Source organism: Seriola dumerili, unplaced genomic scaffold (genome assembly GCF_002260705.1).
Source record: "Seriola dumerili isolate Sdu_G_001 unplaced genomic scaffold, Sdu_1.0 BDQW01000319.1, whole genome shotgun sequence".
NCBI lineage: Eukaryota > Metazoa > Chordata > Actinopteri > Carangiformes > Carangidae > Seriola > Seriola dumerili.
The window spans coordinates 2,164,896-2,453,253 of NW_019174574.1; the positions used below are offsets into that span (position 1 = coordinate 2,164,896).

The 288,358-nt window shown below is 41.7% G+C and overlaps 12 protein-coding genes and 1 long non-coding RNA gene across 15 annotated transcripts; 5 read left to right on the forward strand and 8 right to left on the reverse strand.

Annotated features, from left to right (window-relative positions):
- Positions 1–323: 323 nt before the first annotated feature.
- rs1 (retinoschisin 1) lies at positions 324–6,824 on the forward strand. Its single transcript, XM_022759043.1, has 6 exons — positions 324–378; positions 826–851; positions 954–1,167; positions 1,924–2,065; positions 2,163–2,358; positions 3,940–6,824. The coding sequence occupies exons 1-6, from the start codon at positions 324–326 to the stop codon at positions 4,090–4,092; spliced, it is 786 nt and encodes a 261-aa protein (XP_022614764.1). The 3' UTR covers positions 4,093–6,824.
- Positions 6,825–7,525: 701 nt separating this feature from the next.
- Positions 7,526–44,934, reverse strand: cdkl5 (cyclin dependent kinase like 5). The gene is made up of 19 exons (XM_022759105.1): positions 44,868–44,934; positions 42,508–42,729; positions 40,513–40,547; positions 24,537–24,582; positions 24,290–24,426; positions 23,828–23,948; positions 23,100–23,159; positions 20,430–20,520; positions 20,110–20,299; positions 18,214–18,294; positions 16,727–16,923; positions 13,116–14,075; positions 12,513–12,612; positions 11,963–12,068; positions 10,504–10,627; positions 10,161–10,266; positions 8,100–8,163; positions 7,984–8,033; positions 7,526–7,885 (listed from the first exon to the last, which is right to left on the reverse strand). The coding sequence occupies exons 2-19, from the start codon at positions 42,569–42,571 to the stop codon at positions 7,526–7,528; spliced, it is 2,892 nt and encodes a 963-aa protein (XP_022614826.1). The 5' UTR covers positions 42,572–42,729; positions 44,868–44,934.
- Positions 44,935–48,110: 3,176 nt separating this feature from the next.
- On the forward strand, positions 48,111–62,040 carry scml2 (Scm polycomb group protein like 2). Of its 3 annotated transcripts, none has more exons than XM_022759080.1 (15): positions 48,111–48,192; positions 50,056–50,168; positions 50,981–51,055; positions 51,501–51,571; positions 52,195–52,429; positions 53,336–53,424; positions 53,513–53,756; positions 57,286–57,551; positions 57,654–57,747; positions 57,853–58,056; positions 58,180–58,341; positions 58,642–58,770; positions 59,852–60,073; positions 60,158–60,321; positions 60,438–62,040. In XM_022759080.1, exons 2-15 carry the CDS (start codon positions 50,147–50,149, stop codon positions 60,561–60,563), a joined length of 2,103 nt encoding a protein of 700 aa, XP_022614801.1. In that variant the 5' UTR covers positions 48,111–48,192; positions 50,056–50,146; the 3' UTR covers positions 60,564–62,040. The 3 variants fall into 3 exon arrangements, with proteins under 3 accessions (XP_022614801.1, XP_022614802.1, XP_022614803.1); XM_022759081.1 differs by having other exon boundaries at positions 60,161–60,321; XM_022759082.1 differs by having other exon boundaries at positions 59,855–60,073.
- A 922-nt stretch (positions 62,041–62,962) lies between these two features.
- Positions 62,963–72,034, reverse strand: rai2 (retinoic acid induced 2). The gene is made up of 2 exons (XM_022759135.1): positions 71,922–72,034; positions 62,963–66,579 (listed from the first exon to the last, which is right to left on the reverse strand). Exon 2 carries the CDS (start codon positions 66,509–66,511, stop codon positions 64,856–64,858), a length of 1,656 nt encoding a protein of 551 aa, XP_022614856.1. The 5' UTR covers positions 66,512–66,579; positions 71,922–72,034; the 3' UTR covers positions 62,963–64,855.
- A 4,210-nt stretch (positions 72,035–76,244) lies between these two features.
- nhs (NHS actin remodeling regulator) lies at positions 76,245–131,862 on the reverse strand. The gene is made up of 9 exons (XM_022759120.1): positions 131,426–131,862; positions 89,018–89,170; positions 88,032–88,165; positions 87,266–87,328; positions 85,260–85,452; positions 83,410–83,541; positions 80,142–82,940; positions 79,338–79,461; positions 76,245–79,259 (listed from the first exon to the last, which is right to left on the reverse strand). The coding sequence occupies exons 1-9, from the start codon at positions 131,703–131,705 to the stop codon at positions 78,623–78,625; spliced, it is 4,515 nt and encodes a 1,504-aa protein (XP_022614841.1). The 5' UTR covers positions 131,706–131,862; the 3' UTR covers positions 76,245–78,622.
- A 3,901-nt stretch (positions 131,863–135,763) lies between these two features.
- On the reverse strand, positions 135,764–158,083 carry reps2 (RALBP1 associated Eps domain containing 2). Its single transcript, XM_022759096.1, has 19 exons — positions 157,318–158,083; positions 151,967–152,090; positions 151,325–151,500; positions 150,249–150,357; positions 149,657–149,763; positions 149,433–149,574; positions 149,277–149,340; positions 147,697–147,865; positions 147,528–147,581; positions 147,188–147,266; positions 146,607–146,681; positions 146,121–146,169; positions 145,892–146,028; positions 145,508–145,569; positions 145,260–145,349; positions 141,944–142,030; positions 141,681–141,814; positions 140,148–140,250; positions 135,764–136,898 (listed from the first exon to the last, which is right to left on the reverse strand). The coding sequence occupies exons 1-19, from the start codon at positions 157,495–157,497 to the stop codon at positions 136,830–136,832; spliced, it is 2,010 nt and encodes a 669-aa protein (XP_022614817.1). The 5' UTR covers positions 157,498–158,083; the 3' UTR covers positions 135,764–136,829.
- Positions 158,084–163,315: 5,232 nt separating this feature from the next.
- tmem27 (transmembrane protein 27) lies at positions 163,316–167,747 on the forward strand. Its single transcript, XM_022759091.1, has 6 exons — positions 163,316–163,524; positions 164,004–164,062; positions 164,459–164,544; positions 164,662–164,778; positions 166,068–166,259; positions 166,345–167,747. The coding sequence occupies exons 1-6, from the start codon at positions 163,458–163,460 to the stop codon at positions 166,475–166,477; spliced, it is 654 nt and encodes a 217-aa protein (XP_022614812.1). The 5' UTR covers positions 163,316–163,457; the 3' UTR covers positions 166,478–167,747.
- Positions 167,748–170,848: 3,101 nt separating this feature from the next.
- On the reverse strand, positions 170,849–185,593 carry LOC111231805 (cadherin-24-like). Its single transcript, XM_022759044.1, is given in 13 exon segments — positions 170,849–171,718; positions 173,219–173,618; positions 173,731–173,920; positions 174,065–174,373; positions 174,475–174,592; positions 175,731–175,877; positions 175,919–176,153; positions 176,317–176,573; positions 177,203–177,384; positions 180,270–180,437; positions 180,793–180,912; positions 181,965–182,259; positions 185,150–185,593. Coding segments are annotated over 13 exon segments (3,735 nt in total).
- A 6,379-nt stretch (positions 185,594–191,972) lies between these two features.
- On the reverse strand, positions 191,973–193,064 carry LOC111231806 (proteasome subunit beta type-11-like). Its single transcript, XM_022759045.1, has one exon. The coding sequence runs from the start codon at positions 193,062–193,064 to the stop codon at positions 191,973–191,975; it is 1,092 nt and encodes a 363-aa protein (XP_022614766.1).
- Positions 193,065–193,867: 803 nt separating this feature from the next.
- On the forward strand, positions 193,868–209,252 carry LOC111231807 (protein sel-1 homolog 3-like). The gene is made up of 22 exons (XM_022759046.1): positions 193,868–193,924; positions 195,108–195,633; positions 195,740–195,866; positions 196,329–196,450; positions 196,626–196,741; positions 197,033–197,082; positions 197,206–197,329; positions 197,429–197,567; positions 197,936–198,141; positions 198,250–198,429; positions 200,748–200,870; positions 201,040–201,180; positions 201,453–201,515; positions 201,595–201,771; positions 201,867–201,994; positions 202,358–202,441; positions 202,552–202,639; positions 202,881–202,956; positions 203,046–203,164; positions 203,349–203,470; positions 204,531–204,645; positions 209,070–209,252. The coding sequence occupies exons 1-22, from the start codon at positions 193,868–193,870 to the stop codon at positions 209,250–209,252; spliced, it is 3,066 nt and encodes a 1,021-aa protein (XP_022614767.1).
- Positions 204,557–205,619, forward strand: LOC111231861. Its single transcript, XR_002665519.1, has 3 exons — positions 204,557–204,645; positions 204,881–204,944; positions 205,142–205,619. It is a non-coding gene; the product is annotated as an uncharacterized LOC111231861 (long non-coding RNA).
- A 6,930-nt stretch (positions 209,253–216,182) lies between the features above and the next one.
- Positions 216,183–221,224, reverse strand: LOC111231833 (sodium-dependent phosphate transport protein 2B-like). Its single transcript, XM_022759086.1, has 12 exons — positions 221,179–221,224; positions 220,965–221,087; positions 220,749–220,877; positions 220,475–220,618; positions 219,693–219,804; positions 219,411–219,606; positions 219,233–219,328; positions 218,882–218,993; positions 218,292–218,459; positions 217,883–217,999; positions 217,663–217,787; positions 216,183–217,112 (listed from the first exon to the last, which is right to left on the reverse strand). Exons 1-12 carry the CDS (start codon positions 221,222–221,224, stop codon positions 216,567–216,569), a joined length of 1,914 nt encoding a protein of 637 aa, XP_022614807.1. The 3' UTR covers positions 216,183–216,566.
- A 7,147-nt stretch (positions 221,225–228,371) lies between these two features.
- Positions 228,372–230,823, reverse strand: LOC111231831 (chymotrypsin-like elastase family member 3B). Its single transcript, XM_022759083.1, has 8 exons — positions 230,737–230,823; positions 230,517–230,605; positions 230,290–230,387; positions 229,950–230,078; positions 229,468–229,604; positions 228,872–229,014; positions 228,608–228,760; positions 228,372–228,522 (listed from the first exon to the last, which is right to left on the reverse strand). The coding sequence occupies exons 1-8, from the start codon at positions 230,777–230,779 to the stop codon at positions 228,505–228,507; spliced, it is 810 nt and encodes a 269-aa protein (XP_022614804.1). The 5' UTR covers positions 230,780–230,823; the 3' UTR covers positions 228,372–228,504.
- Positions 230,824–288,358: the final 57,535 nt, after the last annotated feature.

Here is a 288,358-nt window from a genome sequence, read left to right on the forward strand (position 1 = left end):
ATACACTGACGGAACAGCCATCAGAGGCAATTTGGGGTTCAGAATCTTGCCCAAGGACACTTCAACACTTGGACTGGAGGAGCCGGGGATCAAACCACCAATCTACCTCCAGAGCCACAGTGTGGACGTTGAGTCACTCACTCTTGATGTATGAATTGATGTGTCCACCGCAGGTGCAGTACATTAGAGCGGTGCAGAGGAGGTGTCTGAGGCCAATAAAGAGTATTAGATGAGGCCATCACAGGCCTGTGGATTACAGTAATCCTATCCACTAGCAGTGGTTATCACACACACGCTGCATTCCTGCACAGCTGAAGAGGAAGATGGAGGTCACTGCTCGTGGTGCTGCTGTGCTGCTCCTCCTGCTTATATGTCAGGGTAAGTCACTACTTGCATGAGGGATATTATTAAATCATAATGCACTGAACCTACCTTTAAAAAATCTCCATATACTCACTGTTATACTTTGGTTCTTGTTTTTGTGTAACCATGCTTACTAAAAGTACCAGACAGAAATTTTGCTGCAATTAACTCAGGAGTTTATGTTTTATCATGAGGAGCCTTGTTAATATTTATAGTTTGTAGTTGTGAAAAATGTTAATTTAGGTTTTTCTCTTACTGCTGACTCCTTCACACAAATTTAGCAGAATAATCGCAGATAATTGTCACATTAATTATAAACATCTTCACGCAATTCATACATTAATTTTATTTTGAAGTTGTTTCCTCTTAATTTTTTCTGTTTCTTGTGTAAAGTTTGGCTAGAGTCCTCAGTTAATTTCAATGTCTGCTTCTATGTTTCATGCATCTGTTAATGTGCTGCAGCCCTGATTACCGTCCACTCCCAGGAGGTAAGAGCTTTTTAAAAAAAACACCTGAAATGAGTCTAAAATGTAATATTGAGTGAGTGCGAGAGCAAAGTGTGGATTAACTCCTCCCTGTGTGACCTTCAGGAGGAGGAGGTTGTCCAGGAGGAGGAGCTGCAGGAGGAGGAGCTGCAGGAGGAGGACCAGGAGGTGATCGAGACATGGACGCGGAACATCAAAGCCTGCACCTGTGACTGTGAATCTGCTGATTCACCGACAGGCACCCCTGCTGTCATCCCACCTGTCCCGCCCACCTCGCTGCCCTCGCCGCCTCAGGGTCAACCAATGAACTGCATGCCAGGTGAGGAGTCGGACTCCATCGCTGTGACATGGCCTGGACTTAGTCGTAGTCCCCCTGTTTGTCACGCTCACAAGGATGTTGGATGCCCTTCATTTCCTAAAGTTCTTAAAAAAAGTGCTAAATGGGATTCACGTCATGTGACACAGTGGCAGCAGTATGGTCTGTGGATCTCTCAGGTGTGTGTGGGCACACAGAGAGAGAGCAGACGGTGTGATGGATCACACAGTTGATGGTAGCAGGCTGTGTCCATTCATGCACTCAGCCAAATCTGGGCTCTACCTCTCTGCAGAGATGCACAGTCACCTTCTAATGTGATCGTGACATTTTCCAGCCGAGGAGAGGGCTTGAATATTTTGTTTAGATGAGAACAGTTTTGGTTTAAGAAATGCACAAGTATGAAGAAGAGGAACCTGGAACAGCAAATGGTGTGAGGTAATCTCATTACCTGTGCAGGAATGTGATGAGCAGATTAGAGAGCCCAAAATAGGGCATGCCCTTCACCTAATAGCATGATACTGGGCAAAGCAGCACACATCAGATGATGTCCTGATCATGTTCTTCTGCCTTATCACGCAAACCCTCGGAATTCAAGGTCTCACTGTGAGCTGGGTCAGGACGAGCACGAGGGCTCGAGGGAATATTAGAGAATAAAATCATGAGCTTGAAATGTTACTGGTTGATTAGTAGACTTTGCCATGTATTTATGAAGCTGTATGAACTGAGTTTCATGTGTATTTGCACTTGAAATCTCCACAGAATGCCCCTACCACAGAGCCCTGGGCTTTGAATCTGGATCTTTGACATCAGACCAGATCAGCTGCTCCAATCAGGACCAGTACAGCGGCTGGTACTCCTCGTGGATCCCCAACAAGGCTCGCCTCAACAACCAAGGCTTTGGGTGGGTCCACTCTCTTCTCCGCTTCACACGACACTATGATAAGCAACTCTTACTGTGAATATGATGCGACAAACACAGATGTGTTCATGTTTGTTAGGTGTGCCTGGCTGTCCAAGTTCAACGACCAGTACCAGTGGATCCAGATTGATCTGAAGGAGGTGGGAGTGGTGTCTGGTATCCTCACCCAGGGCCGCTGTGATGCTGATGAATGGATTACTAAATACAGCATCCAGTATCGTACTGTGGAGACTCTGAACTGGATCTACTACAAAGACCAGACAGGAAACAACAGGGTAAACACACAAATACTCATCAGTTAAGATTTAAGTCTCTTTATGCCACAAATGAAAAGCAAACATATTCGTTACTCTTGCAGAATTTATCAATATTAATTGCATCCCCACCTTTGTAAACAGCAGTAAACACAAACACAAACTAGTTTATCATGGGAACCAGTGAGTGAACTGAACCTGTTCAGGATTATTTTCCCTCATGTTCGTCTCTGAATGTGACTCAATGATAAATACCAGCAAATTATTTGAGTCCGTCAGAGAGGATTTTATCCAGGATATTCAGGACGATGTGTGATGTTTGGTCACCACAGAAAACACTCACCACACTATAAGCTAAGACTTGTGCTGCAGGTCAGCAGATCTGTGCATCAGTTAAAAATCATATATTTACATAAAGACTAAAGTGACGGCTTCTACAATAAATAATTTTTATGAATTTGTAATGAACAAACTGTTGGCAACACCTGGCTGTGTTTTCTGTTGTTGTTGTCGACTTGCAATCATAAATAGTGTATCACTCTCTCTCTGTCTGTCTCACCACCTTTGATCCATAATAAAACCTCGGAGAACAATATAAAACAATATAAATCATCAATTTACTTTAAATAACTCCTGTATCCTCAGTTATATTTTCCATGTAAGCACTTATGAATGGACATATTCATTTTCTTTAACTCAAAAAGTATTAATTGTCTTCGATGATATTGTCTATGGAGCCCTAAAGTCTTCACTATTATAGTATAATATTATTATAATATAATAATGTTAATACAATTGAAATTAAAAAATAAAATGAACATATGAACAAAGTCTGTAAGACAGGAAAATTTGCAAATAAATTGTGAAATAATTATTATTATATTTAAAAAAAAAAACTCTTATTAAGAAATGTTAATTAATGTCCTTATCCTTGTTTTCATTTAATCACTGTTTTTAAACCTAATTATAGAATTAATTCAAATTAAATTGGAGAATATGTCACTAGGAAACATAAAACATTTCCTAGGACATTTTGATATATAAAAAGTTTTTAAAACCCCCTAAAATATATATATAATATATAGTAGTATAGTTATATATATATATATTATTGTGTAAGAAATGCTGACAAAATAATACATTGAGTTCTAAAATGTCTTATTTATTACATATTGTCTCATTTATTTATTTAATATTGAACACTTTGGGGCTCCCTAATTCTTATTTAGTCATGCTTAGTCATGTTTTGTTCATGTTTTGACTGAAATGTTCCTGTGTGTGAGAGAATGAAATGAGCTGCTAAAAATGCTAAGCTAAAGGACTGAGGTGTAATTTTTCTTACACTACTTTTAGTTTTACTGTATTTTACTTCTAGTCTAGAAGGGCTTTTTCAGTTCAGTGATTTTTGTTTTCACTTGAGTTTGGCTCTAAAATCGTTCACAGTGATTAGTACAAAGACTGCAGAACATAATGGGAAGAAGAAGAACAATGTGTTTCTGTTTATTCTAATTCAAATATTAAGATTACAATTTATGACCCTAGAGTGAATGTGCACAGACTCTAATAGTGTCTTTGCAATGCTGTTTACTTCCTGCTCTCCAGGTTTTCTATGGGAACTCTGACCGCTCTTCCACGGTGCAGAACCTGCTGCGTCCTCCTATCGTGGCTCGTTACATCCGCCTGCTGCCTCTGGGCTGGCACACCCGCATCGCCATGAGGATGGAGCTTTTGATGTGCATGAACAAGTGCACCTGAAGTGTACTCAGCCTGCTCCTTCCTCACTGTCCATCCTTCCCCTGCCAACCTGCCGCTTGCCAAAAGGGGGACACTGGTCCAGCTTTTTAATATGACCTTCATGTCTATAACATGTCTGTCTTTCTTCGGTGAGGCTCAAAGCAAACTCAGTCTGGGCAGGTGGACATGTTTGGTGTCCTTTGATGCACTATTTTATCTGTCTTAAAGTATCTATAATGTCATTGTTATAATAGATAAACACTAGATTGGACACATTTTCTGTGCACACAGGGGATTCCAGATGAAAAGAGATTTTTTGGATGCCTATGTGCTTCAATAAAACTGCGGCAGTAAAATACAAAGATCTGATCACTTAGTAATAAACAATCGAACACTACTGAAAAAAAGATTTTACAGGTTAAGAGTCAAATCAAATGAGCTTGTTTTATTTGAGATTTACTGTTACATATGTAAACATGAATATTCTAAAATTGTTAAGCATTCATTTGTGGGTTTATGTTCTCATGTAAATGCTCTGTTGGAAAAAAAAGCAGATAAACACTGACTATGCTACTAATTTGTGTCTGTAATAAAAGCACAAACTTAATACTTGATTTCATTTTAACAGTTGATAAACATCTTCTGTTATAAATATTACCAAACAAGTAGTCACACATCAGTATTAATATAATACACGGTGCTCCTTCAGCAAAACAATAATCCATAGAGAGAAATGTGTAGTGTGCACAGTCCTTACAGATGCACAACACACAATACAATACGGTGGTTTGGACTCAGTGTGTTACTGTGTCTCAGTCCTCACACACTGTGCACATGATGAACATGAAGTGAGGAAGAATTTACAGCATCAGAGCAATATATTGCTGAGTCACACAGTCTCTTCAAAGTGCAACAATAAGAAGTTTAAGATTTATTTCTGCCGAGCTACGTTCATGGCACTTTATCTCAGACAGAGAACAAGTTTTACAGCACAGGGCCTCCGTCCTCACTGTGGTTCATTTACATTTAAAAGCTTGTCCCAAGTGTCTCAGTGTGTCGTCAGTTAAAGATACACTAGTACAGTGATTCCAAACCAGGGTGCATGAAGTCCAGGGGTACCTCTGCAGTTACAAGGGGGTACATGGAAAGACTCTATTAAAAAAAACATATGTGCACATAGTCAGCAGCAATACCTGAACAGGAGCTTTGTGTTTCAAGTAAGAGTGTGTGAAAAGTTAGCTAGTGAGAAGAGAAAGAGTTAGCTAACAGTACTGGATAGCCAGCTGAAACAGACTGCTGATGAATAAATGAATGAAAAATGGCTTAAAGAAATGGATAGAAAGTTCAAATATTTAGATAAAACATTGGGGGAATTGTAGAAATATCTAAAATAAACTGAAAATAAAAGATAAATGGATAAAAGGGTTAAGGATGGTTGAAACATCCAGCTTCTGTCAGTCCGTCAGTGGAAACAGTACATATGCAAACACAACATTGACAGTTCACTTGTATGAAGAATTACTGTAAAAATGTCCACTTCTATATAATCAGTAGTGTTAAATAACATCCAGCTGAAATGAACACATGGAGCCACATCAGACAAAAACAGTTGGGAACCACTGCACTAGTACGAATGGCTTTTGTATTCCTCTAACTGCTGTAAAAATGATAATGTAACAGTAATTAGAAAAAAAAAACTTACAAGTAATTTTTCTATAAACCAAAAATGTTCAGCAGTTAAACATTATAGAATATTTTGCATGTTTTTTCACATGTTTTAACTGATTATACAATTGAAAGCACTTGGAAGCAGCTTTTGTGAAATCTTTAGTATCAAACAGACTTCCTTGAATCCTGGAGGTGGGAGACGTTATCAGAGAAAATCACATCTTTCATTACTAACTTCATTAACTTTGTCATTAATTGGATCCTGTAGAACATCAAGGTGTACTGTACTACTGTATGATTCATCCATAAGGTGCTTCATGACACAGACATAAATACAGGTTTCAGTAAATACTTTTAGATTACATTACTACAGAAGGATCTTCGGTGTGGTCTGCATAAGGAACAGTTATGTTTGTTCTGTTTGAAGTGATTGAGGTGTAGCCATAGTTTTAATTTGTATAATATTTGTTTATAATGTACAGCGGGGTCCAAAAGTCTCAGACCACTTTCCCATCCTGGTCTCAGACTGTTGGACTGAAAAGTCAGTGCCTAAATGTTAGTGCAAGGTAACCTCTGTCAAAAACCACTAAATGCAGTGCTTCATTATGTCCTACAGAGGGCGATGTCGGTTATGATTTCTCTCACTTTATGGCACCATATTGTCTAAGATGGCTGCGTTTCAAAAAGACATAAAAACCTAAATATCCTCAAAAAGAACAAATAGATTGAAGCTTTTAAGATTGTCAGTGCCAACTCAGAAAAATTGCACTACGACTTTATTTTTAAGAACAAAAACTGCTTTAACTTGTAGCTGCACATTTGAGCATCTATAACAAGAATGACGGAGCACATCCAAAGGCAAAACAGCTCAGAGGATGAGTTAGATTTCTGGGTGAGATGAACACAAGTTACTGACGTTACTGACCTCTATTGTATGAACTGATAAAACTTCATTTGTTTAGAATGCCTTAAATAGTCTTAAGGAAATACTACGCAGTAAAATGTACTAGATTTCTATATTGAATAGAAACAAAAATACTTACACTTAAAATCTACACTTTATCTATCCATTTATATATACTTAATTTGTAATATATTTACTTTATAATACAAATTATAATCAGAATTACAGAAGTAATAATATAAAGTCTATCAAACATGAAAGCTTTAAAAAAAAATTTAGACATAAAAAGGCTTTTGGCCTGTTTGCAAGCAGTGTTTAAAACTGAAGGTTTGGTTTCTGTGTGTGTGTGTGTGTGTGTGTGTGTGTGCGTGTGTGTGTGTGTGTGTGTGTGCGTGTGTGTGTGTGTGTGTGTGTGCGTGTGTGTGTGTGTGTGTGTGTGCGTGTGTGTGTGTGTGTGTGTGTGCGTGTGTGTGTGTGTGTGTGTGTGCGTGTGTGTGTGTGTGTGTGTGTGTGTGTGCATGTGTGTGTGTGTGTGTGTGTGTGTAAGTGTGCATGTGTGTGTGTGTGTGTATGTGTGCACGTGTGTGTGCGTGTGTGTGTGTGTGTATGTGTGCACGTGTGTGTGCGTGTGTGTGTGTGTAAGTGTGCGTGTGTGTGTGTGTAAGTGTGCGTGTGTGTGTGTGTAAGTGTGCGTGTGTGTGTGTGTAAGTGTGCGTGTGTGTGTGTGTAAGTGTGCGTGTGTGTGTGTGTAAGTGTGCGTGTGTGTGTGTGTGTGTGTGTGTGTGTGTACAGCAGGTGTACTGTTATGTAAGGGAGGTGTAGGAGCAACAGAGGGGAAACAGTGTGGTCTGAAGTGGATGTGAAAGCCGTAGGTGACAGAAATCACAGAGCCGTCTCTTTCAGGTCGTTGAGGTTTGGCATACGAGACCTGGAGGGCCGTCCGAACCCATGCCCATTCTGCCCACCCTTGATGCTCATTTGCTCTGGGTAGGGGTTGCCCTCTGGGCGGCCCAGGGCGGATGTGTGCCAGCTGGACTCCAGTTGTCCAGGCAGCGGGTAGGCTGTCTGTCGGCTCTTCAGCTGGGGCGTGCTGACCCCTGAGTGACCCCGGCTTTCTGTGAAACCACCTTGAGCAGCGGCCGGATTAGGCAGCGGCTGATAGCGCATGTCAGAGGGTGTGGTCTGGTTGGAGGATGAGGATGAGAGGTGCAGGAGCTTGCGCAGTGACTTCAGTGGCTGACTCTGAAATAAACACGACACATCACACGACCATCTTTAAATCAAACCTTTCAAAACAACACGTTTCAGGAAAATACCTTTCTTGTTTCTCTGAGACTCACTGGAGAGTGTGAATCAGACAGTTTCTCAGGCGGCCAGTCCTTGTCTCGGTCTCGGTCTTGGTCCCGGTCTCTGCTCTTGTCCCGGTCTCTGCTCTTGTCCCGGCTTCTGTGGCGGCTGCTCTGGTGACTTGAAGACCTGGAGGACTTTTGGAGAACTGTCTCCACCCCGTCTGTAGGAACCTGTCACACAGTGAACGCATCATTTAACCTGTTTAAATGATAACTTCACACTTGTAACCAGGGGAGGTCCTCACAGTGTAAAGGACAAGAAAAACACAGAATGCGCTAAATCATTTCTTGTTTTATTTTGAAACTATGCTCCCATCCCTTGTGTTCCTTATGGATTAACTTCCTGTCTTTGTTTTTTGCCCACCTGTGTGATTGCTTGCCCCGCCCTAATTAGTTCCACCTATGTCCTATCGTCTCCCCTGCACTGGTGTATTTAAGTCTGAGTGAGTTTGTCTGTTCAGTTCTCCTGTGGTCCCTCGTGCACTTCTTTCTGTTTCCCATTGTTCTTGTGGGTTTACCTTTGTTCTTGCTTCCTGTCTTTTTTTGGATAACCTGTTTTTGGATTCCTGTCGGCCTGAACCATTTAGCTCGCCTGCTCATCACCCATCTGCCTCTAAGCCAGCTTATTCATTTATTAAATACAATACACAGTTTTACACAGAGTCCAATTAAAACCTCAGAATGTGCTTAAGAAAAGATATTTGTGTGTTTGTGTTGTCCTCTACATGTGTTGATTTACCACTGACATAAGTCTGAAGTTATTTCTGATAATAGGCCAAAGCATCATTTGATCTGAAGTGCAGTGAAGCCGTAAAATTAAAAAACAGAACATGCAGCTGGAGCCAGAGACCCGAAGCATTTGCTGATCTGAGGAAGAGAAGAGACGACTCATCTTGTTTATTATTGATAAATGAAGCTTTCCATGAGAATCCATGAGACATCTGTAGCCTCAGTATTTTCAAACTATCTACTCTTCATGCAGTGCACACTATTTCCCAGCAGCTCTGAGTCTGACTGCCTGATTCCTCCTGGCCAGATTGTGTTTATTTGTGCTCTGTCATCAGCAGTAACCCCCTCCCAGCTTTTGAACAAACTGTCACATATAAATAGAAATGTAAGGGGAAGAGAGAGTCTCAAACACCTGTTTCATCATGAACCATTACTGCAACTGCAGCGGCGGCCGGTTTCACATGTCAAAATGCTGTTTCCTTTATATTTAGCATCTCTTTTGGTTCATCCTCAGTCTTAATCTTTGCTCTATAATCAGGTCTTGTGTTTGGATGCACTTTGAGGGGCAGAGACATTGGACCAAATGCTTCTGTGTGATGCTGGTTCATAGTAAAGCTTCATGTGAGTGTAAACAGACACAGACTCCTACAATCTCGTGCTTAAGCAAAGAGAGCGCTCTCGTTTATCCTCAGCTCATAACGAGAGATGCTGTTAGGGCCGTGGCTGAAGTCATTGGTGATTGATCAGAGTCTGGTGGTGAACGCAGTCAGATCCATCAACTTTACTGGACAAAGATTCATGAAGTTTCCTTCATTAAAGTGGAAATTCTAAGAGTAAAAGTCACTTCAACAGTCACGTTATGGCCTCATTTTCATTTTCCTCTGATATTTGACCTGCTGGATGGATCTGGCTGGTTTATGTTAGCAATTCATTGTTACGTGATTCAATCGATGATCACGATGCATCATATTTATAAAATTATCAAATAAAACCACTAAAAACAAGCTTAAATGACACATTAAAACAGTGATGAATGTTAGTAATGCATGCGATGTTAGAGTGACAGTGATGGGATGAGTAGTGTAGTGTAAAACAGCATGTACCATGGGAGAGGACACTACAGGCAGGACTCTCACAGAGGAGCTATGCTTTATGTTATTCTTTGGGCTAAACAGAGGGAAAAGACATTTCTTGATGACAGGCGGTCTTCCATCAGGGACTTCCATCTGTAATATAGAGGAACATGACTGGTGGAAACATGAGCACATCACAACAACAATATCTCTGCAGAGGTGCTAACAAGGCAAAGTATCAAACATTTGAAGAGCATAAGTGGAGAGAGTATGTAGACAGACAGGTGTTGACGTCAAAGGAAAGATGCATGAAGCAGCATCCTGGCACGACTTCCATCCTCAGAGTGACTTTGATGTACAACTCACCATCTGAGATTTTTTCTTTTTCTTCTTTATTGCTCTGAAGAAACCCTGCTTCTCCTTTTCTTTGGACGGCTCAGAGGGGTTCAACACTACAGTATCTGGGCCAGTCCTGAAAGTAAGACAAAGCATACTGAGTACGATGTCCCAGCTAAAAATGTACAACATCTTTCAACTCCTAATAAGACCTGACAATTTCTGTTAAAGCCACCGTGTCATGTGACCAGTGGGGAATTTAATGCACCAATAAACTGCTTCAGAGCAACAAACGATGAACAAATTGGTGTTGTCAAGGTAACCTGAGTTAGAGAAGAACAAAATAAATGCTGCATTTAGAGGAGATAATTACCAGGGATCAAAGGCTGGTTGACGTTTGGAGTGGTTTGACAAACTGCTGCCGTCCCCCGACAGACCCGAGCCCCGGCTCTGACCCCTGCTATCATGAAAGGAGTTGTCTGGCCGGGGGGAGGGGACTGCTCAACAAACACAACACACAAGTTCATTCACCTTTTGATACACACAGGAAAATAAACAAACTCTGTACAGCCCCAATACATTTAGCAAACAATATGTAGCTAGCTTAAACAACATCAAAGTGTGCTGCATAATTATCTACTTCATTTTATACTCCAGGTCAGACAGGACTGTGGAATGTTACCCAAATATTAAAAGGTTCTGGGAGGTAATTCACATATTAACAATAAACGTCATATAACATTTTCCAATTTAACAATAACAAAGAAGAAAAGTTAGCAACGGTGTTTTTTTGGTCATTTGCAGCTAAGAACTAAAAAGGGGAAGATTTATAACATAACTTTTTTTCTCATGTGCCCCCTTGTGGTGAAGCCACAAAATACAGTGACGCACCAATACCCCTACTGACCCTGTTCGTCTGCAGTTGAGGTCTTACGAAAGAAAAAATGTTTTTTTTTTGAGGGATTTTAGAGAGAGTGTCTCCATGGCTTAGTTTAGTTTAGTTTGGCCCCCAGAGAAGACCGACAAGTTTATTAAATGTACAATGTTCAGTTAATACCTTGCTTATAATCGTAAGCCACGTTGACCTACCATCTTGGTTCCCAGAGGATGGATCTTATTGATGTTTCCTCTGACATCACCATGAGGGTGACATTTTTGGTTTTGAGAGACATGTTTCGGTAACTATAGAACAGAGTGCCATTAAATTTGCTTCAGACATTCATGTTCACCAGAGGATGAATTATAATAATGTCTGACTTTTCATTTAGTGCCACTAGGTCAAAATTTTATTTATCCAATACTTTGGTTTTTTTTTTTTTACCAAATACCAAAAAATCTAGTGACACTGAAATTATCCTCAGCTGTACTTATTTTAACATTATGTTAGCGTGCTAACATGCTAAAATAAATGGTAAACAAATCCTGCTAAACGTTAACGTGTCACTGTGAGCATTAGAATTTAATCTGGTTTAATAAACAAAATTAAGAGTTCCTAGTCAATAGTAGTCAATACATTTGATTATCATGTGTTCATGCTAAATAAAAGGTTTTTATTGACAAACAAACTGTCATCAGATTTCTTTAAACTCTTACATATCAATCAGGCTCTGGGTTGGAATCTATAGTATTTTTTAGATTCTGCAGTCACTAAGAATTCTGAACACACTGGCTTTAAGTAATGTCTCACCAATAACCATATAAGATTTGGAAGAAATTATTTTCTCACTAAACTGCAGTCAAGAGCCTGATGCCTGAATCTGAACTGACAACTTGATCTCCACAGAGCAGTGAAAGAAAGAAAGACCCTGGCAGAGATGTGTGACTAAACCAACCTCTGTAGAAGCTGCCCACCCTCCGAGGCATGGATTCACTGTAAATGTTGCGATTCTCTTTGGAAGAGCCCCCATCTTCTGTTTGCTGGTCATGATATAAGCCAACCTGAGTCACAACAGAAGAACTAGTCACATACAAACCTCAGAGATCAGCTGCTTTGCATGCCTCTCTATCTGAGCTGATATTTCTATTTACCTGAAAGAACAGAGGGACAGGGAGGCGTATTGATTTACAGCTGGTCATTATAATAAAACAACATTTGTAGAGGCTATAAATGTATTCCAGAGTCAAACTGAAATGAGCTGTGATGACAAGCTTGACTGTGCTATTAGAAGTAGTCACTTTAGAGGGAAGCAAAGCACATAGAGAAAATGAAGAGGCATCTGATGCAAAGAGACAGAGAGCGAGAGAGAAAGAGAGTGAGAAAGAGAGAGAGAGAGAGAGAGAGAGAGAGAGAGAGCAGTTCATGACAGCGGTATCCACCCACATCCGCACTCTCAGAAGACTGGATGTGGGTGGGAAATGGTGGGTGCAGGCAGAATGTCGGACCTCGCTTTTTTGCCGCTGTGTGTGAAAAGATGCAGTGTTGTCCCTTGTGGAGTCCCTTATTGGGGGTCTGCTGTGGGTGACCTCAGTGGGTGCCTGTTCGCTCTGTTAATGGAGACATGATGAAGCATGAAGTGAGCTCAGCACTGCAATACACACATACAAATACACACACGCACACAGTATATATACTATATGTGTGTATACAGTATATATAAATATACAGGTAACAAGAGTCTCTGTATATCTTAAGAGGAGAGCAACACTCCTAACATTTGCGACATCCATAGATGGAACTGCGATCATGTTAATCCTGCCTTTTCCGATTCTTTACAAACCTGAGAAACTGACTAAAAAGATGTGGCTGAAAAAGCTAAACACAGATCAAGATATTTTCAGACGCCACCAGAATAAATCCTGGCTGCTTTGTTGTACAATGACTGAGGAAGAGTTATCCAACACAACCTGGTGTAGGCATGATATGATTAGATCCTGTAGGCTTAGGCTTTCCTGAAGCATGGAGAGGTTTAAGTGGGCTGATCACTGACCCTGCTCATGTCTTCTTCTCTGGAGGAGCCCCCAGAGTGGCGAGGCAGCGTGCGGTGCTGCAGCTGTGGAGACAGGAGCTGGAGGCTGCTGGCTCTGGTAGGCATGCCCTGCCCCACCAGCAGCCCCTCGTCCGCCCCGTGTGTCCTCTGGTGGTCCCTCCGTACGTACATGGAGTGGCGGTGCGGCCTCTGCTGGGAAGAGAAGGGGCTGGTGTATCCCTGACCATAAGACAAAGGGTCATGTGGAGCAGACAGAGAGTGAGCGTGGCTCCTTTCAATGCCACTGTCCCCAGGGTCCAGGGCGTCTGACGTCTTGGCCTCCTCTGAGGCCTTGTGGCGGGTGGAGGAGCGCCTGTAAGAGGAGTCCAGAGTATTACTTTCTCTGTCTGAACGCATGCTTCCTCGGCCAGCTGTGCTGGGACCCAGTCTGTCGACTCGGCGGGCTGCTGGGCTGCTGGGAGCTGTGAGGTCAAGGCAGCTTGAGGGAAAATAGCGAGATGTGGGCTCATCAGCATAGAGATGCACATCATTTAAGTTCCCTACTGACTTGGCATCACTAAGCGTGCCGTAGCTCTTGGACAAGTTCAGGTAGGCGAACTTGGAGGAGGAGGGCGTGGAGCTGTGAGACTCCATGTAGCTGTGTCGACTGTGTTTCTCCCCTGATTGAAGTGTGTTGGTTTTCCCCTCCACAAAAGAATGGCGGTTCTGCTGTGAGCGAAAGTTGGATTTGAGGTACTTGGCCCCGGGGCCGTCCGACACCTTGGACCCCAGGTTCATCTCGAAGTCGCCCTTGCTCTTGGCCTCGCCCGGGCTGAGCAGGTGAGGCAGGTTGCTGCTGGCCAGGTCCATGCTGCAGGAGGTGGAGTGGTTAAAGATCTGCGGCTGGTAGGTCTTGGGATGAAGGGTGGGGCTGAGGTTGATCGCTGCAGACATGTTGCCATTGAGAAAGCCTTCGTTGCTGGGGTGGAGGTCTTCATGCCGGGGCAGGCTGGAGCACTCTCTGCTGCTGGAGCGGTGGCTTCCTGAGCTCTTTCCCCCGTGGCTCCTGAGAAAGAGAAGAGAGGTCAACATCAACATCCTGTGCATCACACATTCAGCTTCATGCAAGATATTGGAGGCTATTGTTGTTATAATGTAGTGATTAGTTGGTTTAAATCCTAAGTAACTGTATTCAGTGTGTAAATATGGTCATGTGTGTGACGTTCCACAGGGATCAGTAGTAGCTGTACTCTTCCTAATATATGTAAATGATTTTAAATCTGCAGGGGATTGTGGGATTTTTCTGTTTGCTGAAGACTCACTTTTAAATGTCTTTGACATAGAAAACACTCTTAGTCAAGTCATGTTGAAATTAAGTACATGGCTGGTGGATAATAGTCTCACACTCTATCACAGATATACAGTACATGGGTATTTGACAATTATACAATATTGTACAATATTTTTTGTAAAACACAATTTTTGAAGAAAAAATACACATACTGATGCAGCTGTGAAGGTGTCACTAGCTTTGTCCATTCTTTCACCATGTTTTTGAGCGTTTTCACTGAACTGCACTGTAAATGTGTCCTATAAAAAATAGCATGAGAGAGATTTATCTTTATTGTTAGATACTTATATTCATGTGGTGTTTTTCATTTAATATAAAATTAATAATAACACAATTTTTTCCCATGACTTGTTGAACTTATTAGATTTTTTAATAAATGTTATTCTTTCAAACTGTTGACAATTTAAGATGAGTGATGATGACATTTCAGCTAAAGCTCAAGACTCAACTCTGTTTTAAGATATTTAAGATATCTATATAAGATATCTATTTCAGATCAGAAACTAATTGAAAAATTGAAAAAAAATGTTCCATAATTATAGAGTTTAACATACAGTGTTTAATTAAACAATATAATTTAGGGGTTTGTCAAACCAAAGGAAAAAAAACACTTTCAGTGGTTCAGTGGAAGAAAACTTGCCATGTAAACACGTCTTTGGCTGTAGATGAAAAGTGAAAATAATCTCCTCTCTAACCACTTCTCCTCGACCTTGATGGAAAACATCAATAGGACAAGGAAAGATATGAAGGAGAATTCATAAGGACTTAGAAAAAGACACTGCAGTGCAGAGAGAATCCAACTGCACTTTTTTTTGTAAACACACAGACGATAAATCCTCCTTTACTGACCACCAAAACAAAACAAACAGGACTGAAATGTTGAAATAATATAACCTGAAAGAAAAATACAAGTTATGTAGAGTTTTGACATTTTTTATACATTTGTTAAGTAGAGATAATTCATTTTTAGTGCATTACACAATGGGAGGGTTTAGTGAAACGACATTTATGTATAGACTATAGTATCTCACTATGATGATAATATTGTAAACTAAATCTGCTTGTTCTCCATGATGACTCCTGACTAGATTTGAAGAGAATAAATCTATATTTATAGATATGAGCTTCAGTCGATCAGACAAGGATTTCCATCAGTTTTGCATTGTGTCACAAACATAAAACAGCTGCTCTGTAGTTTCTACATTTATTTGAGGTTAAACTATAATGGCGTGTCACTTTAAATGTTGCTGCAGCAAGGAATTGTGGGATGGCATTAGCACCTTTCCTTTCGTAAGGTCCAGTGTTTCCTATGCTAAAGGGGATAGGAAATATAAAGACAGGAAGCACTGAAGCCCCTTTCCTTATCATTTAGAGAACTGGACCAGCTCTGATCATGGCTGCTGCTCAGAGACTTCAGCTCATTTCACTCAGTCAGAAACCTTCCTAAGAAAAAAAGCCAGCAGCCCAGCAACATTTAAAGTGACACACCATTGTCACTTCACCTCAGCAGAGCCAAGTAAATGTAGAAATAACAGAGCAATTGTTTTATGTTTGTGACACTTTCCAGAACTGACTGACAAGGAAAACCCTGCCTGAACGACTGAAGCCCAAATCCATAAATATAGATTTACTCTCTTTAAATCCTGTTGGGAGTTATGAATTTGGACTATGGACCATGGACATTGGACTATCGAACTATCATTGTTTTTTTATTTTTATTATTGAAGTATGAATGAAGTATCTATCTATCTATCTATCTATCTATCTATCTATCTATCTATCTATCTATATATCTGTCTATCTATCTATTGAATTTATAGTTAACAATATCATCATCATAACAAAATACTATATACATAAATGTTGTTTCATTAAACCCCTTAAAATTATGCCTGAGGTATTGATCAACATTTTTATGCTTTACCTTTTATTAATTGAACCATGCTTGAGACAGTCACACCATAGGTCCTTTTTGAGATTTGCTTATTAAATTTACAAAATTTAATAGCAAAGCAGCTTTGATAAGAACAGGTTCATGTCAGGTCAACAATGTGTGTGTGTGTGTGTGTGTGTGTGTGTGTGTACACGTTGGGATCCAAAACTATAGAAATAAGTGAGCAGGGGCACAGCAGTCTTGGTTGTTATTATGGTTTGGGGCAATGCTTCAGTTTTATGAATACCACCATGTTTGTTTTACATGTTTCTAGTTTGTTTTATTTTGTTTCTGCATGTCCGTGTTTCACATTGGATTCCTCTAAGAAAGGCCAACACATTCTGCATAAGAAACAACGCATGAACCGATGTGTGTGAACAACAGGGAGACACTGACAGGCTTAAACTAGCTACACAGTATAGTGCTCAGTGCTGACCTGCTGGGGGTGGTGTTGTCTCCATGGTGAGGTTTCCTCTTGGAGGAGCGTACAGGTGTAGGTGTGGGTGGGCCGGGCCGCTCCACCAGCCGCAGGGTCTGGAAGGTGTGGTGGTTCAGGCTCTGCTCTGTGAGAAAGCGCTCTGTTGGGTTCAGCAGTAGCAGGTTCTAATGCATAAACACACAGAGGGAGACCGTGAGTCCCTGAGACACCTCGAACATCCAGACCTTGCAAACACACTGAAACAGTCATGATATGAGTCACCACCATTATCATAAAAGTCAGGCTGCTGCTACATTTAATTGTGTCTTAAAGGCACCAAACACCAAACTATTATGTTAAATGTGATTTGTGACATTTGCTTTTTTTTCTTACTTGAATAAATGTGTTTAATAACCTGTCTCCATGGATTTTAATGAAAGGTGAATTCTGTGTGAACGCACTCAAAATAAAACCTTTGAACTGAACTGCAGCTACATTTTTACATAACAGTAATTTACAGAGGTAGCAACTTTCTCAGGACAAAAACAGAACTAAAAAGACAGACAGCAGTACGCAGCTTCACATTAGCAATTAGCTGACATATTTTGTTTAGTTAATGTCTACACTCAACCTTAGAAAGCCTGTTTAGTAATGAGATAGATGCCCATCCTTGCTGAAGTCAGTCCTGAGATGACATGTTAGCAGTGAGTCATTATCTGCTGGGAAAAGCACAAGCACACAGCCCACATTCTTGACATGAAGCTCCTGTTTACAGTGCAGACACACCAATAACAGCAGTGCTGGAACCAGGATATGAGCTGAGAGATGCTGAAGCAGTGAAGAGGCATCATGCAGTCACGACGTAAACATGATGATAATGATGCAATTATCAGGTGTCTCGTTTATAAAAATATGAGTTTTCATGGATCCTGTCTGAGCTGGACTAAACTAGACACTGATAAAAGGTCAAAACTAGAATCCTCTCCTCGTGGTTTCTGCCTTCGCCTCTCAGACTAGTTTCAGATTATATCCCTGTTAATCCAGAGTCAAATAAAATATGAACCATTTGTGTGGAATTTTGTCTTAATTGTTTTGTGAGATCACTGTGACCTTTGACCACCAAAGTCTAATCAGTTCATCCTTCAGTCAAAGTGAGCATTTGTACCAAATTTGAAGGGATTCCCCTGAGGAGTTCTGGAGATATTGCGTTCACAAGGCCAAAATCATATTTTGTGAGGTCACTGTGACCTTTGACCTTTAGCCACCAACATCAAATCAGTTCATCTTTCAGTCCAAGTGAACATTTGTGCCAAATTTGAAGAAGTTCAAGGTGTTACTGAGATATCATGTCCATGAGAACGAGACGGACAGTCGGACAACCTGAAAACATAATGCCTCTGTCTCTGGCTGTCGCCAGGGTGGAGGCAGAATAAAAACATCTCCTCAGCAGAGCAGCGTTGCCAGATCCTCCTTACCTTCAGCAGGTCCAGCAGGCCACCACCAATGATTCCCAGGTATCTTCGCTCCAAGGTTTGGGGATGGTTCACAGCAGGGAACTGAAACAAGAGAGAGAGGAAAACAGTACAGTCAGTGAGAAAGTGATAAATAATCAAGTGATTACTACTTCGTCCAAGGACGAGCAACATCAGCCTCCTGTACTGTGTAGAGCAGGAGTATATGTAATCAATTTGTTCTTATTCCAACAGGTTAATTACCTGAACTTAAACATTAGTAAAAGAAGGAAACCTTCAAAACATAAAGAGCGTCACCAGTTCCATCGAAACTCAACAGGTTGAAACTGTTACATGTCTGGAGGTTTATATCAATATGAAGTTAAACTGATCAGAAAAGGTTGATGCTCTGCTTATGAAGTCATCACTTTAACCTAAAGTCCCTTGAGGTCAGTACCAAAACTTTTAAATGTTTTCTATCAGTGTGGCCAATGCCTGGTTTTCTCCTAACATCATTACTGCCAATGATCTGACTGGGATTATAAAGCTGGTTTGGTTTGATTCCTGATTCATTAGAGACAGTTTTGGAGAAAATAACAAAGAAGATGGTTCAGACTTTGGTGTTTTAATGATCTGAGCTGTGTTGTATCTGTGTTGTGTGACTGTCCCACAGCTGGGAACATGTTATACTGGCCAAGATAGATATAAGATTGATTGATATAAATTGTAGTTTTAACACAATTATTTAATGTATTGCTTTAACAATTGTTAAGTTTGAAGGTTTCATTTTATATCTATTGCCTGTTTTATTGGTGATAGTGTGATTGGTCTTTAATTTATCAATTGATTGATTGTTTTAAATACAGTGTTCTTTATTCTAGTGGCTAGGCAGGTTATATATCTGTTAGTTTGCATGTTAGTGTCACTACTGTTTCTGGTATGGTTTTCACATTTTATCTGTAGTGACATGTCTGTCTTGAGTATTTATTTTTCACTGTATGTGGTGTAGTGAAGTAGTTTCCCCTCTGGGAATTAATACATCTAAAGTAATAAATAAATTTAAGTAACTAATGTGTCTGTGTCTGTGTTTTTTAAAAGTCTTGTTTCCTCTGATGTTTCCCTGCAGATGCTATGACTTCTTTTGTGAATTTTGTGAAACATGGTTCGCCGACAGCACTGTTGCATGTGATTTCTTCCACATCCAGATTTCCTATATCAGTCTCTCATTGTGATTTTTGATTTTATTTTTCTACTGACTGTTGTGAATCTGCCGGTTGCCTAAAGAAAACAAAAAAAAAAACTAAACGTCCATAAGCTGTTCTTTTTACAGCACACATTTCCAAGTGTTACAGAAAGCACACCGTAGGTGGCCAGTGTGATAAATCAGCCATGAACTGTGTTGTATGGTCTCTTGCTGTTCTGCGGCATTAATTCAGTATACACATGCAGTTCAGTCAAAAACCACATACTTGTATGTATATTTATGAGGTGGAATTCAGACAAGAATTTAGGGTCCATGCTGCCACCATTGATCAGGGCCCTTATCATTGGGTATTGAGTTTGCAAACTGATAATTATATCCCGAGGCGTGGGCAGGGAGGGGAAGGGAAGGACAACCCAGGTCTATACCACCAGCCTGCCACAGAAGACTTATCACAGCCTTCCCTCACGGAGCGCACAGGATAGATGATACACGATGAGTCATTGTGATCCAATCAGTCACGGCACAGCAAACTCAGCCAGAAGAAAAAAAACAGGCAAAGAGTGCAGGGAGATAGCAGGGAGAGAAAATCAAGAAGAAAACAAGAAGGAAAAGAAAAGAGAGGAGGAAGCAGAAAGAGAGAGCAAAAGAGAGAGAAGATGGGTCAGCAGAGTGACCCAGAGTGAGGGTTGGGGGTGAGGAGTGAGGCCTGACGTTACCCGCAGCCCATGGAAGCGAGGGTTGTTGTAGAAGAGCTTCATCTGCTCTGGTGGCAGGGGTCCCAGCACTTTCTGGATGGTAAAGAGCTGGTCAATCTCACTCTCTCCTGGGAACAGAGGCTGTCCGTCACTCAGCTCTCCCAGGATGCAGCCCACTGACCACATGTCCACTGCCTTCCCGTAAGGAGCCCTAGGAACCAGAGATTTAAACGATTGGTGATGAAGGCCAGACATAAGAACAGCTACTTAAAGGATACGTCAGTGTAGTAATAGGTTCTCTCATTCAATGTGGGTTGCTGGATAAAAACTAGCGGACGTACCCGAGCAGGAGCTCTGGAGAGCGGTACCATCTAGTGGCCACATACTCAGTGTAATTGGCATCGGTCCCCTCTGAGAGATTACGTGCAAAGCCTGGCAAGAGAAGACAGAGGAAGCAATATGGTATGATGAGGAGTCTTTTGATATGCTCTACATCCTGAGACACCTGAAACTGATTTCAGCTGGGTAACCCTCTGGATGCTCATTATCATTCAAAGGTGTAAGTTACAAAGTCGCTGAGTTAGACATAAGCTGTGCAGTAGGAGAGATGATGAGCCCTCTGGGAATATTAAGTCATATTAATCCTGGATATTGTTTAACACAAACCATATTCACTCATAAAATTTTAACTATTAAATTATGGAAAAATCTGAATTCATTTTCAGAATCCTGAAGCTTGACAAAAAATTTACATATAGAAAAAAAGTAATTTTTTCCCAACATTTTGGGAAATATACTTATATTTTTTTGATTGACAAGATAGATAGAAGACCATACTACTCTCATTTTAAAGCTATAATATGTAACTTTTTCACATTAAAATATCAGTTGTGTACCTACATCATCATACATTTTTTAAGGAAATGTCAAAATGAAATCCTTAAATTTAATAATTGTAACGGTCCATTTCATTTGGTCACCTGTCAATGTCATCACGTGTCAGCGTTGTTGTTGTCTGCCAGAAGCCTCAAAATTGATGTTTTGTGCAGTTTTAAGTCATATTTTTGAGATACACTTTTTATATCATGTTTGTTTTTAATTACATGTTTTAATATTTTAGTCATCGGATGTCTTGATTTTAAGTTATGAGAGAAACAAGCCGAGCAAACGTTAGTGGCAGCTCAACTCCCAGCCCCTCCGAGATATCTTGTGTCCACCAAACCATGTCAGCGAAACACTGATTTTTTTATTTGAAACTGCTTTATTCAGTGTTTTTACTGGTTATAATCATCTGGTGTGTTTGTTATGGATAGGAAGACACCTCTGTTGATAATTCAGCTCCAGGTACAACCTTCTAAACAACTGACATTTAAGGAATCCAAACCAGGAGCTGAGTGCAATGGTGGTAAAGACAACAACTCCCATGATCCCACACTATTTCATGATGTCTTTTGTTATTGTTTTGATTGGGGAACCCCAAACAGCAGAAAATTACATATTATGTGTTTGAGTATGAAGCTAGAGCCAGGAGACTGTTGGCTTAGCTAGCACATAGACAGAAAGCAATGGGAAACAGCTATCCAGGCTTTATCAAAAGCTAAAAAGCTACAACAAAATGTCTACCAGCACCTCTAAAACTCACTAATTAGCTGGGCTCCCCTGTTTCCAGTCTTTGTGCAAAGCTAAGCTAACTGTCCAGTGGGTAGAGCTGTATAGTAGTGAAAAAATGACATAAAATGTCAAACTATTCTTTTATTGTGGGATATTAATGTTTGAATTTGATTTTCCCCTAGGGGATAAATAAAGTATCTTTCTATCTATCTACCTACCTATCTATCTATTGTTTAACTATATCCCCTCATATAGATTTTAACTATATGGATAAACATTTTCATTATTTTCATTATCATTATTTCATCAGAAGAATGACTGTGAACTTACAAATACAGAAAATTGTATGATAATCAAATAGTTTTCAAGGAGGAGTTTGAGATTTTGAAAATCAGTTTATTTGCTGAGAGTCAGATAAGAACATCAATACAACTCTTGTGTTTCTACATTAAATATGAAGCCGTTAGCTCAGCTTAGCATAACGCCAGGGGAAAGAGGGAAACAGTTAGCCTGGCTCGGTTTACAGTCCCTTTTATTCAAAATTCTCACATTTATTCGAATGTGGGAAAACGTGAAAGTAATAACCTGTTTGAATACCAAATTTACAAAATTACTGAGCTAGAGGTGCTGGTAGGAGACACAGCTAGGCTTGATGTTTCCCCATTTTCAGTCTTTAGGCTAGGCTAAAGCTTACCAACTCCTGACAGACTCAGACATAAGAGTGTTGTCAATCATCTTATGTAACTCTCAATATGAATGCAAAGAAGTGTACTTCCCAAAATGTCAAACTATTCCTTTAATGATACCAAAAAAATGAAAGAATGGAAAGGGAGTACATTGATGCTAACAGCTGTTAGCATGAACTCTTCATTTCCACTGAGCATTTCTCAACATTGCTTGCACCAACATTAAAAATCAAAACAATACACAATCAAAACAAATGTGCAGTAAGACACAGTCCCAAATGTAAACCTTCACAGCGGAGTCTGTTTGGCCTATGTCTGTTCACTCAATGCCTTTGGCTGACACAGAGCAAACAGCAGGTCTTCAGTCTCTCACTCCAGATTGCCTACACAATATTGGCTATGCCTTGTTTTCCATTTCCCCCTGTTTTGTTGTGGCACTACCAGATTGAATCAAAGCATGATTAGTGCCTTGTTTTCCAACATGTTTCATTGATTGAGATGAGAGAAGAATGCGGAGCAGCAGCCTGAGAGGCAGGAGAGAGGGCTGCACACAGAGCTTTAGATAACCAGGTGAAGTCTGCCTGCTGCACTCCTGAAGCACTGGTTTCAGCCAAATATAGTTTTGGTTGAAAATATTCCTTTTACATCACAGCTTGGAATGTTTGGTCGCCTTTCTTAAAGCTCTAACAGTATGAGTGTTTGGTAGAAGCTCACCGAAGTCACATAACTTGAGGACGTCATCAGAGCTGATGAGAAGGTTTTCTGGCTTTATATCTGAGGAGGAAGAACACAGATGGGACAACACATTAGCTGGTGAGGGGCACCATCATTACATCATTACTACCATATTTCCTTCCACCACATGTTCATCTGTCACATTGAAAAGATTAAATAAGATGAAAGAAAGATATTTCTTCATAAAAAAACAGGAAAGAATCATAAAAATCAATCAGTGAAAATTCACAGATTGTAAAGTCAAACCATAAGTTCTACATCAAATCCCTCGATAACACGGTCATATGTGTGCCTGGGTATACCACAGGCCATTTGGATGGCTGCTCTCTTTTCTGTGACAAAAGCTCACATGGGCCATCTGGTTTCCTGCTCTGCTGCCACTGATTTGCCAAATGCTCACGTCTTTTGAACAATAGAGTGGTCGGTTATATCACATCAGTAAACCTTTACAGCCACTGTTTCAAGAGAGAAAACTCATAAACTCCGACTTTTTTTTGCAAAAAATGCGACAAATGTAGAGAATTGGTTCCCGTTGTTTCTAAAAATATAAGAACAGATGGTGCCCAGTGACGGAGCAGTGTTAAATGCTGCGCTCCGTTGACACTGCATGAGCCTATTCCTGTCTCTTCTCTGTCTCACTGTCTCCCTTGTGCTGTTTTTACCATGTGTCCTAATAACAAATGATTTTACCTCTCAAATGATTTTACCTCTGTGAACAATGTCGTGCTTGTGGCACCAGTGAATGGCTTTGATTAACTGGTAGATGTAGCTGCGTGCTTTGTCAGTCGGCACACCGTTTGGTAACTCCTCAAGCAGCTCAAGCATGTTCTAAACAAGAACAAAACACAACCAAATCAATCTGATCAATCTGACCACCACACAGCGGCAACCACATATACGTACATATATAAAAAGATAGGCAGTAAATGATTGAATCTTAAAATACAAACATATGTTTTTAAGACCAAGATCTCCTAATTAAATATCTATTTGCCTACTAATTAGCATTTCCAGTAATAGTAATAATAATAGCATAATGTGGTGGTCAGGACCCCAACAAGGGTACATGAGATGAGCCTAATACAATGTCATACAATGTGTATATGTGTATATAAATATATAAAAATCATGTAGACCTAATGAAGGAATGGTCTGTAGAGGGAGCTTACCTTCTCCACATACTCAAAGACCAGATAGAGCTTCCCTCTTCTGCGGAAGGCCTCTTTCAACTCAACAATATTCTCCTGCTTGAGGGTGCGGAGCATCTTAAGCTCCCGCAGCGTTGTTTCTTTGACCTCCTCATTTTCTGTACGGAGGTGAGACAGAATGGGAAATCAGGATTACACTGGGCTCACATGTGACAACGAGGGTGTTCTCTGATGATTTTGTCCTAATCAGTGAAGAGAGCCCTCTTACCTTCACTGTCCTTGAATTTCTTAATGGCCACAATTTCATTGGTCTCCTGCAATGAAAACACAGCAGCTCGTGAGAAATCGATCCTACTTTTCACTGCTCCTGTCAATACATTGTGACGGTCGGAAAAAACAGCAGTGCAGATGAATGACAACACATATAATGGTATACTGGCTGCATTAAGTAGACAACACCATTTAGTATTTAAATGTGTGGGCTTTGGCTAAAAAGATAGGCAGTAAATGATTGAATCTTAAAATACAAACATATGTTTTTAAGACCAAGATCTCCTAATTAAATATCTATTTGCCTACTAATTAGCATTTCCAGTAATAGTAATAATAATAGCATAATGTGGTGGTCAGGACCCCAACAAGGGTACATGAGATGAGTCTAATACAATGATTACTTGGCCAGGAGAAGGGAAAATACAAAATTCTGTTTATTTTTCTTTATTTTTTCTTTTAAATTATCAACTAGTTTTATTGTCCAGGCTTTTTTTTCCCCATAAAACAGTCTGATGTATAGCTGTAATAATTTGTTGCTTAATAGAATAGTCAATTGACAGAAAATTAATTAAACAACTATTTTGATAATTGATTAATAACGTAAGTAATTTTTCAAGCTAAAATGCAAAATATTGGAATGTTAAAATATCTTTTCTCACCTATCTCTTATTACACAGATTCACTGATAATGAAAATAAATGTTAGTTGCAGCCCTAATCTGAGAGAAAAAATCCATCACAGACATGCACCCTGTGAGAAGGGCTGCAAGATGACATAATTTCACGTCAAGAGGTCACAAGCATGAAAGTTTGGGTACCACAAATCAATCTGAATGATTCACTGGTGAAATGCAGTGCATACAGGACCAGTGCACCTGGACCAGTGGACGCCTTATGAAAAAAATCCTGCAAAAATAATCTTTGTCATCTGGTTACAGCCATGAATGGCATGAAATAATCAAAAATGTACAGACCAAAGAATGAAACTCAGAACTAATGACCACCGATTCACTGTTTCCCTGAGCCACTTCTCATCATCCGTCCATGAAGTTCTCTGTGAGAGACGCCCCACCACTAGCCCCATTTCTCGACATGTCCTAGTTAGGCCTGGTATTTCTGCCTATGGCTCAGAACTGTGCTCCAGTTTCCCCCTCGTCACAAAGCCCGAGGCAGCATCACACCACTCCAACGTGGATCACAGTGAACAGTGAGCCCTCCTCCCAGAATGGAGAAATATAACATGACTCACAGCAGGGTCAACTCCACAAGCATCATCTTGCTGTGCATATGTATGACAACCTGTTATACGTCTAAATCACTTGTTCACTAACAGAGGAAATAAAACCAGACAAGTAGTTACAGTGAAATTTAACTAAACAGGACCAGAAGACTTGAAAATGGCAGATATTGGTGATTGATACTGAAACCTTCAGAAAAGTATCTACATCAGTGGTTCCCAACGTGTGGGCGGGGCTGAAAAGGTATTGCAAGTGGGCCGACAAATCATTTGCAAAACAGTACAATTTTGGTTGAAAGATGTAAATGTTAATATAAATAATGTTCTTAAATGTTTTAAAATGAAAGGATTTTTAAAAACTTTAAATACGTCTTTCATTGTTTTTATTTTTTCTAAGCTAATGTTAGAAACTTTTATGTTGCCGCTGGACCACATCCTACACTTATTAGCTATCTCAGTCTGATTGTGCGCTAAAAGACTACGTCCATGGCAATAACTAGAGAATCAAAATGCTGGTCAGCAACAGGAATAGTTAAAAGGAAAGACAGTCAAGAGACAGATGAATGTACAAATGATCTCTCCTCTGTCAAACAAAAAAAAAAAAGGAGTTTCCCCTGATTTCAGTTGAATCCTGAATGTTTGATTGTTATCATTAAAATATAAAGTGCTGAGGCATTATTGTTATAATGGTGATTTTCACTTCAAAGCAGCATACAAGCAACGCCTGAACAGTTCGCTTTCTACTGTTTAAGTCTGCATCCTAAATATGTAGCTTGTATAAGCGGGTATGTTTTTCCTTCAGGAAGTTACAGGACAGTGGAACTCCAAGAAGTCACTGCACCTGACCAAGAAATATTTCCACCATGTAACGTCCTATAAAACCACAATTAATCATCTCTCTTAATAATACATCTGTAGTCTATCAGTTGTGTTAATTAGTGAGCTTTAAACATTCCAACCTAGCTTTTTACACCTGTTTCCATTCTTTACGCTAAACTAAAATAATCTAAGATAAGCTAAACTAAGCTAAGCTAAGGTAAAATAAACTAAGCTAAGCTAACCACCTGCTAGCTGTAGGTGCATACTTAATGTACAAACATGAGAGTGGTGTTTTCCTTCTCATCTAACTCTCAGCAAGAAAACAAATTCATTTATTTCCCAAAATGTTGAACTATTTCTTTAAAATGCAGCTCCTCTACTGGCCATTAAATGTTGGTTTTACCATTACAAATATCTGAGCAAGAAACACGTGTTCATTCAGAAGCGTCATTAAGAAGTGTCCTGATGGTGAATGAAAAAGCAGATTTACTGAAAGCTTTAAATGATATTTGGAGGCTATTTTGACTTTGTTGTTGCTGCTTGTTTGTATCACCTTAGTTCCACCAGGATTCATGACCCTAAATCCAGGCTTCAAAACATCCCTCCTGAAACCACCTGTTGATATCACAGACACTAGAAAATGTTTTTCTGCAGTCAGTGAACTGGACACAGCGGCCTGCTGGTAAACACACACTTGGGGAAGGTGAAGAAGGTGGAGAAAATGAACAAGGTTCACTTCACTGCTTCCAACAGCATCAATTTGCTCTTAAGATTTGTGGAGGGCTCAAAAGTAAGAGCACTCCCGTCACCACCTCCTCCACAGAAAACCACCAAAACTACCCAACCAGAGACTTTAAAACTTCAGCGACCCAAAGAAACTTGTTTCTGTGCTCCAATTCACAGCACATTACATCAGTCATTAAAGTCAGTTCAAGTTATTTCTGCCTCAAGTACAAAAAGTAGAAAACAATGCAGTCAGGATGATAACAGAGTCTCAACACATACTGTTTAAAACCAATAATACAGCACTTGTGTTCACATTGATCTCATTTGTTCACAGCCACAGTCAAATAAGTTTGCAGATTGAGTGTCTATGTTTATGTTGGAGGGATCAGTGCAGTAGAGCAGCTCCTCTTAACCTTTTTGTGTAACATTTTATTTTAAGCTCTTTGGAATTCCCATGTGGCGATGGCTCATTTATGTAGGAGAGAAACCAAGCTGGGTAAATCATTTACTATGAACATGCTGTCCCTTCTCCCACGACCTAAATAATAAAGATTAGGCACAAACATGACCACCTACTCAACACCTCTACAGTCCGGCACTTTAAGGTACAGAGACTATATCTAAAACAGATTCAAGTTTAATCTTCATCAGACTAAAGAAGGCCTGAGTGAAAGTTATACAAAATGAATGATGCACAACATACAGTCTAAAAATCCAATTTGTATTTTTTGTGACGTTACATGTAAACTGTCATTATGCTTCACACTATATCAGCTCATTTTAACAATTATTTAGCACTGCTCTTTCTCTGTTCAAACTTTAATTTACATTGCATTTCTGTCCACAAACAGTCAGTAATGCCACTGCAGGTGTTTTGCCTTTGAAAACCCCTGGAGAACATCTGCTTAAATCTTATACATTAGGATTATTGTCCAGTTTTTCTTGATTCAAAGTGGAGACACTGATAGATTAGTTGAATTACTTAAATATCACCCATGAACAGGTTATTCATGGTTCATGTTCTTGGTTAAACCAGTCAAGTCCTCTCCTGTGTCTTCCGAGGCGCAGTGAGTCTTATAACTGTGCTGTATAACGTTCTTCCTGCATCATGCTGTCATATTCATTTTATGAAGTGTGTGCTGCCAAACTTGTAGCAGGCTACAGCACTGAACCCAGCATTAAGGAGGTTGATTTAGTGTCAGATCGTCTGCACAGAACATGACATTATCAGATTAATATTATGTTATGTCTCTATTTACACTGTCCAAACAAGGAGATTAAGCATGAACTACTTGGCTGTGAAATTTGTTAATAACAGCTTGGTGGATTTAGAGTGCAAAGCCAACAAAATGTTCACTTGGTAGCGGGAAGGTTACCTCCAACAAAGCACAGAAAGAAACTGAAAATGTGTTTCTGCTGCACTTCAGACTTTTTCATGGTAGATTTCTTACATATACAGTGTAAGAATGTTTTTGACGATGATGTTTTCATTTATCCTTTTATATTGTGCTGATGTTACAAAGTAATTTTTGCTTAGGTCAATGCTGAGCCACATATAAGGGACAAAGGGAATAGTAATGACTCTGACTTGCTGCAGCACATCATCTACTGCCTACAAATCCTCCATCCGTTCATGTTAGCTTTTACACAGCATAATCCCAGTTGGCTACATCAGTCCTATATGGGTGTTTACAGTAACATGGAACTTCTTCAGCTCTTGGTATATGTCCTGACAAGAGACACAAATCTGCCATAAACAAACAGGACTGTATAACTGCTGGGGTGAAAGCAAAAGCCTCATTGCCACACACTTCCTGGCTCCAGGTGCAGTTTTTTGTACAAGGGGGTGAGAAATTAGTGTGATTATGCAGAACAGATTTGAGAAGCTCTGAAAATGAATGAATATCTGGGCCAAACTGCACAGTAGACAAGTCAGTTGAAAGATGCAGCATTATAATGTAGTGCTTTACATCCATTGTTAGTAAGTAGAAAGAACTTGGGGGGAAAGACCACATCCAGGACGTGAGACTCCAGTCACAGGGGGTACATCAACAGGTGGGCTGGGCCTGACAGTCAGTCTGCCTCTGACAATGCTTCAGAGTTAGTCTTGAAATAGCCTCCATGTATCAGGGGACAATGACGACTTTAACATTCAGACAGGAAACGTGTGTCCGCTCTTACATCTCTCTGTCTAACGCTCTCTGGCTCCTGATAGGACCACATAGACAAGTGCGCCACTGAAGGTGACCCATTTAATGCTAGATGTGAAAGTCCTTTTTTCCTCTCATGTCCCAGTTTCTGTTCACTGCCTGCAAAAATAACTGTTCCCTTCAAAGGGGGCGGATAGACCTTTTTTTTCTCCACTAAATAAATCTAAATGTTACTGACAGCCACTCAGTTTATTTAGGAGGAAAAAAATTTAAGCCGGCCACATCAATTCTATTATCTGAGGAAAAAGTGCCATCAGTTATGCAACTGAAGAAAATGAAGCTGAAGCAATGCTAAAATAAAAGATAATCCAAAAAAAGGAACATTTATGATCAAGATAGGACAAACAACAGATGACTGTAGAGCAACGGTGACTCACTTTATGCTGCATGGCAGCTCCTAAGACAGTGCTGGGCTTAATAGACATAGTCAATACACTAATTACTCATTTTTGGATCATTGTGTGGTTTCCTCATTTAACAACTCAAAGTCACAGGCAAACGCAGAGCATACATAAAGGAATCATTCCCAGCACAGATTTCTTCAAAGTGACACAGCAGTACAGGGTAAAACATACACAAAGAAGTGTTAAATTACTGATTACTGATTGTTGATGCTGTTATTTTGTCTTTTAACTTCCTGTCTACAAGGAAATGGGAATATGTAACGTTGTGTAAGTGTCATCTGCTGCTCATGATCATCTTGTGCCTGCATTTTAGCAAATATGTGACTAGTTTTACAATATACAGAGTAGATGAGCGACTTTCCTCCATGGCAGTCTTACTAATGACCCCAGTTGATTCAGTTCTTCCACACAGCACTGTGATCAGCTAGTCGTGTTATTATAGTTAAAGTGAGACAGTAACTTTTGAATAAAAATTAAAAATGAAATGTTAACTTAACAACACTAAGTACACTAAAGCCCTTTTCAACTGGTCAAACCCACTAACACCCGCTAACATTGGGCTTTTGGAAACGGGAACAATCTTCATTCACACTCAGGTCAAATGACTATATATAGGCTCCAGCTCGCATCAGCGTTGATGTAAACCCAACACTCAGGTGAACCCACTAATTTTCATACCTTTTCCTGCTGAGCACACAGACACTAGACACACCTGTCACCTGTCCAGCACGTTGCTGTTAAACCAGAAACACAGACGCTACACTGCACTCTGGGATGAAAGAGTGAGTCCAGTCCTGAAATAAGTTTTAAAAACAATCACTGATTCAAGCGTCTCCCAGAGGTTCCAACACTTTTACAGGAGCAACAACCTGAGGACATGACAGATCTGTTTTACCAGTTCACATGATGGCTAGCAGCTCTCTCTCCACTGCTACTCTGTGTACTCTGTGCTCCTTGCAGTTGTGTGTGTCCTCAGTCTGAACAGAAAGGTAAACTCATCTGGCAGTGGAAAAAGGGTCAATTGACTTTTATTATTAGGTTCACACCTTGTTAAAAAAAAAAAAACACTTAAACCTGCTAATTTTGGTCTGAGCTGGTATGACCATATATGGACATAGCCTCTGTGACGTCACACACAGGTTTCTAAAAGGCGGTTTTGAAGCTCAGAGTGAGGTGCTCCACCATCGTCATCTTGGCAGTGCCTGACTCCGCCCCTAACTCCCAGCTAATCCAAAAATGGGCAGAGAGGAAGGGCGTGTGTGGAGCTGAGACTTTGGTGCATACACTCACCCAATCATATGCTCACCCGCCTGTCACTCAAAGCGAAACTCCCAACTCCATAACTTTAGTCCTTAATAGAATGTAAACAGGTGAGTGATATAAACAGTTGTCATGAAGGAGGAAATTACTTATGAGACCAAAACTGTTTTTGTACCAGGCATTAACATGTTTAGTTCTGCTTTTAACATGGGAGTTCATGGGGATTGACTCACTTTTAGATCCAAACTCTTGTGGCCATTCGTTTTGTGGCCATTACTACGTTTTAATGCTCTGGGGGTTGCCAGTCAGGTATGAGCACTAGCATGTGGCTAATATTACCAAACTTCAGATAGAGTAGATATTGCAGTGTAACTGACATTACTCAGTCGATTTGTATCTTTTCTACTTGTGTCCCTGTTACACTGTAGGTTAAAGGAATAGTTTAACATTTTGAGAAATATGCTTATTTGCTGTCTTACTCAGAGTTAGATGAGAAGAGTGATACCACTTTCATATCTGTAAGCTGAATAAGTGACTGTCAGACAGTTATCTTAGCACAGACACTGAAAATAGGGGAAACAGTTAGCCTTGCTCTGCAGGGACCAGTTGCTGCTAGTCAAACAGCGGAGACTCCAGGAGGTTACATTTTGCTCATTTGGACAAGGCCAGGCCTGCTGTTTTTCCCCGCCTCCAGCCTTTGTGCTGCTTGAACTACTTTTTTAAGCATCAGTGCCTTTGAAACATCTAGCTACTGCTACAACATAAAGTGAGCTAGTTGGGCTAGTTGTATGCCAGATAGTTAATACTGTAGGTAACCAAAAACGTTTAAAAAACTTTTAAACTCAGTATCTGGTGGTGCTAGTATGTACCTCTTTAAAAATGTGATCATGAGATTTAGGAGAGATTTATAGTAGGAAATGGAACTGATCTGGATCAAGACTTTTGACTTGTGTGTTTTAGTTTGGAAACTTCCTGATTGGGTCTTATATGTATCCTTCCTTGATATGTCACACTCATATCATGTGACCCTTTTCAGGACAAAAACAAACAACGTCTGTCTCAACTGCCAATGGTGAATGCAACATGGATAATGAATTGTGTTGCTTCTGCATTTTATGAAGCTAAGCAATCTCTGGTCTTACTTTTCACCATCACTGTTCCTTGTTCCTTGTATTTTCTGTAACTAAGCAACCAACTGCACAGTAGACAATCTGCTTCTTGCGCATGCCCAGTGTACGTAAATGGTCATGTGATATGCGTTTTCAGGTATGTTAGTATTGACTGACATTATTTCTGATACAGAGCTATAATGCTTGTCTGGATGGAGATTGCTTTCCTTAAAATGAAACCATATTATTGTGGATGATGTGTTTACTGTAGCCGGCCATAGCGAGCGGTAGGTAGGAAACAAAAGCAGAATGGAACAAACAAAGAATGGGAGGGACACATAAGTTCAAGAAAAAGTTTTCTGTTGCTTCCTCTCATTAAATGTGGATTAACTATTAAAACATTATTTCCAGGTACATTTTATTGGAAAGTTCAGAGAGAGGGAGATATTTTAGTGACTAATTTACCCTTTAATACATAACATAAAAGAGCAGACAGATATAGATATAATCCCGCTGTTGTAAAATTTGATTAAAATTTTATGTGTGCACTATTCATCTACTGGAGCAGAGGCACCCACAGTTCCATGCTAGCTGTCAGATGAGTCATGTGCTTAAGAGAGCAATACACCATGAGAGAAAGGTGTATTTGATCTTAATGAGAAAATACTTTAAAACACCAATAAGATGGTGTTTGCTGTGTTAACAGGTCATGCTATATAGCTTTATATTAGCTGTATTCTTCTAAAAAATGCCCATGGTTGAATTGTTGCATTCTACTTCTCCATTGGATGAACATGTTCACTAAGAATGGCTTTCATTTTGGCATCTGTCTCTGGCCCTCAGGGGTTCTGTGAACCTGAACCATGCCAGGAAAATACAACCCCACACCATACTGGAGCTGCCAGGAGCTTTCACCATAAGAAGCAAGCATTGTCCCTGTGGACTCGTCTTGGCACGTGCCACATATGTTGTTGCTCACTTGCTAATAATAGGATGGCTCGTGATCATGTGATACTTTTCATTCCTCAGTATAGCACTTGCTGTCTTCTTTGCTCACAAGTCTAAAAATTGCTTGTTTATGTTTAATAATGGGACTGATGCAATGTAACCAGTGCACAGTGTGTGTTTTTTCTACAGACTGTCTGTAATCAAAGTACTTACATATGGTATCAGGGAAACTGCTCAACTTGTTTACTTAGCTGTCTGTTTCTTCTTGCATGTCAAGTAATGCATGGACATCCCTGTCAGGAGGGATATCTATCTACAATCAACTCAGGCTCATGTCTTTCACTTAGATTTTCATGCCAACATCACATTAGTGTCAGGTTCTCAGGGAACTTTAGGTTCAGCAGCGTTCTTGTTCCTGCTCCAATCAGCTTAACTTGTATCTAATATTACAGCGAATGTATGGCTGCACTGCTTCCGTTTCATCAAAATCATCAAAATACAGAATACACTCACCTCAACTTAGTTGTCATAGTTAGTGTAAAAACACAAATTCATAATGATAATTGTGCTTTGTACAGCTAGGGGAATCCTAACTCTACATCATTTTAAACACTTGTGTGTAGGTAGCAAGCCTTTCTCTTGTTGTCATATAAATGAAATGTAAGAAAATGTGACATGATCATAATACATGATGCATTACTTCATGTGATCTCCACAGTGTTTTGCCGATTCAAATTCTGGTCTGAATATTAATGAAAAGCGACTGTAAACTGTTATAAAATGCTGAATGAATGTGGGTATGTTATTTGGATACTAAACATGCTCACGGTATTTCCACCTGCTGTGTCTATGCTATCTCATCTGCACTCTGTCAACACTGTAATGGGATCTTATTTTTATATGTGCAGTATGCCGAGCGGCCAATTAAGGAGGTAACAAGAACATAGACTGAGAACAAAAACAAACATGGCAGGTATGCATTTGCCAAAAGCCATGTTAGTGTACGGGCTGCACTTAATTTTTCCTTTGATATGGAAAGAGCCGTCTTTTCTCTTTTTTATTTATATAGAAGATGATTCCTCAGACACCTGCTTTGCAATCTACGAAAATCTTGTGTAGCAGTCATCACACGCCACTATGAAACATGGATGTTATTGGTGATGTGATACGACAGTCTGCAGTGATGACTTCTTCTCTGTGTGCAGATACTTCCTCACTGATGCAAACATACTTTAAAGACTGAACTCTGACTCTGGCTAAGGTCCAATCATAATGTAGCAGGAACACCTCCGCAGAGAGGGCCAGGACTTTTCATAAAGAATGTGTGAATCTTCGATTAATGAAAACATACAACAGTTACTTCAATGCTTGAAATCTTCCAAACTGAATCATGAATATTAACATGTTCATTTGAGGAGACAGTGCTGTCAATGTTTTACCTCTCTGTAGACAGAGTGGCAGGGGAAACCAGCTCATGGGATGATAAGCACATTCAGGGTGCCGTTTTGTGTAGTGTGCATTCCTCAGAGGTGCTCCATGCTTGAATAAATACTCACGAGAGCTATGTTTACCCTCTCCCCTCTACATTTCACATACTGCTGCATGATTAACCTCCACCGATGGCCATACACAAGCCTTATCCAGGATTTAGATTAGCTGCTAGTGAGAGGCCTTTGTGTTTAAGGTGAAACTCACTGGGGCAAGTCAAATATAAAGTGATTCATTTGTAAATCAACAGGTTCCAGAGTTGGGTGGGAGATCCCACAACAGCAGTCTTCCAGTGAAACTAGTGATAAACAGAAAGTGTGTCACATGCTCAAGGACACTGAAAAGGAAAAGGAATTTTGCTTTACAACTTCAGGAGTTTAAAAGCTTATTTTCAATAAATTCTACAGTAAAGTTTCAAGGCAATAAAGCAAATAATCAAATATGCATATGACAGGTTTCATGGCATCAAGGTTGTTGGTTAAATAGAATTAAACTTTTCTTCTGCTCAGCCCGTGAAGCACAACAGAACATAAGCTCTAAAAAAGTCTTACATACAGTGCTAAGTTATGTGATAAAAATACATTTCCTTTAACTCTGGTGTGTCAGAACAACACATGAACATGTTCAAACATCTACTTTGAATGTAAAAGAGTTCTTTGCTGGGTCAACTGAGGACCACATGCAAAGGAGTCTGATCTGTAATCTACACTGAGCAAACATGACTTATAATGTGTCAATGAACTCAGGGTCAAACTGGAGCAAGTAAAAGGGTGGTTTCCACTCTCAGGACTGATAATCCCCAGTTTCCCCAGTTTCGTCAACACTGTGAATTAACAAATAAAAAAAGAAGGACAAGAAGGGAAAGCAACCAAAGACAAAGGTTTCAGTATGATTTCATTATGGCCATTTAAATAACGATCTGTCTTAAATTACTAAACGAAGAAGCAAGACTATAGAGCGTAATACTTGAAATTGCCATTTTGAGCTACAGGTCAAGGTTCTATCCAAAAGGAAAATATTAGAAGACAGGTGCATTGAGATAGACTTTTGTTTGTGGTGTTAATTCTCCATTCTCTTCATAGAACTTCCTGTCATGATTTATTCACAATTCTGTTTCCATTGTACTTAAATGTAAAAACTTTCTTGTGATATTTTGACTTTTTTTTTTTTTTTTTTTAGAATTTCTCCAGTTGCAATCAACGCTTTCCGAAAGTGAGAGTCTGCCATTCACAGCCACTTCATGCAGTGATCGGCCGGGTGTGTGGGGGTGAGAGAGGAGTCAGGGCTTAATTTCTCTCTCTACCTCTCTCTTATTATTCATTACACAACTATGTTTCTTGTGATGTCATTTATTATGTTTACAACTGAGTGCAACTATGAAGGTCATACAGGAGAGACTTAGCGTCCCCGCCCTCTCTATGGCGGCCAGTTTTCCACCAAGCCTTTGGCTGTACCTTCCATATACGTTGTACGAATGACTTTGTTCTTCAGCATCCCTCAACCTTTACAAATGTGCAGATATTCACAAATTCTACATCATACTGTGTAAAACTGATGTATTTTTATGTAAGAGATCTGTTTTAGCTTGGTCTTGTTATTTTAAAAACAGCTTCACAGTGACCTTACTGCGCCTCCACAAGTATGATTAAGCCTCTTAATTAGCTTACAATAAATTTGCATAATTCATCGGTTTTTATCAAGCATCAACAGACAAGGCAAAAGACCTGGAGCATCCTTTTGGCTCACTTGGTAAAACGTGGATATGTGGATGCAGCCTCCTTGAATATTGCTTGAATCTGGTGTTCCCCTCATTTCCTGTCAACACACTACAATATAACACTGTATTCCCATTACAGAGTGGTCCAAAAAAGAATTAGTGAACCCAAACATGTTCTGTTGGTGATTCATTTACATGGACAAGAAATTAATAAAGGATGAGCCAGAACTACAAGACAAAAGCTTCTCTGTGTCCCAGTGTGCTCAACCCTTTTGACATAACAGCATGTTGCAGTTTCAGTCTGGGTTTCCTCTTTATCAAAACGCTGTGGCAAAATATGGCAAGAAAGCACAAGACTGAGGCATGAGCATCGAAAAACAGTAAGATACCAAAACACACAAGCTGTCATCCTACAAGGTACCAGGTCATAATGTGGGTCCGCTACATCAAGACTAATACTTTATACCAAACCGATGTTTACATTCAGTCTGTATTAATTCAGTGCTTATGATTGAACAATTGAATTCATTAGATATTTGAACCAGAGAATGTAGACTTTCTATCACATTTACTAAACTCTACCTTTTAAATGTTTAAGTTTTAATTTTAAATTTAAATGGCTTTTAAATGTAAATCACAATCACAACCAACAATCTTCTGCAGATATACTGTATATCAACAATATGTATCCTTTGAACATATATTCTTCATAAATGCCTGTAATTCTCATGACCAAGAAGCATAGCCTCATTCTCATTCAAGTCTTGTGCTAACAGTCCTCTAACAATCCCACAATGGTCAACATGCAGTCATTACACACAGTGATCTATACACCCTAGTGTCAGCAATAATAGGTCTAATCCATTTTCCCTTTTGTATGGTGTAACTTGGGTATCGATAAATAAAGAGAGTAATTCTTGTTGGAATAATAATTTACTGGACTTGTAAAAAAAATGATCCACAAACATGTCGAATAAGCTACCAGACTAAGACTAAAACCTCCAAATAGTGTCACAAAAAAATCCTGTACTTGACATTCTTCTTCTCTGTGCCACCTCTCTATGCCACAATCAGCCCAGCTGACTGTTAAGTCTTCGTTTGGACATTGTAAATGTAAAAGATGGGGGTACACACTGATGCAGCAGCCTCTTTCCAATAGATTCAGATTATTGCGTGGAAATTGGTGAATATATACTTGTCTGCTCTTTCCATATCTGACCAGAGAGCTTTCCTGGAGCTAATTATTCCTGTTAAATACATGTATTGTATAAACCAAATTCAAGGGGTGAATGTCTCTGGTGAATGTATATTCTCGAGCAGCTGTGACTCAGCAGCTGTTGTTACATACAAACACAGACATTTTCTCTGGCCAGCACCCTCCCCTGCCCATGGTCACAGCACCATCAAACCTTTGGTGAGCTTCTGTGTAATTCTGCTTTGGAAGTGTCAGCGCATGTGTGTGTATATGTGCGGGGATATGTGCATAAAGTGTGTTCCTCTGTGTGCCTCTGTTGTTGTGTATGCACACATAATTATGCAGCATAGATCTGCGAGTTAGCCCTTGAAAAAAACATGTTGGTTCGTTCACAATAACAATACAATATTTTTCACATGGCACTGGTCCCTATTATTCAGCAGGACTCATCTTCCTGTTCTTTCACACGTCAAGCAACAAGGTTACCAACTGATATTCTGTCAAATTCAGATCACTGAATTACCAACACGCACAAGCCCAGAGATTGTGTCTGATGTCAGAATTTATTATATGCCGGGGAAATAATAAAAATACTGATCTAATTAAAAAGACATTCCAAATTAGCTTCATCATACCCAGAGAATGATCTCTTCAATTATTTGTTTTTCAACTACAGCACTGTTACCACCTTGCAGACAGTGAACCACTGTATAACACTGTTGCTGGCACACATGCCTGTTACTCAATTCCAGATCTTTGAGGATCAAGAAAATACACTGCTCACTTGGTTGAAGATTTGGCTGATGGGATTTCTCCTTTAGGTCAATCATTTCTACAAACCACGTCTGTTCTTAAGAATCAGCATCTAAATATAAGATGACAGTAAAACTTAACTAGCCTTTCCACACCTGGAGAAATTTAATCTTTAACTGATTTGTTGGCATGGACTGCACTGCAGTTATTTTAAAGCTGCATCAAATGATTTTTTGGGGGGTAGGGGACCACAATAACACTTTCCTTTTAGCTTTAGTTCATCTCCAGCATCTCCTGTGGGATGTAATTGGCCATACAACTACCACATGCTCCACTATGCCAATACAGACATATCTGTGATAAAATAATATTGGCCAATAATATCGCTCCAGCTGATGTATCAGGCGGCCTTTGATCTAAATTCTTCTTATAAAGGTTTCAGGCAGAAAATAAATGTCAGTGAAAAATATCATAAAATTTCCTCAAGGACTTTGAACACTGCAATTATGGTGATGGTTTTTGTAGGAATTTCGCACAAATAAACAGTAAAGAGAGTGTTACAGGCAAAGCGCCAGCCTCCATCTGTTGTGTGGACCTGACTGAGGTCTATTGATGTGAGTTCTATTGTGTAAAACGTAGACATTGGCATTTGCAGCTGCGTAGGAACAGGATCAATCAGTCTGAATAATAAAGCCCAGTAATTATAGGCTGTGATTCCGGCTTACAGCCGGGCTTTACTCGTTTTCCTCACTTTAGAGTGTTGCCTCGACATCAAGTCTTGATGCTGTTGTCTTTTACAAATCTCACACTTAAACTAACTCTCCGGCATTAGAAACCTGGCTAATGGATACACTAAGGTATTTGCTGTTACAAACACTGTAATGAAGGCAGATGCATGGAAATTGCACAAGACAAAAAATATCAAGGATTTCGATGAGGAAGGCTCAGAAAGTGTTTTGTCTGTTTCCTGCAGATCCCTGTAAGTACAGTAGGAACTATAGGCTCTCTTATTCATGCTGGATTGCTGTCAGTTCCTGGCACGGCCTCCTCCTTAAATGGACTGAGATGACAAAGCTATTACTTCAGTGTGGGTTGTCTGCTTTTCATAGTCCTGCTGCTTTTTTGTTTTGGTTTGGTTTCCTTATTCTTATGCTAAAAAAGTAAGTAAGTAAAGCTTCAAGACAACTTAATAAACCAACTTTTACATGAATGAAAACAAATGGAGTGGTGAAAGCAAATCTTTCTCACTGATGAACCCAAGTAGAGGCCAAAGGACCATAGCCAATTACCCAGTATTCCAGAGGGGCCACTTAAGGCATCACATTAATTCTAAGGCACAGGACCACTGCATGTTCTCCAGGGTTCTGCAGATCTTTCTTAAACTTCAATAAGCATAAATCTAATGTTTAATGTGAATCTCCATCCTCACAGGATAAGGCTGGCTACAGTCTATATATCTGTTACTGTTAGCAAATCCCAAAAAGGCTGAAATCAACAATGTGTTTGTCTGACTCTGACATCCCCAGCTTGTCTGAGATTTTCAGCCCCAAGCCCATTGGTTCTTACTGAACAGTGAATCTTTAAAAACAGATCCCAAATACGTATATTCACTTTTAAAACAAGGTTAAATCATTTTGAAAACAAATGAGACTAGTTTTTTGCAAATGTTACTCAATCAGGAGAAAAAGTGCATTTACCAGTTGGGGATTATTTTCTGGCATGGAATAATACACATTTGGTGCTCTAGTATGTATTTACTGCAGCAGAGCAGAGTATATGAGATTTACTCAAAATAAACTACAGTGCTGGGGTTTTTTGTAATGACACAAGTGCAACAGTGTGGCTCATTTATGTGTCCTTGGACAATGGAGGAACAAGCTATATCAGAATTATACAGACACACTTGTTAATGAGACTAATTCACTGTTAGTTTTGGTCTTTTCATGGGATTTGTTGACAATAAGAAAACTAAAGATTATACTGAACTTGTCCTTTATAACATAATGTTTACATGAGGAAAACTAGGACTCATGATCGGAATGGTTTGACAGGACCAATCAATAACAAGAGGCTGAGGTGATTATATTCAAATTTGTAAGATCTTACCTTGTGTCTGCACTTTAAAACAACACCATAGGCACCTAAAAAAGAAGCAAACCACATGATTAACTGAGATTTAAAACAGCTTATCTTCTCATGAATATTCAGAGCATTCATGTATTACGGGCACTACTTTTGCCTTCAACTGGAGCTGCTACACTTAAAAGCAGATCCTCATGAAATAATAAAAGAATGACAGCTCAAATTCTGTTTAAAAATGTCAATTTGTGAATAACATACCAGCATGGTCTGTTATCATAAATAAACAAGGTGTGGTTCAATATAGGGACATTTCTCAGTCTCATATGAAGTGAGCTGCCAATCATGCTAACAACTGCTAATAAGTCCAGAACCTACTTGGGCCATTTTATTTTTACAAAATAAAAAGGGTTTCAAATCCTCTTTATAATGCTTCTCGTATGTTAGCATGAATTAAGACAAAAAACATCCTTCTCTAAAAGGACAGGTGGCTCAGAAAGTAGGACACAAGTGTTGGCAGGCTACTGTAGTTCTGATGTTATTGACCCTGGCAGTCATACACACATCCCCTGAGGGTTCAAGAGGAATTCTTGAAGTGAGCCGACATATGACGAAGTGCTCCACACTGCTTCACATGAACATCAGGGTTCTATTATGCCATACTTTTTATACATTCCAGGTAGACATTGATTTTCATTCATTCTAAAAAGATATGAAAATCCACTTGAAGACACCTAAAAACACCATTTCTTGCACAGTTATGACTGTTTTGAAAATGCTCCATTGTTCGGGGAATCTAGAGACTCATTGAATTCATGAGCTAACATCATAAGCTAACAGGAAATGAACAATAACAAAACATGGATGTCATGAATACAATAGTGTGAATTTAATGTAACTTTTTGCACTAAAAATATTTGCTGTTTGCCTGTTCACTCTCAAATCTTAGAGGTTTCCCACAAGCACTTAAAGGCACCAAAATTTTTTCCCACAGACAAATCCATTAGCACAAAGTGACAAGATTACAGAAGATCAAAAATAACATCATCTGTAGATCATGTGCCAAAAGATGCAAAATCACCACAATTAGTCCTCCCATGTTATTTTCCTCTCTGGATAAGGAAGTGGAGATAATTGCATAAGATTCAGTGTATTTTTAATTGCTGGGTGAGCCTACATGCAGCACACAGTCCTGAATCGTTAACAAAATTGACTGACCTCAAGATCACTGAGGAAAAATCTATGATGCTGGATCAAGTGGAGCGCACTGTGCCATGGGTGCAAAGGCAGAGCTGGACTGCTCCATTTCCACAACTTCCACAACTTCACAGTTTAATGTGGCACTAAAAGTGCTGACTTTCTTCCAGACAGACTCATTGTTGTACAGGCTTTAAAAAATTCAGCTCAAAGTTTCCCTGTGTCTTCTAGCGACACATTATATACACATTATAACATTTCTAGGATGTGGGAGTAGGGGTGTGAAAACTGGGACAAGTGAGTGGCCTCACCTCAGGGCCTCTGCCACTTCATATTAACCAAGTGGCTCAAGGAAAAAAGAAAAGCCATGAGAAACATTTTGGCCGAATTTAACTATGAAATCACTCTGTCCCATTGACATTTGCAACAATAAAACTGAATCACAAAAACCACCTCTTCATTTCTACTATAATGGCACAAGAGTATGAATCCAGGTCACAGCATCTACTGTCAGTTTTTCACATTAAAATTCTTCCTAATGAATAAATGTTAAAAAAAACTCCTTGACCTTATTGGGTTTGCTCAGTCATGAGCAACAACCCAGGCTTTTAACAGCTTTTTTCTACAGGCAAATTAGATAAAAACAATCAAATGATGCTCACTGAAAAGCCCCATAACTAATTTATGAGTGTACTACTTCACATGAACAGCTGGGGCTGAAGACTAGACTGGACTAGCAGTAAGTGATGTACTCACAAAATACAAATTAACTAAATATGCAATTACATTTCACATTGTTACATTTAAATAAATGATCAATCTCACCTTCACCCACAATCCCAAGGACTTCAAATTTATTCATTACATCACAGATGTCAAGGATCTTCATGAAGTCAAAAGGTGTATTGTGTGAGGTGCATGGAGCTCAGGATGAGGGGGCCCGGCTACAGGATGGCATGAGCCGGCCAGCTGTTGGCTCCCGAGAGGTGCCTGCCGGCTATGAGCCATAATATCCGCCACATGCCTCCAACAGTGGCTCACTTTTACCTGCATGAAAAACATTGCACCAAATTAAAATATATACAGTGTGATCTTCACTTACCTTTAGCCAGGGGTGAAATTCCTTTTATACCTTTAACCACTCTGTTGTTAAATGGATTTACATGTCAACTCAATTGTTTTGCCTTCTTCAAAAGGTTTCCTCAAGAAAGAGTTGGTCAGTAGTACTTCAATGGCAGAGAAGTGGTATTCAGAAGCTCTAGCTCTTTGTGTTAACTCCAGCAATTTAGTATTGCACAAAGATTAAAGGTGGTGAAAAGCAGCAGCAGAGGTCAAGATATCCTGACTGTTAGTTCCCATAATGAGCTAAGCTTCAAAAACACTTCATCCTACATTTCCCAGAATTCAATTTAATAGCATCTACATTAGACTACACAAGACTTAATCTTTCAAACCCAATGCCTTCAGTTTATAATACAGGTAAAATATTTGAAGCATTATGATGGCATCATCAGGGGTTATTTTTTCAGACTTTATCAAGTCCCTCCAGAGTCACAGATGACATTATACAACTGTTTTCACAGGTTGAGCAGTGATCTACCTATTCAGTAAACTGTGTGTAAAATCAGTGAAGTGCCCCTTTAACATGAATTAGATAAACATTTATACATAGTTTACTCTACCATATGAAAATAATTTCACCCTCCTTTTCGAAACAGTATCGCACAAGCTCTAATGTGATCACAGCATCTCCTCTGGTATCCACACACTCTTTGCTCTTATTGAATCAGATAAGACTCCAGATACCATTTTCTCCATTTCATCTTCTCCTTGCTGAAAAGCTCAAGGACTTGCGTAGCCTACTCACACTTCCAGTCTCCTACAGTGCTGTCAGCACAGGAGCTGCTCATTAGTATGAAAACCTCAGCACCAAAATAAACTCTCTCCCAGAACACTTAACAACACTGTGTGGTCTATTACTCCCTTATCTTACTCAGCTGCACACCATCAGCACAGGTACACTGAGAGGTATACTGTGGGCAAACTTGAGGAGGATGATCCCAGACTAAACTCAAACACTGATGGCTTCAAAGAAAATGTTTTCTCTTTTTAAGCCTGAGCGTGTTAACATGCTTCCCCCTCCTCATCTTTTCACAACCTACATGCAGCCCATTGTTTCCTACAGCAGATTTTAGCCAGCTACTCTCCGAGCCTGGAGCTAAAAGGCTAATATGATCTGGAATGCACTGAGCATTGCTGTGGATCATAGATTTTTTTCTCTATCAACTGAATGACTCATGCGTGGTAATGGACCTGGTGTGTGGAATTCAAAATACAGAACCTTTAAACCTCCAATATGATCAATGCACTATTATCTATGCCTGAATTGGGTTTAGAATTATCTGACATGATGGAAACAATTTTCCAAAAACAGGGGATGCAGCTGACAACGTCACTGACATTTGAGGTAGACTGACTACACATTTTTAGGAACACAAAATAAGAACAACACTAACAACCACCAAATATGTACATTTATGGTAAAATATTACATAAAAATAATAATAATAATAATAATAATAAGTCAAAATAATTACCGTATGTGTTAATATCTGTTATACACTTGTCTTGTTGCTTCTTGATATGCTCCCTCACATCATAAACAGCACAACACACACATACCACGGTGAAATGTGGCTCTGAAATCACTGTTTTAACAGGGACTGTGGCTTGCCTGTATAGTACGTAAGTCTCTCTCTCTCTCCCTCTCTCTCTCTCTCCCTCTCTGTCTCTCTCTCTCTCTCTGTGTGTGTGTGTGTGTGTGTGTGTGTGTGTGTGTGTGTGTCAGCTCCGACTGCCCACAGAATGAATGTAGCTCCCACATTTTCAATGCAGAGCAGCAATAAATCCAACAAGTCAAACATATGGCAACACTCAACCAAGTTAGTACAAATTTACCAGCTTCCTAGCCTGGACTCTGGTTAGTTGCTTGTCTAAATAAGCTAGGTTAGCTGTGTTGTCGTAGTGCTCTGCCTAATTCACCAGACACACAAAATCGCAAATTAGCCAAAAACAACCGTTAAGCTTGTGAACGTTGCCTTTCTCATGAGCTTGTGCTGAAGATAGTCACATTATACCTTGAGTTTACAATTCTAATCTATAACGAGATTAAATAAACTACTCACTCAGTCAGTGGTTGGTGAAAAATGATGGAAATGAGCCCATATATCCACCCACCAACGGAGATATTTTCATTGCAGCAGGCAGCTACAGTAACTGGATCGTGCGGTTGACAAGCTGCGAGAACATCACCAAGCAACAGTTTGAGTGGCGAGACGGCGACCAATGAGAGCGGTTGGAACACTTGTTTATTCCAACGCCCTCTCGTTTTCGACCAATCAGAGAGCATAACGGCTACGAGGGGGAGAAAACTGTGTTGCGGTCTGAGGGTGTTTCGTATGAGGTAGGATATTATTGTTCTAATTTCTCAATTACATAATTCACAAGATCACACCCTGCTTTCATTATGATAACATAATGTATCTAGAGGCTACATCAAAGCAAATGTAGCAGTAGAAGCCTTGCGTCTTAAGGATATTATAAGGCAACAATATTAATAAACAGTGAGCAGATAACCGAAATAGGGTGACGAATAAATGCCTTGCTCACAGTTCACCAGTGTCTTTAGGTTGCTGTATAAAGACATTATGATATTATGACATTTTCATACTCTTCTTTAGCGGAAATGTGTTGTAATTTGCACTGTCTCTGAGGAAATTAACAGCTTTAAGTGCCCCCTGACAACAATAAAGTTCACCCAATGAACAGATCATTTCATACATGATAAACCTACAGGCAGTCATGTACAAATTCGCTTTGTTCAGTTAATGAATCTGAATTTAGAAAAAACTATGATGACTTATTATGAAACTTTTTCTTTATTCATCAAATAACTTCTGAACTAAATGTATACATTGTATGATACAAATCACAACTTTGTCCACATTATTATGGATAGACAATGAAAATGCACCTGCCTCTTGGTTAAATTGTCAGGAGCACAAAGCCAAAAGAAAACTGCTGATAGGATCCTGTGTGTCTGGATCCATGACCCTTTACTCCATTTAGACCAAATCTGAGCTATTGACGTTCTAAACAATGTGAGGGATCTATATAACTTTTTCCAAGTGTGCGCGCCCATATAAAATGATGCTGCCACCCACAGGATGAACTTAAAACTGAAACAAACAGCTATCTTCATCCATTACAGATATTATAAGGGCTCAATAAAAGTGGGTTTGTTTCAGATATGGTGGCTTGGAGTAAGATTTCTTTGGATATCTATGATAAATAAAGAGATGAACTAGAGTAGTTGTTGCAGCCCTTTTGTCCATTAGTCTGTCAGCCTGGGGTGGAGTAAAGTAAATACCCCCTGAGGAAATGTCATAATGTAGATTTTGGGAACATGTCATAACTCCTCTGCCAGGTTAGTAATCATTATAAACAATCATATTGTAAAAGTGATATCAAAATAGCTACTTTTTCATTGTTTTCTGTTTTATTTTGAGAGTGAATGTGTGAACTACACATATACGATATATATATACATATATATACAGTACATATGCTGTATATATGGTTATGATGCAGCTCTTTAAATATGATTTGGTGTAACTGCTGTAAGAGAAGTTAAATGCCCTCTGTATGTCTGCATGAAACTTCAGCTTCACCACTGAGTAAAAAACCCTGTAACTGACTGTATAGTGAATGACCTACTTTTTCCTACTAGTATCTGGATTATAATAGATCATATTAACACAAAGGCTAAATGTTACTGATGACACTTCTTCTTTTTGTCAAACAATTCTTGACTAACTGAACCAACTCAGCTACCATGCTGACCCATTTGTTATTGAATGACAATACATATTTGCTATGTTTGGTGTAATAGAGATCTGCATTTTTCACCATTTTTATACTGTATATCCAAAACACAGCTTAAAGCCTGCTTGGGTGCTCAACTAAAAAATGTGTTTCAGTCTTTTTCATATTATGAATTTCTTCTTGACCAAACCTATATTTTGAAATATGAATTTGAAATACACATATAACATTGCGTGACTTCAGCTGCTGACTGCAGATTTCCTGTAACCTACTGGAGAGGGAACAAAGGTAAGTAGTAGTAACACTGCTACAATTTAAAAATACCCTATTACAAGTGAAAGTACTTACAAGTAAAAAATACTATGTAACTTAAAGTATCCAAAGGAAAATAACTAAATGCAGAAAAAATACATATGTATCTTTACCCAGTTACTTATTATTACAGATTATTATTACAGACGCATTTATGTGTAAGTGGTTTACTGTTGGAGTTGGTCCAGATTGTTTTTTGTCATCAGGCTCAAGCCTTTATTGAATATATATTTTATTGCTTTAGGCGACTTTGGGTGTCCTCATGTATGCTGAAACCTGTTTGAGTACTGGAAGTGACTTATGCTTGAGATGGTGAGAATAATCTAGACTTCTTAGGAAAATTGTGGGTGGGGGAAAACACAAGAGTTTGAAACTAACATGGGACAATGATTCTGAGTCATGTTTTGCTGTTTGGCAAATGTGATGACGCACTACTCCCTATTGTAGCTGAGAACGGGCTGTAACACTTTTACACCTAGTTTATTGTAATTTCATTCACCTTAAATTGACTGTTTTTATTTACACTGTGTGTTTTGTTGTTGTTGTTGTTATTATTATATATTCTAATTTGCCTACATTTTTTGTTTATTATTATTACTCTGAATTCTTAAAATATTTGAATACGTTTTGGGATTTAATTTTATATTTCATCTGTATTGTTCTATTTTAAATTATATTATGTGGTGGTAATTATACTATCTGGTCTTGTCTATTAGTTAAAACAATTTTCTGTTTAAAACGTATTTACTTTGATTTAAAAAAAAATTAATACTCTGTCATTGTACACTGATATATTGGGTTATATAATTAAGTGGTGTGGTTTTCTCCCTCACATTACTTCTTAAAATATCAGCCTTAGTCTTAAATTATTTGTTCAAGATGATGTCAGTGGTCATAGTTTCAGTGTCAGTGGCTCAGTTCAGTTTTCATGTTTTTCTCACATTTACTGACACTTTTCAATCAGTTTTGAACCACAGCATGAGAAAGACCTTGTAAAGAAGAGCGAAAGTGAAGATGGGCAACTACTGTTACTTTCTGGAATCCCATATTACTGCACAAGTCTTTCAGACGCTGATTGGATGAAATAAGTAAACCTATGCTTGATTGGCTATAAGTGTGAGCAACGCAAGCGTTCATTGGCCTACTGAACTACACCTACTGACTCAAGCCCGAAGCACTGCTTCGTCTTTGCTGTCCGTACAATACTATCTTTGGCATAAATTACATGCGTGTAAGCATACACTACATTCGTGAAAAAATGGCAGCTGACGAATAGAGAAAAGTGGATCTTCACTCGAAAAACAGACGGCACTTGTAAGTTTGTTCCTTAGAATAAATGATATAGAGATTTGGAAGAATGTCGGTTGAAGTTACACGACCCGGGTTATGTGTAATTATCCTTGATAATATGGAAGAAACTGCTCTCACAGGGTTAACGTTAACGCTAAGGTTAGCCAACCTAGTTATTAGCCAGCAGCGGTAGCTAGCAAATCAAGCATTCCCAGTTGTCAACATTGGGCCCCGGCTATTACCTGGAACAGTATTATGTTAATTAAACGCATCAGATCCGAGAGCAAACAGGCAATATTTGAAATAGAAATAATAGCTACTTTAGTATACCGTTATATATAAAGTAAATTATCCCTAACGTTACCTCGATATTCAGCTAGCTAGGTGTAACTAGCCAAGTTAACATTAAAATGCTGATGTTAGGTGACATAACCAACCTGCTAACAGTTAACGCTGATAGGTAACGTTTTAGTTGGCTAGAAAAACATTGGTAAGTGTCCACATATTTATTTGTATGAGGCAACTATTTCATCAAGTTATAACGTTAGCTATTGTAGGTAATAAACAAGTACCTCAGTGTAACGTGAACGTTAATTTGGCTCATAAAACGGCAGAGTTAGCCTCATTATAATAACGTTAGTCATCCAACATGGCCAATTTTATCGTCAACGATAAGGAGTTAGCCTGTGTTTTTACTTTAAAAGGTGATTTGAGATGACACCGCGTTGTCCTGTTTTCTTCGTGTTACACGCCAAGAGATGTAGGACAGCTGTTTTGTTTTCTTGTGATCCAGCTCACTACTTCGTAAGTGTATCGGTGATGAAGTCCGTAGTAATCCATTAGCATTTCACTGAAATCTGGAAATGCGGAGGGACTGTACGCTGAGTTCAGTACAGTGTCATATGGGCTGTCCCAGTAGACCACAGGCCTGTTGTAACAGTGTTGAGTCCCACGAAAAAACAGACCCTGTTACAGCCGTCCTGTCTCCGTGGGAGTGTCCATTACAGGAATACCAAACTACTGCACATGAAAGAGACTCTGATGTGTTTTACTTGTCAGAAGAAGTCTATTCTCCCTCTGCTAACAACAACACCATTTAACTTACCTTCAGATTTCAAGTGGCTCCCTGCTGCAGGTTATTTCAGTCTTTGCTTCCTAAGAAAACCAAGTTATATATTGATTTATCACTGATACTCCTGACAGTTAAACTTGAACTTCCATTTTACAAAGTACACTGAGATATAACATAGCATAGCATCAGTAGCTAAAAGAAGTTTCACAAGTAATAACAAGTAACAACTATATTATTTTAAAACATTTATAGTCATTTTTTGTTGTCTGCAACCGTAGCTCTATGTATTAGTGCTAAAATGCCTAGTAAATGATCAGATCAGATGCTTTTCTGTGTTTTACATCATTGTAAATGTAAACTCGTTGGGTTTGCGGACTGACAAGAAAGTTGAAGGTGGCATCTTTAACTCTGGAAAATGGTGATGAGCATTTCTGCTGTTATTTGATATTTAATTTACTAAGTGGTAATTGAGGGAAAAATTGACAGTAGAAATAATCATAAGTTGCAGCCCTAGTATGTGATGTAAGTGCTTTGAATGTACATTTGCATGTTGGTTCCCAGCATGAGGTTTGGAATGATACACTGAATATTTAAGAAAACAATCAGCATGATTGCCGGACGCTACACCACAAGCAGCTTTATTCAACTACAGACACTGCTGATTTCTTAATTCCCAAAATGCCATGTGCATTCATCATCATAGCCCTTGTATTTTATATTGTTCTATTTAACAAATGAATCTTTAGAACTGTTTTGTTGTGTTTTTGTGTTTGCAGGATTCCACATTAAATAAATTTTACTTTTGATATTCTTAGGACAGAACTACACAGACAAACAAGCACACTGGGTTGACTTCCTGCACCTTGATTGTCATCATAAGAGTGTCACCATTGGTTGTCAGTCACCATGGGAAAAACTCAGCTAAAAGGCAAGTAGTCCTCATTTGACTGTGCTTGATAAAGATGGTTGTTCATGACTTTAGAGCTTTTACAGGCAAAATAGTTGAAAATAGAAAAAGTAAATTTATGTATAAAATCAGTGGTTTCACCTGAATTTTTATAAATTTGTTTTTGAAGACATTTGGACCCTTTTAGCCATTCAATTTCAACATGCATTTGTCCCAATTTATTCTTTATTAAAGACCCAGCACACCCTCACAGGTGTTTTCACAGACCTCTGATCAGGTAAATTTTGACAGAGTTACACAGGAAAGTTTGTGATTTCATCAAAATAAATTGAAATAATGAAGGCATGTACATTCTGACACTGCCTTAAGGAAAACTGATCAAGCACAATAAGAGAAAATACCTGTGTGACAATACAGTGGGTGTGTATGGGCTTGATTTAGCACAACATACAGCTTCATTTGTCACGTTGTTGCATTCAAACGGTTAGTGAAGGCATTTTGTCATTCAAATATTGTTTGTGTCACCAGCTCTGATGGCAGTCTCCAGGTTTCACTGTAGTATTTCACAAATTGCCTGACGTTAACTTCCTCAGAAATCCATATTTATTACTAGCATTCAGACTCTTATTTATAGTGTGTCAGCATATTTAAATTTGTTATTACACTGTAATTGCAATGTTTCACATGTGAAAACTGTTGCACACAGGGTCTTTCCCTTGTCTAAAGTGACAAGACTTAATTTGGGAAGTGGGAATTGTACAGATACTTTAATTATACTACTTTTTTTTTTCATTCATTTATGAAAGAGTTTTTATCATTTGCATCATTTTTAGATCAGAAAGATGGCAAGAAAGAGAAACCAGGAAGAACAGTTCCACCAACAGGTACAACCCCTGCAACAAGTAAAGGTGAACTTTTTATTTGGTATTTTGTGATGGTGTTTCCCTTTGTTTGTTAGAGTGTTTGTAAGTATTTGTGAGACTTATTCCTTTAGATTACTTTAGTTAAACACAAGAATAGCTGTTTTAGTTTAGATTATCAAGAGAGAGAGTACTTTTACATTTACTTTCACATGGTATTTGTTCTAGAGAGCCTCTTTTCCAAGGTTTGCAATACGTAATACTAGCAATTGCCTTTCCAAAAAAGCCAAAACTCACACTCAAAAAAAACATGATACTGATGTAATAAAAATCTAAAATGTGGCTGATACCAGTGGACCGGAGAGAGACTTGGAAAGTGACCAGAGGTTATTACACTTAATAACCTCCCAATTCATTGACAGGTAGCAGGTGATATTGTGGCATCTTGCTCAAATGTATTTTATAGCCTAAACATTTAACCTTTTCTCCTCAGATGCTTTCAGCTGGGAAGAATATCTCAAAGAAACATCATCTATACCAGCTCCACCGAGCTGTTTTCGTCAGGTATGTCCTCAGTTCATTTAATATTTGACAGAACCCATTTGCATGGATATCAGCCCAGTCTCACTCCTCAGTGTAAATCTAAGTAAAGTCATTGGGTGAGAATTTGGAGGATTTTAGGCTAAAAATATTAATGGTACATAAAATAGTTGCCATGTATTTATCTTATTCCTTGCTCTCCTTTTGGAAGTCTGCTTCACACTACCACAGTCAAAACTGAATCAGGATGCTTCGTCATTGTTGACAGTCATTAGCAAATCAAAGAGGCTTTTTGTTGGCAGTGCAGTTAAAGGTTTAAGTGTTTTTAAGTCTGTTGTTTAAGTACTGTTGTCACTGAGGTAACTGGTTCCATGAGTTTCTGCTGGTGGTGGTTTACCAACTGGATTTCCCTCATCACTCAATTTATGACTTTATATCACCCTCCCGAAAGTTTACAACCATGCAGATGCATTTGTTCTGTGTAGCTAGCAGTAAATGTTCTATCAAATGCTATAACACAGATTTTCCAGTTGGTTGACACAATTTAGACCTGACTGGAGCTACAGGCTGATTGAATAATGATTTTCCTGCAGTGTATTTGGGAAGTTCTAACAATGGCATGTATGATATCGTCCTGTTGTCTGCAGGCTAGAGTCCCGCCCTCTAATGACTTCAAAGTGGGAATGAAGCTTGAAGCCCACGATCCACGCAACTCCACTTCAGTTTGTATCGCCACAGTGATGGGTTTAACTGGGGTTCGTCTGCGTCTCCGTCTGGATGGAAGTGACAACAGTAACGACTTCTGGAGGCTGGTAGACTCCTCCGACATCCAGCCGATTGGCACCTGTGAGAAGAATGGAGACATGCTGCAGCCGCCACTGGGTGAGAACGTCAGGGGAGGTGGGATGGAAGCACATTGTTGGTGTCACTTTTAATAAAGGAAAAACATCAGTTGTTAGTCTCAGCAATACAGAACAAATGATCTACCACACTAGAGTATTTATTAAAAGGAAAAGGACTTGCTCCATTACTGTGCACATAACTGCAGAACCACTGTGGTTAGGGTTATAAAATTCCACCAACAAAACTAAATAACGGATGGCAGACTGATAAAATTTGCCCCTACAGGCATCGAAATCCATTATTATCATCATTAAGTGTGTGTAAATGTACACTGATTAAAATGATGTGACAGTTCATTTTTGCAACCTCACAAAACAAATAACAGCGATGCTTAATAAATATCCCACATCTGAAATTAATTCTCTTAGACTTTTTATGCCTCTGCGCCGGTGACAGCCATGGCTGGAGGCTTTATGTTTTCAAGTTGTCTGTTCTTCCGTCCGTCTCATTCTTGTGAACACGATATCTCAGATACGCCTTTAGGGAATTTCTTCAAATTTGGCACAAACATTCACTTGGACTTAAGGATGAACTGATTAGATTTTAGTGGGCAACGGTCAAAGGTCAAGGTCACAGTGACTTAACAAAACACAATTTTGGGCTTGTGAATGCAGTATCTCAGGAACTCCTCAGAGGGTATCCTTTCAAATTTGGCACAGATATATAATAATATTTCATATGGTCTGGACCTGAAACTAGTCTGTGTGGTAGAGGCATACAACTGCCAGGTGGTAGTTCTAGTTTTAGAGTTAATAGCAATCCAAAATCTCACAAAAGTGACACTAAACCCATTCAGAATACAAGCAATGCAGGAAATTATCCAACAGATCACATGGTGTGTTAATAACAGTAAATTTTGCTTGTTTGTTTTATTCTCTCCCCCAGGATTTCGGATGAATGCGTCCTCTTGGCCCATGTTTCTGTTGAGAACCTTAAATGGAGCAGAGATGGCACCAGCAACAGCCTTTAAAAAGGTACAAGCTTTGTTGTACAAGCAGAATCAATCTTAGTAGTGTGTGCATTTAAAAGTTGTTGCACTGAGGATATTTCACTCATTTTCAGGAGCCTCCAAGGCCTCAGCAGAACAGCTTTAAGCCAGGCATGAAGCTGGAGGCTGTGGACAAGAAGAACCCATACCTCATCTGCCCCGCCACCATCGGGGAAGTGAAGGGCGATGAGGTCTTTATCATGTTCGATGGGTGGCGGGGTGCCTTTGATTACTGGTGCAAGTGTGAGTCCCGGGACATCTTCCCCGTGGGCTGGTGCTCCCTCACTAAGCACAGCCTCCAGCCACCAGGCAACAGTGGTGAGTTTCAGCCTGTAGGTGGCAGCACAAGTCTGCACATACAGCGAAGTCTGAGACAGATGCTGCTGTTTGTAATACATGCTTCTTCCACAATCATTTAGTTGTGGTTGCCCCCCACAACCAGGAAATTGCATCCACAGCTAGATAAATATAAATACAATTAGCATTAATCATCTGGTCTCATTGCTCTATCAGAGATAGTCAAATATACACAGGCTCTAAAAGAAAGCATGAATTCAGCTTCCTGATCTTCATGTAATCTAACACATAACTTCACATTTCTGAATGGAAATGTTTCTGTGTTTGAAGGGAACACAGATTTACAGTTCATCTGAATGAATGGTGTGGTGGTTTATGGTTTCAGAGTTTGTGTTGGAGTTCATGATGACTGCAGCTGAGTTGGTGTTGGTGGTTTTGGCACAGGAGTTGCAAGTAGCAGGTATTGGACAAATCTTTAGTTTAAACTAAAAACTAAACTTTATAAGTTATGCTACATGGAAATTGTTTTCCTGTTTATAAACCGTGCTCATGGATTTGTTATCCGTGCCCACGGACTTGTAATCTGTGCCCTTGGCTTTTTGTAAATCTGTGGGCATGGATTTGTAAACTGACAGGACAGGTTCACATGGCTCTGGATAGATATGGATGTATTTCTACAGCCCTCACAGTGGCTGCACTGCTAAAGAAAGTTAGGTTGCTTAGTAACAAGTGTAACATGGTGTTTTCAAAATGGTCGTCTTGATAAACTGCAGCGACATTCAGCAACAAAGAGAGTCGTGAGCAGTCAGCCAACACGTGTAGGAGACATACTGTGCATTGTGTGTGAAACTGCAGATCCTGTCAATGTGTGTTTAGGTGGGTGGGATGGAACAGACAGAATTACAAGAAGGAAGGGAGGGAAGAAGGAAAGAGGATTTATGTTCCTCATATCACACCTGTTTACATGGAGAAGACATGTTTACATAAAAGCTGCTCAGCCCAGGCCCTGACATTTGCTCAACCACATTTGTGTAAAAGACTCTGGATGGAGAGGATAAGATTATCAACCACAAAACACATGACACATAGCTGCTGCTACAGCCCTGCTTTAGTCTTCTTTTAAATGTACTTTTACCTGCTCATGGGATATGAAAACCACACACTTACCCTCTCCCCTGGCACCCTTTCCTCTCCACTCCTCCCCCATCTAATGCTGATTGGTCTGCATGCTCCAGCTCCTCTTTCAGTGTGGGCTTTGTTTTAAGCTTGAGCTGCGTTTTGGGGGACGATTTATTTGGCTCTCTGCTGTATGTGTGGGGGCTGTTAGGGAATCCTGAGTAGATACAGAAACAGAAAATATTTACTAGCTGAGTAAATTGGCTGTTACATTGTGTGGGTATGAGTTTTTTTTTTTCTTTCAGCATGGTGAGTTCCACTTTTACTTGTTTACATTTGTGTTTTTGGCAAGGCCTTGTGCTCATTTGTTGAGAAAACCAGTGTTCACAAACACAACATATACATTAGTAATAAAAAGGCTGAAGAGGTAATTTCTCTGTTTGAAGATAAGAGAGGGGTTGATGGTTCTAATTTAGCATAGTGTTTTGTTCGAGCCCAGTCCTGGCACACACTCACTCAGCACACAGACACACAAAGAGGACTGACAGTGACTGACAGGGCCAGTAAAAACCTTATTGATTTTTTAATGGTCCATCAGCAGGATTTCTTCCAGTGCACCCAATGGCCAGTCCGACCACAACAGACGGGTTCATTGTCAGTATGTATGTGAGTGTGTGTGAGTAAGAGAGGGAGTGAGAGAGAGCGGGGCAAGGACAGGCAGCTCTATAGTGAAGCAACAGTGCGAAATACTGCTTTACAGATCTTTTATGTTATGAGATGTGTGAAAATATTTCTAAACTCAGATTAGATTGTAGCGAGCGATCAAACAGGCACAAGGAACAGCTTGTTTATTAGTTATGTGATCATAGATAGTGTCATTCTCTGGGGGGTGTCATTGGCGATAAACTGCCAAAGAAACCACAGAAATAATCCACTGTGACAGTCCTACATGTTGAACAGGCTTTGTGCTGAGAGTCTGAGCATTCAAGAGTGAGGTGTTCTTGCTGTTATGATTAATGTAGTTTCAGTATTTATTAGAGGTGTAACAGTACACAAAACTCACATTTTGGTACATTCCTCGGTTTTGAATTCACTGTCCAGTATGTTTTCGGTACAAATTGGATGACAATTAACATTGATGAAATTCACTTAAAGGCACATTTCTTAAAAAAATCATACCTAAGTCATCTAGGTATTAATGATATTGCTACAATATTATTGATATTGCTACTAACAATATGTTAGTACATTGCTTCAGAAGGTTATCAAATAATTAAGAAATAAAAAATATAATAATGAAATAAAGATATATTCTCATGTTCCATGTTTCAAAGATTAATGTATCCACATTTTTTTTATTTTTTTACTCTTGACAGTCACAGTGAGAGAGAGACAGCAAAGTCAGGGAGGGAGAGAGAGAGAGAGGGAATGACATGCAGCAAAGCACCATGGGTCAGATTTGAACCCGGTTTGCTGCAGTTAAGACTATACCATAAAAGATCTTTATGGTACACGTTCTACTAGATGAGCAACTGGATGTCCTCAGAAAGGGCAGATCTACTGACACTGACAATGTCTCCTGCTGCTGAAAAATTGTTAAAGGTGGATTAGATTCATTTGGATCACAATGCAAACTGAACCAGACATCCTGTACTGAACAGCACGGCACAAATACTTTGCTAATTGTTTTTTCATTAGCCCATCTGTGAGCTTCTGCTCTGTCCAGGACCTCTTGATTAGCCAGCAGAAAAATGCAGCGTAATTCTTTAAAAGTGATGTTGTTGTAATTCTGTACATTAAAACATCTCTGGTATGTATTAAGTTGTTATTAGAAAGCTTGGCAACTAGTCTGTAGTACAGCTTGTACAATAAACCTCACTGCTGAGTAATTACTGTTGTAATACAGCTGTAGTACTACTGTTGTTTTCTCAACAGTCAGTGAAAGGCATCGTCAGGCAGAATGAAATAAAATAAAAGATCAAGTAATTGGAAGTGTATGACACAAACTGGAGCACTTCCCCTGACATTTGCTGTAATGAGATGCTGCTGTTGAAACCCAGACTGGCACAGCGCCATCTCTTCGCTCTGACTTTCATCTCGCCCACCAACATCAGCACAGCACACTGTGCTGGTCACTGGGTCCAGAGATAATGACACACAGTTTGTCTCCCTAATTAGCCAGGAGAGACTCGGTGATGGGAAACCAAACCATTCTTCATTTTTATTACCTCTCCTTGGACAGATAAGACTACATGTCTGAATTGTATTGTTGATCCAAACATAGTTAAATCCCTGCTCCATGTTTTTCCTGGTTTTCATTTCCATGACTGTGTTTTTACTGTTATTAAAACTAAAATGTCACATTATATATGATGTCATCATGATGTTGTATAAGTACACATTTTCATTTACTTCATTGATGCTGTTATTACAGTTAACCTCCCAAAGAACCTGCAGACTCTCCCAGCATCACCCTCCAAGCCCAGCAGGCGGTCCATGCAGTCCCCCTACAGACTCCCCAACCCTCTGCCCCCTTTGCCTGTCAGGAAAGGGGTCCGGGGCCGTCGACCCAAGAGCGAGACCATTGCTCTACTCAAAGCTGTGGCAGAAGCAGCAGCTGCCCAAAATGGAAGTGTACCTGAAACCACACAGCTTGTACCCCGGCCCCACAAGAAGAGAGGACCCAAACCTGGAAGCAAGGTGAGACCCTGCTGAACAAACCCCAACTCTGAGATTTTTAAACATCGCATGAATTCTTTGTACTTAGTAAAGTAAATCTACAAATGAACGTTTGTCTTTCAGAGAAAGTCCAAGATTCTCCAGGCTCCAATGCAGCTGCCCAGCATCCAGGTTCCACAAGAGAGCCCTCCCAGTCTCAGCTCTGTGGTTTCAACAGGTAGGGATTAATGGTCATTAACTATCACATGCTGTGCTCTGAATCAAAGATATCATCTTAGTATCTAATGTGTTCAATGTGTACTTTGTTTGTGTGTTGTTTCAGTGTGTGTGTATGTGAATAAGCATGGAAACTGTGGTCCCCACCTGGACAGGAAGCAGATGCAGCGTCTGCCAGACCACTTTGGCCCGGGGCCAGTGAATGCAGTGCTCCAGCAGGTGGTCCAGTCGTGTATAGACTGTGCATACCAACCTAAAGTCCTGCTCGTTGCTCTGCAGACTCATTCAGGAGGAGGAGAGGTTGTTAGAGGTAGACACACACATACACACACCACCAGCTGTTAGAAGTGGTTAGATGAAAAATCGTCTGATCAGATGGCTGTACATGTAGCCAAGCCGTTTTGTGACAGATGAGTGTTGTCCCCCTCCCCAGTGAGGACAGATGGTGGAGTTCGTGTGGTCAAACTACCTTCAGCCTCCAGTGCTTCCTTTGTGCTACGGTTCCTGGAGACGATGTGTCGTCACCTGCAATGTGACAACCTGTTCAGCAGCCAGCCGTTCAGCCACTATGCTGATTATGACAGGAACAAGTCAGGTGATGACTGTGCACTCAATTGGAAGTGATTTCATATTCTTTAAATAATTAAAACTGAGACAAAAAGTAAGAACTGCATCAGTCCTATTAAAATATTCCAGTTGAAAAAAATAAACTATTTTCAGGACTTTGTTTTGTATCATGTGGAATTTCTGTAGAACAATAATAGTAAAAGAACTTATCTTCCTCTGCTGGTTACTTTGACTTTGTAATGTATTGTGTCTGTTCATCCTGTGTGTAGCACTCAGTAGTTATATACTCTGCGCTGAAAATGATTCCTTCCTTGTTTATGTGTTGCAGTGAAAGAGGAGGCGTTGGACGCTCCCTCTCTGGCTCGGGGGAGTAAACGGAGTCTCTCTGGGGTCTCTCCGCCGTATGCAGCTCCTCTGTCTCCGAAACATTTACGTACTGAGGCTCACCCTTCAGAAGGTACAGCTCAGTCACTGTAATGCTTTTTATACTGGAACACAATGTCTTCAGTTGTGTGCTTTGACAAGAATAAATCTACAAAAAAAAGACATTCACTTTCAGCACTTATGTCTCAGTGCATTTAACCTTTATACTGCCTCCAATTCTAAATCAAACATTTAAATACCCCAAATAAAAACAAAATTTACCAAGCAGCCTGTGTTTATATCTACCCAACCATGGTGAGCCTCAGGGCTGAGTCCTCAGTACATTCTAAAAAAGATTCCTCCTCACAACACAAAAGCTCTGTCTGATATGAAAAGCAGAATCCAGAGATCTTGCCAAAATGTGGGCAGTTGGTATCTCAACCAGATAAACAACAACCAAAGCATAATAATGTATAATATATAACACTGACACAATGTTGCAGAAAGATATTTTTGAAGTTGCATTTATTTATGAAAAGATTTTAAAAAAGCAGCCTATTTTGATGAGAGATTACATGGCTTTGTGTTGCCTTAGTTACTGTGATGTCTGCAGCTCAGTCAAACTATAGTAGCAATAATGTAAAGCCTGGAAGACACACTCAGGAGTCCTTTAACTCTCAGTGCTCATTGGCTGCAGCCTTTGTGTTCATATCCAGAGACTGTCTTGGTAGTCAGAACATGTTCCCACACACACACATACACACATGCACGCACGCACGCACGCACGCACGCACGCACGCACGCACGCACACACACACACACACACACACACACACACTCCCTACTTTAAAATTTTATTTACCTTTAAGAGCTTTGGCTGAGCAGCAGGTGTGTTGTGTAATATACCAATATACCAGATTGTATTTTCCTAGTACACTACAGTGTGTATAAACAATTAGCCTAGCTACTTGCTCAGTGCTGTTGTCAGTATTGGCACTAAAATGAGTGGTGAGACTATAATCAGTTGTGTGTGCTGCTGGGTTAATCTCCTTTACTGCTGCGTCAGTAAAAAGCAGGAGTGTTAGGATGTTCAGATTCTGTTTATTTGTTTTGTGTAAAAGTTATGACTCACTGAAAATGATATTTGAATGTCACTTGTGTTTCCCTCTCTCCAGCAGAGACTCTGCCACATGAGGAGAACGGCCTAATAAAGGAGCAGCGCTACATGGACTCAGCCTCCAACTCCATGACCCCTCGTCCTCAAACAGTGCGGAGTTCCTCAGAGTACCACTCTCAAGCCAGCAGCCTCTACCATCCTGGCAACAGCACGCCCATGCGCCGCCTCTCCTCCAACCCCGCAGAGCTCGCCTCCACACAGCCTCTCCGACGAGTTGAAGGTACAGTACTGATCTGTGGAAGCACATGGATATAAATACTCACTTCTGGCTCTCATGCGTCATGTGTCTGCTCTTCTCTGGCAGCAGCCAGCTCCACCACAGGTCCTGAGGCTCTGGTGTATGAACGGGAGGGTCAGCAGCTGCCCAGTAAAAACCCTTCCTCCTGGTCCATTGAAGAGGTGATGCAGTTTGTAAGAGATGCTGACCCCACAGCGTTGGCTCCACATGCTGAACTATTCAGAAAACACGTGAGTCAACTCAAAACCACCACAAGTTGTTTAGTTGTATGTTATTATTGGCTACTATAGATCATTTGCTTCTCTGCATGTTTTCTGAATACAAGTCTTACTCCATGTTTCCACAGGAGATTGATGGAAAAGCCCTGATGTTGCTACGGAGCGACATGATCATGAAATACATGGGTCTGAAGCTGGGACCTGCACTGAAATTATGCCACCACATAGAGCGACTGAAACAAGGCAAAGTGTAACAGGTGCCAGGGCAGCATTCTCCCTGCCAGACGCAGGGCCTAGAAGCCCTGAAGGAGCCAGCAAGTTGGACACTGACTCATGGGGCACGCAGGGACAACATGTAACTCCAGACTCCGCCTCCAGAGACTGAAAACATGTTGCAACTTCATCCAGACTTCCAGAGCGGAGAAAGTGTGCCGTGTAGTGCTGACACATTACCTCACCCCCTCATCAGTGAAGAAAAAGCTGTTCAAGTCTAACAGACACCACTGACTTAATGAAATCCCAAAGGAAAATAATCCCTGTAGTGTTTACATTGCATAGCACATGTGCACACGTGGACACGTTTTTTTATGGAGATGAAATCTTTTGATCCTGGTTTTGGATCCCCAAAGATGGAGAATGTTTCTTCTTATATAATGTTTTTATTATTGTTGAATTTCCAGTTAATAAGGAAGGGTTGGTCCATCAGACGTTCTTCCCCATGCTCTTCTGAGAGAATTTGGATGCTCTCTCATCTGTGCTGTTGTATAGCCGTCTTCACTCTTCACGTATATGCCTAAAGTGTGGGCGTATCTACCTGCCCGAAGGATGCTAACGCCAGTGCATTCCACTTCTTTCACACAGTGCTAGACTGACGTTCTCATCTGCTTGAACCATGTTGTCAGTATCATGGCAGGAATCATATTTTTTAATTGATCCTCACTTTTTCCTCGAGTGTCCTGCAGGATCGTCACCTGCTGGTGCCGCATGATGTATTATTGTGTCTTAGCAGGCCCGCCGTCGCCCCCCACCACTCTCCATGCAGTTCTTACAAATGTCAAACCGTTTGTATCCTGAGCTCTGAGAAGTTAAGAGTGTCTCAATTTCAATGGACAGTTTGTTAAGGAAGTGCAAGAATGATTTTTCTAAGGGCTTTGTATGTTAAGTTTTGATGTAACGTTTTAATCAGTCATAAACATTTTAAGTTCACAGGTCCGCCTGCGACCTCAGCGTTGTCACTTTTGACCGTTACAATCACTGTTAGCAATGAAAACAGATGTGTACAGTTTTATGGGTTTAACCATGAATATCAGCGACAGAATGTACATTTTGTAGAAACTTAATATTTTAAGGAAATCATATACATAAGTTAGAAATGTGAAGATAAAGGGGATGGGGGGAATGTTTCAGTCGATTCCATTCTGCTTTTTAAAACTTAACGCAGCGCTTTTAGTTCAGATACTCCCAGTTCTAGACTGCCTTGCTTTACCTATGACATTTCTCAGGTTTATGTGGTCTTTGTTAGTACAAGCTTTTGTAGCACACTGTTTATAATATACTTAACAGAATTTTCCTGTTATTCCCTTCCTCCATTTAAAAAGACTTGTGCCATATGATATTCACACACAGGATCGAAGTGCTGTTGATTTCCTTCTCTTGCATCTTCTTTAAAGTACTTGAAAAATATGTGTTGCAAAAAGTCACTTGTCCATAAACAATATGTGTTTATAATGTTGTGTATTTTCTTTTTTTTTTTTTTTTTTTTTAATAAACCTACCAAAACAAACGGATGTGCACATCTTCTTACTGAATACAACAGCTGACTTATGTTCATGATGCTTTTTAAAAAGAGGGGAACAAAGTTGCTGAATTCTTTTATTTTAAACCAGTGTTACCTACAAAACTTTATTCAGGAAATCACAGAAAGCAGGAGCTCTGAACAATGAGATCTACGATGTATCAGGACAACCTGAAAGCTGAAAGTCCAGCATTTCTATCATTGAAATCCTTTCATCAGTCTTTGTGACGTTTGTTTGGAAACAATACGTCTCCAGCGTGAGAAACAAGCCGGGCCTGCTTGTGTTTACAACATGAAAAATAAGAGTAACTGTCAAAACAGTTTGAAAACACTTGAGGCATTATGAAAAATGATTTTGATTGATCACATATGTTGTATAAGGAAGGGCCTGTGTTCTCAGTTACACTGTATTCTGGATGCAGTCTGACTGAACAACACATTGAGGACGATCTGATTATTACATGCAACATGAACTAAAAATGCTTTAGGTTTAATTATCCACCATCAATTCACTGACAAACAACCAAAGGCTTTATGCTGCTTGTTTGACATATATATATAAAAATAAAAGTCACAAATATCGAAGCACTGTTGAATGAGAAATCATTGAGTTTCTCATCCATACAAATCAATGAGATGCCAGATGAGTCTGATGAGTCAGTGCACTTAAAGCTGAAAACTCTCATGTACCACAGTTACATCACTAACACTTCATATAGTGTGTGTGTGCTTCATTTACTGTGAACACAGCATCCAGTCATTTTAGCGCCTCAGCTCCAGACTTCACACTCAGCAGCCTGTGGAGGGTTTCATTCAGTTTAGAAACTGTAAGAAGCCTCTTCCGTTGGGCTATTTGATAGGAATACAAACCTCTCTGTCACAAAGAGTTGGTTTTGCTGGATGAAACATTTTGTCTTAATAGAGCTGATTCTTACCAGAAGGCTTCCTCCAGCCCGCTTTCAGTGAACTCTGACATAAGAAGACTTCTCTCTGATATCAAACCAGGTAGAAAAACCAGATAGAAAACGTCATCAAAAAAAAGACAAGACTAGGAAATTTAGAGCTTGGGACATTTTAGTTCACTTCCATATAAAAAAGCACACGTACTGTACAGTAAGCAAACATTTAACTGCCAGCATTTCAACTGTTTCTTCACCAACATCTCAATTCAAACAAAAGTTTTCATAAGCAAAAGGTGCTTCAGGAGACTGACAGGTACAAAGGAAGCTGTTTTTTTAAATCCAGTCACACTCTGTCTCCTCACTGACCGTCCAGTATATACACAGACTGTATAAATAAAAGTTACAGAGAATAAATTAGGGTGAAATCCTCTACAACATTTCAAACTACTTCACGGTGGGAAAAAGAGCTTTCTGTTGAATGGACTGCAGACATTAGTTAAAGATGTACTAAAGCACATCACTATAAATAAAGACTTGGTAAAAAAGTGGAGCTTTATGTATTTTCCATCCCTCCTCTGTTCATCCAGACAGTCTGCATATGGCTGTTATTAGTTCTTGGCCTGTAATTCACAGATTTTCACTGTAATCACAAAGGGGCAACAGTCTTAGTAGAATAGGTAGGACACCATGTAACGTTTAAACTAAACTATGACAAAGTGCACTCAGTAAAAATGAACTGACACACGACAAACACTCTGCACATTCACATCTGATCAGAATCATGGGACAGAGAGAAAACACCATGCTCCACCAAACACTGAAGATGACACCAAACTACTTGGAACAAATGTCTTACACTGAAATATTTGATGGGGGGGGGGGGTTCTGGTTCTAATAACAGACTAACACGCACTTTAACAAATATATGAGCAGTATTTTCTCTCACTGAAGCCAAGGAAACGCTCATCATTTCTTCAGTGTGGCTGTTCCCTTCTACTTCATCTTAACCTTCACATTTTAAGTTGATGTATACCGTTTCCACCTAGATTCAGTTCATAAGTCTGTTAGTGGAAACAGCCAGGGGGGCATAGTGTTGTATACACAGACAAAAATAGTTCTTTCCAGAAATGTCTTAATATATTTGGCCAGGCCTGTAGTGTTGTTTCAATATGAAAACAATTAAGACATCCCTTTTTTCCTGCTGTTTAACAAAGTAAGAATGTACATTGTTGCCAACGTTGATTTTGCCAACTCCTTATTAGCCCATCATGCTAAACCCCTGCCAATCAGAAAAGAGCATGTCGCTCCAGTGAGCTACTGATGACTACGGACGTTTGTGATGATGATGATGATGATGATGATGGGACATGGTTTAACAGTCTCAGTCACGTCCTGCCGGTGAACACTGCTCTGCTCCAAACAGCAAGAACCTCGACTATTGGCTTTTTGGGGTCTTCAGTGCACTTACAGAAAAATGACACATGGAAACAAACCATGACCCAAAAGGAAAAATGGAACCCATGTGTCTCTGCTGTAATTATAAAGAGAAACTCCAAAGCCACATGGAGAGCCCATTAAGCTGCCATACACAAAACAACATTTATGGTTTAGTATAACACTCCAGAGTAGTGCATTACATAACAACACAGCCGTTCAGCTTTCTGGAACCTCAGTGTCACATTCATGAGCCTCAGTTTCAGCAACATTTGGAGCCAAACTCTGAGCTTTGATTGGACATGTAAGTGTATGAGTTTGATTACAGAATGTCCCCACATGTGTTTTACGTTACACGCTCTGGAGGGATTACCAGAGAGCGGTCCAACAATTAATCCCCCTCCGCCAAGCGCCCTCACTTCCTGGGGAGCAGCGCTGCCAGTCTCTGCTTCTTAATGGGAAGGAAGTGGATCTCCTGTGAGCTGACCTTCTTCAGTTTGATGGCTCTGTTTTTAGGGACCTTTTTAAGCGGGTCATTGGGGTCATGCTGCTCGCCCTGGGATGCTGTCGGCACTCTGTAGAGCTGCTGCAGAGACGCCCCCTGGCTGCCGTCCCGTTTGATGGAGAAGTTCTTGGTGGAGACCCCCGAGAGACCTTTTATCTTCCCGCACAGGATGGCAGGGATTGCGTCCTTCACAGAGACGATGACCTTGGCCGTTTGTGAGGTACTGACTATTTCAAGGTTTCCAGGCCCGCTGAGAGACGCATCCTGACCTACAGAGCTAGACCCACCCGCATTACTGTCAACCACCCACTTGTGCTGCCGGCTGAACTCCAGGGAAGCCAGACTTCCCAGGAGTTTGGAATCTAAACTCTGAGAGCATTCGACCCCCAGAGACAACGAAGTACCACTCGTATCCTGACTGGACTGGAAGGCTGAATCTCTGTCTCGTCCTGGTGAGCTGCTGGAGCTACACGACTGAACACACTTCTTCCTCACACCAGGCACTGACAGGTCGAGCACACTGTCCTGCTGTAGGCTGGGGTATTCCTGTTTTGGTTCTACTGGACATGCCCTGACAGACAGATCTAATGCCTGTCCTTCATCTGGAGGAAGTGAGGACGGGGACACATTTTGTGGCTGGAACAGTGGCAGGCATTTGCTTGAAGACAGTGAAGGAGAGGTAGTATCTTTTGGAGAAGTCTGAGTGCTTTTACTCACTGTGCAAACTGTGTTTGGCATGCTCCCCTTTGAGTCCTCAGTCTGAGGGACAGGAATGAGGATGGGGAGAGGGACGGGCAGAGGCACTGGCAGCGGGATGATGACGGGGTAGGGGACTAGAAGTGTGGCAGGAGGGACTAATGGGGCCAGAGGGGAGGTGTAGGGAGGTGTGAGGGGAGGAAGGGGGAAGAAGTTGGAGCCTGGTGACTGACAGGTTGATGAACCAGCCTGGGAGGGAAAGAGGTCCTGCAAGATGGCCGCAAAAGCTGGATTCTGGAGGAGAGAGAGCAGGTTAGCCTCCTGCGTTTGTCCCACTGACTTCTGGTCGACAGGTGGAGGTAAACCAAACGTCAAGGGGTTCTGACACAGGACGTTGTTCTGGAGCGGCAGCTGAGGACAGTTAGTGGTCTGAGGAATCACAGAAGGACTCATGTGCTGGATGACCTGCTGATCCAAGACCAGGGGGAGTGAAACGGGGCTTTGGCTCGTTATCAAGTACGGTGCTGCCCCCATTTGGCCGAGCTGAGGGCCAGCGGCTCCAGCCATCTGGAGGTGAATGGGCAGCATCAGTGGGCTCTCTCCCAGACACACTGGGTGCAGCACAGTTGTGGCGACTTTGAGCGACACCCCTCCTGGAGACTCTGCAGTGGGAGTCACCACTGACGGAGCAGGCGGCTCCACCAGGTTAGAGAGGCCTCCTTTGCTCAGTCCTGTGGTGCTGCTGTCACAGGAGTCAGCAGGGATCACTGGAGTGGCTCCATCCTCCACTTTACTGGTGATTTCACTTCCTCTCACCTCAGCGCTGCACACGTCAGTCTGCGGCTGAGTCACATCATCACTACCCTCCATTATTCCGCTTGAAGAGTCAATCAAAAACTGCTAGTGATGGGTCTCATCCATTCTTCTTCCAGGCAGCCCTGAAACACAGGAAACACAATGTTTGCTGCTGTGCTGTAGTTTCAACAATTACACATACACAAAAACTGTACACAGCACTGAGAACATCACTGGAATTTGTCCTGCGAATGCCATGTGAAGGACACCTGCTCCATGTTGTGTCTAGTACAGCTCAGGAAGAAATACTGTTGATTAAAATATAAAACACACTGCAAACAAAGCATGTTGAGATTGAGGTATGTCTAGTTCTTTGACGGTACGCTGTAAAAACAGAAAGAATCGTTGAGTTTTCAATTTTCCAAGGGTACATGAACTAACCATGTCTGACAAACACTTGCCAAAAATAAAGTTTGCTGGAAACAAATCATTGTGTAAAAAGTGTGTTTTGTTTTTACCAGCAGCTGAATCCAAAACTACAAAATATACTTTTGCCGATATCCTATTTTACTAAATTAAAAAAAAAAAATGTTTGAATTTTATTTGATCAATAGATGACACAGGTTATGTTTGACATTATTATACTTGCCATATGACAGAGGGGGACTCAAACTTCCTATGGTATTACTGGGCCATGCACTATGTTTCATTATATCTCCTCAGAGCACTGGTACACATTGAATCACTTTCACTCACAGCTAAACTAACACTTAACACATACATGTATTTATATTGAATATGAGAGGCCGAGTAGAGGCCATATTTGTTTATGTTTATGTTGTGTTGGTTTTCTAACTGATCTGAATCTTCTAGTGACCAACTAAAAGCCTGGAAGCCTGTGTTGATGCACATAAACAAACACTTACTACAATACAATTGACTGGTGCACACCTACATATCACTAGATAGACTGCATCGGTTTAATAACAAAAGCCCAGATATCTGCATTAAATGTGTAACAGTCTGAAGAGACAATTTTTCACTGTATGTGGGACTGTAAAGAGACAAAGAGACATGCAATACTTTTGTCTAGTTGTAAGCCACATACACTTTTTCCACCTTGGTGGTTTTCAGCTCTATATTTGAAGCAGATGAAGGATTTTAGTCGTCGGACGTCTGGATCTGAAGTTATCAGAGAAACAAGCTGAGGAAATGTTAGACAGCTCAGCTCCCAGCTGCTGGAGACGTCCTGTCCTGTGTCACTGAAGAGAGGAGGACACCTCTGTGGATCATTCAGCTGCTGGTAAAAACCTGCTGAACGTCTGCTTCATAAGTTATCAGAGAAACAATCAGAACAAAGGTTAGCATCGATCTCAGCTCCAGCTCTTCCCTGAGTCTCTGTCCTCCGTACAGCGTCGCTCAAACACTGACTTTAAATGTCAAACTGCTTCATTCAGTGTTTTTATCCAAACCGGGAGGAGCTTATGGTAATGGTGGTGAAGACAACAACTCCCATGATATCCTACGCTATTTAAATGACATCACCCTACGCCGCCTTTTGTCATTGTTTTGATTGAGACCCCTAGAGGAAGAAGTTACATACATGCTTTAAAGTACCTTTAACCTATTTATTTATTTATTTTCTTTAGTTTTGTGTATTATACACAAAATACATTATAAACAAAATTTTCTGCAACAGCTGAGAAGTAAAGTGTAAAATTGGTGGAGTGTCCCTTTAAACAAAGTGCATCTATTTATCCATCTATCTATCTGTCTGTCTGTCTGTCTATCCATCCATCCATCCATCCATCCATCCATCCATCTATCTATCTATCCATCCATCCATCCATCCATCCATCTATCTTCTTAGGACAGCTTCCCTGTCGTAACTGTGCTTTTACAAACCCACTGTGTGTTTCCTTTCCTCATCACTACATGACACCTCCACACACCTCATCCATCTATTGTGATACAAATGTCCCTTGGGTGCCAACAGATACAATGCATCCAATGTCAGGAGGTCAATTATTCATACTGTTGGGAGCACCAATAATAATATTCAGGTCTTGGGAAGGGGTCAACTTTAAATAACCCGAAACATAAAAGTACCTTTTACCTTTTAAGTGAAAAACTCAATTAAATGCACACATGCAGTTCCAATTTACTAGCAAAAGCGTGACACTTTTTTTTCCTCCCAGCAGCCTTCATGTGGTGTTGGGTTGCCTCAGTGAGCAGCGAGGAGGAGTACTCTATCCCCCCAGGCTGGTTTTATATTGTTCTGTAGCATAGATGAGAGATTGTAATAGGGCTCTGATGGATTACACGGAGGATTCTGCAGCCAGACAGGCGACCGATAACCCTGTCGCCGTTTGACCCATGGGAAAGGTCTGGGAAGTGTGTGTGCATGAAGTGAATACAAAAACAAGAACACAATCAAAGATGTGTATTTATAGCTTGATTCTCCATGTGTTTTCCTGACACAGCAGAGAGTTGACTGGATTTTAAAGGTTCAAAGAGGAAGGTGTCAGCTCTCTGAATGATGGGCAGTAATGGTAGTTTATGCATATGCCCCACACCCTCCTTTGTCCTCATGAGGAAGACTGCATCTGCAAGCCAGACAAAGAGGACTTGGAGAAATTGTTAATAAAAGAATAAAAGCAAAGACATGAGCACACATCAGTGTCACACACATGCATGAGCAAAAGATTGTTTTCTCATAAGCAACAGTAAACCTCACTTTTCTTTTCATTCCTGCTCTAGAAAATGTAACTAATGTCTTACAATTAAGACTGAATGGGAAATTCTGATCTGTTCTATTTGTCTGTGATTTTGATGCTACGGTCTCACTTGCATTCCAGGAAGTTTGAGGCAAGACATTTCCTGCTTGATAACATGGTCATGAGGTCTGTGACACGATAAAGCCTCACTGACCAATATGAATGAAGTCTTTCTTGGTTAAGACTCTGGCACAGAGAGAGGAAAATAACCCAGATAATGCATCTATTTAATCATTCCTCTCAGGGTGAGACGATGTTTTATGAAAGGAAATAAAAATAATGTTAGAGGGTGTGAACTCTGAGCCATCAGAGTCTTCTGGTGACCTGATGCTGAACAGTAATCACCACCAGGGTGACATGTTGTTGCTGTAGTCTCCTTCTAGCAAACACAGCAGATCACAGCACCCTACTCCACCTCCTCTGCTCTTGAATCATGTGAGTACAATGTCAACTCCACAGACAAAGGAGGAAGTTTAACCAGCAAAATGAAGACTGGGCCAAAGTACATAGAGACCATGTTCATCTTTTTTCCTGTTACATTATTTGACACTGTGGCTTTGCTTCGTCTGTGTTATCACAGAGAGGGAAGGTCAAAGACAGATGTCACAGAAGCGTCACTAAATATCTGATTCCTGCTGATGTGCCACAAATCATCAACACAAAGCTTTTGGTTGTTCCTTTTTACCCTTTTTCGTTTTTAGTTAAAATCAACTTAAATAACCCATGTAAATGTGCTGTTACACCTATTAAACAGCCTGAACACACCTCTGTAAAACTGTACTCAGACACAAATTCACAGTATAGGGTCAGTGAAGAATAAATACAACCTTATTTCCATAAATATCTTTAGGTTAAACGTATTAATCTTCCTGGTTTGATTCCGCCACTTCCACATGATGATAGTGTTTGTAGAGGGGGTTGATAAAAATAGCAGCTGTGTGATGCAGTTTTCATTATATATGAGCTAATGTAAGAAACATGCAACACAAACAATCCTCTCATAGAATGACCGCACAGTATTTCTCTAACACAGCGACACATCTAAAGCCGTTCCTCACTCTCACACATCATCTGTTAGAGGTTTGTGTTCACTAACCAGTAACTGCTAATTTAGTAAATGGGCAAGAAGAGACCCAACAGAGAGCCAAATAAAATCCCTCCCCTGTCCCCGATACTGTAATGATTTCCACATTTCCTTTTTTTCATCTCCTTGCCTCACTGATGGAATGTACTCCATGCTAAGTCAATAGCAGGGAGAAAACAACAACGCCTTAACTTAAATTGCATTAAACTGCAGTGCAGTCCAAATACATTACAGGGACAAGTCTCTTTCTTTGTTCCTTCCTTCTTATGGGTTCACTTTAGAGTTAAAACCAGGAGGAACAAAGCACCAGGGGATGGATGGGGTATGGCTGATGATCTAAAGGTCATCACTCTCAACACCCCTCTGCTCCAATAGCCAATTACATCTCATTAGAGAGACACACAGAGCCTCATCATGAGCGTCACATCCTTGGACTTACACATGCTGCTCTCACCATCAGTGCAGATTATCTTTTATTCATCCCTCCAGCTGATCTCCTACATGCCACAGTAATAATCAAATCTGATGAATAATTTAACAGTTCTAATTCATACAATTGTAATAATCATCATTGTGATCACTGTGTGACAACCACACTGTTAAATCCCACTGAGAAACTCATTTTTATCATCTCACAATCTTTAACCGAACCAAAATACATTTACACTGCCCGGCCAAGTGTTTTTTATGTGTATTAACTACACTGAAGTCATTAGCAAATAAGTGGTTGCACGGAATACAAATGTTAGGAAGTAACAGTAAGAAATCCACATTCCCCTCAATACAAAGAGAAGATTCAAATGAGGAATTAAACTGGAACCGTTTTAAATGAGAAAGCATACAATGTTTTCTGGCTATGTGAATAACCCATTCAGATAGATCTGTGGGTGTGTCTTTATACCACTGCTAAAAGAAATTTCTATTTTCCTTTTATTCCAGTTCTGTCACTGCACATGTGACAGGACACCAAGAGGAGCACATTCCCTGGTTATTAACGGCAGGCTGTAACACCAGGCCCTGACACAGACACGGTCCAGTTCATCTGAGGATATGTTCTCTATGTCTTCTCTGGTGACATGTTTATTCTCCTGCAGACACCGTCACACTGCTCCCAGACAAATATGTGTCTGGTCCTTGAGCAAGCCGACGGTTCGCCATGAAAAGCAGGGGGTGGGAGGGGGGTCTGTGCGCTGTCTACGCGCTGGTCTCCACACATCACACGGTAATAACACGCAGGGCTGAGGGCGCGTGCGGCTCGGTGCCATTAAAACAGTTAATAAATAGCAGAGAGGGGTCCTCGCGCTAAATCACATCCCGTTATTTCCAAACTTCCCGGTCCTTCGAAGAATATTTAAAAAACGTTGACAGACCGTCCGCGTTATTCACGGTACAAGCTAGCTGCGCACATCGTCTCTGACACGAAAAAAAGCTTGAATACGTTATAAAAACTGAGGCCGTTCAACTAGATAAATAATTGTCCGTAAATCCACGACGTTTCCACTTACGTTTCAGCGACGTAAAAATGAGAAAACCAAGGCTCACCCTGTTTCATATCCTTCCCTTTAATTCTTCTTCTTCTTCCATAAAAATTCCAGCTTTGCAACAAAAACCAACATCTACTCACCTCTGAAGCGGCCGAGCGCGTCAGCGACTTTCCCCGCCGGCCACCGTCTCTCCGTTATGAATGAATGAGACCCGTAGTACTTATAAAATAAATAGATAAGGCTGCTATTTATCTCTTCATTGCGGTCCCGTCGTAGCGACTCCAGGCTGAAGCTGCGCACGCAGCATCGTCAGCGGGCCGCCCCCCCCCCCACCCCCCGTTAGGGACAGATGAAAAAAACATAAATAAATAAAGAAGACAATTGTTCAGTAAACAATTTGAATAGATAATGATACAGACTACCTCTAGACATGAAATATGTATAATATATATACACATACATTAAAAAAACAACAATATAGTATAGTATAGTATAGTATAGTATAGTATAGTATAGTATAGTATAGTATAGTATAGTATAGTATATAGTATATATAATTGATGTAATTTCATGCCGTGTTCTGCCTGCCTTTTGTTTGTAATTTTCAAAATATATAATCTGGTACTTATTACAGGAAAATGAATGTATAAATTGATACACTTCCCATTTATTAACTATGCTGTGCAGGTAGTGGTCCGGACTCTCACAAGGGGTCACAAGTTAAGGTCTGTGAGAATATTACAGGGATAGGAAAGCATTTCTTTTAGACAGAATTCTGTTAATTTCTTCATTTTATCTTGTAGAGAAGAGTTACTAATTATAATTGATAATTCATTAATATTTATTTGGGTTTAAATTGAGATTTTCAAGGCCATCCTTTTTTTTATTCCAAAATTACTCCCAAATTACAAACCTATAATAAAAGAGGTGTAGTTTGATATTAAAAACCATTAACTCTAACCAACTAAAACCATCCTGACTATATTCACCAAAAATGTCCAAAGTTTGAACAAGATGAAGAGATATCCAGTATGTGATGACCCCAAAGACAAACTGAACCCCAGTATTACTGTCATTCTTTTATTTAAACACTACTCTAGATAGTCTTATCCTGGTGACGGCTGATGACAGACGCAGAGAAAATGGAGTTTGGCAGCTGGGGGTGAGAGTCTGGTAGTGACAGGCCTGGGTGAGCAGGATCCCCTGGGTCTCTATATCAGTCCCAACCAGCCTCAGGCTCTGCCTCAGGGGCCCCTGGGCCTCTCATTGTTCCACAGGGAGGCTGTTTAATGCACTATAATGAGCCTCACAATATGCCCTGGTGGCATGGTGGTGACTTTGGTGTGGTTACGTCTTCGGTGTCCCTTCCCCCACCCTGTCCGCAGTCAGTATTACTCATATGTTGAAATACAGCTCAGATCAAGACTAAATGTGCTGCTCTCATGCTGCACCACTCCAATCAATACTCATTTACCAAAGATAGACCAATGATAAATATCAATATTACTGTCATCACAATTGTCAATAGCATTTCATTCTGTATGGATCAGATGCAGTCGTGTGGTTTATTTTGTGTATCCAGGAAAAATGTGTCACTAAACATTAGAAAATCCAAACATGAAGGCTGAATTTTACCCGCTAGTCCCTTTATGTGGATTGGACACAAATACCCCCAATTATAATCACTACTTACATATAAATGAGTCTTCCACAGATCCTTCTACTGCATTTAGGGACTGTACAAAAATTACTGAGGTTTGGAATGGGGCTGAATCTCCTATTCCATTTTATAAAAAAGCAAGAACCTACCCTCCAGGGTTATAGATATTTTATCTGGACCGTCCCTTTAACTTAATAAGAATAAAGCCCTGTTACCGTGTTCAGACAAAATGGCAGCACTACTGCATACAAAGTCAATAAAAAGACTCGATATAATGGGAATTTACATTTAGTCACGCGTCTTGAGCTGATGCTGACACATTTGCATGAGGTGAAAAAACTTGAGCGAAAATTTTTTACGAATCCCAGGTCTTTATGAGTGTGTTTCATAAAGGTGCAGAGAGGAGAAGTAAAAGAAAAGACTGGCAGGAAATAACAAAGAAATGAAGTTTCTGAGTTTAGTTATAGCGGCTGAGCTGAACACAGACACAGTTGTTTCGTCCGTTGTCAGCTAGGTTACAGCTAACGTCTGTACAGTTGGTTTATTGGCTGTTTGGTGCAAAGAAATACATGAACGTGAACATAGCTGAACACAGTTGTACAGTGATGGAACTATTTGGTCTCTTTTTATTATTATTTATTTATTTTTTCTAACAAATCACAATCAATTACTAATTAATTCATACCATACCATCGCTGTGTATAAAAGGTTGCATGAGACTAATAGTCAAGTAACCTGTTCTAATAAATGTTAAAAAAAACAAAAATCTGAAAAAATGAGGATAAAAAATAATAGGAAAAAAAAATCAAAGATACCTCACAAAAAAGTTGGACCACCCTTCCCCCACCTGCCTGATAATATTTGTACAATCCCTTACAGCTGCAGCCAATGAATGCTGAGAAGCTGCATGTTTTCTTTTGAGAGTTTTTACTTGCCTTTGCATGTTCTTCATAATCAGTCAATGATAAAAGTCATGTTGTGCTGAAATTTGCTTTAAAGGCCTATACAATATCCACTGTACTGTCTCAGAGCCACAGGGCAAACAGAGACACAAAGCCTGCTGTACAACACAAAGACAAACACTGAGACTGACATGTCTGTAGTCAACCACCATCAAAGCTTGTAAGACAACTCCTCATAGAGTGGAACCAAAATCATTGTATGTCCATTTTATTCTCCATCTCAGCACATTACATACACACTGAACGCACTGAAGAACAAAAACACTTGATTTCGACACCATTCATGCCATTCCAAGCCATTCCGTCTCCAATGTAAATGGAGGTCAGGGGTCACGGTCAGTGTGCCCTTTGATAGGTACCCACTTGGGATGCCAAACAGTCCAGGGCTTTGTTTACCTCTTTTCCCCTTCACATACAATCTGAGCTCAGCTGACATGTACGGACTGAGAACAAGACGTTTTTGTCCGTCACAGGCTCTTTGACATTAACCAGAGCAACAAAGGGAATTCACACAGACTGTGGAGCTGGACCACGAAACTGACATAACACATGTAGAAATGACATGTATATAACTACAGCTAAGAGCTCAGTCTGTTATGTTGAGAGGAACATGTCCAGATGTTTGAAAAAAAAAATTCACAGCTGTATTATTTCACTGGCCTGGACACAAAGAGGCCTAATTTAAATTTACACTCAATTTGCATTAAATTACCCAGTGGATATTCTCCTGTGTGTTCAGCTGAAGAACACCCTCTAGTGTTAGCTCTGAATCAGAGGCACCATGGCACTGACTGTGGTGAGACCTGCACAACACCACAGGACTCTGTGCAGCCTGACTCAGTACAATGTAGTAGCTGTGTAACATGAGACAGCAAAGATAGAAGTATGGAGATGTTTCAGAACACCGCTCAGAACAATTATGGTGTTTTACTGCCAATATACAGTCTGTTAGAAACAGCAGCACAACACATCTGATTGTGCTACAATGCACAAGAAAATAGGGATTTCAATGTGGATCTGTCATTTAGTGTTGTTTACCAGTTGTCATTTACAAGTTCTCCAATTATTCATGAGCAAGATTTTCAATACACTTGACTCATCTGGTCTTTTTTCTAATTCTACCCTCCTGAGCCAAAATCTCTTACAGTCTTGTTTTGTTGTATGAAATGGCGCCATCCACAGGTTTGGAGACCAAGCTGACACTGCAGTCCAGTACAGAACATCAGCTCTGTAAAAAGTGTTTGTGTGACTGAATAATAAATGAATCTGATTACAATTTGTACTGTAACAAGATGAAAAGCCACATTTTTCACCTGCAGTGAAGATTCCAGTTGTGGAAGTATTCAAATATAAAATCATACATAAATCATACTTTAGTTGGAGTACGCAAATATTATAAGTAAAATGCACTGAGTAGTGTTTTGTTGTTGTTGTTGCTTTCTTGTTTTTAAACTTATTTTCATTATTTGTTTATTTCATTCATTTTATCCATTCAATTTGTTACTAATTAATTATTATTCCATCTCATTTTACATTACTTTTATTTACACTAATTTATATAATGTTGGGTTGTTTAGTTTATAACAATGAATTATTTTTTATAAGGCCATCATACATGTTGTATGAAAAATCTTAATCTGTGAAGCAACTACTAATTACAGCTGTCAAATAAATGCAGGGAAGAAAAAAATATTTCCTTCTGAAATGTAAATTATAAAGTGAAATGAAATCAAGTTAAGTCCCTGCAATTTGTACTCAAGTACAAAAAATAAAAGTAAAACTGATTGATAACACCTTTAAAATGAGAACAACATCCCCATTTTCAAAGCAGTCACATTTATTTGTCTTTTTATACACATTTGCTAAGCAGCCTGTTGTGCTAGCAGTTGGCTTTGATAGGATTTACTATGGGATTTCCACAATGCTTACTAAAAAATAAATACAAGACAAAGTGTTCCACAGCTCAAAAATATACAAAGGTTTGAAATTAATGTAAACTTTCAAAACATTTTTTTACATAAGAAACAATTCAACAACCTTTGAGACAATTCCAAAAGTTATTGTATTTACAAGTTTGTACAAAAAAATACAAAGCTGATACCTACAGTATACAGAGGCTGATCTGAAATGAAATGTATCTAGTACCATAAGTTATAATAAGCCGTATTTCTTTTTCTTTTAGTATTGGTTTGAGTCAAGTAAACGAGAAGAGAAAAACAGTTCAATGCCACTAACATGTACACGTTCTAGCCTTTGGCAGAAGCATCTACTCCACTCCTAAAGTGTGAATATTACTCAAAGGAAAGTCAAACAGCTCCATGTAAAGGTTGGTGAATATCTCCAGGTACAGCAAGAGACTACTGAAACTTCACAAACATCACTTTATCAGTGCAAAAATAAATGCTGGAATGAAGGTTCACACACACACACACCCCACTGTGTACCCTGTTCTATGTAGTTGCATCAGTGTGGAGTATCATTATTAAGGCCAAAATGAAGTTGATATCTACAGTGTACCAATAGTGGAGAACAGTCTTCAATATGGCTACATCGACTCAGTCAACATTGCATAATGGTTGAATACCACCGCTGCAATAAACACAATTTACTTGTAAATTATTGTGAATGTGCAGGATAGTAAACCAGCTTCAGAGCGCCTGGGTTACATCTGTAACCTCTCCTCTAGCTTATGACTGTTTATGTCATTGTTTAATGACATTTAACGAGTTGCTTGCCTATTTGTCTCTGCAGCCAGTGTCTCAAATAAGATTTATAATCTGTCTCTTATAAACAAAATAAGCATTTGAATAAAATATACTTTCATTTAAAGATTTCAGTTTCAGGTTTTAAACCAAATCAAGGAGCGTGTGGAGATTTTCTGTGTCAGTTATAAAAAATAAATATATTTAGATTGTTCAGACACATAGAATGTGACAGTTAGATCTTTGATGGGGAATAAAACAGACCGTCGTCCGTCGTCATCATCAAATCCAGAACCTCCTCTCTTCACCACAGACCTGGTTTCAAATTTAACCCTTCATCCTCCATCACAACTGAAAATCTCACAGAAACACTCGAACCTGCTGCGGCCCGAAGCTGCTCTGTCACTTCTTGTCTCTTGCTGAGTAAAATAAAATATTTGTATTTGATCCTCCTGAACACTTTCCACTTGCCTCTTTCAACGATTCGTAAACACACCAAGTCAGCAAACCAGAAATGACCATTGTTACGTTTTTTTCTTCTTAAACATATGACCTCCTCATTCGCTCACAGCTCCTGTTTCACCACCTCCAACTTTTTGATCACTTTTTCACCTCCCACGTTAACACCTGCCTCCTTCTTGTTTCCAGAGATTGTCGAGTTAGTGCTTGGCTCTGACGTTTCCTGTCTCACCTCTTTCACTCATGTTATTGCATGAGAATTTTAAAAAGTTGTAATAATACATCATCTTTGATATAATTTACTATATGCTTTTAAAAAGGACTGAGGGAAATACACAGACATCACATCAGATTTGAGCAGATGCACTGAGGCGTCACATTGTTTTCTTCTGCTGTTTCTCACACACTTTTAGTCCTGATGCTCAGGTCGTGGTATGAAAATCATTTTGGTGTAACTGGCTGGAGGAAATGTACAAATTGTCTAATTGCATAGGTATTCATAGAATACAAACAGCTAATACAAAATATTTGTCTGTTTTCAAGATAAAAAATGTCAATTTCAGGGATTAAAGATTAAAATACTCTTAGGGCTGAAGGAGTGGAGTCAGCTGGGTGTCTGACTGTTGATAATATGTTTAAGCCTGTATTTGCTGTGAACTCAACTGGAATAAAGTTTTGCCTTTAATTTCTATTCATAAATCATATTTTATTTTCACTGAAAGCAGATGCTAAATAACCTGGTTCCCTGATTCTTACTCTAACTATTCATTTCATGAAGTGATTTTTTTAGAAATACTTTATGTATAAAATATTTTTGAACTTGTTTAAAATATCCACAGAAAAAAAACAACAACTAGGAAACAGCTATAAAACACCATTAGTTCATTTATATTTTTTTTTAACAGTGTGGTTTTTCCCTCGTGTTCTGTGAACCACATGAACCTCATCAATGCTCCTGCTCTTTCTACATCTCATATATATTATAACTCACTCTGGTCCGTTTGTTTTATCTGTAAACTAACAAAATCATTTCACACCTTCTGACACTTCTCTGTTTTCTACGTGGAGCCCTGTGAAGAGCGGTCGTCATGGGGACTTCCGTCTGAGTTCTCGGTCTCGCCCTCAGAAATCGCCTGCATGGGCGCTGAGTACAGTCTGCTGCGCATGCTGTAGCGGCTGCTGTTGGCGGGTGGGGGGATTCTGGAGCGGCCCTGCCTGGACGCAGCAGACGTGAGGAAGGATTTCGGGGAGAAACCCTCAGCGTTGGCTTTGGGGCTGGAGAGCTGATCTGGTCCTGAACTATGCTGCAGCTGTTGCAGGGGGGAGGAGAGCTCCTCAGGCTGTCTGGGCGACTCCGTCAGAGACTCTCCAGGAGACTTAGGAGCGATGGGGCTCTTGAGGATCTCTGTAGCTGACATGCGGTAACTGGAGTCCGAGCGGCTGCCCTTTTTGAGCAGCAGCAGTTTGAACTCCTCGTTGGAGGTGCTGGACTTCTTTGCGTTCCTGTAGATGGGCCCGGGGACTCTCTGTACGCCTGGTGGGGTCACAGGGGAGGAGGGTGACACCAGGGAGACTGGGGAGTTCATCGGGCTGCTGGTGGTGCTGCTGGGTGGTGTGCTCCCTGATGCAGCAATGACGCGGCTCCTCACACCCAGCTCAGTGGAGTCCTTCCTGCCCAACACTTTCCTTTTGGACCTGAGGAAGAAGAGATGACTTCAGGATCTCTGTGAACCTACACAACACACACAAAGAGACAAGTTCCAACACACTCACCTGTGAATCATCGCAAACAGATCCTCTGTGGTGCGAGTCTTGGTGGGTGACAGAAACACACTTTCGTCCTCCGGCCTGGACTCATCCCTCAGCGGGGACCCTGTGCTGTCACTGGGTGTAGAGTCTGTTAATGCAAATCAGTCGACATCTGAATAAACTGCATACAAACACAACTTTTTCAGCATGTCAACCCTTATAACAAGGAAACCTGTATGAGTGTATACATTTCTGATTGTTTAGTCGATAAAATCTGTCCAACTGACAGTAAATAACACTTAAATATTTCATTTAAATAATATACAAGGGAAAAACAGAGAAGTTGAAATCATATACTTCACATTTCAACTGAATAAATTACTTTAACAAGTGGCTTAATCTCAACGTTTTCTACCTTCAAATTTCTATAACTGATCAAACAAATTTATTGTTTTCAAAATTAAAATTGTTACAACCCTTCATATCATCCTGTCATATATCCATGAGTGATCATTTTAGAGGCCTAAAGATGAACAACAATCCAGGAAATGAAAAATCAATGAAAAATCAAATGAAAGATCAGAGCAACAGCTGTTTGAAAAATATACATTTTGTGTTTCAGAAATATAGATTTGTTCTTTTTCCCTCTCCTGTCAATCATGTTGCCTCTCAGATTCATCTCACCACCCCTGAGGGGGAAGTCAAGTTTCCTAAACCTGCCCTCCAGCTGTCTCCAGACTGCTGTGTTGTGGTCAAGTTGTAAATCAGCCTCCACTGAAGATAAATTACACGTCATAAAACATTTAACCTGCATCAGAGTAAAAATACCTTTGGTGAAGTCGCCCTCGGCCTCTGCTGTGGACTCGTCCTTCCCGTCCTGAGAGGCACTGTCGGCTGAAACACCTGACGACTCATGTTCCTCCTCTTTGCAGCCTTCATTACTGAGCGGACTCTCTTGCAGCACCTCTGGTTGGGCGTCAGTAGCAGGCACTTTATCAAGACTGTGGGATCTCTGTGGTGAACTGTGCAGAACAGAGGGAGCGGACCAGGTCTGCTCCTCACAGGGCTCAGGTCTTTGCTGCTGTAGAGGCTCAGACTGCCAGCAGACAGGTGTTTGTATCGTCCCTCCTTCCTGGGCAGTGGTGGTCTCCGAGGCGTCCTCTGATGTCTCTGACTGCAGTCTGTGAGCTGTCTCACTCTCTCTGTGCTGCTCGTCCCTCATCTCACTCTGACAAGCTGCTTCTCCATGAAGAAGATCTTCTTCATTTGAGGTAAACACTGACTCACACATCTGCTTCGACGATGTGTGATGATGATGATGATGATGATGATGATGATGTGAGTTGTGTAAAAGTGGACTCTTAAACTCTAATGATTTACTACTTTTCAGTTTGGCAGCTGCTTTGTCCACATGACCTCCTTCAGTGTCTTTGCTGACGGGTCGGAGCTGTACTGAGTGCAGCACTGTGGGTGTGATGGACAGGGTGTGGACATGAAACACCTCTGAGTTAGTGGGTGCTGCAGCTTTGGGTGTCACTACAGCTTTCTGTTTGTTTTGGTGAAGTGTCTGAATCTGGGTCCTGAAACCTGCTGCCTTGTTGATGCTATGAAGGGCACTTAAGTCGAGGTGGGAGGGGGGGATTACCGGCAGCTCCAGGTCTCTCTTCGAGGAAGCTCCATCCTTGCAGGACAGCGACTGCAGAGACAGTGATGACAGAGACGACTTTCTCTCTGGGACTTTGGGCTTCCTCTTGCCACTGGAGGGTGACAGCGGCCCGGGAAAGAAGGCGGAGGGGAAAGAGGAGGTGGGGGTTTCTGACTGACTGGAGTAGCCGCTGGATGGGCTGGCCAGGCCTGCCAGCTTCTCTGGTGAGGTTAGTTTAAACTCACCCTCCACTGATGGAAGTGAGGGCGTGGTGGCTCTGGAGCCGGACTGGGACGTCTGGGACTCTGAGCTTTCCTGTGACTTGATGCATTCGATGACAGTTGTACCTGTGGCCGTGCTGGAGTTTGACAAAGATCGGTACGGATCGCTGGATTTTAAATCGTTCAGCAGCCACAGATCTGCATAGTCTGACTGTACAACCCCCTCGTCCTTAAACGAATGAGCATCTGTGGAGCTAAAAACACCTAAGTCAGGTAGATCGGCCGAGCCCTCCACCCCCCACACCACCAGAGGCTCTCTGCCGAGTGAAGAGTTTTCTATATGACCTGGAGAGCCAGACAAAACCAGCTGCAGCCTCCTCTGATTGGAGGACAGCGGAAGCTGCTGGCCACATGTAATCTTTGGTTCTTTCCTGTCAGGGATGTTCCCGTCACTGCATATTTTCCTTAAGGAGGAGCTCCTCTTAGGCGGAGACGGCTTCACCTTTGGTTTCCTTAAAGAGAGGCAGCGTCTCCCCAGAGTCATGTGACCACTGAGGTCAGACAGGCCACAGTCGGAGCCAGAGGCTGCATAGTTATACGTGAAGCTTTTGCTGCCTTTCAGACCGCAGTCAAAGTGCATGGAGGTGTAGTAGCCTTCAGTGTCTACAGAGTAGTGTGAGACGGTGTCCGCCTTCTCCGACAGCGGCTTGTCAGAGTAGCTGCTCTCACAGGTGGCCATGCTGGTGAAGCTCGGGCAGCCCAGGCTGCTCTCCGCCTCTCTGCTCGGCTCGGGGCTGAAGTCCTGTGAGTGTGGAGGCTCGGGGTGGGGGTAACTCCACTCCTGCTCGATGGGAGTGCTGCCCCCCGCTTCCTCTAATATGTCCATAGCTGTGGAGGAGAAGGAGCCCGCCCGCTGGGGCCTGAGGCCCTGGTAGTGGTCCAGCATGAAGCTGGTCTGGTCATCGTTGTTGTGAGTGGTGGCGTTCAGGGAGAGCTCAGAATCACAGTGGGAGGAGCCGGTCAGCGGCGGAGAGGCTGCGGGGGGGATGGTCTCTGAGGTCTGTGAGGGGCAGGTGGAGCTGCTCCCGCTCCAGTTACCACTAGAAGACTGGTGGTCGTCCTTGTGGTCCATCTGGCCTCCGAGCACCCCCGCAGCTGAGACGGAGTGGACCGGGCTACTGAAGGTGTCTGAGCTGGATGAGATCTCACAGCTGCCCAGGTCGGCCTTCCTGGGCAACTGGGATCTGGTCCTCTCCATCCAGCTGCGCTCTGGACTCTCCGAGAGCTGCTTATACTTAAGGCCCAGCTGGTGCTCAGACATGGCCTGGTCATCTGTGCTCTCCTCTTCGTCCTTCAGAATCAGCTCCCCGGGTCCAGGCAGGAAATCCTCAGTGTCGAACGGGGAAAGCTCCTCCTCATCATCGCTGTCATTGTGCCCGTTGTCCATCATCCGGCTCCCGTCCCGGGGCAGGCTCCTGGAGCGCAGGCGTGCACCCACAGAGGCAGTGAACATGGTGTCAGCGCTGTCCGGCAGGGAGGAGATGTTGCCTGCAGAGTGAGAAAGGGAGACAGAGACTCCCTGGACTCTCTGGGCCCTGATCCTCCTCCGAGATGGAGCTCCTGAGATCAGAAAGTCCTCTGTCTGGCAGCCTGAGTCTCTGGTGCTGAGATGGCTGGCCAGCTCCTCATTGGAGGGTGTGATGTCTGGACTGGCATGAATGATCACTGTCCGCTCTCTGGAGCCTGGAGAGTCATCAGAGTCTGGGAGAGGACAGGAAAAAAGGATGAAATGAAACTCTAGATACAACTATAGATTAAAACTGATGAGCACACTATTGATTTTTATACATGAAAATCCTTATTCTGAAAAGGTTTAAGGGATTGATCATCACACTGATCATGTTGCATGACATCTCCTCTGTCTCTCTCCTTTCATCTCTCTGATGTCAACTGTCTAATAAAACCCCCCAAAACACCTTAAAAAGCAAAACTGAAAATAATCACTAGTTGATGTCTGTCATGTTTATGTTGATATATAGTTTTTCTTCTACAATATACTGATATGCGATAGATTTTTTTTTTATGTTTTCAGCTATTTCTAGTTGCACCATTTGTCTTTACAATGAAAGAAAGCCATAACATGTGATTTAGACCGTTTAACCTTTTTGTTAAAGTGAATCCATGTGAATAACATGAACATAAACAGTAATGTACAGATTCAGTAACATACCTAGATCTTGCTGCACCTGTCTGGGAACACCGGCGACCGTCCTCCGTCTCCTCAGCTTCCTCCTCCTCTGAAGCACCGACTGCGAGTGGACGAGCGAGCAGCGCACACTGGCATCTCTGTCAAAGCCAACCCCTGCAATGGAGACAGGACATCTGAGGAATCTTTGTTTAGTGGCAACTGCAGCGATTCCTTCTTTAACTCTCACGCTGTCTTGCACAAGAAAAAAAAAATCTGTTACACTCGTTCTACAGGAATAGCAGCAAGGAGTGGAGGAGGACAGCTACCTGATGGAGCTGAAAGCCACAGTAAGTCAAACTGACTGGAGTCATACTGTGGAGTTATTTACCTCTAAGATATCAGGATGTATAAAGAAATAAAACATGTATTTGATCCTCACCCAAAACAAGAAAAAGAATAAAGTCAAAATGTTCCTGGGTTTACTAACCAAAGGACAGATCCTGCTGTGAAGGTCTCTGCGTCTGTTTTTGTGTTTCCTTGTTTTCCTGCCTCTCCTTCACCGTACATTATCACTATCATGTGACTCCAGGTCAGGCTTTTCAGCACCATAGCAATTGCTGGACTTTGCTTACAATGTGCATTTTTTATCCTCAACTGTCTGTGACTCAGCCAGTGCTGGCGTATATAACTGTCCCTTTGAGTCAATGGGAGCACGAGTAAATAACATGGGGCAGGCCTTTTCAACAGTTTGGACACAACTAATTGGCATTCAGGTCACAGCAGCTCGCCACTTTACAATCACAGGCACTAAGCATCAAAGCATGAGAAAGAAAGTTAATGGACCCAAAGCATGACTTACACATTGAAATTGAGTCTCTGTAGTAAAAGTATAATTAACTAATCAATTTCAAAATTTCTTGAAAATATTTTATTTCTTTTTAATGCAGGGAAAATAAACACTACATAACATTTGTTAATGCTAATGAGGCATGCTAACATGGTGTTAACAGTGGATGACTGTGTGCAGGAGTCTGTTAACTTCTGTTAGCTTCCCCCACAACACTGACATATACTGTGTATGAAACAACAGTAAATATTAAAGAAATACCACACAGGCTTTGTTAAATATGACCAGCCAGGAGACGGTTAGCTCATCTTAGCGTAAAGACTGCAAATGGGGGAAATAGTTAGCCTAGCTCTGTCAAATGTTCAAAAATACACCTACAAGCACCTCTAACACTCACTAATAAACATGTTACAACTTCTTTGGTTAGAGTTGGTGGTTGGCACAGGGTTGTGCGATATGACTCAAATCAGTATGACAATTTTAAAGGAATAGTTCGACACGTTGGGAAATGTGCTCATTTGAATTTTTGCCAATAGTTAAACAGGAAGGCTGACACCTCACTCACGTGTGTTTGTCTAACTGTTTTATTAGCGCCAGGAGATGATTGGCTTACCTCAGCTTAGCATTAAGACTGGAAGCAGGTGAAAGCAGCTAGCATGGCTCTGTCTAAGGTAAGAACATCCAACTCCAAAGCTCACTAATTAAAACGTTACATCTAATTTGTTTACACAAACACAGTTAGTGCTGTAACTACATGTATTTATTATCTTGAATCTTCATTTCACTAAGTTTAAAAATGTGGTAGTAGCAGTACTTTGGACAAAACACAAGGCTAGCGGTTTCCAATCCTTATGCTAAGCTAACTATTTTCTAGCTGTGGATTTGTATTTAACAGACATGGGAGTGGTATGAACTCTAAGCAAGGAACCAAAAATTTTAAATTATTCCTTTAAAAGAAGCTAAAACTAAAAGTTTGCACTGCTGAGGGAGCATGAACACCGCAGCAACACATTCAGACATAAAGAATTAAGTGCTTTAAATTTACCAGTCACATTAATGGGGATGACACATGAGGTGATGACTTGGGAATTGGTTTTCATTCTTTCCTCTGGGGTGGGCAGCGGCAGGGCTTTAGACCAGTTAGTCTGCTTGTCCAGGGTGGAGGGGATGTTAGGGATGGGACACTTAGACCGGTGACCTAGAGCCACCCCGTCAGTGTCGGGGTCAGAGGGCGCAGCCTGCAACAGATGGATATTTGCATGGTTAGGGTGTTACGGTGAGGTGGCATTACATGAGAAACAGTACAGCAGAGTTAAAAAAAAAAAACAAACTGATAAAACTCAGCCTCAGAGAGGGAAATGTGCAGAGAGCAGTGATTAAAGTCTGGTGCACTGGTGCTGCCAATGAGTGTTTATCTGGGAAAGAGCTGAGGGCTAGATGTAGAGATTAGTTTCTTATTAATCTGCAGCAAAGACTGAGGTAAATCAATAAGCATGCCCTTCCAGCAGCTGAGTTTCATGTTGGAGTGCAGAGAAAACATGAAGTAATGGAAATAAAAACCATGCTTCGGAGCAAGAGAGAGAGAGAGAGAGAGAGAGAGGGGAAAGCACAAGAATCATTCAAAGAATCTGCTCAGTAGCTTCATGCAAAATTGTACAAAGGAGAAATATGGAATTGAAAACATGTTCAAATCAGAGACTGTCGTTATACATGGAAAACCAATCTAACAGCACTGACAACCTGAATGTGTCAAAGACCAGTAACATGTTAAATACAAATTCAGCTCCTTCACTCAACAACTAATGTGCAGGACAGAAATGTGAAAAACTGTAAACATTTGTTTCCAGTCACAACGTGCTACTTTGGAAACTCTTAGCTCATGCTCCGACGATCTGTGGCACCTATGTGAGACTCCTGCATAATAACAAGTCTCCGGAAACATTTGAGAGGAAATACTTCACAGCAGCATTCCTCCGAGCTTCAGTATCAATCACTGCACAGTCCTCCCCTCAGACCGCTCCACAGCTCCACATCCTTTTTCCATGGGCCTCCTCAGACTCTCAAACTTAAACACAGCAGATCCCCTCTAACTTAAACCTCCATGCTAAATGAATTAAGTCCATTAAATTCTTACCTTGAGATTCCTACAGAGATCCACATGTGAAACTGGGAATGATTCTCAGGCTCAACTGGTTTCCACCTCCACAACCCGACAACCTCCCACCCCCATTTAAAGCCAGCTCTCCAGCCTTTGTGCTCTCTGTTCCCAGCAGACCAATGAGACCCTGACAAAACCCCGGCCACAAAAGAAACCCGTTTCCTTGGAAACTTCTCCCAACTAGTAGAAAAAAAGGGAATCAAAGGGAGACCATTTATAGCTGATTTGTTTTCAGAACAGAAAGGCGTTTTTAGAAAGAAAGAGACAGATAAGAAGAGTGGACACATACGGGATGAGAGGGGAATAAAGAAGTGGCAGTGTTTGGTGTTTGCCCCTGTCCATGGGCTCATATCTCTCTCACAGCGGGCATCAAACGCCATATATTTGGTGATCAGAGACAGAGAAAACATGAGGCTGTTAGCCCTTTAGGCGATGGGTGCACCGGGGAAACCGCAGCACAGAGGAATCATGGGTAATCACAGGCGCAAGCTTGGAGAAGTCGACCCTATCATTAGAGAAACCCAGGCTGCTGGGAGGCTGAGACTGTGGCCCTCACACACACATTCCTCACATACTGCAGGCTTAAAGTCCGGCCCCTCACATGAACCCCAACAGCAACTGTCTGAGGACGTGAGTGTGTGACGCGAGTGTGTGACGCGTTGCCACAGATCGAACTTTTTAAAGTGGTTTCATGACAAACTATTACCACATTTTACCAACAGGGTGGAGCAGGACGCTTCCACTGCCAGGGGAGAGCTGCATTCAGTGTGCATGCATTTGTTATGTAAATTAGAAGGAGTCAAACAAACAAGAACAGGTGAGGAGTTGTGAAACACAGTGTTAGAAGGAGCACAGGAGCCGGAAGGATGGAGGGAGGAAGGGAGGACCAGTACCTTTCTGCTCCAGGGGGAGAAGCGGCAACATTCGGTGGGGGAGGAGGAGCGGGTGGATTCAAACTGAATTACAGGACAAAAACAACAAAAAAAAAAAACAGGAAAACAAAAACACATGACAGAGATGAACATGGAGGTATTCCACATGAACAAATACAGACACAGTGACAAAACAGACAACCACACACAGGTGAACTCAGTGAGGAGGAGCGTGTGGACCGTGACATTATTTTGAGGCAGAGCAGGTTGGGAAAAAATAAACTTCCTTAGCGACTGATGCTACATTTAAATACAAACTCAGGACTGTCATGTGACACTGAAACATCCATGCTCTGCTCAGACAACATGAAACACACAAACACAGTCCACTCTCCTCTTTACCTGTGTTTGTGCCAACTGTGTTGTTGCAGCTCTAAAATCTCTCTCTGGCTGCTTGTGAGGAAGAAATGAATTTACCTTCAAAAGTACATCAAACATCTGTGCATGATAAAGTATCTCATTCATCAAATGAAATAAAATCAAGTTAAAAAGCAGGAAATGACCACTTGAAAAACAGAAATGCACTCATAGCATTTAAAAATATATTTTTCACATGTGAGTTCCCAGTTACATGCTTGATAAGCAAAGTAAAAACAGAGTCAAAGGAGAAACTGTGTAAAATGTCATTTGTAATTTATTTGAATACTTTCATTTATTTTGACCGTTGATGTTCTGCTTTATCAACTCGTACGAGATCAAGTGTAGGATCCGGTGTTCGTCATCTCACCGTTGTCAGATTGGTGCCGCTGTTTCCTTGATCCTGTATGATGTGAGGGGAGGGGTATATGGGAATGGGGGGCACGGCTGAGATCGAGATGGTTACCCTCCGCTCCCGGCTGCCTGACTGTCTCCTCTGGCGATCTGCAACAAGGAACAAAAGACAGGCTGAGTGTGACCTCCTCATACATTCACAGACGGACATAAAAACTGTTTGGAAGAGAGGAAGATGAAACGGTCCCAGGTTTATCTTCAAACAAGGTCCCAGAACAATTATAGTGACCAATAACTTTAACTGTAGCTTTCAGACAGACTTGAAGAAATACGACTCTGTCCTTTAACCTCAGATCAGACAAATAAAGAGAGTTGGGGCAGAAACAAAGGGGTTGGACCCAATACAACACAAAGCCATCAGTGTAATAGGTCTATGATGAATACTGTATTTATTAAGCTTTTAATGTCCAGTCATTAAGTCAGAGAGACAGTCAATTAAGTTGATTGTGTGGGGAGTTAATTGATTGAGTGTTTGTGTTCTGCCTGAGGGAGTTGACTGAATGATGATGAACATTTTCATACAACACAATCAACAACAACCACACAAACTGTTACCTGAGTCATTACCGGGTATGACTGCAGTGATATCAGCCGGCATAGCTGTTTATATAACTGTTTCCACCCCCACTAAAGCACATATGCCATCTAATACCTCCTGCCACCCTCCTCAACCTCCTACAACCAGGATGCAGTTGTAAACTCTGTCCATTAGAGGGCAGAGTGACACCAGACTGACAGTGTCTACAACAAGAGGGAGGCAGGAATCCCAGGAGTGACTTCTTAAATGATGGAGGACACAACGTCAAAAGAGAAATGTTTTCAAATTATTCAAATAATTATTCAAATAAAATATAAAGTAAAATAAGAAATTAAAAGTGGAGAGTTGTATTCATTTGAAATGACAGAGAGCGAAACGCTGCTGTGTTTCTTTGAGGGCCTCACCTTGGTGCAGGGCCCACAGGCTGAGGTTGGCTTGCCTGTGGAGCTCTTCTACACATGCTGGCCGCGTGGAGGGGTGGAAGATGTTCCTCTGCTGGTGCCAGGGGGCCTGGTAATGTGTCGTCAGCTTACTCTCCACATCCAGGTTGGACACCGCTGCCAGAGAAAGACGAGGCAGGTCAGACAACAAGTACAGTATAGTGACGTACGACAGAACAGCAGTGACAACAGTGTAACGGCTCAATGCTGGGTGCAAGCATACTGCAGTTACCCAGTTTCTGTTGTGAGGAAACAGTGACAGACTCAGCTCACATCAACACTTCAAGAGCCATGTCTTAGAAAGCAGAGATCTGAACTGGTGAGGTTGTGATTGAGGAAAGACTGACCAAAAAGATCTTTAACTGGGACCGTGTTATCCTTGGATGCAAGGGGTCGCTGATCTGAATATCATTTTTAGGAATAACTTACAGTGTAACATAAATACAGTTAGACAAAAGTTATTAAAGGTTTATAAAGAAGAATAGAAACGAGAAGTTTGTAATAAAGCCAAAGCTTAGAAATTACATCCAAATGAAAGATAACAACTCAGAACACAGAACACAGAACCATATATAAAATTACATTTGCAGAGAATGCAAAGGTCTGGTACTTTATCACTGGCAGGTATACAGCTATTCCTGAGGAGCCATGTTTATGTTTTATGTGAAGTTGTTGAGGACGAACATTTTGTATTCCATTGCCCTCTGTATACTGATTTAAAGAAATATTTATTTGACAAGATTCAATTGAAGAATCCTGATCTGTTCTGGTTGTCTGAAGCTGATATGTTGAGTTGGCCTTTTAATGTGGAGACTTTTATTTTGGTGAGATTTAAAGGAGACAGAGGACACTACAATAAAACTGAATGATTTGATTTGTACTTTGTATTAATTTGTGGAAGTGTATATGATGATTTGTTATGTGGTCTTCAAGGTTATGGCTTAGCGTCCTGTAAGACCATATAGGCTGGGCACCAGAAACCAATCAATCAATCAATCAATCAAATATCAAGAGCTCTTCAATATTTGTCTTGATAACTGAGGTCACTGGTTCTACTGTAAATACTATGTAAGATTTGTAATGGGAAAGTGACTAGCTGTCGTCACATGGTGCAGCCTGCAGAGCTCCACTGGTGCTGGTAAGACAATCTCTAAATTTCCACTCTGGCATTTCTGTGGTATTACACCAGTTAACATCATTAAGGTGAATGGAAAGGCCCTGTTTCCACTGAGGCGACAGCACGGAGCCATGAGAGCAGGAGGATATAAAACACTGTTAGAGTTGAACCCTGAGAGAGAAAAGCAGTGTTATCAGATCCAGCGTTAGCAGGACAATAGCCCGTTTGCTAATGCAACGCTATTACCTGCAGCTAAACAATAGGTATTAATGCAACCTGATACTGTGACTTTCATCCTCTAAACAGTGACCAGAACCTGGACTCATGTCACCGCTCCCCCTCACAGACGCTCACACTCAGGTTACAGAGAGGGGGACGCTCAGCTCTCACATTTCACCTAACACACACACAGGCGGGAAAAGTTTGAGTTTAGAGGGAGCTGTTCAGTGTTTGTGCTGCTGCTTGTGACGGCTTGAAATGACAGTATATCTCTCTAACAGTGTAACGTAAAGTCAGATGATACACTGCATAAAAAAAGATTCAGTGTATCGTCGTTATTATCGTTAACGACAACTAATGAAATAACCAAAACTACGAAAAAACACTTTTCTGTTAACTGATATAAAAATAAAAACTTTATAAAAAAAAGGATAACTAACTGAAACTGTGTTGTGTGATTACAAAACTAACTAAAATAAAGTTAAGTTATAAAAAAATGTCTTGTTGATGAGTTAATTTGGAGTTGATTCATCTAAATTAAATGGTTTGATGTTTTGTTGAGTTTTTATTACACAATACTTTTTCTGACCTTTTTAAATCTTGCTCCAACAAATCCCCCATATTACAAAACAAAACTAAAACTAACACTGAAACTAATAAAAACTAAACTAGTGCTTAGAATTTTCAAAAGAATAAAAGCTTACAGAGCAAACCTGCTTTAAAAACAAATTAAAATTAAACTGAAATTGAAAGCAGAAAGTCAAAATGAAATAAAAATAAAAACTAATGAAAAATCCCAAACTATTATAATATATAACCTCTCGTCGTACACATCTGCAGGAGAATCTGAGGACTGTCCTGATTATTAACACTACTGAGCCTTTGCTTTAGCAGATAAACCCGTCTGTCAGCCTTCCTCTACCTGGCGGACATTTCTGGGCTTGTCCTTGACCCGGCAGCTTGACTGAACTACGTTCTGTCTGACCCCTGGTGTCTGCTCAGAGGCAGCTCTGGCTGAGCACGCTCCAAGTTTACTCTGCAGTCCAACCAGGAGCTAATTTTAGTCTCTTTCGCTCAGAACAGACACAGTTCAGCTCCTGATCACAGCTGCTAAAGGTCAGGATGACTGAGTGCAGCATCACACTGAAGCTGCTGCTGAGGATTTTCTAGCAGCTCTACGTCTCTTTGACAGGTCTTCAAGAAACGTGTTGCCATGCATGCAGATCCCAGGAGAGGCAGTAAGATTATCTGTTACTCAGAGTCAACTTGACGTTTTCCATAAAACACCACAGAGTGATCTACGGGCTGGGACCTCGGTGACCTGAAAACAAGCTCTGTGCAGCGTCTGCTCCTCAGCTGTAGAGGCTGAAGGAGTAGATGAACATTTCTAGTTAGTGAGTTTCAGAGGAGCTGGTACATGCACTTTGAGCTTCACACAGTTTAATCCAGCTACATGATCAGCACACATGAGAGTGGGATCAATCCTATTATCTATCAGCAAGCTAATTTAAAGAACTTTGGAAAAATAAATAATAAAAATAAATAAATAAACGTTTAATAATCTCATTTTGATTTAAAGCTCCATATTTTACTCTTCACTCTTCTCTTCTCTCTGGCGCTCTACTAACAACAGGTCAGTGAGCCAATCAGAAGAGAGGAGGCTCTGAGCCTCTCTTCTGATTGGCTGACTGTTTTCTGAGTGATCCAATAAAGATATAGCAGATTTCAGGTAAAAACTCAGAGAAACCAAATCCTGCAAAGTTGGATGGTGGGTCCAGGTGGGCGAGGCTTTGGGTGTGGCTAAGAGCAGTGACTGCTTTTTGTTGTGACATCACAAAGTTCCAGAAGTCCTGACGGCTGGTTTTAAGGCTCAGTTTCTGAATACAGGCTGTGTGCATTTCTCTGTGGACTGAGGCTTTGATACTTTCACAGTATTAATATAGAACCTAGACCTGATCTATAATCAACTACACAAGGACATTTACCTTTAGACTACATGGAACTTCAAACTTTTCTAATGCTCCCATAGGAGTTCAGCAGTGTTGAGACTCACATCAGTGAGCTCTCATGTCTTGTATGGAACAATCTACATCTGGTCATTTCATTTACTGGGGTGCTTCCTTTGATTTGTCATCCATCTGTGTGTGTGTGTGTGTGTGTGTGTGTGTGAGTACAGAATATATGTGTGTGTGGTAATACACAACTCCACACGAACTCATATTTCAAAACTGAAACAGCTTGACTAATAATGATGCATTTCTGCTGTGTGAAATCTAAGAGAGTAAGTGGTGATGTGTTGAGAGATGTGACCCTCTGACACTGTTGGTCAGCCACTCCCCTCTCTGACTCCCTGCTGAGATGTGAACTGTTGGCCCTGCTGTGACACTCACCATCTCCAACACACCAAAAACCATCTGACAACAACAACAACAACAACAACAACAGCAGGGACACAGACTGTGCTCTCTATCCCTGCCTGTTTTTTCCCTGGGCTAAAAAACACATCAGTACTGACATCTTTTAGTGAAGTAAGTCTGTGCTTGTCCAACAAAGCATTAGTGCATGAGGGGCCTTTAAAGATGTCTTCATGGAGACATATGGGGGAGGCCTTTAATGGGAGAGCAGCGGTCAGCTGTTTCCCCAGATGAGGCCAAAGAAAACATATCAGCCCTCAGTCATCTCATTGACCTCTCAGCAGCTTTCTCTTTCTGTCACTGAGTGATCTTCAACATGGCCACACTGAGCCAAATGAGTCAAATGAGTCAAATGAGCCACACGGCCCCGGGTGAGAGGAGAAACAAGACTTTGTGCAAAACCTACAAGGGCGACTGACTTTTTCTTTAGTTTTAACATTAAAGTCTCTTTTCTCCTTCTTCCTTTCTTATTGTTACTATGAGTCATCCTGTGAACTTCCCTGTTGAGGTGTAATCACGCGCTCTACTATCTGCGCCCTGACACAGCCTATCAATCTCTCCTCCTCTTCATCTGCAGGATCATCCCCCAATAACCTCACCACTATCAGCCCTGCCAGCAGCCCTGCAGGCCTGGAGAAGGGGGGGGGGGGATGAAAGCTTCCATCCTCAGACTGCCTCTGCCTTGTAATTTACTCGGTGTTGGCCCAGACAGGAGCCAAGTCAAACCCCCTTACCCCTCATACCCACACTCTCACACACCTACAATTTGCCAGCAGCCTGGGAAAACACAGCCACAGATGTCAGTCATTAGGTCACACTCAGATAAGAAAAACTCCCTCTGGATTTAATGCAACAGGCAGACAGGTGAGCTTATGTCGTGCAGAGTCAGCTATGTGTAGTTCATGTGTGTAAAGTGGAAACTTTTGCACAAAAAAAATCATTCTTTTCAGGTAGAGACAAATATCTGGAGCTTTGGCTCTCAAAAGGTTTCCTACTGAACGCCAGAGCATGCAGGGCTTCTCCACAGTCGGGTTTTGTTCAGGGTAAACTAACCAAGCAAAACATTCAGGCCAGAGCCTCCAACATCAGCTGACGAGAAGCGCTTTCATCTCTGCATCTCTTACATCTTGTGACAACAGTCAAACAAAGTGCAGGCGTGTTCGTCAAACCACTGAAGAAGAAAGTTGTGCATGCAGAGCAGAAAGAAACGCAGCTCAATTAAAGCTCTGGTAAATTATACAGTACCTTGGGATGTGAACGTGAGACAGCATCCAAGAGCCATGACAGAGCCGTGTGGTTTTAACTCAGTGAGACGTTAAATCAGTCCCTGTCACCTCAACTGCCTCCATGTCTTTACAGCAACGTCCCTCAGCTCCACTCTGACCTACAGCTCCACTGCAACATCTGCTCATACCCCCGCCCCCCGGGTCCCCCTCCCCACTCAGCACTGGGTACAGATGGTCCAGCCAGGCCCTGACTTGGGCTAAACTAATCTGTTTATGGTCTGCTACAGGAGAGTCTGAGTGTTAATCCAAACCGCTGAAACAACACTGACCGCTTAACCCACAATGGAGGATCATGGAGGGTGTAGAGGAATGCTAAAGGATGCGCAGGACAGATGATATCTGTTTCCTTTAGTCATATATTACTCCAATCAAGTGTCAATGTGTCATTGGGATCCAGTCTTTGGATCAAACGTTCAAATACTCCGAACAAAACAAATCCAGGATTGTGCTACATGAAATAAAACGAGGTAGCAAACAAAATAGTCCACGTCAGTACAAATCATTCAGAGTTAAGACTGAAGACAAACATCTACAGCTTGATTTTCACATGAAGAGCTGAATGCATTTCAGTATACACACTGCAGTGCAGCAATAAACAACACAATGAATGCTACTCACCTGACTCAAGCAAGGAACAACATGAAAACAGATGCTGAGCAACTTTCTGAGAGAGCTATCCTCCTCTGTCCTGGTGTCAGCAGTCGAACACTGAGAACTGAAATCTGCTCACTGGCCCTGAAACAATGATGCTGCTCCACTCAGTGTGGGCTGCTGGAGAAAGTCCCTCTGAGGTCTGATTAGTAAAACACAAAGAGTAGAGTCCCAGTGCCAGTAGGCACGTAATAATAATACCCGTCTCCCCGCTAATCCGCTCTGAGCCCTCGTCCTTCAGCTGATCACTGCTGCTGCTGCTGCTGCTGCTGCTGCTGCTGCGCTGCTGCAGCAGGTGGAGCACAAGACTGTTTATATTCAGAGAGGAGACAAAGCTGAGGCCTGAAGTCCTGCTGAGATGTTCTACTGACGGAGAGAAAACTGAGGACAGTCTGTGTGACAGTGTTGAAATGATAATGACGGCATTGATGAGCTGATACCAGAGACGCTGTTTCATTTGTTTTGCACAGAACAAACCATCAACACTTCTGTATTTCCAGCAGATGAGATTACACACAGGTTTAGACCCTGTAGTCTGTTTAAATGACCAGTGAGAACAAAAAAAAGTTCCTAAAGGTTCTGGAGCATTGACTTGGAAGCTGAGCTGCAGCTAACCATTATTTTCATTATATCTTAAAGGAGATTTGACACATAATGCTTAGTTTATCCGACACGAGGAGTCCTACCCTTCTGTGAAAACGGTTGTACAGTTTCTCCTGAGGCTCTGAAGGGAACTTTGTAAAGTCTGGAAAATGCTATCAAGATGCATTATGGGAAGCAAACAATCCAGGGTTTGTGGGGTGTGACCAATACTTGGGGCGAAAGTCAGGACATCTTGACCTCTGCAGCTTTTTACTGTGTTTTTTAAAGTTTTTCTTAAGTTCCCCAGCTTTATGGAAATACAAAACTAAACTGTTGCCCTTTAATATATTGATTTTTTTTTTATCCACATTGATCAGTTTGTAAAACATCAGAAAAGAAATAACTTATATTCAACTTCCAAAAATATGAAAGATTCCACAAATTAGAAAAACATTTTACAAGCGAGAGCCAACAAATATTTGGCATTTTTGCTCAATGAAAGACTCAACGATTAATCAGTTATAAAAATTGTTGCTTAATTATTATCTGTCAAACAAAACAATCAAGACTGCCTGATCATTTCATAATCTTCTCTAAACCACAAGAGATCTAGTAGATTTCTCAGATTTTGATGAACGGAGGATCAAACATTACTTTCCTAAGGACTTCACTTTCCAAATCTAAATGTGCCGATTGTGTTCACTCTGTCAGTATGAGTGTATCACAATATGGCATAACGCACAAATGTACTTTTACCATGCAAAGGCCAATCACACCTGACACTAATTTGAATGCAATGAACCAGGACTCGTCTTCTCTCCTCTCTACTTCCGATGAACATGTTAAGGCCACCACACCTATAGCAAATGGGCTCTGCCTCACCTCACCTGGGGCTTTGTTGTGGGACAGCAGGTGGGCCCTGTGACCTCTGCTTGGAATGTGATGCTGGGAACCAGGAGGCCCGTGGGGGGCTAAAGCAACCATTGTTGCAGCCTGATGCTGCGCTCACCTTGCCTGCAGGTACCATGGCTAAACTGTAATCAAAGCCCTGGTTCACTTCCTGAAGTGCTTTACTGCCTCTCAACAGCAGACAGGTAATCACCTGAGGATGAGGAACAGGCTGCTCCTATTTATAGGACTATACAGTAAACTGTCACATTTTCATTTGGCTTAATTCTTTAGTTCAACACAGTGAAACTTTTACATGAGAGCATGACATCAGCACTGGAGGAAAAGTCACGCATGTGTGTGAGGTTGTTTAATTGCAGCGAACTAAAGCCTGCTTGTGTTTCCTAACTTGAGGTCAGGACGTCAGCACGCACTGGCAGTGCCACAAGCCCACACATGAAAAGCTCTTCTGGTGGTGAAATTAAATCATAGCTGTGCTTCAGGAGACGCTGCTCTACGCTCCGACTTTGGATCAGTGCCTGGACGGCCACACTGTCTGTCTGCCTGTGAGCCAGGAGGTGCAGTGAGGGTGGGAGTGAAGATGGAGCGGGGAAATCCCATCAGATATCACAGAGTTTCCATTGTAAAAGATGCTTTAGCTCACAACGAACACTGAGGCAGAGGGGCTTCGTGTTACCCTACAGACAGACAGTGTATCCAAACCTCAACACGGTAACGTACAACACTCTGGACTCCAGACTAATATATAGACAAAAATATATTTCAACAACAGGAAAAACACATCACTGAAAACTTGAACCACAAAGATTTCCTTGTGACACACTCCCCAACAGAGCTATAATATTTCTAATGTTTATTCATTTCCTAAACACAGACACACGCACACACACACGCATACACACACACACACACACACACACACACACACACGCCCGATACTATCTGAAGGCTGCTGCTGACATTTCCTGACACTGAAATCCTCCCGTAGATCAGTGTGTGTTTGACTGAGGCCTGTTTTCTCAGCTGCTTCATATTACCACTACAAAGTCCAATGACGAGCTGCGGTAACTTTGAAATACTTTCCATTTTAAAACCTCCAGAGTGGTACATATTGCAGGACGGGCACGGTGCCAGCGAGAAGATCTCTCATTTTTCTGGACGTGTTACGATGTCTGACGTCCTCAGAAACATTTCCTTTGTAAAGATTTTACAGGAGGGTGAACGTTCATGAGAGTATGTGGTGTGTTTTATAGCACAGTAATGAGCACAATTTCTGTCACATTCACATTAAATTTGTTTCTGAGCAAAGGACCAGAGTTTGTGTATGTAATAAAAGGGGCTGGACAGTAATGTCTTTAATGTTTTTAACAAGCAAGAAAGAAAAATCTACTGACACCTGAGAGGCTCATATATTTAAAGCTAAACTATCAATATTTTTATATGAGCAATAAATCAACTGTGAGCAATGTGAAAGGAGTTTCTCTTAGTGATGAGCCCACAAATAATTATCGCTGTCTCTACAGTTCCCTTCAGCTACAGAGCATTTCAGGGTAACTTTGTGACATCACAACAAAGCAGTCACTCTCAGCCACGCCCCAAGCCCAACCCTGCAGGATTTGGTTTCTCTGAGTGTTTTACTTGAAGTCTGAAAGTCTGAAAGTCTGAAATCAGACTCAGAGCCTCCTCTCTTCTGATTGGCTCACCGACCTGTTGTTACTAGAGCTCCAGAGAGAAGCCTGAGAGAGGAGATGTAAAACTACACTGAGATGGTTTTTGGTTCTTAAAACCACAAATATATCTTCTTATGGATCAACACTTCAAATAAAACACAGGAGAAGAAGAAAATATGGAGCTTTAATACTAATGTTGTCTACTGGATGTGTGAATTAAATGATTACATGAAAATGTTTGCAAGTTCATGTTTATGCACTTATTTTCACAGCTAGCCAATAGAAAAGTACAAAGGAATAACTGTAACTATAGTTCTGAACTGTGATGATGCATCTACTCCCAGAGCTGGTCGAGGTGACACGTCATTAAAAACCGATTAAATAAATAAAACTGTTGCTAAAGAATCACAGCAGTCAGTATCAGCCTCCACACATGCAGGGGGAACTGAGTTCCTACAATTATGCAACACATTTAATGAGAGGTGAACAGCTCCAACAGGAAAAGTGGGAGTGGGGCTGGTCGGGTTTTCACAGTGTGCTGAGATGATCATTGATCTTGATCATTTATTACCAGAGAGAAAACGATGAAATCATCTGTAATTTACTGTTCACAGATCTGACCTGATCAAAACCTCAAACCTCTGTTCTGTAAACACTGTGTTACTCTGTACGACGCTCAAAACCGACTCTTCTTCACCAGCTCTGTGCCTCACACCTGCTGAGCAACGAAAAGCAAAAGCTGTGACTGAGAGTCACTCCCAGTGAACAATGGCCATGTTTCATTTTTCTGTGTTTTAGGAGCACACTCAGCGGGGTCAGCAGGGGTCACAGCCCGCATCCAGCAACCTTTGACCTCTTGACCTCTAAACATGGCTGCACTGCATCTCTTATGTCTGCACACATCAGTAAACACTCAAGTAAATCAACAGCTCATTGGCCTCTCTTTCACTCCACTTGGCCTTTCCATTCACACTGCAAATCAAATAATCCAGTGTTGGAAAAAGCAAGTGTGGTGTTGTCATAACACACACACACACACACACACACACACACACAGGTGTACGTCTCTATAACTGTTTATTGTTTTTGTTGTCATTTACATGTTTGTGCATTTTATGTACCCTTCATGTCACACTTGTTTTTGTTCTGCAAAGTCACAGATAAAGAAACAAAATCATAAAAACAAGTCCTGACAATAAAAACTTTCTGTGGATTTACAGCTGAGAAAACTGCCTCTTCTTCTAAACACCTTAAAACCCAGAGTTCATTTTACTGCTCTGTCCCCTGATTTGCCACAGAGGCCTCTGGGAGGCTGCAGCACACCCTCTCATATCACATCATTTAACGGTCTTTGAGGTCACAGCTGACTCCTATTGGGCTGTAATGGCTCTCCCGCTGAGCTTGGCCCAGGTCCCTGCTTTCGCTAGACCTTTGAAGTGCTCACACACACTCACGCCCAGACTCTGCAGAGGAAGGGGTGTGTCTGGCCTGGTTCCTTCTGAAAAAAAAAGCTCTCTGGGCTTTCCGTGCCCTGCAGGTACACCTGGCCTATTAGTCTCACAAATGAAAATGCGCGTCCTTTGACCTCCTGCTTTTGTTCGTGAAGGCACCTCAGGAAAGGCGGGAACTCTTGGTAGGAGCGTAAAAAGGAGAATGAGTTCCTGGCTTTACTGGAAGTAAGGGTGGTGTTAACCGCGATGTGGAGGATAATGACAAACCTTGAAGGAAGAAGGAGGGAAAAGTAATGTGAGTGGCCTCTGCACGGTCAGCTCTGTCAACACGAGCCTGAGTGCTTACGGGAATATGAAGGTGAAACAAAAGTGTTTTCTCTGTGGCGAGACAGGACGAGCGGTGCAGGACTGAATTTACCTTTCCACCAGCACAAAGCCAAGAGCAACAAGAGAAGAATAACAATGGAGATGAATCTTTCATCAGGCTGTGTCTCTGCCAAACCAACACACTGCACTGAGCTTTTTGTTCCTGCATGTCACTCATGTAATAAAGTCTGCATGATGCTGCATCTGTGCTGTAGACGTTATGTAATATCAAAACAACACCATGTGCAGTTCACTGCCACATGAGGCAGATGGAGATGTTTTTCATCAGATATATAAATCTAATCACATTGAAAGGCACTTGGTGTAAATGTCTGTGGTTAAAAACAATAGAGAAGAAACAAATACTCATCAATAATCTGCTGAGTCGTGATCAGAAACTAGGTTAAAGCAGCATGTTGTCAAATTAACATGATTAACATGATGCTAAACAAACAGCAGCTGAACCTGAACAGTGAATATTACTAATCAAGACAAGACGCTGCGATGTGCTGCTCTGATTAATTACTGCAAATTAGAGCTGCACGATATGCAGAAGAATCATCCTGCGATTATTTTGGCAGATATTGTATTAGTATTGTATAATCCTGTGATTTGGATATTGCACTGCCATATTGCGGTTTTGATTAATTATGCAGCCCTACTTCAAATATATGATGCAATCAATCAATCAATCAATCAATCAATCAATCAATCAATCAATCAATCAATCAATCAATCAATGAGTCTACTGAACCAGACACACCCTGATGCTTCTCATTAATGAATGACGGTTTAAACACAGTCTCTGCTGTGTGATGCAGCACTACGGCTCAGTCTGAAGCTTGTCTCTATGATAAATATCAGCCCATAAAAGCTATAAAAATAATATATACTGTACTTTTTACTTGTAGTATACACAGTATATGTAAATAACTAGAAGCAGACAGACATCAATAAAAGAGCTGTCTGTGATTTAAAGCAGGGCTGATGTACTGACCTGATGTGTAAGTCAGAGTCTTGGGATCACAACAACAGAGTCCTGGGGTCTCACACTTTGACCAGGGGCCAACACACTCAGCGCACGTTGTTTGTCATCATCCATCTTTTACTCAACAACCAGCTCGCAACAACAGAGGCACGTCCAGTGTTTTGTGCAGCTGCTCATTCATTAGCTTGTTATTCAGCGTGTGACAGACTGAGGGGTCGGAGGGTACAAGTCTGCACGGCGCTCCGGTCTCGGGTCACAGACAGAGCTGCAGAGGTTATGGAAACAGTGAAGCCATTGATGTACTAGTCAACATACATACATGTGTGTATATGAGAGAGCAGGTGAATGTGAATAATAGCACAATATCACCATCAGGAGAAACTTAACCTGGCTCTAGGTGCACCAGAATATGCAGACTGTTATATAAGTGTCTGAGCAGCTTAATCACAGAAGGTTTTCTCCACAGTTTCCTGTGTAAACACTGGGCTGTGTGAGCCTCCGACTCTGGTTTCACCAGTTTACTGGCATCAGTCAGCGCTCACATGGAGCACAATAAGCAGAACAGACAGACTGTGAAGGGAGGGAAATGCAGCGAGGGGAAAAAGGAAACCCAGAACACAGACACGGAGGAAGGTGTGGTTTGGAAAGAGACAACGAGGGCAGGATTTGCGCCCGGCGACTGCAATGGAAACCTCTCTTTAACTGACACATATGGTCAGACTGAGGTCAGTTTCGTAGGCCAGTGACCTGTGTGTGTCTGTGGGAAAGTCATTAGGAGGGAGCGGCAGCGGGCTGAGCTGGCAGGAATGAGCTGAGCTGAGCCGTCCCTCAAACATCCCTGCCTGATGGGATTCAGCTAGGACAGAGAATAAACTGGAGGCCTGGCTGCTTCAACACAAACCAGCTGCTGGCAGGAAGGACGGACATGCAGGGAGCGAACCCAGCAGCCCTTTGACGGGAAACAATGGAGAGGATCAGGCCATACCAGTTCCTGGTGGCTTCCAACACCACGCCCAGATAGACCCCAAACACACAGGCTGTCCATGAGGTGCTTGGTTTGGCATCGTTTGCTCTCATTTATGAGTCAAGTCCAATAATAGTAAAAGAAGATGACGTTTAATTAGTGTCAGGTTTAACATAGACGTGCATGAGCAACATTTAAGTTGCCGTGAGGACATGAACACAACAGCTTCTTAAACTCAGAGTGATCTTGCCTCCTCTCTCCCAGGATGCACTGGGAGTGGACCACCTGTACCTTTTCTATTGTATCTATTGTTAGCCTCTCTGCGTCAGTGTGTGTGTATGAGCCTATAACAGAGAGGGGTGTGTTTACTCCTCAGCACAGCAGCGTAAAAAGCATCAATAAGCTGGAGCGTATAAGCTGTTAGCGCCGTGCTGACTGCTCATATCGACTCACGCCAGCAAGCGACAAAAAGGACGCTGTTGTCTGTATTATTTTAAAATGTGTGTCTCCATGGAAATGGGCACATATGCACGGAGACATGTGCTCAGTGAGGGTGTGCTCTTTCACAGCTAATCGTACCTCAGCTGTGGGAAGAAAACTCAAGTCTGCAGTGAACCGTGAGTCCTGTGCAGATGTGCGTCTGAGCGGCAGTGGGAAAACAATAAGAACCAAATGTACAAAAATAAAAAGTTTAAACAAAACAGTTGTTTGTTTAAATTCACATATTGGTTCCAGATGTACTGCATATATCTATTTAATTGACACTTACCTATTGATCATCAGCAGTAACCAACAGGAGGTCAGGAGGTCAGGTCATGCAAAAGAAAGAAAGAAAACACAACATTAGTTGGTTACAGGAAAACATCATGTTATAATTTAATACTGAGCTTTTTTCAGCTCTGATGAGTCTCTAGAGAGAACTGGAGCTGGAAAGTAGCAGAGTTGTTTTTCACTACATTAGAAACAATTTCACTTTCCTGCCCCTCGGAGAAAATCTTATCATGCAGCGTTTGTTGTGACACCGTCCCGAACAGGAAGCAAACATCTTCACCTCGCTCTAATCTCTACATGCGTTCTCTCGGGAGTGTTTCTCTCTGACACCACTTTACAGACGCCAGACTCGGGCCTCTGATGGGCCACGACTCACGTGCCGACAGCCTGGCTCTGAATGCGGCTCTATCTCAGGGGGGGATCGCTGAGAAAAATAGTGACACTGTCCAGGGTAAAGGCTGGGGAAAGAAAGTAGGCCTGACTCGTGAATAGCCTGCTGCCCCTGGAGGGCTCTCTCATGTAAGTGCTTCATGAATGGCAGGCCTGAGGATGGGACGCCAATAAGCATTGAAATCGTGGCGGACGCTGGTTATTATGCGATGGGAGACATCAAGCTGAAAGAGCAAATTTTTTTTGTGGCTATGAAGCAGTAGCTAAAGAGCAGCTATGCCCTCTAGGTTTGGTATTTTTCTTTATTTATCTATTCATGTTTTGTCTTGAATTAACCAGCTGTCATTCACTTACACTTGTTTTTGTGTTTTTTCTGAGGAGCTGCGTCTCTTTTCCCTCCCATGTCCTGACGCTACAATCCTGCACCCACCACTAAATTGCAGTAGCAGCATTTTGGTAATGATGGGTCCTGTTGTTATGTCATGATGTAAAATTAGTGGGCACAGCCAAAGACATGGCATCCATGACACACTCTGTTGGGTATGTGGTGGCAGTTTTACGCAAGTCAGAGCCCACGAGAATGTAGGTCACTCTTCTCTTACTTTCCTGTGATACATAAGGACGGACCGGAGCGTGCAGCATATAAAGTATTACATCTGTTTAAGGAGTGAACAGAAGGGCCAACACGTGTGCTGTTAATAAATCCCAATGTGCACCAACAAAACCAAAAGGTATCGTATACATACAAACTGTTCGGCTGACTAACATGACGGTGTAAACTCAACCCTAGTCCTCAGTCAGCTGCTGATGGGTTGTATTCACTGGAAACCAGCGGGGCCAGTTACCCCTGGAAAACCATGGATGTGATCTCTAGCATATAGCTCTACCTACTTTCACTGCCACTGCACTAGATCAGGTTGCAATAATCTCACTGTTACACTGCACCAAGCCTAATGGGAGAAAACTGCAGTAACCAAACAGACACGTGAAACCAAAATGCAGAGTGGAGTAACACCATATTTCAACCAAAACAGAGACAAAAAAGACGAAAGAATATTCTGCAAGAGTCTGCAAATTTTGAAGACATATCAAAGCACCAAATGCCTACATACTACCTGACATACCCCCGTTGCCACAGGAGGTAGCACAACACAAACCAAAACAGATCACATTACCAACATTACCGCAAAGACTGAGCTTCATCTTACCAAACTACTTTATCCAGGACAAGCCCCCAATTCGTCACAACCTGGCTCAAGTTTGGACAAAGGAGGTAAAACCACAAATAGAGTGGAGGAAATCAGTTAGTCATGGACTGGTGAACTGGGATTACTCATTAACACAGCTTGGAACCCCACAAACTAATGTAACCTGGTTAGTTAATGATGTGGCCCTGGTTTTGGATGTAATACTTGGTTACTAATATATGTTGTAAGCTAGCACATGCTAATGATTACAGCTTACATCAGAGCAGTAATGACTCTTGCTCTTGTGTTATTGGTTTTGAAAAAGCTCAAAAAAAAAAGAAAAGAAAAACACTTAATTCAACATGTGGACAAATCCTGATCCTGACAGACCTACTGAGTCTACAGCTGCTAAACCATGACTGGAGAACTGCTGTTCAGGTACTTCTGGCCATAAGCATGTTCCTCTTCAGCCCTCAGGCCTAAATACAGATGCCCGAGACTTTAACAAAAATGAGTTAGCAGAGGACAAATGGAAATATATTGCCGTGTTTCAACTCAGTCCGTCTTATTAGACCATGAAAAATAAACACAAAAGACTGATGGGAATGAAAATAACTACAGATCGCTGTAAAAGTCAAGTTGAGTGACATAAGAAAACAGAGCGCTTACCAAAGCAAACACTGAGAAACAGGCAAACATTATTTAAAAGCGCTTTATAAAACTTACAAGTAGCTCACCTGACAACATCACAGAGGAAATTAAACACGCTGCACATGCAGGCACACATCAATCACCCGGCCCTGAGGCTCTGAAGCTGTAACTTACCACACTGTTAACCGCTTTACACAGAATTGTTGCTTTGAGTATAACCACGGTTGTTTTAACCATTCTTTAAAAAGCTGATATAACCATAAATTCATCTGAGTAAATGGTCGATGGTGTTTTACTTTCCTGCAAATAGTTTAGGGTGTGTGCTCTCCACAGTTTGGGTGGTTATATACATGAGACCACCGGCAGAGGTGGTGCAGAGAAAAGTTATCTTCATCCAGTCAAGCTGTTTCTAATGGTGTCCAAATTCCACCAGATGGCTTCTCTCAACAGACTGCAGTCAGACGCAGACCACAGGACAAGTCAGACTGAGACTAAACCCGCCTTTACAAATCCCAGGATCAAACTCAGAGCAAATTTCAGCTTCGCTTTCAAGAGAGCTCGTACCCGCTACAGACCCACTCACAGCTCTGCAGCGTCAGCATGAATACTGAGCTATACAATTACAGCAACCACACAGAAACTCAAACGAAAATCAAGCAGTGAAGCAGAGCGTGTGTGAGGAAAAGATAATAAATGATCCTGAGCTGTTATCTCTGATTCTGCTCTCTCTCACTGTGGAAACACTTCAGTATATTTCCTGTAATTTTACGCAGAGTCTCAGCTTCACCAAAAACACAACCAAAACAACAACAACAACAAAAAAAAGAAAAGAAAAACAGGCAAATTTTCAGGAAGAGTAGGGACATAATCATAACAAGCAAGTTGGGCTCTTTCCTCTAAAGCACCTGTGGGAGCTGCAGCCAAGTAATAAAAACACACAAGCCCTTAAATCTGCTCTGCATCGCTCCCCAAGTCCCAACGCAGAGCAGCAGATCAGGGCTGAAAAATACAACATCTGTTTGCTGTATGCTGTTGCCATCAGTGCCCCGGACCCCAGAGAGGGTTTTTTTTTTTTTGTGAAACTATGGAATTTAACTTTTCTACTCCTCCACTGAAAGAAGAGGCGGATCCTAAGTCCAGCTGAACAAACAGTTCCTGCAGCATGTAGTGCTTTAGGAGGGTGTGTCCGTCAAAGAGACAGGAGTGTGTGTGTGTGTGTGTGTGTGTGTGTGTACATGTGCGTGTGTGTGTGTGTGCATATGTGTGTGTGTGTGTGTGAGGTGAGCCTCAACCTGACCTTCTGCAGTTCAGTATATCAACACTGCTGATAACACACAATATGGCACAGACAGACAGACGCATCCTTTCAGATTGTTTTCAGTTTTCTATTTCTCAATGAGAATATTAAATACGTTCAGGACTACAGCTACCATTTGGACACTGAGATGATCTGCTCAGTATTATGGGTGATGCAGGGGTCTGCCCTGCGTCATAATGATCAATGATCAACTTAGAATTGGAAATTTCAGCCAAGTATTTTAGAGACTGTTCTCTACATGGCTCAATATAGACATATAAACATTATTAGGTGTAGTTTACAGAAAACTATAAAATTAGTTTTTGGTAATTAATAGAGTGTACATAACATGTTTTATTAAAATCTTTTTAGGTGGTTTAAAGGGCCTCCTTTCTTTGATTCTATGAAAGCACTAATTTGTCTGAAAATGATCAGGTGATTTAGCACAGATGCTCTTCTACTTTCTTAAGAAGTCATACAGTAAAGACTCAAGCAGTAAATGATAAGGTTGATCAAAATACATATTCATGTACGATATTCATTTTGTCAAATCCAATGAAAGGACTTAAACCAACATTGCACTTGTCTGTTTTGGTTCTTACTGAAGACAGAAATCTTCACAGAAATCACCACAGTGTACTTTCTTTTTTTTTTGGTAAACGTTGAATAATAGCCCTAATCACCTGGGTAGTTTTCACCAAACATTATTTAAACAGGAGAAAATCACCTACTGCATTTGTTGTTGTTTGGGACTATTTTAAGCAGTGGATCAATACATGTTTGGTGCCCTAATCCTGTGGTAAATACTTCTCACATGTATCAAAGGAGGGTGTGGAGCCACAAATCCTACCCAGCTGATCGCCGACAAATCTACAAATCATAACAGGGAGGAGATGATGTTACTGAGCGTCTAACACTCGACTACAATTACATGTTTCAACCGTTGGCATTTTCACGAAGCTGCTGAGGCAGCGGCCTCAGTTCCATTAATGCCTCCAGTGTCTGAGAGTGACGCTGTCAGTTTGAGCTGTCATAGAGAGACAAACAACTGGGTATCCTTGTAACATGGCTCCTGGCATCCCGGCCGCCCTGCCTGCCTAAATATCAGAAGTCACCCGGAAGCCTGAGACTCAAGTCCTCCTGAAGCAGTGAACCCAATCTGAGCAGCTGCATTGTACTTCACAGAGAGAGCATATAGAGTTTCCTCAAGTGAATATTCCCATAGGGGTAGAGTTTCATTTGCAGTTTGACATTCCTGTGCTTGTTTGGGACGAGCTGAACTGTGCTCCATCTAATTAAATGCATGTGTAATAATAAATGCATGTCTGCCTCCCTCATTGAGAAGCATGTGCTGATAACACTGCTGGAAATATACACTCAGCGACAGGCAGCATCCATTTCTAAATCCCTCAGCTGCAGTGGAAAGCTCTTTCTGATTCTCTGTACATGCACTGTCCATCCTCTTCATGCTCCACTACCCTCAAATAAACACCGCTGAAGTTTAAGCAAAGCCATTAGCTGATTTAAAGAAGAACTGACTGAAGGAGGACCATTCATTTGAGGTAGTATTTTTGGTGCAACCACTAATCTAAGTCCAATACTGACTCTTCATTAGCTCTATTTTGGTTTCCACCAACTCCTGAAGGAAATATCTTGTTCTTTAACTGCTGAATGCTCAACTTTGTTCACTGATTTTGTTTGTACTCTGAGTTTATCAAGGTTTTCTTGCTCAGCTAGCTGCTGTGTCTAGAAGTCACACTGATGATAACTGAAGTTGCAGCTGTACAACTAAATCAAGGAGCTGAAAGTTACAAAAACGCTCTGGCGCAGAGAAAAGGAGTGTTTTGTGTGTGTAGATATATGAGTGCTCAGGTGTCTGTGGCCTCTTTGAGTGAGCCAGGGTTTTACAGTGATTTCTCTCCGTAGGTCGACCCTGCACAGAGAAGGCAGCTGGCAGCAGAGGATCTGTGGGTGTGCACATCAAAGGTGGGCCTCAGTCCCTCATGTTTATGTTTCATTTTTCTTTTATCTGCCGATCAGTTTCTCTCCCTCTCTCTGATCTGAGGCTTTTTTTTTTTTTACCTTATATAGACGACTCTGTGGACCGCTCAGAGCACGCCTTCACATGAGCTGGGTTTGGAGGACGCTCCCAGAAATACTGCCTGTCCCTTCCCATAACACAGGCATTAGGGGAAACTAGGCACAGGGGGCCAGTAAGAGGGGAAGGGGGCATCTACAAAAGGCAGAGGAGTGGAGGGATCAGCAGGGAGAGAGGAATTTCTTCATTACTTTCACCAACTTCTTAAGCTCTGCAGCGTTTTATCTTTGTGCTCACACTTGCCTGACCTCTCTGACCGCTCGAGGCTGAATGTGTGGTGGGATTGTGTACCATTCACACATTAACCTAAATGTGTAAACCACAGCTTAGGCCACTGTAAATTTACATCTCTCAACCACACAGCATCCTGTTGACAAACAGCTGAATTCTCGTAAAACACACTCGGCTATAATGAATTCCTTGGCTCTGGATTTTGCGCCGACTGGGCAGAGCCCGCACCACTCAGCTGCTGTTTGACCGCAGGTTCCTGCAACACGAGCCCAGCCAAAGGGCAAAGCCTGACTGAAGGGAGGCCACAGGGCCGCTAGAAGACATGTCACTATATCGAGCTGCTCTCACTGTCGACATCACGACGTTCAGCTCTGAACAGCTTCAGAGACGGGCAGTCCCCCCCCCCCCCCCCCCCCCTCTGAGGCAGGGGTGAGAAACGGCCGCTGTGGTTCCGGTTAAAGCGTGTTGATGTGAGCCGTTTCCCAGATGGTCTCTGTTCTATCTGTGCTGGTCCACGTCCTGCCAGGGAAACAAAGATCTGACCTCTCCCTACTGAGCTCTTTGATCGCAGACTATTTCAGTTGTTACTGGAACAGAAAAAATGGCGCGACAGTGTTGCAGCCAGGAACCAACACAGAGTGTCCTCTTGTGTCATGTCCCTTTCAAACAGATCCACATGTCAACATAACAAATCATTTCACAGCGGCTGCTCTCCACTGATTGATGGGTAACACTGTATCTGTAGAGGCTCATCTTTCATAAACCTCTTAAGACAATGCTATTATAAAATCCACAGAATAGCTACATTCAAAAGTTCTTAAAGTGACTTTCCACTAATCTGAGCTAGAACCATTACATATAACATGTTTCCATATCCAACACTGAAGAATAACAGACAGTAACTGTTTAAGGGCTGGTGACAACCACAGAGGAAAATGGTGGTTTAAGGCCTGGAAACATCCAGAGTGTTTGCTTCCTCTAATATTCCCCCTCTCTGAAGTGCGAGCTGCTTCACGCTCTGCTCCTCCTTCGTATGTCAGGCAGAGGATGAGGGCTGGTGTTGGGGTGAAAAGAGCCTCAGGAAGCAGTGAAGAGGATCTATGAAGTGGGGGTCCTTATGGATTGACTCCATAATGGGAGGGAGGGAAACTTAATATGTCAGCCTGTGGAGTATATATGGTATGTGCTGTAGTGCTGAATGCTGGGAACTGAGATCCCAGTATTTCCTGAAGTCTGCTTCAGGATTTTTTTACCATGTATGTGTTTATGTACCTGTGTGTTCACACACTGAAGAAGAACCTTATTATTACTGTCAGACTTGCTGAGGTGATCCTGATGTTATGGATCAGCTTTTCACCTGCAGGTGTGTTCTAATGACTTCTCATGCTCAGGTAGCAGCTTACAGTCTGTATGGTGAGATATTGTTTGGCTATTTGCTTCTGAAGTGTAAATGTAGAAGAGTGCAAAATATGTAAACAAACACTATGCAGGTAGTTCAACAAGTGGCTTTATCAAATGTGCAGGATGTTGGTGAATCAGAATACAGAGCGGCATTCAACAAGCTGACATTGAGAGCAGATGACTGCTCGATACAGTATAATGGAAAAGGTCCCACACAACTACATGACAACAAACACCGCGATGGAAAAACACACCTCTCCGCAATCTGGTGGAGAGGTGTGGCTGGTGAAGCAGATTATCCACTGATCTCAGTTGATGTAGCATATTCACCTGATAACATCATGTTTGGCTTCCTCAGAGGAGAGCAGGGAACACAACCTTGACCAGTATGTGATCACTTCAATGTGAACTTCTGAACTTCACGCTAGTCATTGCAAATCTGAAATACCCTCAGGCTAAAGTTAAACTCTGCTCTGTCTTAAAGCACCTCGCTCTGTGTCCATGTCGTAAAGGATTACGTTGAATTCTTCAGCGCTATGAGGTTACTAAAGAAAGAAAGCGGATTATGGTTTTGCTCATCAATTAGGGGATATTTTCTTAAGCAGCTCTCATGTTTCAAAAACATGTCGAACTTCCCCAGAAAATAACACAGAAGTGGACTCACTCTGCTGAGAGGCTGTGAAGTCATCGCAGGCCCAGCCCTGCCCGACACGCTCACATTATGTAACCAAAAGCCTGAGTAAAACTCACATGACATCAGCCCGGATGTGTAGCAGAGTTCAAACATCTTAACAGCACTCTGCTCTTCTTCTGATCTCAGTGTAAGGTTATCAATAACAAGCTGACAGGTCATTATCAGCTGATTGAAACGGTTTAACACTGGGTTTCCCTGCACTCAAAAGCCCATTTTACTGAGAGGGAGGTTTGATTGGTTATTTTAACAAAACCACATTGATTATATTTGAAACCAGCCAAACCAAGATAAGATTACAGCTCCACACATGCTCCTTTTTCAGTTGTGGCCACATGACTCCACACACGTTCAAATAAAACACACTCTGAATCCGTAATCACACTCTCTGGGGTACAAATACAGTATCATCTCAGCGCACTGCTATTGGCCAGAAGTGCGTGGTCTGTCAGCCAATGGCGTTGCTCTGCATTGTTACTCTGTGTGTGTTCAGTCCTTTTTGGGGTGTGTGGGGGAGCGGGATGTGTGTGTGTGTGTATGTGTGAGGGGGGGTTCGCTAAAAACAGGGCCGACCTCAATACTGAAGCCAACCAAGCAAGATGATTCCATTGTCTTCTCCTTTCACTGCCCCTCCCCTTTCAGGAACATAATTTGTTAAGCAAACAGCCGCACATCACACGAGCACTTTCACCACTACACTGACTCTGCTCATGAAGAGGGACACACACAGACACACACACACACACACACACACACACACACACACGTACTCACAGTGAGCTCCATCAACAGATCAGTTACAACTTTTTCTCTCTGTTAAATCACATACGTCTGCACAGTCTAGTATTAGTATCCACATTTCAACTACAAACTCATTATGTGCCTCCCTCAGCACAAACACTGTGCCAGTATAAATACAAGCAGGCAGCTTTAGCTCAACTTGCCTGGCAACACAGCTCTGAGGATTTGCCCCCCCCTCCCCCTCCGGTCCAGATATCACATGACTCCTGACCAGAGTTTCCTTCCCTCCGCTGCCTCATGAAATCTCCTGCAACTTGTCTGACAGAGAGCAACCTTACAAACTCAAATTAAAGCAGGTTCTGTAAAGTAGCAGCTGAGGCAATCTGGGTACAATTACACCCACCTTCATTTCAAACTTGGTGTTTTGTAAGGGACAGCTGTAATTTTGACTGACCTTCCAGCTCCATGTGATTGCTCACGTTTGCTTACATTCTATTTAGTGTTTATCCTCTGTAAAATCTGAGGTTTAAACTCACCTACATGTATCACGTTACAGTTCTGTCCTAGTTTCTCTGCAGCGTGCTCCACACCCTTCAATCCAGATCCCACTCTCTGAAGCTTATATTCTTCTATATATCAGTTATATTGATGTAGCTGCATGAGAAACATAGAAATTCATCCACTAACTACTGTAAAACTGTGATCGTGGATGACTGGCATCGATGCAAACTCTGACTGTGGAAGATATTCACAGCGTAGAAACACATCTACTGTGGACTGATGGCTTTAAAATGCACAACAGTGAGAAGAGACCTGAAATGATTAGTCGACGACCTGATGGACAGAAAAATAACTGGCCAATATTTTGATAAGCTGCTGATCAGAAAGTAATTTAAGGAGCAAAAATGCCAAAGTTTCCCTGGTTCCATCTTTTCCATTGTGAAGATTTGCTGCTTTTCTCTGGTTTATATGATTATAAACTGAACATCTTTAGGTTTTGAACTGTTGCTCGAACAAAACAAGAAATTTGAATAAGTGACATTAAGCTTTTGGAAACTGTGATGGACATTTTCTGTCATTTTCTAGTCCAAACAATTGTTGATTAATCCAGGAAATCATCGTTAATCACAGCCTGATTGCGAGAACTTCTCTGTTTATTCTGCAGAGGTGTAATAATACTGTTTCTTTTGAGAAAATCTCAAGGTATGGTAAAATCTAAACCACTTTTGTCTCTGCCACAACATGGTTTTGTGAGAGGGAGAACTGGGCCAAGTGACTTAAAACTTTCCATTCAATGTGTAACTGTGGTCTCGGTTTAAAGAAGTGGCAGCGACAGTGTGTGAAGACTCTGAGGCAAGAAAGGATCGACCCAACTCAAGGATTAGGCTTCTTTCAGAAGTAGTAGAGGGAGAAATGTGTATAAGAGTGTGGTGTGATTGAGAGTGTGTGTGGGGGTGGGGATGAGGGGGGGGGGTAAAAAGATGTGCTTTCTCCACATGTGAAAGACCCCAGACTCAGCAGCCGCCACTCAGTTATGCGTGACCACCAGCCCCTCCCATTAAACGAGCTTTTATCTGGTGAGAGGACTCAGTGGTTTGTGTGTGCTCAGTATCTCCTCGCTTCACTGATCACTAACTGTAAATGAAACTCTTAATTCCTTGGCTTCCGAGAGCAATTTTTTTCCTCAGACGTTCATTAATCTGCTTCCTGATGCCTCGGATCTTCACACTGTGCCAACACTCAAATACGAGAAAAACTGTGCAAACAGTAAATATTTGATAACTGGCAAACTCCTCCGCCTCGGCTCGGCTTCTAGACTCTTCTGCGTTCGCCTTCTTGTGTGGTCAAGAGAGCTGCAGGAATGCGCGCGGAGAGGAAAGCCAACAATGCTTTTAAAGCCACCAAAACCTTGTACACAAGCCACTTGTGTAGTTCCTGTGGTTCTGTGTGTGCGGAACAAGCTCCCTTTGAAGAAGAGCCACAATAAGATAAAGGATTTTAATTGGTGGAGTCACTTCACGAGGCTGGACCACGCCTCTGTGAGGGGAAACATAGAAGAAGAAAAGGTAGACCGCAAAGAGGAGAAACAACACTCTAACCAACTTTGACATTCCGTAAGAAGAACAATATCTTTTTTCACTTTTTCTGACTAAGCAGCAGAGACAGTCCCATGTCTAGAGAATGAATGGCTCACACTGTGTGGGAATGATCCTGGGAAGTGACTGTGATTAGTCTGGCTCCACTGGGCATGATATCACAGCAGGATAACCTGGCTCAACAGGAACACTCGCAGAGAGACGAGGAGGGCGCAGAGAGAGAGAGAGAGAGAGAGAGACAGAAAGACAGAGAGAGAGAGACAGAGCTGTGGAGTGACGGGCTGCTCATGATAGAGAGAGGGAGAAGCCGAGGGAACAAGCATGGTAATTTGGTCTCCACAGCCTGACAGTGATTTCTAAGATGGTAATCACATCAACTTTGTAGCTGAGGCAGAGTGACATCACAGCGAGCGGCGGGCTGATCCCGCCCTGGCAGGCTACAGTGGAAATCCAACAGCAGCGAATGAGTCTGCGGGTCCAGAGCTCCACTGCTGCTACAGACCCTCTCTGATCATGAACAAGAGGATTGTGGGATATCAAGTAAAACGCTGAAGATCACTGCTGACGCCATCCAGGTTATTAAGAATTAAAGTTACTCCTACAGTAAGTCGGGTTAGCAGTCATATGATTCTACACTGGAGGTATAAGCTCCTTAAATATTAAAGGAATAGTACAACATTTGGGGAAATGTGCTTCTTCTCTTTAGGGGTTGATGAGAAGAATGACATTGCTCTTGTGTTAGCTTAGCTTAGCATAAGGACTGGAAACAAAGGGAAACAGCTAGAATGACTCTGTCCCAAGACCACCAACAACTTTAATCAATTACTGCAACATATTGCGTTAATAAATTAGCTTTATTTTTTTACCTAGCCAGATGAGCTGTTTCCCTCTGTTTCCATCTTTTATAATAAGCTAAGCTAACAAGCTGCTGGATGTAGCCTTACATGAACTGTACAGAAACAAAACTGAACTACACATCAAACTCAGTCTTAGACCAAACTTATTTGGAAGGTTGCTAAAAGCTACTGAAATGAGAAAGAACCACTGCTGTCTGAGAGATGATTTAAGATTATCTCACTTTAACTGTACTAGAATCTAAAATAAATAAATGAACACGTGTAATGAATCAGGGTATGAGACTGAAACAGGCCTGAGTCTGAGTCGGCACATATTTGAATGAAAACACATGTGATTAAAAGGCAGCTTGGGTCAGCGACATCGGCCCACAACACACCAGATGTCACCAGCGCCTGTGTGGGTGGAGCTTCAGAGTGAATACTAATGAGAAGAAAGATGGCTGCTCCACATGCTTTGTCTCGCCCCAGTGAGGGTCACCAGCAGTGACAGCAAACTTGACAGGGACAGAAGTGTGTCACCTCACACAGGATCCCTCTTTAACCAGCAGATTAGGGGCAACAGATTAAAAAGATCCGTCTGAGGTCAGGTACATAAACCATGTGTGTGTGTATGTGTGTTTCTTTGTCATTTATAGGCAGCATATTGCATGTCAGCACGCTGCTGCAGAACTGTGATGTTACACAACTGTTAGACACAGTGTCTCACTCTAAACATGACGACACAAGTTAGCAGAGAGTTCAGGTCCTTGGTGTTCTTCATGTGCATCTAAATCACATCTACACTTCTGCATCAGTGTTAAAAGAAGAAATCTGATCTACAGATCCTTGAGTGAAACACTGCTGAGGACACACCGAAGTCCACACCCCCTGCAAGTGCCAGAGCCTCTGGCCCTCAGCTTAACATCCTGATGAGCAACAGGATGGATGGAAGTGATGGACAGAGCGCCAGGCGTCAGAGCTGCAGATGTTGCCTCAAGCCAATACACCGTATGCTGCTGCTCTCGTCTGCTTCACCAGTGGTCACAGTTAATGCTTGGAGCCAAATGTACTTGAATTCAGCCTTGCTTCTGCACAAATGTCACTCATTGTCATTCCAAATATAGCTTCATTTAAAATAAAGGAAAAACACCCTCTCCTGTATAAAATCTGAAGCCTTTACTTTTGGCCGTTTGGTGACACATTAAGTTGCATGTCAGGAAACATGCTCCACCACCTCTTTCCTCTCGTCTTACCTAGGATAACTCCTGACATGAGGCCGTTCACTAACCCTGATCTGACGTGTGTGTGTGCGTGTGTGTGTGTGCGTGTGTGCGCACTCTGAACTTCAAGTGCATTTAGGAACAATGAGTAATCGTGGTCTAGACAGGTCCCTCTGAGGCTCTCTGCAGCTTGTTTATGCAGGGAAATGAGGTCTCAGTGGATTGTGGTCCTGGCTTGCCGCTCTCTTCGGTGTGAAAACAGTTTATTTGTGGTGTGATATCTGACAAGAAACATGGCAGAATCACACCTCCACTTCCCCCTGGTGCACTGTCAGCTCTGTGACCTCGCAGAGAGTGAGAGTCCAGATGGACAGGTCACATCTGTGCTCAGAGGAATGTGTCCTCCTTCACCCCTGTTTTCCTCCACCCTGAGGGCGTTGGGAAAGGGCCGTTCTCTCTTTTACTTCTCATCTCCATTCTGCTTTCTAGACTCGCCCTGATGACCGTGACCAACACGAGCCATGTGCCACGACAATGTAGGCCTGCGAGCGACAACAAAAACAGGCAGAGATTAGAAGAAAAAAGAATGAAGAGGGTGACACAAACCCAAAAAATAAACAGGTCTCAAGCTACTTATTTGGATGAACCCCACAGCCTCATAAAAAACAGATTAAATTAAACATCATAATCCAGGGGATCAGGGGAATATGCAAATTCACTGCAGTGACTCATTTGTTCTCCACCAGCTCTACAACCTAAAATAATCAGATTTTTAAAGGAGGATTCACACCATGCACACACTGCAGCATTCTAACATTTTAACAGCTTATATGTTAAATTCCTCAGACTAAAGTCCGACCTCCAGTCTGACATCTTATCATAAACTTTCTGCCTCTGATGAAAAGGTCCTTTGTGTCAGTGATCAGTGCCCCGCCCACAGACATCCCTCCCTGTCAACATAAGCAACACGATTACAACGCCAACCATCCACACTGTCACCACGTGCAAATTAAATCCACTCAAACACCACAGCTAGTGCAACATTAATGAGTGTAAGTCATGTTCAGTTCGGACGTCAACAGTCATCAGCAAATGGAAAAACTTTTGACTGGATGAATGACGCTGCAGCTGCTACACAGAGCAGAGCGGAGGCTGAACTTCTCCAGATTGTGATGAAGCAAATGAGGCTGTAAAACCTGCTGTAAACCCATTACCATCACACATGCAGCCAAAACGCTACTCATCTTCAACGCCTCCTTAAATATGGACTGGGGTGACTGTGTGTGACCTAGGCTTTAATCAATGGATCCGAGCATTCAAGCCGGACACCTCAGCACAGACTGACCTGAGCTTTCAAACATGTGATCTACTGTCGTCCTGTAGCCACAACATTAGCTAAATACTGTGTTCATAAATCATTAATGAGTCATGGTGGGTTTTTTCAAGGACTTCAGAACCAGTTACAAACAAATTACTTAATAAATTATATCTGTTTTCATTGCGCAGTCGTTAGTCGTGACCTCAGTGTTGTTTCAACTGTAAACTAGAGATCAAATGTCTTTTAAACACGCTCAACCGGCTTTGTTTTGCCCAGACTAAAAGTTTCTGCAGGAGCCAAAGGTAACTGTTATAAAGCAAATAAACATAATCTGCTTTACAGGCTGCACCAACCACTGAGAGGCTGATGTGAACGAGCCGTCACTCCATTACTGACAATACTCACTTTTTCCCTTCGGGGGAAAAATCAGCACCGACGCTTGTAAAAGAGAATGAGAATATAAAAACACAGATTACGTGCCTAACACTCCCTCTGCCCACGCTCACAATATACTGCCGGCTTTGTTGATGCCACTTTTTATCCTTTTGCACATTTTCACTTGCAATCTCAATTTCCCCTGAAATCACATCTGACATCTCAGCTTCTGTCATGCAGCCTTCAGGATGACACCTGGTCCAAGTTAAACTGCATTAAAATACCACAAATGTGAATATTTTCACAATGGGTAGCCACAGTGGGATTCAAACCCCTGACCCCGGGTCAGTGCCATCGCCACTGAGCAACAAAGGGCCTGTTTTGAACATATACATCTCACAGATGGAGAACGAGGAAGCAGCTGCCCAGAGCCTTTCAAAGACGAAGCCCGGCATAGTTCTTACTTATGGCATGACTGGCTGCACATGACATCATCAGAAAGGCATGTATCCCAGTGTATTCCTATTAGAAATGCATTGTTGTCTGCTGAGGACTGTGGAGCCTTAAGTCTATAACATAATAGAGGCACTGAGTTGGGCTGAGTGAAGATGAATGACGGACTGAACCCTGAATCAACTCTGAAATGTTAATGGCTCAATCGGCTCTGAATCATATCAGAGGGGACTTTCATTGTTACAACTGCTCTGCATGAAATCTGATTTGGCTTTGCATGTGGTGCAATATGATATGATCAGGAGGCATTAAAAGCTTCAGTCAAGCATTGAGGCTACCTCGCCACATCTTGAAAAAATCATATCTGACCGTATTTTACAGATAAACCTGATGTGCTGTTCTCATGAAGACAAACACATAGACCAGGAGTTTGATACAATATTACAGTAAAATCTTATAATAATAACTTGTATGGAGCTCACACTGAAGCTTTTTTTAATCGTGCAGTAACCTCTTTCATTTCTTAAGACTCTTTCCCTCCCTCACATGAAGTCATAAATTGCAAGGTGTTTCACGGATGAGCAGGGAGAGATAAATCACTCCTGGAGACCTCAGCCCTGGATTATTCCCAACTTCTCCGATTTCTCGAGTATTCTCGTGGCAGAGGTCATCAAAACATACACTGTGGGAAGAGGAACTAGTCAAGAAGTGGTTGCTCAACAACTCAGGACTCACGGAAATGACAAAACACACACTCCACGGTCATATGAAGGGACTGACTCAACTCACTGACTTATAATGTCTTGTGCCCTCCCTGATGTCGCCCCACAGATCAGCTGTGCTCACTATAAAAAGCAGACAACTGATCCTGACTCAGCCTCTTACTTTAAACTCTCACTAACCACATGTCCTTAATAAGATCTGGATCAGTGCTGCTCTAACTTGTAGACCCCCTGCAGAGAGGTGAAACTGCAACATAAGCCTGTATGTACATGTGCACATATGTCACAGGCTTGAATTGGCCACAACTGGTAACAAAGAAAAGAAAAAAAAGACAAAATCTACTGTGATGATGCGCATGTGTTTTTAAAGCCTGCAGAGCACGACTGAGGTTGTGTGAACGTAACAGTGAGTTACTTCATTCACATAAATAAAGGTCATTGTTCCGTTCATTGCTAATGCAGCATGCATCTTCCGCCGACTCTCCCGTCTGTACTACGTTTCACTCTGGCAGCCGAGCAGGTTGAGCACACAGATCATTCTTTGGCGGAGCACCAACATCAACAACAATCAAGAAACAAGGAACACCAAATAGGGTGTGGGAATGTGCGCTGAATACAGTACAGACCAGAGCAATCGCAAAAAATAAAGACGTAAAAGACTTCAGCTTCCCACAGTTAGCCTCTGTGAATGATTCCTGTTTTCCTGAATGCAACCTTCTTTACACCCAGCTCCCAACAAAAAGACACCATAAAAAGACACAACACACACACACAACAAAAGGCAGCACGAGTGTCATTGAAGGACAACTGGCCTGAAAGCAAGAAAAGCCTCCAGAAGCACAGATAACCTTTGTTCTGTAAATACATATCTACCACTCTCAGTGACTTTGCCCAGCCCTGACAAAGCTTTCATGTGGATGAAATAACAGCGGTGCAATTCAAAGATTGGGGCAGTGTGCCCCTCCCCGTGTCCTGCAGTCCTCAGACTGTGTTTAAACCAAGAGATCAGACACCCGTAATCTCCATTGTCCCATCCTGGGTAGACGACAGGGTCCTACCATGGCCCACTTTAACACGCAGGGCCATCTGCAGAGTCACAGATGGCTCTGGCAGAGTCTCACAGGTTCCCACATTCACACAGAGGGTTAACCTGATATGAGCTGCTTTTCTAAAATGAAACATCCATGCAACCCCACACACGCACGCACACACACATGCATGCACACACACACATACACACACACACACACACGCCCGCACACACACACACACACACACACACACAGAGCGAGAGCAAAGAAAAACTTTGGAATTGTTGCTGCTTTTGTTAAGTCATCATAATCTGCCTTGGTATGGAGGTGGCTATTTATTATGTTTTTAAGCCTAGAATAACACCGCAGCTATTTTTCACACAATATCTGCTCCTTCATCACAGCTCCTCCATCCACAACCTGCCTCTGCTCCAACAGGCAGCATGTGCTTCTGATTACAAGGTGTTATTCTCATCTGTCAGAATGACGTTGTCTTTGATCCACCTCTATACACTCCCTTTAACGCTGCACCTCTGAAAACACAACTAAAACACAGCTTAGTACAGCCCCCCCCCCCCCCCCACCACCCCAGAGTCCACCCTGGTCAAACTAACGAGAAAGTTCATTGTCTACACCAAAGAAAAAAAACACTGTGTCTTTATGGCAGGGATGAATAGACATCATCAAGGTGATAAATGAGGCGTTTCTGTCATAAGCTGGTGCCACTGTGGCATTCAGTTTGAGAGTGAACAAACAGTTGGGCAGTAAAACAGAGACGCACTTCTGGGACACATGTAGTGAAAGAATTCAAATCAACAGCCGCCCATGTGTCCTGCCAAATGAGTTCAACTGCGACATTTCTTCCTTTAGACAAAGTGCTGCCAAGGTAACTGTCCACACACTGAGTGAATAGAGAGACTTCCTACCGACAGCCTCATTCAAACTCATTCAAACACGTTCCGTGACCGAGAGCTCTGCTTCTGATTGGCCGCTGAAGCTGCCCGAGCGTCATACCAGCACGGGGGCTGTGACCTTGGCCTCACGTTAAGGTGAAGACGGGAGGCTGGGAGACTCTGATGGGCTGAGCGCCCCCCAGCTTTGTGTCCCTCAATGGAGAGGTAATGAGTCACACAACACTTCCCAGCGGCCAGCCAGCTGGCACGCAGCTCGCCTGCACAAAGAGACGGGAGGGCAGGCCTTCGCCCCGACGCCGCTCTGTTTCAGCGTGGCAGACGTTCAAACTCTGCTTTCCATTTCATTCGCACAAGTGATTTTAAGTCTGAATCTCAGTCAGACATGTTTCTCTTGTGTGTGTGTTTCTAGTGGGATCGTCTGACACACCTCCACTCCGCTGTCCTTCACTGGCTGGTGGGGGCTCTGGGGAGCGAGGCCCTGTGAATGCTTTTCAAATCAGAAGTAGATATGTCTCCACACACAGGTACGACTGTACTGAGGATGCTCCAGGACGAGTCACAGATACATCTGACCACATATGTAGCATAGTCTGAATGTAAATGCATCCCCGGCTGCTTTGAAAGACCACTTAGTCAAATTTGTAGTGTGGGAGTAGCAGGACATTTGGGTCATTTGCCTATTTCAACACCAAGGTACCAAACAGCCACAACTCTCTGACCATGTTGCATCCGTCTCCTGGTCTGAGCTCTATACAACACCAGAAAAACCAGGCCTTACCTCACTCAGTATGCCACTCAGCTAAATGTAAATGTAACTATCCACCTCTCTAGTCATATATCACTCTGCAGCAGTTTCCCACAGGTAGACAGATAATAATCATGACCATGATGTCTAATTTGTCCGTTTCACTCAAATTCTCTGTGAAACAGCAACGCAGGCACCACTGACAGCCACAGTCCTGGAGATCAAACTTCACTGAGTTCCTCTGCATCACGCTGGGTGTAACATGCAGGTTCCACTCACAAGTTTTATTATGAGATAAACTGCTCTTGTAAAAAACAAGCCTCACACTGTATTGAATTATTTGCGTGTTTCATGCCAAGCAGTAATGTTAGCGAGTTGGAAAGAGAATGTATTTTACTAAATATTTCAGTTTCCCACACAGGAAGGAGAAAGGAAAAAGTTACGCACACACACTGACACACACAAACAAACACTGATGTCTGGTTACAGTTTAGCAGGATTCCAGCAGGAGGAGAGAGTCAAAATGAAAGTCTCTGCTTTTAATGAAACACACCCTCAACAGCACTATGGACTCCGAGCTGACAGCCAACAGCAGCACCTTCAGGTACTTTCCTCAGTGCACCACGTACAGCTACCGCTTCAGATAAACTGATGTGAACAGGCTGCCGGCAGGCCGACCCTCCGTTAGACCTCTGTTGCAACAGTGGTCAGCAGCCCTCGCATTTCCCATAAGTGACTCGTCATTAAAAGCTATTTCCAGGAACTATTCCTCCAGGGAGTGACAGTGAAAACAAGTCAAAACCACAACTGTAGAAACTGAAAATATTAATCTTGTTCAAACCAAATCCCTATCAAATCCTATCTGATACTCCTGGATATAGAAAAACTACACTGCTAAAGTCATGTCGTGTTAATGACTTATGGCATCATTATTAAACACTTGACCTGGTGGCATCAAAGAATTATTCAAATACTGACTCCTGTCTGAAGCCACCTCTGCCCTTTTTGGCTGTGTTTAGACTTCGGTAGTCTCTGGTAGTTTGGTTTTTACTGTTGCTTACAATGTTCACAACTTCACTACAAGACTTGTGGAGAAAAAGTAGAGCTGCACAATTAATGGAGATATAAACCAAATTGCAATATGGCCAAGTGCAATATCCAGATCGCAGGAGCTGCATTTTTTTTAATAAAATAAAGATAAAATGTGGCACAACATCATCAACAACAAAAATCACATCATCATTTTAAAATGTTTGTCTGTGAAAAAGAAATGAATCTGTAAAAATAATCGCAGTATGATTTTTTGCATATCGGTCAGCCCTAAGAAAAAGTTTTCAAAGCAGTTCTTGCCGACCCGTACTGTAGATTCCATTCATCACTTTGCTCTGCAGTGCAGTCCCTTCAGTATCATCAGTTTGTCCTCCAGAGCATACAAAGCATTTTTAAAAGTCATTTTCTTGATGTGATTATTTACATGTTAGGAAGAGTGGAAAACCAGAAGAAAAATCCAGTTTGATTTATCCAACACTGTATGAGTGAAAATGAGGTTTAAACTCAGTTTGCAGTAAGTTGCTCTGCAGTGGCTTTCTGCCTGATGGAGAGCGGCTGCCAAGGCAGGCTGGGCAAATCATCACAAGAGCCCTACAGCAGCCATGATGGAGGATAGAAAACTGGGTTTGTCCCAAATATCATTCCACTTTTTTTTTCTTTCAGTCTCTCCCTCCCAACAATTCAGTGCTGTGGGAACACGGACATACTGATCACACACTGAAGCTGTAGACTGTGTATGAACTTCACTGTTTCTTGGCTTCTCAACATGGCTGTCATTTGTTAAGGTAGAATTACACCGATGTCTAACGGTGAGACAGCTCCAGACAGATTCGGAGAGACATGATGACACAATATGTTATAAACTAGACAGGTGTATTTGGAGGATTCAACTATTTCTACACATTCATTGTGGAAAAGCAACAATAAAGCGTCTCATTCAGTACGTGTTTCAGATGTCAGTGGAAGTTCCCTTCAAGTCTGAACTCCCCAGTGAGCAGTCAGAGAGCAACCTTTGCACTGGTAACTGGATCCTTCTCCAGGGTGAGAATCCATTTCTTGGAAACGTGGGATGCTTTGATGGTACGAGAGAATCTGCTGTTTCCTCATGATTAAACATCGGACACTGATGTGTCATGAGATCAGTAACAACACTCACAATAAAACTGAAAGGATTTACTGGGAAATAAAATGAGCTCTGAGTCATTCAGGAACATTCAGTTACTCATTTGACTGCGGTGAAGTTCAGTGAGCTCTGAGGCTGTTCCACAAATTAAACACTCTCATTTGTGATTCATACATAACAACTCATAAACTACATCAAATATTAACCCACAGTACAAAGCACCCGCTCTGGGTCGATCAGTGGTCAGTAATTGTTTAATTCAGAGAGTTGCTAACTGAAAAGCAGAGCATAATGGAGAGCAGGTCATCCATTTTTATAGGAAAGCAGTTTTTTTTTGCTGCTATAGCAGGATGGTCTCTCCCCACTGGGGCTGCTGGGAGCGGGACTGGCTGCATCCCAAAATAAGAAACTGGGATATAGAGATGAGACCCAGAAGCCCAGAGAAAGCTTGCAGTCAGAGGAGAGGAACAAAGTATACCAAATGCCTGAGGGAGCGGGCAGGCACAGAAATTACTGGCAAGAATAAAAGATGAATCCGGATGGCGAGGAAATATCCCAGAGGAGGAGGGTATAAAGGAGGGAGGAACAAAAGCCAGAACAGGAGGGTGAACTCGCATTTGCACAGTGAGCCGGGTGGAGGAGAGTCGTTCTTTCACGCTGACCTGTCCAGCAAAGCCTGTGTGGAGGCCTCGGGTCATTTTCAGCGCCACAGCTAGTGTTATCTGGAGCATTAAAATGATGCACATCTGCCATGAAAACTTCACTATGAAAAAAAAGGCAGACTGGACTGGACTTTCCCCCATCTGCTCACAAACTCTTAATTCACAAGGCCAGATTTAGATTACATTTTCCTTAATGTACTAGTCTTAAGAAGATAAAAGTGAGAGAAAGAAATCCTGCTTCAAAGGTGATGCATTTGTGGCAAGGTGTTGAACTTTGACAAGAAGCAGAGCAGCGAAAGCCTCTGTATCCAGGTCAGTGACGCTCGTTCACAAACACTCAAACACCAGCCTGTTACAGGCCGCCTCGACCACATGCACTTAAAGTGTAAATAAGTGTGACAAGTGAGGGTCCACAGGACGGTACACACACAGCAGGAAGCAGATAAGACCATGAGGAGTCTGAAACAGACAGAAACTATGAAGAAGATAGAAACTATAAAATATAAAAATTCTATCTGTATGAGGCTTCATCCACAGTGACATCTGTTCTGTCTGTGGAGGTGTCTGATTTGTGTTTAATGTAATTATCACATAAGGCAAAAAGAGAGATCAAAATCAATCAGAGCTTTACATAACTAGCTGCAGCTAGCTAGCTTATTAAGCTAACATAGTTCCATTACTTGGTTGCTATTGTTGTCTCCCGCTGATATTTAAAGCTCCATATTTTCCTCTTTTCCTGTGTTTTATTTGAAGTGTTGATCCTTAAGAAGATATATTTATTTGTGGTTTTAAGAACCAAAAACCATCTCAGTGTAGTTTTACATCTCCTCTCTCAGGCTTCTCTCTGGAGCTCTTGTAACAACAGGTCACTGAGCCAATCAGAAGAGAGGAGGCTCTGAGCCTCTCTGCTGACTGTTTTCTGAGTGATCCAATAAAAATATAGCAGATTTCAGGTAAACACTCAGAGAAACCAAATCCTGCAAGGTTGGATGGTGGGTGCAGGTGGGTGGGGCTTGGGGCATGGCTGAGAGTGGTGACTGCTTTGTTGTGACATCACAAAGTTCCAGAAGTCCTGACGGCTGGTTTTAAGGCTCAGTTTCTGAATACAGGCTGTGTGCATTTCTCTGTGGACTGAGGCTTTGATACTTTCACAGTATTAATATAGAAGCTAGACCTGATCTATAATCACACAGCACATGGGCATCTGTCTGTATACTATATGGATCTTTAAATGTGTCTTGCAGCTAAGTTAGGGCAGATAAAGACACTTTTTCTTTGCACATTTGCTTAATTGTGCTTTTGGTTTTGGAAAGTCTACAAAAAAGGCACCACCCCGCAACCTTTTTAAATGAAGAGTTTCACACTTCGCCCCAGGCTGAGGGCTTTAGTGAATGGTCAGCCTCAGCCCATAGAAAAAGGAAAACTCAACACCAGTGTGAAGAGAAATCAAAGCAGATCATATTGTCTTATCCTAAACCGATGAGCACACCATTGATCCACACCCTCATATCCAGCAGGTGCTTTCTTTGCTTTATTCATGTGATGGCAGGATGATTGTTGAAAAGCCTCTTTCAACTTCAGAGACTCGACCTGGCAGATCCACTATACGGAGGAGAGGTGAGGGGAGTTCACATTCCACTCAAATCCCAGTCTAAACACCTGCATGGCAGAGCAACAAATGCACGTTTCCTTCCTCTTAAAATACCGAATCAGTTTAACTCACATTTTCCCCATTATCCTGTCCTTTCAACTTTAGGTTTGTCTTGACTTCTCCTGAGAGCTTCTTTTTAAAACACTTAAATTTGCGTAGATCACTTCAACACCGGAATTCACAGCAATATATATCTACCAAAGAAAAAATCTTTTCAAATAGCACAGGAGGATTTACTAAATATAAGGCTCTCTTTCTACAGCCGCCATTTCAGATCCTTTATCTCTCATTTCCCTCTAATCTCACCCTGTAGACAGCGAGCCAACTATTCATGAGGAGTAAGAAAGGAGAGTTCATGAGAATTTGACTTGACATTTTTTTTTTATCTTCTCTTCCTGCAAAGATCCAGAGATTTCTGTAAGAATAGTTCACTTGCGTAATATTTAAGTCTGTCTCTGAGATGCTGGTGGCCTGGGAGGAGGGGACTGTGGAGATCATATCATTTAAACAGCATGAGTGACGAGAGGAAACCCACGCAGGTGGCCTGAAACACTTCTGGCTAGTGGCGGCAAGACAAAGGCTAGCTGATAATCAGTTTTAAAGCCGTCAATGTGAGCTGTCAATATTTCTCCAGGTTGCCATGGAGAAGAATGTGGTGAGGTGTTGTAAAGTGCACGCCACAGTAAAGTTAGTTTAACGTGAAGTCAGGCAGACGTGTGTTTATTTTATCTTTGGAGGAAATCTCGTAGTTTGAGCCATGGTACTGACAATAACAGCTACATGTGTGTTCAGGCAGAAGGCTGAGCAGATGTTAGAGCCGAGTACAGAGAATATCTTTGTTGAGATGAGATCATCTCTGGTCTTTATTCTGTGCACGAAATTACAGCCAGAACTCACATTGTTTTTGGTACAAGAGAAGAACGTACCAGGTACCACAGTGTATGAAAACTACAAAACGCAACAGGCACTGGGGCATCATGTGTGACTCACTGCTGTTTCTGTGCACTTGAAGTGTTCAGGCCTTGAAAAATAAATATATATTTTACTGCAACTCCCAGAAGCTGCAGGAAGTAAAGGACAAAAACATCTTCATGGCTCACTTCGTCTCCAGCCATGAGTGACAACCTGGACGGAAGAGTTCATTTAAGTTATTGAGTTGACTCTGACAGGTTAATCACGCCTGGGTCTTGTCGGTCTGCTGACCTGTGGCTATTCAGTATCATGTCAAACGTTAAATCCACTCTAATTGGCCGGTCAAGTCTTTAGAAGCTGGGTGATAAGCAAGATGGAGGTGGCTGTTTGTTCTTTTGTGTTTTGTAGGGAGTGTGTGGAGGGGGTTGGGAGGTCAGCAAGCTTTTAAGGTCAGGGGGTAGATGACTTTGCCCCCCCACCTCTTCAGGACAGGCTTGAATTGTGCTCCTGGTGCCTCGGCCCCACACTCAGGACTCCATAAAGAGTAATGACTGCTGGGGAATGTTATTAAATGAGTGAGTGTTTGTGTATGAGGGGCACATACACTCCTCAGGGCGAGGAGATAGCTTATCATGGCCCCCCGATTTCTGCAGGAGAGAACACAATCACCCCTCACCAACAACAAACCAGAGCTTAACTTCCTCCGGAGGCACCTGACGTTACAAAAACACACACCAACATTCACACACTCAACACAAATGTTGCTCTATAGACCTGAAAATATACAGACGGCCAGCAGAGGGATTTTAGGTGAGTGTGCGGCCCCCCACACTCAGAAGCACTTGCTCTCATGGAGGGTCCCACCGCAGGAATGTAAATTGTAATCACTCACACATTTCCCTCAAGCGTGGCAATGAAAAACCTTAACCTTAATTTTAACAAAACGTCTCCTTTGATAAACAAACACTGCCTCCAGCTTCTCCCCTAATCACACCAGCCATCCAGGCATATCTGAGGAGCATGTGTGGGGTGCTAGGTCCCAGAAGTGCAAGCGAGCACTGTGGTTTCCTGGTCACCGGCTGCTTGGAATGCTTGACTTGACAGAACGGTTCAGCAGAAACCACTTAAATCGCAGCCCAGGCAGTCCACCGGGGGCCGAGGTGCTGAGACGCACACATGGTTAATGGAGGAAACCTTCAGTTCAACTTGGTGCAAAGACCACACTTCTCATTTCAGTGTCAAATCACTCTGATGAATCACTCTGACAATAATGTGTTTATAGCATGTTATCAAGTTACAATGTAGAAAAGTGAACAAAGACGCCGGTTTGTTCACAGTGTCATATTCTGGACCCAAGAATGCAAAGTCAGAGCTGAATATGAGCTCAGAGACAGAACAGACGGCAAGAGCTATAAGACAGTTGAATGAAAAACAACAAGCCGCAGCATCAAGGCTGTCTAGGCCTTCTCAGTGCCTGTCGGGGGAGCGGTGGGAGTGGGGTGGAGGGGGGGGGGGGGTGGCATCGGTGCAGGAATGAATGAGCAAGTCTTTGAAATCTGCTCTGTAATTAGAAGGGTACTATATCAACGGCAGGTTGTCTGGACCTGCCAGAATATGCTCATGATCCTGTTGTAAAATGTGATTCAAGATGCACTGATGGGTTTCTTTTCTTTGTGTGAATGACTTAAGATCTGTGTTCACAGAGTTATCCACATCTGATCCCAGCACATACGTTTAAATGAATATGGGATCACTGCTGATAAAATAATATTTCACTCGCTGACAAAATATTCCTGCAGCATCTCTCATGAATTCCAACATTGACAGATATTGACCTCGGGTGTGCTGTGCATTGACTCGTTGATGCAGCCTCACTTAGTAAAGTCCCAGTAATGGTCAGACCGGGTCAGTTAAATGCTGGGAGGATGGACTGTGAATGGGCTAATGTGGTTTCCTGGCCTGAGCTGCTCTAGTGGAGTTTATAGTAGCAGAGATGATGTGCTGTGTCTACTGTCCACAGAAACTTTCATTCCAGGTCACAGAGCTGCACGAACGTGAGCTGCACGTCCTGTGCTGAAGAGGAAGACTGAAATCAGGAGACAGAGTGGGAATACATGGCACTCAACATTACCACAAGTGTTGTTTGAGCAGAGAAGAAAGCCTGAAGCACCTTAAAACACAGTAGGAACTGCACAGGCTCCTGTCTTTCCTTTAATATTACATAACATTACATTTCGAGCATGTTATCATGTGAACACATTTCATTTAAACTGACTGTGCATGTACAATTTCTGTGAATGTGAATAAGTAAGCTGGTTAATTAAAATCAATGTATGAGGGAAATGTGAGTTCTACACAAACATAAGTTATTTCCTGTAGCAGCAACATGAATGCACTTTGCTTATCTCAAAGATAAGATATTGATCCTGTGTTCTTCTGTGTGGTGCCATTTGCAAACAGTTTCCTTGATGCACATTACTTTGAATAATCACCCTGATTATGTTTAGGTGTGCAATAAAAACTTTTCTTTCACTTTTGTTGTTCAGAGCATTTCATTAATGAGTTACAGCTGTGCTGAAGGTATATGATGTAATACTACAACAGATAAGACTGTGCACACAGCTTGCACAACTAATGCACTTATGGATCTAGCGAGATCCTGGTCTCGTATCCTCGATGAGCAGAAAGACTGTGAGACTGCAGCTCTGCTCTGTTTGGTGTTGTGAGGCAGTCACTGGTGCGGTCTGTACGAGGAATGTGGTAAACTTGCCAGCCATGTGCTCTTGGACCAGAAACGCCAGAGGGCCACTTGCCGCCACAAGTATTACGGCTCCCCCTCAGCACTGAGCCGGTGAAACCTGAAACCCAGCTGAGTGCGCTAACATGGGACTGCACCACAGAGCCCAGTCTGGCTGAACAGCTCTGATGGTTGTCCAACGCAGACATTGATGGGGTGTCACAGGAGAGCTGTCCAAACACAGGGCTGAGGGATGCATGCCAGGCGCCTGCTTGTGTTCATATGTGTGTGTGTGTGTGTGTGTGTGTGTGTGGCTGAGGATAAGAGAGAGAGAGAGAGAGAGAGAGAGAGAGAGAGAGAGAGAGTGTGTGTGTTTTAGTCTTCATCACTCCTGAGACATTTTTAGGTGGGTATTGTTTGTTTAAAAGAAACTCTTCTATTGTGTATTTGGATTCCACTGTATAAATAGTCACGTCAATCAATCTCCAACAATAGGAGCATCACCTCAGTGTCTATATATAGACGTGCTCGAACACTAAGTGCAGCTCTTGTATAGCTGGTGTTGTGAATAGAGAATACAAGGCTGGATATGAGATGGACCAAACACGCGAGAGAGACTCTGCACTTTCAGCAAAACATGTCATTTGACCTAAATGTGTCAGTGTTTAAAAACATGCCTGCATACAAATATCACCACAGAGGGAGCTGGAAAACAGGGTTATGTTGGTTGATTGATGCACCAACAGATCAACTCTGCCTGAACAAACAGGTGGCTGTGTTGGGTCAGGGCTTGTAATGCCCTCACCAATGGGTCAGTATCGGATTCTGCATAATCCAATATGGTGAAAGGACCTGCAGCTGTGTCCTCCAGCAGTCGTCCCGTGGACAAGTCGCAGCCACATCATAAAAGCCCACCCCCGCCGACTAACTCTCCATGCCCTGAGCTGCTCCATTTACACTAATTGTCATTCAGATGAGGGAGGGTTGTGTTGTTTAAGGCTGCCCCTGACACCATTAACATGAAAGGCACAATTAAGAGTAATTAGGCTTTTCCAGGCAAAAGGGGTTATCTGCTAACCTGGCACGCAACATCCCCTGTATCCCAACATGTAGCTTGAAAACAGTATTTTCAGCATTTAAAATTCACACAGCAAGCTCATTGATGGACCATCTGTAAGACCCAACATCAAATCCAGTTGCCCCTGACAATCAATTTCAAGATAACTCATGATCAGGATGAGTGAGAACAGACATGTTTAAAATGTGCAACAAGCTGCTCCACAGGCCAGCCGCTGAAAAAGAATCTCTGCTGACATGTCAAGGTTTAAATCAGGTTTAAGAGGGGTCAGGTCTGTGTCTTGGGTTGTGTCAGGCAGCAGATAAACACCTTCAGGCAAAGTAACCCATTCACAGACCACAGGAAGCAGCAGGGTCTGGAGAACATGCAAGGACTTGCTCAACCTAACAGGGTAAATCCATCGGGGTATGTCCAAGCTGGAGGAACTGTTCCGGGGAGGACATTTTTTTGAGGGGGTAGTGAGGGGTGCACAGGTTTCCTAAGTGCTTCCTGAAGAGTGGGTTTATACATAAACACACACAGACACACACACACACACACACAGACACACACACACACACACCAATATCACATCATCCTCCAGTCACCCACAGGGGGGTGGGGTGGGGTGGGGGGATGCACACAGAGATTAAAGAGCTGTGGCCACATGCTGTGTTATCAGGGTAATGAATTCTTACTGGTGACCAAGCAAAGTTCACCACATGCAGCAGCAGGAGACAACTGTGAGGAGCAGAGCATCATGTAACCCAACACCTACAACTGAACTCATGTATCTCTGTCTCTGTTACACGGTGAGGTCTGTCACTTTGGACCGGAAGCATATAGACTATCTTTTATAAATAAAAATACACACTGGTGTTTTTAAATGTAAATAAATAGAAAGTTTGACTATAGTAAATGGAGAAACACTCATTTTGGTCAACTGGTTCATGTCATTTCATTAAAAAGCCATTACATTGATCTGTGATAGGGAGTATGTTTATAAGGAGTAATAGCAGTGTAATAACTATGTGGCTTCTTGCATCACACGCCCCTCAGCGTAGGGAGAGATGACAACAGCAGCGTGTTTCCAGTATGTCACCGTGTGTCTACAAACTGCGAGAGAAGTCTTACAACTAAAACAAATGAAGAATAAATAAAAGGTGTCTGGATTAATGAACCGTTTACCGCTCAACAACGACTTTATCCGACTTTTAGGTGGTTTTGTAGTAACTTTATTTTTTATCTGCGTCATTGAAGAAATTATGACTTTCTACGAGTTAGTGGTAGAAAGTGAAGAGGATGCCTCCTCGTGCCGTTTTCTTTCAGACCCGCGCGCAGCTCGAGTGCCTGCAGCGCCCACATGAACCGGATCACACTGAGTCAGGTACTTACGCACTGCCTCCTGTTTGGGGTCCAGCTCGGAGCAGGTCTGCTGAAGTAGGCTGATCTTGCTCTGCAGCCCCCTGACCCGCAGGTTGGTGGAGGTGAGGTCGTTCTCCAGCTCCTGGAATATGGAGCAGGCATGTTTAGCCAGGTCCGACAGCTGCCGCAAGGTCCGAGATAGAGCCACATTACTGATGGAGACCAGGTCCTCGAAAAGCAGACCCTCCTCGTTTGGGATTTGATACCTGCACAGTAACTGAGGTTCCACGACTCGTTTGGCAAATGGCATGTTGGTGTGGACCGGGGATTAAATCCAACAAAAGTCACCCGAGGGTGAGCAGAAAGCAGTTCTTTCCCCTCGACCCCTGATCCAGTTTCTCGGAGTTCAGCTGCTGCTGATGCCCCCCATCCTTTCATTTGTTAGAGAAGACTGTTGTGCTCCTCGCGCTGCGCCGGGTCATCTGCTGCCCCGACGCTACTCTGTTTTTCACTGCTCCCAAGTAGAGGTGGTTTTTAAAAAAAGGCGGGGGCAAGACCTGGAGTGGAGTCCCAGGCTTTTCTGGATCCGGACTGTCCTGGTTCTTGGCTTCACTCGCACCAGGAAAAATGAATACAACGGTCCTGCGGGCGACTATGCGGCACTGAACACATATCACAGCAATAACTACTGTGTGTGTTATATTGAACACTGAACACTACTGTGTATGTTCAGATCTCTTTTGTTTCAAGGGAGAAACTGACAGAAGGAAAGGGTAAAACCTCATAAATGTTTTAAATTATCCTCATGACTTTGCGCTTTTTGTCCTGTGCACTACAAACATAAAACACTGTGTGAGGTATTATTATTATCAACACTTGGACATGTCAGTGAAGGGAGATCCGGTGCATTTTCATAAATTCCTCACTTGTTTTTAAATAGAACTGAAGAGATTAGGTCAGTGGTTCTCAAAGTGAAGGGTTCTTGAGAGGGTTCCCGGGGGTCCCCAACAAGAAGGGGAATCATTTTTTCTCATTATATTTCCATCCATTTTTAACACAATGACAGAACATATGAATATTACGGGGATTCAAACACTGTAATTCAATGGTTTCAAACACTCAAGTTAAGCAGAAAGCAGTTCTTTCCCCTCCCAGCGCCCCCCCCCATCCTTTCATTTGTTAATGAAATAATAATAATCTTTTCAGATGGCGTCCTTGGTCTAATTTGTGTCAATTTAGGTCCTTCACGGGAAGAGGCTTGAGTACCACTGACTTAGTTGATTTAAAGACAGTAAGTAAATAATATTGATAACTAATTTTCAAGAAAAATACCAAAAACTCACTGGTTTCAGCTTCTATTCTGGTTCCAGATCCAGTTCCAATTTTATTAATTTTCTTATCAAAAGGTTTTAACTTTTGAATGGCTTGTCAGACAAATCAGGACATTTCAATATGTCACTTAGACTCTGAGTAACTTTCTGTGATTGATATTTATCACTCATTTCGGACAATGGTTAAGCTATTGAGGACATGATTATCAGATCAATCACGATGAAAACAAAGATTAGTTGCAGCCTTACTTTTAACTCTCAGCCTTATGTTCAGAACTGACAACAAAGGAAATGTTTGTAATGTCACAAAGCTAATGTAATGTATCCTGCACAAGCATCACACTGCTTCTGTTATTCACACTGAGGTTTGACTGTATTATCAATGCATTGTAGGTGGAGAAGGGTGGGAACTTGTAGAGCTTATAAAGAGTATGAATCTGTTTATTTTTTGCTGGGAAATCAACAAATAAATACAATATTTGCTTTATTCATTTATGATGTGTGATGAAACTTTAAGTATTACTGTTTGAAGGTATCATAGTCTCGGTCTAGATTCATTTTTGCGTTCACCTCTGCATGCAGACCTAACAGCCTGGGCCGAGTTTCATTCACATTTGCTGAATGAGTATTTAGTTAAATCCCAGCAGCTGACGGGGCCAGAATCAGCAGAGGTGACGGCCTAAATGCCCTTCCTGTGGCCTAACTAATGTCCACACCAGAAGTGCAACCTTTGCAAAGCCCAGCGTGGGACAAAGGAGAGACGAGAGAAATGGCGTATGTCGTCATCTTTGAGTAATGGTCCTGCCACAAAAGGCCTAACTTGAACGTACAAAAGCTGGTAATCTTTGTTGTGAGAAGAGACAGCTTTATGTTTTAGCCTCTGGGGAGATATGGGTACAGTTTATTTACACTGAACACTGAAAAAGTGCTCTTCATGTCTTTGTCAGCCAACAGTTTGTTTCATTTGATTAACTTTGACTTTCTGCTGTATTCCACTCATTTGGTCTTGACAATGCAGTCTCTGTGACACAAATTAATATGGATGTCTATGGTCGCCCAATTCTGTGTGAGGCACTGAATATCACTGTCTCACGCTAGATGACTCATTAATAGTAATAACCATGTAGGTAATAATAACCCAGCATGAGATGGCGAGATGGCAATTAAATCAAACAGGCATATACTTAGAGACGACACATGGCGGACACATATAGTTTCGTCATCACGTGCAGCTGTCATCTTGAAATGCGAACCAAACACTTTTAAGTGGTATTTATAGTTCAGGGAGAATGGCTCCCTGTTAAGCTGCCGGGTTTAATCTACAACACCCTCCTCTCCTGATGTATACGATGAAATACAATCTGCAGTGTTGGAGGAGATACTGTAAGTTGAAGCAGCAGGTACTAACACGCAGGGCTGTGCCAACTATTGGTTATGGCACTGAGGAGTTACGAGCGCCTTGTTGTCGTCTGGCATCCTGTGTCTGTCTCCCAGACTGAGCTGGTTCACTTTAACTCATTCATTTTCTCAGACATGTGGGAGCAACATATTATCCAACAGTACCTTCACAGAGGCTGGAACATCATTCTGTTTTCCTTGGATTAAATAATCTGGTTCATTTAGCTCTTTCTTAAAAAATGTCCTGCAATTTCAGTCACTCAGTAAGACCCGGTCAGCCATTCAGCTCTCTGCTAGGCTCAATTTAATCCTGCAGAATATTTCACATCCGGAATATATGTTATATATCTCCAGGAAAAATGAGACGCAAAATACATCAACTATTCAAACTGTCTGTAGCCATGCTAGTTGCTCTGTGAGGCTGCACTTAGGCACAGCTAAATGCTACCAGTTGAATGTTAACACATCTCTGTGACAATGCTAACATGCTGATGTTAAAAGAGCTATTTGTAAGTTTTGCTATTGCTACATAGCCAGTTTTAGCATTAACAGCTGTTTACTTACAGACTACAGTCTAGAGGAAACGTTGTGAGTTCAGCATCAAACTTCATTCGTTTACTCACCAACAGCTGTCTCCAGAGGTGGACACGGAGTCACTAGCATCCAGTCTGCCCTTTAGAAGTAGCTGCTCAGAGGACCTTTTAAATACCTTAATGACTAATGTTCTCAGTAAGCCTGATGAGTAAATAGCCATTAATGCTAATGTTAGCTATGTAGCAATAGTAAAACTTACAAATAGCTCCTTTAAGCAGGAGTAATGTTTATTAACTAGCAACTAGTGTAGTAGCATTGCAACGTTTGCTAATTAGCAGTAAACTCTAAACACAGCTAACGTTGATGGGAATATAATTAGTTTTGCAAGTTTTTCATTCATCCAGTAGTTGTCTAGTAATCTCACTCAAAACCACATATGCCACATATGCTAAAATCCAGCTTGCATGGCTAACAACATGTTGGAAAATTGTCCAGATAGATCAAAGTCATTGATCAACATCAGAGTAGCTTGTTACCTCGGAGTTGAGTAGTGAGCTTGAATGAAACATAACTGAAAGAGAAATAGGCCTATGAGTGTGAGGTGTCTAAACAGGAGCCAAGTGTGTCAGTGGATATTTTTGGACGGCAGCAGCGGAGGCACTGGGAATACAGCCATCAGTGGTGACCTGCTTGACCCTCGCTTGTTGTGTCTGTGCAGAAGAAAGCACAGCTGCTCTGCGAGGGCCAGAGGGTTGAGACTGCAGCCTGTTTGATCTCTTCATCTCTCATATGAGGTGATAATGACGTCTGCTGCATCTGTTTATGTATTGGAACATCAATGTCACAGTCGTTTGAGCGCTAAAAGTGAGACGAAGTTTGTACATTTTTCCGAAATTTAGTAGGAAGTTTTTCAGGTTTCCACATCCATGGTGTTCAGTGCGACCCCAAGTTATATCTTTACACACCAGTAAAAGGTTAACTGTTTCTTTCAGTAATTGACAACAAGGTGATAGTTAAAATAAATAAAATAAAAAATAAAAAAATAAAATAATAACAAGAGTTAAAAATAGACAACTTTATTGATTCATTTGATTATTGTCTTCGGCCCAGAGCTCAGTTGTGCATGGTTTCAGGCTAATTGACAGTCCAGTGCTCACATCATTTTAAAACATGCAGTATCAAGCATGCCATCATGTAATTCAACCACTTCATTTACCATCATTAACAATCTAGATTTGTGGGGAAAAATTATCTTAAGCAAGCTTCAGTAGCACCACATCTTTGCATAGATCAAATTAAAACCACATCTGCTCATACGGACAGATTGAAATTTATCTTGCAAAACATAACAGGAATTGTGCTCGTTTCTTTTCTTTTGGTTTTTGGAGATCATTTTTTTTTAAAACTTGAGCAATACAGTATGGATGCAACCTGGAAATAACTTCATATGATAATAAACATAAGGGAATTTAAAAGTTTAGACAGAGCTCAAATTAAATATGGAGCCCAATTTCAAGTAAAATGTACATATTTCATACAAATCCAGTGTCAGAAGTGTTAACATTCCTCTGTGTCCTCATGGTCACACAGGACAGTGCTACAGTCTGACAACAGACAATCAAAACGTGTGAAGACTGAAAACGTGCAGCTAAATCAAACTCAACTATGTAAATGTGCATTTTGGAAACTTCAAGTGCAAAAAGTAACCGGATTCATAAACTAATCTGTAGCACCATCACTCGCTTTAGACCATGTGGATACTCATGAAATGCACTGTTTATAAAAAAAAAAAAAGACAGTTCCCATTATTAACACAGAACATAACCAGAGTCGTTGGCAATATGTGCACAAAATTGTTACATGTATTGTAAGCAAAGTAAGTTTAATGGGAGAAACTAAGAGTAACTCAAAAGAGAAAAATAAGTTAGAATGTCACAATGAACAACAGGATTTTTTACATGTGCACATCATACAGTGATTAAAAATGCATGGTTCAATCCAACAGCATTAAAAGTAATACAAAGTAACACTTGGACATCCCACTATGTCAACAATGCAACTTTGTTTCCATCCTCAGCCCTTTTACATTTCCTCTGTATTCATCACAAAAAACAACAACTTTAAGTATGTCAAATACTGATGACATGATTCTGACCAGACCTGAGGCTCCGTCATGTCGAGGCCAGAGGACGCAGCAGCTCCAGCTGGGACTCCAGGGTGACTCTCTCCTGGTGAACCACCTGCAGACCGACCAAAAGAAAACATGACCTTTGACCACTGTGCTGTCATCTGAAGATCCAGCTCAGGCAGTAAATTATATTATTTGCTTTGTTTGCCGTGGTAACAATGGTCTAGAAGAAGAAGAAGAAGAAGAAGAAGAAGAAATCCCTGCTAGCTAATTGTTATAATGTTCATTTCATCCCAAAATATGAAAGCATACAAAGACAAAACGAACTCCCACCGAGGGAAACATAAGAGGAGGGTATGCCATATGAGTTTCGCCGAAGAACCAAGTTGACTATTAATGTTCATTACAATATGAATGAGAACAAGTTACAAATGAAACAAACAAAAATGTGAAGTTGTTCTGAAGTCAATAGAGCTTACAAGGTGAGTTCAGTTGGCCAACTCAGATGGGATGGATTATCATGTGCATGTAGAACATATAGAGGCGCTGACCCCCTACAAGAAAGATCAGCACAGCAGGGAGTGGGCAGTGAGGATACGAACTTCATCCCTTGGGAAATGTGGACTCCAAATGAGTTTTCCAAATGAGCGTAGTGGCCAACACAAGTTTGTTTGTCCTGGTCACAGAGCTATTTACCTAGATTAATGGGTACCACTTTACAATAAGACTACCCTTGTAAAAGATATATAAATGGTTTGTAATGAGGTTAGTAAGTTGGTTGTTAACAATAAACTAGTTAAGTTATAAGTTATAACACAATTTACAATTTTCATGCAGACTCACTATTTGCCAAGATCATGTTAATGTTTACCAATTACAAATAATAGAATCTTATTAATAAATGCTGATGTGTTTTACACTTTACAATAAAGCTAAAGATGAAGAAACATGAAGATGATGGAGGGAGAATCACAGAGATGTGAAGAGTGGGACAAAGAATTGATGAGCAGTTCACCAGGTAAAGGAGGGTTACCACCTGTGTTCTAGCTGGATGTTAAAGTCCTAAAGAAGAGAGCAACCAGCAAAAAGCATCTCCATGTTAATCTGCACTGAGCAGAACAATGTGATCAACAGCTGTGATTAGAATGAGGACGGCTGCTGATACATGTCAAGGTAAACAACACAGCCACGGCCTTAGACCATGAATCTGCTCATTTGATATGATCATGTGATCTGCTATAATTTGATCTGTCAGATGAAACTGTTTGACCATTAAGATGCTGATGCTGGTTCATTGATAGTGACTGAACAAACATGATGAAGCAGCAGCTACAAATGCTGATGATGGAGAAAACAAAGAAAGCTCAGTAACTAATGAGAGAAGAGGCTGAACAGTACAGATACATGTTGATGTGATGGCTCACTATTTGGCAAGCAACAGGTTACTCTTTTTAATTTAATGTGTTATAACAGCTTATAAATTATTTATAAATTGTTAACTAAAAAGCTAATTAATAAACTAGTTATAAACCATTCATAAATCCTTTATAAAGGGTTGTCTTAATGTGGTATCGATTAACGTCTCCATATGTTCATCGCACCCTAAAAATCAAAGTGTTTGGCAGAATGAATGGTATGGTTCAGCCAGCCAACTGACAGGAAAATAAATATTATTGAATGAACAATACAGTGTTGATATCTGGGTGGAGGTGGGGTTCATAAAATGCTATATGAGCAGCAGCGGCAGCAAAACAGAGCAAGGCAATGATCACACCACCATAATCACAATGGTGCACTGGATATATATTGTAGTGACAGGAGTCGTGTGTGTGAGTGTAGCAACACACTCAAGTTGACTGCTTATCTGGTTTGTTTGTTTTGGTCGCAGTGGTCAATAACGAGATTCATATTACATATTTAACATATTAAAGTGTTGGACAGAATGAGCATCATACAAAGATTCCTCAGTGGTTCCCAACCCTCTTGGCTTGTGACCACTTAAGTGTGTATTGAGAGGTCCATCCCCAGCCTGTTTTGTCTTGTAGTTTTTCTTGTTTCATTTGATGAAGTCTTAGGGCCTGAAAGGGTGAAGGTATCTTATTTCTTTATTCATCTTGTGACTCCTCCAAATTTTTCTGGGGAGCCCTGGGCAGGTATCTTGTATGAAAAAATGACATTTTGGCATGAGTGCAATATCCAAAAGGCAAAGTGTTCAGTTCAGGAGAATCAGTTCAGCTGGAGTCAGTATATGTTCTCTGACCATAGTATGGGACACATTAATAAACTTCCATCCTAATGCAAAGTAACATAAATGTGCTGGTCTCTAATTGGTCTTTCTTTGGCTCCTCTATGTTCAGAAGAATATTGATGAATACTTTTTTCTTGGAATAACTCATAACTGTTCATAACTTCACATAACATCTGTCAAGTTTTCGATTTTCTTGTTACTTCACAAACTATGTCTTTATTTTAAATTTGACTCCCTCCTCTGAGGAAAAGTCAGGGTGGTGTCATCCCTTTCCATCCAGCCTCCTTTCTTTTTCTCACACACCCTGCTGTAGCTGGATGCCTGGGCTCTATTTTGAAGAGGACAGTTGTGAATGCCAGTGGCTGTTTGGTATTTCAACAGGGCTCGAGTCTATATAAAGACACATATGCCTTTCTCTGCTGAATTCCACAGATGCTTTGAGGAGCAAGCTGAATTAGAGTGAATAAAGATAAGTCTAGATTACTCACTGCTAATGGAAGACAACACCAGAATAAAAGCTGAAAGCTTAGAAATCCTTCTTCCTGTCTGTTTGTGTGATATTTAAGAAACTGGTTGTGTGTTGCTGGATTTCTTCTCTTTTTACTCTTCAGTAGCTCTTTAGTTACTCTTACTCTTTACAGCTATGAAAGTGCTGCATGTGAGCGTGCAGGTTTCGCTACTGGATCATTTACGAGGAGAATGACAGGCATGCTGCATGTGTTCCAACTGTGAGAGCGTGTGCCACGGGCAGATCCCCAATGCAAACATCTAGGTCTGTGCCATTAGTTCAGCCATGAGTGATGAGCAGGGGAGCAGACAGATGAGCTCAGGGCTCTTCACCAGCATTTCCCCTCAGCTCAAAGGAGTAGAATTCAACTTGTGACAATCGAGCAACAACTTTTGAATCAGCATTAACATGAACACTACCAAGCTCTCGTGGCTGAGGCTAAATGTTGTGTATGAAATCCCTATCCTTTGCAGGGCTGGTTTTCCCCATTTCACAGTGTCCCGGAGGAGCCGGAGGTCAGGGAATGTCACAAAGTTCACATGGATCGACACGCATTCCTTCAAAAACACTGTGTACATAGAAACAGAAACAGAAGATGGGCTGACCTTGAGTTGTTGTTGGAGCTCGCTGTTGAGGCGTGTCAGCACTGCATTGGTTTCTTTGTTCTTACGGATCGCCATCTGGATCTCCCTCTTCTGTCTGGACAGTCTGAGAGAGCATTCATCCACTTTATCATGTTTTTCATTCATTTTGTATCCAGATAAAACAATGTAACATAACTGACTCTGAATAAAATATCTCGTCTTTAAGCTGTTCACTGATGGAAGAAAATATCTGGAGTTAAAATGAACAAACGCTGAAACAGAGCCGCTGCTGTCAGAGACAGAGGAGACCACAAGGATCAGACCAGAACACTGAGCTTTACATCAACCAGCCACTGCTAACAGTCACCACTGTGATTGATGGTCACCTTCTACTGCACAGACTGACAGTTTCAGTGAGCTGTCTGCTCAATAAGGAGACAGCAGCACATATGCTACAGTCATTATGGTGGTTAGCGTGTGCCTTAATGTCTTCTGAATTCCCCTTTCCTGATGAGTTTTAAGGATTTACAATCCCCATCCCCACACAGACTTTTACAGCACAGCTACTAAATCTACGGTGGGGTCCAAAGTCTGAAAAAACATTAACAATTAACAATTCAAGAAAAGTGAATACAAAAATTACAAAACATTTGGACAGTATTTAGATGCCTTCAATTTTGCCAATTTTTTTTTAACATTTTCTCATGTTGCAGCTTTATTCTGAAATCAAACTATAATGGGAAATATGGTATTTTCTATCTATTATAACCCTGAATGACAGAGCTATAATTTCATTTATTGCAGTTACCTTAGTTAAACTTTTTACCATGTGATTTTGAACTGCTTTTATTACTTTTGAGGACATACATTCTGTCCATATTGCCCTACAATAAGACTGAGAGCAACTAAAACACATCTTTCTGTACCTTCTGACTTAATGGCTTAAACCTAAACCTAAAAGAAAAAAAAAAAGCCAGATCATATTTATAACCAGCTTCAACAGCGTGGCTCAGGTTGTTTTCACCTTGTGAGTCTGTGTGTGTGTGTCATCATGGCAAAGTGTCCTACAGACACTTCCTGTACCAGAACTACCAGAGGCTGTTCTGAGGACTTTGACGAGTGTCTGTCTGTGGACAGTTTGTCAACGTGGCAGCATCACCACCTGCATGAACTTTCACAAAACTTTACAGGTGTGTAGCTGAGATCAAAATGAATGCAGACTATGAAAATAGATGTGGTCGAAGCAAGGGCACTGAAAATGGAGAGGTAGAAAGTAGGGAGGGGGCCATTGCCCCCCTCCACTTTATACCCCTGGGGTAATTCATGGATCAATGTAAAACCAGTTCCAATCATTCCTGTCCGCTCTGAGACATTACGTAAAACTGTGATGAGATCACATCAGCCACCACTACACTATTACTATGTTATTATTACATTATTACAACATTATTATATTATAACTACATTATTACAATCAATCAATCAATCAACCAATGTAGCTAATCAAGAAAACTCAGATTCAATGAGATGTAAAGAGTCAAATGTTTGACTGACTTCTGAGCAGGCTTGGCAGGGGGAGGATACGACATGACAGGTGGAGGTGCGGTCTCCTGGTTCTGGGTCTCTGTGTGGTATTTCCTGCGAACTGGTTTCTGTGGAGCCTGACTGTGACAAACACCAGCCACGTCCTGGAGGAAAGGTAACAGAAATAAAAAGGTAAAGGTAACAGAAATGAACCTCCACACTGCAACAGAGACACAGACTCTTAGAAAATAAAAGGAGCAGGACCCTCACATATCTGGGTGAGGTGCTCAGACCTGTTTTGAAGCATTTGTCAAGTCTTCTGTGCTTGGACCAAATTTAGATTGTAGACCCTGTTCCTCAGGTTTTACACTGCTCTCCTCCTGCAACACAGACAAAACCAAACACATGACACATACATGTATGCTATACAAAAAAAAAAAAAAAAAGTCTTGACCAACATACATCATTATAAGGCGAGATGATATGAGGAATGCTATAGAGGTAGGTTGAAATGTGTCCGCCTGACCGTAGATAAATCAACAGCTTCCCTACAGGGACCACGATGTAGTGCTCTCTAGCCACGGCTGCTCAGGGGCAGCCATGATGGATTCACTTGCATTTATTGCATCTCCTATCTTCCACATTATTCTCTTCTAGACATAATATATAACACATCATCACCTGCTTTCATTCAGAGAGGTTAACAGTGCAAGAGTGAGATGTTTATTTCTTCATTTTTAGCTCATAGCAAGACTGAAAGATCAGTTGTTTAGAGAGTCGAAGGCATTTCTTACCAGGAAGCACCTTTGGTACGTTTCTGCTCCACAACATTTCCCATCTGTTAATGTTGGATTTAGTGAATTTGATCCACTAATTTTTATATGGGCCACTGTCTCCATTGCGGTGGCAGTTGAAATTCCTGGGTTTTCCTGATGGTTTCAACAGGCTAATGCTGCTGCTGTAAATTGTGCCCCAAGAAACCTAAAAGTGCATTTCACTGAGCAATGCGACTGACTCGCATGGAGACACAAATAAATGGCCCAAGGATTCACTGCACCATTGAACGTGAAACACAACCACAGCATGGAAACATTTAAAAGTTACTGTAGTAGCTGCTACAGCAGCAGTAAACCACAGGAGCTCCATTAGCATTACATGTGGTCACAGTAGCTGTAGGTCATGGCTGTTTTACTCCAGCAATGTAAGGACTGAAGAGGTACCGTCATTGACACACAGACCTTTTGAGGTCATTTTAATGATCTAAATAAGAAGAAATGATCAGCAAAAACACATCAAAACCAGGAGGAATGAAGTTAAGGACACTAAACCTGCACGTGGTAATGGATCGCTGATAAGTCTCTCCAGTCTTTGGAGGAGACAGTGGAGAGTGTAGATGTTAGTTGGACTGACAGACAATCAGATATTCAGCTCCACTGTGCTTTAGAAGAAATACAAAGATGTGACACTGCAGGAGCATCAGTCCTGGCTGCTTGCCAATGAAGTCAAGTGAAGTGATGTGAAATAAAGAAAAGTGATGTGAAGGAAAGTGAAATCAAGTGAAATGAAATCAAGAAAAGTGAAATCAAGAAAAGTGAAGTGAAGTGAAATGAAATAAAGAAAAGTGAAGTGAAGGTAAATGAAAAGTGAGGTAAAGAAAAGTGATGTGAAGGCAAGCAAGGTAATGTAAATGAAATCAAGTGAAATTAAGTGAAATAAAGTAAAGTGAAGGTAAGTGAAGTAAAGTGAGGTGAAGTGAAATAAAGTAAAGTGAAGGTAAGTGAAGTAAAGTGAGGTGAAGTGAGGTGAAGTTAAGATAAATGAAGGTAAGTGAAGTGTGGACAGGTGAAGTTGAAGTAATGAGGTAAAGTGAAGCAAAGTGAAGTGAAGCCGAGTGAAGTTAAATGCCTGCAGATGTGTAGCTGTTTCTCCATTTACTATAACTGCACACTGAACTGCTCCTAATGGCTTCCTGCAACAGCCGCTATCAAATGTTCACCCTTAACATTGAGATATTTTATGTTAAGGAAGCTACTTTAAATTATGCCTATAGTTCACTCATCTGTGAAATCTCCCTCTCAGGGGTTTGGGCTGGTGTGAGTTTCAGTTTGTCTTACTATGTGAAACATATGAACACAGGGTACAGCCACCTTTGGGGGCGTCCAGTCTGCTTGGTTTTAATTAAGACTTAAGAAATAAGAGTAAAACATCCCGTGGGAAGGCAGAGAAATGGTGATAGTACTAAAACAACCGTGGTACAACAGAGTTAAAGATATAAGAGCAGACATAGTATTGAGAGGGCACATTAATCATTATACTGTATGATACTACACTAAAAAGACAGTACGGGAGTAACTCAGAGGAGGTGGGTAGGATTATATCATGAGGATTGAATAGCTTCTGTGCCCTTTGAGCTTAAAACTACATCTGATTTGTCAAGTTAAAGTCAGAGGGGTGGACTCCACTATGGACAGAAACCCTTCACCCTTCACTTTGTCTCCCAGGAGGATGAACAAATAAATACAAAACTGTGTAAATACGAAGCATTTCCAGAAAAATGAAACCCAATTAATACAATATTTTGGCATCTACACAATTAATTTATTATGCCTGTTGGGTATACAATTTCAGAAGCTGGGAGAAACACTGAGTTTAAAAAAAGAGCATTTTAAAGTGCATTTTATATTATTCCATACATCAACAGACTCACCAACACAATGCGCTAATGAGTGTTTTTTAAGTTTAGTCTGATTACTATCTTAATTAGATATGGATTATTAGTAAAGAGGAACTATACATTTGTATAATGTAAAGCTAACCTAAGACATGAATGGACACCTGATATGAAATATAATATAGTAATGGATTCGTAAGCAGCCAGAAAATAGGTTGAGGCTATGATGTAAGTTGTGAAGAGCATTAACTAAGTGAGGATACTTCCTAATGTGGTGGTTGCCCATGCTTCCTAAATTAGACCCAGGGCCCACAGGGAGAAGAGGAAATGTTAAAGGTCTATGTCTGCAGTGGTGTAGATGTTACAGTTAGAGAATAAGGACGTCCTCTCTCTGAATGTATGTAGGTGCATGAAATTTTCATTTAAGCTTTCTATTCCCGTCCTCACAACTCATCAATATTAAACATGCACTGGATTTGTTATGTAGTGTAACAGGATACAAGTGCATACCCACATATATAAATAATAAGACGTGTAAGGAATGACAAACGAAGGACAAAGAGAATGAGGTTGAGACAGGATCAGACTAAATGCACGACCTGCCACTGCTGGCATGAATAAATCTCTGATGTGTCCGCCTGCTTGCAGCCCACAGCAGAGCAGACTTTGATGAACACCGCTGTCACAACCTTTGAGTTCATTTGAGTCTTGTTAAATAGAGGCTTGTATTTTTGACAAACATGGTGACACATTTATAGTCCTACATCTGACGTGGAAGGTGGAAAATCCGGGAGTGGAAAACGCTGACGACCTGTGATGGAATTTTGAGTTTGCCTGCTGATTTTTTTCCCCCCTTTCACAAAGACAATTTTGCTGCTTGCGGCATTTGAAAAAAACACCAAGGGATATCAAAGTAAGAAATTAGATTTTATGCTCACCTCTTCTCTAAAGTGACTGAAGTCAGCAAAGTTTGGCTGCTGCACTTTATTCGGGGGAGTTTTCTCTGAGGTGGTGATAAAATGAGGAACCTGAGAGAGATGATAGGTACTGATTAACCAAAGCTTTCTTTTATCATTAATTTATGGGACATGTGCACAGTTAGAGCTCAGAGGAACAACAAAGGCTCCCTTCACTGGAAATAAGAACACATTAGCTTGGAGTGCTTCCATAATCAAACAGGGCTTACCTGTGAGGTTATCGGTCTTGGAGGGAGGGCGGGAGGAGGTGGTAACCATCCACTTTTTACTCCTGAAATCCAGAAAAAGTTTCACTAAGCTATAAATTACTGTGGTTATAATTCTTTGCTTCCAGGAGACACATTTCACAAATATACCATTCCTATTTTCATAATCAGAAACTGACTTTCTCTATTGTGAGCCTCTCCCCTTTCAGACTCAACAATAAAAAACCAACAAATCTCCATTTCCCCCTTTAGTCCTCTCATGGAAGGAGAACTGTCACAAACAAAACACAATGACTCGGTTGCACCGTAGCTGCAGGCAGTTCATGCTCTCAGCATCTGGGTTACAAAGCTAATATTGTGAGAGGAGCTGAGTTGAGTGAGTCATACCGGGAGCGCCCTGCTGGAAGAGTTTGTTGAGGTCCAGTGAGGAGGCTCTGGAGTGGGTTTTCTGGGGCCGAGGCGGTGGAGTCGGAGGCTCCTCTGCCTTCTTCATTGCATCATCAACAGAGGTGCTGGAGTAGGACCTGCCCATGAGGTAACAGAAATACCAAGAGATTAATGAGCAGTTCAGGATGTTATTGAACTGATTTCTCTGGTGTCACAGGGGGATTTTCACCTCGGCCTGGTTTTTGTCCTCATCTGTGGGTCCAGGTCCTGAGGCGGTTCTGTGAGGAAGGATGCGTTAAAGGCAGGTCGGATTTTTTTGGTCTTGTGTGAGTTGTTGTAAATGAGAAGCAGTTACTTCCCTTTGGAACCTACACATATTTATCATATCATTTATGTCATGTGGTATTTCTGCAGTTACTTTCATAACCAAAATATATTGCATCACTCTGAAATGCCTGAATCTTACCATGTGCCTACAGAATACTGTATATATGTTTGCAAAGCTGCACTCTCAACTACATCACAGACAGTGTACCAGACATTTCCAACGTACAGGACCAAAGAGGAAGGACTAGCAACACAGTGAACACACTTAGGGTGGTGGTGTATTTGTGGTACAAGGCCACATCTCAAAACTGGGGCCCATGATGTTTTTATGTGCAGGAACAAGGCGTTCAGTGTTATATTCCCACATCAAAAGGAGTTGTAGTTTCACCTGGCCGCTCAGGAAAAGCACAGAGTTGCAGAGTCCGTTTCTCTTGAGATGTTGTCGCCCTCTTCAAACTTGCATCTGTAGACACAGTAATAAATACATCAGCAGCAGAATGAAGTGATGAGTCTTTTTTTTAGAAATTGTACCAACCACGTAATATTTTTGTAGAGACTAAATTGGGATAGTGGCATTTCATTTTATTCTAAGGCTTAAAAATATAAATGTACAGTATCTTAGCATTTCTCCCCCTTGTTAGCTTTCTTGAAATGGTCTGGTAGAATGTGTTTGTGCCTGTTCTGTAAGTTCAGTGTGTGAGTATACTGGGGTAGCAGTATATAAAGAAGTTATACACTTAATTTGATTGTATTTTTATGTTGTTTTCCTGACATGTTCTGTTTTGTTGTTTCAAAATAAAAAAGAAAGTGGAAAATACTGTGTCACTGTCCCAGTTAATGTTGTAGTGACTTTAACAAAGCAGCCAATTGACTCAGAGGAAGTGAATGTGCCTTGCATCTGACTTTTGAAAATAATTTTTCAGTATTTAATGACTCAAATAAATCTGGAGAAAAATGATCTTATTTCACCTTGTTTACAAGATTCCTCTTTCAAATCCTGTTTTGTTGTTGCCAGACTTGGCTGGATTCTCTCTATGATGCTTCGATCCTAAAAAAAAAAGAAGAAGAAGAAGAAGAAGAAGAAACTAATCATTTTCAGACATACAACATCACTGCCTGTGAAATAACATAAAGTGTATAGTACATTACAGGAAGTACAAGTTTATGCTCAACATGTTAAGGTGACTGCACTTGGGGCAGCCTCATGTTCAGCTTGTTAGTGCCCCCTACAGGCACCAAAGAGGGACTCCATATTTTAAAAATATTTTATTCATCAGTAATAATCAGAGTATCTGAGGGTTCGGTTTACCATCTGACTGGGCCTTGGTTCAGCATCCTCAAAGACAATTAGAGGCTCTGCACTCTGCAACAGTATAGTTTGAGTTTTTACATAAAAAAGTAAAAACACCACAGCAAAGAAAAGACATGACAAACAGTATGCATGTTTCAGAAAACAGATCCATGCACACGTCCCTTACCTCAGGAGTGTCCGGTATGTCCTCTTCCTGCTGCATGAACCCTGGCCGCAGGGTTGGAGGGAGGCTCTCTGGGAGAGGGTAACCATTTTTGCGTGCCACAATCAAGTGAAAGGCTGTGCAGAACTCAAAGAAAGTGAGAGCTCCATCTCTATCCACATCACTCAACTCCCTTAAAAAATTAGTTGAAAAGATGAAGAATATCTGGAAAACCTGAGAGTGGAGCTGTAGATTTATGTTTCAACAACAATCCTGATCATTAAATTAAATTAAATTACATCAGAAAGTATTGGTAATACTTTATTTTTGAGGGGTCTGTAATTCCATATAGTTTCATAATAATTTTTCTAAAAAGGTTTCCAAAAAAAAAAAAAAACTGTGGTATTTGGTACAAATTTATAGGAAACATAGGAATTTGCTTGAAAGATGTTTCAGGTGACCTGCTGTGCACTGATCAAAAGACTCTCCCTCCATCAATTTATTATGTAAATTAACTGGATTTTACCAGTTGAACACAGTTTCTTTTCTATTCCTAATTTAGGCCAAAATACATGGTTCTTTCTGGAAAACTTCATAGGAAATTAAGAGGAAATTATTAGGAAATTACGGACTCTTAAAATGTTACAACAATTGAAATTGAAACATCTTGACTTAAGGTTTTAACTACAGCAGGCATTCTGATGTATATATGGTGATCAATATTTATCAATAATGAAAGCTAAATCTTGACATACAATTACATATAAGAGAAGTTTGACATATGTACTAAACTAAGCCGGTTAGTTTAGCTTTTTACCTCAGGACAGAGCCAGGCTAGCTGTTTTCTCTTGTTCCCAGTCTTTATGCTAAGCTAAACTAAGCTAACAAGCTTTTGGCTGTAGCTACATTTCTAGCCTGCAGACATGAGAGTTGTATCTTGTCATCTGACTCTCAGTAAGAAAGCAAAGTGTATTTCACAAAATGTCAATTTTTAACTTTAAGATTGTGCTTCAACAGCCTATCAACTAATCAATATTTCTAAATAAAAGAGCACAATGTTATATTTTACAATCAAATAACAATTTCTTTTATTCAGACACCTCCTCTATGGTAAAATATACTGTATATGATGTTGTCAGAGACGTAGTTTGTCATTTGTGTTTAGCTAAGCTAACACCAAGCAGCCAGTTAGCTTTATACAAAGCCTAGAAACAAAGGGAAACAGTCTGGCTCTGACAAAATCCACCAACCAGCACCTCTAAAGCTCAGTAACCAACACGTCATATCTCTGCTGTTTACTTTGTACAAACATTAGAGTGGTCAAGTGACACACTGTGGTGGTGGTAGGTGCATGTTGTAATATTTGGACTGGGTCAGACTGTTTCCTCCTGGTAACACTATGCATTTAAGATTTTCAACAAAATGTATTTTATACAGTCAACTCCTGCGTTGCAATAAATGAAAAACATTGTTTCAAATGCCCTTTTGAAATCTGCATTTTTGTGTGACTCAGTGGGCCTGCTGAGGCTCTTGGCTGATATACACCCAACTGACCCCAGAACAGAACAGAACAAGGACAGACAACACAGTGAGTCAGCACTTACCAAATGTGGGAGAGCTCTGGTATTGGGAGCTTGGATTTTGTGAAGAAGTTTTTCGCAACAGCTCCTAAAAAAAGTAAAGAGTGACAAAGAGGTAACATAGTTTGAAAGCTTAGTTTTTCTGTGAAATAGGTGCAGCAGGTGGGGAGGGGTCCATACCCAGGATGAGAGCCCCCAGGTCAGGCTGCAGGGTCTTGAACTGATTTGTATAATACTCCAGCTGTTCCTCTGTGATCCTCCAGGGGTCATCGTCAGAATAGTCCACTACACCCTGCTGGGCCAGCCGCTCTGCTGAAGACGCCTGGGAAGGACATACAAAGTATCATAACATAGACTTGAATGTAGAATGTACATGATTATAAGCTGTAAAAATCTGGCCGTACCCGAGCCATAGCAGGGTGCTCCACAGTGGGTTTAGTCCCGTAGTTACTGGACGAGGAGTGCTGCTCCAGCTGAGCAGTCGGCCGTGAGGATTGTTTGCTGTCATAGGCTGAAGGACAGGAGAGAAAAACACAGCTTTGGTGGAGGAGAAACCTGAGACTGCCGTGCAATGATTTCCTACCGATTACACCCCTGAAAAATGTGATCTGACAGAATGAGAGAATCACAGATCAAAGGAGCCGCAGAGAGCAAAGTGAGAGGAATCAGAGCTGCTCCATTTGGAGGAATGAACAGGTGTCACAGACGCAGTAAAACCTCAGCTTTTTCCTTTCAATTCATCTCTGATTTATAATTCATGACTACTGTAAGACATCTACTTCTGACAGTTTCAGTCAACTAAGTTGTTTCTACTCAGAAACTGAAGAAAACTGAGAAATGTAAATGAATAAATAAAAAGGTCATGGAGCCTGTAATGCTGATGCTGATGGTTCTTACTTGAGGCAAACTTTTCTGCCCTGTACAGTAAAACTTCAGAATAAAGACGTGACTTAAAGTATGATTAGTGCTCAGTGCTGCGATAAAACTGGAACTTACTCATCTGTGAGTCTGCTCCATTTCTCTGCGTGGTGTACGAGTAGCTGCGGTAGGTAAGTGGAGAGCAGGGGGGTGAACTGCACGGTGAGCGCGGTGGAGACCAAGACTCCTTTAAAAACAGGGACAGAATATTTATTACTTCACATATACACATATACATACACAGTACATATACATAATCAGTACATACACACATATATACATCATATATATATCTATATGTTGTATGTTTTGGCCTATGTTACATTTTAATGTTATGATCAGTCTGTTTCATCTCATGCCAAAATGGGCCCTGAAGATTGAGGCATAGTCCGGTATCTGTAACAATCCTTAGACCAATGATTCCTAAATGTTACAGTGCATTCATAAGAAAGGATTACTACAGTATATTAAACAAACTGAATCCTGGAACAGTTTGTGTTTACTCCAAAGAGTGTAAATGCAGACAGTAAATGTGGGGAAAAAGGTAAGTCTCTGATGTGCTACATTTACACCAGGGAGCTTTGTGGTTATATGGTTTCCTTCATATTTCAGTTATACTTGGTAAACAATGACAAAGATGTGTTTTTTCTTTTGTGGTGTATTTTATACATTTTAGAGGACAGGAAACAAAGGGGAAAGAGATGGGGAAGCACAAAGTACTGGTTATATTCAGTGCATTAACCCCTGAGCTACCACGATGCCACATTGACTACACAGTAAAGTAGATGGGCATTAATAAGCCAAATTTTGACCTCGCTGCAATTGGAAAGTTGTGATCAGAGAAGTCTTCAATCATCTTATTTTAGTGATCATGTTCCTGCTCCAGCTTCTTGTTCTCAACTTTACATGACACCCACATCACATTTCCATCAGGTTTGTGTTCTGGGAATCACTTCTTTGTCATCCTTCTCTAATCTCTCACCGACAAGACATTTGAACTCTGATGATTATAGCTGACTGGAATATCTCTGCTCAGTGCACCGAACATTTCCTCAGCAGGGGACATACTGAGTGGATCATAACAGTGATTTAACTGTTCGTTCTGATAAACTGTTAACTGCCTTGCATCATTAGAGGTTTCATCCCATGCTTACCTTCTTCTCTACACCTGCCTCCAGGTGTCTGAAGGTGCTCCTGTCAGCTGGAGACCATGAGACAGAACCAGGAGCAGTCCCAGACTGAGCCCCCTGACCTTCTGTGCTGGGAGGGGCGGTCGGGTATCGCATGTCTGGTTCATTCTTCAGCCCAACAAATCTGGGCAGAGGTAGATCTAGAGCCAGAACATTAGAATACTTTATCACATTTTTATCTTCTTTACTATGAGTTTTTCTTTTTTCTCTTCTTTGGAAATCATTTTGAAAAAGTACTGAAAGTATATAAAGAACTTTTTTCTTTAGTTTTGTCTCATCAGCAGTATGATGAAATGTGTGATGATCTTTGAGTACCTCTACATCTTACCCTGCTGAGGTGAGCTACCACTACACACCATGGTGAATTTGAAAATCTCATACTCTTCCTATTAATCCATCAAACTATCATTTGCTATGTAGAAAACAGATTTCCTCTTTGGCCCGGGTGTGACTGATTTTGTGCTCCTGTAATGAGGACAAACCCACTTAGCCCTTTCCACGCGACTCCCCTTTCATCCAGATTAGACCAAATCCTGCCATGTTAAGATAATCTCCTGATCCCCTTTTGCTCTCATAAGACGCCTCCACTCTGAGCGGCAGACTTACTGGCCGTTACACTCTCCAGGCGAACGGGCAGACCAGACTGGGCGGCCGCGAGCAGCTTCAGGGCCACATAGAACTGAGGTGTACCAAAGTAACCCAGACGCTTTGCTCCACACACCTCGGTCACCTGGAAACACAGAAAGTTCAGATTTTAACAACGTATAACCCTCATACATCTCATCTTTATGTTGCTGCAGTGCTGTGACCTCCTCTTTTCAGAAACATAATCTGGAACAGAGTAATCTTAAACATGTGATTATTTTACACCCTGATCAAGATAACGTGTCGTACAAAACTACAGGCTCTACTAACAGAATAAAGATAGAAGAAACAGTATGTGAGGGATAAGCAGCACAGTGGGATCTGTTCATCCAGTACTCTTTTGATTAGAGGAACAATGACTGCTTTGGGGGAGCAAAGAAGATTAGCTTTATGTGGGTCAGTTGGGAGAGAAAATTCCACAAAACATAACTGAAATTCAGTTAGAGGTTCTTGAAAAGTAAAACTGTTCGTTTATGACTGAGTTTAGAGCTGCGCTGATGTCTAAAAGTGCACGTGGCTCTTAAATACACTGCTGAAAAAGGGACGCTGAGTAACAGTCATGAAAGTATTAATGGTTTCTGGTACACCACACACAAACACATACTCCCCTCAATCTATTTTGACCAGAGTCCCAGTATTTATACGCTGGAAAACTAAGCTGTCGCCAATTTTCATGTTAGCATGATATCAAATGAACTGTGAGAGGCATTATTAAAACTGGACTTCTACGTGTTGCCCCTCTATAAGACAAGGCCTGATTATTGGGTGAAAATGCAAAGAGAAATGGGTTCAACATATTGGAAAATATGCACATTTGCAGACTGTTAGCTTAGCTTCACATAAACACTGGAATAGAGGGAAACAGATAGCCTGGCTCTGACCAAAGGTAACAAAAATTTACCTAGCAGCTCCTCCAGCCTTCATAGCTTCCATGTAAAACAACAGTGAGCTGATTTTACACCTTAGCTTTTAAACAAACTAGGTCTAACATGTTAATTAACTAACTAACATTACAGGAACAGTGTGATATCCATGCTAGCTAAGCTAGCCACCAGCAGCCAGTTAGCTTATCCTAGCAAAAGACTAATTAACACTTCCCCCTTATATCATATGTGTTTAATTCCAACAAAAGTCTGAAATCTTCTCACCTGACTGTTGGTAAAAAAGTTAATTGAAGGGAAGGAATTTCTTCATCCTGCACATTGTAACTTTTTGATTCTAGCATCTCAGTAAAAGCGAAACTGTCACCATTACAAAAAAGTCCTGACACACCTGGAGAACAACGCTGAACTTTATCAAGCCACTTCAATAACATAAGGTCATCTGGGTTGTTTTGGTTTCACCATGACTGACAGACACCAGACCATCCATCTTCTTGTGGCAACAACGGATTAACACTGGTTATCTAACACTAACAATTACGTTTTTTCATAAACACGTGAGCCAGGATTCAAGTTTTAAGTGAATCAGACGGTTTTTCTGTTACTGAGGGGAACAAGAACATTTTCTGTTATGTGTTGATGAAATATGAATGTCAGGGGTGCTGTTAATACCCATTGTCTAATGAGGCTGTGTGGAGTGCATGTGGCTCATATCGCCTTATGACACATTATTTCTGCTTGACCTGCACTGTTAACAGCTTTCAAAGAGACATGAAATCCAAAACAAGCATGATCCAGAAAGAGGCTGAACAGACAGAGCAGGTCAGGTCTGCAGTGTTGGAGATGGTGCCTGAGGTCAGCCGAGAGAGATTGATGATGAGATTATTTCAGGAGCACCAGTAAAGGCCTTGAGGAACCAGACAGGCCGGTCAGATCTCTGGCCTGAGGGGGAGAGTCATTACAGGGAGCTGGAGAAACGCCAAAAACGTTTCAGCGCACATAATGTTATCACTGGTGTCACTTTTTGGACATTGATTAATCATATGCCTTGTTGACAATGTGAATATGAAAATCACGGAAACTATTCTGTTATTTAGGAATGAAAATAACAACATATAACTTGAATTACACCACAGAACATATGTAACGACACAGCACATATTCAGTATGATTGCTGAAATACCAAAATAAATAAAAGAATGTGTCTGTTGTGACTTTGAGTAACTGCTGTCAGAAAGAAAGAAAGTCTGTACTCAACTGCTGTAATTAAATCCTGTTAACTTACTTGTACTTTACTTGAGTACAGGGCTGAAACAGGAAGTTGATCAATTGTTGTCATCTTTGTCATGTATGAGAGTAAATTAAATACTGAATCTTATGCTTTTAGACTGTCAGTCACAGAGAACGACCTACATTAATTAAAGACGTCATGAGGCCTGTGGAAAATTGTGAATGTCACGTTTTCAGTATCTTGTTATTATGTCATAGACTAAATGATTAATTGAGACATAATTACTAGAATAATCAATAATGAAAATATTCGTTAGTTGCCACAACATTTCTGAGGGAAATATTGAACTTTTTACTGAGCTACATTCATCTGAAGATATAGTTTCTAGTTACTAGACACCTCTCAGATTAAGATTTCACATTAGAAAACAATCAGTAAGAAAGCTCATTAAAATCAAACCAGTGGTTCCAACGTTTTTGGTTTACCGTTTAGATGTCTGCGAGGTGTTGGCAGTTCACCAAAAAACTTCTCAGATGGTTTCATTTAAATAATTATTTGAGGTGCAGAAAAGTCAATCAGTCACAGAGTACCTTTACTTTTGTAATGGAGTGCTTTTACAATTACTTCTATCTAAGAAAAGGACGTGAGTATTCCTTCCACCATTGTGAGCAGCACCAGCATTATCAGCCTGGAGTGCCACCAGAGCTCAGGCCACACCTTATTCAAACAGACAGGTTCTGCAGCCACATCTGTTGACACATTACAGTACACCTGAGCACAACACTGTGCACGAACACATACCACATACTTCAACTACAACCTGACAACAAACTGCAGCACACACATTTATGGGTAATTCTGTGTGTTACTGCATCACGAGGAAATCATCCAACAACACACCTTCCACTGAGCTGTCAGGGTGTCTGCCGTGCTTGTTTATTGTGGTCATGTGATAAAACGTTATGGGAAACATTTACTTGTCAGTGGAAATAATCTCAGTCAATAACAGGATGATCCAAAATCTGTACCTTGAGTCCATGTAATGAGTGTAACAATTGATTTCACTGCAGAGTGATGTCTGGGAAGGAGAGCCTTACTCTGAGTGACTGCTGGCTTCACAGACAGCAGTGACAGCTCAGCAGGAAGACATGTCAGGCTTTCACTGTTTATCTGCTGTAAACACAGGTCACACATTCAGATGCAAATCTGGTCAGTGTGGGTATCGGATGAATCAGCAAACACACCTCTACATACGCTCTGTGACGGAAAATTCCCTTTGTTTTGACAAATAGCAGAGAGTGGAGTTACAGTAAAATCACAATCACAATGCAACTCCTATGTCATCATATATCCTGGAGGAAATGCACCATTTCTGATTCCCTGATACTGTGTGACATAATGACCCAGAAGTCAGGACCAAGTCCAAGAGTGATCCTGCAGGCATCCTGCAGCAGGGCCAAACACAGCTCAGAAGGCTGTGTGTCAATCAACCCTGTGTGGTGGCTGCGGTCCAGGCCAGACAGGAAGGAAGCTCACTGCCAAACTTCCTGACACCCACACAGACACACAATAGGCTGCAATTGCCGGGAGCCGACCCCTCTGGACAGAGAGTGGCGTGAACGGAGGCAGTGACCTGCTGTGCTCATCTGAGCTGGAAAAATATGTTTATATTCCTGTGATGGGTCAGCAAAATGTAGTAGCTCTATGTTGCAGGCAATGAAAAACAGTCTAGAATTACTGATATGGTCTCTGTTGTGTATGAAAAGAGATAGAAGTATATAAATTCATGTGACAGTACAGAAAATGTGACACTTTTTAGTTTGCATGCTGGTTCTGACAGGTTTGAATGAGACTTGCTATGATGCGCATCAGTGAGTAAAATAGTGTGTACAGCCTTCAAGGACCATGCCAGTACTTTTGCAAGTTTTAACTCCAACTACAGATTATCTGTACTTTCATTTTAAAGCATTTTGTTCAGATTTAGATTTTTTAACTACTTTATGCAGCCATTGGTTTCCATTCATCTCTGCACCATATAAAAAAGATAGCCTGTATGCAGACTTAAAGTGACTCTGTGACTATGTTGAACAGTAGCGATGATAAATGTTCAAATGTTGTGTAAAAGTGGAGAGCCAAAAAAAGGACTTAGTAATGTCCTTCAAAAAGCAATATCTTGCTAAATGTTTGCTAACATTAGCCATTAGCTATGGAGCAGTAGGACAAGTGCAGAGAAGAGATCCGTTGCTTTTCTCTGTTTTCAGATCATTGCACATTCAGATTATTTGGGGTTTGGACTGTGGGTCAGACAAAACTAAGTATCATATAACATAACAGCTTGGGTTTTGGAAAAATGTGATGGACCTTTAGACTGTTTTTCAGATTTATAGACTAAACAATAAATTGATCAAATGAATGAATGGAAATGAAGGAAATCCTTAGCTGTGATGTAAAGTAGCCTACATGTTTTGTGCTGTAGTAAATGGGCTCAAAATACAAGGTCACTGACAAGGCCCCTGAAAGAGAGAAGATTTTACAAACCTAATTTACTGACAACTGAGTATTACTCCAAGAGAGAGTTGATTTCAAAGTTTAAAGCATGAGAAATACTTCAGCCACAGAAGTAAACAAGATCACTGCTGACAAAATATTCTTCCCAGGAAAGACTAATCTTCTACACTAGTTTGGACACTGAAATGACTCCTCATGTCAACTGAAACTCATTAATCACTCACAAGAGATATCAGCAATCCAAAAAAAATGTACGTAGCATAGGCCACATAACAATGGTGAGACACGCAGACACATGCACAACCAATGCAGCAGGCTATGTGAAGTGACTGCCTTCCTGTGTGACAGAGCGGTAACAGAAAGGAGGTGTGTGAAACCTCTCTCTCTAACACACGCACACGCGCACAACACACACACACACACACACACACACACACACACACACACACACACACACACACACACCATCATCAACATCATCATCATCAGAGAATCAGAGAGACGGTACACAAAGAAAATATCACGCCTCATTATCATATGTTTGAGACCAGAGCCGGATCATGTAGACCCGGCTCAGTGTCTCCTGCAGATCCCTGTGATTCGGGGAGCAGCAGCCGCAGCTCTCAGCCCTTCACACTTGATAACATGTGATGACCAAGCAGGCGCAGTTGTGCGATACGGGCAACACTCACTTTATGCAGGGATTCAGGAGGTAGCTGAGACGCCTTGAACAGCTCTGCCACTTTGCTGGACGACAGTTTTCCTGAAGTGTCAGCCTGACACAGGCTGTGGAGACCTGAGTAATACCTCTGCTCATGTTCATTCAGGGAGATGAAACTCCCTGCAGACGCCACACCGGATTCCTGATCCATTCCCAGGACTGACGCATGGAGGATCCGCTGGAAGCACTACAACCAAACAGATCGATACATCCTGCTCCGCACAGCGGCTCCTGTTTCAGGTCGGAAGTGGAGGATTGGCAGGCGGAGGACGGAGGACCGTATCACCTCCAACGAGAGTGTTCCCTGTGATTACAGACTGCCTGCTCGGCTCAGGCTCATCCACTCCTACTGCCTATTATGTCTGGTTGTAGCAGTACCGGCCTGCGCCTTCTGGGGGCGGCAGAGCACAGGAAGAAGCGGCCATTGTCTGCTTCATTTCTCACACACCATAATGAAATGATAACTTTCATCTTGATTTTTCTCTCTCCACCAGGGGACCACTCTCTGACTGTTCATTGTGCAGTTTATGCTTCATCATACTACAACTGTGCACTAAAATACATTCATTCATTCAAATCGGTGAATGAACACATGGACACACTCTGGAAGTCACTGTTTTTCTCACAAGGTTAGCCATATAAAGTACAGTGAATGTTTATTCACCATAACATCTTCTTTAAAGGTGTAATGTGTAAGATCATGCCACTTGATCCACTTTCATAGGGGCAGCATACCACCTCTTCACCCTCATCCAGTTAAATATATTGTTGTTTTCCCCATGTCCCTTATAATTTTGAATACTTGTAATACAAACAGTATGTTCTTATTTACCTATAGAAATATGAAGGCAAGAGGATACTGCATGACACATGGGTGTCAGGCTACAGCAGCATGAGGAAGGGATGATGACATCATCACAACGGCAGAATCAGAAAATAAGAAAATACAGAAAATAAGAATCTTACACATTGCACCTTTAATGCAGCAATGCAGCAGGGCACTTTAACCCAACATGCAACCCTGAAACCAGTCACTTATCTGGGCTCTGGGATACAGATCAGACAGAAGTTCATTGTACTTTTTACTTCACAGACAGGACGGTGCTAAAATAAAAGAATCTCACTATATTACTCCTTAAAGAATAAATTTAACTCATTTGCAAATGTATTATATGTACATATATTGAATTTCCATATATGACATATATATGCACATATAAAATAAAAGCACATATGTAAAAAATATATATGAAACCTATTAGAAATTGGAATAATTTCATATGTTGACATATGTATCTAGCCCATACAAATATGTATGTTTATGTAGCCTATATATTGTAGACATATGGTACATAAATATATATCTATCCCAAAGCCTTTCAGTATATGTTAACATTATATACAGTGGGTTCCAAACATCTGAGATCACTTTCATAGAATGGGAAGAGACATGTTTAAAATTAATGAGAAATGAATAAGAAAAACAGCACGTAGAATTTACATAGGCTATGTATGTTGTTTTAATAAACTTGCATAAATTGAAAATATATACATATATTATATATGTATATATTATTATATTGTTAACATATATGGGTGGAACATGATATACCATATAAAAATTAACCATATGGATATTTTTGATATATGTACATATACAAATTTTATCATGAGTATTTCATATATGTTATAAACTTGAATCTTCAGATGCAGATGATGTATATATGTGATTATAATATAGGTGACATATATGTCATATAATGCATTTATGTACAGAAACAATTAACACATTGTTCATCAATAAATGAAAGGTTAAATTCATAAGCACTGTTACTTTATTCAGCAGATTAAGAACTCAAATTAAGAAAGTTTACGTTATGACTCTTCTCTACTTGTGTTGCTGTTACAGTAGATTCTGCATTCAGCATTATCCCATAACTGTCAACTTCTTTTAAATTATTATGACTTACAATTTAGAGTTTTATTGTACAACTTTTGAAATGTTTGGCAAAGAATATAGGCCTATTGACAGATGTAGAGACATCTATCCTACACCACTGTTATTTAATTATATTTATTGGTACTAAAGTGATTTGCTATTGAACTTCCATAAAGGTGACAACCTTATGAGAAACACATAAAATGGTAAAATTGAAGCAGTAGCGACAGAAATATCCATTTTTATGGCTTGAGCTCCAAAAACACTGGATCCTGCGTTTCCCATAATGCATCTCAATAGGTTCTTCATTAGACTTCACATGCCAGGTAAAGGCACATATCTTTCAAACGCTATGGCTTTAGTTTGTAATCCAGGCTTGTTCTTAAAAATGTTTAATCTCCAAGCCCAGTTAACCCTGATGACATCATCAGAGTGATGATGTCATCAGGGTTATTTTCTCAGATAGCTCTTTCTAAATGAGTGAATTGCATGATATCTAAAGAACTTAACTTTATCTCTTTTGCTTTTGGAAACATGTCTTGCTATGTTGCTACATTTTGTCGCTATGTTTGTATTGATCATTTACATTTATTAATTTACATGAATCATCTGGCAGATGCTTTTATCCAGAGCAGCTTACAGTGAGGGACATCCCTAAAGCTTCAGAGCAGTAGAGACCTTGGTGTAAGTACTAAGCACTCAGGTAAAGAAGTGCAGGTGAAGGTGATAGTAAGAGCTTGTTAGACATGTTAGGGTGTTAAAGGTGTTAGGAGAGGAGGTGATCTCTGCAGAGATGGAGACAGAGACAGAGGACAGAGAGGGATGCTCCTGCTCTGACTTTGATAGCTTGTTCCACCATCAGGGAACCACAGACCAGAACAGTCTGGACTGAGACTGTCTTGTGTGCAGGGATGGTGATGACAGATGTCATTCTATGGAGGAACACAATGTCTGAGAAGGAGCACGATTGAGTTCAAGTAGATTCTGCAGATCCACTCTGAAGGCAGCACTAGTGACTTGAATTTGATTTAGGCCTTTTGAGCTGATTGAAGACCTGCATTTTGGACCATCTCTAAGTGTATATAGATACATAGATAGATAGATAGATAGATAGATAGATAGATAGATACTTTATTTATGCCCTAGGGGAAATTCATGCATCCATTAGCTCATTGTTGATTTTAATAATAAAATAACAATAATAATTAAATGAGTCCACTTCCTTTGGTTGAGGTGTTGTATAGCTAGTGTATAGTGTATAGCTGATGGCAGTGGGAACAAAGGATCTCCTGAACCCCTCTGTTCTGCAGCGCAGTGAGATGAGATGTTTGCTGCAGCTGTAGCTGCTTCTCTGTCCCGCCAGAACGTTGTGGAGAGGATGGTTGGTATTGTCTAAGATGGCCTCCACCTTACATTGCATGCGTCTCTCCACAACAGTCCTGAGTGAGTCCAGACTCCTACCAAGCACAGACCCAGTCTTTTTGACCAGCTTGTCAAAGGGCTTCACTAAGTATGAAAGTTTCACTGTGTCTGCCAGAAGAACATTGCAGTAATTGAAGTGATAGAAAACCATGGCCTGGACCAAGAGATGGGTGGCGTACTGTGTCAGGTAAGGCCTGATTTTTCTGATGTTGTATACAGCAAAGTGGTATGACCGGTAGATGATCAGATGCAATGTGGTCAGAGAAGGAGAGCTGGTCATCAAACATGACACCCAGATTTCTCATGACCTTGACTGGGGTGAGAGATGAGATCTGTGCAGAGACAGTGGGGTCGTCTGGTGGGAACAACAGGCATATTTGAGTGTTGTCTACGTAGCAGTGATATGACAAGCCAGAGAGCCAGATAATTGGACTGAAGGAGATGGTGTATTTTGCAAAGACAAGGGGTCCCATTACTGATCCTTGGGGATGGGATGAGGACACACTGAAGGAGCGCCAGTGAGATTGGATTTGAACCAAGAGAGCACTTTGAGAGGATGGACAGCAGGATGTTGTGGTTCACCTTGTCAAAGACTGCTGATTGGTTCAGCAAAATAAGATGTGAGGATGAGATGCAGCTCTAGCTGCCCTCAGGGCTTCTGTCACAGACAATAGAGATATTTCAGTGCAGTGGTCACTCTTAAAGGAGGGTTCAAGGAGGTTATTTCATGATAGGAATTCTGAGACAGCTTAAAACTGCAGTTTCTATACACTTACATAAGAATGGGCAGGGTCAAGCCATTATCACATGTGTGACTGCTGGTACAATGGTGGAAGATATGGCTTGGAGGTGGTTTGTGGAAATGGGATCCAACACACCAGACGACTACCACTCAGAAGTTTTGACACATTGTTCACAGTGAAATGTGTCCTTGGCCTGAAGAGACTGAGATGGACATGTTACAGTTTGTTACACTTTTCTGATCAGTTTCATGTTGCAGTTATTTTTTTTCTTTTTTTTGGGGGGGGCATTTATTGGGCATTTGCCTTTATAGTGATACAGACAGCAAGAGAAAGACAAGGATGTTGGGGGAAGGGAGAGAGGGGAGGACATGCAGCAAAGGGCTGCAAGTCAGATTTGAACCCAGGTTAGGACTAAGCCTATGTGGTACGTACTTTACCAGGTGAGCCACATAGCCGGGTGCGGGGTGTCCATGTTGCAGTTTTCTATGTTGTGCCAGGATGAATGGTTGTATTGTACTGCCATAAACGGCTGTACAATAAAAGGGAAAAAAACCAAGTCATGTCCAAGTCCTTTGTGCACTTATAGGAGCTCTACTGCCATCATGTGTTCAGTTAAGAGATCTGCAGTCAGTGGTATTCCACCAAAAGCAATTTATGTAAATTGGTGTTTGGCAGAGACTGAGCCAGAGACAAAGCTACAGGGGAAGGAAATTACTGGAACAAATTTTGAGAATCCTGCCAAAATTACGAAAATAAAAAGACACCTAAAGTTATTGTGTTTTATCTCTGTTGATCTCTTCCTCACATTATGAACGGCTCCATAATTCTTGGAGATTGTCAGATTTCCTTGTAATCTGGATGGAAGAGAACTGTTACTGTTTTGTTACTGGAACTGATCATATAAAGATTGATGAAGTAAGACTTAAAAGGAGGATGGGTTCATACTGTATTGTAAATCTCAGGGACATGTTTTAATATAGTTTTATCATGGGTGTTGTCTGTTTTATGGAAAAACACTTATGACATTTTATGAGAGCAAAAGATCGTTTATTGTGGGCCAAGTGCACAGAGCTGGTGTTTGGGGTTGAAATGGTAGATACAGTCTGCTATCAGGAGAGACAGACTCAAAAAACCTTGGTAAACAGACTCTGCTGAGTTTCCGTGTCAACTTAGCTTTCTCATTAATGCCTGGTCAGACCCCCTCACTGTGTATGGTTGAACCAAACTAAAACTAGCATCTTAAGGGCAGATTAACTTTAGATTTGTCTCACCCCTGGCTAAAAAAACAATGCTACTGGGGATTTTCTGTTTTAAATGTTTAATCACCCTGTGCCAGGTAAGTGTCTCTGGTTCAAATTGTTCAGACAGCAAGTGAACATGATGACTGTACCAGAAAGGTCAAATCAGGCTTCTGGCCTTCAAGGAATGCAATTCTTCTACTGTGCAGATCTTAACCAGTGAGGCAGATGTGGTCATATCTGCATATCTTTTCCAGACAGTTTCATCTTGATACCATCCGTGTGTTTCTGTTTTCATCCACAAAAAAAGCGAGAACCATGGCTAATGAATGTGAAGGTGCCTGGCACAGTCGCTCGGTCACACACCGTACTGTGCTGAGTAAACATACTGAGCCGTTGTGTTTCTGTCTGCCTCCCTCACATTAGCAAACGTAATCGGCTCCTTGGAGGCTTGAACAAACAGTGGCACTTTCACCGCAGCAGCAACCCACTTTACAGTCTCCATTATGAAGGTGTGGTGTGTGTGTGTGTGTTGGGGGTGAGCGCTGTGCGGTTGTCGTGGCATTGTGGGTGTGGGGGGGGGGGGGGGGTTGGCTGCCCCTCTGACAGCCATTTTCTAAAGCAGACGGGTCAGTTCAGGTGTGTCCTGGCTTAACCATTAAACACAGACCTTATCCAGGGAAGTTCCTCTGCTGACCTCCTCAAATCACTCCACACTGGGAGTTTCACTGGCAGCATTTGATCATCTCGCCTCTTGTTTTCTGGAGAAATGTTGGAAAAGATCATTTTCCTACTTTGTTTGTTGCCTGCGTTGGCAGAACAGCTCTGTGCTCCAGGTAAGTGATCACAGATGGAAACTTTCTCATAGTTAAACTTAAACTTAACTTAAACTGTAAGTTAAACTAAAACTTAAACTAAACTTGGTAAGATCTTGTGTCTTTACATTTTATAGACTATCAGCAAATACAGACACTATGAAACTATTATCTAGTCTAGTTGTATTTCCTTGTTTACCTCTTCAGTCAGTGTGGAATGCAGCTTCTAAAACAAAGATGGATTAGACACATAACTCAGATGTTTACCCGACAATGGCTTTCATTAGACATTACTATAAACACTATACACCATAACGAAGTTACTAGTGAAGCTTAAATGAAGTGATTCCAACGGTGTTTGTGATTTAAGTCACCACAAACCGAACTGATAGTGTACACACAGGCTTTATCACACAGACACATTGGAGCGTTACTATCTTAAACCTAGGACATAACTTCAGAAGATGTAGAGGACATTTAAATATGTTTTATCTTTATAGATGCTTCAGATGGATACAAAGTTCGACTCAGCATCAGGACTGCTCTGGGAGATCAAGCTGTACGTATTTGAAGGTTTACTAGATTAGTAAACTAGATTAATGTTTTTAATGTTTTTCATTTTAGATCACTGCTTTTAACAGTGTTTCATGTTCATTTTATGTCTTTTCTTTTCATGTGAAGCACTTGGTGCAGGTCATTTCTTTGTGCTACATTTTTTGTATGAAAGGTGCGATACAAATAAAGCTTATTATTATTATTATTATTATTGTTATTATTATCATATAGTTATGAAATGCTACGTCAACATGTTTCCTGTGTAAAATGTGATAATGTGCTAAACATTGTCCAGAATTCACTTGAAGTGTGTATGAATTTTTTACTATGAGGACAAGGTCCACCTGCTGATCAATGAACCTAAAGGTGTTTCCTGAAAACAGTGCATCTGTTGTTTCAGTACGTCTGGAATGAAAATGAAATGTTCCTTTTCCGAGCGACTCTGGCTTTTGCCATGAGGAATCACATCAGCGGGGAGGAGTTTGGGTGAGAAAACTTGCATGAAACTATAATGTAATCTCTTTTTACTGTAATGAAGTCAGTGAGTCATGATTTATGAACATGTCAGGACACTGACGTGGTCTTCATTATCTTGTTCACCAGAGTGTCAAACATCATTGTGTGCGATGAGACTCCCAGAGTGTCCTTCTGGTTTGTGGTGACGTTGCCTCTGAACTCTTCACGCCTTGTTGATAAAGAAGTTGTGGAGGAGGCCATCAGGTAATCACATGACACCGTCATACTGTTGTTCTTTTTGAAGTCATTCAGTTTTTTCTTAGCCCCTCTCCAGAGAGGTCAAAGGTCATAGTCAGCTCTGACCTTAGAGTCAATGTTCCATGTAATGATTTGTTTATCGAATGTTTAGTTTCTATGTTATATTTTTCTCTTCGGTGTAACAGTGATATTGTCTTAATAGGTGAGGATTTTAGCTGTAAATGTTTTACTATATGTGCTGTGAGTGTAACCATTTATTGATTACATAGTTTACACAGAAATAGCAGACAGATTATGACTTTTGGTTTTCTAAATAAGCAGTAAACAAAAATGTGATTCCTTCAGCTGTCAGTGATTCACTTCAGCTGAGCTATGAAGTGACTTGTGGAATAATATTAAATATGACAACACAGAGTAATATTTAAAGAGGCTCAACGCAGCTCAGTCGGTTACACAGTAATATCCACCTGAAGCAACATTAGCAAACCATAAACCACCACAAACTACAGCTCATGCAGACCAAGGACGTAGCAGCGAAACTAAAGGCTGCTGGATGAGGATTCAATGAATAATATCTTACTTTACCATCATTAGTTAAAATTAGCCATAAGCTCATACCAGGCAAAATTAGACTGAAGCAGCAAAACTACACTGAACTAGGCAAGGGTGCATTGTTTTTTGAATTTCGCATTTCATTTTTATGACAAATATTGTGCTATTTTGCTGATGTTTGAATGTGAACGTGTGAGTATGTATTATTTGGCTAACATTTTAATTTATTTGGATATTGACTAAAGGCTGTTGTAGTGGACAAAATAAAACCAAAAATACTAACATGAAAGGAAACCCCTTAAAGCTCCATATAGTATAAATGTAGATTACCATGTGTAGTTTGATTATAGATCAGGTCTAGGTTCTATATTAATACTGTGAAAGTATCAAAGCCTCAGTCCACAGAGAAATGCACACAGCCTGTATTCAGAAACTGAGCCTTAAAACCAGCCGTCAGGACCTCTGTCACCTTGTGATGTCACAACAAAACAGTCACTGCTCTCAGAGGCTCAGAGCCTCCTCTCTTCTGATTGGCTCAGTGACCTGTTCTTACTAGAGCTCAAGAGAGAAGCCTGAGAGAGGAGATGTAAAACTACACTGAGATGGTTTTTTTTCTTAAAACCACAAATGTATCAAGTGTAAAATTTACATCTTTTAATAAAACTTCCTGAACGTCAATCAGTTTGGTTTCTTACTGAATGTATTTGTCCATTTTAAATCTAAACTTTTCATATGCTCATTAGAAAGTCCCGCGGTCGGATCAACAGTGCCTTCCTGCTGACTGATAAAACCCTGGAGTTTATCGGCATCCCTCCCACCCTGGCAGCACCAGTCAACCCTGACACCCCTCCATGGCTCATTGTGTTTGGGGTGGTCATGGGTCTTGTGGGTGCTGGCATCATTATTCTACTTGTGTCCTCTCTGGTCAAGAAACGGTAGGCCGGTGACTTCAGATCCATTATTGTGATCATCTTTTAAATGTGACTATTGATGTGTGGTGTTTCTGGCTTCATATTCCAGCAAACAGGAGAGGAAAACCGGCGACGATGACATCGAAGAAGAAACACGGGTGAAACCGGTGGAAAATGGCGGCACAAATGAGGGTGTTTACAACATGTCATTCTCAGATGATGAGCGATTAACGCAGATGTAAAACAAAAAATCTTCCATGTAAACAATAAGATGGGGAAAAAGTTATTGATGCTGCTGTTGTTGCACTGTAAAATCTGATCTTTTTGAAGATTATAGATTTATAGTTTTGTGATTATAGATGTTTCTCATTTAAATGATTCAAATTTTTAAAAAATCTATATATTTGTACTCTGTCATAGAAAGAAACAAGCACGTGCACAGTGTTTTCATTTTCCACATTAATGTAAACTTTTTGTGTCGATGGATCAAACATCTGTTTGTGAATATTTTGCAGTAGTCTATCTGTGTGATCTGCTCTTTGAAAAGAAACTAACTCTTCTATACTGATCATATATCACCATGTACCATATACTTATTTTTTTGGCAAACAGAATGAGATGGAAACAAGAAATGAAACTGGTCCCATTTAAGATTTTAAGACAGATGCTAATCATGTGTGTGTAATGCTGGAATTTATGAAAAAAAATGAAATCTTGATATTTGTAAGACATTATACGATACACAGTATATATGTATATCTAGATGTATATCTATATTTTTCTAATTGAATAATTGAATAGTTGCTTATTATATTTAACCACATTTTTTGCTAAATGTACTTGATCCTTTTGCTTTATATTTTTTTGTCATCATCTGTCTTTTAGCAGACTAGAGTGACAGTGAACCCCCCCTGAACTTAGTGATGGGTTTAGCTGCAGTATTTCAAGCAGTGCTCATTATCACCATGGTTGGCAAAAATGTTACTAGACACAATTTACATATTGTCATGACAGTCAGAGCAGAGCAGCATCCTTTGTACTTCGTGTCCTCAGTGTGTTGGTTAAAATCGAGTCCCTGACATGTGCTGTGGTTTGAAAGTGAAAGGCCTCTGTACTACGCTGCAGTAAAACAAACAACTTCACTTCTCACTTCTAGGCCACTGAACACGCTCAGAAACACGATGTCTTTCATTGTTCCAGATGAAAGCCTGATTTAGTGGTAACCTGTGGAAGACTTTCATAGTGTGTCGACATGCTCACATGATCTGTGTTCAGCAACTAAAAGTTTGTCAGTTTCAAACTTGACTTTACTGCCTCCAGCTGGACACTTTGGGTAAAGGAATAGGTTCATTATCTTTTTCTTTTTTTCTGCATTGAACTGTAATTTTTTTTCCCCCAGATACTAAAATGATTCACTTGCATATGTTCACACATGGAAAAACTCACATCTTGTGAATCATTATCTATGGATACTGGATGTTTCAGTAAAAACAAACTGCCTGTGTCTGTGTATGCATTAGTCCAGTGGTACAATCATTTTGGTTTGTGATCCCAGAGAACATCATCATTGACCATGTCTCCTGGTCGTGTCCAACTCTAAACAAAGCTCAGGCTTTTAGAGAGCTGAACAGGTATTACCCAGAAACTCATAAGAAAAAAGGGCATGTTTTTTTCCCGCTCTCTGATCTTGTGATATCTGAGATATATTTTGCAACTCCTCTGATTTGAACCACTAATGCAGCAAGAAACTAGTTGCGACAGGAATGTCTATTTAGGGACCGTACAAACATTTTTGTGAAAGGAGGGAGATTTTTTTTAAAAATCTAACCAAGGATGAGGAAAAGTTAACTGAAACTCTTCCAACAAAGTACCTTTAGCAAGTACAAACAAGACTCTGGACCATGTGTGGTCAATATGCAAAGGATTGTATTGAAAACTGCTGTGGAACCTGTAAACAAATACTTTCAATGGAAAGTAGCTAAAGCTGCCTGAAAAGTCTATAAATGAGGCTATACACTAATTAGCATATTCATGATGTCATCGATTCAAATTGTCATCCAGCTTAGTGTCAGCTGGTTTCTGTTCTTTATGATGACAATGAAACAAGGTTTGAAACAGTGACTGAAAATGGCTCATTAAGACTACATGTTAACCAGAAGTCACTTCAAGCTGCTGCTAAAATCCTGATTTTATAACCATGACATCACCATCACCAAACACATCAGTTAAAGACTCTATTCGCTCGACATGCAAAATAAGGTAGAAGTTTGTCTGGAAAGTAGGTTTTCTGAAAAAAAAGAAAAAGAAAAAAAATGTAGCAAAAGACATCTGAGAAGTCTTTGTAAAAATGTAAATCTTGTGACAAATCCACAAAGTTGGCAGCACTGCCTGTGAACAGCCCTGGTGACATGATAGAAATAGTTTGCACCAATTCATGTTGGATGAGCAGTGGCCAATGGGGAAACTTCAACACTCATCTGACTGACAAATGGTGTAACTTCATCACTCACTCACTCAGTCAGTCAGTGACATTGGCCCTGCTGTACTGATCCAGCCAAAAATACACAACCCTTTCCCGACTTCCAATCCTCCTCTCATAATGTTCATAATGTCCCTTCATGTCTCCTCTGAAGCTCCATACAAAGAGGTTTACATGGATATGAGCCATAAACTGTGACAGTCTCCTGAGGCCAGCATCTTCACAAATGATGGTTCTTGAAAATCAAAATGAGTCAGATTTGTTTTATGAATTTATAGCAGCCACAGTCTTTTGTTTTGACTAAACCACTCTTCATTGTTTCTTTAAATATATTCCTCTCCAGCTGTTGTGATCACACAATAAATACACGGCTGAAGCTGCGGCACAGATGCAATCCACATATTTACCTTTAGATGGCACCATTACACTGCCAGTTGCCGTGGTTACAAACTGGCCTGGACAGACACTGTTGTCCCCTATCTCTCAGTCCTCTTCTTGGCACTCTTTAAAAAGAGTGTGTGAACATTTGAATTTCAAACATATTTTAATTTACTGTTATTTTATTTTGGTCTGACTATTTTTGAAGTGATAACAGAGAGTCCTTCACATTCCACAGTCTATATTTAGTTCATTGTTAAATTAAATCTGCTCCTGATCTCTTGGTGAGGATATGTCTTCTGTAACATTTGCACAATATTTCAGCAGCAGTTAGCATTATGCTGGAGATTATTCACCGTGTGGTGATGACTAGTTATCATTTGGCTCTTCGTCTAATATCCCACTCCTCTTCCTCTGCATTGCATTATCTTGCCTGAGGAGTCCAGTCTTTTTTACACCTCATTTTTCTTGTTGTTGAATCAAAGATTTGCTGTCACATCAGTTTGTGACATCACAATCTTATAATAACGTCTGTCGATTAAGACCTAACACTCCCATTACAGAGGAAGAAAGAAAGTGGGAATAACTGCAGAAAGTCAAATACATTTGATCATATAATTGAAAAATAATGTCATTATTTTAATAACTTAGCCTGATACCTTCTGAAAAATAAATGAGTTTTGAAATAGCTATAGAAATGAGTCACTGTTAAATGGCAGATTGCTTAAATAACATTACACAATCTTAAAGTAAATGACTGTTTTTCTGTTGCCTCTGTGTTCTGGGCTCATCACAGGAACAATGCCTGTGTGTACCGCGCTGCATAATGGCTTCTGCCTAATTTTGTCTCTTCAAAAGGTGAGAGATAAATAAGCCTTTGGAAATAACTGATGAGCAAACACAATGGTGAATTATAAATAATCTTGGATCTGTGGATGAAATTACGGGGAACATAAGCTTACATTGTATGTTGTAAGATTATGTCTGCAACAGTTTAATGACTACAGATTTGACGCTCAATTTCCAGCAAATACCCCCATCCCAAAAACATTTCCACTCTTGAGCAAAAACCACTGAAGTCAAGGTTGATAAGTATCTACATATGGACATTATTCACTGTACTTTCACCACAGGACACAAGTCTTTAACAGTGACAATCTAATCATTTCAAACTGTGTGCAAATTGCATAGTGAGCAGATACTGCTACTGTAATGGTGACTACTTCCTGGAGCTGTACAGAGCAACACAATATAAATGTGTACAGTTAGACTGATTGGAGAGGCTCTGTGGACACGTGTCAGTGTAGTTAAAACTCTCCAAATCAGATGTAAATGTTGCATTCAAATTCCAAGGATTCCTAGTGAGTGTGCCCCTATTAAACTATCAATATTAAATATCACAATTCCAGTCAATATTTCATGAGGCCTATTTTCTAACAATGCAGCTTTCAGGGCTCGGAATCAATATTTAAAAAAAAAAGGTAAATTTTTCATAACTTTAGCTTTGAAAGCCCGAGTGCATTATTAATATCACTTACAAGAGTGTGAAAAGGGACAGATTCCATATGCATTTTCTAAACATAGTGGATGTGAAAACTATACGCTGTGCACTGATTCCAACACAAATCTTCACTATACCGCCAGCCTCGTGGCAGAGGGGGTGGGACGAGAAGATTCCTGACAGCGGCCGTGTATTTGCCCCCCCCTGCTGTGTTTAAAATCCATCACTGTCAAGAGAGTCCCCCTCTATATCAAACTAGAAATCCCATCTCTTCTGTTCTTTGTCTTTGTCCTCTGTTTGTTTATGAGTCTCAGAGAGAGCAGCCTCTGCTGTCTCACCTGCCTCAGCTGCTTGTGTCTCCCCTCCCTCTCCTCCCTTCTCCTTCTCCCTCTCTTGAATGATCTCCACCAGCCTCTGAAATTTCTGGTTTAACTCCTCCATCCCTCCCACCACTCTGGCACTGTCCTTCTCTCCATCGCTCTCCAGTGAGCTCAGTGACTCAGCCCTTGAATCACGGCCCTCAAACTCATAAGTCTGCAGTGAGTCATAGGGCGGCTGCGACAGGTCAAAGGTGACCTGATCCAGACGGAAATTCAGGAGGTCCTCCATCCGGAGGGGCTGCGTTTTGGCCGCTTCTGTTCTTGCGGGCTCCGCCCCCAATGGCCAGCCTCTATTGCTGCCAAACATCCCCCCCGGTAAGGGCAAAGGCTGTGGGGTCAAATCCTTTTTCTGGAGTCTGCAAATGTTCAGTAGCTGCACCCCCGCTGGGTACAACCCGCTGCTACTAGTCCCGTTCATACACGTCCCTCTGCTGTTTGGGTTCAGCGAGCCCACGATGCTGTACGTGTCTCCCTTCAGGTAAACAGGAGGGTTTACAGAACTGGTCTGACTACCATTTGAATAATTTCTCTCTGAAACGGAGGGAATGGAGGAATCAGTATCAATGTCATCTACTGTGCAGCTGGTGGCTCCCGTGCTGATCTGAGTCTGCGATGACCCCGGTTGCCCCTCTTGCTGGTTTGATGAGGAGCTGGTGTGACTTTGGCATGAAGACTCATTTGGGTCACAGAAGGTCAGACTCTCAGTGTTGCTGGCTGGTGCTGGCTCTGCTTCTGTTGGGTTTGTCTGTGAAAGGAGAAGAGAGAGAGAGTTCACAAAGACGTGCAGGGATAAAGGTATGGAAGAAAAAAAATGCCAAAATTATTTAAATGTTTTTAGCAACTGAAAAAATTGCTAATCACTACTGAATACTGAATTTGAACACCTCTGAATTAACTGCATTGGAATTTTTTTCTGAATTCACATAGTTTTGCCTTAGAGCTTTATTTTTTGGAGGAGATGACAAATTCAGATACATAATTCAAATGCTTTTCCAGTCGCTCATCTAATCTGATTGGAAGGAGTTCTGATTGTGACTCAACTTCATGTCCTTGGTAGAATATAGGATAATAGGATATTTAAGATTTCAAAAATGCTTTTGTTTTATTTTGAACTTTTAGAAAAATATATAGACAAATACACTATCCATACATGGTCAGATATGCTGAATCTTTGATGTCCACAGCTGCCTGATGGAAAGGATTTGAGGTCTGCTCGTACTGAACATTTATTTTTATGCTGATGTCTCAGCCATTTTAGCTTCATGCAAGAATGAGTCCTTCAGATTCTGTGACTGGAACAGTGATGTTTTGATTTGGAGTGATTTTTACAAAGTTATTATTTTTATTATTGTATTATATTTATATAGAATATTTTTTCACATTTTTATCATAAATATTTTATTGTTGAATTTTTCTTTTTATATTGAAGCTATCTAACCTGCAGTACTTAACTCGCTTTGCTTTATTTTTCTTTATATTTTTTCTTCTTCTATGTTTACTGTTATGAAGCAAATTCCTCATATGTGAAAACCTACTTAGCAATAAATGGTTCTGACTCTGATCCCGATCCATACCGTATTTACTGTATAGATTTGAGGGTTGTATGTTGTTGCCTAGATACCTGAACTCCATCAATGTGGCATCACTGCTGTCTTTACATCAATGACCGCAGTGGAAATAAGTCTCGGATATTATTTGTAGATCTGTAGTCTGTACGCAATGAGGATACTAAAGGAGGATGATTTAAAAGGTAGTTCAGATAAATTGTAAGTACAGCTGCAGCTGCATTAATCAACACACAGGGCTTAGTTGCATCCCAGCTGCTTCCTGACGTACTGAATAAAAGGAGCCAAATTTTTCACAAATTTAGATTTTGACCAAATTTTAAGCAGACGACTTTTTAGATCTGGACTGAATAATTACATCTGGACTTGAACATAGCTTTTTGATAATTGGGACACTCGAGCTTTCTATCTAACTTTGTGAAATCGTAAAAATACAATAATATTTGAAATCAAGTTTTTGACATAAAAAACTGAAAAAATTCAAGCCACTTAAATTAACACAGAGAGAAAGAGAGAAAGTAAAATCTTTCAACATGAAGTGTTTGGTTGTGATTCAGTTTCACAGTTAGGGATCTACTTGCTTGTAAGATTGTTTATACAGTAAGATCCTCACAGCCTTTCTTTGCCTCCATAAAATTGCTACATGTCTTTATTTGTTGGCATCACCACTGGTTTCTGACCTTGGCCTGATCCTGATTCTCTTTGGTGTCCGCTGGGTTTACATCGCTGCCTTCATTTCTGTTGGTAGTTTCACTCTTCGCCAGCATGGGCTCAGCTTCGTAACTATAAGGGCTCATCTCAGGAGAGTGCAGCAGAGGCTCAAAGGTGCTCTGGTTCTGGATGACGAGGGAGCTGCCAATATGACCTCCAGTGAGTCCATGGGTCAGCTGCGTGAGCTGCAGACCCGCCTCCAGTGGCCCAGCTGGATAATCTCTAAGAACAGGCAGTGTGTGGATGCCGTAGCAGAGGCGTCCGTAGAGCGGAGCGGAGCCTGGCCGCTGCTGAGGGTCGAGGCCGGGGCGCGGGTTACGGCTCCAGCTGTACGTCCTGGCCCTTGGCGGATTCTGCTGGGTGTACCATCTGTGCCAAGAGATAAATGTCAGAAAAGCACACAGTCACACACAAACACGCACAAGCTCCCATAAGCCACCATGGCCAGGAACTTCTCTTTTAATTTCTGGGCACAGCTCACATGTTCCTGTTGTGCATGTGCTGTATTCTGTGCATGCTCTGCAGCGCTGTAATGTCAAAAGCGGCGGTGTCTGCTTCCCCTCCCCCCTCATCATCATAGGATATGATGTTTTCCCTGACATCATCCTCCTCGAAGGGTGAGTGGGAGTCTCGCTTCTGATGGCGCAATGACAGCGAGAGTGCACACACCACTAAAGGGCAAAAAAGAGACACATGACCACATACTCTTTAGACATTACAGAAGCAACCTGACACAACCGTTCAGCGTCTCTCAAAAAGCCACAAACAACATATTTTTAGTCTTTCAGAGGCTTCGGAGAACCGGCCAAACCTACCCAGCAGCGTGGTGACACACGCCAGCATGGCCAGTAAGGTGACCAAACTGAATATGAGAGACGGAGAGGTGGACGGCATGGGCAGACAAACCATGTGTCTTTCCCACCTCCTGTCCCTCTGCTTCCCTCTATCCTCCGTCTGCATGCCTCCTCGCAGACAGGGACAAATGGTCACGGTGACCGTGCCAGTGTTGGTCAGACCCGAGGCCCCGTCACGTAGCACAACTGGCACGTAGAGGGTGAGTAAGGATGAGGAGAAGCCAGGGAGGGGCTCCAAGGCAGACTGGAGCACCAGGCTGGCTGTCACACCTAACACCGTGGCAAGAAACACACATCAGACACGGTCACGCCACAACAAACATGCACCAGTTTTGCTTGGTGTCATGTATTAAATGTCAAAGCGCTGCTACCTCCGGTTTCCCTGATAGTGAGGTTGAGTGCAGAGCTGGACTCCGGAGGGATGCTGAAGTGGACCGGGGTGTCCTGCCCTCCCTGGTCCCGGTCAATGGCTCGCAGAACCTGAACTACCTGCAGAACACAGAACAGGAAGTTGTTTTAATGGTCCTCAAGATACATCTCAGGGTTTGTGATGAATTACAGATATTTTTTAACTTGTCTCTCTATTTGACTTTTTTGGAGCATATAAAAATGAAAGGTAGAACTGGTAGAACTGCAACATGTGACGAGACAAAGTTGGCATAAACGCATCTACTTGAACCTTATAACCCTTCAGATTTGGATGAAATCAAACGCTGTTGTGGTATTTTTTCTGTGACAATGATTCAAAGCATTGTCATGTAATGATTACCTCTGTATAGCAGCTGTCACTGTCAGGGATGGAGACCACTTCAGTGGATTTACAGGGAACAATAAATGGTTTAAACCAGCGTTAGTTTTTAATTTCACTGTTTATGGTTCACTCTCCTAATACTGGATCACAGCTGTATTTAATTGCTGCTAATGCAAACCCAACATTTCCTAGTGCTGCTGCTGCTTCACAATAAAAGCATTCAGCCTGGTAAAACACAGCGTGGCGTTCACTGTGAGGGGGTCACAGGAAACGCCATGTATTTGTCACTGAAGTTGGCACTGACTGTTTGTTTATCAGAAGAGCAAACGGTCATTTTTGCCTTCGGATTAGTCTTTAGTTTTGCAGAGAGTAAAAGAAGCAGTACAATTAGAACATGGTTGTAATTATTTCTTTCTGACTTCTTTGTTAAGACAATGTGAGTTTGTTTGGCTGCACTGTCGCAGCTTATGACTGTTTAAAGTGATGTTAAATCGCACTTGCTGTTACCGAGGTGACCAAATCAGCCAGGACTGAAGTCTTAAGGATAAGTGTAACATGAATAGTAGTGACTAGTTTATTTCAGTTCAGTTATTTTGAAGACTCCTAACAGTATGTTATTAATATCCACCATGACTGATTATATTAGCTTTCTATTCTATAGCTGAGTAAATAAACAGGAGGTAACTTTGCCTCCACTTCACCTGTTTATTGCAACTGTTTTAACGAAGGAGGGAAAAAAAATTGAGTAAAAAATGAGAAAAAAACAGCCACACATGCTTTAATAGAGTCACAAGAAGCTGAGACAGAGTGGATAAAAACAAGAACACAGTCTGTAGTTTAATTCAATATCAGGCAAAAACAAAAACAAGAACGGACCTGACCGGGGGCACTGGAGTCACATACAGACGTTGTGTACTGCCTGTCCAACTCCGGTGCATTGTCATTCTGGTCTAGTGTCTCTATGGCAACCACAACCCTTGACACAAGATTGGGATTGTCTGAAAGAAAAAAAGGGAACCAACACTAATGTTGAAATTATCACTGAATGTCTATCATTTATGCACCACACTTGTATTCCCAACTCCAGGCGGTGCTTTTGGTGAAATATGACTCTAGTAAGCTCTGCTGCTAATGGTGCCCGAGGGCAGAGGGGCTGACATACCCCTCTGTGTGGCGATGACAGTAATATTATGCCACTGCTCCTGCTCTCGGTCCAACTCCATCACTGTGCTGATAAAGCCTGTGTCAGAGGCGATGCGGAACAGAGCCTCGGGGTCTGACTGGGGATCGACGGAGTACCTGGGATACAGAAATAGGGCACGGGCAAATAATAGGAAAGGAAAAGATAGTGAGCCCTGAGTGAGTGAGTGAGTGAGTGAGTGAGTGAGGGAGTGAGTGAGTGAGTCAGTGAGTGAGTGAGTCAGTGAGTGAGCGATTAAATGTGCAATGGTGTGATAACCACCTGATGTTGGTGCTCTGTCCTGTGTCTGGGTCCACGGCGTATACCCGGCCGACAGAGCAGACAGGGGGGCAGTTCTCAGACACATCCAGATGGTACCGAGCTTGGGAGAATCGTGGCGGCTCATCAGCATTGAGGACCATGATCCGGACTGTTGCCTGGTCCTTAAAGGGACCTTTCCTTAGGTAGCGGGCGTCCACTATAGGGTTCGCAACCTCCACGGTGAAAGTGTATGAATTGCGGGTCTCATAATCCAGCAGCTGTTGGGTGAAGAAAAAGGCAGCCTCAGTCTGTGGGCTATACTTTATTGAAGGCCTTTCATTTATGATTTATAAATATATTTGTTGTATATTCTCATATACCAGTCTGCTTCATAATTAATATACAGTAAGATACTTTTCTCTTTTTTCCTCATCTCGCTTCCATTTGAATTACTCTAATCATTTTTTGGGTAATTACTCAACAGGCTCTCTCCTCTCCTAAGATTTCACTGCACGATAATTAGCCTTGAATGCCCAACGCTGTTAAAACCTGCAAAAGTAAAAAGACAAAGCCTGCCTTGAACATGGTCTACTCACTTGAATTGAGCTACAGTTTTTTAACCAGCTGCTTATTGGTTCATTGTTACTCATTAATTGCCCACTGTAGAGCCTTGGGAATCTGAACCTGTCAGCAGCAGAGGGTGTTTCAGTGGAATACTGAATGTTTAATTGACTAAATAAAATTAATTTGCAATACCAGACCAGAGTAAATTCTCCTGGAATCTTGCATATTATTGTTCTCATTATGAGGCCATTTAAGCTGCATGTAGTTTCAATCCTCTGCAATTATGAAAACTTTTGTTGAACTAAAGTTGCTTTACAAACAGTCACTGTGTGTGTGCACCCACCTTGTTCAGCACAATGACAGCCTCTTGGTCTCTTCCAGTTATATTGAATATTTCAGCCTCGTCTGCGTCCAGAATGGTAAACTCCAGCTGTGCATTTTCTCCCAGATCAGGATCAGTGGCAGTGAGACGGCCCACCTCCACACCTGGTGCTGCCAGCTCAGACACAGAAAATGACCACGCACCTGCAGAGAGGAAAACAATGAATATAATGGTTTGGAGGACTGGCACCGAATGATGATTCATCTCCATGTTAGGAAGTAAAGTAAGTACACAAGTTACAGCAGGACATTTTGAGTCAAAAGACAGTGGTTATTCACATAATCCCTGTCAGTGTTTTGGCTTTTATTATAGGAAAGTTTCATGACCAGGTTTAAAGAATATCTCATGCAGTACTCACATACCCATATGTGCCTTGTAAGTAATAATTTCTCCTGTTCATATAATCTAAATGATGTGCATCATAATCCACAGTCCTTGGTTTTTGCAGTGACGTTAAAGCTGATGTGAGGCTTCAGGTGTCTGAATTAGTCCAAACAAGAAGGTATCATCCAAAGTCATTTTACAATGAAATCCTCTCCTTCTGTTTCCATGCAGTTTTTCTCTACAGAGTTGCAGCAACACAAAAAGAGTGAAGCCTCATATTAGCTTTGAAATTCTGAATGTGTTTTTGTTCAGACTGGACTGTATGTTTGTCTCCCATCTCTAACATCTGAATTGTGTTAGGAAAGGATCTCTTTAGGGCGAGTTTGGAGAGGAAGAACATTTGCAGAAACCAGCGCTCTTTTCAATGTACACACTGTAGGCATGGGCATGTTTTAACTCAGAAATATGAAACCATCTTTTAAGACTTTTCCTTAGTGCCTCACTCTATGACTAAATTGTATGGTACTAACCCAGCAGAGTGTAGTTGTCAGCTTTCACCTCTATGTAAACTGAAAATCCATGGCTTTTGTTGTAACTGTTTGTCAGACAAACCAAGATATTAGAATCTGACACTTTATGTTCATTCACTATTCACTTTGCTACAACTGAAAATTAAACTGATAATGAAAACAGATGTTGGTTGCAGTACTGTTTTTTAGCCATGCTAACATCATAGCTCTCAGCTAGCATCTGGCAATGTTTGCCTGCTGGCCCACCACACCAAACATCTCAAAATATTAGATAAATATTAATAAAGTTTTGTACATTTTGTACACGTTTCCCTCAGGATAAATAATACTTCGATGATCCCATGACTTCTTAATCTAGCTGTTTATCTCAGCTGTACTTTTTGTTTGATGCTAATTACCAAATGTCTGCATGCTAACCTAAGATGGTGGACATGGTTAACAATATATCTGCTAAGTATCGTCATGTTAACATTGTCAATGTGGGTATATGTTGCCATTCTGGTTTTAGCATGTTAGCATTTAGCTCAAAGTACCACTGTGTGTAAATACTGTCTCCCACAGCTGCTAGCATGGCTTTACACTCTTCATTAGCATGGATAAACAAGGCTTAACACTGTAGACAATTTCAATATTTTGTGCTTAAACAACATCAAATGTTTTCTAGCTCATACAGCTCACAACGTGAAGATTTATTAATTCAGTCTGTTTTACATCATCATAAATGGAATATCTTGGGTTTCCGAACAAATAAAGCAATTGGAAATTGGAAATTATTTTGAGTTCTGGGAACTTGTGATGCTCATTTAAAAAAACAAAAAAACAAAACTGGACAAGTAATGAAAGCAATCGTTAGTTGTGGCCGTAGTGTCGTCTAATAATCCATTCACTAATGTTAGAAACATACACTAAATAAACCTTTGTAAAACTTCAAATTAATTGATAGGTATTTGTCCCATTGCGTTATTTATGAATCAACAGTCGCCTTCACTGAACGGAGAATATGAGCTGCTACTGTTACAGTCTGTCCACAAAGCAAGCATGAAAATGAAGCCAGTGGTGTGTGGAAGGTCATTCATTCATTGGAGAAACAAAATGACCTCTACTGTGATGCTGCAGAGCAACAAGCAGGAAATTCAGAGAAACGCCTTCAAATCAGAGCGCCTCTACCTTGCTGATTGTTAATTATTCAAATCCTTAAAGCATTTGAAAATCACACCCCTCGCACTCAAAGAGCATGGTAAATGAGCTGTTTGCTTAAATTGTGGCATTATTGCCAAATGGAAAATAATGACTCAGGGTGAGGTGGTGAGGGAGGGAAGATATAGTCAGATATCAGTAAATAAATAACACACTGCTGGTATTTGAAATATTAAATTGCTTCTATAAAGCGCTGTGTTGCGGAACAATATATCAACATGAGAAAAGGGGGCTTTAAACATTAAGATGAGCGGCAGTAAGCAGAGACTTTCAGGAAGAAGAAGTAGGGGAGAGGGGGAAAAGCGAGCAGAGGAGGGGTAGTATATAGAGAAATGCAGTATATGTCTCAAAGTGTTAGACACAGTCTGCAGTGATTTTACTGTCTATTGAAGCAGAAAGCACTGAACTTTAAGATGAAATATTAATAGCATGGAACAGGGAAAAGCTGGGATAAGAAAAAGTGGACATGATCTTTCACTCTTCATCGTTAAGCCACAGTCCATTTGAACCTCAGTGACCACGCCGGAGTGTTTATATGAATGTTAATGCCAGTCATCATGGCAAAGGTTGTGTTATTGAAACTGATGTTAAAAACAATGATTAGGAAGAGTGGATGAAATAAAAGAGGCAGACGCTGGACTGACAGGCTGTCTAGTTACTACAAGAGCTTATATATCATCCTGCACCTGTCAGGGCGACCAGGACACGAAGGAGGCAAAAAATACCAGACTGCTGTCACAAATGCCATTACAACATGTTTCATCATTTTAATCTTTACTCACACACACGCACACGCACACACATACATCCACATCCACACAAACACACACACACACACACACACACACACACACACACACACACACACACACACACACACACACACACACACACACACACAAGAACACACACAAATGCTCTATAGAGATTGAAAGCGACCAACAGTTAAGTGGTGATCTGATAACAGCAGTGCTTACTCCGTCTGAAGTGAGGAGGGTTGTCGTTGACATCGCTCAGCTTCACAGTGACGGTTGTGGTCCCTGATAATCCGCCCAGATGCCCCCCCATGTCTTTGGCCTGGAGGACGACCAGATATTCATCCTGAGTCTCTCTGTCCATATCAGGTACAGCTGTCCGCAGGACGCCTGGTAGAGCGGGGAGCGGGAGGCAGGACATGGAAGCAAAAATCACAACAGCAACAGATTTCACAGTGACACAGCGTCTCCAGAAATCAGCATCAAAGCGAGTCAGATGAATATATTTTAGAATCAGGACATTGGAAAACATGTGACTCTCTGCCGCTTCTGTTTCTGAACGATCATACGAAACGTTACTTCAAATGTTCTTATCCACACGGGACGGGACGTATGGTACAAAAGACATGTGACATCTAACAGCGCTGCTGGGATTTATGTGTAAAGTGTAATCATGAGCTGCAGAGGCATGTAGTAGTAAACAGCTTTAAGGGGATGAGTGGTACATGTGAGGCTGTGACCAGACCTGTCTGAGGATCCACAGAGAAATAGTCCTGACCGTGAGTGATGGCATACACCAGCCGGGCACTGTTTCCATATGTGGGATCGTCGGCATCTCTGGCCGTGACTTGGATTATGGAGGTGCCTGTGAAAGACAGGAGACAGCACATGTAGATAGATAGATAGATAGATAGATAGATAGATAGATAGANGAGAAATAGTCCTGACCGTGAGTGATGGCATACACCAGCCGGGCACTGTTTCCATATGTGGGATCGTCGGCATCTCTGGCCGTGACTTGGATTATGGAGGTGCCTGTGAAAGACAGGAGACAGCACATGTAGATAGATAGATAGATAGATAGATAGATAGATAGATAGAAGATAGATAGATAGATAGATAGATAGATACTTTGAATGAATGTAGGTGACAGGTTAAAGCATAAAGCTGGTGGATGGTTCATAAACCATTTTAAAGTGATAGTCCACTGAAAATCTATCTTCTGAATATCAAATACTTACATCTGTGGGATTATAGGGATTATCCAGTTCTCTGCTGTCTATCCGCGTGTTCAAAACATTATCTTAAAAACAAATATGTTACCCTGCTTGAAGCTCTGCTGCTGTGATAGAGTGATTTAAGCCACATTCTGACAACAATATGATTGTGTAAAATATACTAGATCTTTCTGGACAATGCGGAAGTGTATATGATGAAGTAGCAGCTTTGGAAGTACACTGATTGGCAGATTAATTGATTGAAAGAAGATTCATCTGAAAATATTTTAATAATTGATTAATTGTGTAAAGCAAAGATGTGATGCGTTGCTGTATCGTACGCAACAGCCTTTGGGATTTGTAAACTGAATACACGTCTCTGGGCTTTGGGGAGATGTGACTGACATGTTACAGACATAAGTCAGACATACGGATATTAGTTGTTTGGGTTGGTTTAGATGTTTCTTTGTCATATTATTCTTTATTTAGAGATGACTAAAATACCTCAACTATCAGATGGATTGCCACTCCAATTTCAAGTGCAGTGAATCGGTGGTGAATGAGTGAACAACAAAGAGATTTCAGACGCAGTTTTGCAGCGGGAACCTGAGCACTGAGGCTGCTCTCCATGCAGGACATCCCTTTTAACATTTTTAGATTTTGGTTGAAGTATCCCATTATTGTTGTTTTTGCGCCGTACCGATGTTGGCCATCTCTGGCACCATGGCGACGTAGGCTTCGTTGGGGAAGACGGGCGGGTTGTCATTGATGTCCTGCACCCTGATGATGAACTCGGACGACGGCTCCAGGGCTCGGCCAGTCTGACGGTCTGTGGCTGTTGCGATGAGGCGGTACTGGTCCTTCTCCTCGCGGTCCAGAGACTTGGTGACATGTATGTTTCCTGTGTTGCTATCGATAACAAACACAGAGCCCACCCCCTCTCCCTCCAACATGTACTTGGTGCGGCCGTCTCCTTTGTCCATGTCTGTGTGCAGCTGGAAAACAAAAGCACACAGAGTCAGTTACTGTGACACCTCCAGGCCTCACCCTCATCACAGACTGCTGATGCAGGTATAACTCATTAACACGACTGCAAGTGCTGCAAACATGACTGTGTAAAATGGGTGATTTGTGTGCAGACAGGATGTGCTCAGTGAATCTGAAATGAACGGCACCAGGTGTGGAAGATACATATGGGACCAGGATGAGTACTGATGCATACAGCTAATCAGCTCATTGGACCAAACATGCCACTGGGGGCTTCTGTGGGGCAAAATCACATCAGTGTGGACGGAGGCCGTGTAAATGTCCCACATGTATGTTCACAGATGCATCCTGCTAACACAGGCAGTATCCATCTGTAAATCTCTCTGTCTCCTCTATCCATCTGTCCCTTTCTTCCCCTCCTTGTAAATCCATCTGCCTCACTTCCCTGCACCTATTAAACCACCTCTTTTTCCAGTTCTTGCGTCTCTCTCTTTTCATCAAGTTACCTCAGTTACACAGGACGCCCATCTGCTCACATTTCTCATTTCAATCTCTCTCTCTCTCTCTCTCGCTCTCCCTTGGACGCTCTGTTTTACTCTCTGGTGCAGAATGCTGGTTGGGAATTTAATAGCAGAGAGGATATTAGTGTGAGCTTCATAGGTAAAAGTCCAAACACACAGAAATAGAAAGCTAAAGAGATTATTCAGCCCTCATGACACTGAGCTTTCTGACCAGGAGCCTTCACATCCCTCCACCCTTAAGGCGCATCTGCACATGTTCATAATCCACAAGGCTTTCCCATAACCTCTGCTGTGGACTGTAGATACTCATGAGAACTAAAGCCTTGGATTTAAAAATTCAGCTACAACAATGACTGTTTGCAAAATTTGCAGAGCGATTTCAAATGATCTTTTGCGAGACATTTTCATCCTGTGACGTGAAAGATGTTTGTGCAATGGAGAAACTGAGGAATTTAATTGCCTACACAATGACACGTGCTGAATTAGTGCATTTATGTGCTTCAGAGAGCTGCACCCTTGAGAGTGTCTTTATATTCCAACATAATGTATGTTACCAACATATGTTCCTGCTAGTGCAATTCTCACACACTGCACAGTATGCAGGCAGTCCAGGAGAATATATAAGATTAGTGTACATCCTGTATATGTGTGTGTGTGTGTGTGTGTGTGTGTGTGTGTGTGTGTGTGTGTGTGTGCTGAGGGGATAAAGTTAGGGATTATAGAAACTCATGATAGCATACCCTACAAATTGCTAGATAAGGGACTCAGGGTTTTTTATTCATCCCTACACACCCACATCCCACTCACTCTTTCTTCCTTAAAGCTAGCTTTGATTTTGATCCCACACTTCACCGCCAGAGACATCTTTGTCAGAGTCTGTGCCTATCTCGCTCCCCTGCTCTTTGCCTCACCCCCCTACTCCATCCTCTCCTCACTGTCTAATTGCTGGCTCAGTCCCGCTGTGCTTCAGTCAGCGTGGAAAAACACTCTCGCTGAGGGGAGGAAATGTATCCGCCCCGAAACAAACAAAGCCGGAAAAAGAGGAAATTCTCTTTTCCAATTCCTTTGTCGCTCTCTGTCCCACACAGTAATCTGAATTTTCCCCTCCTCTCACTCATGCGCTACATTCACCCACGGCTTTGTATCTGCTTCACGCTGCTTTTTCTGGCAGCCAAACTCTCCCTCTTTTTGCACGAGTTGAGTCACCTGCGATTTGAACTGTTGATAGCTCGCCTCAAACCTCGCGCCATTAGCGGGTTTGAGGCAATCATCCCTCTATTTTTGTCTGAGAGAAAACACTGCGCCTATGATCCCCTTGTAGTGCAGGGGCGCTTTATTACATGAATATCAACATAAAGACTGTGCCTGCAGAGGAATGAGTGGCTTCGTGGGTCTACTGATTGCTTTAACACCCCTCCCTGACTGTATCAATAACAACCAGAGAGGGAGATTAAACATTTATGAGGTGTATACTGCACTGGTAAGAATCCAATCTAGACTGTCACTATAAAGTATACTGCTGGCTGCAAAGTGGCTGGCAACATTCCCTGTTAGTGTTACAGCTGATATAATCCCACTCTGAGTATACTGTGGCTGCCAGCAGCTGCATTAGTGAGGAGCACCTGACTGTGAAATGCTACAAGTGAACCCCTGGGATCTGAATGGTTCAGGTGTGCTGCCGTGGATTAAATCATCTCAGACACTTTCTCATGTTGCGACACCGACAGCGGTCGGGGGGGGTGCTGGTGTGGCGACGAAAGGCTCAAGGATGTGACACGACAAGTGGCGCACAAACATTGCAATTATACCCTGGTGTGTTTGTGCCTAATGCCTGAGCGCATGACGGAGCATTTAAAGCACAGAAAAAAAAGACTAATTACAATTTGTAGACACGTTATTACATACACGGAAATATTTAATTTGAGAAAATAACAATCTGTTCTTGTCCTAATTGAATCTATTTGTGTTTGCTAATATTCAAATGAATGTTTGCTCATTTGGCCTCTCCCGGTTTCTCTGACCCATGGACGCTCACCCACAGCGTCGCTCTTGCTCTTTACATATCTGCTGTGCACACTCTCAGGGTTGTTTACTGGCTCACTCAACCTGACACACTGTGACACTGAGCCAAATTGGAGTAGGTCATTTTTAAATGGCTGGTTTGTCTCCAATTGGATTCGCAGTGTTACTGGTTACTATGGAAAGAGGGAACTGGAAGAGGAAAGCAGACACACACACAGCCACACATAATTGTGCTGTTTTGGCAAACATGGTGATGGCGAACAGGTAAATACATGTATTGAGGACAGAATATAAAATATAATTAATGTTCTTGCAAAACATCTGAAATGAAGCACAGATACGACTTCCTGCTTACCCGTCCAATGAGCACCGGCTCGGGCCCTCGATACTCCTCGATCACAAAGAACTGGTTCCAGAGCCAGCTCCTCCGGCGGCGAGAGCGAGGCCCCGACCCACCGTCCTCAGACTCTCTGACCCAGTTAGAGCGGCCCCGCGTCCTCTCAGGCGGAACGTCACCGACACCTGTCTCCAAATGGCGCTCGGGCTGGAGAGAGTCCTTCTCCTCTGAACTCGGCACTAGACTCTGATCATTAATTACACCTTCAAACTCTCCATTAGTCAAATTGCTCCTTTTCTTGTGGTTCACAGTGAGTTCAGGGCTATGTTTAGGTATGAGGGATGTGGCAGCAGATTCGGGATGTGTAAGTGTGACTGTTTTCCTCGCTGCGTTGTTCTTAAAGTCAAAATCTTCAGGTTCTCTGTCATTCAGCTGAAAATCCACATTTAGCAGCAGTCTCATATCATCCTTTTTACTCTGACGCTGGTTTTCCTCGTCTCTGATTCTCATAAAAAACTTCCCCGTGGACTCTGGTTGTGCTGAAACTTGTTGTCTTTTGCTTAATGTCACTTTCAAATCCTGCTCTTTCTCTGAAAGACCGACGGCCACTGAGATGCAGTTTCTTTCCCCTTTACAGAATAAAAGCAGAAGAAGCACAATGTGTGCTGCCATAGCTGAGCTTCACTGATCAGTCTGTTTCAGAGAGGAACTGACGAATGGCTGACCAGAGGCAGGTTGTCATGATGATGTCTTCCTTTCACCCTCTTCTGTCACGTTCTCCCACGATGCGCACATGCCGCACAGGTTCACCTGAGAGAACACATAATTAGTGTGATCGTCACTGTTTTAATTAAAAAGGGAAACAAGTCCCTCAAGTGAAAAGACAAAGAGATGTGACATCTTAATCATTATCTCATAAAGAAGAGGAGATATTGAGACAAGTGTGTGGTAAAACGTTTTGCTGCTGCTTGTTGAGCAGCTCTGTTTGCTAATCTGAGCGCTCTCTGCCAGCTGCTGTAAAAATAGCAGTGAGATTCACACAGACACTGAGCGTTACGGTCTGATAAGAAATTATTTAAAATGGAGAATTCACTTCGGACTAGATGCTGGTGGTCGCATTATTCTGCTGTTGTGTTTGAATCCTGTTATTGATCACTCAGGCCTTCCCAGAGTGTTAAGTGTGGTCTTAAAAAATTTCAATTAATTTGCAGCCTGAGGTTCTGGAGATGAGGTGGAGCTCAGGTACTTTACTGTTCCCTGTCACACACAACTGCCTGGACATGGGGTGATTTATGTCATCCCTAAAGACGGTCACCCCATGCCTCAGTGCCCGCTAGAGAAAGAAGCTCCCCTCAAGAGATTAATTAGACTCATAAATAATTTAATCAATGACTCGTCCTCATTTTCCAAAAGTTTAATGATGTGAGTTTCGTTAGTATTTGAGTCAGATCGCGGCCATTGATCTTTGAAACTTGATGTACTGAGAAGTGTCGGCGGCTTAACTACTCAAAGTGTGTAATTGCAGTTTTTCCATCCGTGGTCCACCTGCAACCATCACTCTGCTTCACTATTTCCTCAAATGAATGTAAATTTTCTGATGTCTGTTTTCACTTTTATACACGCATGGAGGCGTGCAATATCACAAACACATGAATACACACACACAAACACACACACACACTGTGAGTCATGGGTGTGCGTGGTTGTGTGGTTTTCATGAATGCACTTGTCTTAAACAGATTTACAGTGAAAGAGTTCCGTGTTAAAAAGCTAAGGAGATCTCTGCGCGACCTGCTACGCTCTGCAGATGCTCAATACCGTGAACATAAATGACATTGTGCACACTGATAAACCTAAATCCTCCGGCCTCATTGGACTAAATAAATGTACAGTCAAACACAGGCTTTGATTCATTTAGATGCAAATAAGCACAGAGAGGGCCTATAGTAATGCACAAGCCTTTGATGGCCGTGTATAATATGAACCATAACATTTTCTGATATGCTACATATGAAAGGACGGACACATGAAAATGAAACCAACTTTCTTCTTCACTCCAGATAATGACCTAGTTTCTAAAAAGCAGGATGGAGAACAGAATCAATTTGAGAATTTGATCATAGAAAACATTAAGTCATTTCTCCTCCTTTACATCTTTTTTTTTCCTTCTAAAAATTCCCCCTTGATTTTTTTTTTCTCATTTTGCACACCAATTATATCAAGTCATCCATGTGTAATACTCCATGTTCAGCATCTGCATCTGTTTACCATCATCTTAAATCTAGCAAAATACAAGAGGTTCCTCCAGAACACTTTTGTCTTCCTCAGCTATTGTGTATTAGCATAGACTGAGCTCACGGCTTACATTCCCTCTGCCAGCTTTGCTCCAAAAACACGTTGCCAGCAGTACATGCCATTCACTGTTGTTTGAAGTCTTTAGAGTGTAAGTGCGTATGAGATATGTGTGAAATGTAAGGCAGGGATAGAGGATGAAAGCGTGAGGACGATTTGCTGTTGCTGGCTCAGAATGGAATGATGAGTGGTGACATAGCTCTAAATTGCAAATCGCTGTTTCAGTCTCACTTCACTCTGCATCGAGTCGCTTCACTGCAACAAGGCTATTTCATTTTTATTAAAAATAGCCTGTGCATGTCAGGCCTTTTACATAGGGAGAAATGGGAGAAGGAGGTGGGGGTGGTGGGTGGCGGAAGTACACTAGGAGCAGAGGAAAGGAGGGGGTGGGGGGGGGGCTGCCCAGGCTTAAACGACCAGGACGTGGACAGATTCTGTTCCATTTGAACATCCCTGGCTTCCTCTGCTGCTGCCATTCGTCTTAATGCTCACACACAGACCTCTCATCCTGCCTCGCTGCCTCTCTCCTGCTCAGTGCACACACACACACGCACACACACACACACACATCTCTTAAGTCTTTCCAAATCACACTGGTGAGGAGAGGAGAGGCCCACTGTACTCAGCACATCAGTCAACTCATTATTGTCAAGCTTTGACACTCAGACAGCTTAACCTTAAGTGATGGCCCACCACTGCAAAAGCAGTGTGCCGCTGAGCAAGTGTTCAGCCTTGCAGTCATGTGTCATGACAAAAAGCCTCTGTGGTTGAACGGTTCTGTCAGTGTGTGAGAGTTGTACATGATCATTTCATTGACATTACATTGTAAACACAAAAGGACAATATAACATTTCTCCATTGCAATGAAAGCTCGTTGCTTCCTCTCTTTCTCTGACACGCACGCGCGCGCACACACACATCTGGCCCGCTTATTAGCATATCTAGTAGAGATACTCTAAACAGCCCGGAGCGTGACCTTGTCTTGTTAGAGGCAGCCAGGAAAATGACCTAGTTGATGCATGTTAATGTGATTTACACACTTGGCCTAACTATTATAATGAACGCAGCGTCCCAAAATACTGCTGTGGGCTTGTAACCGAGGTCCAGCGACCCCCTCATTTTAGCATGCGAGAACACCCCCCCCCCCCCCCCCCCCCCCCCGCCGTTGAAAGTTGCACGCGGCAGGTAAGCATAACACACACACGCACACACACACACACACACGACACACAAAACAAAAACAAACGCTACCTCTCCGGAAAATGAGCAAGGAAGCTCAGCGTTATCCGCGCCATCTGTCAGAGCTCGGCTCCCGGTTCACTCACCTACAGCACAGTGAGAGGCTCTCTGCTCAGCCGCCGCTCTGACACATCAACAGCTCGCACATGGTCACAGCAGCGACCAGGCGAGACGTTTGTTTCTGCTGCTAACCGCTTCAACCTGACAGTGACACAGTTGGGTAAAAAAGCTGAGCGCTAAAGTGGAAGGAGGACTAGGAACTTGTCGCGTCTGTGTGTGTGTGTGTGTGTGTGTGTGTGTGTGTGTGTGTGTGTGTGTGTGTGTGTGTGTGTGTGTGTGTGTGTGTGTAAGCGTAAAGAGGCTTGACTTCAATAAACGGGTGAATCGTGCAGATGAGAGGAAAGTGGCGGAGGATGGGTCTTACCGTGTGTCCTCGCGGCTCCGCTCCGGACGCTCTGTGGTTTAACGGAGCTGAAATGATCCAACATTGGGAAAGGATGGAGGTTCATCTGAGCTCAACGTGAGGTCTGTCCACTTAGCCCAGTCTTTCTCTCTCTCTCTCTCTCTCCCTCTCTCTCTACATCTCTCTCGCTCTCTCTACATCTCTCTCTCTCTCGCTCTCTCTCTACATCTCTCTCTCTCGCTCTCTCTCCCCCCCTCCCCATCTCCGTTTACCTCCCTGTCTCCTTTAGTTTACTCACCCTAAAAGCCTATTATTGTGAACCAGTATGTGTGGTGCTCACCCATTTTAACAAATGAGATCTATCATATTTATTATCATAGTTCCCTCAATGACATTTAAACCGTGTAAGTCCCTTCTCTATTTTCTGGTTAGGTTTTTTCATCGTTTCCTTGAAGTCACGCAGTGTTTTGTAATCTGCTTAAATGAAGCCAGGCTGCACAACCATCTTCAACTTTGCATTCTTCCACCCAGAAGCTCGACCAGAAAATTCCCACTCAGTGCTGCGTTAAAAGATGAAATTTCATGTCTAAGAATGACTGTGATTTGTTGGCACAGTGAGTTGAAAAGATTGTTCATCACGTGTTTTCTTTGAAAAATAAATTACATAAATGCCATAATTCAATGCTGTAATTCAGTCTCCCATTAAGTCTTCAGATTTGTGAATAGTGTCAGTTTTTTGCATTTGTCTCCACATTTCAAGGATTTCAGAACAAACTGACTTCATCTATTTGCAAAATCTTTTAGATGTGTGAGGTGTAAATGTAAAATCCCTCCATTTCTTCCCTCAATATTGGAGTATATTTACACTTTGACATATTTTATCCCATATTTCCTGGGGGTGTAATATGTTTGTTTCTCACCTGTATGTGTTGAATATTGAATGTGTTGACAGACAGTGATGGCAGGTAGTAGTACTCTAAACACAGGAGCTGTGAGTCTCTCAGTCCTGTCAGAAGTGATCATTCATATGGAGTGCATCCTGGCTGTTGCACATTGGTGTCTCTGGATTTTTCTTGAGTTCTATTTCTGACCAAGAAACAAGTAAAAGTGTTAGTCCTATGATTTGAAAGCAAACTCGCAACCCTAATGTCACAGCTCAGATCCTCGTACCCAGCTTGGTATGGAGGTTTATTAATGCAAAAACCACTGCGCAAGCACAGCACAAAGCCAAGCAGTGATCAGTCTGTGAGTCAGGACTTGAGAGCACACAGGGGCAGATTTTTGAGTGCAAAACTTGTTCTGAGCTCAGACTGTGTCAGAGAGATGTCAAAGAATTTTGGGAAAAAATTTCTGGCTGCTACGGTCAGATGTTCTCTAAGCTGTTTGAGATGAATGTGAAAGAAAAAGAAAAACAGATGTACTGATGCAACTTTGAAGCCAGGGTGTATGACGTTTCACTTCTTGGTCAAACCCAGTGGAGTCCTCTCTGTTCTCAGCTGCAGTTTGCATGTGAGGAGTGGAAACAGCCAAAACTGAACGAGAAGCTTTGAAAAGGGCAACGAAGCCCCACTGCTTGCTCAAGTCTTGAGTCACAGTTTGTCTTGCAGGCTCAAAACTTTGATTACGATTCTGTCCTTGTTTCTCTCAGAACTCTGGCCCTGCTAGCTTTAAAATCTGGACCACTAAATTGGTTTCCACTTTTTGTTTTTTCGCTCGCTCAGTAATTCTGTCATTAATGAACTTCCGACGATGGGAATTATGGATGAGGTCGGGGAGCGAGGGAGGCTTTCCCCTCTTCCTCTCCCGGCTGCAGACACTCATACAGTAGCTACTAGTTTAGGTTTGAGAAGACACTCTGATGTTCCACTGGAGACGTGCTGAGCATCGTCGTGCAACCCTGCCTGTAATTTATTTCTTGCAGTTATTAACACATAGACAAGCTCACTACACACACCCACACATTAGCCATTACAAACTCAGTCACATAGAGTATACTGCAAAAATAAGCTCATTATATCAGCATGTAAAAACACAACATTAAGCACTGCTCCAACATTTTGACATGTAGCGTAATCCATATGCTATTTAACTGCTCCCATATGATGGACTGCATTGAGTGTGAAACCTTTAACCAACAACTGTGTCCCCCTTCACTCAGATGTGAGAAGTCAGGGCTGAGCGGTGCGGAGCTGGATGAGGGTGAGCGGCTCCGGACCTTTCGCCCTAATATCCTTTGCAGAGTCATTGTCACTTGAATAATTACTCGTATGCTTAATTTACGACCTCACCGCTCAAACAGAATGAACAAGCAAGTTCAGCAAAAATTTCATGTGTTCATTAATTTACTGACGTGTCCGAGAAACTTCAGAGGTGTCCTGACAGCAGACACAAATCAGTTTGCCACGGCTAAATGTGTTCACTTATATACAGCAATACATTATGACCTTGAGCCTCAAGACAGTTAGATTTTCTGGACTACTCACTGTGGTCCTTTTTAACTGCTCCCTTCTGTTTGTGTGGTTCAAACACAAGCAGGACCAGCTAGACACTGTCTATTATACTAGAAATGATTCATAAGGTTTTTGACGTCTAAATCAAAATGCCAGCCAGAAGCGCGCTGTTAGAATACATTTTATCATCAGCACAAACAAAACATCAGCTGTTTATTAGAGGGAACGAGATGCATGCCCAAATCATTTGAGAAATAGCCTGGAGGATGCAACTGCCTGTCCTGTTCATTAATTTAGTATCTGCTGCAAAGATGCCATCACATCTCTTCAAAATACTCCCTGATGTTTGCCTTTCTTTTCTCATGCCATTTCTGTTTGTTTCATGTCTTTACTCAGTCTAAGTCACGTCCTGTCTCATCCTCCTCTCTTGTCTTTCCTTCTCTCTGTAATATTCCTCCTTCAGATCCTCTCTGTTCCTGCGAGTCCATCCCTTTGAGGAGACGTGATAGACGTCCACATGGTTTCCTGAGTATGCGTCCCTGCGTGTGGCTCTGTACACTGCCTCTCTGGCTATTGATGTGGCCTCATCCACTGTCAGTTCCCATTTAACTCCTTGGTCCAAAATTGAATAAGCATAAGGGGATCCCGAGCCCACGGAGAAGAGCGTTCCCTGCAGGCGGGTGCCGTCACTGCACACATAAAACAGGCTGGGTCCACGCGGACTGATTCTCTTCCTGCTGGATCGCTGTTGACCAAGAGTTGAGGCAGAGCTCTGAGTCTTTGGCTTTGTCAGAGGAACCTTTTCAACACTAGTGGATTTCTCCAGTTTCTTTGTTGTTTCTGTGCAATCACCAGGATCAGACTTTGTTCCTCCATCGTCACGGCCTCCATCTGCCTCTCCTCCATCCCACCCACACAAGGTGGCAGCCACACACAGCTCAGTGCCCTTAAACGGGTGAAGCATGTGTGAAAGCAGTTTGGCGGCTCCACTTGTGGACAACCTTCGGCCGTGGCGGAGCTGGTAAAGCCGCAGTTCTCGAGACAGAATCCGCTTCCAGAGGGCGCAGTCGGCTGAGGTACCCGAGGTGGTGCCCACCAAGTGACTGTGAATGGGCAGGATCTTCTGGGAGGCTGGGCATGCCACAAGTCCGGAGCAACTGGAGCGCGTGTCCGCTGCAGCCAACACGCCGCCCTGAAACATGAAAGCCAGGGTGGTGGTTCCATGAGAAAGGGGGAAAGGTAGAGGGACAGGCTGGGAGGAAGCGTGAGGAGGGCTTATGGGTAAAGAGAGGCATGGCAGGAAGGAGTCCTGAGATGAGAGAGCGCTGGAGCTCTGGATGGTGCTGATTTGTCCAAACTGTATCGGACTTTCATCAAGGTACTCTGCTACAGGTACATAAAAATTAAACAGACTTGTGCTATTTCTAAAGGGCAAAGCTCTCAAAAAGTTACATCCTGTTTTTTTAAAAGGCGCTGAAGAACATTCCATGGTTACATCATCCAGACAGATGTCCTGGAAATTGCAGAGGTCTTGTAAAGCCATTGAAATTATTATTATTATTTTTTTCCAAAGAAAATCTCTTGAATCAAGTTCAAGTTCAAAAATATTCTTCTTAATTATCTTCCAAAGCTCAGTATCTCATCTGGAGTTGTAGTTCATGTGTATTTAAGCAGCAGTCACCCTTTATATAGACGAGACCACGTTCATCTACATGTGGTCATCTAAAACAGCCCATCAGCATCACTTACTGATGCCTCACTCCCATGACTTTGAAGCATAAACTTTCAGCAGCGCATGGGTAATTAATTTTGGCTGCGCTATCAGGTTGTTTTTCAGATCAGATTTCTTCAAAGTCTTGTGTGGGCATAGGCCAAAGAGGACGCAGGGTAACAGCAAAGCCTTGGGTAGAGCACATCAAATGAAGTTAGACTCTGAGCTTTGATGCATCACTCCCATGGAAAGTTCCCCAACAGAATCAGACATACAAATGATTCAAACAACATTTTGGTCAAACAGCAGAGAACATATAACCGAGCCGTTCAGGTACTGTGCCGTAGGTGGCCCTTTAATGGCAATAAAGAGTTTAACCTGCAGCACCGGAATATCAGGTAATCCTGCGTCTCACAGGGTGTATGCTCACACAGCTGCCACCTGTTTTGACACGGTGCTACGAGGAGTCCAACACTGAGAGAGCCAATACTGTTTCACACATAACTTTATTTATTCATCTGCTGGATTAGAGGTAAACTTGGGGATTACGCATTTGTTTTTATGTTTCAATTCATCTCAGAATGACTGTGTCCCACGCCATCATTTTTGGATATGTCCTCACTGCTGCTGTTATAATGGTAAGAGAACTCTATTACACTTACTATTACACCTGCGATATCACTTATCTGCTGCTATTTTTTGTTATATTTAAATATCTAATTGTACATGTTATATTATTGTATTGTTTATCTTTTTGAAGTACTTGATACTGTCATTTTGCAGTTTTTCTTTCTTTGTACTGTCATTTTGCTGCTGTGACATTGCAAATTTCCCCACTGTGGGACTAATAAAGGAAAAACTTAACTTACTGTGTCCATTGTTGAATGTGTAACTAGCCCATTCATTTATATTATTTTTTTTTTTATTGTTTAAAGCAGCTATAATCAATATTTTTATAACAATGTGAAAGGGGGCTCACATGCCCCTCTCAGAGAATTATCACTGGGATCTACAGCTTCCAGCTTTATGGCGCTGTATAGTGGGTTTCAGCTCATAAAGCTGCTCGCGCAGCAACTTTATTGTAAAGAAAGCTTTATAAACCGATTGCACACTGCCTGCACAGCACCAACCAGCACACACACAGAGTTAGCAGTTAGCTGGTGAACACAGAGTTAAGAGTTTCGAATTTAGCTGCTAAAGAGACAGATACTGGAAACCAACGAGAGCGTAGGGGAGAGTAATGTATGAGGTGGCTAATGTTGCTAACATTGTTCCGGATTTGCAACAAAGTGGCAACCGTTGCTAACACGTTCACAATTTCAATTAAAAAAGGTGATGAAATGTCAATGTTGTGTGCACAAGACAACAAAAGAAGAAAGGTGGGGGAGGGCAGGTGTGTAGTGGGGAGAGGATACTGATGATTACATAGAATACAGCATAGAATGAATAACTTCACTGCATTAAAAGTGAATTACAGGACTCCATCCTTTGATACATTTTATTCAGCCTTAATGCATATGTTATATCCTCCATCTTGTACAGTTAGATACTTTTTGGATCCAAATGTTGTATGTTGGAGGGTCAGGTTTCAACCACCTACTTGTAATTAATTTGATGGCAGCAGCTAATAGGATTTGTAACAAACACACATCAGTCCTCCAGCAGGCCCATGCAGGTTTAAGCAAGTGAACCTCAGATTAAAAATCTGTTCTCTGTCAAACATCTTCATGTTTCCTCTCTCATTAGTTTCAATGTAAAAACTGCTGCCTGTTTATTTATATATGCACTTCATTTTATTCACATATCTTTTACTCCACCCAGGGAGAGTGTGTGTTACAAGCCAGTTCCTCCCAGAGTGCTGAGAGCCTGCATGACAATTTCATAGGGTTTGACTCAGCCCCTGACAAAGTGGTAGATGGCTCAGCGGTCCGTGTGCGGTATCAGTGCTCCCGGCCATGTCAGCTCGCAGTCGAAGTGGTGGCATCCACATTAAGGAAGACAGATTTATTGGTCTTCAGGAGGAAATGGATCAGCAGCACACCCCGAGTCCTCAGGATCCACCAGGTGCTGCTCAGATTGCCTCCGTCCATTTTATATCAACACGACTTTTTTAACAGGAATGATTTGGAGGCTGAAAATGTGACAGTTCGTGCTTGGCTGCACCATCTTAAAGACATCCGCCAACCCGGGACATACCATGGCTCCATGTTGAAGATTTATAAAGTGCTGCAGGTAACACCACCCTCACAGCGTCCAACTAAGCCTCACACTGAGTGCCCTTCATGGTCTGCCTACCTGGTGTGGCAGGTATCCAGAGACAGACTCAGTCAGTGTCCGCATGAGTCAGGTCAGACCTTTAATCACATCTTTTCTTATTTGGTCCATTTTTATCACCAAAACTTTTGAAGGAAACATGGAAATGTTTGTGTGTGTAATGTTTTGCTTGTTCACAGATGTAATAGATGTACTGAAGTTCCCTTTGGCAAGTACTGGTGAGCACTTTGGTGTTGTGCGCAGGTTCCAGCCTTTCATGGACGGAGGCCTGGAGAGAGTCCGTCTTCATGCTGTGACACAGCCCAGGTTGGACTTCACACTTCACACACTGACTTCTCATTTAGTTTCAACCACACAGCATGCAAAAATCTCCGGCAGGGTTTTCCAAATGTGTCAAATAGTTCTGAAAGGCAGGATTTTTAGATGTTACATGTGATTATACTGCCTGAAATGTACAGTATATAATGTCAGTGCTTAGTGTTGGTATCAGCAGATTGAAAGGCCACAGGTCAGCGATTGTTTCCTTTCCAGCACTGGCAGCTGTCACATCACACTCCACTTTTAGTTTAACTTTCACTGTCAATTTAAATGGCTTGACAAGCATCATGAAGCCTCTTCACTAGAGCATATAAGCTTTTTATTTACGGTCAATGAAAAACAGTGAGGTCAGTCATTTTTAGCAGACCGCGCAGCGTTTTAAACTCAACCCTACGCTTCGGTGACCAAGGAAATGATTTGTCAAATCGTGTTTGGTTGCTGTGTTTTCAGCGTCGCCTTATCTGTGTGGATCTACCTACTGGAACGCTGTCACAGGAAGCTCTGTGGGATCATCCATCACCTCGATAGGAAAAATGCATTCGGCTCTGTTCTGATGCAGCTCACAGACACAGGTGGGTCACAGCAGCACACCTGATACCGGTTCAGGGGATTGGATTGAGGTATCACAGGGTGATTGTAAGTGATGATGTGTGTTTTGTGAGACGGTGGAACAGACTTTGTTATGTATTAATAAAGAGCTTTGGATCTCCTGTGGTGAAATATATGACTGTCATATCTCCTGTGTAGGGGACGTCATAATTCAGGCACGTGTGACAACAGGAGAAGATGAAGCTTTCCAAACCAGCATAGCGTTGCCTCTGTGGAAATGGATTAGATTAGACTGCTACATACGAGACTCAAAGGTATGGAACCTCAGTGTGCACCTCTGTGTGGGGGGATAAGGAGCAGAAATTAAAATGTGGCTCGGGGCAACGTCTTATAGTCATCCTCTCTCTTCTGAGTTTCATTTGGTGCTGTGGCTTTGCAGTGTTTGATTTCCTTTTTGAACAGCTGTAAGATCCTGAACTGTGGTGCCTCTCCAGCTGGGAAACTCCAGGCGATTTCGGCGTGTACCGCAATTTGGAGTGGTTCACAGCTGAGCAGGTTTTTTTCTGAGCGTGGAGAGCTCATGCATTATTATGTCTGACTTTCAGGTGCTGTTGTATACAACGTGGGATGATGAAACCCGCAGATATGAATACGAGTAAGACATGTCATGGATTCTGTTTTAAGATCCACGCCATTTATCTGTGAAATAAGCAAAACAAAGTGCAAATAGAACAGGGATGACTGATACGTGCACGGAGTCATGATGAATATCTCACAGATTTCAGGACAGCATCTATTATGATGACACTGATGGATACTTTGTGATTGGAGGAAGCAAATACATGCCAGGGATCCACGGGTATTATGGGCCTATCAAATACCATCGTTTAGGAACTGAAGAGGTGAAGTTCCTGCTCTCTAACAAGACACAAGTCAGACACCGTTGTTTGGATTTATTGCTGTCAACCTCAGTGTGAAATGAAATGTTATTCATATTACAGATAAAAACTCACCTCAACCCCGAGGCAACATTACAGGAGCTGGATAAGACTCATCGCGAGTGTCAGGAAATAAAAAGGTTTACAAAAGCTTTTCTGAGAGAAGTAACTGAGCGTCACCTCTCGTCAACAATCAGCAAAGGTGAAATATTATTCTGACAAGTCCCTTAAAGCCTGCTCTACAGACAGCAACCTCATATAGATCTAATATATGGGGTGTCAATAAAATGACTGCACACCTATTCAGTATGGAAGATCAATGTTGACAGACTGCCTTTTGTGATATATTCCAGATGTCTGTACGCCTCACTTCATTAGACTGTGGGGTCAGTTTGGTGAAAAAATCTGCACACAAACATGGAGCTGGGAGACACCACTTAAACACAGCTCGCTCTTCCATCTCCTGCAAACAAAAGAAGAGGAAGGAGGCAGGTGTTTTAAATAGTTTGCCGTGTTTATCATCTCTTTCTGTACGTACAAGGGATGATTGATACATCTCCTTCTCTGTAGGATCTTTGGGCATGAAGCAGCTCAGGACTGCTTTGTTTAAGGAGGCAGTTGCTACAATGTTCCCTGTGGATCAGGAGCAAATTAAAATCACATCCCAATCAATGTCCCTGCTACAAGTGTCCTCCTGCTTTGGAAATCACAAAGCGTCTCTGTTGCTGGCCTCTGTCCTCCTCTCTGGCCTGGGACACACAGTCGATCAGCAGCAGGTAGTCAACACTTTCCTCTTAACGTAACTGCTGCTTTATCTCTACAGTCTCTATATGAATGTTGTTTCTGTAACCACGGCTGATGATACTGACTCCTGTGTGCTTCAGGCCCATGTCTATAGTTTGATTGGTGCATCAGGCGATGACCGTTTTGCCCTGATGCATGCAGGGTACAAACACACACAAGGAATTGATGGCTTCCCTAAAGACCTGGACATGGCTTACAGCTACTATTCTAATGCTGGGGCCCAGAGCAGCACTGACAGTTCCAACATACATGACACTGAGGTATGTTTAAATGACTGAACTCACTGAAAAATGTATTATGATTTTTAGCCATGCTAGCAGTATGGTCAGTCCACCACTGTGGTCCAAGTGTCTGTACAGAAAACAAAATTCTGTTTGTCTCTATACTGTAGTTTATAACCAGATACCTGCGAGACTAATGACATCATCATCATCAGCCTTAGCTGTACTTTGTGTTTTGTGCTAATTAGCAAAATACCATGCTAACACACTAAACTAAGATTAACATTAGCATGTTAGCTTTGTCAGTGTGGGTACATTAGCATGCCAACAGTAGCACTTAGCTCTACTGCTGTGTAAAAGTGCAGCCTCACAGAGCTGCTAGCATGGTTAGACTGACGATGTGTTCATGCAGCATTGGAATAATCGGGAAAACTAGCTTGAAAATTTTGGTACATGACTTGCAGCGTTGTTGACGTCATATACGCAGAAACATGGCAGATGAAAGTAAATGTTTGGTTGATGATGACAATCTTTAGATTAATGGTGCAAATTCATGTATTGCATATCAAGTTTTGCTAGCATTTCATTTGTGAAGAAATGAATAAAATGGTAAGTGGACTGCACTTATAAAGCGCTTTTCTAGCCTTGTTGAGCACTCAAAGTGCTTTACAGTGAAAGCCACATTCACACAGCACACTTTCTTCATTCCTATCACACACACTCACACACTAACAATATGTCAGGGCCAATTTGGGGTTGAGTATCTTGCCCAAGCACACTCCAACATGCGGACTGGAGGAGCTATAGGAATCAAATCACTGACCTTCTGATTAGCTCTGGGAGCTCTATCTCCATGTTGTACCTGTTAGTTGATGTCCACATAGAGTGAGCTACATCAGTTAGAATTATTAGCAGCAACACAAATACTGGAAACAACTGTCAACATGTTGATTTAATGCTCTGAGCAATAAAATAGAGCACACCTTCTTAGCGTCCATGTTGCTTCCATATTCTGACTTAAAAGCACATGAACACACCAGAGATGGGAAATGGGACCATCCGAGGAGCATGTGAATGCAGCGTTAATCGTGTTCAGTAAAAGCAAACAGGATGCAGTATGTTAATTATTGAGTTTTCAAGGTGCTGGTAGTTGAATTAAACATTCTCTCTTTTAATTCTAGAAGGTGAGTTTCCTGTTTATCAGATGGTCAAAATATATACACTAGTGTAGAGCACAAACAGCATAAACAGACATAAGGGTAACACATAGACTTCAAGATGCACATAGGCACACATACAAACACACACTGTACACACGGGACAACAGTGATACAAAGGTGGCCGTCTCCAAAATGTGATGAATAGTGTTTGTTAGCCAGTTGGATCAGAGTCGTACAGGGAGAATAATTGGGTCTTACATCTCAATTTAGAAATGTGAATGAGGAAGCTGCCCTGATGTATAGAGGGAGAGCACTCTAAAGATAAAAAGCCCGCTATAGAAATTCTAATTCATATTTATTCTTAGAATATTCAAATAAGCTGCACCTAATGAATAGCCGGTCATGAGGACAACAGACAGACCTCTTTGTTCCAGCTTCAATAGGCAGCCAATGCACTGAGAAAACAGTTGTGGTCAAGTTTATTCCTGGAAATTCTCACTGTGGCATTTTGACCAACTTGGAAACTTTCTGACGGCCAGAGAAGATGACAGCAGAACGATCCATCTGGAGCCAATCTGAAGTCAAGGCCCTGAAAAGCCATTTTATCAGCTTCTTTCTATAAGCACCAGAGTCCTTCAAGACCACGGAATGTTCTGCCAAAGTGAGAACGGTTTTGGTTGTTTCACATGAGAGATTTCTGCCTCTGTTGAGTATCTGAGCTGGTCTGATCTGGGCTGGACTCAGTTGAAATAACAGGATTTAGTTAAATTGAATCACAGTCTGATGACAATCATGGTGTTGTTCGTTTATGTTGCCAGCATTGTCAATCAAATGTTAACATACCACACCCACACAGTCCTGATGAAGCAGGGTTAGTTGAGATTTTGAGTTTTAAAGTTTAAATAGATAAAACCTAACTCTCTAAAGCCATGAATATTTATTGAGAAACTCTGTATACCAAGTTTTCAGGGGTTTAAAGAAAACAACGTTTCTGCATCAGTGACAGATGGAAAGGGTCAAGCGAGTTTTTGTAAAGTTTTTAGTCTGAGACTCTGGAGAGAGAGGCTGGAGATGGAACAGTTGCTTGGTTGTAATAGCACTAGTGATACCAGCAGCAGTTGTATTAGTGGAGCAGTAGAAGGAGCAGTGTTACATATAGTTTAACAGCAGCGGTGCTTCTGTTTGTCTTTTCTACAGCAATACACACCTGAACACATCTATCTAAGCAACCAGAAGGATTTAAACAGCCTGACACATGAGAGCAGTGACGTCTTTCAGTATCTGAAACTCCAAGCAGAGAGGGGAGACGCAGAATCTCAGGTATGTGTGGTATATTTTCACTTTTTGTAAAGATGAAACACACAAATAAAGAGTGTATGAATATGTTTGTATAAAAACCAAGGAAAGAATTAAATACAACTGTTATTTCTCCTTTGTGGTCTATAGACAGTGTCTGTTTTAAAATGAACAAAAACTCTATTATCTTTAGAGACGCCTGGGATTAATGCTTTACTGGGGACAAAATGGAGTCTCAAAAGACATAGAGAGTGCACTGAAGTGGTTTGAGAGAAGTGCTATGCAAATGAAGGATCCCTCAGCGATGTACGACTACTCCATCCTACTGATGAAGGTGCTATAACATTATAAAATTTTATTCTATGATTGAATTGAAGGCTGTGTGTGTGTGTGTGTGTGTGTGTGTGTGTGAGTGTGTGTGGGTGTGTGTGTGTGTGAGTGTGTGTGGGTGTGTGTGTGTGTGAGTGTGTGTGGGTGTGTGTGTGTGTGAGTGTGTGTGGGTGTGTGTGTGTGTGAGTGTGTGTGGGTGTGTGTGTGTGTGTGTGTGTGTGTCTGTGTCTGTGTTATGACAGTTATTGATTCACTGACTGATGTTGATTCCTTCAGGGTGAGGGAGTGAAAAGAAACTTCACCCGAGGTTTTCAGCTGCTGAAGAAAGCTGCAGCGATGGTACGTGTGTAGTAATCAATCTATGTGTTTACAGGACGAGCCTTCACTATGAATACCAGTGTCTCTTTCCCCGCTTTAGGGCTCAATTAATGCCTTGAATGGTTTGGGCTGGTACCATGGGATTGTACTGAACGACCACAGAAATGCAGTGAAATACTTTGAGCAAGCTGCGCTAAATGGGAGCGATGATGGCATGTTTAATCTGGGAGTTTATCATCTCAGTGGGAAAAACCCACACAACCCACAGAGGAACGAGGTCTGAGTCTGACACCTTGTCATAATCTAGTTTCATGACTGATATGTTGTGATTGATTGATCTATGAGCTGATATATTTTTTATATGACCCACAGATGGCTGCATTCCAGCAGTTTCTTAACGCATCTCGCTTCGGTCATGTGGCTGCATCAGTGGAGGCAGCCTGGTACCTTTCGACAGGAAGCCTGAAAGGGGTGTCTCAGGATGTGGAGAGGGCTGTGATGTAAGAGGCTTTCATTAGCTTGGTGAAGAAAGCTTTGTTATGGGCTGTTGCACTGTAGCCTGCAGCTCAGTGGCAACTAATTTCAATGACAGTGGCTAATTCAAGGTCAGCACCTAGTATTTGCATATCTAAAAATAAGAGCAACTGTCACCACGTTATTGTCTGGCATGGAATGATTCTGCTTACCAGTGCTCCCCTGGTATCTTATGAATTTAAAGAAGCTCCTGCTGCAGCTGTGGAGGCTTTTTTTAGAATGACCTCAACAAATCAGAAACTATTTTTAGATCATATTGAAATATTTTCTGTTTATGTTGTGTAAATTATATTCCATAATTCATCACCCATCCTTTACCCTCTGTGCAGAATGCTAAAAAAGGTCTGTGAACAGAACGGACACCTTGGATTTATGATCAGAGAGGCTCTCCAGGCCTACCTCCAGGGTTCTTGGTAGGGACATTATTTTCAATTACTTTTCAATTGTCCTCATTTAATCATTTTCACTGCTCTTTACTATTTGTCCCGGGTTCCTCACATGTGTTTTATTGTGTTGCCAACAGGCAGGAAGCGTTTGTGAAGTACGTTTTGGCAGCTGAAACCGGTCTGGGTTTGGCCCAGAGCAATGCTGCGCACCTGTGTGAAGTACATGTATGTTGTTTTTCTGGTCTTAACTCTTGGTGTGTGCCCTTAAGCAAAAAATGCTGCCTGTTCTTTCAACTGGGAATTTAAGCACAACTCTGAAATCAATGTCATATAATTGAAGGTCTGAAGAGCATTATTCCAGTCACACACTAAAAGAAGAAAACGAAGCCGCAGGGAAATTATTAGCAGCAGATAACATAACATTGCTGCGCTCTCTCTCACACACTGCAATCATTTTCCAATGCAGGAGCTGAATCTCAGTTATGATTGTCAGTGGAGATATCATAACTACTCTATATTAAACTATGATCCCCATCAGTCCGGTGAGTTCCCTTCATTTCATTTCACTTTAACCTCTTCCTCCCCCTGTCACTCTGATCAATAAACAGAAAGTATTTATCTTCTTTTATAGCTCTGCTGAAAATGGGAGACTACTACTACTATTCCTCCAGCACGCAAGAAGACTCATTATCCTTGGTTGGTCAGGCCGTATCGATGTATAGCAGAGCAGCTCTAGCGGGCAGTCCTCAGGTGACAGATTTACTTGGGCTGTAATCTCATCACCCAATGATAAACTTAATTAAACTTCCACAGGCTCAGGCCCACCGCAATAAAAACAACAAACAGAATAATACAGTGTTATTATTTCTAAGTCTTTCTCGGTGAATAACCCATCAGCCTCCTGTTATTATTTTATTTTCACACCGATCCACAGGGAATGTACAACCTGGTCGTTTTGGTTCAACAGGGGCACGTTCTTCCACTGAGTGTCCGTGGACTGTTTAATGTGTCACATCATGATAAGAAGGACGCTGTGGTGGAGAAGATGCTAAAAAGGTGCTTCTTTAAGTTCATAAACTGCCACAATATTACTTGTGATAAATGTTGGAACATATGCAGCAATCCAAAGCTGTTTCATATGATATCATATGATGTGCTTCTTTTATTTTAACAATGTGATGGTTTGATATTTGATACAATGTAGATGCTTTAGGAAGCTTTGTTTTCAAGGAATAGTTTGACATTTTGGGAAATACTAGCAGGTGGAAAAAGCTAGCCTGGCATAATGGGGAAAAAAGGCAAAATGTGTTATTTGAAAGATTTACAAATGCTGGTAGCTGGACTTTGTTGCATTCTGGGCAGAGCCAGGCTACCTGTTTGCCCCTGTTTCCAGTTTTTGTGCTAATCTAAGCTAACTGGCTGCTGGCTCTAGCTTCATATTTACAGTACACTACAAAGTAAGTCTTCTCTTCTAACTGCTGGCAAGAAAGCAAATCATATCATAGTCCTTCAAGTGACAGTCAGTTCTAGCTAATGTTATTGCTAAATACATCAAGGCCCAAGTCTGCTCATTGAAATCATCCTTTCACTTATTTGCTTTCTGTCTGAGAGTTAGATGAGAAGATTGATACCAATCTCATGGTTATCCATTAAGGCACAACCAGCAGCTGGTTAGCTTAGCTTTGTACAAAGACTAGAAAGGTGGAAAATGCTAGCCTGCTGTTTTGGCCTTTGTATAGAATAAACCAAGTAACCAATACATAATGTGTTATTTGTGAGATTTAGAGATACTGATAGCAGTACTTTGTTACCTTTTGGAGAGAGCCAGCTACCTGTTCTTTGCTAAGCTAAGCTAGCCAGCTGCTAGCTGTAGCTTCTTATTTACTGTAGGTACAGACATGATGTAAGCCTTGTCTTCAACTCAAAATGTCACAGTCCTTCAAGGAAACGTCAGTTCTAGCTAACGTTAGCTGTTTTTATTGCTAAATACATGTATTCTGGACCCTGAAGTCTGCTCTTGCGCTTTCTCATTAACCTCTCAGTAAAGTGCTTCCACTGTTATTTCAGCATCATATGCAACACACTTTTCATTTTTTCCATTATTTCTTCTCCTCAGATGTGTGGAGACTGACTCTGAAGACGCAGTAACACCCTGTTCTTTAGCTCTGCTCGGAGTCCAGATGGGAAAAGCCTTGAGGAGGATGACTCAGAACGGTGCACAGCTCCTCTTGGTAAGCACAAGACAATCAGCTCCTACTGTATAAGAGAAAAATTCAATACACTGCAAGCTGTCCTCCTACAATATATTATCCTCCTTTGATAATTTGATCTTCCTTTAATTATTGAAATATCTGAAAATGCAAATCGGACTTTCATCATGAATAAGACATTAAAGCCACTATAGGCTGCTATTTTGAGAAGGAAAATGCACAAATTATTTAAATCATTCTTCTTATTTCTCTATAGGTATATGCATCTCTTCTTTCTGTCTGTGTCCTTACTGTCATTGTGCCATTTCAGAGCTGTCTTGGTAAGTAATGAGTGGTTTTCAAAACTGCACCCACATACATGTACTTGCCACAAGATGGTACAATTTCCCCACATATTGGTTTCCTACCTCTTGCACTGACTTATGCATCAAAAGGAAATATATAATGTAATTGTGTTTGTTTACCATGAAAAGTGTCCTTACCTATTTCCATCCTTCTTATCTGCAAATGAACACAGAACAAAGGGCTCCCAGACGCCGTGTGGTTGAAGTGAGGGCAAGGACGTCATTTGTCAGCCAAGATGGTGTCAACTTGAATAGACAGCAAGATGGCATCATGGGAGGAACCTACAGAGTGGCAGGGAATCTATGGCTTACTATACTGAATGGCGAGCGGTGGTTCAGGCAGACCAGCGATTTGGCTGTGACACTGTCAGGTGTGTGCCTGTGTGCTTTCTGGACCACATTCCTCTATCATCTCCTATGACATACAATACCATCAGAGTGATCCAATAGCCACAGTAAAAGCCCCAGACAGTACATACTGTAAAAGCATACATTTAGCAGATGAGTTAAAGCAGTACTCATGTGACATATTTGTGTGTTGGAGGCATGTGACTCATTTTAAGACAGGAAGGAGAGCAGTGCTCATCAGGACAAGAGTGTGCTGCTTTATTAGAGTTTTGACAATGTTTCCTTAGTAACCATTTTCAATTGTTTTGTTTGTGGAAAATAAAATGATTATCATGCAGTTCATTTAATTAGTGTTGAATCCAAACAGCAGCTTCCATTGTCTTGGGGATGAGGTGCCAAGAAAGAAGAGTTAAGTGTCTGTTATGCAGAAGAGTGAAGTGTCTGTTATGCAAATGTGTAAGTCCAATAAAAATATTACTAAGCTGAATATATCAGTCATTAGTCATTTTAGTTTATTCATAGTCATATCAGTCATTTTCAATCATGTAGGGCTGTTATAACTGACGGAGAAAAACTCTGAAGGCTGTGCATTTAAAAGCAGGGAGATTCAACCTTAGTTATGGATGTGTGGTAGATCTTATGCCGGAAGCTGTGATCTAATAGGTCAGCTATTAAAGCTTGTTCCCAGCCCTATCAGTGATGTGTTGATGATAACTGCCTCACCGGAGACTGGACATGCAACGACAGCGTGCCGGGCACTTGGACATTTTGTCCAAGGCCAGAGCAATGGAATTTAAGAAGTTATTGATTTAGTCTCTGGCTGTGCAGGTGCTGCTGGTCAATACATCAGATAAGACATTATCAGTTTTAGCCATCGTTGTGGGAGACAGGAAGAGGTTTGGCTTTAAGGGATAAGTTACTAGAGCAATGGAAGACACCTCAAACACACCTTTAGAGTCTTTGTTGGGGCATGCCTCTGTGTGGTGCTGTTGGTACTGTGTTCATAAAGATAACATAATGGGCAATATCCTTTGAGGGATTTTGTTTCTATGGCTGCCAGCAAATATGAGAAATAGGCAATGTTACTCAGCTCTTAACAGTTATTTACAGCGCTGGGTGACTGTTGTGATGATGTGCAGTTTATAGCAGTGAGTGTTGTTGCCTGGAATTCATGGAGCTGTCATTAGTTAAATAAGGAGTTTCACAGTGTAAACAACACCATGTGGAGCTCCTTCAGTTTAAAGTGAAGACTATGTATAATTTGGGGATGGACTAATGATCTCCCTCTTCCTTCTTCTATCTCTGTCCCTTATGTCGTCTGTCTCTGTCTCTACCTGTCTCTTTCTTTAAAGAGGCAGGCCGCCAAAACAAAAACATTGCATACTGTTAGACATGCACTGCAGTAATCTGTTTTCTGCAGTTTATGTGCTAGGGTTTTTTTTGTTTACCATGACCATCATGAGTGATACTCTAAAGAAAAACAGCCTATATATCAGCTTAAGATGACTTCACACTGATTTTCAACTTTGAAAAGGAAATATACATTTTAGATACTATAATCTGCGTCAAAAGTTTGTCAGTGAAATTGTACAATAACGCTGATGCTCCTTCTCTTTGAGAAGTACCCCAAAATAAAATAAAAGGAATTTCCAGCACCAAAACTTTTCAGTTCACAGCAAAATGCTAGCAGTTCTGTCAGGCACTGGTGTTTTGAGCTAAATGCTAATCTCAGTATGCTAACATACTCAGAGTGATGTTGCTTGCCAAAAAGTGAGCCCACAATTATCTGATATCTCATTAGTTACTTATCTTTCTTTGGTAGCCTTTCCCTTACTTGGTGAACTGCTCACCCATTCTTTGTCCCACTGTTCACATCTCTGTGGCCTGTTGTTCACTCACTTGATTCTCCATCTTCATGTTCCTCATTTTTACAACCACTTATTTATCAGTTACTAACATTTATAACTGGCAAAAGGGAGACTTATTGTAAAGTGTATAACACATCATCATTTATTAATGAGTTTCAATAAGGCTCCTTTTACCAGTTATAAATGGTAGTAACTCATTAATAAGATTAATGAGTAGTAAGCATTAACTTGATCTTGCCAAATAGTGAGTCTGCATCAATGTATGAAAATTGTGTTATAACTTGTTTATAATTGTTTATTTATGATTTATAAAGTGTTAAAAACAAATTAATAACCTAATTATAAACCATTTATGAATCTTTTATAAGGGCAGTCTTATTGTAAAGTGGTACCGAAAAATCTAACTGCATCTTAATTCTGTCACGTGTTAAAAAATCTTGAGATTCTATTGATAAAGCTTTTTTTCCCCATTGATTCAACTTATAGAGTGAAGTTTGAAACATTCATTCAAGTGATTTTAAATTATGTGGTGGACAGTCGTCATTTCCATTTGATTGTCTAATGGGTTGGTAACTCGCTGATTGATGTGACCTTGAATTGTCGCACTGTACTGTAGCACATTAGTGGACCCTTGATTAGTATTACAATGCAGACAAAATAGCTCAATTGATTTTGTTCATTAAACTCTCCCTGAACCCTCTGGAATATTTGATTACCATATGTGGATAAAAAAAAAAAAGAAAAAGAAAACTGTAGATATTCTTGTTAGGAAAAAAAGCCTAATATTTGATTTGTACATGTTTCAAAGTCCTGTGGTTTCAAACAAACTGGGACCACGTGTTCATGGCATGTGCACACATACACTATTAATCTTCCACAACTTTAGGGAGCAATTTTAGGCACTGTAATTGTTAGTCAAACAGTTTCATGATGATATCTGTAACTATATAATTTCTTCACTTCTTTTCAAAAGGCTGCTGTAATGTGCAATCCATTAAAGCATCCCATTGACATTCCCCTGAGTTTCTAACACCATTAACAAAAAGGCACTGAAACCAACCACTGAGTGCCTTTCCATGTGATACAAGCATGTGCGTGGTGAAACAAGCACACTTGGTAGACCGTGGTTTTGTACCTCAGTTACACCTCGGTGAGGCTTTTGAGGTCCTGCAGTGACTTCTATGAAAGCCGTTTTAAAGGGAGCAATGCACTGGCTTGAGGAACCATGATGGGTGAGTGTGTTTTTTGTGATTCGGTTTCTATATGAGGATACACCCCCCCCAACTGCTTGCCTCATTTTAGTTCTGAATAACTAGAGGCAAGGGCGCTGCATACCGCCCATCTCAGTTGATACATGAATAGAAAGGATGCCCATGAAACCTTGGCTGGATTTTAGAAACCCAGGGAACAACAACCTCTGCTAATGTGATGAAAAGAAATTAAAAATTAAATCATAAATTTAATGAGCAGCTACTGATGTAATACCTGTATAACACAAGTTCATCCCACATGATGAGGCCCGTCTGCTTTGATCATTATATAATGTTAACACTACATCCTCCTGCGGGCATTTGACCATAGAATAATGCCAGTGTTAACCTAACTTCATGTATCCTTCACGACTTGACTCTTACCACATACTAATACACATTTTTTGCAGATCCACTGGATCTAAAGGTAGAGTAAGTTCTGTTGTTCCTACACAGCCAGGCTGGCTCTGTAAATATGATATAAACAAAGTGGCTCAGACCAAGTAACACAACACTATTCCAGCCAATCAGTGACTGTGGAAAAGGGAAAAGAAGAAGAGAGGAGAGGAGATGGGGTAAAGGGGGCAATGGGAGTGAGATGGTAAATCTGGCACATGCAATATATGGATTTGCAGGGGAAGGAGAAGGAGCAGTCTACCCCTGTATCACCATCAAACGGTGTGGAGTTTCGAATGGTGAACAGTGGCGACATTAAGGTGAGTGCACGCAGGAACGTCTACTGGTGGCGCCATGATGACAGCGTGATGACCGGTATACTAATCTCTAAGGAAAGATGCCTGAGGAACAGCAAAAACTGAAAAGGAAGTGCTATGATCGGAGAAGGGCGAGGAGCAATCAGTGAGGCTTTCCAACGATGGAGACTGCCTGTGGATTTATTTGGTTGGATGCATAATTCAAAATGCTTTGCCAGGTAACGTTACCGTCTCTGTTAGCGTAGCTACAAACCTACAGTCCTCTCTTCTGGAACACAAGTTTAGTAAAAACAATCTAAACAGCTAACTCTCTAGTTTTTACTCCGTTGTGTTTGCTGTGTGTGTGCGTGTTGTTTGTTTGATTGTGTTTTATATTGTAAGGTTTGTTTCACATCTACTTCCATGATGTATGAGACGCTCAAGATTCGCTGCTTTGGCAATGCACGTCCGTGAATTTGTGGGGTGGAGCTTCTGAAGGAGCACTTTAGGGAGCGGCGTATTTGTTTTACTGTTGAGTTCAAATGTCAGTAGTCTTTCTGCAACATTGTGTAGTCCACCTTTAACTTACATTCATCTTATGGAGACCCTAACCCTTCCCCTTCCCAACCTTAAATCTACTTCCTGGGGACGCATTGTTGAGTCCGTACAATGTGACTGTGTAAACTGATTCATGTCCCCACAACATGAGTAATACATGCCCACACACAAACACACTTTATTGATTACAGACATTACTGGCCGCAGGCAGCCCTGGGGGCATGCAGCCTGCAAGTCTATCCAATGGCCCCTAGCCTTGGCTGACCAGAGGGTGAGGCCCACGGTGGTCAGGGATGAATCTCATAAAATATGTGTGTGAATGTAATACTTGAATGTGTGTGAATGAATGATAATACAAGGTGAAATAAGACAGGAATGTTATCAGGATTTCTGGTGCCCTGCAGAACAAGTTCTTTTTACACAGTATCAGCAGTTTCAAATGATACAGGCCCAGGGCCCTGATTCAAAGTCTGAGTACCACTTAGTCTAGAAATGTCATCGGCTAATTAAAAGTACTGAATGTTCTCGGCTCACATTCCTGATGCACCGTGCACAGACTGAGTTCATCTGAGCGCACATGAGCATCCCAGTTCTTACGGGAAGCCTTGAGGGGGAAAAATGTGTCACCGCCCACTTTGAAAAAAGTTATGTCAGAGTAACTCATGAGTGATTTTGTCTACACTGACTAAAAGTTGTGATACTTTTATTGCAAAAAACTGGCTGTGTGTACGGTGGTTAGCTGATAGTAATAAAAAGCCATGAGTGTGTGGGGGAAGGCAACTCACCAGGAGTGAGTTGTTTTTGGACTTAGTGGGAGGCTGTTTACTGGAACCAGTTCAGCAGAGCTGCTCAGGTGTTGTTGTTGTTGTTAAAACTTTTTTTTTTTTTTTAATGATTCAGTATTCCTGTTATTTAAATTTCTATTGAATTTAAATGACATAAATGGCATCGCCACTGTGAAACGGTGTGTAAAGAAGAGGTGCACTGAGCAATCAAAAGAAAAATAAATAAATAAATGAAAATCTAACTCACATGTATGAAAGTGAGAAATTCAGCTCACAATAGGGGGGGTGGGGGGGTGGGGGGGGGTGTCCGTGCTCAGTCACTGGTGCTCTGAGCCAAGTTTTCATCAGTCCTTGTAAAGGTCCAAAAAAGCTCCCGAAGGGACCTTCCCATCTTCCATGTTCCCCTTCAGTCTATCAAGCATAGAATCATAAGATGCCGTCTCCACCATGGCATTCATCCAGTCCTTCAGGTCCAGTGATACAGCAACTTTCCAACGTGTTAAGATAATTCTGGAGGCTGTAACCAATCCTACCATAATAACTTCCCTCTTGCTTCCTTTACAAATTTTCCACAGTCTGCCAAGAAACCCAACCATTTCTCCTGTGTGAAATTTGTTTCCAGATCTCTTTGATATAGCAGTTTCACATTGGAGGATTCACCACCTATAAATGAAATTTATGATTTATGAAATTGTGAAGCAGTACAATGTTCCTGCAGCATATTCAGATAGTCCAGGATGTGATTCTCTGTACTGTTACTGAACCCAGATTTTATACAGTTGCTCATTTGTAAATATTTCCAAAACTTTTGTTTACGGTCAAGATTAAATAAAATCATTAAAAATGTACATTGTATTCTATTATTGCATTACTAATTATATTACTATTTTATGTATAATATACGTATATTCCAAATGTTTTTGGCAAATATGAGTGCTTGGGATCTTTTATGTCTATTTAATGCTAAAAATAAATTTTTCCTCAGTGTTATTATTTAGCATTGCTGGTTAATTGGTATTTTTTCACAGATGATATTTTCACACTTCGTGGCAGGAAAAAAGGCTACAGATGTAATTAACATCAGTGATTTTATTATATTTCCCAGGAAGTCATGCCAGTAACCCAGCATACACAACACCAGTACAATGGAACTTGCAGATCTGAATGGAGTGCAGTGATTAATATTGTTATGCTTTGCCTGCTGTGACATTGAAAAGGCCTAAGAACACCACACACACTGCATTCAGAGCTGCTGATGAAGTTTACATATATTTATATTGCAGCTGAAAGAACCTGGCAAATGAAGATCTGACTGTGTCCAACCACAGTCTCTCTGTGTGTCCTCGCTTGTCATTTGGCTGCTGTGGACCTTCACCTGTCAGCAGCCAGTAATTACATACCAGCCTTCCTGCTGCTGTAAAACTATCTGTACTACCGTTAATAATCAGATTAACTTGGCCTAGCAGCAGACTGGTGGCAATGTGCCTTTTAATGTCACCACCACTCTGTTCTTACCTGTGCATTCACATGAAACCATAGCAGAAATGTAACAAGTCCATTTATCTTTAGACGTGTCTGCTGAGCTTCACTATGACCAGCCTGACTTGATAGCACTGCTCTACTGCAGTACTCTGACAGTCCAAGCAGAGGAGTCAAATTCAAAGAGTGCTGTATATCAGATCACTATTTAGTGGACCTTTTGTATTTATACTTTTTGTATGGATCCCTACAAATCCATCTACCCACACAACCATTTTCTCTAATTAGACCCAGAACTGTGTGCATGCTGTATGTGTGTGCTTGATTGACATCACTCTGAGTGCCTTATTTGGTTTGTTGCACCTGTGTGAAGTGAAAGGTACACCTTTGTAATCCCAGCATAGCTCCACCCAGCTATAACCTGAGCAGAGGTCAATCAGTGGAAACACCTGCATGGGCTTAAAGGACCTTTAATAATGCTGTCGTATATTTAGATAGAGAAGATGATGAGAAGATAGAGAGATGTGCAGAACGACACAGAGCTTTGAAAGATTTAGTTACATGTGTAGTGATCTAACATGTTAAAGCTGCTCTAATCAATATTTTAGATTAAATGTTCCATATTTTCTTCTTCTCCTGTGTTTTATTTGAAGTGTTGATCCATAAGAAGATATATTTGTGGTTTTAAGAACCAAAAACCATCTCAGTGTAGTTTTACATCTCCTCTCTCAGGCTTCTCTCTGGAGCTCTAGTAACAACAGGTTGGTGAGCCAATCAGAAGAGAGGAGGCTCTGCACCTCTCTTCTGATTCGCTGACTGTTTTCTTAGTGATCCAATAAAAATATAGCAAATTTCAGGTAAACACTCAGAACACAAAGTTGGATGGTGGCTCCAGGTGGGTGGGGCTTGCTTTGTTGTGACATCACAAAGTTCCAGAAGTCCTGACGGCTGGTTTTAAGGCTCAGTTTCTGAATACAGGCTGTGTGCATTTCTCTGTGGACTGAGGCTTTGATACTTTCACAGTATTAATATAGAACCTAGACCTGATCTATAATCAAACTACACATGACCATCTACCTTTAGACTATATGGAGCTTTAATAATGGCTCAGATAACTATGTGTAATCTGAAGATGGACACTTGTAAAGGCAAACTCACACATAATTATCACCTTACAAAGCTCTATGAAATTCTACGAGGGTAAACAGTATGTTTTAGAGTCATTGTTCATCAGCTGCATTTCCAAAAACAGAGCTAAAAGGAGAATGTATGGTGGATTTACATTATTCAGTTGGACAGAAACACAACATAGAAATGCTGCTGGATGTGTGAATGTGTGCTTAAAAGTTCACCCTAACTTAAATGGTGACAATATGTCAGTGATTTTTTTACAACTTGTTTCCTAACTAAAGTGGCCAAAAAAAATTAAAATAAAAATATCAGATAAAGCTCGTTTGAAAGTCACATACTACATTTTTTGACTTAAATGCATTTTAAGGTAATGAAATGAAATCTGTTCAGCGCACAGTCCTTCAATCTCAGATCTAATCAATCACTAATCAGTTGCTTCTTGGAAAACGTATGGAACAGCATTAGCTGACAGTAACTCCTAGAAATGTGATTGAGTTCTGCCATATCATGTGGGTCGAAACATTAGCTAACCTGCAAAAAGTTCACCACTTGAAGTTGAGCTGTTCTTATGCTTTTGCTGTAAAATGACTGTACTCTGAAACAGTCCATTTACAGCCAGAAAAGTTTTATTGTCCTTGGTTGATAGCGTAGCGATCGATGTGACCTTGAATGCTGGTATTACAGTTTATTGCATGGTGAGTGTAGGATGGTTGCTCGCATGCCCTGAATAATGAATATTTTTTCCAGATCATAATTGTGTCTATATTTTGAGCATTAGAGGTTGTTTTTTAGGTGTTTTTTTTTTTTTTACTATGGGTGAAGTGTGTGTCCAGTTTATGTTGAGGCCAGATAATGGACTTTGCTTTGAAGTAAAATAATCTCCACATACAGTACAGTCATTCTGTCCAGTAATGTGGCAATAAAATCAAATCCAAAAGGAGTTTAAATCGAAAAAACAACTGGACTTGATTATTTGTCTGGGAAGACGTTTCACCTCTCATCCAAGAGGCTTCATCAGTTCATGTACGCATCTGACCAGGCTGGGACTGGTCCAACTTAAAATCGAACCTTAAAAATAAACTTTAGCGAAACAGCTGAAATCTACCCCTGATTCAGATTCTTTCATGTGCACCAGTTTCCACTGCATTCCCAGCCTGTGTGCAGAAAAGGCTGCTCAGATTGTGTATCAGGAAAAACTGTTTGGAGTTTCACCAGAGCAGTTTCTCTGTGGTGGGCCAGTGGTAGGCAAAGCCCAGTCAGCTGTGCTTACACCACTGATGCTGAGTGAACTGTCTTGAACCATTTTGTTGCAAAATGCTGTGTTGTGATAACTGCCACACACCGAGATTATTGACGGCTTTTGTGATGGATGGTGAAACTGTTGTACAACATGGTTCAATATTTATATTCACTCTCTTTATTGTATTTTATCATCTTATTTAAATCTGTGTTTCCGGCACTCTGCTGTTCTCCATCTCTGCCTTCTGAATCGTTGTTTCCTACATGAAGATAAAGCTGGTTACACTTTATGTGAACTCCGCAATCACACACTATGCTGACGGACAAAATATTTTTCCTACCAGCCACAGCGCATGGCCCATGGTACATAACTGTGCAGTGTAGCACCTTGCTGATGACTTTACAACTCAACGATACGTTTTATGCTAACAATGAACTCACACAGTTTATCTGCTATGTGAGAAAACATTGTCCTGAAATCGATTATAAAACTGTATTACTATTGTCTGCTACACTGATAAATGACACCTTGTGACTGTTAGTAATAATCAATTCATAAATAAAACCATAAAAGATGTAGTTAAAGTCTCCCTTTGATCTGAGAGTCCTGTACATGAAGTCTACCAGAGCTCCTTGACCTCATAAATGCAGAAAGGGCAGTGTCCAGGTACGGCAGTGTTGGTGGTGGTGGTGGGAGGAGCAGATAGTTTGGTTAGACTCCTGAGGTCAGAGAACTATATGTGGCGTCATTTCTTACTGTTGTAAGACCCTATATGATCATTTTTACCTGAGCCCTACACAAAACTCTATTTCAAAATCTATGAATTAGTCCTGGTTTTTCATTCAAACGTTCAGCAGGTTTTTACCAGCAGCTGAATTATCCACAGAGGTGTCCTCCTCTCTTCAGTGACACAGGACAGGACGTCTCCAGCAGCTGGGAGCTGAGCTGTCTAACATTTCCTCAGCTTGTTTCTCTGATAACTTCAGATCCAGACGTCCGACGACTAAAATCCTTCATCTGGTTCAAATATAGAGCTGAAAACCACCAAGGTGGAAAAGGTGTATGTGGCTTAAAACTAGATAAAAGTCAATGTTGAGCTTCTGTCAGACAAACACACTGACACATGATCATAGAGGAGATGATGTCAACGGTTTGGGAATTGATGGAAACATTTGTGATAATGTAAGAACACAATTCAAAAACACATAGAACATAGGTCGAGTTGTTTGTAGACCTTTTAATGTGGAAAAGTTACAGATTATAACTTTAAGGATTATAATAAAATATAAATGATTATTTATACCTGACCCCTACACCAGAGTCCATTTCAAAATCTATGAATGAGTTGTTCTTTTCCATTCAAAAACAACTTAGAAAAAAACATATTATATAAACCTTTTTTTCACACAAATTTAAAAAAGCTTTAAAATGTCTTAACAAAATTGAACCAAGAGCTACCAGGATTATGTTGTGCTAGTTATTTAGTTGTAGTGTGACGTCATAAACTTCCTGTTCTAAAGGACATCAGATGTGAAAGCAAGAATCTGTTTGCTACAGGAAGCCATTTTCTTTTAGCACATTTACGGGAAATGAGTGAATCTTCTCATCTATCATGCAGGACACATGCACAAGCAGCAATATCTGAGCTGGATATCAGATGTACTGACGAGAATGACATATCAGTCACTATGAATAACATTGAATTCAGGCTCTTTATATGAATCCTGTGCAATCTACAAGTAAATGATGAAACTGGAGGTCAAAAAATGACAAAACTGCACTTTAAAAATAACAATTTTTTATTTACAAATATTATATTAAAGTCTTAAATACTGAAGGATAACAAATATTTGAAATGCTACATTAAACATTTGAAGTTTAAATGTTCAAATTTTACAATAAATCCAAAAGCCTCTCATGTATATCATAAAAAATATAAAAATAACATTCAGAACCACCCAGAGTTAAGTCAGAGCAGACAGTGGCAGGTGGTGAGTCTGAACAATAAATTGAAAACATCATAAAATAAACATCACATGCCCAGAAACAGCAGGTTCATAATAATATGTGCAAGACTTCTCTTCATATTCTCCAGCGTGAAAGTCATTGACAACGTTAACTATAGTGCTCAATATATTATCCAGTACAAGTGAATCATCAACATACCACAACCTGAGAAGTGATGAACAATTACAAGTGTATTACAGATACATTATTGCATAAAGATACAAATTAAACTTGATGATATTAAAGATGCGTTGCTTTAACAGCCTCCTTTGTGTCCTCGTCTCTCGACATGGCTGGGTTATCGTACATCTCCAGACTCTTCACGCTGTTCTTTCTGATCTTTTCATCCTCATCCTTTTTGCAGCACTTGCAGCACCTGCAGCAGCAGCAGCAGTGTTTGCCACAGAAGCCCAAAGTCGAAGACACCACAGCGTCCCACGGCGCCAGGGAGCGCAGGGGCCTGGGCAAAAAGTCCCAGTTGCGCAGGACACTGGGCAGGCGGCGGGGGCATCGAGACTGCATCACATTGACGATGACCACAAAGATGACCAACGCAATGATGGGCACGCCGACGCCAACCAGGACTTGCCAACCAGCCAGCGACAGGCCGAACACAGACAGGGGGAAAACCAAGAAGCACAGGAAGAGGTAGAGGGCGGCAAACCAACGGTATTTTGCAGTATGGTTCCCCAGCCCCCTGGCCAGCCTGATGGGCACTCGCATGAAGGGGATTGGATACCACAGTAAAATACCCATGATGTTAAAGAAGAAATGGCAAAGGGCAATCTAGAAGAAAAAACAAAGAAATGACATTCATACAAGGTTATCTCTGTCAGATCCCAAAGAAAACTAAAAGCTAAATGCTAATGTCAGCATGCTAACATGCTCTCAATGCTAGCATGTTGACGTTTGGCAGGTATGTTGTTTACTATGTTCTCCATTGCAGTTTAGTGAACTAGAATCCGGTCAAAGTTAAAATTTTAATGGTTTATACAGGTTTATGATTATGATTATTCTCTCATCTGCCACACAACTGAATAGCAGTTATTACAGTTCATCCTCTTAGGACCATGGACCATCTGTACCTAGTTCAATGGCAGTCCATTAAATAGGAGTTGTGATATTTCACTAAAAAACAAAAATGTGAACTTCACAGTTGAGCTAAAAGAACAGTGAGGGGATCACAAAAGTCAGCCTCTGCGGAACATGAATGTCTGAGCCAAATTTCATTGCTGTCATTTCAGTACTTTTTGAGATATTAGAGTCTGGATCAACAGTCACGCTGCTAGCCTGGGTAAAGACAAGCACACAAGAAAATAATTTCACTGTGTCTCACCTGCAGGGAGTTTGCCAGGGTTTCTCCAGGGCTAGCCATAGCAGCAAGTATAGCTGTGGTTGTTGTACCAATATTTGAGCCCAGGGTCAGAGGATAGGCTCTCTCGAGGCTAATGACACCAATACCTGTTGATAGAGGATTGACAAGGTACAAATCCTGGAATCATTCAAAAATAATTGAAGAAATATAGATAAATCATTATAAATAAATGACAACTTACCAACAAGAGGAGTTATAGCCGAGGTGAAAACAGAACTGCTCTGAACAATGAAGGTCATCCCTGCTCCCACCATAATTGCAATATAGCCAGTAACCCAAGTGAAGGGGAAGGGGAAATCTGCAGTCAAACAGAAACACAGGAGGTGAGCAATAAACCTGATGAAGTGAGCACAGTGTGACTGCACACATTACGACCACATGACCAGAGCAAACGAGGACTTTTCATCAAAACAGTGTTTGTGCCTGAGCTTTCTCCGTCACACAGCAGGACCTGCACCTGGAGGTGAGCCAGAAGCACCAGGGAGGCTCTGCCTGTGCTGCTCATCGAGCATCACCATCGAAGCAGATGTGCCGACTATCAAACAGGCTGAAATGGTGCGTGCTGAGGAGAGTCTCTTTTCTTTCTGTACCTGTGTTGAGCACCTTCTTGATGACCACGGCCACCTGTCCCTGCAGCATGGAGTTGAGCAGCTTGACGATGAGGATGAGGCAGGTGCAGAGGACGAGCAAAGACAGAGCCAGGAGAATGAGGCCCACTGCCAGGTCCGGCAAATTAGCATTGGCGAAGACATGTTTGCCTGCAACAGACGGTCAAAGAGATGATTGGCATTTCAGTGTCAACTTTTAATGCATGCATTATGTGAGAGCTAGAAATAGCATCGTGTGCATGACTTTAACTAAAGCATTTACTTTATTGGGGGCAGGATACTTTGAAGAGCATGTTATGGTCAGCATGAATTCAGCGTGAAGACAGCATGAATAGACCTGTTGAGCAGGTGGACAGGTCGGGCGGGTGGGGGCTGGGGGTTATTAGCTGAGTCACTATAACGTCTCAAAGGTAGTCATTGTCGGGACATCAGAGGGTCTGCATGAAGGACGCTGTTGTGGTGGAGCGGCTCTCTCATGTTTCACTGAGCTTCAGTAGCTCAGGTAATCCTAATTGCTTTGTAAATGCTCTTTTTTTCCTCCAACCTGTACTCACTGATGGAGGCACACTTACATTTCTCTTGGTAATCAGTCCATGTCGTGTTCATCTCGGTCCAGGTCAGGTTTCCTTCTTCCCAGCAGACAGCGCCGGCAGTGCAGTTCTCCACTGTCACATTCCAGAAAGTCTGAGAGAAACGACACAAAAACAGGGGCAGAAGTCAATAATCAAGAAGTGATTTCACCTTCAGAGTATGAGCCAACAGAATCACTGTGGTCACAATACAAGAAGGAAAATATCAGTCAGTAACACAAAAAGCAGAGGTAACCATAGCTTTATCATGTGGTTTTGCTGTTATTGTGTTGTGTTCACTGTGGCAAACTAATAATTTAATGCATGTGATGCAGCTTGTTGTTGATTTCTCACCGTGTTGGTCTCTGTTTTGCACCACACTTTGATCAGACTCTTGTTTCTGGCTGCTGGGTCACCGGTGGCGATGCCGGTGATCACAGATTTGTCCAGCTAACAGAAGACACGTGTGTTTAAAAAAAAAAGACATTTCTTTCTCAATGTTAATGTTGCCTCCGAATGTCACCGTCTCTACCTGGACGATGGAGTTTGTGAGAGGGTCTGTGATGACGTTGAGCAGGTCAGGGGCGTCCTCGCCGCTCTCGATGTTGAAGGATTCGATGATGAGGAGGGTGAGTTTGTACAGGACGCCTGTGGCCACTTCCAGGGGCAGGAGAACCAGCACAGAGAGCCAGTTGAAGAAGTCGTGGACCGTCGCACCAGCAAACGCCCTGGAAGTGAAGGAACACACTCCTGAGCATGCACCGCACACTATACATGTGTCACAGGACGTAAATGATTACACACTCTGATTTACCTGCGGAACTCATTTCGATCTCCTGCCTGCATCATGGCCACGATAGTGTTGGTGACCGATGTTCCAATGTTGGCTCCCATGATGATCGGCACCGCAGACTGGACCTCCAGCACTGAAAACAATAAGTAGCATCATACTGTATCAATGTGTCACACGCTGTAGCAGTGACTCCCAACCAGGACTAATTCTACAGCTGTCAGCAGGAACGCGGAAAAACTGTGAGTGAACTCTGATTTGGAAAAAAAATAAAATTACAATTCAACAATAAATAAATAAATAAAGATTCTCAGACAGCTACAACAACTGAACACACGCTGCAATTAATAACAGGTAATAAACTATAAGCAAGACATTAGACTCATCTAAAAGCAAGTAATGGATAACTGGTTAAAACAAGGCTAAAAGTCAAGGATACATTGTTCAACACGCAGAGTCTCTGCCTCTGATAGAAGAATGCAACATTAACCAAACTGTTCTAAACACTGACTATTGTAAAAAAAAATGTTTTCAACAATATCCAATATAAATATGAATAATATCCTGTATATTATTTACAAAGGAACATCTGGATGATGACAGGTTGGTGCAATGAATACTTGAGTTCATCTGGTCTGTGGGGAAACGTCTGTGAGAAGAGGTTGGGAACCACTGCACTACAGAGTGCACAGGTGGATCATTTGTGTGTATTTAAGCATGAGTGTATGCATGCATCTTCCATTTAATGGTATGTGTGTGTGTGTGTGTGTGTGTGTGTGTGTGTGTGTGTGTGTGTGTCTACTTACATCCAGAGGACACCATGCTGACCACAATAGAGGAGGAGGTGCTGGAGCTCTGCACCAGCACTGTGACTAACACCCCGATCACCAGCCCGGCCACAGGGTTGGACAACACAACATTGTCCTGGAAGATGTCACCAGCAGCTTTGCCTGCACACACAGACAAACAAGCCTCAGGTTGAAAACACTGCATACACATTACATAAGCAGCACTTTGTTGGACCCAGCATTGCAAAGTAAATACACTACATGTGCAGCGAGTTCTGTGAACTGATTTTACCTCCGACCAGCTGGAACGCAGAGCTGAGGACGTCCAGAGAGCAGATAAACAGGTAGAGGAGTCCAAGCAGCATAACCAGCTTCACTATAGCTGTCACCACCCTCATGATCTTCCCTTTTGTATCCAGCTCTGTAAGAACAAACACAAAGTACTGAATCAGAGTCCGACTGTGTAGAGGCCTCCACACTGTGCTGTAAGAATGACAAGCTGCCTCACCTGACCACTTGACCCCAGTGTCTTTGAGCTCGGGGAGATCCCAGGGATTCTCCTCTGGATCCTCATTCACCAGGTCCACGGTGGAGTAAGATGGCAGGATGTCCCTAGCTGGAGCTTTGTCATCTAATGGAGGGCAGTGAGGAGGGAGTGTTAGGAAAAGGTGGCAAAAACACAGTCTGAAGAGATTCACAGTATCCAAGGGAACAGGACATACTGAGAGCAGGGGAGGAGTCAGTCCCCACTTCTGGTCTTGGAGCCATGGCTGCATGGACAACAGAAAAAAAAGTTTCAATTAAAACAAGATATAATTAATATTAATTAGCCTACATACAGTTAATGTTTTTAAAAGTTTGAATAATGGAGCAAAGCTGAAGTGTCACCTGTGCAAAACCTTAAAAAATAAACTGATTCTTTCACAATAGCCAATACTATGATATGCTATAATGCATTATATTATGGTATGTAATATCTGTTTAATATCTGTATAACCGTCAGGATAACACTGTAAAATTCAATACTGACAATAGCCTCAACTTTACCATGTTTAGACTTGCATTGAAAAAAGAGAAGTACAACCAGACCGCTTCAAGATCATCTGAACATTAATACATCCAGATAGAAATACTAAACACAGCTGCATCTCACACACAGTCCTCCGGGATCTGTAAGTAACTGAACTCTTTACCTCGACTATAACAGTCAGGGTGCAGTCCGTGACCGTGTTCTACCTGAGAGCAGCCGTGATGGTGGTAAACGCACCTGCTTGTCCGGAGCTCTGAGCGGTGAGTGTGAGTGGGAGGCTTCACCTGGGTTACCTGTTGCTCTCTCCGAGGCTGAGCGCAGCTTTTATAGCGCCGCGCCGCTCAGCGCCGCGCACACACACTCAGCGCTCAGTTCAAGGGTCGCGCACACATGTGCAGAGTACAAGTGGCGGGAGGGTGCATCTGTATGTGGGCCACGCTGCTCGACACAACCCAACATCTGCGGTCAGATGATTATCCAAAGTTATGAGAGGAGGCTGCACAGAGCTGACACTGACACTGACACTGACCCTGACACTTAACTTCTCTCTTTCTTTTCTAATACATTTTTATATACTATATTACTATATATTTTATATATTATGTCAAATTATATATCATATAATTATATCATATTATAATATATATTATACTATATTTTATACTACTGGCATATTTGTGCAATCTGGACACTGAGCCAGCATCTGTCCGCAGGCTTTAGTCTGAGCCGCGGGTGGAGCCCGAGGTACAGGTAATAGACAACTCCATCAAACATCAGTGAAAGCCAACAAACCGCCCCCTGGTGGCTGTGCGTGAAACACAAAGCTGCATTTCTTCTGAACTCTACCCAGTGGTAATACAGAAGTCCGATACTCTGTGGCACAAAGTAACACAGGTGTACTGCTGTTGTCATGTTTCTGTATTTTTAATGTGTCTTTTCTGAAACACTGGATAGTTTGATCTGTTCAGGACTCTAGAAACACTTCAAACTGAACAACATAAGAAGGAAACCAACACTGATAACATGACAAAGACTATAATCTGTAATGAAGGGTCACAAATAGACTTTACTTCATTGTTTTTATTCTTATTATCCTTATTAGAAGTTGGGTCCCACATGTCCACATCATATTAGTCTTCTGTTGCTCTTTGCAAGTTGTTGCACTGTGCTGTTAAATGTTACATTAAAATATACTATATAATTTGATTTGATGTATTTATTTTTATTATGTAACATTTGTGGACTCTGGTTATGTGTCAGACGGGTGCAGTTGCTGCTTCATGCAGTTCAATTCTTCCAGGTTCGGCCAACAGTGAGAGATCACAACTGTTCCTGAGGTATAAACACAGCTTGAAGCAGGAGGTGTAATGTATACCTCAAGTTGTATACGTAATCTGTATCCACTATCTTTGCACATGCTCCACCATGCATGTGTATACACATACTGTCATTGTCTCTCTCTCTCTCTCTGTCTCTCACACACACACACACAGGTTTATAGCTCCTTAGATAACACATGCACTCACACACGCGTGTCCATGCACACATTTATTGCTTATTAGTCCAGGTTTATAGCGAGAGATATGGCTGAGATATGACTGTAACAACTGTGCATATTACATCTAAAATCAATGGTGTGAATATGAGTGAATGATTAAGCCAGAATCATGTTGCAGTTACTCCCAAACTGCAGTAAAACAATCACAACAGATTTAATGCTGCACTTAAAAAAAAGGGTTCACTGGGTTGATGGCAAAGGATCAACTCTGAAGTCTTACAGCAGATCCTAGCTTGGTGAAATGTTTGAAATCTATGACGATAGATGATGATTATTATTACGGTACATATCTGTATGGACTACATGCTTCATTTGGCTGTTTAGCTGCTGGAGCTGTGGCTGACTTGTTGGTAAATGTCGGACTCACATGAGGGTTTCAGAAAGATGCACTTTGCTGATTTTGTTTTGCTCTGAAATTGAACTCTAATGACTTCAGCCTCTGACAACTCAAGAGTCCCCCAGTGATTCATGATTCATTCTGCTTTGGTCACCAGAGTTAGTTCTATGTGTTCCTCGCTCCCCAGAGTTCGATCCCTCGAGACGTTCTAAAAAGATTTTTTTAGGCCCATAACTGCACATGTCTAAAAGGCCTGTCATCCTCCTCTTCTACAACTTTTATCACTTTACGACCAAAGCGCACAAGTAAAAAAACATACCACTACATTCCTTAGTAACAGCTACCATAAATAAAATCAGTGAAAAAGTAATAGAACTTCTTTTTCCCTCTAGGACTTGTAACCTGGTATTCTAAAGTGATCCTGTATATTGACTGGCCTCATAACCAGCGATCATTGCACTGTAACACTCAACTGCTACACAACCAATAATGATTGCAGCTGCAGGTATATCAGGTACAGAGTGCTCAGCAAAACACCCCTACATAAGACATTAAAATACACACTATAACAAAATAAAACAGAAACAAAACAAACAGAAAACTTTACATTTGTTGGCTGGAACACAAACTGCTGAAACATTCTGCTCCCAATACACACGCAGTAAATCTTACCTATCAACACACCTTAAATCAATTACAATAATTCACTGCATTATCATAGAGTGTGTGAACCTTCACAAGAAAGAAACCCCAAGGTAAACATCTACAAAATAGCTCACATTTACTGAACACATACATTTACTGAACATACACATAAATATAGACATTTACTTAACCATAGACATTAACTTCATTAATTACAACTGAACCAACAGAAAACTGCTAATAGGACAACTTTCTACATTTGAAAATGAATTAACTCAAAGTCAACTTCTTTTCTTTTTTTGCACATTCTACATACATTTGTTTCCATCAAAAGGCAATATCACAACACAGAAAATATTGGTCATTTATATTAATTTTACAAAGACACTGAAGCTGTTGATGTGGTAAAATTCACAGCAAGAAAACTTGATGTAATTAATACTTTAATGAAATAATAATTTACATACGGTACCAGTTTTTTGCACATTCTGAGAACTAAAAGTAAAAACATTTAAGATTTTCAAAACAATTTTACTTATATATATATATATATATATATATATATAATTGTAATAGATATATAACAATTTTACATATATATATAATATATGATATTATATAAGTTAAAATGTTTTGAAAAATCTAAATGTTTATATATATATATATATATATATATATATAATAATATATGTATATATATATATATATATATATATACACACACACCCACATATACATAAAATAAATAAATAATAAATGAACTGGTACTGTATGTAAATTAATTTTATCAAGTTTTTCTGCTGTGAATTTCACCACGTCAACAGCTTAAAAGTCTTTTAAAAATGAACATAAATGACAAATATTTTCTGTGATGTGATGTTGCCTTTTGATGGAAACGAATCACTATAAAATTTTAATTATTTCTTCAAATATTGTTTGATTGCATTTCATCAGGAGTAATTATTAGCTGCAAATTGTTTTGCAGATAACAGACATAAAAGTCAGCTGCAGCACATAAAGGAGTATTGATAAAATTTCTATTTATCTACTTAGTTACTGATAATTGGCTGTTAGCGCCGGCGCCCACAGGCTTAGCTCCTGTGCAGTTATGACCAGTTATATTATATGTGATAGGATTTTGATTGGCTCAACAATGTATGCAGTTCTGACCTTGACCTCTCCACGGTCTACACTGTGACATGACCTGATCTGTGGAGAAGAGTGTGGCGCACTGTGAAGTATAAAGAAGCATATTAAAGTGGCTTTACTTTACAATTCACCTAGTTATTTATTGACTAGCCCATTAGGTTTGATGCAATGGTTTTTACCCATGTGATCCCAGGAGACCCACATACGATGGAAAAATCAGCTGAGACATACCTTTAACCTTTGGAATGCTGTTTTCATTGCCCCTCCACCCACACACTAATCAAAACACTTTGTAGTCAAGCCTGTAACTATGTAGTAGTTTTATTCCTCAGCAACTTTGTCAATCTGTCTGCCTCACAGTTGTATCTCCTGTCCCCTCCCCGTATGGAGCAGCACACAGTCATAATATCAGAACATCAGCCTCATAATATCCATCTTAAATGTAAACTATTGTTTTCTTTATGCGATTTGTTATGATACCGCAGTCAATCATTGCCTGCCGGGCCACTGAGTTGATGCTGCCTAACTGCCATGCTGGCATAGTCCACGGAGGGTCAAACTGTTTGCCCTCCTTCTACTGTCGGGGGCCACCCTGTAGTACTACGCCGTGAGTAGGCTGTGCTGTAATCCATAAAACAATAAAACTCAGCTGTTCCAACTCATGCAGGAGAGAGAGAGAGAGAGAGAGAGAGAGAGAGAGAGAGAGAGAGAGCGAGCAGCTACAGAATCAAAGCTGCATGCGAAGTAACGCTAAAATAATGTGAACTCTGTGTCTTTTGATCCTGAAGACAGTTTAAAACTAAAGACTGAAACAACACTAACATCATCTTTTCAACTGCCTGTTATAAGAAAAGATTGTGTGCACTTGCGGCAGTAATGATATCATTATCCACCCTGACCTTTAGCAGCATGGAAAGCCCCTTTGGTTTAGGATCCACGGTAAATGTTGAGATAATGGGAAAACACTCCTCACACACAACTACATGTCATTTTTTTTTTGAGTGGAACATAATACATAATGCATGTTGTTGGTGTCTTCTAATATATAATATTCCTGTGGGGTTGAGTGAGACCCTGCTGCCTCCACATGGTCACAACTGTAGGCTGAGGTGCATTATTTTAAAATCAACTTCCAAAATACATATGGCTGATGGAGGACAGAAAATACCACCTGGAGCAATGCCTCTCGCTGTGTAATGCTCTGTAGCTTACACACAGTTTATTGTGCACTGAAGCACAAAGGTTTTGCTGAGAGTCAGTCAGGGTGTCGTGACCCACCTGAGACACTGAACTGCCAAGGAAATAATTATTAACAATTTAAGAATTCAACCATTCTTACATAAGAAAGGAAAAGACTGCAGTTCAACCAGCAGCCCCCTGATAACACACAGCTTACAGTGTTTTAATGAAATTGATTATTGCGCTTCCTCAGTGACACAATAACAAAATAAAACTAGAATCACCTCCTCCTCCTCCACTCTGACTAGTTTCAGGTTACATCCCTGTTCATCCAGAGTCATAGGAAATATGAACTGTTTGTGTGAAATTTTGTCGTAATTTGTGTGTGAAGTCTTGAAGTTTTGTGAGGTCACACTGACTTTAACCTTTGACCACCAAAATCTAATCAGTTTATCCTCAAGTCCAAGTGAATGTTTGTGCCACATTTGAAGAATTTCCCTCAAGGCTTTTCGGAGATATCTCATTCACAAGGCCAAAACTGCATTTTGTGAGCTCACCACGACCTTAACCTTTGACCTTTGACCACCAAAATCTAGTCAGTTCATCCATGATTAGTTTCCTCGGTATAGACTGATATACACTTTGTCCCAATTCAGGGGCCACAACCTCCGGTCTATGGAGGTGTGGCTCTTTGTGGTCGTCGTGGTCCATGAAGGCCGAACCAAAATTAGACATCTGGTCCAAGGAGAATTTTCGGCGCGCGTCACCAGCTGTACCTGACATTACCTCTGCGTCCCAAAGCACGGCTCCTGTCTCCCAGCAACCGTGACAACACAAAACTTTTTTAACAGACGGCAGGGCTGAAAGAGTTTTTTCTTTAAGTCGAACTGAAACTGTAAAAGTGACCACTGAGAATGAGACACATTAAACTGATTAAAGAGGGGCAGCTTTTGTAAAGTTGTATTTCACATGGTCAGGAGGTCGGAGGTTGTGTCTTGTCTAGTGCCAGTATTAGAGACCAGTGCACTGAGTGGAGCTGCTGTGGTGCAGCCAGGTCTGAGCAGGTTCACACCTCCACCAGCAGGTGGAGACAGATACACGTCCAAAGGTTTGTGTTTGTCTGAAGCAGCAGCAGAACTTTACTCATCAAGAGACCTAGGTTAGTCCACCCTAAAGAAACCAGATCTCTCATTGACTGTTTCGTTTAAACACCAATGTCTTCATTTGTCATGACGTGAAACCATTCGGTTTTTGTTTTTACTTTTACATTGAGAGGAATTAGAACAGCTCTCACCTGGATGTGATGAGAGTCTCATTGTCGCAGATGCATTTGAATAAATCAGACATACATTAGACTGGATACATTTCTCTGCAGGGGCTGTTCTCAGCAAACACACCACTCACGCACTACAGTGAACTAACATTTCAACACCTTGTGGGCAGTGGTCACTCTAAATGTAAATGTAGACCCTTTCAGACATGACAGATTCAAACTTAGTTTTCAGCTTGCGCCTCGTGTGCTGTCATATATGATCTATACTAAAAATAGCTGCCTGTGGTCACAGACTGGATGTGTATTAACGCTGCTGTTATCTGATGCAGCAGACTGCGGCCGAGGCTGAGCATCAAGGTAAACTATCGCCGCCATTTATCTGATGTGAAATGCTGCTTTCCAGCTCGGCTCCCACCTGCGTGTATCAAACAGTATGTTCACTGGCGCCGACACTTGGCCGACCTTGGTGATGATTGATAGGAAATACTGATTCATAAGTCGTCCACATGCACGCAGTGATGGGCAGCCATTCCTCAGCCTCCTTATCACACAGCAGGAAGGAAGAAATATGAAGTGGTGCTGTGCGTTTTTACACAGAGGGAGAGTCTGTCTTCACTTTTCTCTCAGGTTTTATGAGACATGAAAAATGCAGATTTAGGTGACAGTGATTAAAATGCAAGTCCAAAAAGCCACACGTTTTTTTTCTACTGATGAAAGGTTTTAAAAACACTGTATACTTTTATTCTTCTTATTCTAATGTTTTTCAGTGATGACTGACATGTTGGTCCGTGTCTGACCCTGATGTTCAGCTTAAAAATGAACGGGACTCGGGACATCATTATCTTTTGGACTCGATCAGACGGTGTCCAGCAGATCCTCAGTAATGCAGCATGACCTGAGGAGATAACATGACTGGTTGGTGGCTGACACAACTGTGGCGTCGCTGTAGGTCAAATAAAGCAGGTGCATAATGAACTTACGTCACTGAGCCAGTCGGTGAAGGCAGAGGTACGGGTGAAGACGGTGGGCTTCTTGACCTCGTTGCAGACGCGGGAGGAAACGAAGCTGGTCACACCCTGGACGTACCACTTACCATCCTGACCCCTGCAGTTCAGAGGACCACCAGAGTCTCCCTGAGAGAGAGAGAGAGAGAGAGAGAGAGAGAGAGAGAGAGAGAGAGAGTATGAAGTAGATGACCTTGTTCACATCAGTGCGAGTTGTTTTCCTCTTGGTGCCTCACTCACGTTGCATCCGGCTACGACGTCTCCTCCTGCACAGATCATGGTGGTCTTGACGTTGATGCCCCACCAGTCGCTGCGGCTGCACACGCTGTACCCCACCACGGGCAGCAGGGCCTGCTGCAGCTTGTCAGGCATAGGTCCATGAGCTGACACACAGAGAGGACAGAGCTGAGCAACAGCACATGTATCTGCACTGATACTGTGTGCAGCAGGCAGACAGAAGTGTCGGGAACAAGACTTGAAAACTGTGATCAATTACTAATTCCTCATTGAAAAAGTATTCCACTAATTACTCAGTAGCAAAAGCTGACTGTAATTTGTTACACCACTCGGTGCTGAATAGGAAATCACATTACTGTAGCATGTTACTAGGTAATCTGTTACTATCCAACACTGGCAGATTGTTAATGTCAAATGTGCCGACCTTTAATGTTACACTGTTAAACTGAGTTAAAGGCAACATTTACACCTGTCCGATCCTAATCCTGTTCATTTTCTATGCAGGTAAAACACTGCAGCGACCTTCAGTGACCGTCAGCGATCTGCAGTGACCTGCGGTGCAAAAGACCGCATGACATGTGAGGACATAGTGACATTACTGTAAAGGTTGCCCCAGCCGGAGATGTAACACGGAGTCCCATGGGTGGGGATCTCTCCAGCCTCTGGAAGACAAGCCACGCTAACGCTGTCGCTCATGACGGGGCTCTTATCCAGTTTGAGCAGGGCCAGATCATTGCTGTGAGAAAATAATTACAGTCATGTTTTCACTTATATCATGAAATGCTGATGGTTGTGAAGGTTACAGTATCTTTTTTGTGGGTTCAGATTTTTTTAGAATGGTATCAAATGATATTTTTTTCTTACACTTTGTAGTACATGACTGTTTTATTTGCTTCTACATTTACTTGATATTGAGGGTCAGTATTTACAGCCGTTGATGAACAAACAGAATTATTTATTCTTGGTGAGGATGCAACAGGGGAAACAAACACAAGGTTATCTATTTATCTGCAAAAGGAAAATATTCATATTTTTATTTTTTATTTCTGCTGGTTCCCAAGGAGACATAAAATATACTCACCCATCACCCACATGGTCAATGTCCCACTTGGGATGAACAATGATACGCAGAACATCTCTGATCTGCTCAGTCCCCTCCTGCTGACTCATGTCGTGCTCTCCCAGCACCACACGATACACGTCTCCCGGCCTGTCAGACAGTTTCTATCATTTAATAACACATTATTATTTCCATTTTCCTCATGCTGCATATTTCCACACTTCTGGATCCCATTTATCTCATATTAGACTTCAACATTGTTTATGTGTGCGTGCTGCAATAAAGCCTTGACCTCTGTCTCTCACTCTCAGTCGTTAACCCCTGAATCACACAGTAGCTATCTTATCTCATTGTTAGTCACCAGATGCAATGTCCAGCAGTCAGCACCCAACGAGGTGCGATCAGAGTTCCTCCACAAGTGTGATGGTAACGGCTGCCATGTTTCACCTGCAGGGAGATCTGAGGAGGGAAGAGAACAGTGAGGACATAATGTGTCCTTGACTGCTTTGAAAGGTGCCTATAAATAAAATGTATTGTTATTTATATTCTCAATAAGAGAAAAGTTCAGTGGATTTAAAACATGCTTACCTGCCAGGGCCAGCTGTGGGGGCGGGCATCCTGTCCATTCACCACCCTGTTGGTGTCAGGCTTTACAGCAGGTGTACCACATCCAAAAACTACAAACACATGATAAAGTTTTCTATAAATGAAATTAATATAGTGTTTAATCTTAACTCCCCTTTCTGTATTGTCATAACTGCTTCTTCCTTATTCTGTCTGATGTCTGCAGCCAAGCCAGACTACTCACCATATGCTGCCTGAAGCAGCAGGAGGACCAGAGCCTGCAGCATGATGTCACTCTATGGAGGAGACACACACACACACACACACACACACACACACATGCATTTAGTCCAGCTCTCTTATACCTCCTCAGTCTGTCTGTCAACCTAAATGCAGATTACATTGAACATCTGTTATCAGCCTCCACAGCTGATTGTAGCTGGGAAAGAACTTCCTGTTCCACAGATGCATCAGCTGCTGTGCCAGGACACCGGGCCGATCTGTCTGCTGGTGCAAAAAATGGCAGGTTTATCAGAAGTGAGAGAGACAAACTCAGCATGTGCAATTTAGACAAGACTGATAAAGACTATTAAATATTTAGAATTAAGGATGAAAAATAGGCTTTGGGACATGAATGATGTACCTCATAATATTGAATTCAAGATAATGAGATTCATAATCAGCAGTGGAAGAAATATTTAGATACTTAAGTAAAAGTAGCACAGTGGGAAAATATGCTGTTAGAAGAAAAACTTCTGCATTCAAAATGTTACTGAAGTAACAGAAAAATATTCTTTACTTGTCAAATATTTCTATTCTTCTTGTGTTGAATAATAAACATTTATCACAATGGCAACTGAGCTCACTGCTCAAAGGTCTTGGGGTTTCCAGATGTCATGAAACTGTAGATGTAAAATTTTCTTCTCACGTCCTTGATGTCTTAACATTACAGATTATTGATTTAATTTGAATATCTGCAATTTCTTGATAACTGGAATAGATAAAAAAGAATAGCCTGGTGGGGAGATTGCTTTGTTAACAACTGTTTGCAAGGTCATCAATGAACTTTCAGTCTCAAGACTTAAAAGTGTTTCAGGATACTTTTTTTCCATGAACATGACGATCCCGTACACCACACGATCAATAGCTTACCCTCTGCCTTAGCATATTCATTAGCTTTTTAGGGTCACAGGGACGGCTGGAGCCAACCCCAGCTGGCATTGGGAGAGGGAGGGGTACACTTTGGACAGGACGATGCTCACATTCACACTTACAGGCAAATTTAGAGTCACAAATGAAGCTGCATGTGGTTGGACTGTGGGACGAAGCCGGAGTTAACCCACACAGGCACGAGGAGAACATGCAGACTCCACACAGAAAGACCCCTGTGGCAGGTTCAAACCCAGAATCTTCTTGCTGTGAGGCAACAGCGTGAACCACTGTACCACAACCTAACTACTGCTGTAATGTAGCTACACCAATTTAGTGCAGTTTGGTACCAGTAACCACATTTCCAGCGGTTAGAAAACATAATTAGACTTCTAACACAGTAACATGAAGTAATGTATTTTACATTTCTGCAGGCAGCACTAGGTAGTTAGCATTAGTGTAGCATTGAACAGATAATGGAAATTACAAATAGAAGGACCCCACCTTACTGCTTACACTCTCACGCACAGTGATCTCTGGGATTCAGTGCAAAAGCAGCAGTGTATCATCAAATACTGTATATTACCTAAACACAGTAAAATAACCTTTGTGTAGCTGCATGAAAACGTGCAGCTGAACATGAAAAAGCCTCCAGCTTGAACAAACAGAAACGGTTCCCAGAGTCAATGTGTTGGGTTTGTGAACGTGAGAGAAGCTGTGGCAGCAAGTTCACAGTGAGTGAGGATGGAAAGCAGAGAGAAAGAGGAGAGGACTGAGGCAGAGGAACTGAGACAAGGGTTTAGTGTCGTCAGCTGTCTTAGTGCTCAGTGTACTGCAAGAAATAAATTTTCTCCCTACGACCACAGAACTGGATAGCTTTGGGTTACCTTCAAGAGAAACAGTCCTGTAACAACTTTCTCTGCTTTAATAACATGTTGTAGATTCACAGAGGGGCCCACGCTCCCACTGAATCTGGACCCAATTGTTCACGCCTCGCTCAGACACTATCCTCTCCTCTGAGGGAAACTAATATCACTCTCCGGAGAAGACGGCGTGCATCTATAAATTTCCCCCTTTTAGGGAGCAAATCAAATCAATATTGCCTCAACAGCTACAAGACTTTGCTTGTTTTCTCGCTGTGTTAAGATAATTCCCTGCACCACTGCGAGAAGATTTATGAAGCAGACATGTGCTGCGTGTTTGCATAACATGGCAATGACAGAAGTGTGAATAATTCTGATGAGGGGCTGCAAAAGTTTCAGCTTGCAGTGAATTAACCACTGATGCTGTTTACGGGAGGCCGCTCAGGTGGGAACTGTCATTTACTATGAGTGAGTGTGTGTAAAACAATAAATCCTATAAAGTTAAACAGTGTGGAAAAGAATGAATAGCAGTTTTAAATCATTTTAATATTAGCGAAGTGCTGTTGTTTAAAAGGTGAATATTGGATTTTACAGCACTTTGACTTTAACACAGAACTTTCAATCACAAAGAGACATCAAAGGAGAAACAACAGAAACACATTAAACAGTTTTTAACATTTTATCAACATTACAATTCTTTGTAAAATGAGTATTTCAGCCTGGACCCACGTGGTGGAGCGACTGACCAACAGACATACTGACATCTATGGAGCCGTGGCTGAAAATGACACGTCAAGTCTACTTTACCTTATCAAAAATGTGATTGCTGGATCATATTAGAGTATATAACATTTAAGAGCATTATATATTTGGATTTTATGATGAAATGGCTGGAAAATATGTATTTTGTTGTAAAATTATATGAGCTGCTCCTAAACATCCAGCATCTATAACCTTTATACAATTTTTTCTCCTTCCTATCAAGACATTGTTCTGCTTACGACGTAAATCAATATTTCCAAGGAGAAATACAGTTAGGCACAGAAGCAAGTCTGCTCTTTATTCACTGGCCGCTCAAGACACAGATAAATTATCTGGGACCAGCCAGCGCAGTTTAAGGCCAAGTATATTTCTCCTAAGGTTTTCAGAGATGTCAGAAATCTGACTAGTGCAGCTTGGAGACGGAGGAAATGCAGCCAATTAGACCTTTGAAACATAAATCACATTTTACTGCTCTGTCACATCAAGTGGCCACTATTCAGTTTCCAGTCACTGAGAAGAAGAATATCAGCCATTAACAGCAGGCGCAAAATAGGCTGGATAATGCACAGTATACTGTAGGCAGCCTCTCATGATTTAGTTCATGACATCACTTTTCACCACGAGGGAGGAGAAATGTGAAGCATGAACATGATATTTGGTTGAAAACACACTCTACAGAGTTTATCTTCCACTGACTAATAATATTTTCCAAAAGGGCAGAATATGCAGTTTGAAGTTATAGTTTGACATTATGGGAGATATGCTTAGTCTGTATGGTAAATGTGACGCTACAGGCAGCAGGCAATTAGCTTAGAGTAGCTTTGTGTTGCTTTAATGGTTTCTGTGCGCTGTAGTTTTAGAGGTGCTAGTATATTATTTGTTTCAGATCCAGGCTAACTGTTTCCTGTTACTTCCTGTCTTTGTGCTAAGCTAAGCTAACTGTCTGCTGGCTTTAGCTTCATACAGTGTTTTACAGACAGACCATCCTCTGACGGTACAGAAGGAGTTGGAGAGGTGCTACCAAATAGCCAAAGGGAGCTGAAGAGAGCACTGATTAATCACATATTAATTCCCATCTGTATGGGTGGTTAGCCTCATATTTAACATACAGACATAAGACCTTCTCATTTAACTCTCACCAAGAAAACGAACAAGAACATTTCTCAAAATGGTAATTCCATGCAAATACAGAACATTCACTTTGTCGTCGTCGTCGTTGTCTCCCGCTCATCCGGATCCAGGTCGCGGGGGCAGCAGCCTCAGCAAAGAGGTCCAGACAGCCCTCTCCCCAGCCACTTCCACCAGCTCTTCAGGGAGAATCCCGAGGCGTTCCAAGGCCAGCCAAGAGATATAATCCCTCCAGCGTGTCCTTGGTCGGCCCCGAGGCCTCCTCCCGGTGGGACATGCCCGAAACACCTCCCCAGGGAGGCGTCCGGGAGGCATCCTCACCAGATGCCCGAACCACCTCAGCTGGCTCCTCTCGACATGGAGGAGCAGCGGCTCTACTCCGAGTCCCTCCCGGATGACCGAGCTCCTCACCCTATCTCTAAGGCTGAGCCCGGCCACCCTGCGGAGGAAACTCATTTCGGCCGCTTGTATTCGCGATCTCGTTCTTTCGGTCATTACCCAAAGCTCATGACCATAGGTGAGGGTTGGAACGTAGATCGACCGGTAAATCGAGAGCTTCGCCTTCCGGCTTAGCTCCCTCTTCCCCACAACGGACCAATTCAGCGCCTGCATCACTGCTGACGCCGCCCCAATCTGCCTGTTGATCTCCCGTTCCATCCTACCCTCACTCGTGAACAGGATCCTGAGATACTTACACTCCTCCACCTGAGGCAGGACCTCCCCCCCGACCCGGAGCGGGCAATCCACCCGTTTCTGACTGAGAACCGTGGCCTCAGACTTGGAGGAGCTGATCTTCATTCCAGCCGCTTCACACTCGGCTGCGAACTGCCCAAGTGAGAGCTGAAGGTCAGTGCTCGATGAAGATAAGAGGACCGCATCATCCGCAAAAAACACAACGAGATCCTCCCGCCACCGAACCCAAACCCCTCCATCACCCGGCTGCGCCTAGAAATTCTGTCCATAAAAGTTATGAACAGAACCGGTGACAAAGGGCAGCCCTGACGGAGTCCAACCCTCACCGGGAACAGGTCCGACTTACTGCCGGCTACGCGAACCAGACTCACACTCCTTTGGTACAGGGACTTAATGGCCGCTAACAAGGGGCCATCCACCCCATACTCCCAAAGCACTCCCCACAGGGAGCCCCTGGGGACACGGTCGTAAGCCTTCTCCAAATCCACAAAACACATGTGGACTGGATTGGCAAACTCCCATGCTCCCTCCAGCACCCTAGCGAGGGTAAAGAGCTGGTCCACAGTTCCACGTCCAGGACGAAAACAACATTGCTCCTCCTCAATCTGAGGTTCGACTACTGACCGGACCCTCTTTTCCAGTGCCCTGGCATAGACCTTACCAGGGAGGCTGAGGAGTGTAATTCCCTGGTAGTTGTAACATACCCTCTGGTCACCCCTCTTAAAGATGGGGACCACCACCCCGGTTTGCCACTCCAGAGGCACTGCCCCCTTCGTCTACGCAATGTTGCAGAGGCGTGTCAACCAAGACAGTCCTACAACATCCAGAGCCTTGAGATACCCAGGGCGGATCTCATCAACCCCCGGGGCTCCGCCACTACGCAGCTGTTTCACTACCTTGGCGACTTCTGCCCCGGAGATTAGACCATCCATCCCCAGGTCTCTTGACTCTGTTTCCTCCACGGAATACGTGTTGGTGGGATTGAGGAGCTCCTCAAAGTATTCCTTCCACCGTCCAACTATATCCTCAGTTGACGTCAGCAGCTCCCCGCCCCCACTGTAAACAGTGTGAGCGAGTTGCCGCCTTCCTCCCCTGAGGCGCCAGATGGTTTGCCAGAACCTTTTTGGAGCCGATCGATAGTCTTCCTCCATAGTCTCACTGAACTCCTCCCACGCCCGAGTTTTTGCCTCAGCAACTGCCATGGCTGTGCTCCGCTTGGCCCACCGGTACCAGTCAGCTGATTCCGGAGACCCACAGGCCAACCACACCCTGTAGGCCTCCTTCTTCAGCCTGACGGCTTCCCCCACCTCTGGTGTCCACCAGCGGGTACGGGGGTTACCACCACGACTGGCCCCAGCTACCCTGCGGCCGTAGCTTGCAACGGCCGCCTCAACAACGGCAGAGCGGAACAAGGCCCATTCGGACTCAATGTCCCCCACCGCCCTCGGGATGCGATCTAAAACCAGTTTCCGTAACTGAGGATCGGACCGCCAAGGCCCCCGCCTTGGTCTGCTGCCCAATCCACATTGCACCGGACCCCGCTGACTCTTCCTGCAGGTGGTGGGCCCACTGGGAGACGAATCCATGTAGCCGGTTCGGGCTGGGCCCGGCCGGGCCCCATGGGCTAAGGCCCGGCCACCAGGCACTCGCCCACGGGCCCCAACCCCAGGCCTGGCTCCAGGGCGGGGCCCCGGTATCCCTCCGGGCCGGGTACACAGATTCTTAATCGTTCTGCTCATCGGGATCTTCTGAACCGTTCTTCGTCTGGCCCTTCACCTAGGACCAATCTGCCATGGGAGACCCTACCAGGGGCAAAATGCCCCAGACAACATAGCTCCTAGGGTCGTTAGGGCTCTCAAACTCCTCCGCCACAGTACGGCAAATACAGAACATTTACATGGGTTTTAAATGATAATTCGAAGCAATGTTGAACAATTCGATTCAGTTTCCAATCAGTCTATCAATTCAATGCATTTCTTTGGCTGCTTTAAACTATTTTGGTGCCATCCAGTTCTCAGATTCCTCCTGCATTTGCAGTGGATGTTTGCTGGTGATGGAGAAGCAGAGTGAAGTGTGCCTCAAGGCTCCAGTCAGACATGATTATGTCTGCTTGTAGCTGTGCACAAACTGCAGCCTTCAGGTTGTTTTTCTTGACATGCAGTCCTGTTCTCTGTAACGACTGAGGCTTTCTGCTCCGTTCCTGCTCCTCTTCTCTGTCAGGACGGATGAGATGGGTTTAATCTAATTATTGCAGCAGATGTTGGTTCTGTGCACTTTTTTAAAACATTTACTCAGCCATGAAAAGTTGAGTGAGTGTAATTTTTTTTCCAGAAATGGCCTATTTCACACTTTGTTGCACAATCTTTCTCAGTCGCGTTTGCTCCACTGGAGGTTAAGTGCTTTGTTGAGCGGGATCTTAAAGGCGAGGAGTGTCTCATTTCAAATTCATTTCTTACACTATACATGAGGAATTAGAAGAATGTTAAACATAACTGTTGTTATCTGTGTGTTATGTATTGAGACGTCACTTTACATTTGGATCCACTTGGCCACAGTTGTCAGGTTTAGGTCACGTCGGGCTCACCAGGGGATGTTAACAAATGAAAAGTGATATTGAAGCTTGTTGTTGTAAGGTTGAAGTCATGGCTGTAAAATCAAAGCCAAAATTGTTTTTCCCTCAAATGTCTTGTTCTGATTGTGGAATAAGGCTGGGGTCATTGTTAGGAGGAAGAACTACAAAGTACATGTCTTTGTTGTCTGCCGTGGACCCTGAAGCCAGCCAAACAAAAAGAGAAGCCATTCATAACAAAGTAATTAGACCCCATCCTGATAATTGGCATTGATAGATGAAGGAAACCTAAATCCAAATAAACTTAGTCTCCCTCTGGGCTGAGCAGCTGGAGCTTCCCTGATTCCTCGCAGGAGAATCTATTTCTCCCTCTTTGTCTTTAACCATCATCATATTTTATTTCACACTGATGGGCCAACCTTAACACCTTGAACTCCTGCCGTCCAGTTCAGAAACAGTGAGTTTTTACTGGTAATCGACTCCATTTGGGCACCTCGCAGCTCCTCATGGCTCCTCGCAGCTCCTGTGGTAAAACTTCTCAGTCTGATTCACTGCCTCCCTGTTGTTACCTCCTCTTCCTCCCCGCTCTTTGCCTGCTGCCTAACTGAAACCTTGTTGGTCAAATTAAAAACAGTTTAGCCTGCTGCACTGGCTTGCATCAGGAGCCCATAAACACAAAGTGCTTTGGTCATGTACGACAGAGGCACTATGATTATCTCTGCTCCCTTAACTCACAAATCAGCTGCAGGCCCTGATGTGATAGAATCATTTTATTAAGGAGAGTGAAAACGAGAAGCCTTGTGTTTTATAGAGGAAACCAGTTCTATTCTGTCTCAAGGAAGGAGCATCTCAGCACATGGAGAACAGATCTGGACTTCTGTTTCAGAGATGGAAGGACAATGAAACACAACTTGACACTGTGACAACCGACATGGATTCCATGAATGTGTGAGATTTAGGAGCACCACTCAGTGGTTTCTCAAAGTGTCACCTGGTTATTGTGAGATTTAATTGAACTGAACGGATCCATAATTCCAAGTCCAAGACATCAAAAGGAAATGGACATAATAAGGCTTAATCGCTAACTTTCTAATGGTTAATGACCCCAAAATCGACTGTCGGGTTAGATTAGACAGCTCAGTGCCTAACACTAACCTACTAGAGCTGAGATGAAATGTGCTACTGAATTTTACTTTCAAAGGGAGGATTCAGAGAACGTTGGAGATGCCAGCAGAGCAGGGGGATAGTGACTAGAAACTCCAGACAGGGAAAGCTGAGAGACGGTCTTTAGTTTTCTCTCCCACAGAGGCTTAAGTTTCTTGGCTGTGACTGATGGACAATAACAAGGAAGCCCTCCCCACACACAACCCCTCCATATTTCATAGTTATGTGTTGTCATCATGGGGCTGTTTTTGTTCTTGTAAGATCTGGATCGGTGCTATTAGACTTGAAATGAAATGGAAAAACCACATGCAATCCACAATTACGTTTCAGACAGTCTTTGATTGTCAACATGTATATTTGGGTTTTAAAAATGCATTTTATCAGCCACGTTAGCTAGAAAATACAGTAACTGCATCAGCTGCAACCTCACAAGCCTCTGTGTTACTGTAAGCTTGTGCATGTGTGAGCAGGGTACCGCTGCTGAAAAGAGGCCATTTAAGGGCAAATATGTAGTTGTTCATTTTTCTAAACATGTACACTGCAGTATGTTGAGTGGTTAAACAGTATATTTATATATGTAAAATGGGAAAAGGCTCATTTTCATTTAAAATTTTTTTTTTCCTTGTCTGAATGTGTCGGGTTTATATAATGGGGCCACTGACCAGCCTGAGCTCACCTCACACTCCCCCTGACACCTGCAACACCCCTGCAAATTGGCAGGCGGCAGCAGTTTAATATACTGAGCTGTGAAGACTTCATAAATCTCCTGCAACCCGGCCAATGGCAGCTCTGAGGCCACTGAAGAGAAGGCCACTCCATATGCACAGTTAGAATAACATCTTTAAGCATTGCTAGCCTGCATTTTAAAATAACAATACCAGACTTTTCACAGAAGAAAAGTAAAAGGAGGAGGACAGATAATACCTAATACTTTTAAAAAAGGGTGCAATAAAATATCAGTCGTTTTCTGGAAAGAAACTAATGAAAAACTACTAATATGACTCAGTTTAGAAAATATCCACTATTCCACACAGATATATCCTGTGCACAGCTACACAGTTGTCTTGCCTGATAAAATTAAAGCTAGTACACAAAGTGTACGTGTGTAACTCTAGATGACCTTGCAGTCACATGGCCGGCTGCACCGACGTGTTAATGAAAGTGACACGGACTCAGCTCAACCTGAAACCTGAGGCTTAAACAAATACATACAAATCACTGCCCCGATGTGTCCAACACCACCTCCACAGTGCCTGGTCTCAAAGACGACATGGGAAAGAGCAGCTCTCCCCGTCCTTACAGGTAAATACACCTGTATATTTATAATTTTATGCAAACATTATATAAATATTGTCACAAAGTTGTTGACATAAAGTTGGAGCCTGCTGAATGCCGGTGCCTCCAGAAACTCAGCAACACACAAAGAGCTCTCTGTGGAACATGTAAGCATTCACACATGCTCTCACACTTGAACACTATGCACTCAAACACATACACAGACATTGTGTTGGAGTCTCGCTGCCATTAGCGTTTGTGTTTGTGCAGCAGCTCCAACTACAAACTGTTTTCACAATGTACGTAACAGACTTCTAATTTCTCCTCTAAATATTTGAATATCTGTGGATTCATCTCATGTTTCCCAGGTGGATTTATTTTTATTATTCTAAAAGAATAGTCTGTGTGAGTCAGGGGTCAGGAGTGAGGCGCTGAGCATGCCGTTCTTCCAAACACAAGCTGAGTGTGTGTTAGGGCCCATGTGCTAGTGATTTCACCACTCTCCTCTGTGTCTGCAGGGATGACAGGAGCTGAGGTCTGGGCGGCACCACCACTGTCAACAAGGGCCCGAACAGTTGATAAAAAGAAGGTTGGCTGGCTGCTGATTGGCTATTGTCCTCGCTGAGATCCAAAGCTGACCAATGTGCCGTCCTCTCTTCAGACTTACAAGGTTAGGCTGAGGACAATCCTGCTAAATATTTAATTTTATGAAATGTACTTATTGGCTTTCTTGTTGACAGTTAGATGATAAGATTAATACCACTATTTGTCCATGAAATACCAGGCTACAGCTGGAGGGTGGTGAGCTTAGCTTAGCTTAGCATAAAGCCTGGAAACAAGGGGAAACAGCTAGCCTGGCTCTGTCCAATTAAAAAAGGAAATCTGCGTTGAGGCACTTCTGAAGCTCAAACTTGTTGTTACCATGGGGTTCAATAGATGGAGACTCCAGCTCAGCTAAGAAATAGTCCCGCACATGACCTCATAAAAGCACAAGTTGTTGTCACCACAAACCAGCATGTTATGATTTAGTCGAAAAGTTGAAAAAGGGAAAAAAAAGAGAAAAATAAAGTTGATCAAATGTCACCATGCTTTCTGGGAGAGAGTCCTGTGAAGCACTGATCGATATCATTTCTGAAAGAGCAGAATACGCAGTATTAGAAGAAGAGTTCAACATTATGGGAAATATGCTCATTCACTTTCTTACCCAGGGTTAAGAAGCCATCAGCAGAAGCTGGTTAGCTTGGCTTGTCTTAAATGCACAGTATGCAACTTCTGCCACTAGGATTCTGGGATCATGGGAGTTGTTGTCTTCACCACCGTCAGCTTCTCCCGGTTTTGATTCTCTCAGTGTCCGTGGTTCAGGAGGTTTTTACCAGCAGCTGAATCAGCCACAGAGGTGTCCTGCTCACACACACAAACAAACACACCAGGGGATTAAAATTAGTAAAAAAAAAAACTCTGAATGAAACAGTTTCATGTTAAAAATCAGTGAGTCACCGATGCTCTTTGGTGGACACAGGAGCTGAGTCTCGGGGATGAGCTGTCTAACATTTCCTCAGCTTGTTTCTCTGATAACTTCAGATCCAGACGTCCGACGACTAAAATCCTTCATCTGGTTCTAATATGGTGTAAAAAATGTCTCTTAAAAATGTGATTTAAAACTGGATAAAAGTCAATGTTGAGCTTCTGTCAGACAACACACATGATCACAGAGGATATGATGTCATTGACAGGCCACCAATGAAACATTACCATGATTAAAATCACAGATTTCTCTGGTTTGAGAATCGATGGAAACATTTGGGAAAAATGTCAGAGCACAACTCAACAACATATAAAACATATGTAACGTCATCTTTAGACATTTTAATGAGGAAAAGTTACATATTATAGCTTAAAAATGTCTCAGCTTTACACTTTGGTTTTTGTTCTAATTAAAAGTATCTGTGCTAGACCAGCTGCTTTCCCATTTTCCATTGCTGGTGGTTTGCAGATTTAACACATAAAGTTAAGAGTGGTATCAATCTTCTCATCTATCTCTCGCCAAGAAAGCAAAAAAGAATATTTCCCCAAATGTCAAACTAATCCTTCATGACTGAAAATCTGAAACGCACCATGTCCTTGTTTACATGCCCACGCTGCTCTCAGCCTGATTTATATTTCATATCATTCTAGTGGCTCCATTTGATGAGTTGCGTCAGTTTTCCTGAACCAGTACTGGAAGCAGGTGCAGACTCCCTCTTGGACCTCTGAGTCCAGGATGTTGCTGTCTGTCTAAAGGTTTCTCTGGTGTAAGTCTGGCTCATCCAGACAGAATTCACATCAGACCTGTTGTGGCCCATTTGTCTCCTTACAGATCCCTCTCAGACAGATTCTTCTGGGGTTATGTAAGTCCTTGGGTGTGAGGAAAAACTTCTCCAAATCCCACTGGATGTGCATGGGGTCATCTGATTAGAGACTGACACGCTGTCGGTCTGAGGAATGTTATGACAGGGTCCACATCCTTTTTAGCGCTGAGCAGATGTTCCAAATTATATATGAGCAGCATTAATCTTTTCTATAACCAGGGAGAGAGAAGGTGTGAACAGCAACTTCCACCAAAACACTAGATTTATTATGATAGCTACAGCTATTTGTTTTCTAATAGCTGGTCATATCCAGTGGATTGACATTAACATCCACAGCTGTGCACCTGCTCTACTGTTTAATGGTGAATGACCGCAAACATACACACACACTGCGAAGACTTGAAGGTCTTGGGTTGATCCAGAGGGGGGCACTGTCTCAAAGGGCATCAGCCTGCACGACACAACACCACCAACTGCTATAATGTGTCACTGCTCTGTGACTGTGATGTATTTAAAGCTTGTACAAAATACATCTGAAAATAATGCATCTCATACAATGAAAGCGGCTTGAAGTCTTTTTAAGATCAGTTCAGAGACTAGAGAGTCTGGATTACAGTTCACCGACAACACAAACTTCGTGAAGGCACAAACAGATATTGTAATACAGCTGTAATATTAATAGTATGTCTCTAACATGTGGAGACCTAAAAAATATTTTCTTAAAATGTCACATTGAGAAATTGCTTCATAACACATCTAACCTGATTCTGTCACAGAGCAATCACAAGCTTTTCAGCTCCTAATTTTTGATGCCTAAGGAGAAATTTGAGCTCTGGATCACATATTTCTTATTTATGAGGCTCGAGGAAAGACCTTTTTTTGTTTAGTTTCTCTTTTTATTGACACTGGCAACAGGAGAAGCCCCAAAGAGGCCTGACCTCATCGTAGTTTGCAGCTCCTGTGTTCGTGTGGCTCACATTTGCTCTTTTATTGTGCGTCTGTTCCTGGTATTTGGCGAAACCGGCTCACGCTCACACAAATGTTGTGAGATCATATTTGGATGTCAGAGTAACAGTCCTCCTGAGCAGCGTGCTGAGAATGTCATTGGGTGTTTGTTTTCATGACAACCAAGTTTCATCAGTGTCCACGGTGTTTTTAAAGGTTTCTCTTTCTTGTTTGGAGCTGGCTGTGGCTCCAGCACCAGAAACCCAAGAAGGTCACCCTGCTTCAATGCGCTCGTCAGTGCAGGTGGTTGTGTCGGTATGGAGGACTGGTGAAATACCTCTACAGCCTCCAGTAGATGGTAGTAGTGGGTAAGTCAACATGAGGTTTTTGCTCTGCAGAGCGTATTTGAATTTTGTTTATGCATTAATCAAGATAATGTGACTGTGTGTAGTGTGTGTGTGTGTGTGTGTGTGTGTGTGTGTGTGTGTGTGTGTGTGTGTGTGTGTGTGTGTGTAGATAACCAAAGCAAATAGAAAGAAAATAGTTAAAATTACAATGGCACAAATTATTTACTGGTACTGATGAATATAGGTGAAGCCTGAAGTCCTGTGCTCTGAGAATCTATTAAAGCACTATATAGTCTAAAGGTCTCTGTCCATGTGTAGTTTGATTATAGATCAGGTCTAGGTTCTATATTAATACTGTGAAAGTATCAAAGCCTCAGTCCACAGAGAAATGCACACAGCCTGTATTCAGAAACTGAGCCTTAAAACCAGCCGTCAAGACTACTGGAAATTTGTGATGTCACAACAAAGCAGTCACTGCCTGAAACCACGCACCAAGCTGTTTACCTGAAATCTGCTATATTTTTTATTGGATCACTCAGAAAACAGTCAGCCAATCAGAAGAGAGGTGCAGAGCCTCCTCTCTTCTGATTGGCTCACCGACCTGTTGTTACTAGAGCTCCAGAGAGAAGCCTGAGAGAGGAGATGTAAAACTACATTAAGACAGTGGTTGGTTCTTAAAACCACAAATATATCTTATGGATGAACACTTCAATTGGAGAACTGGAGAAGAGGAAAATATGGAGATTTAAGCTTGTAGCATATCATATAAGTGGAAACACTGACATGCTAACAGCTAACAACAGCACTTAAAATAAGCTAACATGTTTTTGGCAGGTTACAGTTCAAAGAAATAAAAGAGGAGTGAATATTAGTCTCTAATTTTAAATGTGCATTAATTAACTCATCTTTTTTTCTTTTGGCCATTTGCAGGCAGCAAAAACAAACTGTAAACACAACCCTGGCATATTATCACCTCATAGATGTGGTGAACTTGTCAGCAAACAGTTGTTAATTTACAAATCAGCAGATACAGATTGTTGTATCTCTGACAACGTGGAGAAATTTAGAACAATATTTGCTTGCGTTTTAGCTCAGGTCTCGCTTCCACTAACTGCTGAGGCAAATATATGGCTCTTTAGCGGCTAATTGCAAGACTATGTTCACTAGCTGGTCGCTAATGGCTGCTGAAAATGACACTAATGAAAGAAGTGAGGGTGAACACTTAAAACCAAAATAATGAGCTGAAAGACGCTATAATAGTCCAATGATAATTCTGTATGAGTTCATCACTACGACCCCGTTAACCTTACACATAATCATTTGATCCATTGTTCAAAATATCGATTAGAGAAGCTTTAATTTTATGAGGAAAAAGGTTTAAGATACAGATATAATAATAGAGAAATGTTTTTAGTTGGTATGGTTACAAATGTATCTGAGCCCAATGTCTAAATCACATAATACTTCATGTCAAACATTTGGAAAATGGTGGTTCACAACAAAAGAAACGTCCTCTCTTGCTGAGCTCAGACTTTACAGCCGCGGCTCACCTGTGAATGTTCAGATGAAGAACTCTCACCAAAGAGCCCAGTGTTTTCATAAGTTAATGATTTCCTCTATGAAGGAAAACACGCACACAGGAAACTGGATTCTTCATACCTGTTACCATGCCTGTGCCGCTCAAAGCTTAACTCCGTTTCAGGCTCATGTTCTTCCAATTTTCTTTAAAGGCGGCAAATCCAATTGATACTGTTCCTAACTAAGATAAAAGAGTCAGTTGTTTTGGCCTGATGTCATCGCTAACAGTAATGAAATTGTCTCAGTGGGGGGGATCTGGTAAAAGTTTAACACAGATGAAATTTACTCAGAGTATATCTACAAAGATGTTGGTTTAAACATTTATTGAACAGATGGCCTCCAATGAAAAAACTCTCTCTAATAGGTAAGATATTCAAACATCTTCATGCCAGATGGATTTATACTCTCTTTGATGCCAGCGACAGGATCTATGAGAAAAGGCCAGAGGAAAATCACCTAGAATATGTCCGCTAAAATCTTAACATTCTCTAACATTATCCAACTCTTCCTTTAATTTCTATCCATTTAAATATTCTTTCCACTGTGCGTGTGTGAGTGTGTGTGTGTGTTTGCCTGTGGGTGTGTGACCCGTGTCTAAATTGTCAACAGGATTATTTCCAGGAGGTCATAATGAAACACAGATCATTTCATCGCAGCGTAAACTAATAAAGGAGGACAAACAACCGCTCACGAACATAATCAAACCTGACGACAACTGACAGGCGAGCATTAGTTGCATTTCACAAAATTAACATTTAACTCTCCGACAGGGCTAAAAGTCACATTTGAAAGGGCTCGGAGTAGTTCATGGAAGCTATTATGAGGCTGGCCTGTGGCCCTGTGAAGACCCTAACAGAGACACAAGGTCAGAGATCACACAGACCATTAGCAGCCTCATTATTGGGTTTCAATTCACATTTACATTCTGTAGACAGAACAGAACCAGAGCTCCAACTAAAACAAAGACACGATCAGGGCCCTCAAAGTCGTTGGCGACACACACACACACACACACACACACACACACACACACACACACACACACACACACACACACACACACTTGTACGTATGCATGTGTGTGTGTGTGTATTTCTTTAAGAGCATTAGCCACTTGTTTTCCCCCACTTCATTAGAGATCTATCTCTGCAGAGAGTGAGCTGAGCTTTACGTGGCAGCTGAATACACCCCAGACAGAGATTCATCATAATCCAGTTGATCTCTGAGATGTTTGCCCGAGCTTTGCTGAGCTTGATTTCACTGATAACCCAGTTTGTGGAAGCTTAGATGTGCAACAGAATGTGTTGAAGAGTAATCTTAGGAAAGAACCATTATATGCTTGGTTTAAAGAGTCCAGGGTTGAGTTACTTTTATCAGCTAACAATAGCATCATGTGATCATATGATCCCCTTGATCTCCTGATAATTTAGCCAAAATGAGAGATGTGTTTGCAGAGTCCGATGTCTCTGGTGGCGTTGGTGAAGATTAGGAAGCTAAGAACTGTTTTTCATATTCATGAACTGATGGGGGATGGTGTGGCGGGAGGAATTTCACCCGCCTTCACTTGTCCACTATTGCTTGTCTATTGTCACACTTTGGACGACGACGCACAAACTCGTGCACATGCATACACATGCTCAGACACACAAAGCCTGTGGAATGGTTTGTGACTCTAATGGCCCTTCCTTTGGGGGGACTTTTAATTGTTTGGTCATCGTCTCCATGCTCAGTGTGTCACAGTCAATAAAGCCACATTAGAGGAGACAGGAGGTGAGGGGTGAGGGGGCTGACACAGGGGGTTAGGACCTCGGCGTGGGGAGAATATAAAGCGTCTAAAACCCTCCCAGAGTGACATTCTCCTGCTATCACAGCTCTACAGAGGATGGGCTGTCACTGTGGCCCATTGTGAGGCCAATGACTCATTCTTACTCAGGGAACAACCTTTAAGAAAGTCCCAGGGATTTCAAAAAGTGGGGACAAACCTCCTGGATCTGCTTCAGCTGAAGTGTATGTGTGCATTTGCATGTGTGTACACCCAGTTTAAATTAGAATAGACTAAACTGCAACCCAAAACCATATCCCTCAGTTAGCCAATCAAATCCAAACAACACATAATTCCTGATCAGATATCATTTACCTCTCACAAACCATATAATGTTTGGTAATCTTTTCTAATGCAAACAAAAATAACACAGAGGCTCTCAGGCAGATAATAAACCAGGCAGGGTTTGATTTGCCTCACATGTTGCAGCACAGGGCTTTTACATGCATGGCTGCAGCTCTGTACTTGATGTAACGTGTTTTTAAGCTGCTGTCAGTGATAGCCATAACATGTCACCAGGACCTGAGAGAAGAGTGCGATGGTGACTGTGATAACCCCGCGCCGCGGCTCGGCCTCAGAGATCCCCGGCCTTAACTGTCACTCTGCATCTGCAGACCACCAAGCTAGTCCCACTGACCTCCTTGTGACCTGCTCCACCTCACTGTCATGAACTCTGCTCACCACACACCCACCTATCTGTCTGACACAGGCCCGGTCACTGCTCTACAAGATACTTCACACTGTTCCCTTTTTGAGTTTTATGAGTTCAGCTCAGGTTTGGATTGTAGTCACTGCTGTTTCACTGAGGGAGCAGTCATGTCACCAGACTGTGGATGGATCACTATTAAAAACATCTATATCATGTATAATTTAATTTAACTGTGTGGTAAAATCACTGTGTTTGGTTGAATCTCAATAATTTTAGGTTGATTCTTATCAGATCACATTCTAACTGTAAATCCTGCAAATGTTCACCATCAAAGATCAGACTGCATTTGCCATATGAATGTATTTGTTAATGTAAAATTTTAATTTATATTTTAACAATGCCCTCACTGAACCTTGGTGATTTCCCACTGACTGACGTGCACCACTACATCTGAATCCCCTCTTTAGACGAAGGAGGACAGTTCTTCTCTGAGAAGCTGTTTATTATGTAAATTGTGTTTCTGTTCATGTGCAACAAAGATGATCACTCTCTCTTGAAGGAAGTGTCTCAGTCCCAAACCTCAAGTCAGAGTTCAGCTGGACTCCGACAGCTGCAGGCTGCTGAATCTGTAGATTCTTTCTGACCATATCAGAGACTCGATTTTTAAAATACTTTTTCTAAACCATCTCTGAAGGGGAACATTAAGCATAAAGAATGTGCTGAGCTGTGTTAACTGGTTAGTAGCCTAAATCCTATAAAACTGCATGCTGTCCTCCACAGACCATCTAAAAAAGAGAATGATGTTTTCAAAGTGGCAAAGTATGCACACATTCAAACAGGAGTCTGTGTGATGGAATCCCATAAGTTAATCATTTTCTTTACCTGTTCGTTTCTATTAAAGATCCAGCCTTCACATTCCTGTGGGAGGAGAGAGACAAACAGCAAGTTTTATACTGTTATCGTTGTTTTGTTTAAACTAATGTAATTAAATGCAGTGAAAATAACTGACTAGCCTTTTTTTCTATTAAAGCAAAGCAACATTAATTAAATTAATTTAAACTAAAATATAGTTCTGATAAAAGTAGCTACTGACTAGCATCAAACAATTCATTTGTGAAGGTCAAATATGAGAATGTATTTTTAGTGCTTGTACACAAAGCTGCCTTTTCAGCTCATGTATGTGAGTATACTGTGCACTCTCAATGTAAGTAAAAGCTATTGATGAGAACGATGTGACTGAACGTGAGGCTCTGACTGAACTGAATAAACTCAACACAGAGCAGATTATTGGATTTCACTGGTGCCCCTCCCTGCTCTGTGTCTGAGGACAAGTCTCTGTTAGACACATAACTCTGAAGTGGTTCTTGGACATACTGTTCACTCCATATAAATCCTGCTGCTTTTATGAGCCCCTGGTTTACTAAAACTGTCCCCTCCTCTCTCTCTCTCTCTCTCATACACACACACACACACACACACACACACACACACACACACAGAGCCCAGGAAGGTCACACATCTCATCCTTGTTTGAGACATCAAATGTGTATTTTAGTGTAGAAACAGAAAACCAAAGACGTACACATGCGCAGACGTAGTTTTCTCTTACTCAGGTCTACCTCGGTTACGCGTTAGAAAACGCTGTCGTAGCTAAACTTAAAGAGTCGTCAGAGCCTCATCACGATGGTTGACCCTCACCGTGTAAAACGTGCCAGCATAGTTTTGCACCAGCATGGCGAGTTAGAGCTACACCATGGTTAAAAGTTAGAGGCCACAGTCTCAGGTTGGTCCTTGTCTTGTGTGGCCTGCAGTTTAGAGCCCACCTGCCAAAATAATTTATGATCCTTTTAAGAGAAACACTGCCCATGATCTTGAAGGCTGAATTTCTGGCCCCAGCGCTGCTACAATATTTCACGATTATCAGACTATCCCTGACGGCATCATAAAACACCTCATATTACCACACTTCCCTGTCTGTCTCTGCCACAGTCTTTTTTTTACACCCTCTCTGTGGTGGGTCACAATTTAAGGCATTTTTAGGAGACAGTATTTTCTTCCAAACCCAAAACTGGCGCATGCCACAAGGTCGTCGAATCAGGGAAAAAAACTGAGTCCAAACTCCCTCCATCACTGTTCATATATTCTTTGGTTTTCACTACGATATGTATTGTGTGTTTTGCTGACTGTAATGTAGATGCAGAAAGAAGGAAGTTAGGAGTCACAGAGGAACGGGTCACAACAGTGTTTCTCAAGAAAGCATTTTACTGGCAGCTCTTTCACTAAAGCGTATAATACTGGTGTTGATTTTAGCTGGCTGCAGACAGACTGCAGTTAGCCGAGTCAATGGCACTGTTCAAGGCCTCTCCATCATTCTCTGTGAGCAGACCTGCAACCAGCTCGTAAAGCCGCTCATAAACTGACACTAACAGAGCCGGCTCTGCCCAAATACATAAAGCATCCAAAGCAAGACACAAACGCATTAACTGCTCAGTATTAACAACAACTCCAGCACCAGCACTTCTTTTCACCTGAATGGGGCTATCAGGGTTCACATGATTAAAGAGGCTTAAAACTAAATGTTTGAACTCGACTGCATTAAAACTTTATATTAAACTGTCTTTTTAAAGTTTTGCACTTATAATGTCGTTGCCATAAGAGGTGACCCATGAATCACCCTAAAGTGATTTGACTGAAAGCCCAAAATCAACAAAAAAAGAGTAAGTGGCAGCTGAATTAAGACATAAAACCTCTTTTGTGAGATGAAATATTATAATCTTCTAGAGTATGGGGAGATTGACCTGCCAAGCTTGCACTGTATTGAGCAAGGGCTCAATATTAGCTCAAATAATAGCCCATTCTGAATTAGTTAATCCTGCCATTATCTGAAGTAAGAACAACTGGCCAGACCCAGTGACTGCTTGGCTGGGAATCTGTTTTGTGTCTTTGCTTACGGTTTTAATTGTAACAAGCTGAGGGGAGAAAGCAGACAGACTGAAATCTATTATGTCACTACAATGTCACTGGGACCAGCATTCCCATCAGAACATCACAGCAAAAAGAAGTCTTTAGGTGCAGATTCCCACAAGAACGGCACAGAGACCCAGCCAGGAAAGCCAAAGGCAGGTCTAAAGAGAAACAACCTCATTTTACTGGAAAATTGTTAAACTGAGAAATCTATGAAGCACAAAGATTGCAATCAAACGGAGCAACAAATGAAGCAAACAAAAGGGGTCAAAGGTTTTTGTTTTTTGCTGTGAATGGAGGCACAGTGACTGAGGAATGAAGACAGAGCAGCATTTAAGGGCCCACAAAGCTGTGCATTTAAATAAACAGGGTTACGTCCTTCTCCTTTGGGCCCAATGAAGTCCATCAAAGAACATGGTAATGCCCCAGTGAATGGACACAAGGACTCCCAAACTCCCACATTTTCACTTCGTGTGAAAGAATGTGACATAATAAACACAACCTCCCCCCACATGAAAAACAGACATAAACTGAGTTTTAAATACTTGCTGCCCTGGTTACAACTTTAAATCATTATTGAGGTTGCCATGTGGCTCTTAATGCAGCGAGCAGATCTCATTATTTGTGGGAAGTTAATAAGTAATGCTGTGCCCTCAAGAAGTAAAAGCAGTAGTACAGGAATCAATAATTATTGCTGGAGGGCGGAATCAGCAGTGGAAAATGTGTCAACTCTGTTGTAGTCAATAAAGTTGTGTCTACTCAGCTTCCGGAATTATCAGTCAATTTACTTAATAATATAACCCAACAGAAAGTGGTGCAAAAAATATTCACATCCTTTAGCAGAGTGAATACCACAATGCAAAAAGTCCTGCGTTCAAAATTTGATTTAAACCAGCATCTAATAATTATGACCACATGGGGTGAGTGCAAAAACACTGGCATATTATCACCTTAGCATTAGCATTTGTTTGAAGTCATGAGTCTAATATTCTCTGTTCTTTTAGCTCTGCTTTGGTCTCTTTTCTTTTTCTCCCTGACCTTCCTGTCCCTCTCATTGTCTCTGTCAGAATAAAGGCACAAAATGCCCTAAAAAATAACTTCAAAAATAGTAATAATTATGATGAACCTGCTGCGACGCACTTGCAGTTCAATGCTTTAAACTTCAAAAATCACAAAGCATTGAACAACAAGTGCGTCCCAGCAGTCACTTTTTAGTGTTCCCTGGAAACACTTGTTTGTGTTTTGTCTGTTTGCGTGTGTTTTCTGAAGCTGCAGTGTGTTGAGCTCTCAGGGCCACCGTACTGCACCGCTGCTGAAAGGCAACTGAAAATGTAACATCATTCACTCAGAAAAATATCTGACTAACTTAATCCTATTCTCCACAATGAGCCAAAAATCAAGACCAGGAGAATATTTTATGACCCTGAACAGATGTTATTTTTCTTGCTCATCTATTTCTGTTGCAGTGAGCGAGCACACACACAATAGAATGCAGAAAATCGCTGTTTACGATGTGGGCTCAGAGATTGTGGGTCAGTCCAGTCTGGAGACAGGTGTTCCCTGCCAGCTCGGTCCCAGCTGAGCTGCTGCATAGACGCAGCTCTTTCACGCTGCAGAGCATCTACATTCCAACTACTTTTAATTTTATAAGAGCCTGGGGGCCACTAGACCCGCTCTGGCTCTGGATCTATGGCGTATGGTCCTGGACGCTCTCCACAGACCCAAGCCTTACACACACATTAGCCCGTGTAAATACTGCAGGCCAGGCCCAGCTAGGGCCAAATTGGGTGGCAGCATGGTGCTGTGCCTCTACTCAGACATCTGTTCATTTAACTGTTATCTACCATCGTGCCCTCAGGTCGTCTCATTTGGCAGGCCACTCTGTTCAAGCTAAGGAGACTTACTGGGAATCTAGCTCCCTTTGTAGGTGAAGTGGCAAGGCTACTCAGTAGTCATAAACAGGGTGTGGTCAGATGTTTCTGGAGTCAACATCTTTCTGCAGACACAGTATCTGATGCTGCTGGGTGTGATCCCTCTCTTCCTCTATATAAATGATTAAAACCCTCATTAACGTTAGGTGATATGGCTGCAGTGGAAAAGGTCCTGGAGAGAGGCAGAAGAGAGAGGCAGAGGAATGGAAAGAAGACAGGAAGAAGACTGGGCAGCGAGAGGGGGATGGCAAGTAATAAGAGAGGAAAAAACAGATTGGGGTGAGGGAGGGGTGGAAAAAGAATGGGTGGCAGGAAGCACAAGGGAGGGGAGAAACTGTGTGGTGAAACAGCAAAGGGAAAGAGATGATGGATTAATTGAAAATATATGAAATTTAACCTTAACGGCAAAGGATGAGAAACTTCCAGCTGAAGAGAAAACTGGGTTTAAAAAAGTGTTATTTAAAGTGTTCAGAAGATTTGTTTGTGATACTAGTGGAGAGAAGAGGAGTATTGTGATGTGGAGCAGAACTCCGGGGTCTTGACCTGCGGATACGAGTCTTATTACTGAATCATCTCTAATTTGTTGTACAATCCTCCTCTATTAGCCCTTGATTATGAGTTCAGCTGTTCTTTAAAGAGCTTCTATTCAATAGCTGGCACTTTCTGCACAGGTCCATTCATCAGACAGGGAGGTCCAGTTCAGATGAGCAAATTGAGGTTTATTTGCTTGACTGCTAAAAAATCTACAGACACACACTTTTCCAAATAAAGCCTGGTAAACTTTGCCTTCTGCGGTTATGACTCTCAGTTTGTGTATGCGTGTGCACGTACACGTGCGGGTGGCCTCCATAAAATCACATGTTACAGCACAGTGCAGCAATAAATACAACCACTACAGTTTATTCCTTTAATCAGTGATCTACACCAAAACTACTTTCAGCCAGTGACACGGTTCAGTTGCATGAGCAGGAGCTTGGCTTCAGCCAGCACCTGCTATCTGTGGCTCTGATAGTGTATCTATCTACTTCTGCACAGAAACACCTGAGCTCTAAACATGGTTCCAAGTCCCAGGAGAGATAAGATAAAAAAGTAAACCAAACCGAAAATGAACTCCAACACTTGAGACCCAATAAAATGCAACCAAGAATGACTGATTGTATTATTTTGCATTCTGTAAAATCAATTTGATACCAAATTCTATGCTCACAATTTGTGCTCTTGTCTTTGTTTTGATGTGTACTGCATATTTTATCCATGCTAGCAACACGGCTCTGGTGAAGGCTATGCCAGTCTGTCAGTCCACCACATTGGTTCAGACTGAACTATGTCAACAACTGTGCCATGGACTTTTGACTTTTTGACTCTTGACTTTTCTCCTGTCCCCACCATGAGGTTGAGGTTTTTTTTTTTTCATCTCAACAGCTACTGGATAAATGACCACGATCATTGGTGAAGACATTCATGCTCCCTCAGGATCAACTGTAATAACTTTGATGATCTCTTAACTTTGAATTCACATTTTTAATTTGTCAAATACAGTAGCGTTTGACCAAATAGTTAAGCGTGGGGCTAACTATCAAATGTTAGCATACTAACACTAAACGAAGATGGTGAACATGGTAGACATAAAGGGTGTGTTAAGACAAAGCTTTGTGTTATTTGCACAGATTCAATGGACCGTTTGTGCCGTTCATTTTGATCCACCAATGTACCAACAACTATACAGACATTAGCTGGAAGCTAGCTTTCAATGCATGCACAGATTGTCTGTGAGCTTGCCTGTGTGTGTCGTGTTCAGCCCAGAACTTATCAGAAATTCCAGTCCTGTCTGTCGTTTGCTTTATTATGATGTAGACTCATAAAGCACCATGGTAAAATCTTACACTTACACGAATTGGAACATTTTCAACTCGCAAGGACGCGTCTTAGCTTCATTTTGCACTGTCCCGTGAGGCTGCTACCTGTCCCGTATAATACGACATCATCCCATATCTGAAAATAAAGTGCTACGTTCCGCAATTTGTCAAACACGTCATTTCATTTATAAACTATGTCCGCAAAGTGCTATGAATAATGTAATGTCAAGTAAAACCAATCCAGTTATACCCCACAAATGGACTGGAGAGGTTTATCAATGAACTGGAGAACTGGAGAGCTCTGTATGCTGTGAGAAAATACCCGTATGGTTGCTGTCTTCAGGTAAAGTTGGTGCCCCAGTGGCTCACCTGGTAGAGCATGTACCATAATGGCTTAATCTGTAGTGGCATGGGTTTGAGTCTAACCTGCGGCCCTTGCTGCATGTTATTCCTCTCTCTCACAGTAGCTATAAGAATAAAGGCAAAAAATGCCTATTGTTTAATTAATCGTATATTGCCAACTGTAACCTATATTATACAATAACCAATATAGGTAACAAGGGCGCTCTTCCCTTATTTCTTCACATAGAAGGTGGCAACCCTGAATTAAAGAATTACGCCCACTTGTGTCTTTTCCTGCAATCTCACTGCCTCTAAAAGTCACCTTTCATTGTGTCTAATCACAGCTCAAAACCTATAAAACTTCAGCATGTTAACACTGTTATTATGAATATGTTAGCATGTTAACCTTTAGCCAATTTACACTTTTAATTTGAAGCATGCTCTATTCCTCTAAAAGTACTTTTATATTTAAATGAAGTCAGCTGTTACAAAACTGGTACAAATAGCACAAGGTCAAAGCACTGACTGGAAACAAAACAAACTGGAATGCCATTAAACTTGAACTGAATTTTAGATAAGAGAAGATAACTATTAATGTTGATGGATCCACTGTTGCTGTTGACACAGCTTCTAGGAGATATGAGTCAGTTATGACAGATATAAACACCCATGACACTATCAGCCCTGGAGCTGTCATTATGTAAGTCTTGAGCCACACTAATGCCACGGGTAAGGGCATCGCACCCTGCCCCCCCACACACACACTTATTAGTGTTAGATAAGGTGCTGGAATATCTTGTTTAGATATGCTCCTCACCCTCAGCTTTCCACCTCCACAACAGGTCCTGATTGTGTCAGTTCTTAGTCGCTCACCACAGTATTAATGCTGGTCGCTAACTGTGGTAGTCACAGGCCGTCGGAGATCCTCACATTTCTGTCATTTCAGCCTTACAATAGTGCATGTGCAGCAAACCAGACCGGAGAATAAAAGGCAAAAGGAGGAGATGATATCTAAAATGTGCAGAGTGAGCAATTTCCCGTCTCTTCATTTTTGACAAAGAAAAGCAATTAACAAGCAGTGAGGAGGCTAATACTTCTCATTACAGACCTTTGACAGCCTCAGCGAGGCTCCATACAAAAGGAGGAATTACACTGGGGTGAAGAGAAGCAATAACTGTGAACCTCGGCTATAGGATGTAGCTATTTCAGATCTGTCTATGGACCTACTACAATGTAAATTAACTTCTCTGTGGAGCCTCAGCTATCTGCAGGGGACAGACAATAAAAGGAACACCTGAATGATATAATGCAATCTAGCACAATATCCATAAATAAAACTTATGAGGATTTTCTTATTGTTGAACCTGTGACAGGGAGGTGTTCATTTGAAGCCATGTATGAGGCTGTAGGTTGTGATTTTGTTGTTCTGGGTTGAATTACAGATGCTTCCCTTTAATAAACAATCCAGGAAGTGTTCGCAGCAGGGACGGACAAAACATGTCCCCACAATGTCAGAGTAGCTGATGCTGCTGACGTAGTAGGTAAACACATGACAGTCAGCATCAGTAACTGTAATGAAATATCTCTGTGGGTAACAAGTAGCAGGTCTTGTTTGCTGTTTCACCACCGACACAGTCTGAGCAGCTGCCTCAGTCATTGTCCCCCTGTTGTTCATACAGCCACAAACTGCAACAATAACGGGGCCGAGCAGAGGAATGCACACACACACACACACACACACACACACACACACACACACACACACACACACACACACACAAAAACACACACACGCTCACCTACGAGTGTGCACAGAGGAAAGAAGAGAAGTCTTAGGAGGAGAAATGTGTCACCTCAGTAACAGGATAGTAAAGTTAAGTTTAGGAGTCCTTTAAAATGGAGGCTGTGTGCTAAAGAGAACCCATGCACGTACGTAGAATTTAAGCACTTCCTATTGAGACGCACCCAAATGTGTGTGTGGGTGTGTGTGTGTGTGCTGGTTAAATGAGAAACACAGTGCCAAAAATTTAGTTTTAACATCTGTGTTGCAGTTTGCTGTAGGCTTAGTTATACGTGCACAGTGTAGTCCATGCACAGCAGAATACAGCATTTAATCCCTAAACCCAAAGAGTGAGAAAATGAGCAGTTAGCTCTCTCTGATTACAGCCCTTCAGTCTGAGGTTTTCACCTTTCCTGCTTCTCTCCAGGACTTTCTGGACTCGTGTCAGACTTCATGAGCAGGATCCTGAGTTCTTTCCAGAGGTCTCTCCAAACTCCAGCTCATCCATCACTGTGATCTCTATTATGGAGGGAGCTCCCTGCCGTGGTCAAGGAGCGTGATAACAAGACAGCGTAGAAACAGATGTGTGTAAAAGGTGAGCAGAGTGTACGCTGCCTTTTGGAGGAGGTGAGCAAACACCTTTATTTATCATAAAGGAAAGGACGTTTGAAGTTTAGGGTTCACTGGTCACACTGAGATCTGCATGGCTTCACCACAGCTAAACTACAATTATATCCACCCCAGCCCCCCATCCCTCCAGATATGACTTCTAGTACATCCACAGTATTTAATCACAGAGTAATGACCCTCAGGTTGTCTGTCATCTTTGGTTTGGCACAGTCACGCTTTTCAGGCCAATTCACTGCTGGATATTCCTGGCTCACCTCTTTACCCTCTGCTTAATTTATCTGTTTCCTATGAGAATACTGGACTCCGTGTAATGAAGACAAGCTCGGCTCAACTTGCTGCATGAATTCCTGAATTCCTCCTCCTCTGACTAATACCTCACAGGGATCCACCATCTCTGGGACAGAGCAGACGTTCGTATTCTCAGGTTGTGTGACCCTATTGTCTCCCTTGTGTTTTCACTGCTGTCAGGAGGGAAGTGTGATAAAGTTGCCTTTTCTTTGCCTGCTTCTATGTTTGACTGTCTACACAGTCGGCCGGTTGGTCTCCTCCTGCTGCGGGGGGACTCTGGGCACACAGGCGATTGTTTTACGAGAGGTTACAGGAAGGTCAGATCCAAAATCAATGAGGAAACAGCTCTGCTGCTCTAAACTCTATTTCTGCCAAGCAGGATCCTCTGAGAGGAGCTGGGATATCAGGAACCCCAAATGGGAGGATCATTAACATGACAGATAGAGGGGAAGAGGAGGGATGAGAGGAAAGCACTGTTGCTCGTGTGAAATGTGAAACGCACAGGTGTAATGGCAATACACTGTTTTCTTCAAAACATTCTTGGTGCTAAGCAGAATTTTATCCCCCGGACCCATTTCTGACGTCAATGTACATATTGAAAATAACAAGTATCGCACGTTCAGTTTCACACTGAAAAAAAACTGCAAGCAGGAAATTACTTGAAACCACAAAATGTTTTAGCTTTTTAATGGTAAGGCAGGGCCCACTGGAGCTGTAACTGCCTATATCCTGATAAAAATGGAATAAATAAATAAAATAACAGCACAGAAATAGTAAAAACATTTTCATTTGTATTCAAACAGGAATTTAAAAGGGAGGAGCTGCAGCTTCTTTTAGAAAATAGTTCCTCTAGAAAGCACCACAAATGTAATAATATCCAGAGTCTTTGTTCCTTATAGGAAACCTCAGGGGGCCGCTTTAATGTTTGCCTCCCTCTCTGCTTCTTCAGAGCAGGGCGGATATTACACATTAGAAGCATATAGTGAGTTTATAAAATCTCACACTGATTATGAGCAGTGTGAGCCCCTGGCTCTCATCTTATTTTGTTCAGTGAGGCTGAACCAGGACACCTTTAGTTTGGGACAAAGCACTGAACGCTGGATTTCGTTCCACTTCTTTGCTGCTGCTGCTGGCTCCAAAAACACAGCGCAGCTTCTAGTGCCGACTCCCACAGGTCAAAAACAACTTGCCCATACAGACCAAGCGTCAACCTGTGGGGCTGAAAAATTAAGCCAACACCGAACAACCAAAACCTGCAGTTCCTCTACTGACCACTAGAGTCTGGCTCCAACAGTGAGTCAGTCCCCATAGACTCCCATGTTAAACTGTCCAACTTTACAGCAGAAATAAACATGTTTACAGCCTGGTACAAAAACTGTTTTGGTCTCTAGAGCTAATTTCCTCCTTCATGACAACTGTTTATATAACTCACCTGTTTACATTTTATTAAGACTTAAAATAATGGAGAATTGAGGGCGTGGCCTCTTTGAGTGACAGGTGGGTGAGTGTATGCTTGCCAAAAACCAGCATGCACCAAGTCAGGAACTGCCAAGATGGAGATGGCGGAGCAGCTCACTCTATGGGTGATGTCACATAGGCTACGTCCATTTTTATTTACAGTCTATACATACCCTAGAGTCATGAGGCCTGAACATTTTGGGGAATATGTTTATTTGCTATCTTGCTGAGAGTTACATGAAAGGAGAAATGCCACCTTTATACCTAGCCTGCAGCTGATTAGCTTAGCTTAGCATATAGACCGGAAACAGGGGGAAACAACTAGCCTAACTATCTGAAAGTAACAAAACCTACCAACCAGCACTTCTGAAGCTTATAAAATTACATATCCCATAATAATTGTTATATCTTGTTTAATCTGTACAAAACCAGAACACTAGAAATAATGAGCCTTGTAGAGCTTGAGTGACCAGAAGAGTTGGTTGATTCTCTGTGAGTTTGTCACACTGAGCGATGCCTTTCACATTACTCTGTCATTTGATCCAATGTTAATGTAAAAAGATCAGTTATAGCTGTTTTAAGAGCGCAAAGAACAGACTTTAATTTCTTAAATTCTGCTTCACCTCAGGTTGATCTGACCCACTAGGCAGAACATGAACAGGAGGATGTTAGCTGACAAGCATTTAGAGAATGAATTCTCCTCATAAATGCCAGACATCATCAAAGTGTAGCTACAGTGTGGTGCCAGCATCATCTGCCTGTGGGTCTGAAAGATCTTGCTTCATGTGGCCTGAAGATTTTCAGTATTTACGTAACATTCACATCCTGGCTAAAGATTAAAACAAGGTCTTACAAAAGTTCATGGCCAAGCCTCCGTCTCCTATCACTGTGTGTACAGTAGTCGGGGTTTGGACAGTTTAGTGTGAATATACAGTACGTCACTTAAATTCTTAAACTATGAGTCAATTTGAATCTTCAACGCTGCCAAAGAAGGATTACTGTGCGGCAAAGTTTTCCAATCCCACTGTATGTGAAGTTATAATGCCCTCTTAGAAGTGGAGGTACAGTAACATGTCATGATGTAAACCTCCAAGATAAAAACCTATGGTGTCTTTCCACAAACTGCAGTTACCTTCATACATAATCGTAAAAATGTGATGCGACAAATAAAGCTGCATTGGCAGGCAGACAGAAAACATGCTTTCGACCATGGCCAAAAGCCCTGGTAAAAATTGTATATATACGCATAAAGTATATATGGAGTTGTTTTTGTCAAACTATTAAGTATGTATTGCAATTTTAAAACTTTTTGCTCTTTTTATTAATCTTATGCATTAAAGGTCCATAAACCATACCATAAAGGTAGATATCCAGCAGTCAGGACTTCTGGAACTTTGTGATGTCACAACAAAGCAGTAAATGCTCTCAGCCATGCCCCAAGCCCCGCCCACCTGGACCCACCATCCAACATTACAGGATTTGGTTTCTCTGAGTGTTTACCTGAAATCTGCTATATTTTTATTGGATCACTCAGAAAACAGTCAGCCAATCAGAAGAGAGGCTCAGAGCCTCCTCTCCTCTGATTGGCTCACCAACCTGTTGTTACTAGAGCTCCAGAGAGAAGCCTGAGAGAGGAGATGTAAAACTACATTGAGATGGTTTTTGGTTCTTAAAACTACAAATATATCTTCTCATGGATCAACACCGAGACTTTTAACTTAGTGTGCCAACTGGAAGTGTTAATTTGTTCATCTTGTGTGATTACTTTGTCTATTTCAGTTGTTTTGTTAGTTACTCAATGCCACAATACACTATAAAATTAATATTAACATGTTTAACAACAACAATAATAACATATGATTGCAGCTTTTTAAAATGTTTTCAGTAACTGTACCACATTTTTTGTTGGTTTATGTCTTACTGTGTGAAATCTTGCTGTCACACTGTAGACCAAATTCAGATGACATTTTGGGAATGATGCCATCCAAGTGTTTGAAGTTTCTCTGTGGTAATCCAGACAGTATGCAGACAATTCATTGAATTCATTCAGTGGTGTTGAGACTGCTCTCGAGAAAACATCAATTACAGTAGATTGTTCTGGTGGCGTTTCGGTTTGGTGTGAGCGGTTTGGCTGAACCAGCAAAGCGAAGGCTGTGTGATGCGTGTTTAGTGAGTTCTGACACGGTCCAGGGCTTGGTTGATCCTTCTCTATTGAATAAGCACATGTCTTACGGGACACGAAGATTGATGCTGCTCCCATTGAACTCTGGGATATCCCTGTCCTTGGCTGGGCAAGATTTCGGGGTTTGTGGGTAATGGGGGGAAACCACTTCCCTTGCTTGTTAAACAAGACCATTAAAAGGTATTATGAGCTGGCCTCTGGAAAGGCTTTTGCGTGTCATTGCTTGCATCTGTTGGAGGGTGTTTCTGGGATCTCTTGTTTCTTTAGATTATTCCAAAATACAGTAATTCTGTTCCCAAGTGTTAGAAAGGTCAGTGGAAACACTGAGGTACACACAGAAACACAGTGAAGAGGAAACAACAGTCAGAGCATCACACCAACATGATCATCATCAACCTCACTGATGCTTTCAATGCAAAACTTTGTACACAGCAGTGTTAGAAGACATAATCTATATAATTCAATCCTATAAAGTTTAGAACTGACACATTTCTCAGAAAGACTTCAAAGCTTAACCCTGCTAACATGCTGCACATCCCATGATCTGAGCCATCCACAGCCATGTCAGACCCTCAGGCTATAATCACATGTTCTCCAGGTTACACTGGTGGGATTAAGTGGTGAGGGTTCAGTGGTGGCCTCACAGTGCTGCTCCTTTATAGGTCAGGGACAGAGTTTCATCAGTTATGTGTAAATCAATCTTTCAGTTTGTCTTTAACATCAAAAACCTTTTAGACATTGTTCTTGTTCAGGCTTGAATGAGTTAGTTTCATCCAATCAAAAACTATAAAGAAGCAATATTTATTTTAGTCTTTACATGAATACATGCATTTTGAATAATTAAAAAACAACATTTACTGTGTGTTGTGGAAACAAGGAAATTAAAGCACTGAAAGAGTGTTAAAAAATCATCAGTCTGTCAAGTTAGCATTAGCAAAAAGTTGCACAATACAGCTACTTTACTACCTTTACCAAACATAAAAACATTTCTGCAATATTTCGTATTTATTAATGTTACTACTGCTTACACCACTAGCACATCATTGTAATAGTACCAGTGCCTATTTTATTTTATATAGTGCACAATGTATTTAATATTTGCAACTTCAATTCAGATTTCACTGTCACAATCAGATCTCTACTCACACCTGAGCTGATACAGCTCGAGGCTAATGTGGCAAGTTGTGTACTTGTCAACAGTGATTATTTTGTCATTTAAGGAAATAGTCCTGGGTGTGGTGCTGTCCAGATTAATGATACATAACTCTGGATTTATTTTACACGTGTGTAATAAAGAGGCTCTTTTTCATCTATGAACATCTGGTGCAACTGGCTGGAATCAAATAATGGAAAACAATAATAAGCCTGTGTGCCTGCAGGACTGCCATCAGTTCTGTGACATTACATGTGAGTGTGTGCATGTGTTTGAAAAGACAGCGCAGGTCCTTTGCTCCTCCCCAGTTGCCTCCCCAGCTCCATTATTGGAGACAATAATAGTCGACCAGACAACCACAAACAGCTGGTGAATGTAAAACAACAGTTTATTGATTACAAATACATATGGCTGTGGATTGTGTGCAGAAACTTTTCTGTATTTACTATATGACAGTTTAATTGGAAGTCTTTCCCCTCACTATTATTATTTGTTGTACATGTCCATCAAACTAAGGTCTTTTTTTATTTTCTGTGACACACTATGGTTTATGAACTTGGCTGTGCAGCACGACTTGAAATCTTGAAGGACCTCTGCTTGGACTTTGCCCAACACAGTGGAACCCTGGACCCAAGTTCAAGCTGCAGGTCTGGGGCACACAGTGGAAAAAAGGGGGTTAATATGATGGAAGTCGTGTCTGAATAGAGACTTCCCTGCTAGAGCTCCGAGGTCGGAGGATTAGATTTGTCATATGCACAGAGGAGCTCTGACTGTGGTTGTGCACACTTCACTGCTCAGGAGGAATCCGTGAAGCGAGTGTCCGTGCTGTTTGGGATGTTCAACGGACAAAGTAATATGAGGGCAGTGTCAGCTGGAGAGGTACTGGGCTCAATTCCCAGAAATATTGCACTCATGCACATGGATATTACAGGAACGCTTGTATAAGCAAAAGAAGGCAGAATATGCAATATAATCTGTGTTGGTGTAGTTAGATCCCAGTGTGTGAGGGTCATTAAGTATGCATGTTGACAGATAATGAAAATGGCATTGCTTTTTCTCTCTCTCCCTCTCTCTTCCACTATACCATCATTCCAGTGGCAGTGCAGGGCCCTCTTATTAGGTCAGCTGAAAGTGGAAAATTAGCACAATTCCCCCGGGCTGGGATTTATCCCACATCTCTTCCAATTAGCTTCCTGAGCTTCTGGAGATAATTGCAGTGTACAGTGCAGAGACAGGAGCTGCTACAACCTCGCTGCTACTGCTGCTGCCATTTCTGCATTCCTTTCTCCATGCCACAGACAGTCATGCACTTCCTCCCAGAGAAAATGAGAAATGAAAAAAAAAAACTTAAGGAACGGAGAGAGTAACTATAGGATCAACATCCCTTCTCTCCTGGTTAATCCAGCTTGGAGGCGGCCCCATCCCTTGAGCCTGGTTCCGTTAAGTACTTACATACGCTACCAAGAGTTTGGAGTTGGGAGAAGTTTTGCATGTGTTGTCATTTATAGCGCTATCATCTTTAATAACGGGGAGGGATTAGCGCCATTGCCTTTTGATCCTATAATCCGCACTCCTCAAAATCCCAAACTTTATCGGATTCCCTCTCTGCTGGACCCGCTGATCTGCTGGGAAAGACAGAAATTGACCTCAAATGAGGCGCTGTCCTGTGAAATCTCCGACAGGTGACAGCAGTAATTCAAGGCAGAGAGGAGAACAGTTGGCCTAATGTGGCCATGGGAGATGAGCCTGTTGGCTCATATGAGGCTGTTGTCAAGGGAGATTAAAGGACTTCATAAATATGCCCTTCCATTTTGTGGGGGCGTATATCACCGGGCTGCATTAATCAGCACTGCCCATCCATAGCAGAGTAATTGCATCGGAAGATGAAAGCTGAGGAACTTCATCTCTCCACCTGTACCATACATCGCATCACAGATTTGTCACATATGATTCATGTCAAGTCTGGAAACAACCCAACGTATATCCTCCTCCCGGCATCAGTATATGCAGAAAGACTTTACTTAGTCATTGCTGATAGCACATGGAGGAACGGGAGCTAGTTTGGAAATTTCTTGTTTGTAGAGATGACACTGAAACTTTATTTTTGCTGACACTGTTGTAAAACAGTACATTGAATTAATACAGTAAAAACTTTAAAGGAACAGATCTCAATTAATGGAGGGGCTCACTACATCCAGAGTCAGGAGCGGTGTTACAACTGGCTTCCCTTGTTCTCTTCATTAACGTGACATGGACTCCCTCACATCGCCTCCTCAGGATTGATGTTCCACTTTCATTTACGGCCCACCTCTTCTCCACCACCGCGCTTTAACATGGAGGGGGAGTGGGTCCATTTCAGCGTTAGAGTAGCGGCTCGCGATCGCACACTGGAACTAATTAACGAGCTGGGCCTCCGTTTATGTTAAGCAATGTTTGAGAGCGGAGAACGACAGGAACTTAATTACATGGTGCTGGAGACAAGAATAGCCGCTGAAGGTTTCAGTGGAAAAATGTGTGGGGTTGCAGAGGCTCGCAGCTTTGTGAGGCTCTCGGCTCACGCTCTCATGCGCTGTCACTGAGTGGATATTAAAGTTGTGTGTCACATTGTTTCTCTCGAAGATTTGCGAGTATAGTATTTCTTGTGGGACGTGTGCAGGGTGAAGTGCATACAGTAGATTTATCCCCTCTCTTTATTATCTGCATTCAGAGGCTGCAGGACAAATGAGGTTCACCATTACAGAGCTGCTGAATCTTCCAATTAGGAAACCTTTGCTGAATTATTGCCAAAAGATCTGAAACAGTTGTTTGAACATGTGTGTGTCTGCGTGTGTGGATCCCAGTATGTTTCTGCTCTGACTGTATCTATGCAACACCCATAAAACAACTATGTCATGTTAATATGATGTGTAGTGTTGGGCAGTGATGCATTATCTTACTAATCCTTGTACCAGTCTCAGTGGGAGTTTGATGGAGGGTTAACCTGAACACAGGTACGCGACATGCTAGCTTGTCACAGCGGTGGGAGGTGTGGGGAGATGGTTAGCCTGCACCAGGAGGAGAAATGTGACTCATAGTGAATCCAAACTTGTCTTTCTACATGTTTTATCTTCATATCTGGCTGAGGTGGCTGGCTAGGGTTTTATTCAGAGTTGGTGTGTGAACTCTGCAGCATATGGCTTTCACTGTGAGGGGAGGACGTATGTAGAGCTACAATCACATGAGGTGTGTAAAGCACTGTTAAGAGTAACAGAGGAATTGTAATGAAGAACCTGTTCTGCATTCAGTTGACAAGCTGGTCCAGTGTGAGTTGGCTAACCTTTACCAAAAGAGGAGACGTGTGACGCCCAGTGACTCACGAGTTGTCGTGTTAATATGTTATGTTATGTTATATTATGTTATGTTATGTTATGTTATGTTATGTTATGTTATGTTATGTTATGTTATGTTATGTTATGTTATGTTATGTTATGTTATGTTATGTTTGTGTTTTTAGATTGCTAATGTTGACCACTATTAAGCTTCAGGTTCGACGGTGTGAACCCCCATGTTGTGACTTTGAGCACCAGGGCGGCTGTGGCTCAGGGTCAGAAAGTCGATGGTTCAATTCCTGGCTAACCCTGTTCCTGGGCAAGATACTGAACCCTAAATTAGCCCTGATGTATCATTGGTGTATGAGTGTGTGTGTGTGGTAGAAAAGTGCCATATATGTAGGAAAATCACTGTATGAATGTGTGTGAATGGGTGAATGTGGTTTCCATTGTCGAGACCTTTGAGTGGTTCGAGACCTTTGAGTGCTGTGCAAGTGCAACATTTACTATTTAATGTGGAGCTAGCTGTTGGTGATTAGTCAATACTTACGCTGGCTGCTTGTTAAACCATAAAGTCTCTCTATATCTGTGATGTGGGTATTGAGCTATTTAAAGGTAAAAGTAAAATTATGAGTGATGTAGTAACTTTCACTTTTGCTGTTGAGTGAAGTGTGTGTGATATGTGTATGTGTATGTGTGTGTGTTTGTGTTTGCGTGCACATGTGTGTGTGTGCTCTCAGTGCAAGCAGCAGGACACCCCTGGGCTATGAGGAATGTCTGTTAACCTAAGACAGGAGTGGTGGACAGGAAGTGAGGACTTCTAGAAAACATCGCTGCCATAAAATAAAGCGAACTCTTGAAATACTTCACTGATAGATTTACAAACTTTGGCTGCAGACATGGAGGTTTGGTTTGTTTCAGCAGGGACACAATATATGCAAGTAAAATAATTTTAAGTTACTATTATTGATTCATTAAAAAAAAACACCAACATGAAAGTGATGAAGGTGCAAGAGAGTGAGTGAAACTTTCAGGCCTGTAAAGGAGGAAACAATTAACTGAGGGTCATGTGATGAACTGTGATCTTGGCTTTTACCCCTTCCTTTCATCTTCTTACACTTGAGCCGCAAAGCCTCAATCCTCCTCCCAGAGCTGTACATTTAAAATGTATGGGACTCTGCACCTTTGGTTCCGTTGAAGTAATAATCTGCAACTATTCTTATAAATTCATGGTGATTCATAAGAGCTTCCAGATTTTCTGCTGCACACCTACAGTTTCCTGGGGATCCTGGGTTGTGCATTAAATCTACAAGATCAGCAATAACAACTGATTCAAAACATATAAAAGTGAGAATAAATGTTTTAAGTTTAAAATCTTAGATGCTAAAAGTAAGTAAAGTCAAACTACATGCCTGTCTGAGCACAGAGTCTGAGAGCAGACGCTGACAGTTTAATCTGCTCATGGAAACATTTCTGTAACTTTAACCCAGTGAATCCAACAAAAAACATATGGTTTATTTTGAAGATGTTTATGTGGGTGATATACTGTACAGTAAAATGGTATGCCATTAGTATGGTTTATGTTTGGTAATAAAAGCTAAACCTGTTCATGGTGAATATGGAGTCAGTCTATGCAGAGGAATGTTGGTCACATGGTCTTGTTAGTCCAACACATTCAAACACTTTGTTATTTATGATGCTGGATTCCAGGGTTTCAGCGCTCACCGGGACCTCACCTGCCGTCTGGGTACAGCTGGAGCCCTCAGACCAGATCGGCTAACCTCCAGCCACGAGTGACAGAGAGAAAGGAAAGAAAGGTCTCGCCGGTGACGACAGCTCGGTTTCGTGTGAATGGAGGGGGGAAGGTGCAACTTGGGCGTGTAAGTAACGAAAGGAAAAAAAAAAAAATCAGCTGAGTTAGTGAGAAAAGAGCACTGTGTTTCAGCTTTGGGAAAGGTGGTCAGCCTTCCCTCCTACTTCCCCTCACAATAACCATTCTGGAGAATTGGCTGCCAAAGCCGCAGCTCTTATAGAGGAAACGGTGAGCAGCTGTGACGCAGCTGCCTACACTTGACACTCCAGCATCACTGGATCGTTGCATTCAGCGTGGTGCCCTGACCTTCATACTCTCTGTTCACATCCTGCCTACATGTCCTGGTCACAGTCCTTATTTCTTATCTGACGCCGTGTTACCTTGGTGCTGCATCACCATGGTGAAACAGTGAGCACCATTGTTTAGCTTTATGTGATCCATGCCCACTTACAGCTGTCAACAGAAAACCACATGGAATTCCCCGGAGCTTTGGCACACGTCACGTCTGCAGAAGGAAAGTTTAGAGACGCGACTTCTCCTCCTCTGAAGGCCACTGTGTGGATTTGTTGTTGTGTCCACACTGCACAGGATGCGATGCGTATTTTTGTCAACCAGTGATCAGTGACCAACCTAATTACACACTAATCAATCAAGTGTAATGAGTCTGTGCCCTAGCCGGGTGTGGCCCGCTCCACCCCTAATCCTCTGCGTCTGTTTAAGGGTAATTCCACAGCCCCACTTGTTTAACTTCACACGCCAAAACTTTCTTCTGCTCTGTGTCTTTCCCATACAACCATACAGTCATAGAGTCCTGTGTTTAGCAGGGAGGAAATTGAGGGTTTTGATCAGCTTTTGATGGAGGGACAATCTTAGGGTAACACAGGAACACAGAACAGGACCACATAATTTATTACAACTGCACTAAATTCATAATCTGTTTGAGTTGGGCTTTTATTTCTCTACAACAAAGCCTAGAGTACGATGCATTCTGAAAAAAGGGTTTAACATCCATATGATGTTTCTTATATAATACAGACGTATGATGAGTAATAATCATCAGCACCGTGACTGAGTGTTTGCACCTTTGACTGCAGTGAACCAATGACAGTCTCATGAAAGCAGATTCAGACAGCCAGGGTTTCATCCGTCACAAACCTAAGGAACCAATCCTGTCAAATTGTGGGGACGAGGGGGGCGGGGCTAAATAAACCTGAAACCTTGTCAGTACAGAGAAAGCGAGAGTAAGCATTAGCACAATCGCTAACACTGTGCCAGTCACTGCCAGTTAAGTCTTCTAATCGAACAATAATAACAACAATAAACTCCTCAGAAACTCCTGAGTCTTGGTCTGACTGAGGCTCAAGCATGAGTCTGTTTCCTCCAATAATCATATTGATACTCTTTCACCTGTCAACCTAGCGTGAGCCTGGTCCAGATTTTTCATTGAGGAATTAAGAATCGATGTGCTTCAGCACCAGTTTTTGAATTTCTTTTCACTTTCTATGTGAGAAAAACACGTCAAACCAAATATTAACCACAGCAGAGGATTGCAGAGTTTGAACCACGTCTGTAGAGGAACCTTAAGCTGTAAGTGAAGCATAGCAACGTATATATATCTGGGAACAATGAATGCATTAACCTCATAAAATATCTCAGTTTGGGGTCATAAAGGAAAACAAGAGGAACAACAGAGCAGCAGTTTCCTCCATTTCTACTCATATAACCCTGATCTCCCTGAGACCAGCTCTCTCTCTTTTATTCTCCCTTTTCCTTCAGCTCCACACTGCTGGTGTGGTTCTTTCATGACATTTCTGTAATTAAAGCCAAATGGCATATCCCTCGATTAGCCCCGCAGCTGCTTGCATTTAATTCCACACAATCAAAGTGTCCTGTTCGGCCGCTCACTGTCACAGCTACCAAAGCTATTTGTCACAACAGAGATAAAAGAAACATTTATGACCAGTAAAGAGATTGCTCATGTTGTTTTACAGGGTTAAGACACATTTAAGAAAGAAAGGAAGACATATAACATTTCAGAAATAGTGGCCGTTACCGATCATTCCTTGGTACCCGCAGAAACCACCTTTCAGATGAATTTCTGTGATGCTGGTGGAGCCACAGAGCAAAGTGTTAGAGTCTGAGACATCCCTGTTGGGAACTTTAGAAATGAAAGCCTGTCAGACACATACACACGTACAAGAGCTTAACATTTCCAAAGTTGACACTTGTGGAAAAAATACAGCCCAAGTGTTACCTGATATTCTGCACCCCTGTGTCATAGGTTCCTCCAGATGGGCTTTTTTTTTCCGAAACCTTGTGACCTTTAGAAAAGCAGCAGTGGTGTGTGATCTCGTGAACACCCCCAAAAGTCAGAGAACAAGCTTGTTTTTGTTTTTGGACCTGTTTCCTTCTGCTTTGACTGGGTTGCATGTGCGCCAACTATGGAGTGAGCTCATACTTCTACATAAATGAACTCATCAGTGAAGCTTATTAAGGCGCACAAAGTGCAGAGTAACTCAGATGTACATGAGGAAATGCTTCACATCTATACCATACACCATGTCTTCTCTCTGCTGCTTCTACATCTGCAGAATCACATCTGGTCGTTTGAAACCGCCTGTTCAGCATAAAGACGTTTGCATAATACCGTAAGAATATTTTTCTTTCTCTGTTTCTCTGCTTGTTTCTTTTTTCTAAAACCTGGCCTCATCACATCTGAGAAATACTAGAATACAGAGGTTAGAGGACAAAAAAAGCACATCACAGGAGGCCTGTCTCTCAGAATGAAATACATTTGTTTTCATAAAAAGAGCCGTAATATAAAACTTTCCAGCCTCTTAAAACTGTCTCGTCTTCTCTAGGCTGTGGGCAGTTATATTCCACTGGGCAAAATTATTTCACTTTTTGGACCCAAGTCTTAATTTTTAATGCTGTGAATCTGATCCCATTTTGGAAGAACTCTTGTTTTGTTTCTTCTTGTTGTTGGCCTTTAGATTAAAAAAAATCTACATTGAAATTAATGTAGTTTTTCGTAATTGTGTTTTAACTGATATTAATATAGTGAAAACATGGGCTAGTTGTACTGTATTGGGTTGTATTGGACGCAGTAGGGAAACTCTCCTACTTAAACGCCGGGCCTGCCCTGTATCCTGGAGACAAGAGGCCTAAACACTTCAGCTTGAATTTAGCACAATCGTTAAACTATTCTGAAGTAATTATGAGCCATTAAATGAAGAGTGGGATTGCTCTGTCGCCGGTGGAGCAAAAAGTCACTCCACATGAAGGTGATTTCAGGAGACACCGGGGCCTGTGTGCCCTGGCTGCAGGCCGACGGGGTTTCCAAGTGGGTGGACCTCACACAGACACACACACACACACACACACACACACACATACACTGGAGCTGTGAGGGCTAATGACATGAATGTTCACCAAGGCTGCTTAACATTCCAGCATGGATACATGTAGAAGCGGGTAAGTTTACACACATCGACACGATCACACACACCAACTCTTCGAGGACCAGTGTATTAACTCATCAGAATTTACGAAGCATGATGATTTAGTTCAGTGTCACATTAAGGGAACTCGCCCATCCTTCAGTCTGAATGAGGGCATTAGGCAGCAGCCCAAACACACAACGCAGGGCTTTTATACTCAACGTGCATTTCAAAACTCTGAGACTACAAATTAAATAGATTATTATTACTCATAAAGATACTTAAGAATGAGAAAATGTATCTTAGAGTTCAAGCACCGCAAAGATCAACAACTCATGCAACAAAAAAATCGTCAGACCCGGCCAGAAAAGTTAAAAATACTGTTTTATTCTCTCCATGTTAGGAGAGATATATGAGTTGGTGATGGATCAGTCACAAGTTTAAAATTATGTGATTAAAATACAGAGTCAAAATCACCATAATCACAAGAGCAGCTACAGCGAGGCTGGGAAAGAGAAAGCCACCGGGGTAGATGCTCTCACCACACCGCCACACATCATTCCCATGGTCCTGCTCTTCAACACACACACATTCCCTACACACCAAAGTGCTGTTAGGTGGGAGAGTAAAGCATGCTAGTGGAAAGTATTAGAGGAAGAGTAGAAACGCCATAGCCAGCAATCCCTGCAGTATGAACACATCTTTGTTCCAGCTTAAAGTTGCAGATTTTTCCAACAGTGGGTCAAATGTGAATGTGAATGCGAAAGGTGTTTCTCATAGTGATGAATCTACAGAGAATATCACCCAAATCTGCAGCTCTCCTCATTCTACGTTCACACTGTCAGATCTCCAACTGTTTCAGCTCCTGTCACAAATAATCTCCGTTCATACTTTCACACCTGAAAACACATATCACATGACCATTCACGTACACTAGGCCTTGTCTACGCTGCAGGTGGTTAGTTGCAGAAAACATTACGCATGAGGAACAGCAAAGACAGTTTTAGTGTCAAAATGCAGAATTTAACTGAACAACAGAAACTAGACATTTTTGTTAACTGAAACAAAAATAAAAACAAGGCTTTATTTGAAAAAGGAAAAAAAAGACAACTAACTGAAACTGTATTGTGAGTTTGCAAAACTTTGTCAGTTTATTTCATACTTCAGCCTGGTATTTTGGATGGATATGAAATCTATCTTTCAATTCTTAAACTGTGCAAGACGGAGCAGTATCTCACCAGCTGATTGGCTCTCTGTGTACAACCAGTACATGTGAACTTGAAGTGTCCAAAACATTCACTGTATTGATGATGTCAAGTATTTTATTGTTAGTCAACTGCAGTGATGAGCCATAGAGCTGCAGCTCCTATAACTCCTGCTGGACAATCCAATTCATTGAGTTGGTTTTGAGTTGGTTCATCTAAATGAATCACATACTTATACCCCACACAATTACACACATTCCCCCCCCCCCCCACACACACACACACACACACACACAAATCCTTCATATTACAGATAAATGAAAAACTAAAACTAACATTGAAACTAATAAAAACTAAACAAACGAAGCATTTTCAAAAAAATTTAAGATTAAAAAACCTGCTTTAAAAACTATTTAAAAATGAACTAAAATGAAAACAGAAACTCAAAATGAAATAAAAATAAATGAAAAATCCCAAATTATTCTACATTTGCTGTGTACACTACTTACCCAGCACCGAATGATGGACAAAGTTAGCAACTAGCAGTCAGAGATGTGTCCAGCTTATTTCCACTGTTCACAAGGAGCCAAAAAATCTGTTAAAGTAAGGTACTGTTCATCAGGACATAATCTTACACAAAAATCACTGTTTTCATTTGTTATTCAGACTTAAGCAAAGACACAAAGTAAAAACTCATAACCTCATCCCATCTCATGGATCATGTAGAGCAGCAGCAGCAGCAGCACAGGCCTCTCAATTAAAACGTCACAGTCGCTCAACCTCAGTGACATCTTATCTGATTTCCCTGTTGCCCCCTGTGTCACACACTCAGAGGGATAAGCACTTCACTCATCCTGCTTCACCACTCAGAAAAACGTCCTCCTCTTCTCCCCGTGGAAACAGGGGTCTGCAGTTGGAACTGCTGGTGTGATCAGCATGTCCCCGCGCTGACACGATGCCGACTGCAGAGAAGCCACGGGCCAGACTGCTGGACACATGTGTTTCATTTGGCTTTGCTGTTGACACATCCTGTCTGCGTTGCATGCGAGGGCAGAGGCAGAGACACCAGACTGAAACCTGAACTCGGCTGGGAACAGTATCCTCTGCACAGCCGTCGTAGCTAACATCACTCAGTCCACATGATGACACAGAATAAGTGGCCATTTTGACTTTATCTGCCAGGCCTGTGATTCTGACCCCGGCACAGTCCTGGTGATTTGCAGGTCAAAAGCGTCTCAGCCAAAAGTAGTAGAAGTGACATTTTAAGCCAAGCTAGCAGCACGACATGGTAATATCAGCCTGACAGTGTCTGAGGCAGTGAACAGATCCCAAGACAATGAAACCTACTAACTATGGTTATCCCTTCACTCTTCATCTAGTGCCACCATGAGGTTGACATTTGTCGAACTGAATTGGATGAAATGCCATGAAATATATTACAGACAATCTAATGACTGTGTTGATCTCTTCACCGTCTCTTCCTCCACCTAGTGTCATTACTGGTTCAGTTATTTGGTTTATGACCAAATACCTGCAAAACTTAAGGACATTCCCATCAGCCTCAGCTGTACTTTGTTTTTTTTTTGTGTGCTAATTAGCAAATATTAGCATGCTACCACGCTGAAGCAAAATGGTGACCATAGTAAACTTTAGCCTACGCCTGCTAAACAGTGTGTTTAGCATCATCAGTGTGTGGGTTTCCATCCACTCGTTTTTATTTGCATTTTTGATTTGCAAAGAGGAAAAAGGTTTTTATGCTTGGCCGAGGGAGTAAAATAAAATTTCAGTGTAGCCTACAGATTGTATGAATACATGAAGCATGTGATGTAAATGTGAAAACATCAGATCTGTGGAGAGCGATAAAAGACTGCAACATTCCTCAAATTCATCCATACAACAAATATAAATCTAATCTTTCCATTGTGTTGTCTACATTGTTTTTAAGTGTTTGATGAGATTTGACCGATGCTCTTTTCGTACCTTGTAGCACCCTCATTCTCTGCAGTGCATGGCCTCTGGAAAATGCAGCTGCTCTTAATACTCATATACCAACAGTGAAACCCACATTGATAAGAATTTTCTTTTGCAGATCCTCAAATTTGTGCCACATTTAGATGGAAACCTAGTTATTGTGAGCATGTTAGCATGCTCATGTTAGCATTTAGCTCCAAGCACTGCTCCAAGAACCATGCTGGCTCCTGTTTCGATTTCAACCTCAACAACCTTTCAATGACTATATTTTAGTGTTGAGTTAGGACCTGTTTCACAGTGAAACAAGAGCTATTTAACCTATATGTGTTAGAAAATATAGCTTTTCATTTTTCAGCCAAAATTCAAGTTTTACCATGGCTATCTATATGTTGTTTTCCCTGAAAATATGGGAGCAATACTCTAAAATGTTTGGTTAGAAAGCACATTTATCCACTGCCATCAATCATATAAAGATACAGTAGCTCAGGAGGAAATATCTAATAACAGTTGAACCTTTTCCCACTAATAATTGTTTTCATGTTCTTTAATTAACTTTCTTGATATTCATTATATTCATAAATATTCAATATTCATTTCAGACTCTGCATGGTACTTTGCTCCACACTGCTCTGTTCAGAGAAAGGTGCGACCTCGCATATGTATAGAGGTCTTGGCTGAACAAGAGCTGACCTACAGTGCTCTGATGTGGTGTAGGGAAGTGACCCGCCCTCCCACACGCACGCCTCCCCTGCTGGTCACTCATGAATATGGCTCTAATTGAATTCACCGAAGACAAACGAGTGTTAATTGGGAGGATAATGATGACTGCAGCCAACTATTCAGAGGCCGGCCATCAAAAAGAGGGAGGCCTCCTGACCACTGCAGGCCTGTTCTTCCCAGCAGGAGGGGGTCTGCGGGGGGCTGAGGGGAGGTCGGGGGAGGGGGGCTGCGCTACAGTCCTTTGTGCTCCTCTTTCTTTAGGAGGAAGCAATAAAGCAATAAAAAGCCTTGGTTAAAAAGCGTTGGTAGCTGAGTCCACTGTGCCCCCCCCCCCCCCCCCCCCCCCCCCCCCCCCCCAGCGTGAAAGAGGGGGGCCCTGTGACAGATCATACCCATTAAACAACAACTAGTCCTATGTGTGTGTGTGTGTGTGTGTGTGTGTGTGTGTGTGATTTCTCATTGTTTGAGATTCTCAACATTATAACATCCCAGAGCAATACTTCAATATTAACTCTTTTTATAATGCAAATGCCAAGAAGGTATGGCATAAACATATCCATTATTAAACAGGCTCATGTCGTCACCACACACACACACACGCACACACACACACACACACACATACACACACACACACACGACTAAAGATGTCTGCCTTCATTTTCTACAGTATTAGAAGTGGCCTGCAGGACCTTTGCCATCTGCTTTAGATATTACTGCCACCTCTTTTATTGCAGTCATACAGTAGTCTGTCAATATTTAAAAAGTATGAAGGCAAATGTCTTTACTCTTGCTTGGCCTTTTCATATTTCATATTGCTTTGTTATAAATTCTTCATAAGGTAATATGATCAGAAATTACTTAAAGACGTGGAAATAAACAAGTGCTGGCAGTTTTATTCATCTCTGTGTTGTTTACTTTGAAAAGGGAAAGTGAGGCACCAACATATCTGAAAAGATAAAGTATATAAATATATGTATATATACCAGTACTGTGTCCCGGTGAGTGACAGTACATTCAGAGCACTGATCACAGAATCCCTGTTGGAAAACAGAGGCAACTACTAAAATTGAAGCAGTGACCCAACTGTGTTTGTTTATTCTTGAAAGTTTGAATGTCAACAGACCAAAACATCACGGTTTTGTATTTTGAATAAATCTTAAATTCTATGCCTTTACAAATATATTTTACTCTAATGCCCTTCCCCAATCCGGTTCTATCGATTCAATACAGCCTTAACTATGTGACCCCAGGGACACGATGTGACACAAGTCATCTCTTTAATAACTCTACACTAATATTTCTCAGGCAGCAAAAGTGTGAGACATAAAGAACACAAACAGATTCAGGCAATGTCAAAACTGAGTTTCAAATCCTGCACAAACAGAACTCACTGCAGAGCACAAGCAGCTTAGTCCCACTGAAGCCCATCAGCAGAAGCTCTGGTTAGGACTATGGCTGCTGTAGCCAACCCCGCAGTTTGGTCAAAGAAGCATATGTTGTATTTTCACTCTGAACAATTAGAGAGTTCTTCACATTGAGGTGAAACCAGCTGATGACGGACATGAAGGTTCTGCTCAAGAGACAGTTTCACTTACAGCAAACCAAATCAGTTTTTTACCAGGCTGTAAACATGTTTATTTCTGCTGTAAAGTTGGACATTTTAGCATGGGAGTCAATGGAGACTGACTCACTGTTGGAGCCAGACTCTAGTGGTCATTAGCGCAACTGCAGTTTTTAGCACTTCTGTGTTGGCTTCATGTTTCAGCCCTGGAGGTTGATGCTTGGTACAGACATTCATGTCCCCCTGAGGATGAGTTGTAATAACTATGGAAATCCCTTTATTTATTTCATCCAGCACCAACATTGTGTCAAAATGTTTATTTTTGATACTTTTATTACCCAATATTAGCAAATTTTAGCATGCAAACATGCTAAACTAATATGGTGAACATGTTAACTTTACCTGCTAAACGTCAACATATTAGCATCTTGTTGCATTTAGCTCAAAACATAGCAGCTGAACAGAGGTGCCATATTTGCTGTAGGCTTTTATCCTGGTTTTAATACATTTATATTGTAATATCAGATTTTTTTTATTCATTGTATGAATTCTAAATGATTTCCTCATCCTGGTCTAAAACGTTATGTTTTCCACTTCAAGCACCGATTATAATAAAACTTTATACAAGTTGTACTATTAATGTGCTTTGCCTGTTTTCTGTGACTCATGCCAGCAGCATTTATTTTAGCTAAGGACGACGTCCACGTGCGTGTGCCTTGAGGTATGGCCATTAAGATGTTCTTCTTCCAGTTGGCTCTCTGAAAATAAGTTCTCATCCCTCTCCTCTCCTATGGGAGCGCAGCAGCACTCAATCAGCCCCAGCGTGACCCTGGACTGTGGCGTGAGTTCAAAACTGCACTCGGCCTCCGCGTCACCCAGAAGAATCCGTCCAATCACCTCCGTGTCCCACTGCCTCCCTCGCTGGCATCTGTCTTCTTTCCATATATCACAGGTGAATGTTGGCCATAAAGGGGATTACTCCGCGGGGAGACTGTGCATCCATTTCCACCATTAAACCAGATTCAGGTGCTGCCTCATCTGCTCTCCATAGGCATCCAGTGAGTAATGGATACCCCCGTGCCTCTTGCTGCCCTTTCTTATCTACTGTACAACCTGGAGACACTCACTGACTCACAGAGACAGGGGGACGCAGGCACACACCCACTCACTCAAACAGGAACACTTGGAGTTTAATGCAGGAGAAAAGAGCTCAAAAGAGGAAATCTGGATCAGGACATCAGTCCTTCATCCCCTGTCCTCCAGGGACTCACAGAAACCTGATGTTCTCTCCAGATATTTGCCATAAAGGCTTTCTGTTTTATCACTGCTTCATTTTACTGATCTCTGTTCAGTTTCCTCTTTTCGAATAAGGATTGTCGTTGGTGTCTGTGTGTCGAGTGCCTGTGAACTCTCAGACCACGCTGGAAAGCCAGTAACACTTCATTGGTCTCACGGTGCTAAAAGCCCATGTCACTGGGCTGTGTCTAAACACAGGAATGATTTTCACGGCTGAGAGGATGACTTCCACTTGAGTGGTGGACGGAGAGATGAGGAAATTGTGTTTAATTCACACTGAGCAGAGAGACAATGTGAAAAGATACAGAAAGAACATATTAAACAGTCATCTGCCAAAAAGTGACTCTGAAAACAGATTAGAGTGAAAGAACAGTGGAGATTAAAGCATTTATAAAGTGTTCTTAGTGAAATAATTAAACTAATTAGCCTTAAACGCAATTGCCTTTTAAATAAAGCTTTGAATGTTAATTACACTCATCAAAATATAATCCTGAAAGTCCATTTCTTCTTTCTGTCTCTTTATTTCTCTCTGCTCTAATCATTCAATCTGTTTTTCTCTTTGGAATGACTTTCAAATGGGAGTGCATATTGCCAGCTGTACTCCATATGGTCATTTTCCCAAATCTGCATAAATAAAAGCTTTTACTTTGAAGTCTGTTTCCAAAGTGGGACGTTAACCATATCAAAAGTAGCACTTAATCCCAAATTTAAAAGGTTTTTTCCCCCAAAAAACATTTCTGTTCCAACATTTTTGACGGGTTTAGCCACGCTAACAGCGCGGCTCAGGGGACGGTCAGTTTGTCAGTCAGTCCACTGTCCCCCCCCCTTAAGACATAAACCCCTTTACAATATCTAATGGCAACTGAACATGTTTAACTCAATTAGTCCAAACAAGCACCCTGGTCATTTGTACATAACAAGCCTTATCAGTCGTTGTCAGGTTGAGGGCAGCAGCTGTTCAGGGTTAAAAACTTGATGAAATCGTTTAAAAAGAAAATCTTCTTGCAGTGTGACTGAGACAAATGAGGTTAAACAAAACCCTTTCATCTGGTTCATCACTTTTTTCTGTCGCCAAGAAACACTTCCGTTGTCGTCTGTGCTACTTGCAGCATGTTTCTGTATTTGGTTGTGCTGTGAGTATCTGCAGCTCATGTGTTGCCAAACTGATGAAGATGTTTTCTGAAGCTGTTTGTGTTTTGTCTGTTTGCATGTGTTTTCTTGTGCTGCAGTGTGTTGAGCTCTCTGGGCCACCGTACTGCACTCTCTCTCTATATTTTCAGTTTTCATTCCTGGATGAACATAAAACATCCAGCAAAACGCTACATACAGCAACTGAAGAATTAAGTGAGTCACAACTCACTGTCCTGGCATGTGATGCTAGTGCAAGTTGGACTTTATAAAACAGGCAGCAGACAACAGAATAAGATCAAAACACTTTTTTACTCTCATCATTTTTTACGCTCTCTCTCTTCCTCTCTCTTTTGCTTGGTTCTTTGCATGAAAGCTCCCTCATGTCTGAATCAAGCTATAAAAAGGGTTGCCACCCCTCCAGTAAAATACTGGATCGGCCCTTATTTGAAAATGAAATGCTGCATCCTGTATTGAATCAACACAGGATGCAATTTGTCCTGTATTTTTGTACCCATCACTTCATTTATAAACTATGTCGTCTGTGAATTATGTAATGTCAAGTAAAACCAGTTATAGCCTAGAACTGGATTGGAGAAGTTGCTGGTTGTGCAAAGAAACTCAACAAAAAAGTTAACTGTAAATCAATATTAGGCCACATTTTTTGTTACCCCTAATATTTTAGTTAATTTCGCTTATAAGCACATGAAAGAGTGTATCACATTTTCAATTCTTAAAATATTTTTGCCTGGCGCTGGGGTAGGGAGGGGGCGTCCTTTATTCCTTCACACAGAAGATGGCAACCCTAGCCATGAAGAACATTAATGTTAAAGAGACTTTAAAACACCACCACTTTAACAGATAGGTGCGGTTGGTGTGAAGTTAGATATTCCATGTCTATAAATGGCTTTAGTCTTCTTAAAGGAGGCACCAGAACGGGAAGATGTGAATGTCTTCTATAGAAATGTAAAAGCAGTGAGACGTTGCAGATCATCACACTGATCAGGCTGTGATAAGACAGTAGGAATAGAAAATGCTGCTGGCAATGATATAATCACCCAACACTTTGCAAAGACTATAACTTAGATTAAGTGTGATCTATGACAGGTCTCTCCCTGTGTCCACCTCACAGTGGGAGAACACGTGGTCACTGTGAAGCACTGTGAACACAGTCGTCCTGTGTTCAGTCGCTGGTGCTGAGAGCTCGATTTCAAGACACTGAGTTGAAGTAATCCAAAACTCAGGTAATGTGAAAGACACTTAACGTGATGGCTGAGATGAAATGCGGTCACGAAGGGTTGCCTGTTACATGCATCCGTCTGTCGCATGATGTCATGTCTGTGAGGTTCAACATGGCTGCGGTCCCAGCACGGAAAAAGCTGGTACTTACCAGAACACCCCGCCAGCTCTGAATCAAGTGCATTACAACCAAATGTTTTTCCACAGAGCATATACAGTGGCATTTTGTGGTGCCCAGAGGCAAAGTGAACCGGTGTTGTGTGTGTGTGCGGTGACATTGGTGGATGTGGGGAAACTGTGATGGCAGAACTCTGAGCTCAGGTACAGGGCAGTGAAATAAAACCCTCCCCAGGTGGAGTGCTGCGCGGGGCACGTGTTTGACGTGAAACCTTCCAGAAGTGTTGAATTATTCCTGCACGAAACTCAGTCCCACTCACTCCCACTGCCGTGATTCTGTGTTGGGTCACGTTTGATCCTTCCCCCCTCTTTGAAAGGCTGCTGTACATTTCTGTGTCACAAGTGAACAGTCGTAATGATTTTACATCTCCTGCTTCTGGAGAACAAAAATCTTTAATGACTGACGTAAAGAGCTCCAGAGATTGTCTCTGATTATTCATCAAAGACCTCCAACATAACCATAACCTTCCAGGAACAATACACAAGCAAAGTTGAGGCAAAGGCCCCTGTGGGATATTCCATATGAGAGCTTGTCTGAACACCTGAAATAGCAGGCAGCACCCAGAAATGGGAAATTCCCATCTGGTCAGAGAGGAATGGCGACGTATCCTGAGGGTTGCAGGGAGCATCTCCTGGTGTGTAATTACTGGATTGGAATATATGGTTCATTATGCTGCTCAGACCCCACACGCCGTATCAGTGTCACCACGGAGATGAGAACATGAGACATTTATTGTGAAAGACAAATGAAGGAAGTATTTGTTAAATAGCTGCTTACTGAAGGCAAGTGGATGCGACTGTGTGTTACATTCATGAGTGCGTGAGCCTGAAGAGTGACTGAAGAGCAGCACTGGTGTCACTCAGAGTTACATAGAATACAAACCACTTGCATGGTCATTAGATTTGTAACATTTATTTCATTTGTCTAAATTACACATGGCAGTGAATCGAGCTTGAAACACACTGATGCAAAATTAAAATTGAATGTAAAAAAATACATGAAGCCTGTGCTCTGGGTTAGGGTTAGTCTGTCTACTGCAGGGTCATGTGACCCGGGTGGGAATGAAGATTGTTCCCTTTTCCATTGCAGACAAAAGCCTGATGTTAGCGGGTATAGTAGGTTTTTTGACCAGTGGGATGGGCGCTTAAGGAAGCTAACTAGCTTCCACTTCATGAGTAGATGGGTCAGTTTGTGTTGATGTGTCTAAATATGAAGAAAAAGAGAAGAGGGGAAAAGGCCGGGTAACAGGAAACAGGAAAAAAGTTAATAAGACTGAAAAAAAGAGGAAACATTTATGTCAGAAAAAAGAAAGTTTCATTTGAGGTTCAGACTTGTTGGTCTACAGGTTTAATATTACTTCAGAACAGTTATAATAAAAAAGAAGAGAGTAACATAATGTCTCACTCAACACAGACACAGTGACATAAAGATCAAATACGAATCAAATCAAGACTTTGTTTTTATTGAGGTTCATTTAGTTCATCATGGATGGTGACAAAGAGGTTTCCGAGAACAGGAAAAACAAGCCCACCTGTCTCTACCTGTGTGGACCGGCAGCAGACACTAACAGCCTAATGTAAAGCAGAGGGGCGAGCCGCATCACAGACGGACTGGAGAAAAGAATTTGAACTACGTGGCCAGTGTTATTACCTTTGACTTTAAGAGCGCGTGGAGGTTTAGTTTGCGACGACAAAAGCTGTGTTTGTGTGTCTTACTCTGACTCAGGGCCAGACAGCAGGGACACGGGCACCTCATGACATGTATGAGAGGTGACTGGATGACAGATGCTAACGGCGGGACCTTGTGTAAACACGCCCATCGAAGACACTGTCAATCAACACCCCAGATTAGAGCTCGGGCTATTAGTGGAGTCGGAGATCCTTCATCTCTCCTTCAACAGAACGACGCACTAATTGAAGCGCTGGCGGACTGAATTGACCCGCAGACAATGAAGTGATAACTCTGAATAACTTTGAGATAAAAGTTTTAACAAGAAAGCTCTCAGCAGAGAGCAGAGCGAGGCCAAACGTTTGGCCTTGAGTTTCACTAGGCAGAATATTAATGAAAGGGGAGTCCCCTAAATCAACAGGCCAAACCAAATTTCAATATTGTTTTTATATTTGTCAAGCAGAGCCACAGTATGAATGGATTGGAGGATTACTATAAGTCCTATAGAGACTACATGTCCAAGCAGCTGCAGTCTACAGTGATGCCAGCGGCTCTGTGAGGCTGTGCTGATGTTGACGTCATGTCGGCAGGGTGGGAAGAACATGAAAATCTCCCATTATTCTTACTTGCGAGTGTTTATACATTATTCCAAGATGGCTTCCACCACTCATCATTTAATAGCAGTAACTATATTAATGCATTTTGTGCAAATAAAGCTGAATTAGCAGAAAAAGGCTTCTTTTACCTAGATATTTGTAGCAGGTGTAGCAGTGCATTAGCGAGTGAAAGCATGTAAGAACAAACAGTGTATATCTCTGTTTAAACCAGCTGAAGAACTGTTTGTTTGTTTGTTTGTTTGTTTGTTTGTTTCTGTGGTTTAACGGTGGCACTCAAGGGTTTACAGCCTGTCATGTGTCAGGTGTGGCGTGTAGTGCTGGTGGTGCTGAAGTCAGCTCATGTGAACACTTGAAGGACGACACATTGAGCTGAAAGCGTCTGACCAGTGTTGAATGTTGATCACAAGAAATCATTAAGAAGGACTCAGACCATGAACCAACAGCTGCAGAGTTCCTCCACCAGAGTCAAACTCACAGCAGAGACACATACAACATATACTCGTTGGGTTTTTCTCATCTTTAAAAGTAATTCATAATTCATAACAGTAATTCATGCAGTCTGAGAGGTGGCAGTGATTTGAGGCTGGGATGGAAGGATGGGGAGGTTCTAGTGAAAAAGAATTTGAAAAAGAACAGAAGAAATGAATTTGAAGTAGTTCATTTTTTGGACTGTGGACTTTAAAATTGTGACCTATGAACGTGAACTAGTTCATTTTAACCTTTGTGAACTGAACACTGAGTGAAGTGTGAACTTGCACGACACTGGCTGAGCCTCTCTTTGTTCAGCTAGCGGAGGAGAGCAGCAGTCGACCAGTCATCCGCCGGACAGACATGAATGAGTTGTGAATGTGCATACCAAACAAACCATCACTGATCCCTGTTGTTTGTCCACTGTTATCAAAATACAGACTTTACACAGCGCTCTGATGGCTGAATGGTTACTGCACACGCCACATGACCGCAATGTCCACAGTTGGATTTTAGCTGTGGACGTTCCTTCTCTCTCTCTCTCTCTCTCTCTCTCTCTCTCTCGCCGTCTCCCTCTTCACTGTTGACTATCAAATAAACAGTTTATTACTCACTATTCATGACACGCCACAGTCTCTACAAGAACCAACATGAAGGGGGTTTGAATTTACAATTAGACTTAAGTGCATAACTGATGAGTCTAGCTTGATTTTGAGGGTGAACCAAAATATTGTATCATTCTGTACGGCTAAAAATAAATTCAGAGTTAACTGAAATGTTTAACTGTGTTAACATTTGGGTCCCATTGTGTGTCTGCTGCATGTCATAAAATGAAGGCAGTGTGATGGTTTGGTTGGTGTAATAATGTCTGTGTGTGTGGAACATGAAGTCTGACTGACTTCAGTGATTCTCCTCAGACCCACCCTGAGGTCCACGCTGCCGAACACCAGGTGTTGGTTTAGAGCAGCCAAGAGTTTCTCTCTCAGGAGCCCGGCAGCCTGAATGGATGAAGGACAGTCATGATTGTCTGTGGTACTGAAAGAAGATGAAGTCTCCAGCTTGGAACTGGTGCAGTGTGTTGTTACTGCATCAGATGAGTGAGAAAAGAGGACACAGCGGGGGGTTGGGGGGTTGGGGGTTGGGTGATGTCATCCTGATCTGATTCTCTCATCTTGTCACACATCACATCTTCCAAAGTTTATAAAACCTGCATGCTTTTGTTTCTCTGGGTAATCCCCCTTTTATGTGAGTGTTACGCTGAATTAAAGCCCCTATTTTTGTTTCAGTAGTTTACATCTGTCAGATTAGATGTTTGAATGTCGGCCTGTAAAATCATGCTGGTGGTTGAAGAAAGGTTTTATCTTGGTTGTGTCAAAGTAATGTGACGTTACCATCCTCTGTGATTGTCAGCAGGTCGAGTTTGTTTGTCAGTAGGAGCAAAACATTCATGTTGAGCTAAACCACTGTGTGGATGATGTCACCACAGCAACCACAACCACAAGAGCCTAATCTCTGCCCACATTATAAACTGAGTTCAATGATACCAAAAGGATGGTGTAATCACACTTTACTTGATTATTTACATTTTGCAGTCACACACACACACACACACACACACATATTTAACAGTCAGGGTTAAACGTGTGAAACTACTTTCGCATAAAGTAAAATCCCCCATCCTGTGTATCTATAAGTCACGCTCCCGCGACACTTGAACATACATCCTCTCTGTGGGAGATTTTATTGCGTAATTTGATGATTTACTTGTGGAGCCAAAACCGGATTGATATATTTTGCTTCCTCTGAGACATGAAATATCAGCTGTGTCCCAATTCAGGGGACATTTGAAAACCCATTACGTCACGGCTGTGTGGTGAGGTTGTCCCATTTCAAAGGCTCCTTCAAATGCATCCTTCTTCTCCTTGCCCTGGTGAACTACTGTACTGATGCACAAGCGCAACTGCGGCGTGCACCGTATTACTCCGCAGATTGTGATGATTATGATTGAGTGAGACAGAGCTAAGCGCAGGCGCACTCTGAGAAAATGTAGTTCCATAAGGAAGTGCTGTTTTACAGTAGATAAAGTGGTGAAAATATAAATCATGCACTTAAACTGATATTAGTTTTTTTCTGTGAACATTTTGTAAATGGCTAAAACACATTTTTGTGGGTGACCCCGTCCACAGCAGCTCATCACGCAGCTTCTGTGCTGGTGCTCCTGCTGCTACTGAGAGCTGATCTCAATTTACTGCAAGTGATACACTGACTATAGAGAAGTACCTCACACAACCCCACGCCAAATAACCTCAACTGCCACTTTAAGGGCACAGCTTGTGACGCAAAGTGAAGCTCCTCCATAGGCCACATCATCTCTTTTCGGTTCAGCCTTTGCAGTCTACGAAAGGTCACACCTTTGTCCTCTGAACGATGCAGCCCCTGAACTGGGACACAGCTAATATGAGAATGTGACTAAACTGCACCGACCTGTGACACACATGAATGCAGTTGTCTTATATGTACAGTTTGTATTTAACATACAAGAGAAGGCTGTCTGGATGTTGCTTAAAAGGATCGACTCAGATATTCCTGATCTACCTTGATATGATGCTGACGTGGCCACTGGAACACTGGACGGTTATTGGTTACTGTAATCAATCCTCCTGTCCATACTGGCTGTGAACAGATACTGCACCTTAACATGACTCCATTGTGAGAGATGGTGGAAAATAAATCCACAGTCCTCACTCTGCGCAGCCTCATCTGTCTCTGAAACCTCGTCTGTTCAGTACGAGAAGCTGTGTGTGTGTCCATCTGAACTCTGTGACGTAATCTTATCTGCTGCAGTGTAAGCCCTTTCAAAAAGGACGTGATCGTTTGCTTTTTAAATACAACATTGGATGCTGTGTTCAGCTAGTCAAAAGTTAAGTGCCTTGCTCAAAAGCACCTCATCATCAGTCATGGAGGGCGGGGAGAGCGAGTTACTCATTCACTTTCTGCAGCCAAATTTCCTGAGCCAGAGTGGACTGCAGTGCCAGCCTGAAACAGCCAGTGCAGCAGTGCTGGCATACGACCATGTGCATTCATACACAAACACTGACATTCCTGAGCCTCTGGAGGTTCCTCTCTCCTCCTCTATGGATATATGATCCAGTGCTTATTAAACAGAGCTTACTTGTAATTAAGCCTCCCAGATGGGTTTTGCTTGGGGTTCGCTTTAAGCCTCTCTCTCCGTCTGTCTCCCTCAAAGTGATGAGTGAGGAGCAATAGGTTTCATAATGTGCCATAGAAAAATGACAGACTGTTGAAAAACGAGAGGCGGCCGTGAGAGCATGCACTCCGCAAATTCAAGTAAAATCAGACATGTCTTGTTTAGTCCTTAGAGCACAATCATCTCTGTCCTGATCTCATCCTCCATTCTGTGATGTGCTGCTTAGACACTAATGACAGCACTGTCTGCACTATAAAGACTGAAAAGGGAAACCTAAAATATTTTGAGTAAGGTTAGACACAGGGTGTTTATCTCTTTATCCAAGTCAGTGCGCAGACAGCATCTCCAGAGGTAAAGTCTTTATGTACCAAACTTCAAAACAAGGTTTTGCTCTGACTTATTGCTGTCTTTTGTCTGACTCAACCACAAAAGCCATTCTGCATAGTGTCTTTGTTTAACCGTAAACAAAATCTGACAACATGCAACATGAAAATCAAGACGGAGCAGCCTGAACATGATGTAGCAAGCAGCCACGCACAGCTGTGCGGGGAAGCAGGAAGCCAGGTGTGCAGCAGGAGAGTGGTCCAGGATCCTGACGGCTCCCTCTGATGCAAGTGTAGGCCTCCGACACCTCGCTGTGGACCTGCGCCGCGCTTTTACACAAACATCTGGCAGGCGACAGGTCTTATTCTCCACTTTCTTGCCAATTAGTGCTTCTCTGCAGTCCTCTGTGTTCCCATGCAGCACACACACACACACACACACACACACACACACACTCTGAGTCTCTGTTCTCAACCTGCCGGCTCCTGCCAGGTTGACACACAGGGACACAAAAACATGAAAAGAAACCAATTTAAAAGGGCTAATCTACCCATTTTTAAACATGAAGTTTATTTTTACAGTCTCCAGCTGGACTTGCTTCGAGTGTGTGGAAGCAATCAGGCAACACAGAGAGAGGGAGAGAGAGAGAGAGAGAGAGAGAGAAATTATGTTCACAGATTCAAATGTCACTAAGCCCGGAGGATAAACTGCAGAAATTTATAAAGGCCCCATTGAAATGATCAGACTGTTTGGGCAATTGCCTCCAAATGGATGTCACATTTTGTTTTCATTCACTAAAGAGGAGGTCACTTTGCAAAAATAGAAACATTTGTTTTGTGAGTCCGGGCAACATGCCGATCATTAGCCCTCAACAGCCACTTCAAAGTGCGCTGGTGTGTTAGTCGCTACAAGAAAAAGCTGTGATCGTTTTCATGTCTTTGTTTCTGTTTGCTTTCATTCATCAGGCCTATTAAGTGCTGTCTCATCACCATGTGCCTGGGATTATCTGGCCTTGCTCTTCATATTTATACATTTTAATAATGCAATAATAATGTTTTTATTGTGCTGTCGTGTGTGTGGCATAAAGAGAGATTTTGTCAGAGATTTGAAGCTAAACTCTCCATGGTTCGTCCACTGTGTTGTTATGATCAGCAGTGAGAGCCAGGACTGTCTGGTACAGGGTCAAATGGGTCTGTTAATACTTTCCCAAAGGGTTAATGCTCCATCCAAGGGGGGCAATAAATAAAACTGTGAAAACTGTATAAGAGCTACAAAATAATATTGAAATAAATCCCTCTAAGGTCTGAGGGCATTTTCTCGATTTCTACATTATTTCTTAAATTGACCTTTTAAAGCATACTTGCACAGAACATAATACCAAAGTGTTTTATGTCCCATTTTTCAGAGCAATCTCAGCTCTTTCTATATTGACACAGTGCAAAGACATAATTTGGCTTGAAATGGGTTTACCAGAGTCCATAGGTTCATAAAAATAGTACAATATAATAAATGCCTAAAATGAAATTTTGTAATATCAAGGATTCCTACTGTCTGTCACTCTACTTTAAGCGAATTTTAGAGGCTATGAATCACGTATGATCTCACAAGAATATGTAAGAGAGAGTCTACAGATTCTAACAACAATTAACCACATTTCTAGGCTGTATTATCACAAGGTATTAATGAAAACATCCATGAACCTCAGATGGAGAATACAAGATTCATATTAGAGTGACTTCAAGGTCTGCAGCATTTACTTGAACTCAATCATTCAGCCTTATGCTCCTTCTCAGACACTGTGTTCCTCCATAGAATGACATCTGTCATCACCATCCCTGCACAC

Coding starts and splice junctions, on each gene's coding strand:
- LOC111231831 (XM_022759083.1), bottom strand. CDS start 230,779: ATGCTGCAGGCTCTGGTCCTCCTGCTGCTTCAGGCAGCATATG. Junction 230,606..230,736: donor GCTGCTTCAGGCAGCATATG/GTGAGTAGTCTG, acceptor ATGTGTTTGTAG/TTTTTGGATGTGGTACACCT. Junction 230,388..230,516: donor CCCACAGCTGGCCCTGGCAG/GTAAGCATGTTT, acceptor TTCCCTCCTCAG/ATCTCCCTGCAGGTGAAACA.
- rs1 (XM_022759043.1), top strand. CDS start 324: ATGGAGGTCACTGCTCGTGGTGCTGCTGTGCTGCTCCTCCTGCTTATA. Junction 852..953: donor TTACCGTCCACTCCCAGGAG/GTAAGAGCTTTT, acceptor TGTGACCTTCAG/GAGGAGGAGGTTGTCCAGGA. Junction 1,168..1,923: donor ACCAATGAACTGCATGCCAG/GTGAGGAGTCGG, acceptor AAATCTCCACAG/AATGCCCCTACCACAGAGCC.
- LOC111231807 (XM_022759046.1), top strand. CDS start 193,868: ATGACTGTGTCCCACGCCATCATTTTTGGATATGTCCTCACTGCTGCT. Junction 201,181..201,452: donor ACTCCATCCTACTGATGAAG/GTGCTATAACAT, acceptor TGATTCCTTCAG/GGTGAGGGAGTGAAAAGAAA. Junction 203,471..204,530: donor GTGGAGAAGATGCTAAAAAG/GTGCTTCTTTAA, acceptor TCTTCTCCTCAG/ATGTGTGGAGACTGACTCTG.
- scml2 (XM_022759080.1), top strand. CDS start 50,147: ATGGGAAAAACTCAGCTAAAAG. Junction 57,748..57,852: donor CAGCTCTGTGGTTTCAACAG/GTAGGGATTAAT, acceptor GTGTTGTTTCAG/TGTGTGTGTATGTGAATAAG. Junction 60,074..60,157: donor GCCTCTCCGACGAGTTGAAG/GTACAGTACTGA, acceptor CTTCTCTGGCAG/CAGCCAGCTCCACCACAGGT.
- reps2 (XM_022759096.1), bottom strand. CDS start 157,497: ATGGATCAGGAATCCGGTGTGGCGTCTGCAGGGAGTTTCATCTCCCTG. Junction 145,570..145,891: donor CTTCCAGCAGGGCGCTCCCG/GTATGACTCACT, acceptor TCTGGATTTCAG/GAGTAAAAAGTGGATGGTTA. Junction 145,350..145,507: donor CAAGACCGATAACCTCACAG/GTAAGCCCTGTT, acceptor CATCTCTCTCAG/GTTCCTCATTTTATCACCAC.
- LOC111231806 (XM_022759045.1), bottom strand. CDS start 193,064: ATGGAATGTTCTTCAGCGCCTTTTAAAAAAACAGGATGTAACTTTTTG.
- nhs (XM_022759120.1), bottom strand. CDS start 131,705: ATGCCATTTGCCAAACGAGTCGTGGAACCTCAGTTACTGTGCAGGTAT. Junction 88,166..89,017: donor CCTGTGGGCCCTGCACCAAG/GTGAGGCCCTCA, acceptor TCCTTGTTGCAG/ATCGCCAGAGGAGACAGTCA. Junction 79,260..79,337: donor CTGTTTGCGATGATTCACAG/GTGAGTGTGTTG, acceptor CTTCTTCCTCAG/GTCCAAAAGGAAAGTGTTGG.
- tmem27 (XM_022759091.1), top strand. CDS start 163,458: ATGTTGGAAAAGATCATTTTCCTACTTTGTTTGTTGCCTGCGTTGGCA. Junction 164,779..166,067: donor GTTGTGGAGGAGGCCATCAG/GTAATCACATGA, acceptor TATGCTCATTAG/AAAGTCCCGCGGTCGGATCA. Junction 166,260..166,344: donor TCCTCTCTGGTCAAGAAACG/GTAGGCCGGTGA, acceptor TTCATATTCCAG/CAAACAGGAGAGGAAAACCG.
- rai2 (XM_022759135.1), bottom strand. CDS start 66,511: ATGGAGGGTAGTGATGATGTGACTCAGCCGCAGACTGACGTGTGCAGC.
- cdkl5 (XM_022759105.1), bottom strand. CDS start 42,571: ATGAAGATCCTTGACATCTGTGATGTAATGAATAAATTTGAAGTCCTT. Junction 18,295..20,109: donor CTCGCTTCCATGGGCTGCGG/GTAACGTCAGGC, acceptor CTCTTGTTTCAG/TTCCCTGCTGTGAACCATCC. Junction 8,034..8,099: donor GTCTTCAAGTCACCAGAGCA/GCCGCCACAGAA, acceptor ACCAAGACCGAG/ACCGAGACAAGGACTGGCCG.
- LOC111231833 (XM_022759086.1), bottom strand. CDS start 221,224: ATGGCTCCAAGACCAGAAGTGGGGACTGACTCCTCCCCTGCTCTCA. Junction 218,000..218,291: donor CAAGAAGGTGCTCAACACAG/GTACAGAAAGAA, acceptor GTTTGACTGCAG/ATTTCCCCTTCCCCTTCACT. Junction 217,788..217,882: donor GGCTATAACTCCTCTTGTTG/GTAAGTTGTCAT, acceptor CTCTATCAACAG/GTATTGGTGTCATTAGCCTC.